The sequence below is a fragment of the Nesoenas mayeri genome, assembly GCF_963082525.1.
Source record: "Nesoenas mayeri genome assembly, chromosome: 14".
NCBI lineage: Eukaryota > Metazoa > Chordata > Aves > Columbiformes > Columbidae > Nesoenas > Nesoenas mayeri.
The window spans coordinates 11616451-11904808 of record NC_137556.1 but is presented as its reverse complement, the minus strand read 5'-3'; the positions used below and the strand labels follow the sequence as shown (position 1 = coordinate 11904808).

Genomic DNA, 288358 nt, shown 5'->3' with positions numbered 1-288358 from the left:
CAAACAAAATTCCTAAACTACTTTCAAGCATTGTTCAGAGGTCACTCAGAGCTTGAGGTGTCTATTTAACATGTTTTATTAGTAAAATGAGTAAAGTACATATCCATTTATGTTCTCAGTTAAGTGCACAGGACTGTGAAGAGTGGCCCCACAATTGCAGTAGGCTAAAAAGATTTTGCTTTTAATCTTGCTTTGAAAGGAGGTAATGCTGTAAAGATTCAAATACAATTTCTCAAAAATTTTGAACGTATATAAATTATGGTAATCTGTTCTTAAGATTCTTTGTTCCTTTTCATAATCTTCAGTTTCACAGTACAGAGGGAATATAGTCCAGAGGCATCAAAGAGTCAGAATTGTGCTTGCAGCTATTAGTTCTCAGATGAAAAGAACCCAAAGCTAAAATTTTTGGCCCAAAGGAATCCAGCTCTCCAGCACCTTTCAATAAAGGAGTCCAAGTACATGCCAAATACTGATTCGGAAGGTAGCTTATTTAAAAGGCATATTCTGGTACTATGTGTGCATTTGACTTGCATTCCTTTCAAATTTAGACTGGTTTGCAGTTTCTTGAGAATACTCCACAAAAGTGATGATTTATGTTATATTGTAGTTTCACAGAAACATAAGACAGTAGGGCATCTAAAGAGAGAATCTGATCTCTTTGCAGTAAGGACTTACCTCAGCTATTTGCCTATCAAAGTCTTTATTAACAAAAAAAACCAAAACAAACCAAAAACACCGAGAGAAATTAGATTAGTATTAGCATGATAGTGGGGCTTGCTGGAAGAGAACCTGCTGGACTTCTGAATATTCATCCACATTACCCACATGGATAATGTCTTTAAACTGAAAGAAGGTAGATCTAGCTTAGATATAAGGAGGAAATCCGTCACCATGGGGATGATGAGACGCTGGGACCGGCTGCTCAGAGAAGGTGCAGATGCCGCATCCCTGGAAGTGTTCAAGACCTGGTTGGATGAGGCTTTGAGCAACCTGGTCTGGTGGAAGTGTCCCTGTCCATGGCAAGGGGGTGGAACTAAATGATCTTTAAGGTCCCTTCCCGCCCAAACCATTCTATCATTCTATGATCCATCATTGAAATAAAGCTTTACTTCTACTGTATAGAAATATATCACAATAATGGTAGGGATCCAGAGCAAGCTCGTATGCTGTGATAAATGACAAGGCTTCCATGGTGCTCAAAGTGTTATCAGAATCCATTTCATACCTCATCTGTTATTATAAGCATAAAATCATAAAATGTGCAGATGTTCTCCACTGCTGTAAATGTCAGCATGCTGGGGGCAAATGCTTTGATTTTCTATCAGCAAATAATGTTAAATTATATAGTGTTTAATCACGCTTAGTGAGAGTGATGAACTTTAAAGAACCAGTTTCTTTCAAATCACTCCATATTCAGTTCTCCTGGAAATGGACATCATCATTTATGAAATCCTGAAGACAGCTTCCTCAGCCTGGAGGCTTCACAATGGTTTGAGGCTGATGACAGAGTGCTAAAATACAAAACCATTTAGACATCAAAATTATTTTGATTGACGCAATCAGGTATTTGAACATAGAATTTGAAAGTTAACTTTGAAAATCAGAACGATCATATAAAATAATTCTGGCATCTATTAGGACAGTGAAGTTATTTGTATTTATAGAAGAGTCGACATTACCAGGTGTGACACAACCTTGAAACTGGTAATTTCTAAATAAAGCAGTTGCATTTACCAGGCCAGATTGTAAGTGGTTGGAAGGTAGGAGTGCTCCACTGGAGTAACTGGATGTCTGTGGCTTTATATGTGTGGAGAACATCACCTACACTCTACACCTGCTCTTTCTGAAAGGAAAGGTGTGGGTAAACGTATGGGTGCAATACATGGAGGAGACTTTTATGGGGAGTAAGGGAATATAAACCTTTGAATCTCAAAGACATAGTCAAAGGTAATACTGCTAGTATCTTAGCAACCAGAGAAATTAAAAGACAAGCTGTACAGAGAAATCAGCTATAGCCCAGCTTTAAGAGCTCTCTCTGGTATATATTTATTATGACTTTCTGAAACTGGACTTTTAATCACAGCATTTGAAAATACAGATTTTTTGTTGTTGTTGTTGGAGGGCTTCATCATTTTTGGTTTCTGCTGAGGGGAGCTACACTTTTGTATTTGTTTCAGTAATCACTAATTTATTGGAGCAACTTCATTAGCATACACTGGACTTGAAGGGCAGGTTGGAAGGGACAGCAGAGTTCTCTTGCGAGAGGAAGGCTGGGTGTTGTGCTGGAGGGAGCACCCACCACCCCATCCTCCCTGCTCTGGGTGAGTGGTGAAGCCCCTACCGCACTCAGTGACACCGAGGTGGATCCTGCAAATACTAAGAACTGGGAAACTTTTTGATATTTTCACATTTTTTCAAATTAAATTGGCTTCATCACTTTCATGACAGTCTAGATTTTTGAGATATCTGTGTCAGCCTCAGTATGTAGAAATATTTTTTTTTTTTCTTTCAAAATAGAAACATACATTTCATAGCAGATATGTGGCTTCTGGCAAAACCTTTACCGTGATGCAGAACTAATGAGAGACCAGTCCCTTTTCAAAACATCAGCTTTCTATACAATGTTTTTGGTATAAAAATGCAGAAACCTTGATGCAAGACAGAACTTGCCGAGTTAGTCCAATACCAGGATAATAGATGCATATAAATGTCAGTAAATTAAAGCTTCATATCCACTTTGCTGCTCTTTTATTGTAAAAGTTTCAGCATCTATTGCTTGCTATTATTCCTATCATCATTAACCTTCATGATAATGACCACAAACATCAAAAGTCTGAAAACTATTTCATTGAAAGTATGTCCTTAGACATGCTCAATTTGTTATAAATAATAATGTTTTATTCTCGTACTGCAAAGTTACAGTCTAAAAACAGGAAATAGGTTAAAGTGCAAATTAGTTGTATTCGATATGAAATAGATCAGCAAAGTCAATGGTTTATGAGCACACCTCTGTTTTGCAACTGTTTTAGCTATGCTGTTCGGTATTAATGAAAACCCTTTTAAAGGTTGATAAGGGATAGAAATTATTCAGTATCCCTTAAATGCTCACATTCAATAAATATTTTGTCTGCTTAATACTGTTTACCTAGCTCTAATCAATTGTCTGTCAGCACCAAATACATTCTTTCAGCTCACAAAAGACAAAACAGAGAATTTAGTTTTAAAATACTGTTGTTAACTTGTGTACAGTTCTTTCTTTGTTAAGCCAGAAATAGATCAACTCTGCTAAATAATCAGATATTTGGGAAGAGGGAAGTGAACAATTCACCTAAATTTCTGAAAAAGAAACTGTTCATAAGTAGTTTTAAGTGAGTTTAGGTAAGACTTAAGCCCTACGTATTGAAACTGTGTGCCTGTCACCAACAGTTATGTCTTATGGGTCTTGTTATTTACAGAACATCCACCATTCTCCAGGCCTTTTGACATCTTTTGTTTTGTTACCTGACTTGGAGCTGACTCAAGGGCATTTTTAATTAGTATCTTGAGGTTAAGAATTCACTTGCTGGCTCCCCGGGCTTTCCTGAGCTGGCCCCCAGTGATGCTCTTCCCTCAACACAGAGGTCCCAGGGTCAGAAAGATGCAGGTGCCAGTGGCAAAATGGATCACGTGCTGCTAAAACAGAAAGAAACCAGACTTTGGGAAGCGCCTATTTTTCTAGATCTAACTGTAGGACAGATGGTTTCTGCACCAGCATTCTTAAACCAAACCAAAATACATAAATACCCTAAAATAACCTGGGTAAGGATGCCTTGCCACCTGATGTCCTCCAAAGGGGTCTGGTCCTGGGCAGCTCTCACAAAGGAAAACAAACATTCTGCTCTGGGGTTCATCATTTCAGGTGCCACTTAGTGCTACTGACGGAGCTCAGAACCTCTCAGGAGGTGGAGGGGCATCTTTGAGGTTGCCCTCCCCATCTGTAAGTGCAAATCATAATCCTTTGCCCTACTTGGCACAAGTGATAGGAGAATATTCATGCTTTAAGTCATCAGTGACTGGGATTCTAGTAGGAGTGGGGGAGTCAGAAGAGGGCAGGAAATGTTGGTGCTAAATGTGGAAAGAACCCAAACCAGATGAATCAGGAGAAGAAATCCCTGCTATTGTACAGTGACTTCTTGCAACCTGATGAGAACTGACAGCTAATATTTCAAAGGGGAATCTGAACAGATTCACAAAGTGCTGGTTTTAAACATTATTAATTTCAGTAGTTAACACCTCAGAAAATAAACTGCAATTAGACTCTTGTGCAAGTATAAATACTTATCATCACTGTTTCTTGTCCTGACAGTCTAGCAGCTGACATCCCTGCTATTCACATTCTTTTAAGTCTTGCCAGTCAATATTAACAAGACACTAAATACTCAGATTGCACCTGTCCATTAGAGTAAATTGACTAGTTTATTGTCTTAACAGGCTTTCAAAGAGTGATAGGCACCAGCTTTGAACAACTTCTTGGAGAAGATTTTTATATTATAGCCTTTGAATCTATTCTGGGAGGTGGCTGATAGCTGTCCTTTCTGATTTGGAAACAATCAAATTAGACTGGTAAGGGATGATGCTACTCGGAGAAAAAGCTTATGTGATGTGATAGCAGATGATGCTTCGATTGCTTTATTCAAACTGTAAGGCAAAGACTGGCAGGAGAAATTAGTAGGAGAGATAAGTTCTGTGTTAATACCTGGAGACCTGTTAATAGCAGAGAATGAGCTGCTCAGTATTACCAGAGATGTTTTTAATATAGAAGACAAAATTTTGCATTTTAAGTAATTCTGAGTTTCCACTCAGGGTAACGGGCAAGTAAGCAGTAGGTGTAATTCAAAGCAGTGTGCTGATTTGGCACTCCTGCAGATGCTCCTCTCACTCCTGAGAAACTGTCAAGAGTCCTGTTCTTCAGGTATTAAGTAGTGAGTGTTTGAGATAAGAATCTCAGCCCTGTCATGCAAAGCACTAAAAGTCTTTTTATTCTGGGATCAGCTCTGAAAGGAGATGCCCATTAATTGAGGGTTTGAATTGTAAAATAATGAGAAATATTCCCCATCCTTTTTTATTACTATCCAGGAGGCATCTTATATATATATATATATATATATTTTTTTTTTTCAGCAAGGATGACTTTCCGCAGACTTCTGCACCCACAAACAGAGATTTTTACCTGTTCATCTATACGTGGAACAATCCCAAGCTTTCCAGAAAGAGAATTCTCATCAGTCAGCCGGATGGACATCAGCAGTGTTACAAAGGGGTTTGTCTTGGCCAGATTCATCTGCTTTTATATATATATACATATATATAATGAATGGATATGAAAAAAATAGTTGTATAAGGATGTTTAATATCCCCAAATTAACATGAGATAAGCCACACTGAGCCTTCAGCCCGATTCCTCTGGACTCACACTCGGCTGTGACCTTCTCCATTAGCACTGAGTGAGCCAGGGCCTGCCCGAGGGGAGGGAAAATGAGTTAAAAACTTTAAGGTTGAGCTCCCCATGGCCATAAACAAGGGATCTCTGTTTGTGAATGCAGGTCAGAGAGAGAGGCTACCAACTTTTGCACCTTGCTCTAAATTTTTAGAGATTTCTCTTTCTGGGTCACTGTTCCTTGCACAGATGCAGCCTGGCTTTACATAAGCTTTGTGAAATGAGGTCTCTCCTCATTAATTTTTCACTTAGGATCCCCATCTATTTCTTTTCCTTTGCCTTCTGATTCTTCTGCTTGGATGTTTTCCTTCTGCTTCTTATTTCTGAAGGAGGTATCTAGACATGAAAAGCAAGAGCAGAGCCGAGCTAATTAGCAGCTGCTTTAAGCTATTGTTTACCCTGCACAGGAACACATCTCGAATCAATGCCAATTTGGATCACAAAAATGTAGCTATAGAGAGACAGGCTAAAGCCTTGAAAGCCCATCGACAGCCCCTTTTCAAACTCACATTTTTGCTGCATATGAGCCCCACTGTGAGACATTTCCCAGCTCCATAGGTTCCTGCCGGCAGGGGAATTGTTAGAAACACATTTCTCACCAATTCCTTGGAAGTGGAAAAAACTTGTGAACAGTGTGAGTCAACGTAGCGCTGTTAGTATTTCAAAACAGGCAGGAAAGAAATCAGGAAATGTTTGTTTTAAGAAAAAAAAAAAAAAAGTGAAGAAATAAGAGAGTGTTTGCTATTTTCATCCTTTTCTCTGCCATAAAGCTCTACTTCTAGCTACCATGGTTCCAGCTACCGGCAAGGAGCCAGGAAAAAATATGCTGCTTTTGAGTAAGGATCCGTGTTGTCAGAATAGACTCTTCTGTCCTGGATTCACAAGCACATATATACATGTGTTTCCGTTTTGGATGCAGAACCTCAGCTCCGCTGTACGTGGGGGTTTTTAGTCTTCTTGAATTCAAAGACGCTGCGCTGCTCAGATCAGCTGTGCTCCATTGCAGTGCAGGCGGGAAAACAAGGAATTAACTACATCTTCTACATCTTTGATCAATGTAATTCATGTTAGAGGTTGTGAAAATGTTATTTTCTGGATCAGTCTATGAATATTGTTGCTTATGCAAATATATGACTTTGCTCTGATTTCTATGAAAACAGCACAGAAAGATTTGCATTGACTTTATGAACTAAATCATAACTGGTGAAAAGTACAATTTGTGCTTCCTTGCACTTCGTGACAAACCTACAAAGAAAGAAAGCCTCTGTCGAAATTAAGACATTGGTTGAAGTCACTGCATCAATATTATGAGCTCTCATTTGTTCAGCAGACTGAGGTATGACAGTGTCACCTAGCAACTTTTGAAGGGCATTCAGATCTGACAGTGCTGAACTCTATAGAAAAGCCTATAAATAAATTAATTTACAAATTAATACTTTTTATTAGTGTCAAGAGCATCACATTTGACACGAAAAAGTTAACGCTGTACAGGAGAAAAGGAACAAAAACATATTTTTCATTCTAGCAGTTATGTAGTGAGAGCATTTAAACTGAGTGATCATGAAATACTGTAACCCTGGGAAGCAAAGGTGTGCATTTACAGTGTGGCTGCTTTGAAATATATACATGCATATCCATAAGATTTATATAGATACCCTTTTTCCCTGAAAATAAGACAAGGTCTTACATTATTTTTTTCTCAAAAAGATGCTTACTTTTTTACATGTGTTTCTTCCTGGGCACTGTTTAAATTAACTTCTTTAATGGAATATAATTAGGACTTATTTTTGAAGTAGGGTTTATATCTTGAGCATCCTGAAAAATCATGCTAGGGCTTATTTTAGAGGTAGGTCTTATTTTCAGGGAAACAGGTTATCCATACACATGTATCTATGTAAATTGTTTTAGATAACTTCCATGTTTTTCCAGGTATTTATGTTAACAATGAAGAAAGATTAATCTTTCAAGTATTGCCCATAATATTGAATACCTTCTAGTATCTACAATTCCTTATGCTTCAGTAAGTTCATAACCTCTGCTGCCCTGCCAGGTCACCTGAAGATCAAGGCACAGAGTGCTATAGTGGTCTGTAGTGTTGAAATCCAGTAACCTCCCATTGAATTACTGCTGCCAGAGCTGCCTGGATGGAGCACATAATTATCTGTATATGGAAGAGCTTAACCAAAACTAACAGGGATAGTGGTCAGCAAAACTTAGGGTGGTTTTGGCTGGTGAATTGACTGTGGTGATGTTCATATCAGCCAGCCAGTGTCTTTGGTCCATTAATTAAAATTAGGAAAAAGCTGAATTAATAAAAGCTAAATCAGGCCTAATAATTTTTAAGAAGGAGTCTTGAGTAGTCCCACATCAGAGAGGCAGGGTCTAGGCCCTCTGCTGCACAGCTGAGAAGACAAAGTGTCCCTTGCAGTAATTTTCTAGGTTGAATTTGAATTATTAAAAGCTTTCACAGAAGAAAAAAAAATAATTAAACAGGGAATTTTCCTAAGAATTATCAAACATGTAATGCATCAGTGCACTTGCTAAAACTAAGGGAAACAGAAGTTGCAAATATTCTAGAAAAAGAGACAAGTGGGTACATATTTGCCTGGCTATTTGTGATATTTGCTACATATTTGCTAGGCCATACATGCCTGGCTATTTGTGATATTTTCTCTTTACCTACGCGGCCTCTGCAGGTGAATTAGTTGGTCCCTGCATGTGTGATCACTGCTGCAGAGCTGCTGGTTGTTGAGTTTACACTTCCAGTCATTCATGACCCTTCAGGTCATGCAAAGGGATTTACCAGGGTGGGGAAAAGAGTAGGTGCTAATGGGATCTGCTTGCAGGCTTGTCTGAACAGGCTGGTCCAAAATAAACCTAAGAAGCCTAACAGCACTTTAAATCAAACTTGAGCCTAAAAACAAGGAATCAGTTTGAGTGTTTTAAGAACAAACAAACAAAAAAAGAGACTTTAGTAACAGCAAGAGTGGAAAAAATATTTTACAGGAATTCAGTAATGTCTCTACCCCAAAACTTTTTGTTTCTGTTTTCCTCTTGTGACCCTTGGGCGTAACCTCCTTTAAAACTGAGAATGGCTGGTGTGATATGTGTCAGCTCGAAAGCAGTACATCTCCTTTGGGCTCAGCAGAACCCCCCACTTCTACCCTGTGTAGGCACAAGTGACACCTTTGCTGCCTTATTATTTTTTTTTTTCTTCACAAATGTATCTCCAGTTTGATAGAGGAGCAAACAGCTGCCACATGCTCCCTTTCCTGCCGTGGGGCTGGTGGCTCCATGGAGAAGGGAAGGTTAGCCAGCCAGGGCAGCCCCTTGCCCACCTACACACCAAAACCCAGACAAGCATAAGAGCTTTGTTTCTGATAGATTTAGTTTCTTGATCCTTATTTGTACACCTAAGGGCCGGGGCAGGTGTCTGTTGACTAGTTTGGCACAAACCTGCTTCTTTTCTATACATTGATAAACACAGGTCCCAGTTAGACCCGTTTTTCTTGTCCCACTTGAGAGTAAGAAGGCTCCCAATTACCTGGGCAAAGCTGCCAGTGGCTGCAGACAGAGAGCGCATGGCTGTGAAGGACATGGAAGAAATCACAGAAGAGTAATGTGGCGAGGCATTCTTCTGCCTCTGGGAGGACAAGAAAACCAGTGGCAACTGGATGAACTTAAAGCCTGCCTGACAGTCAGGTCCAGGCTGCTTAGCTGGGCATGGGCCCGATGGGTAGTTGCCTTTCTGCCCACTGACCCAGGACAGAACAGATGTTGTTAAACATCGTTGGCACAGCCAGTATTCTTTCAGCAACCTGAAATAAATCTCAGATTTTGTGATTTCTGCTCCAGCATTCAAATGCTCATGGCATTGGGCTCAGCCTAATTGTGCAGTGGTGAGAGCATCTCACTCTACACAGCCCCAGGGACCTCAAGACCAGAAGAAAAAGAAGCAAGAAAAATCTGATTCCTCAGCACATCATGTTTTGCAGCATAGTCAGTGGGACATGTTGCCCTGATGTGCCCCAGCAGGTGAGTATGGGCTGTGTTGGAATGGCTGTCACAGCACATAAGCAAGGGCAACCTCCAGCCCATGGCACAGCCCATGGCAAAGGCAGCTGCAAAGCTTTGCCACAATGTGAAACACTGGGGTGAGGAAGAAGGGTGACCTGAGAAAGGGGGAGAGGACCAGTAAGAAATCCCCAGGGGGGAAAACTGTGGGAAGGGGCAGGAGGGCAAAGCTGCAGCATGAATACAGCTGGAAGCACGAGCCCAAGCTCACAGCAGGAGGTTTTCAGAGCAAGCTGCCTTGAAAAAGCTGTTACAGAAAAAGCTGCTGCCTCTTCATGCCCAGCTCTGCTGTGCAGGGACAAGGTGGCTTCATGCACATTCGTAAACTCACCAGTGGTTCCTGCCCACTCCAGGCAGGGGTAAGCTTATAGGGTGGTTATTTCACTCTCAAATTCACTGAATAAACGTAACCATGATACTGATTATTTTTTGAGTGTTATATCATTTCCATTTCTGTCTTAGTTAATCTTTCTGCAGCTGAGCTCTGGGCAGTTGAGATGCCACGTTCAAGCACAGAGCTGCAGGTCCACAGGGCACCCAGCATGCGGACACTCCTGCATGCCAGGCTGGGAGGTGGGGTGAGGGTGGCAGTGCCGAGGGGGGTCTAGGGCAAGATCAAAGCACTATTACTACCACAGTAGTTAAATAGCTTCTTTTTTTCCCCTTAAGAAAATATATGCCACAAGGTCTGATGTATCCACGTTTATTTATACTTCAAAGCTCCCATAGCTTCACAAAACAATTTTATTGAGAAATTTTTCTCTTACACTGGGTATATAACAAACATATATAACAACTGACAGTAATTAAAAACTATCCAATTCCAGTATTGCTGCAGCCAGTCAGAACATTTCCAACTCTACAGGCTAGGATGAAACCGAACCAGTTCAGATAGGCAATTTGTGCTCATCGTGATGCTTCCTCTCTCTGTCTTCTGTCCTCAGCTGCCTTCCAGATATGGGATTTTTTTAATGAGGGAGAATGAGCAACTCGTTTTGTCCTAAAGTCACTGAATGCAGATTGCAGTGCAAAGAACTGAACAGTAAAAGTCTTGCTGCCTGAAGACAGAGTATAATAAAAGGTAACGTGATAATCCCCCCCAACGATAACCATTCCCCATCGGCATCCAGGTTTTTCTGTCATCTTTTCATGCTCTCTGTAGGCGGGAGCAGCCTGGGACCAAGCAGGGGGCACCAGCACAAAGCGGTTTGTGACAGCAGTAGAGGGCTCCCCTTGGGATTGCCAAGAGCATAGCACGGGATACAGCAAAAGAAACAGCGAAAAATAGTTTATTTGATTTCTTTTTCTGACAAACTAATTAATCACTGAGGGAATCTCTCTGTATGAAATTTGATCTGGCTTTCCAGAGCTTTTGGTTCCACTTTCTATCTGTACTAGAAACTACGGCTGCTTTTTGGTTTTTCAAAGTAAGATTTCCATTTCTTACTTCAACCTTCCTTTCACTAACACAATAAAATATATTTATCTACTTTTTTAATCGTTACATATCTCCACAGCTATTGGAGAAAAAACAGTGTTGAAACAAAGCTGTAACCCTACTGGAAGTTCAACTTGCTGCACAACCAGGGAGTTTCTTCCTTTTGTAAAAAATCATAAGTCCTAGCAAAATAAGCTGGCTAATTTATTTTTCCATTCCTGTTTTGTGTTTCCAGAACACAAAAGATACCAACGTTAATCTCTAATGCTCAAGGAATCAGGCCACATTTGTCACTGTTTACTGATGTACAATTTGCATACACAAACCCACTTCCAGCAAACAAAGCTGTAACCCTACTGGAAGTTTGGATTTCTTCATCAGAAGGAGGATCCCATTTAGGAGACAAATGGCTTTATTTCGGAGGAGGTGAGTTTGATTTATTGCATAAATACTTCACAACCCACAGGCTGATGAAGTGATGAGTTTCGGTGTAGTATGTTCTCTTATGGCTACGAGCCTTGGTACTTGTATTTAATCTCATTGATAGAAGAAAAGCGGCAAGCATGCTGAGGAAACGCAGTGTTGTTAAAATGATTGCTGCTGGGTGGGAATGAGCAGGAGCAGCCTACAACATGCCGAGCTGACCCAACGAGGTACCTCTGTGAGCTGACGTGCGCCAGGTGTGTGGTGGTAACAGAGAGGTCGGGAAGGCGAAGTAAACCTGGTGAACCTTCATCTCCAGGCGTTGCATGCACAATGGCAGTTTCCCTATTAAATGCATAAAAACTCTTTGTATTAATCAAATCAATGCAAATTACCTAATTTAGATGACTGGCAGCTGTAATGGGCTGTATGAAGATACTTTGCCAGCTTAAGTAGAATTGGGAACGCAATCAACTCTCAGAGCTGAAGAAACAGCTCACAGCTGAGATCAAAAGCACCGAGATGAGACAAATCCCCATCAGGTGTCTCTGGACTAACAGTGAAGAGGGAGTTAATGGGTCCTTCCTAAAGAGACCTGCTACTGATGTGTCCCTACTTGTGCTCACTAAACGCAGGCCCGCACTTGTAGGCATCCAGTGGCTCAGATCAGTTCACAGTCCCTGATAAACTTGGCTGCAGCGGTGGAAAAGACTACTCCCTCGTACTCCAGCTAAATCCATCACCTAACATTAAACATTCTTGGTCTGAAGGGTCCTGCCTGCAAGCTGATTCACAGCATATCTGCTGACACTGCGTTTCTGTCCGGAGTTCGTGATGTTGGGATGGAGCTGCAGCCAGGTGACACAGCGACAACAGAGGCGACAGTGGTTTCCCCGGAGACGGAGTTTCTCCTCACAGCTCTACCAGCTCTTACATGTGCTCCTGTTTAATCTGCCTCTGGGCAAAGGCACGCATCCTGATTTAAGCTACTAACGGTGACAGCCAAGGTCATCCTTTGACTTTGCCTTGAAATGGGCTGTGCACTCCTTAGGCTATTTACAACCCACACAGAGGTATTTCTCTGCATAACCAGTCTCGTGAGGGAGTGAATCGCTCTGCAGATGGGTCCAGCTCCCTACCACACAAGAGCCAGAGGATCCACAGGTCCTCTGGCTCTTGTGTCTCTCCACCTTGCTGTCCATGCACCTGGAGGCACAGGACTAAAGGTCTTCTGCAAGTACGGTACCTCCTAGGAAGGTGCAGCCATCACCAGGGTTTAACAACAGGATGGATGGAAGCAGAGGGGGATTTTTAAGGAACTGGCTGAGGTGGGAGACAGGTGTAGTGAGAGACAGGGACTGAATGGAACAAAAACACAAAGGAAAGCTGAATACAGCTGGACACTTTGTGGCAGTGAGCAATTCTTATTGTCCTTGTAGAGAGAATTGTGTTCTGCCAGGTAACCTCTGGGGATGAAAAGTTGTTCTCCCCATTTACCAGTAGGTGCAGAGCTGAAGTCTGTTCCCTGCACCACTCAGGACAGTGACTGTAACCCCTTGTGCTGGTTTGACTGAAAATGGGTTAATTTTCTTTGTGCAGTTAGAAACCTTTCTTTTTCACAGAATCATGGAATGTCAGGGATTGGAAGGGACCTCGAAAGATCATCCAGTCCAATCCCCCCACTGGAGCAGGAACACCCAGATGAGGTTACACAGGAAGGCATCCAGGTGGGTTTTGAATGTCTCCAGAGGAGACTCCACAACCTCCCTGGGCAGCCTGGGCCAGTGTTCTGTCACCATAACTAGCATCCTCATTATTTGGACTAAATTTGAGAACAAGCAGATAGGACCCCAGCACAGAGCTAATGTTTTCAATTGCTCTGGTCTGAGAGCCAAGGACATTGAGTGCTCTGTCAACAGGTGTCAGGCATCAAGATAGTGGGGCAGAGCTTGACTGACTTCCAGATTGATCAATAAAAGTATTCCATCCCATTGGCATCATGCACCATATTTAAGGAGTCGGTCTCTTCTGCTTTCACTCTCCGGCTTCTTGGGTGCTTTCTCTTGTGTGCATTGTTTTTCTCTTCACTCTTTTGGTCGGAGCCGGGGGAGTCTTTGGTGCAGGATGTTCAGCCCAGCTTTTGCCATTTTGCAGAGGCCTCTCAGCCCTTCTGACTTTTTCCCCTTTTTTCGCTGTTGGGGACCAAGTGCTGCTTGCTGGGGCCGGCTGCTCAGTTGTGGACGGAGTTTGTGAGGAATTGCCTTAAGTATCTTTTATTTCTATTTTATATATATATATACACATATATATTTATATATTTTTATATATATATATTTTCATATATATATATATATATTTACTAGTAGTGTATTAGTATTATGTTATTTTATTAAACTGTGTTTATCTTAATCCAAGTTTCTCCTTTCCCTTTTGATTCTCTACCCTGTTGGGGGAGGGCAGTGCAGGGGGAAGGAGGTGAGTGAGTGGCTATCGTGGTTGTATTGCTAGCTTGGCTTAAACCACAACACCTCTCAAGTCTTGTTTGACTTAAATCTTGTTGATTCAAGGACAGTCCATGGGATATTTCTCCAGTTCTAACATCTCAATATTGAGTTCAACTGGAGCATCAGTCTGTATTTAGCAGTCTTTATGTATGGTGAAAGGACCCCCCCCAGCTCACCCCAGAGCAGTTTCCCTAGGGTTCTGTAATGAAATAATAAAAGCACAAGAAACTATATTGAGTTCTCTTACTTCAAATTAGATTAGCATTTTAATGTTTCCTAATTAGTTGAAGTTTTTTTTATACACCAGTTTGTAATGTTGGGAAAGAGTATTTTACAACATTCCATATACAAATAATAAATTGTGCAACACAGATGTTGCCTCTAATTGTAATATTTTAAATAAAGACGAAAACACTCTGCTTAGCTTTTAATTAGGTTTATTCCAAGCAGACACAAAAATAAAAATTTACTTGTCTTTTAAGTAGATACCATCTGCAATACATTTCTATACCACAATCTAGTGCAAAGTATGTCTTCAGCCTGCTGTGCTCCTGCATTATCTTCCTTATGGTGGAAAGCCTATTGGTGCAGTGAAGGTGAGTCTGCAGCAATGGTCACATTGTGGCGTGGCTCTGATGTGAAGCTGCCCACAGCTTCTTTTGGTTGACCTTTCAGACTTGTTTTGGGCTAGAGGTGCCCTTGGCTGGATAGCAGAAGTGCACAGCAAATGTCTGCCTGGAATCCTGTCTGTTTGTCACTGGCCACCATGGGACAAGCAATGAGACTGGCCAGAGGGGAAACCACGTCATGACTTGCCGAACTACGCACACCCAGGCTGTATCATTATTTGAGTGATGTGAAAGCGGTAAGCACTGCAGGGAACCAGCCAAAAGCACCTAGTACTTCTATACAGCCAACATCTTCAACTTGCTGCACAACCAGGGAGTTTCTTCCTTTTGTAAAAAATCATAAGTCCTAGTGAAATAAGCTGGCTAATTTATTTTTCCATTCCTGTTTTGTGTTTCCAGAACACAAAAGATACCAACGTTAATGCCTAATGCTCAAGGAATCAGGCCACATTTGTCACTGTTTACTGATGTACAATTTGCATACACAAACCCACTTCCAGCAACACAGTTACAACACGTTTAAAATAAGAGGTTTAGTTCCATGTCTGACTGTTAGGAGAGTTATTTTTGCCTGGGGACCAGTGGCTGGCAGAGGGTCATCACCATCGGGAGGAGAGTGAGCCAGTTCCCGGCCACTCCTGGCATAGGCTTGCTCATTACCAGAAGCCTTTAAACTCAGCCTAAGGGTATAAAAGCAGGACAGGCTGTGTGTGGCAGCTGAACAGGCCTCTCAGTTGAAGAGGATGGGACTTGCCCCTTTTTGCTGTGGCAGCTTAAGCCTCCCAGAAACATCAAGTCTACATGTTGCTGCAGCACAACCTGCGGTGGCTTTGCAGGCTGAATTTCTGCACTAATGCAATTCCCCCTCACCTCACCAGCTAATCAGACTCACTGACATGCTCCTCTTCGGATTAGTTTTACTCATCAAAAGTAAAACTACTGCAAAGCCTCTTCACAGGTAGGGAGTTTTTGGCCACCATTGACCCGCTTTGCAATGCAACAGGAGACAAAAAAAAATAACAGAATTATACAATCAATTTGGTTGGAAAATACCAAGAAAGGTCAAGTCCAGCCATTAATCTAGCACTGTCAAGTCCAAATTACCTATTACTGCTCTTTTTTAATGAGGAATTTTAGATCTAAACACTCATATCCACTATTCCTTCCAGGCTGATTTTAAAACATCCTCAAAAGCAAAAAGGCTGAAGCCACATTCAGCTGGTGACAGACTAATGGCCTCAGTGTTCCTGCATGTGAACAACAGACGTTACTGGGAAAGGAGGTAAGTAGTTGTCATCACTACCTCTTGTTGCAGTTATGTTGTTGGTTCATCTGTAATTCAAGCAGAATCAAAATCTGCAAATATACCAGGCTTTTTTGTATTTCTGTGCTTTCACGTGTAGTTGGAGAACTGCATCATTCTCATGCAGAGGTCACCAGTGGCTCCGGGATGCAGTGGGGCAGGGACAGCGGGACAGGGAAGGCAAAACTCTCAGCACACAGCCCCAGGGGAGGGCACTGAGGGACCTCTTGGCCATACCCCAAATCCTACTCCCTGCTGGTCATAGAATGGTACCTGTTTCACCTTGCTGGATGCTTTCAGCAGAGACCCAGCCCTGCAGGAGCACTGGGCTTTGCCCACAAATGCCAGCCAATTCACCTTTTGAATTTCTTTTCTACTTAGTTTTTGTTCTTGGGGAACAAGAGGGTGGAATGGGAAGAAATTATTAACTACAGGGCGCTTGTGCTCTCACGCAGAGTAAACTGCTTAAATATGTTTTAATCAGCTGCCCCTGAAATCTTGGGGGCAGTTGCAATATTTGGGAGCATTGACCTCATACTCATCAGGGCTGAGGTACACGTGGAAGTTTCTCCTTCCCTGGTTGCCCCACTTCCCAAACATGGGTATGTCCACGTCCAAGGACCCCAACCAGCCCAGCACTGGTTCCAGGACCCGCACGTGGAGCCTGGGGACCCGGGGACAAGGGGACCCAGCCCTTAGTGCCACACACCCAATGTCAGCTTCTCCGGGAGGTCAGCCCTCGTGAATTGCCATCCAGTGACTTGCTCACAAATACAGACGCTTTCTTTTTAAGAAATCTCATAGTATTCCAGGTAGCCCTACTTTTCTCACCTTAATAATTTTGCTTCTGTTAAATGAAAGCTGATAAAATAGAAGCTGTTGTAAGACCCAGAGAAAATTAGGTTATGTAACCTCTTTTTTCTTTATTTAGCATGATATCAAAGTTGTTTCTTATCATTCTTCAGGTACATTGTGCTCAGGAATAAATTAAACTGTCTATTCAACAAAGAGGAGCTGCTTTTTCTTCTGCTAATTTTCTCTCTTTCTCAATTCTCACTCTATTATTAGGGAAAAAAATAACAAGCTTAGCTGAACCCAGAGGAGACCTTCCAGCTTTGCGCATTCGCACCATGCAATTACTTCACCAATCCAAGTGGTCCATCTATCGGTCTCTGGCTGGTACAACAAGCATCAAAGTCAAAAGTACAATGATGTGTTTTTTTACATAATTACTTGCTGAGTTGACAAATGGAGTGACAGCTGTACCCTTTTTAGGGCAAGAATTGTGCAGAAATCAAAGTCATGTAAATAATTTCCCTGGGTGTTTTTTCCTGTTCCTCCCCGCTCTGTGCTCACAGCCCCGGCCCTGAGCCCAGCTCCGGGGAGCAGCCGCGCTGGCAGGAGCCACAGATGGGTCCCGCTCCCCCGAGTGCCAAATCTCACTCCTGACGGCTTCTGCCATGCCTTGAGCTGCCTCCACTGCAAAGCAGATTTCTTTTTTTATAAATTGTGATGGGAAGAGCCAGCAGAGACCTCTACACCTGTGCCTGAGGGGGCAGGGAAGGAGAGGAAGGTGGGCAAAAGCTTCAGACAGAGAAATACAGCTGGGAAATACAGTGCGGCAGGGGGGTTCATGGGGTACAGCCCCTTCCCAAATTGCCACTTGCAGTGTTGAGCCTGGCTGGGTGAGCAGTATCCAGCCACCTCTGGCTGGCATTGGCAAGGGAAACTCAGTGTTCCTGCAGGGCTGGGTCTCTGCTGGAAGCATCCAGCAAGGTGAAACAGGTACCATTCTATGACCAGGGGGAGTGGATTTGGGGTACAGCCAAGAGGTCCCTCAGTGCCCTCCCCTGGGGCCGTGTGCTGTGTTCTGCCCTCTCTGCTCCACTGTCCCAGTCCCACTGCACCCCAGAGCCAGTGGTGACCAGTGCATGAGAATGCTGCCATTCTCCAACCACACGTGAAAGCACAGAAGTGCCAAAAAAACCTGAGAAAATCCACCTTTGCTACTTAAGAAGTTCACAGTCGGTGGAGCAGGTCTTCCAGAAATCCTGTTGTGTTTCTAATAAGTGCTGTCAGAGTTTAAAAGGAAAACTATTGAAGTGCTGAGCTTGAACTAGTCTGATTCTCCTTTCTATTTTATCATTGAAAAGTCAAGTGTAGGATCATTCAAGAAAGGTATGTGCGCTGCCAATACTCACATTTTATAATGTCAAAGCTAGAGGGAACATTAAAATAACCTGGTCTGACTTAATTCCTGACACAAGCCATCCTTTTCCCCTCCAGTAATTCCTGTATTGAGCCAGCAACTTGTCTTTGAAGTAGACATTATAAGTGGTGGCTGATAAATCCCAACAAGTTTGCAGGCTACTTCAGAGTAAGCAGGAAAATGTAGGTAAAAAAGCAAACCCATAGTTGGTGGATTTAAGGTATCCAGACAGGGGTCCACATTTCCCTAGGAAAAATAAATAAATAAATAATAGGGGTCTGCAGACTGTAAAGGACTGAAAACTATAAGATTAGAGCATATTTGCAGGGAAGACACCCAAACTTGGCATAAAGTCTGCAAGTGTGGAAGCAGCAGGACTAGGGAAGAGATTGTGCCACTGTACTCAGCACTGGTGAGGGTGCACCTTGAATCCTGTGGTCAGTTTTGAGCCCATGATCATAAGAAGGACACTGAGGTGCTGGAGAGAGTGCAGAGGAGGCGATGAAGCTGGTGGGGGGCCTGGAGCACAAGTCTTGTGAGGAGCAGCTGAGGGACATGGGGGTTCAGCCTGGAGAACAGGAGCTAAGGGGAGACCTTATCGCTGTCTGCAACTACCTGAAAGGAGGTTGTAGCATGGAGGGGGTTGGTCTCTTCTCCCAAGTAGCAAGTGACAGGACAAGAGGAAACAGCCTCAAGTTGCACCAGGGGGGGTTCAGATTGGATATTAGGAAAAAATTCTTCCCAGAAAGGGTTGTCAGGCGTTGGAACAGGCTGCCCAGAGAACTGGGTGCAGTCACCATCCCTGGAGGTGTTTAAAAGCCAACACAGACGAGGATCTTAGGGACATGGTTTAGTGCTAGAATTAGGTTATGGTTGGACTCGTTGGTCCTGAGAGTCTCTTCCAAGCAAAATTATTCCATGGTTCTATGATTTTATGACTGGATTTCAGTGATCACCCCTTTCCCTCTCTCTGTCCCTCAACACTGTGTCCTTTATTTTAAACTGCCTTGATCAGGTTCAGTGAAGAGACCTCCTTTTCCCATCCAACTGCGGATAAGCCCACTAAAGAGTATCTGCCATGCTTATCTATAAATAAAGCAGCATGACAGAAAACCAAATTTTTCTATAATAGCCTGAGTTTGTTTTCTTTTAATCAAAAACAAAACCAAACCCCTGAAATGCATCAATATCCCAGAGGAAGTGGAAATGTTCTGACAACATACAGTATTGCCTTTGCATTTCACTGTTCTGCTGGCATTTCAGAAGTTTAAAAATGAAAAAATAGCTTTCAAAAAGTAGGGTCTTCCTGAGTAGAAAAACTTATTGAAACTGTAATGGAAAGATCAGAACAACTTCATTACTCTTCATTAAATAAAATAAATGTTATTTCTATTCCCGTCACATACAATCATATATTATAACTATTAATATTGTAGAGATGTTTCTTTTCTCCCAGAATTTAATGTATAAAGCTGCAAACATCCTTGCATGAAAAACAACTTACGATCACTGGAATGACATGCAGTTCATCTTTTTTACGTCCATTAATTTTCTGTAAATAGAGCACAGTTGCTTTGCATTGTTTGTGCTAATGGAGAGCTCAGAGCAGTTTACCCTGTTACTACTTATCATTTATTTGGGTGATAATTTTAAAAAGCTTTTAAATTAAAATGATAAAGATGGTTAGGGGGAAAGATACAGCCTTTCAGAACGTTTCAAGTATGATGGATTATCCCAGCAAAAATGATGATTCTTATTTAAGAGACATGTCAGGGCTGGACGCACATCTCAAGCAATTTTTCAAGCCCACCCCTCTACCTCATGTGAGGCATCTTGCCCAAAGCCATTTTAGAGCACCATCGCACCCACATCCTGCTCATCAGCCCCATCCAGCTGGTCCCTGGAGCACCTGCTGACACGCAGGGCTTTACCCTGGTGCTGGGCTGAGAAGAGTGACCCACCAGAGCTCGGCTCTGTGGCTTGGGGTGTCAGGCAGCTGCCGCCAGTGAGGGGCTGGTGACACCTCTGGCTGAACGCAGCTCAGCCTTCAGCCTCGGCAGGTCCCCAGCCACCACGCCAAGGAGGAGCCAGGGCAGGAGGAGTCAGCATAAGGTATGGCTCCTAGGATATTTGGTCACATATGTGCTCACTGACCAATACACACACGTTGTGAAAAATACCTGTGTTTGTGACAGGGACATCGTGATCAAAGAGCTCGAGGGAAGGAGTGACCACCAGTCCCTCGGCTGCCACCCTTCTGCAGTGATCAACCATATGGACACCTTCCCACCCTGGATTTAATCAGTTCTTTCACTAGATTTAACAACTACAGAACAACAAATGATACTTTCGCATTTAAGCTCTAGTCCCGTTCCCATTGCCACCACAGGCACCCCTGCACCAGGCAGGACCACGGGCAGGCTGGGACCCTGCATGGCCCAAGCAGGGCAGGGGATGCTGCCGGTGGGGGCTGGAGCCATGGGTGACACCCAGAAATCTTGGGGTTTGCTCCAAGCCTGTAAAAGGACACAAATAACTTCACAACAAGCAATGCTCTTGAGTGAAGTCAGCCTGGAGAAAATAAGTGGCTGCCTCTGGTAGCTGAATCAGGCTGCTCCGTGTAGGACACGAGGGCTCAGCCCCCCCGTACCCGGCAGCGTTACAGGTACTCTATGGGGCTGCTGTGGGGCTAACACACAGCTCCTCGATTATACCCAAAATACAGCTATTCCTTTCAGCTATTCCAAGTCCCCTTGGTGCGTGCATTATTTGTATAAGGTGTCCCCACACACATGCGAGATTTTTGGTCACACAGTGTTGTTGGTGTGAGAGTATCTGTGACACTAGCAGTTCCTCTGGGGAACTGCTCCTCAGCTGAAGGCTTATAGAAACCAAAAAAATACAGTTCTATATTTCTGGTATTAGTGGCTAATTTGTGACCCTATCTTGATGAGCCCACCATAACAGCCCAGCCAGTTTTTTAGGCACTTTTTGAAGAGGGAAGCTTCTTGCTTAAATCAATAAAAGTAGAGATGACATGAGCCTTTTCAGCATACAGCAAGGAAGGTGTGTTTAGCTATGGGCAGGAGCAAAGCTGTTGATGTAACCTAATTTAGAAATACTTTCTTGTTTGTTTGAAGTTGTGTGTGACAGACGGTACCAGGTCTGATGTGTTAACTCTCCAACTAACATCTCCCACTGTTCCTACAAGGGCTTCAGTTGCCTGCCAAAGAGATCTGGGGTGGGTAGGAAAACCTGGCCAGCTCTGGGGAATGATTTAATTTCCTCTTGCTAATCTGGTTAGGGGCTTTGAGACAAGGAGGATGAGGAAAGGCAGGAGCAGCTGGAACAGTTGTCCATAGAGGCAGCTTATGTGTCTGTTTCTGCTGACTATAGAGGGAGCCTAAAAACCTGGCTGTCTAACTCAGACACAGAATTTGAGGGCCTAAAAATAAAATAAAATAAAATGCAGCCAATACTCTTGTTCTCCCCACAGACCAGTTCCTCTGAGCCCTCCCATGTGTATTCATCAGAAAACAAGCTCTGTGTGTTAGCACTTTTTGCTACTGAAATCAAACCAGGTTGCTCCAGGCAAGCTGCAGAAGTGAGGAGCTCAAACCCACCCGTCATCTTCAGCCTTGCAGCCTCCTCACTCGAGGTTGATGGCACAGGACTGCGGCTTCTTGATGGACACCGTGTAGAGCAAAGTAGGTCCAAAAGTAAATTGGCTTCTATGCCTCACTCAATACATTTTACATATTCCTTTTTCCAAGCCTTTCCTGCCCATTAACTAGGACATTTTACTCTTATAAGGCCAGCTGGATCATGCGGCTAAATTTATGTCAGCTGTCCATCAGCATTCATTATCTTATTACCATACTTATATTATTGTTGCAGCTTAGCCTGGCATTTACTTTGTAATGAAAAGAACAATTCCACCAGACAACCCAAAGAAGTCTCATTTAACAAAATGAATTTTATTTTTCTTTTTTTCCCCACTAATACATGCTAGATTGCTGTAATTTCCTCTGGGTAACAGGCTTGCTTTGACTAAGCTTCTCAGGCCTATATTTCACTGCCTGCATTTTTGCAAAATTTAATAATAAACATTAAAAAAAAAAAAACCCAACAACTTAATCCAGTCAGTAGCATGTTCCCTTGTCATCTCTAGATGCTGAGAGAAGAGGTAGACTCTCACTAATCTGAAACAAATAACACCAAACACCATGCTGAGGAAAATCCTCTATACTTACATCAGCTTCCAAAATCATGGGCCATTCCTGAATTCAGATGCTGAGAATGTCTCCGTGCATTACATAGCCAGTGAGGCACTGCTATGAACTGTAAACCTAATGTGGATTTAATATACAGCCATTTTCCAAGCCATGAGTCTGTGAGATGGGCAGACAGAGGGGTTGGTCGCCATTCCACATTTTTCCAGAAAACACCCAGACTGCTCCCAGAATAAGAGCAGGTCAGAGTTTATTATTCAGCAATTCTAAATCCAATCCCTTTCACTCCTCATTTCAGAAGATTTCATAACATACTGCCATGGAAAAAATGCAGAAGATACTTCCCAGCAGTAAGACAGTAAGAAATAATTTAATATTATTTGGTATCAGTTGTAAATTGAGTTCATCACATAGCACTTAGGTGTAAGTTTTGCCCATAGTATTAGATTTGGGGAACGGCATATGGCACATCAAGTGATTAAGGCTCTAAACTGCACATTTAAGGTCTGCTCATAACAAAGTTCTTGAGAGTTTTGCAATTAATGGGAGAATTGGGTCTTTCAAAATCTATTTAAGCAGAATATACCATGCACCACGCTAAACTCCACAGCAAACAAGCCGCCCAGGCGTGTGTGTCCCCTTGGAGCCCAGAAGCCCCCTGAGAGGCGAAGGGCGATGGGGCGCAGGCAGGAGGGCACCCGCACGCATGGCCAGACTGCGTTGGGCAGCATGACCTCCCCAGTGCCCACCTTCTGTGGCCCCACTGCCCCCCAGCACCATCGTTTGCTTCATACAAACAGCACTTCTCATTCCGGGTTTGTGTGCTTTTTAAAAATCTAGCGTGAGCTACTTCATCCCAGGAGCTCTGCTCTTGCACAGTCGTGTCCTGCTCTCTTTCTTTTCGGAGGCAGCTTATAAATTCCTGAAAATAAGGATTTTTAATGGGAGTGCTGATTCAGCTTGAACTTTGCTGTACCAGCACAGAGAGCATTGAAAGGATAAAATAAAAAGACTATACAAACTCCAGCTCTGTGTTCCCAGTGATTTTCTCTAGGGAACAACCTGGCAAGTTATCTGACAATACCCATCCAGAGAAGCTTTCGGTTTGCCTGTGCGCTGTGCATGCCAATGAGGTCTGGAATAAACAATCCATGCAGCAAAGTGGTGTATTATTTATGCATTGTCACTTTCATCTATAGAGAAAATTGGTCCTAAATTAAAAAAGCAGGTATCAATATTGCCTACGTGCTGGCCTCGGGGGAGAAGCTTGAGGGAAGACGGCAAAATTTCAGTAATAAAGCCTCTTTTCCTCCTATTGATGTAAACAAACAGCCTGTACCACTGGAGCAGCGTTTGTGTTAGCAAATACCCTGAGATGTTGCACAGAAATCAATCTGCAGAGTAAAATTGCCTAAGATAATAAAAATTCAGCAACTACCCAGCTCAAGCCATGCCTTGCTGCATGTTTGGGGTTGGAGGTGGAGGGTGAGGAGAGCAATGGGTCAAGTCTTTTAATTTTTCAGAGCACAGCTCATGCAACTATATTCTCCGAGCCCTGAGTACCACACTGGTTACAGCTTGGTTCAATCAAATTCAAGGACAGGAGAAATTGTAGGAGAGAAAGCAAGCAGAATTGGCTGCAAGCTGCAGGAATACGTGTTTAGAGAAAACTTCTGCAGCTGAGTGAACTGGGAGGGAACCACTCATATGGAAACCAAATGACTTGGCAGGTAATTTTCCATCCTTCTCCTGTGGTTGCTTATTCTCATTGCAGCACAGCCAGGCCAGGGCATGGCAGTCTGGGATGACATGTCATCTCCAGCTCTGTCACCTTGAGGAGCATTGTGCCCTGCGGCGGCTGTGATATAGAGGACAGAACTACAGTTTCACTGTACAACCAAGCAGGGTAAAACCTTTCTTCACTGTAAGACCAGGCAGTGAGTAGATCAAGGGGTTGTCTGGGATGATGGCAATTTGTGTGGCTATTCTGCACATTGGCCAGTGGCCCTAGTGAAAACAAGTAAAGGAGTCAGCTAGCCTTAATTTTAGCATGCAGAAAAATCCAAGGTTTGCTCCAATTTTCACCTAAAGCTCCTGGCATTACAGCCACATACAGTCCTTACTCATGTCACCTCCTTTTCTGTCCCTTCCCCATTCTAAGCAGTCAGGTCCACAGACACGCTGGCTCCTGGGGTACAGGACTGGGCTCCGATCACTCAAACCCATGTTTGCTGATGCTCGCAGTGCCAGAAGGAGTCATGAAAATCCCAGGAGTCCGTCCCTCAAGTCCAAACACCCTTGAAATTCCACAGACTCTTTTAAACATTGGTCTTACCAGTAGTGAGGTCCATGAAACTTCCCAGGCAGGTGGTCTATACATGCAATAAAGCTCAGGTTAGGTATTCCCTGGGGTCTGGTGTAATGAAGCCTTGAGCAACTCTGTACAACTGGAAAGAGCTGGAAGAGAACAGAGAAGCATGAAACAGAGCTGAAGAGACCGTCTTCTCTGACCAAGAGCTGATGGTGCCTCTGGAGACCAGCTCAGGTGACTACTCCAGGTTTTCCTTCGTCATTCAACACATGCAGCTCTGTAAACCTCAAATGGTTTCTGATCATGCACACATCCTTATGAGGTTGTTGGTTATGACATGATGAAAGGCAAGGCTAGTGCTGTCTCCAGCAGTGTCAGAAACCCCTTGAGGACTCATGTTCACCAGGACCCTCTTATTACCAAACCTGGTCAAAAAGCAGATATGTTGCGGTGAGGTGGGATGGAAGGTGTTGGGTTAAGAAGAAATGATCAAAAGTTTTTTTTTCAAACCTCAAACTTGTTTTTTTATACCAATTATGAATGATAATTGAAGTTGGCTTTTGTTCTATTGATTGAAAAAGGGAATGATGGGTGAAACTCAGTTGAAAGGATGTGAGACTTTTACAGAGCTGCTCACATATGATTGATTCATATCACTGAGATTTAGAAGGCTAAAGAAAATCCATATAAAGGCTAGGGAGGGTTTTTCAGATCTCAGATGCTATGAAGGCCATAAATGCACTACTGTTTTTTGAACATTAAAAACCTACATATTGTTAGAAGCCTTTGGACTCCAGCATTTTTATCTGAACTACTCTTACTATAGATTTTAGACTTCCTCTCACAGTAATTGTTCCTCATTTCATCATCCTTTTCATTATAACTTAAGAAAAGCAAGAAGCAGGAGATTCAGAACTTACAGTGCTGCCGCTCACTTTAACATCTTCTGAGCATATTTATTTAGAAAGAAAGAAAGAGACTTTTGATAGTCAGGAAAACCTAGGAAACAGTCCATGCAGTTACATGGTCCTGGTCCTTAGGCCAGGTTGTGCCAAGGACTGAGCGGTTCCTAGCAGTCTATCAGCCACCAGACACAAATCCCAACCACATCCAGTTTTAAATTCAAATGTCCCACAGGCATACAAATTTACTTTTTCTTATGAGTGCCTTTCACTTTTGACCTAGTATAGATATCAAGAAACCAGAGTTTTCTCTGGGTTGTTGTTTCCCCAACACTCTGTTAGACCCTCATACCCACGTACACCAGGAACTGGCCCAGCAAAACCCACACTGCAGCACTGCAACTGAGTGCAGACAAAAGCAGAAAGAAACCCCTCACTGCCTGTGGATTTGCTATGGCAGGGCTGTGCCACAGCTGCTTTTTCTTTTGATAAAGTTTGCAGCCTGTCAAATTTTGGGACCAATTTGATTTTCTGTAAGTCTGCTGTTTGGCCAGTCTTCCTGCCCTTCCCCGTGCCCTCTGAAGGTATGTGCTAAAACCAGTCAACTTGGAGTGCAAAAAAGCTCTCCAAATGCTTTTCTCTAAGATGGACAAACTAGTTGCACAGTTCTTCAGCAGTTCAAAAGCTATTTGTACTTTAAATGTAGTAATGGCAGAACAGCAATGGCAGAACCTGTTGGCCAACAGGCAATACCACAGGCATTTGCTCGCTACTTTTGATCCTCTCCAAAACAGATCCCCTCAGACGATATCTAATTTTCCCACTGTTCGCTTTCTTTGAACTACATCCCTCAACATCAATTAAAAAGTGCTGACAAATGAGTGTGATAAAGATCACTAGTCCATCAAATGCCTAAGAGTATGTTGATTTCTTTAGTCTCTAATAATAAAATTAAAACCTAAGAGGGTTTCATTCTTTCCAGTAGATTCAGAGTGTAATAGATACAAAGTGAATGATATTAAATTTAGGTGATTAGGAACCAAAAAGGGGTTTTTTTGTTGTTTACTGGCAGTCTGGCAAACACTGCAGTCTCAGTGGGAGAGCTTTCCCAACCCCACAGCGCTGCTGGAGCCTTTGGGGGGAACAGCCCCTTCGCAGGTGGGCAGCACACACCTGAGAAGAAATCACAGCAATCTACAAAATCTTGCAGAGGCTCTGGGGAGGGGCAGCACCCACTCAGGTCCCGGGGGGCTGTACCCCTGTCTGTGTCCCCGAGGCACCCATCAGCCTGCCCTGCCCTTGCAGCAGTTGTCAGCTTCCCCCAGCAGCTCAGGATCTTTCACTGCAATACTTATTTGCAGTGTCTACCAGCTCTGACTATTTAAAGCCATCAGAGATTTACATCAGGAGTCTTTAAATATAGAAGTAATTTTGTGTAAACTCTTGCCTTTATTGCAGCAAGAAGGGAGGGAAAAGCCTTTCTTTTTTTAGACTTGGCAGGAAACAAGCAGTTAAAGAAGTGAATACTATAAAATGAAAATCTTAAAGTGATTACAAATATGAAAGGAGTGAATACCAAATTGAAACAGCCATTTAATCAAGATAAAGTACAGAAATCCAGCAATTGGCCTCTTTCCATGATCCTGTAGAGCTGAGCAAAGGAGGAAGCTTACTGTAGCACTGCCAGTCTCAGTTGATCAGCTGCTGACTGTCACACCCCAGTCTTCCACCCTTCGTGGCTTTTCACATGCAGAATGCCTTCCTTTATGGATCACTCTTGATGTAAAGAGGCTTTAATTATTCAAGAACTGAAATAAAGATGAAAAAGTAATTGCATTTTAATTGCTCTAAGAATGGCAGGAAGCTGCACTGTGACTTAAATACTGAAACGTGAAGATTAAGACTGTTAAAATGCCTTTCCTTCAAACACAGCTTCTTTGTATGTTGTGCCAGTCTTCCCTCACCCCATAAACAGTCACGCAAGTGTATGCCAGGTTTATTCCTAAGCTCCTGATATGGTTTGGTCTGTTAGACAGGGCCATCTACAAACTGGAGCTTTTTACCATAAGCAATTTTAAGGTTGAAGGATTTTATTATAATGTACCAATACCAGACTTCTCAGCTTGAGATATTTGCTTACCTCAAGCACCTATAGACTGGGCAATAATGGCCCTTTGGAGACAGGTGACAGCAGTGGGAGGGTGCAGCAATGATTTTATATGGTAGGGAAATTACATTGTTCAATGGGCAGCTCGCACTGCCTGACAGATCATACAACTCTGGTGGCCCTACCATGGAGAACCTTGAGTTGGTTTTCCTTGTTATGTGCAATTGGCACACAAAATCCCAAGGATTTTGGAATGGGGTGGGAGGGCATTAAAAGAGATTTGTCTTCTTCTCACTGTAACTTGTGTGTCCATTATGCTAAAGTATAGATGGGAACAAATCCCGTCAGCCAGCCGCAGCGGTGGGACGCAACCCGGCCAGGCAGCCTTTGGCAAAAAAACTTCAAGACCTGACCTAGGCTGACATTAGCAGCACTTTGGAAATTAGTGTGAAAGTCACTGCTCGATATACACGCATCAGCTCTGAACATCTCAGTTGTCACAAAGACTTTCTTCCTTCTGCACAAGGGAGTTTTCTGCTTTTGTTGCCATCTCTGTCACCACAGGAGTTTTAATTCCTCACATGAGCTCCTCGTTCCAAACCAGAGCGTTCTCTCCTGCACGCAGCTCCTCCTGTGACAACCCCACCCAGCAGCATCAAGTCAGACAGAATAAGCTCAGGAAAGGAAAATATGTGGGTGGAATATAGAGTGAGGCTATTGACTTGGCTTGCCAGACACAGGCTGGGGTTGATGCCACATGTGAGCTGAACAGTAATGAAAACCTTATACTTTATCACCTTTTAAAATACATAGAGGGATGTCCAAACAATTACTTTCAGTGAATGATTTCAGGCAGTCATTAGCTTCATAAAGAGAGAATAACACACATAAATACACAGGCAAGTCTATTGTGAGCAGAAGAAAGCTATCAAAACAGTATTTAAGAAATTATCTAATGTATAGGGGGAAACAGACTTCATTCTCTCCCCCTCTTCGTCTCCCTCTTGCTATTCCTCCTGTTTCTTTCAATGGTTACGATGCTCATATGAGTATGAGTGTGAGTTCAGTACTGAATGAGGTTATGCAGCATTTTCATAAGCAGCCCAAAGAGAAGCCTTGAGAATATAAAGATGTTATTATTTGGGTAGTTTATTTTTGCTGAAGAATCATTAATCCAAGTTGCAAACTAGAATGAAACTAAAATTCCTCTATTTATTAACTAATTGCTCATTTAAATCAAAGTGAAAACAAGCCAGATATTGGCTATGCCTCAGCAGATTCCTGCTCTGTGTTAGACTGCTGCAGGTTAGACAGACCCAGTTCCCACCAGGAATGAGACAAGAAGGGAACTGTAAGTCACCATGTGGTCCCTCCAGGTGTCCAGGACACTCATGGCCTGCTGGTGCTATTACTTGGAGAGGCTGAGCCAACCCCTCAGTGCAAAACTGCAATGTGAGGAACAGCACAATAGACTGCTCTGGGTGCAGATGAAGCTGATTGAGAAAAGATTTTGCTAAGTTAAAAGAAAGAGCAAAGTAAATATGACATTCTGCAGCCCTGTGTAATGGGAATACCACCATAGTTAAGGCTGAATTGCAATTTGCGTTCAAAAGTAGGAAGAAATTACTCTAGTTCGCATATCAATGAATGAAATTCATCTAATGAATTAGCATATGTTGCTGTGAGACAATTTCCAGTTTCAGAGGAAGCCAAATTTTGTGCACAAGGCTTTAAAATTAAAATATTTCTGTTTTTCTTGCAAAAATACTCTCAAATAGTCCTTCCTTATAATGTTGCCTCTCTTCCCCACACACCACTGGGGAGTCCTGCCCAGGGGAACCCCCACATTCCTGTTGCAGAATGGAAATTTTGTGCAGCCTCTTAACTTTTTTTCCAAGCAGGGGAAAGACCAGTTAAGCCCTTTGTGGACACACCAACAGGAATGTGCAGTTGCCGTGGGGAAAGGGGCTGATGTGGGGCTGGGACAGAAGGAGAAGGTGCAGCAGCCATACAGGGCGAGCTGATGCCCACCCTGAGCATAGATGCCACCGTGCTTCTCCCACAATGCATACAGCAACCCATAATTATATTTATCACTGACTCTGCCTCCAGACTCCTCAGTAAGGAGCCACCCAGCACAGACCCTTGGCAGCAAGGGATGCTGTGAGCTGCTCCACACTGTGAGGACCCTGGTCCCTTCCCTGCTGCCCTGCTGCAGTTCATGCTCTGCTCCTTGCAGGATGATTTCAGGACACTTGGTGGGGTTTCAGTCTCACTAAGAATTAGATACATCAGACCTGAACATAGCACTCAAAGACCAGAAGGAAATATGGGAGATGGTGCCAATGGCCACATGTTCTTGAAATTCCAACCCATGCCTGTGCTCCTATGATGTCAAATTTAGCACCCACACAAGATATATCTCTGCCACAGATTTAAGGGTGCTTTGAGCACAGAAGAGATTTTCTCCCTCTTCATGCAGCTTAGACCCTACAGCTGGGCAGACCCTCTCTGCTGGACTGTGAGGATAAAGGTAAAACTCATTCACGAGCTGCAAGAGCCCCTAAAGTATTTTTTATAACACCTGTAAATGACAAATCACCTGTAGTCGTTGCAACAGCTTCAGGGTCACCTCAGAAAATGGTGCTGGCATGATTCGGCATGGCTGCAAAACTGGACATAGTCACACAACAAACAAGCTTTCTTACAAGGTACTTGTGCTTCCTGCTCCTTCTTCAAATACAAATAAAATAAATACCTTATTGTTACCATTAAAAATTCAGCACCTACATTGTTTAACACATCAAACCCATTATGAACAAAGTGCTAACATATTTTAAAGTAATGAACCAAGCACAGTATCTAACAGCAAGGCCACTGTGTTGTTCTTGGCAAGTGTGGTAGAAGGATGAAATTATATTTGTGACAAGAGACATCACTCGGTTTGAATATCAGCTCTATTAAACAGAAAATAGCAAATGCATCAGCTCTACAGCACCTCTAATAGCATGCTGAGGAAAGTATTTGGTAGGGTCAGTAGGTAAAAACTGAGCAGAATCATTCTCCTCACTGCTGCCTTCATAGGAAGGTACAGAAGTAATATACATTTATGGGGAAATTTAACTGAGTCTATGGAGATTCATTCTGTGAGAATTTTCCTTTCTTCCACGGTAGTTGTTTGGGTTTACTTTTCAGTTTCAGATTATGAAAATGATTATTCAGAGGGGGAAGATAGCATTGTACACATGCCACTGTGCAAACAGCAACTTTCGGAGGAGTAAAACATTATAATGAGAGAACATGGCAAGTTGATTTACAAGTGAGTAGAAAATGTGACAGCAAGAGAATAAAGACTCGTTCTCATGGGGTAGTGCCACCTGTAGCGCTGACGTGGGCTGGTTGTGCAGCCGCTGCAGAGCCTCGTGCTGTGCTCAACGCCTCGTGCGCAGCCTCTGCTGTTTGCAGAGGATGCAGTGGTCTGTGGCAGGTTAACCGCAGCAGATGTGAAGTTAGCCTCAGTTTCCCCTTGGCTAAAGCCTCCTTGAGGGTATGCAAAGCCTACTCTGCTAAAGGATAGTTCAAAGGTCTGTACGTTACACCAATACTCTCTCAATTCAGTTCAACCATCTTAAGAGAAGTTTGTTTCTCTTTCTAGAGGGGTCTTCACCTCATCAGGTTTCCAATTCTAAGGCAGAGACCCCACAAAACCCTGTTCCCATCTCAGCCTCTGCTCTACAGCTCACACACTGGCCTAAGGCCATATGAAAACCAGTCCACAGACAATTTGAGTACAGACACAGGGGAGAAGACCTTTACAGCAAGCATCGCCAAACTGTCAGTGGCCTCATTAAGCAGAGGGCACCTCGGTCCCCAGACATACAGGGACAGCACGTGGGTCATTAACAAACCTGGGGCTGCCTGGGACACGGCGCAGGCAGCTGCAGGACTTACGGCAGGATGAGCCTTGCTGCCCTGCCAAAAGAAGAGACAGAGAGCAGGGAGGTTAATTAGTTCACACTTTTAATTAATTTGCCATTCCTAATAGATTCTACAGATATAGTCCTGCTTATCCGACAGGGTATATTACTTGTCAAATGGGCAGCATATGCTTTCGCAAACAGCCATGCCCACACATGCACAGAGTTCCTGTGAGCCTAGTGTGACCAGGGGAAGGTATTTTGGTCTTCAAGACTCATCCTCTCCTTTTCAGACTGACTGTTAATCTGGTCTCATGAGACTGACCATTAATCCAGTCTCAGACAGGCTCCTCTGCACTGAACCACACTCTGTGTGTGTGGTTCTTTGCCTGTGTGCGCACACTGTTGTGTTTTCTTGTTGTTGCTGAAAACAGTCATGTTTGAGTCTGCCACATTTTCTTCCTTTCTGCTCCATCTTAGGCAACGGAGAGAAGGAGTTGATCGCCGCCTGCAGTGAGACCTGACCTTGGGCAGAGCTGTTTGGGGGGCCAGAAGCTGAGTTCCCCTGGGTCCCCCCAGCATCGGGCTGCCAACATCAGTGCTGCCCCTGACATAGCCAGACCGCAACTCCACTGCTTCTGCCCTGATTGCCATCCTCCCAAAGCACAGGCACGCACTTAGTTCAAAGCATGAGAGGCATCTCACTGAACATAAAGAGATGCATGTGAATTTGAAATTAATCCTTTGGACAGATGTCTGTAGGAGCAGGCTTCTGCTCCACTGTCAGCACAGCCCGAGGACACAGGCTCTCATACCCCTTAAGCTGTCACACCCCTCATCAGAGTTGTATCACAAAAAAGCAGAGGTTAGCCCCAGAAATTAGTAGCTCAGCACACTGAAATGTCTGCCACGCTTCCCAGTGGCTGAGGGATTGTGGTTTCTTACAGGCAAGCCAGTGGTGCCCTGGATCTGTATTTTAGCACTAGTCAGCTGCCCCCCTCCACAACACTGAGAGAGGTTAGAAATCCGGTGTCAAGCAAATAATAGTATTTCTATTTCTTGCTGCATGAGAGGAAAGGGGAAAGAAAGAGGTGAGAGAATCAGACCTGAATGTTTTGAACAATAATTAATAGCAAATCCGGGTGGCACACAGAGAGTGCCCTATGGCATCCATACAGAGGAGCTTGTTTGAGCCAGAAAGCTGCCCTCTGAGACTGTAGAATTGGCTGGGAATATTGATGCGATCAACAATTATTTGATTTGGAAATCAATGCAAAGGAGATTGTTTGCTTGCTTTGTCCAATTTAGTCCATGAAATACTGGCTTCAATACAAGGAGGAATTCAGCAGAAGCAGGAAGGGGATTTTGAGGAGGGGTGGAGTCGGGTGTGTTTGTTATTTTATCAGACATCCGTCTGGATGCTAGCTGGTGAAAACTTGAGCATTCAATCAAATGTTTTATGTGTGTCTATAATAATCCAAACAAAGGACCAGCTGACAGCTCATGATCATTTAAAGATAGAGCAATTTCTATTTAGCAGTCTTGTGACTGCATTTTCTGTATCTACGTGCAAGGCTTCCTAATCGTTATGTGGGTTTTGTTGCAGCTTGGCTGTAAATGAAACACTATGAATTTACAAGAAACTCAACACAAACACTAAGTCTTTAAGAGGAATATTAGTAAACTGTTCTCCTGGGTCACAAAGCAAAGAGACTACATATGCACAGCTATTAAAGGTTGCCAGGTCTAGGTTGTTGAGCTTGTATTCTAATGCTAGCAGTAGTGATAATTCTTCACAAATAATTTGTATTAGAAAGAAGATAAGCATTCTTTAAACTTGGGTCACATTAAATTGCATATTCTGCTTTAGATCCAAGGAGATGCTTCTGCCAATAACTCCTGAGAGCACTGCAAGAATCCCTGGGTGAAAATTTTGTGGTGTGGGCTGGGAAGCAAACTAGTAGGTATGTGACAAATGTGCTCTCCTAACATTAATATGCTTTTTGAAATATATGAAAAGCTCTGTGATGAAATCCCAGACCCCATCTGAGGGTCTCATTCTGCCTCATGAATTTTGCTGAGAAGCCAATTTCTCCACAGAAACCACTATAAAAACCACTATAACAAATCAGCACAAGGAAGAGCAGTAAATGATACAGCAGAGCTGAAAGCTTGTCATCTTAGTATAGCCCTTGGGAAATTTATCCTCCTTAAAATTGGTGGCTTTGTCAGTTATGATGTAATTATTTCATCACTCACTGTGGGAAATCGAGGTTTTGTTATCCCCCCCTCACCATCCAACAGGTTACTCAGATTCTCATGAAATGCTTGATCTCTCCACATGGTTACTTTGGAGCTGCAAGACTCCTCCTGGTTTGAATCAGCACTCAGTCAATGATGAGCAAGGAAAGCTGATGAGATACAGCAGTGAGACAGCCCTATCTCGGCAGCGGTGGGCAGGGGGCTGCAGGCCACGGCTGTGCCAGGCAGCTCTGCCTACAAATTGAGTCACAGATATCTTAGATACCCTCTGCTGAGACTGCTCACAGACATCCCTGTTTGGACCTTAGCCCCTTGCCATCCTTAGGACTAGATTCTCCATAGTCGGTTCTCCTTAAAGACTAAAACTTCAACCTCCTCAGAAGGTCCTCACCTTTCTGATACAGTCCTTGACCTGTGAGGAACAAAGTACCTCCCTTGACACAGGAAATCACGTCTACAAGGTTACCACCACAATTCCAGCATGTCTGGACTTCTTTGATGGAAGGATCCCACCAGCTGAAGACACCTCAGTGCCTTTTAGCAGTGGGGCTGCTGCAGTTGTGCTTTCTGTGCCAGGACATGCTTCCCCTTCAAACGTCTCAGGGAAATGGAAATAACTACTGACCAAAGGAGGTGCCAAAATATCAGCTTATAGAAGATGCTCTGCTGCTTAGAACAGATTAACACATTTTACACACAAAAGCACTGAATGGAAACATTGAGTTACCCTACATATGGACATTGGGCAATACCAACGTAATCCAAAGAAAAGAAGAACAATCTGGCAATGGAAAATGCCATCGGCAGTGAGGCTGAGCCAAGTGCAGCATTTAGCAAGTCAAAAGGATTACAGCAGTTTGGTCTGTGATCACCTTAGACCTTAGAGGTTTTTCACTAACCTTTTTTCTGCAACTAAATTCTTCACACAGCAGATAATTTGAGTAGTGATTCAATTCACTGCAGTCTCCTCCATGAGTCATTACTGAAGCAACTCTTAAAAAAAAGGTTAAGCATTTTAAACAAATAGCGCTATCTTTTGAGATGGGATGCAAACCCCAGCTGGTCACAACTAGATATTCAGACAAAAGGGACTTCGATTCTCACAGGTGAGATCCATCTGCATCCACTGATGTATTTTTATTTCAGCAGTTCAACACTATCCTTCAGCCTCTTTCTACAGCTATTCAGTGAGGCTTTTTATCTCTCTGTTGTATATTTGTAATATGTATTCACATTAAAAAGACCTAGACAATTTGGACAGTCGCCACAGCTTTTCAGATCCAAAAAAATACCCCTACCATTAAAATTATCAACTAATTGGAGCAGCTCTGCTGTACTGGCAGCAGAGAAGACTATTCTCTCTCCTGTGAGTGGATAAGGAACATTTTTTGTGCTGCTGTGCATTGTGGAAAGGCGGCTTTACCCACGGGAGGGCAGTGCCGGGTGAATTGTTTCTATTTCTGTAATATGCTCTCCTAGCAAAGCACCTGAAGAGCTGCTTCTTTCTTTTTTATTTCATCAGTGTGGATGGAGAGTGGCAGATGCACAGCAGCAACCCTCACAGCACTCCATACCTCCAGGGTGACAGGTCAGAGCCTCTGTGTCCAGTCTGAGCCAGCTGAAAGCTGCTTCTGCTGCAACACTGCCCCAGAGATCTGCATCTGTAAGGATGGGTCTGGGTTCAGACTGCAGCCCTGGAGGCAACCGGCTCTGCAGCTCAGTACTAAGCTCAACAGCTATCTAGGCTTCTACCTGGGCACAGTTGTACTTAATTCCAACACCATTCAAAACTAATACTACCATTGCCTGTAATGCAATAGCTGAGCCACATTCAAACTTCGCATGTGTGTGAGATAAACACTACAGAGGCTCTCGGCTTGCCTATTAAGGTGTTTGCCCTGTTGTTCTTACCGACATCAGCACTGATGACAGAAAGCAAGCAATGCATTTTAATAAATCTGGAGAGCTGTGTTTGGCTTCCCAAGTAGTTCTGCAGTCTTGTTTGTGGAGGGGAGCTACATGCTGCTGCAAACCAGGCGTCTTCGGCAAAGGGGGAAGGAGATGAAGCAAACGTTTCTGAGATTCAGCTGAGCAATCTTCTGTGCAAACAGACAATCCCTGAAGCAAAGGCAATTGCAGAGATATGTTGATTAAACAAGCCAGAGATCACTGGATTTCTTCTCCTGCAGAGGCCAGGAAAGGAATGAGGCAAATTCCCAGTACCAGTCAGTGTAAGTAATGGGTTTGGGAGCATCCCCATACTGACTTCACCCCCTGTTCCAATACCACCTATAAAATCTTTGATAAAACTAATATTTTGAGAAGAAGCACCTTCTCTTTCACAATTTCTATCAAGTCAACTGGCAAAGGTTTATTCTCTGATTTTCCCTGCTAAAAATGCTCAACAGACACTTGTTTCATTATATAACCACATTTCCAGTTTGCACCCTTTTCCCTTCTCTTGCCTTCCCCAGGGGCACATTACCACAGATCCCCATCCAGACTGCGCAGGGTTCGCTGCGGGGCCCCACTTCGCTGTGCGACTCTTTGCACGCTCTTTGCTGTTACATTTCTGCCCTCTAATGGGTAAAACGAGCTTCGCAATTTCTCTTACTATTCTGAGGAAAAGCCCAAAAATATTAAATGTGTTTAAATGCGTTAATTCTCCCCCGTCTCTGCCCCGCTTCCACCCGCACAGGCAAGGGCCAACCCTCCTGGAAGGCTCCAGCTGGCAGGAGCCAGAGCTTCCAAGGCTCCTATAAATATTTGTTCTGCTCAAATAAATATACACGTTTTCGGTTTCTCAGCCAATTTGGAGGAGTTCACATCAGAGAACTAGGCTTTATCACAAGATTTCTTGGACCTCAGAACAAGATGGTTTTATTTAACCAGAACTTCAGAGCACTTTTTTTTTCCCCTGTGAATGCAAGCTGCAAGACAGAAATCCCTGAAGGAAAGCAAAATGAAACAGTAGAAATATAAGGCCAGAGCTTGCTGTGTGTCTAGCCAGGATGGAATAATTAAACTTTAAATGCTAACTAAGGCAACTATAGAGACAAATTTCAAAGTTACCAACCCCCTAGATTTCACTGGAGAGCTCCTGTGAAATGATGGAGCATAATAGGTCTTAAAACTCTGTCAAATAAGAGAAGAATTAGATATGGTGGAAGCATCGCATTACATCTGAAACAAGGAAGTCAGATGGATGAAAGGTGGATTTTTAAAGGCTCCTGTAAATATCTGTACGTTAGTTTCAGTCTGAGTAGCCTGCAGGAGCAGGTCAGAGCAATGCAGGCAGCTGTGAGCGGCTCCAGCAGCAGCACAGCATGGTGAGGAATGAGGCGGTGCAGTGATTCAGTGGATCCTTCAAACAGGTTTTGAAAACAGCTTTCACAAGTTGTAGCTCATGTTTTCACTTGGTTAATTCCTTCCAGTTCTGAGCTGTTGTTAGAATGTCTTTCTGTGTTTTGAATAGTGGGGGGAAAAGCCACCTCATTTTTTTCAGTAGGAAACTACAGAATAAAACAAATATTGTTGGTTCCTTTCCAAATTGCATTTTTCATTCCATTATAGCTTTGCAGCTAAAAGCACTGAATTGCTGAAAAGAGTTAGATCTGTCTACATCTTTTCATCATAAAAACTGAGAAAATCCCCGTTAAAATGAAATTTGAGCAAGGCTGGATAGCCGGCTGCAAGTTAACTTACAAAGGGCACAGGTCCTACTGAAACAAAATATCCTGACATCATTCCCTGTCTTTGGCCTTCTTATTGTGTCCACTTTTGCCAGCTGCTGAAAGCAACCAATTTGACTTTAAAACCAACAAACCAGAAAAACAAAACAAGGTATGCTATAGCTTCTGACATATAGCTTCTTGACTGCCTCTATGCAAACTGAAGGTAATGTTTTTTCTTTTGTCAGAAAGGTTTGGCTCACGGTACAACTGCTTCAGTGCAATGTCCCGAACTAGATGGTGTTAATGCTATTTTAATCCACAGTTTGGCATTGCTTCTGCTGTATCCTCAGCATACGGATGGCAATGCATGAGGCCCTGTGTGTCTGCATACTGCATCTTGTGCTTCCCAAAAAAGGCAGAAGAGCCTTAATCCTCAGGGCTGATCAAGTTATTCCCTGCATAAGGTCCCATGGAAGAGAGGACAGATGTGACTGGATCATGTTCTCTGCAGCCCTGTGCCCCAGCCTCTTTCATGTTGCACTGGTTTACAGAGGATCTCACTGGTAACTCAACGAAGGACAGGCAGCTCTGCTCATTCCTGTGCCTGCACCTCTGTGCCAAAGTACACAGGGCTGTGCAAACCCTTTGATATGAGGTTGTATTGTGACAGGGAAATTTTACAACGCAAAACTGCTAAAGCCTAGATCGAGCCCTAAACCTAAGCCTTGCATCTCTCTGGTACGTATTAATGCCTCTCAGCACATTGCATGATCTACACTAGAGGATTTCTAAAGATCCCACCTAGCCGAATTTTCTTTGATCCTTCTGATTTCTTATTGAACCAGAAACTTCCGATTCCAATACAGATGTAATTCCAGCCCCTTTGGCAGTGTTTCCAATCTCCATTACAGATTCACCACTCCGAATAAAATGTAGTTGGTTTAGCACAGTCAGTGGACTGCAAAGTTTCATCATTTAATTCAATCTCTTTGCAGTAGTGCAATTCCCCTTCTAGAGCCCTGCCTATCAAATAGGTGTATATTCTTCTGTGTCCTGGGCCTGTCTTGTCTGATCACACTAATAGACTTGGCACACGGATGATGTCCATTGTGCTGGGAAGAAGGTGGAGACAAAGTCAGTCATCTGCAGTGCAGAATGGGAGGGCCAGAGGGTCCTGAATGTTTCATATCCCTCTCATATTTTCTCTTAGATGTATTGTGAGGAATGTGATCAATTTATTTTCTTTTTCTACACATTAGAATAAAGAAATACAAAAATCCTCTTTGCATACACTGATAATACCTCGTCAGCTGGCTCATTATAACCTCTTATGAGGCATTTCCAAAAAAGAACATTTCGCTGTGTGGGTCAGGAATAATTCTGTTGGTAGGGATAAAAGGTGCCAACTCTGTTATAACAACTTGTGCTACCTGAGGAATGTGCCTGTTCACATCTCAGGCATGTTCCAGTGCAAACCAGTAGCTTCAAACCTGCCCAAGCAAACAAAAAACCAAGATCGATGGGGCAGTCACACAGCTGCAGCATCTGGAGGCCAAAACCCCGTCACTAGGAGCAAACTTCCCCACCACAGCACTGGGAGCTTCCTCACAAAAAACCCTTGCTGTTTCAGCTGTAATTACATAAATCCCTTCGATGCATTTGTGTCAAAATCATTGATTAAGGAACAGCATTAATTAGACTTAATCCACACTTCGGAGGCACCAGAACATATCATCACAGCTTGAGGGGGTTTAGGGCAGCAGAGCATAAGTCTCAGCAAGGCTTCCTTAATTTTATCCTCATGATTTTGAAGGTGTGAATACCCAGAGAAAGAGGGAGGAAAATAAAAGAAAAAGAGCAGCTTTGTAAATTTAACCCTTCTGAGGTGCAGCTAGCATGCTGAGTTGTCTGTGAGGTTAAAACCTACCGTGGCTGTACCTAGATAAACTGTGTGCACCATGAAAGATTCTGCCCTTGGAAAGAAACACAGAAATATCATTGAGGCACTAAATAACACAACTGCAAGCACATTTATTTGCTTGTCTTGGAGCAGACAGACACCTGGCAACTGTGTGGGCAAAGGGTTAAATAAATCACCCTGGCAATGCTCCAGCCACACCAGCCTGGTCCCAACACAACTGGTCGCTCTCTCGCTCTACCATGGCACTACAAAACCAGTCATCTGCTAGAGAGAGCAGGAGGCCAGGCACAGGCAGCAGGAGCAGCTATTTGGAAAGTGCTCCGGGTCTCAGGCTTTCAAGAGTTAAAGCAAATAGAGGAATCTTAAATAAAACAGAACACACACACCAAATTTAAAAAAACCAAAAAAAACCTACACACACCCTACACCTAAGCAGCAGCGCTCACAACAAAAATGCAGTTCCAAAATTACTGAGATTTTGATAACTACCCTTTAAAAATGGAATATTTTCTCATTTTAAAATGTACAAAGGCTAAAATCTTCATAAATATCCTATTAAGAAACTTCTGCTGCTGTTTTAGAGTTTCAATTGAAATACAGTGCATGAAGGTTGCCATAGCTACAAGCAAATTTTTAAATAACTGTTTTTCATCAGAGCAGCTGCAGTATCACGCAGAAACAAGGGTAAAGTGGGGAAGCTGGAAGGAGTCCGACCAACTTCAAGCTCCTAATCAACTGACTCCGAGATTTTCACAAACACAGCATATAAACTTTCAATACGCTTTCTGCTTTTTGAAGAAAATATTGCTCTTCATTTATTTGGCAGCATCCCAGCAAATGCTGCCAGCGCTGTGTGAGATCTCAGTACTTGGGCAGCGATGCAGGAAGGCTTGTGCTGCTCTGCCATCGCCCGCACAGCAGCGGAGGTTGCAGGCAAGCAACAGATATTGATCCATACAGACGAATCTTCTGGGCAACGTATTTTTATTTCAAATCTGATTTTAAAATTTCCTTCACATCTTGAAATGATACAGCTTCCTTCCCCCCATGGCTGTGTTTATTTGTTCCAAAATCAATAGTTTTTTTGAGAGGTAGTAGACAAAAAAATTTTTGCAGGGCAAAAGAGAAAGGAAAAAAAAGTGAAGGAAAGTCAGGGAAAACCTTAAAAAAATTAGAAAATGAAAGTAAAAAAACCCTTATCTTGGCAGATTCTCTAACTAATTCCAAGTATTCATGGAAGCATTCAAGGACAGGTTGGATCAGACCTTCAGCAACCTGGTCTAGTGGAAGTTCTCTGCTCACAGCAGGGGGGTTGGAACTAGCTGATCTTCAGGGTCTCTTCCAACCCAACCCAAACCGTTCTATGATTCCATGATACATAAGAGCTGAGGCAATGTAAGTCCTATCTTTAACACAGAAAAGAAAAAAACAGTGGGAGTTCCCTTATTTTAGATACTTAATGGAGACAGAAACATCTCCGTGCCTCAGTGAGAGAATGGCACAGCCTGCTTCAGCAATGAATGGTCAGAAAATGGGAAATAAGGATGACTACCAGAAAGACAACCTAGCAAATATCTTTCAAAATAACTAATGTAAATTTTAAATGTCTCTTTCCTAGTACAAAAATTGGCTGGTACAGCAGCGTGAGGGAGGGATGCCAGTGAACAGAGTGTATGTATCTTGTCAAAGGGACAGACCTTCCAGGATATCTTTAGATATTAAATTTTCTGATGTATAGCTTTTTTAAAGGAAAGAAACAGAAGATTAAAAAAAGCACAACCTGCTGTATGGTTTGGCTGCCAGAAAAACAGATTGTGAGTCACTGAAAACTAGTGACCTTAGTCAGCATATTGTGACTCCACAGCTTTTAAGCCCTGCTGTTTCTTTTCCAAGGCAGATGAGAAGCTTGTCAAAGCGGTAGTTTCCATATATACACATGCACACTCATGCTCACATTAAAGTGCTATTTCTCTCAGCAGTGCAGACATCAGGATTACTGAACCTGACATAAACTCATCATTTTCCTGGAAGCAAAAAGGGATACTAGCCGAAAAGATGAGGCATAGTTGGCAATAGCTGTCTTGTCTTGGGGTACCAAAGGGCAGCATGCATAGAGCCGGCTCTGCAGGAGTGTGCAATGTGCAGCCACCCATTTGAAAAGGCCTAAGAACATTTGCTGAGAATAAATGTCTGTCTGCAGTTTGCACTACCACCTCATTGGCATTCACTGGACAAGGCACACATAGTATAAAGAAATGCAGAGGCTTAAGGAGAAGATGATGGGTGGGAAGCAGCAAAAGGGAGCAGTGCTTCATGCCACAGGGCACCTTTCTCAGCTTACCTGCAATGCAAAACATCAAACACCTGCAGACCTGGTGCTGCGGCAGCTCCTCTCTCTCTGCCTCTGTCCACTCCACTCTCTGCGTTGCTTTGCCATTTATTTCCATTTTGTTTCTGAAGTAGAGCACAAGCCCCTCCAGCACTCATGAGGTTTGTTTTTTTCACCAGATTCAAACACTATCCTGAAGCAGGGAGCAAAAAATCCTGGGGAATTAGCTAAAAAAAATTAAAAATCCCAGAATATACAGGGGAGAAAAGCCAAAAAAAACCCAGAAGAGAGGTGCCCAAGAGAGGCATAAAGGAGCAAGAAGTGGGGACAAAATATCAGTAAAGGGAGGGGGAGGCAGCAAAGCGCACAAACAGTGGCAGTGGGTGACACTGGGGCACATTCGCATCAGAAGACGAAGGGTGTAGGTGTTTGTCCTCATTTGTTTGTTGTGAATAGTAAGCAGAAAGCCACAAGTGAAGAGCAACAAGCATGCAACAGAATTCAGGGCTGCTTCTCCATTTTAAGCGTTTTGACTCTCAGTTTATTAATCTGCAAAATGAAGGTAGCCCTGCAGCTCTGCCAGACCTGTGCCAGGGGAACTCAGCCCATTGGTTTATTCAGAACAAGACAAACAGTAAGACCTGTGAATAAGCACCAGAAGGTGGCACAGATCAGCTTGAAAAACATATAGAGAGGGTATATCTTTTTAGCATATGCTTTATTTGCCCCAAAATCGAGTTTCAAATCTACAGCAGCACTAACAAATATAGCCAAATTCACTGGAACGATTCTGCCAAGAGGAAAAAAAGTACAATGAAAAATCAGAATTTCACTCTGAAATGAAATATTTAGAGGATCAGATTAAAGGGTTCAGTTTTGTAAGTCAGGGAACAGGAGATGAGAAAATCCTTCAGAAGAGACACAGCCATCGGAGTTGTGATGCTTTCACTTCTGGTGCTTGTGCACAAAGCTGGTTAATTCAGCAAGGACTTGTATCAGTCGATACACCTAACGGGCTGTACGTCTGACAGAGTGTTGGGAAATGAGTCACCGAGTCACTTTACCTTCGGCAGTGTGAGACTGCATTACCCGGTGTGCCGAGAGGCACGTATCCCCGTGCAGGCTGGCTGGGCTGAGAGCTGTGCAGGGGCACTCTGAGCACTGCCCTGGTTACACAGAAGCAGAATACACGTGTATACTGCAGGGCAGCAGCATCAGGCAGAAAGAAGGTACATCGGTTTGAAACCACATGCTAAAAATACATCCTATTCAGCCGGAAAGACACAGCACTGTCAGTAGGACAGTCTGGGACTTGAAAACTTATCTGGCTTAAAGATCCCAAGAATATCCAAAACGAAGATGCCTTGTCACCCCGGGCAAGCAATGTTCAAAAGTGACTGTGCAGCCTGTAGCAGAGAAAGAGCACTCTGAGCGGTCGGTCACTGCGGGGCTGAGAGGCAGGCCTGCTTCTGCTTTCAAAATAGCTCTGTGCTTAATCATTTTAATCTGCTCTCTCTCACCCAGCAGCAATTGTAGAGCACAGAAAGCACCTAGGCACTTTTGAGAGAAAAAAGGCTTGAGAATAACGAATTCTGGGAACAGCTCTTTCCTTCACCTTTTTTCACATGAACAGCTATGACCAGAATATATACTTGCTCAAGGCACAAGTACCAACTGCTTTTTCATTACACATGGGCTGTGTGACTGTTGTCCCACATGCAAGCTCAACATTCACGCAGAGCTGGAGCTCAAGAGCTCGGCAGAAGTTTCATGACTTCCACCTAGACACTGGCAGCCCACGGTACTTGGGGAGGTTCAGGGTCATGCAGACGTAGCCAACAACTATTTGGCAGTATGTCCCATTTGCAGTTCACCGAAGGTGTGGTAAGCTGGTGTACGAATGTGTAGGGAGTGAGGAACCTGGAGGTACACATACACAGCTCTATCCCACCACGGGAACCCCCCCAGCTCTCCTGCGATTGCAGGCATGAGCCATTATCAGAATAGCCCTGTTATCTGTCCTCTCACGCGATGATGACTTGTTAACACCTCCATGTTTTACCTACTTAAGTTTAATTTGCGATAACATCAATAGCGCTATTATTATTTCATGACTTACCGTAGACTTCTGAGAAAAAAAAGCATTACTTACGCTGCATTTTGAGGACTGCCCTTAAAGAGATGGGACTGCAAAGACTCCTGTACCAAAGACCATCTTGATTTCATCCGTGGTCTCGTGTGGTTACCACTGTACACACATCGTCTTCTCTGCCACATCACTACCTGGAGGCTGGGCTTCATAGTGAAGGGAGCGGGTTGAGTTCTGTGCCTTCAGCCATTTAACATCCACTGTGCTGTCTGCATCAGACATCCTGTAAAACTGTTCCCTCACCCTCTCTTCTTTTGCAGATTTTGCTAACTCTGACCTGAAATTTCATTTCCTCTTTCTGGCAGGGATGATAGAGGAAATGAAAAAAATTAAACTTCAATATCTTCCTTTGCTTTGTGCATTTCTCACTCTTGGATATTCCTGCAGCAGGAGCCGGTGGAACTGGTGAGCTCTTCCAAGAACTAGAATCTCTAGACTGATGAGCTTGATACGTTTCAGACAACCACAAAGAAACTCTTCAACCCCTAGCATAATTTATATGAAAAGCACATCAATATGAAGGTGCATCTGTATCCACAGGCAACAGTGATTATATCTGATTATTTTTAGTGTAAATACATTTTCAGACTAAAAGGCACATGACAGTTTTAAGCTACTTAGCTGAACATGCTGCTCCTGCACCTGTGGGATTTTAATATTTCTGTGTTTTTAAGTGCATTGCACCATGGGGATAAGATCAGTGCATGATCCACTTTACTGATTTGGAAAAATGTAATTTAGGAAGGTATTATCATTGCAGGAAAGAGGTGGAAAGTTCATTGGTAATTATAACTCTTCCTAAAGACCACAAATATTATTTTCCTGATGCCTGCATGAAAAATTCGAACATACATCCTTCAAGAAAAATAAACATCCGGCTGTGACTTAAATTAATCCCCCTATAAGGGGATGCTTGTGCTGCCGAGCACATACATTGCCATGGCTGATTACACTAGAATCTCCCTAATCCAAACACTTTGGGAGCACATTATCATCTTCAGGAAAGCAAATCTGTGTTTATGCAAGGGTGCCAGTGGCTGGTACAAATACATATTCTTTACAGTCACAACAGAGATTTTTTTGTTTTTTTTCTTTTTTTTCTTTTTTTTTTTTCTGAAAATGGGTATTTGGCATAAGACAAAGGCAAAAGAAACAATAACTGTGCAGCAGTGTTAGCGGACAGAGGAGGTTACAGCAGATTGTCAGTTGGCAAACTTGGTGTTCAGCCTGGGGAGGATGAGGGTGTCACTGTTCTACTGTAGTTCACCACAGCTGTCGTTAGGAGCATTGCACCACTTTGCAATATTTGGAAACCATCATTCAACCAACAGTATCTCAGGGATTTATATGTAACCTTGATAAAACTGAAAGAACAGAGTGAATTAAACAGCAAGCAGCAACACAGAACCTATCAGCTGAGAAGAGATTCGATCACTGTATAGCTATTTAACATGAGAGAGCCAGGCTTCTGCAATGAAACCTCCCTGTTAAAATGATTCACATCAGTTATTCTTTCTCTCCTACTTGCTGCTATCACCATCCAGAAGAGTCAGCAAATGATCAAGTGCTTCTTTGATCTCCTGTGTATGTGAAGACAGAAATATCCAAGCTGAAGAACTGAGCCCCATGGGTCTGACAGCGAATTCAATTACAACCCATGGAATTCAGTTCTCAAAGCTGAGAATACATGACATTCATTTTAAGGCTGTCCTGACGCACAGTAGTGTCTCATACTCCTGCTCGCTCTCTCCAGTGCCTGGCCGCCGTCCAGGTGCTGTAAAACACAAGAGTGAAACCTTCACTGCAGCCAAAACAATTCTACCCAGACTGTAGGTCAGACACAGAATAATAGCCCAAGGACATATATACTGAAAAATAGGCTATTTTTTGTTTTCTTTTGGCACCAGAAGTGCCCACACACATAGACAGAATGTGCCCTAACAAACAGCAGAATTCTTAGTAATAAAAAAATGACATTTATATCCAGAGAGTATAACAGTATAACATTTTGCACTTTTCTGGAAGCTTTTGAGAATTTCAAAGAGGTAAGGTATAAATTTCCTTCCTTTTTTATTTTTTTTTTAAAACAATGACACAGACATGGAGATGAAATCTTCCAGAGCTGCACAGCAATCTTTGTTAACAGAATAATCCATCCAGAAGCTCAAAAGAAGGAAAAGTGACACTGGTACAGCCTTTCAGAGTTGTCAGAATCTGAGTGGTGAAAAGGCAAACAGTATTACAGCTGTACGGTTGTGTCCTGACACAACTTGGTCTGACGTGACAACCTCATCCCAGGGTGACAATCTCACTCAAAGGCAGGAGCACTGGACTACAGATCAACACTGTTCAAACACATTGAAGATCAAAGTTGACATTTGAGACAGGAAACACCTTGTCACTTCTTACAAGCCTAAGAGAAGTCACAAGTCTCATTAAACTGCATACCCCAAACTTGGAATTTTTGAGAAAAAACAGAAGGGATAAAATGCTGGATGATGCATGCATCTGTAAATTATATATTATGTCTGCACAACACCATGTATAAACAGTGCTGGTTTAGTTATTAAAAAAATCAGATTTGGACCATTTAAAACATATTTCTTTATGTTCCAGTGAGATGAGGTATCACAAAAAATTCCCTTTTGGGTTCAAAGAAAAGAAATATTTGATCTGTAATAAAATATTTGGAGGTCAAGGAGATTCCAGATTAAATCTTTTAGCCTTAATAACTAACTTTAAGTAAAAGTACTTAACAGAATGTTTCAAAGATAATTAATTACTTTTACTACTGCTTTTCTTAAATTATAACTAACTATAAATTGTTTTGAAATAAAAATGTTGAGTGAAAATTAGAAAGCATCGAGGAGTTTCTAGCTTTTGCCTGGGAAAGTAATTTGATTTAAAACTGCAGAATATTTCCATTTATTTTGACTAGAAAAAGCCCAGCTTATTATAATCAAAATTTTGCTTGTCCGTAGCAGAAAGTCAAAGCTCACTGTCCAGCTGAGGACAGGGGTACCAGTGGCTGTGCAGCCAGCACTGCATGGCTGGGAAATCCTGGTGCTTTGTACAGCCTGTCTCCGGGCAATTACTATCTGTTTTTCTAAATCATTTAATTTAACTAGGAACAGCTCTTAAATTTATCTCTAAAACCTTTGTCTCAAATGAACAACAAATATCTGAGAAAACTGCAATGAATGATGCTTGATAACATCCAGGGCCACTTTTTCAGCTAAATTAGTGACACATGCAGCCAGCCCAGCGGAGGCTCCAGGCCGAGCATGTTGCTTGGCAGGATTTGCAGCAGCTCTGCTGCTGTGGCATCCAACAGCGTGCCCATGTCTTCACGGCTCTAATTGTTTTCTTAGGCTGTAGAACCAGTCAGCCAATCAACAGAAATTAAAAATATGCTGCTTTAACTATTTCTCTTGCTGGGAGGCAAACCCCTGAACAAACGTTTTTGCAAAGTAACTCTCTTGTGGTGCCCACAGCCCCGTTCAGTCCCACGGATCTGTCGGTTGATTCTGTAAGTCTTCTATTACAGGAAAGAAAAATTAACAAAGTTAACAAAACTAACTTCTTGTTAAGGTCCTCAAATAATATGCAACTTTATCTGTAATTATGGCATAGGATACCATAGCAATAAATTTTGCTTGTCTGATTTTTCTGCCTGGTCACTGGAGTACTGCTTGCTAAGAAGATCATTGCTGACATTTAGCAAGACATTCGTCAGCAGCCCTGCCCTTCTGTGGTAATCACTCTTCCAGTCTCAGGCAGGAAAAAGAAATAGAAAATCAAACAATCATCAATGAAAACAAGACACGGTAAAGCAGAGAAAGGGTCGGGAAGAATAAAGGATGGATGTGCCAAGTCCCAGGGACAGTTCCCTGTGTTGAGTGCTCCGTGTTTCTACAAGGGTACCCAGGAGGAGTTGGCACCACTTGGGCAACAGTGTGTTCAGCACGCACAGCTGGGGACACCTCACTTGGCCACTCGTTGGCATTGCACAACCAGGCACTCTATTGGCAAGGAAAACAAATTAAATCCCCCTCCACAAAACAGAGTAAAGGGGCTGGCGGCAGCGCTGGGCCAGTTCAGGCACTGCTGGTGGCCCCACCGCAGCAGCCCACAGCCAGGCTAGGAGGACAGTGAGCGCTGCGTGCAGGGGTGCTCCCCTGCCCTGGGCTCACGGGAAGATAAACCCACCTCTCCCACTGCCCGGGCAAGCGCCTGCAGAGCTGCCACCCCCTAGGGAGATGAGCATGGGGAGCAGATGTCCCCAGGACAGGGCCACAGGTGATTGTGCTTTAAGGTGGCTCTGTCACACTCGGGAACCTGCACCCCCACTGCCTCCCAAAGCTCTGGGATGAACCCAAAGGTCCCCCCAGGGAGGATGGCCTGGCCAAGTTCTCTACCAGTGTTCTAGTGAAATCCCTACAGGGCAGGTGTGGACTGGTCCATCATAATTCCACAATCATTTTCAAAGCAAGCTGGCTTTAGAAGATTTTTAACTAGGTAGGAGAAATAGTCAAACTCTCTCCATTTGCCTGCTGAGTTTAGTATTGTTGCAGTACATTAGTTCTCTCTGATCTTACAAAAAGACATGGTACCAGTTTCAGCCATGCTCTGCCTTAACCCTTTATCAACTTCACATGTGCCATCCTCTGTCCTTTCAGTGTCACCCCTGGAGCTCCCACCTCCCCCTGAGAACTCATTTACTCAAGGATTAAATTCATGCATTTGCGAAGAAGAAGACAGCCCATAAAATTATATTGTTCTGCCTTTGCAAGAGCACTGAGGAGGTGAATCTTTTCAACAGGCCATAAATCTGCTTTTTAAAAAAATATTATTTTTTCCTATTCCAGCAAGGTCACTAAGTACCTCATAGCTTGGAGATCTTATAACACCAGAATTAATTATTCCTACAGGACAGATACTTAATAGGTAATCATCGTATAAAGTTTTACTGCTACACCAAAAGGCAAACCTTTTTAGAGTGATTAAGTAATGTTAAGTGCCTGAAGACTATTCTTCCATAACTTTCCTTTTGAATTAAATATGTTTTAACAGGAAAAGAATATAAAAATCCTCAAGCCATCAAGTTAATGGAATTCTCTGCATTTTCCTCATCATCCCATACTTTTATTCTCTATGTTGCCATTACTACCTTTCTTTTTAATACATCAACGTTCGTCTGAACATACAACCAGAGTGAGATTTTAATGCTTCTTAACCAGTCAATGATCTACTGCAGCTTCACATGAAATCCAGATACTATTCAAATGAGCTCATCATGGGTGGTAATTAATTAGCACCAATGGGGAACTTGAAGTAAAATATGAATATGGTCACATTTCATTAGGAGCATAATGTATCTTCTTCATTCTTATTTAGTTAAATACATTTTCGCCACAGCTAGTGGAAAAATACATATCTCACAGCTACACTGGCATCTGGTTAGTTGGAACAAGGGGGCAAAATGGAAGGTGAAGTCATTCTGGAGACCTTGAGATTAAAAAAAGAGGGAAAACAGAAAGGACCGCGGTGACACCAGAGGCAGCCACACACTGGCTAAGCAGAAGCCCTCAGGTTGAAACCATCCTGCTGTGTTTCAGGGAGCGGAGGGTGTCGAGGTGGGGCTGTGTGCTCTGAGAGCCACACTGGGGCAAAAGTCCCACTTTTCTTGAACCTTTCCATGAGGCAGCGTCCCCTGGCCAGGCTGTCCCCACTCTGCCTGGGGCAAGCAGCCTCCCTTGCTCTCCACAGTGCTTCAAATTTCTTGCCCAATGCACTGCTCCATAGGAGCTACATGGTGTGCTGGACATGGGCAACCTGCCTTGTCCCCACTCAGGATTACACCGCATCACATCAAAAACAGTCAAGCCCTTTCTACACTGACCATGTACTCCTTCCATCCCTCCTACTGACAGCAGAGTGGGTCTGCTCAGGAATTCTTGATCAACAAGGAAGTCTTGACACCATTGCTTGGGTACAATGCAAACACTGCCAGTATCTTAACACACCTCAAATATCATTAATCCCTTTCAGGAAAGTGAATATGCACATTTACAGGCAAAGAGTGCTCACATGCAGAGAAGATATTAATCTTTCTGGGGTCTGTAAAAATCGTGTTCGCCACTGAAAAATCCAAGACCAAAGTTTAAAGAAAGAGCACTCCCAAGCTTTGCTCTTGAGCTAAGCTCTGCCAGTACCCAGCAGTTCGTATCAGATGTAGATACGTTGGTGTTAAGCACACTCTACTCCAAGGAAACATCCCGGGCTCTCACCACACCAGTAAGAACATCAGCAATGTCAGGTGAGAACTGCCTGTTCCTTCTCCTGAACCCTTCAAGATGTCAAATGCATCAGGCCCATAGTGACTTCATTCTCGAAACTACACAGACACTTTCATTGTCCTCTCACCATAAATTAAAAGCAACAGGAAAAAAAAAAAAAAAGTTTTTTAAAAAATCTGGAGCAGTTAATTTGTATTTGAAAAAAAAACCAAAATCACAACTCATGGTGAATTGGTATTAGCCCAAGCATATATTTTGAGCTTGGCAGAAGCAAGTGCATTTGTTCCCAATATGCTTTCTGAAACTCCCAGTTATTTCCTGGATGCATTTTTAATTTCAAATAGTAGTTATATTTCTACTGCCAATGCCTATGTCACAAATAACAAACATTCAATTTCCTCTCCCGTAGAATTATTCCGCTCTGCTTATCTGAAGGTTCAATTCTGTTGTCTCCATTTTAATCACATTTTCCAACAACACAGTACTTTGTGCAACAGACCATTTTCCTTCATGAAATATAAAAATGATTGCATATTCGATTTCATTTTTTACCGATGGTTTTTGTATTTTTTCACTAATTTAAAGAAAAAATACATGGCAAAATACATACCAGGCATAAATAACTAGGAAAAATATATTTTTACACCTAGTTGGTCATATATATATACATTGCAGCTAGCTAAAACAATAATATGGAAAACTGCACAATGAAAATGTTATTTCATATAAAGTTCTGGCCATCAGCAATAATAACAAAGACTCATAATACTGAGTATTATTTTTAGTAGTCTCTATAGCATATACTCACAGTATAGTTACAATATAGTATAGTTTCAGTTGTACTCTCAGTAAGCCAGAATAGGTCACAGCCCTGGGGGAAATTTCAGCAAGTCTTTCATAGTGAAAAGAAATAAAAACATTTATGGGCTCCATAATTGTTTTTATATACATATTCTTAGATGACAGGATGAAACACAGTGTAGAAGAATGTAAACAGCCTAAAACACGTATTTTGCGTGTTGAGACGACTGCAGTAACAGCTGTATTAACAGTGCCCAGATGTTTTGAGAAACAAGAGGGACAGCTGGAAAGCCAGTTTTCAGCATGCTAATCAGGGTAGTGAGAACTGAGATGTTACAAGCCCTTACAGCTCTGTGAAAATCCATCTCTATCTGTTCTTTATCATTCCAGTGATAAATTTTCCCTCTGAACAAACACGAAGGTTCACAGGAGCTGGCTAACAAGGAGGCAGCAGGAAAGGCCTGCCTCTTGGACCACGGAGCTGACTCCACACCCAGCAATGTCTCCTCCCTTGGTTGGGACATCTGGTCACCAAACCCATGGCAGATGCTGGAGATGACACCCTGTGAACTGGCAAGCGGGTGGTGAGATGAGATGTACAGCTGAACCAGCTCCTGGTAAATGTAGTGGAAGGCAATGAGCTCAAAATGACTCATCCATCCATACATTCCAGATGTGATCTAAACAACCAAAAATATAGCAAGAGAGGGAAAATATAAAAAGGAAAAAGTAGATGGCTATTTCTTGCTCCCTTCCAATTTCCACATTTTTAAACATTCAAAAGAACTGGCGATATGTCAACTGCCAAAAGTATACATCTATTTACAGTATTTGTCACTACAAAACTACTATACTATATATTATTAGCTCAGAACAGTTAGGCTCTGTACAAGCAGTTAAAAACAAAAAGGCAAGCATTAATTAATCACCTTTTTATAACCATCCCATTATTTAAAAAAGGAATGTGATGATCATCCAGCAAGGAGATTATTCCGTAATAACTGTAATGTTAGTAACCAACTAGAAAGCAGAGGGTTTTTTTCTTCAAATCGGTTCAATATATAAATATTTGAAATATAAAGATTACTGTATTTATATTCTATATTGTAACTATACTGTATTTACTGAAAATATAGTAGTCAATGAATATCAAACTTCCAATACATACATAGCCTGTTTCAATATTAACTCACTGAAATGAACCAGTGTAACATCAGAATAACGAAACAGCTCAAGTGCTGTGGAAACTGGCCATAGCTAATTCAGACAAAGGTAAGTGACAGTTAATAGAATAGCATGAGAGCAATGAATTGTGACCCAGTTAAGGCACCCTAGTCACTGCAAGCTATTTGGACGGCATTACTCAGCCTGTGGCCCACTGCTGTCAGCCACCAGAAACTGGTCCATGAGCAACCTCACCGAGAAGATGAAAAACTGCCCCTGCATCCCAGCCAGCCGGCAGCAATGCTGTAGTGCTGGGGGCAGAGCTGGGCGCCAGCCTCGGGATGCTGCAGGTGCAGACGGCTCCTTTTCCTGCCCACAAAATGATCCAGGATTTTTGTTTCAAAGGGTTCTCTTAGGAAAGGCTGAGGAACGCGGACACAGTCTGTGGGGACCTGGCGCTCCCCTCCTCCAGGATACACTCGCCTCCTATTCAGGATTTTAAATCTTGTTCCCCTTGAGCTCACCAGATCTGGTCTTAAAGAAAATAATTTCAGGCGCTATTTAAACTCAACCCAGTGACATCTAGAATATTTAGCCATGTATGTTGACTAGATGTAATGATTACAGTGAAAAGCAAAGACGTTCTTTGATGTAGGTACAGACTTTTAGCATAAGATCACTAGATTTGCCAGCAGGACTCGGATATCCAGTATCCACTAAAGGATTAAATGCAGCTTTGAATCAATTTTTTCAGACTTCACCTTAATGAATCCCCCCAAGAAGCTCACAGGTATGCATTGACATATTTGAAACCTCTTTCTTGCCGAAGAGCCCCCACTGCAAGCCCTTGTCCTGCCATCACAGCAATCCTCAACCTCCCGCTGGCCCTGAGACCTGCTTATCCAACAACAAAACTGGTGTAAGCACCTGCGAAGCCCCATCCCCACAGCAAAACGAGATGAAGTATGGATACCTGAAAAGCTGCAGAAGAGAGAACAGCTCAAGCCTTGCTCACAACATTAGGGAATTGGTTCAAAAATCATACTCAAAATCTAGTTCAATGATGAAAATTTACTTTTCTCCTTTCCTTTTTAGTTACAGGAAAAGATGGATAATGTGTTTCATTTGACCAATAAAAAGACATAAAAGTATACATTTTATCATCAAAATAATCCACATTTTCATCACCACTTCCCACAGAAAATAAAATCTCAACATTCTCCCAGATGACTGTGAAATATAGTTGGTCCCAGCAATGGTCTGCACCAAAACTATGGCAAGCGAGAAAATGAAAACATTATTTTAAAATAAAAAATTAAGGTTTAATTATTAAAATATTACCTGATCCTATTTGCTGCACTCAGCTGGGCTTTAGAAATAATTTTAGTTCATTCAAAACTGCATTTTTCAGCAAGCAAACTATTCTGAAAAAGAAAAGAGTAACTGCCTGACTCTAATCAGGCTAATAGAGGGATGGGAGCTGCCTTACCCTGCACATCCCATAAATCCATCTCTGCACCTTTCCAGTCCAACAGAGAATTTGTTGGAAATTCCACCACGGAAAACTCTGGCATTCCCTCCATCTCTGTTTTCCATACTGTAAACTGAACTTTCAGATGCCAAGAAAATCTCAGGGCACATAGAGTTAAAATAAATAAACCACCTTCAAAAAAGTAAAAGATCAATGTGAAAGAAAAGCAGGTACAGCCAGTCAAACCCCTCAGCTGCAATCAAACATTGTATTTTCAAAATCAGTGGCATATGATGGAGAGAGATAAAAAAATACATACAACAACTAACTCACATCCTCCCCCTGTTTAAGTAGTTGTTATTTAAGTGGGTTAAGATACAGTTTTAAAAGAAAAATCCCAACATACATAAATCATAATGCAAGGAAAATACTAATGCACATAACGCTACCACCACCCCTTGTTACTGAATTGTCATTGGATTCAGAATAAAATTCATAACAGAGCTGGAAGGACAATTGCAAAAAATTTCCTGCCCAGTGAAGGAAAGCATTAGAAAATGTGCAGATTCCTTGAAACAACAGTATTTAAAAGTCATTCTAAATTTCTTATCGTTTTAGCATAAATATAACTCAAAATGACTTAAAACATTTGATCTTGATTCTGCTGCTGTTTACAAAATGTAAATCCATCAAAGCTGACAGAATTACTTTGGTTTAAAGCTGGAGGAATTGAGGAAGAATTTGGCATTTTGATTCAATCTTTAATGCGCAAGTTACCTTTCACGTATACAAAGCGTTCTGGCTCTCAGGCAGAAGATAAGCGTGTAATAAATCAGCTTACGTTTTTTTCAGCTCTTACTCACAGTGGAATCCCCAAAATTCATTTTATTTTATCTTTTTCCCACTCTTCAGCTTTTTCTCTTTCATTTTCCTTCCTCCTCTTCAGCCACCACAGGTTTGCATTTCTTATTTTCTATTTTACGTCACTCCGCTTTGTTCTCTACAATGGAAAGACAGACAGAAAGAAAGGCAGACAGACAGACAGACAGACGGGAAAAAGATACAGCCAGTCCAAGGTAACCATCTCGGACACCCACATTCCGGAGGGTCTGTTTCTCTCTCAAAAACATTTTAACTTTATAAAGAGAAGGGAATCAAAACTCATTTGCATAGGGGTTCATTCCATCTCTTCAGCTCACATGTTTATAGCTCTGGAAAGTCCCTTTCTGATTCCCTGGCTGATAAAGAGCCAGGAAGGTATCGCCGCAGCAGGGAGAGGTGAGAACTGTTTTGCTGACCTTGCAAGCGGGACTTAAATGAAGCGCTCCATTCGCCTTGCTCAGAGGACCCAACTGGGGGATTTGGGTGCTTTTTATCCTTTAGGTTTCAAGGTTCAGACCATGTATGTAGAGCTAAAGACTCAAGTCAGAGAAACCCCCACTCCTGTGCAGGAGGAAGCTCTGGTCAGGCGCTCAATACTTCAGCTTCCTGTCTGTACTCTCCGCGGTCTAATCTGGGGAAATCCTGAAAACATTATCAGATGCCTGATAAGCTCTTTAGCTTTCAAGTACATAGTGATTCAGTTTCGGTCAAAACCTCATTTGAATACAGTTTTTAAAATCTACATAAAAAGTGAGACCCTAAAGGAGAAGAGATGAGACTTGTAGCCTAGTATCGCTGGCATCCAAAATAATTTGACTGATGTTTAAAACTGGTATAAACAAATCTGCTTTTCCATACCTGCAGTCAGATGCTCAGCATGTGTAATTCAAGCTTATTAAAAAGAAATGGAATGATATGTCTGGTTAATTAAATGCCTTTATTTATCCACAAACAAATAATGTAGCAGAAGCAGCAGCAGAGATTGTTTATTCCAGCCCAATGCTGTTCACCATCAACTTGAGGCAGATTGTTTCAGAGAGAGAGGGATTGCTTGAAACTCTGGTGCCCACTCATCCCAAAGGCTTCTCCAGCAAACCTGGCAAGTGTGACCATCCCTGTTTTGTTCAGTGTTTACACTTGTTTACCGGGCATTAACCAGAGATTTCCAAGCCCATCTCACAGCCCTTCATTGCAGTCTCTACCCTTTTATCTCTGGATTTAGCACTGGAAGAGTAAATCTCCACCACCACCACAGTCAGAATCCCCAATATTTTCCAGTTCAGATGGGTACTGAATGGGATTCACCCAGAGGAGATCACTCTCACTCCACTGCTCTCCGTCTCAGGCCAGGGAGCTCTTCTGGGATATGTTCCAGGAGGTTCTCCTTCACGCAAAACTTCTGAAGATCTTGGGGAAATCCACTTCATCTATGATTCTGGAAGCAACTAGGAATGTTTTCCCAGCTATTGCAGACCTGCAAGCAGTCAGGGCTTTATCTACTTTCCGCTCCCAGAGCACAAAACATGTCAAATGCTTTTCATGAGAGCTGTGATGTTTTCTGCTGCACTCACCCTAAGAATTACTACAAAAACAAGCTTGTGTATGGACCAGCTTCTTTGGAGAAGAGAAAATCTGGGAAGGTATTTATTGTTAATAGCCACATTCCTCCAAGTCAGTACAAAGGCTCAGGTTGTCCATATTCAGGGCAAAAATATGTAGCATCTTCCACTTCAATCCAAGGTCTGGTTTACAGATCTCCAACTGGGCTAATACACAAGATACTTTTAACAAGAGCAAAGGTTTCAGACACAAAACCACTCATCGCTTTAATACTCATCTTAAAATATGCAATTAACACTGGAAGACAGACCCATCAACATTGAGTCCAGATCCAGAAGGGAAATATCCCAAAGTCTCAAAAGCATCTGGAACTGTGATTTTGCTTTTTGACAGCATGAGAGACCTGGTGTGGCTAATAAAATACCCTGTCTGAAATCTGAGGTGCTTCTGTGGGTCAAATCTGGGCACAGAGAAGCAAAGGCCCTAGTAGGACTTATAAATAAGGATGCTTACAAGAATTTACACGAGTCATTGCAGAAGAAGAGAGAACAGTCACATTTCAGGCTGGGATTCAGCTGCATTTGCACAGCTCACTGGTACAATTTTCAAAATGCATCCTTGGTCTATCCCCAGGTTTAAAAGCCTCTTTGTAAAAGACACTGAATTAAATTCATCTGTTCCCTGCTGACCAATACATTCTTGCTGGTTCTTTAAGCAGAGATTATTCAAGTTTCCTGGGTCCCAAAAGGTAGGTTTCATTATGTGTGTGTGTCACAGATGGATAACCTAGAGCAGAAGGTAGCTAAACATGACCTGAGTCCCATGGTGAGAGGATCACATTCCTCAGTCCCTGGCACATCTTCTGTGCAAAAGCAAAAAAGTGATCGACAAAGCCTAAACATTTACACAGCTTTTAGAAAGGAAAGACGACAGGACAGATTCTCCCCTTCACTTTGTGAAACAAAAGCAAAGACTAAAGGGAAGAAAAAAAAATGAAAGTTTGTACACAGTGACTGAGAAGGGAAGAGACAGACAATATACAGTGCACTGCTCTTGACAGCTGACATCAGTCAGCATGGTTATTATTATCTTAGGTTCTCATCTAGAAAGTTTTGTCTAACAGAATTTGTCTTTTCACAGGAAGTCTAGATCTTACTCTAATTCAGTGTCTGGAATTTCTTGAGGCAATATTATGTTAGGTCAAACAAGATAACAATACAGCACTATCAGAAACACAATACATGCTCAGGCTGTGCTTTCTAAAGGGATTAAATCACAGCCCAGGTGCCAGTATCATCACCACCAGGTACTTCCAGCTTCTCCGATTTATTTATTGCTGTTCACTGTATTCTGTATAAATACAAAGGGCTGACTCCTTTCATTGGGGAGTAAGATCCTCCCAGAAGGGAGGACATCTCCCAAGCTAGTTAAAAACTTTACAGCAGTAGAAAATAATGCAGGCAGAGATAATAAATCAAGTCCTGTATATAAACCATCTTTCACAAAAATATAGCCTTCAGAAAGCACAGTAGACATATAGTCACTTCTTGCGTGATTTCATAAATCTTCCTTCCCTGCTTATAGTATTTCTTTGTGACAGTGAGATAATACCATGAATTAGGAATTCCAAGAGGAGCTAGAGCTTAGTCCCATTGAAAACTACAGCAGAACCCACATTACTTTTGAAGAAACTGAACTTTCTCCCTCAATACTGTTAAAAGTAAACTTCCACTTGGTTTCCCTTGAGACATGAGTTCTGTGGGCCTTTTTCTACAATATAGAGCCCTATACAAATATAGCTACATTATCTTTTGTGCATCTAGTTGTCAGGTTTCTTTAAACTGAATTGACTTACAAATTTTATGAGCTCTCTTACTGCTTCCTGTCTCATTGCTTTAATATCCAATACAACCATCTGATTCAAAAGAGAAACCTAGGAAATACTTTATAAATCATGCATCTTTCATAGATGACTTTGCACATTTACAAAGGCTACAGTCATATCACAAGCCAGCTAGGATTTGATTAGCTAATTCTTACTTTGCACTGTGATGGGAGTATAGATCAGGACACAGTGCTCCCACTTCTCATGCAAGCAGTGAAGAGATACATCAGGCACATCTGGGCAGCAGAGTTGAGAGGGGATGATAGAAACAGCCCTTGCGTGCTCCTGACAAGCTGTGGCGGCTCCAGAAGGCACAGGGCTCTGCTCCTGGACAGGGCTGGCAAAAGAGGGAGGAACATGCCAAAACAGGCGAGCTGCAGCTACCCTCCATGACATGTTTTTCTAAACTGGGAAGTGTTCCCAGCAGGAAATGCCTGCAGAGATTCAAACAGAGGCATTAACCTTCTCCCCAGAGTCTGTTTGTGTACATGAGTGCACATACATTCACATACTTCTTACCCTAAAGGAAGAATTTGCTCATAGCTGCACAGAGGGCTTGGATGTTACCAGAACAGCCTGCAACCCCTGCAGCTTTGCTCAGGGCCCCCCATGACAGCCAGATTATCTGTCCCAGTGTCTTTAACCCTGCCGGAGTTATTCTACTCAGTTTTATCACTTGCTTAATTATTTTGCTGTGACTGGCTTTAACACCTGTGAAAGCGACACTGTGGGATCCAGCACAGCGCAGCCAGACCCCACACGAACTGCAACGCACCCACAGATCCATCGCTGCACCTCAGCCCTGACCTGCAGCACCTCTGTGCCTGCTCCTGTTTGCAATGAGCCCTGGGCTCACCTGCACCCTGTGATTGTGACAAACAGCTCTCACCAAGATAAACGCAGCATTTCACTGGGGAAAAAAAATCTACTGCTGCCCTATCTGCCAGTTTGAGTGAAAAGAAATGATGCAAAGTAGTATCAGGTATCACAGCGCAATTTCTGTGACAAGCTTCATAGATGGCTTCACTAGATGCTCCGCAGCCAGAAGTTAAAGAAAACAGGAAGGTTTCAAATGAGTTATGAAGGCAGGAAGTGAGTCAGCCTTGAGCAGGAGGGACAGCAAACAGCAACCCCTTCCTTCCACTGCAGACACCTGGCCACAGGACGTGGACCGGGGAGTCCAGAACCGGAGTGAAGGAACCTGAGAGCAGAGAGCACCAGCAGTCCAGGAACAGGGGGGGAAAGGGACATTTCTTCATTGACCACAGTCCAAATCAGGAAAGATTTTCTCCATGCAGAGGACTGTCTTCTAACCAGTTTTCCTTCTCCTTGTAGAAGCAGCCTAACCACCAAGCCACCAGCTCGTCCCCTCCCTGCCCAGGCACACCAAAGCCTCCTGTGCAGTTCTGCTCAGGAGGGGCAGCTGAGAAAACTCCTCCAGAATAACTCAGCTGGGATCAGGACTTCAAGTCCTCTGAAGAATCTTGAAATTTGAACCCTGGCTTCTCACACACTCCAACAAGTACTGTGCTATTGCAAACAGAAACATCAACACCTCCCCCTCAGTTGCCACCCTACTCTGCCCAAGTTCTACAAGAGAAGAAACTTGTCTGAAAACAGTCACAAGAGCCTCCACAGAACAAAGAGGCCAAGGAACATCTTGGCAGGGCTTAGGCATAGACAAGGTGCTAGCTGCTTGCCTAGAAACAGATGTTTATCAGAGAATTCATCTGGAGTAAACGGAAGAGCCACAAGCCATCAGCACTACCACAGCTCAGCAGCATCATGGCAGGAGTTCTGAGGATCTGCATTTTAGGGATAGGTACACAAAAGGCCCAGGTCCTTCTGTAGGTGCACCTCGAGGCACACAAATTACTTCTAAAAATAGAACCTGAGCTCTGAAGTCACACAGATAGCTTTCAGAATTGTACTCTAGATATTTGACAGTATTGCCCATCACACAAAAATGTTGTATTCCCAGTTGCAGTACCAGGAAATAACACTCAGCCCTGAAGTCTGGACAGGTGCACAAACACTGGGACCCCAGGTTGGTAACAAATTCCCAGCTTTTGCAGGCTCCTAAATAGGGCAAAGCAGTTAAAGAATTAGCTGTTCCACAGGTAGTGCATCAGGTTTCTAATATGTTTGCCTCTGTTTCTAGCATACTGTTGTAGTCATTAGGAGGACAAATCATTTTTTTGCTTTCTGTATTAATCAGAAAAATAGGATGCTAGGTCCAACTGAAAAATAAATCTTGAGAAGGACAGACAGAACTGGCTGAGTTCCAGCACTACAAAAGGCCATTGCGTTTCTGCTTCTTCTGAGAATAATCTTCTATAAAGCAGCAAACAACTTAAAAGTCACAACATGGTCACACACACCAGGTTGGGGACCCAGGACACAAGTGAAGTAGATTTGAGCTTCTTCGAGGCAATTAGTTTTCAATACTAAGCATTTCCAGATCCTTTCTAGTTTCAAAAGAAATTAAAAATAAGGTGTGGAAAGATGGGCGCTGGAGGACAAAACACTTTAGATGAAAATTTACCAACACCGAAAGAAGCTGTTGAGAATTTCTTATCTGAAAAAAAAAAAGACTGGGGCAAGTCTGGGTAGAGGGTAAAAAGCTAAATCCAGTTCCTAGCTGCAACTTGCAAGTTTTGAACATCGTCCAGTGCAAAAATTATTCTCAGAAAAGTGCTGTGCTGTTGGAATCAATTTCCCACAGGAATGTTTCCATTTTCATTTTGATTATTTTCTCTCATATGCGCTTTGATAGGTCAGCATGCTTGTGGAACCAGGGAATATTGCATTTACAAAATGAAGTTTCATTCAAAGTTTAACAAAGTAAGATTTTGGAGGTCAGCTTTGGAATTTGAAGTCTTGCTTTCACAAGAATGGGACATTTTAACTGACAGTTTAAAATACCTGATGAAAAGAATTTATAAACTCCTTCACAAAATCCAGGAGATGAAATATAATAGGCTCTACTCCAAGCAAAGGATCATGCAGCTAAAAATGGCTCTCAAAGGTTGTGTATTTTCTAAGACGAAAGGTGATGGGCAAGGACTAGCAATACCTAAATGGCCTTAGGAAGAAAATTATGGACAAGGCTTTCAAGCTGTTAAGAGGTTCAGAGAAAAGAAAAAATCACTCACTGTTTGCTGCTGGACATGTTTACATGAACAGAACTTTATATGTTCCCTGAAAATAAGCAGAATCCACAGAGAATCACAATTTATTTCTCTTGCCTGCAGCAGCAGGTATACAGAACCCCAATTTTGGCTAAATGGATTTTTTTAAAGGAGGTTGCTACCACACTGAATGAAATGCAAAACCCTCTGAACAAATAAATTTCAGCAGTACCTTGTATTTGATTAAGGAACAAGATCATACTTTAGCCAAACATGATGTCAGTTTATTGATTCCTGAAGTTGGAATGGTTTTGCTTGCCTGGCTTACAGAAAACTGCAGCCAAACAATAACTGATTCAAGCTTGGTTTTGTTGTTCGTTTGTTTGTTTTTTCTCGTTCCAAAACTGAGTCATAGAGACTTTGCAGAACCTGCACTGGAACAACACCCAAAGAAAACATTCCTGTTGGGGAAACAGTTCTGCCGAAAGCTGATATCCCCTGATGGGGACACCCCAGCACAGAGGGTGTTCGTGCTTGCTGAGCTCTGCCACGTGCCACGGCCCGTCCCTTTCACCGCTTTATCACTGCCCTGCAGAAGTGCTTGGTGCTGCAGGGACCCAGCAGGGACCTGCTCACCACAGGGACTTCTCGCACCTGCCCAAGCTGCCTCAGAAGGAAGGCTGGCCACGTTATTCACCCCATGGGCTGGAGAACCGCATGTTGCTCTGGAGAGCAGTAAGGGCTTGCAGAGCCCTGCAGTTGGGATTTCCCTGCAACAGTCCCAGGGACATCCCTCGCTGCAGGGACAGGCACATGTTTGTTTTGTGTCTCTGTGGATAGCTGGGAGTTTACCAGAGAAAGAAGAACAGGATGACTTGCGCCTCACGTCCCAGGAAGGCTGTTTGCTCTCCCCGAGGCACAGCTCATCTCCTGAGGCGCACGCTCAAACTGCGCCTGAGAAAAAACACTGTGGGCAATGTGAACGTTTCCAGGGATTTTTGCTCAAACCCATTTTAATATCCAGTATCCCAGTCAGCTATTTGCCGAAGATTAACAGCAGCATCTTGCATGTCAGAAGAAATTCAAGCAGCAGCAGAAAGAAAAGTGACAGAGAAATATTAAAAGGCACCCTCCTTTGTTGCACAGCAATCACACTGTCACAATTCACAAGAAAATATGTTTGGTTTTCCAAGAAAGGGTCAACCTCTGCCCTCTGGGAAGACAAGGGTCTACAATTCAGGATCAAGGACAACTCTTATTGGGATCCAGGTCACACACAGAGACTGCCATGACCATAGAAAGAAATGGCAATGGGAAACACAGGGAAGCACTGCCAAGAGCAGGCAAAGCACATGGACTAGAAACATGCCATAAGCCATAAGGCAGAGGCTCTGGCCAGCACTGCTCAGCTACACTCAGAGCCTTTGTGCAGCAGTTTGGGTTTTGAGATGTGCCAGTTTCATGGCTTTGGGATTAGAGGTAGGATTCCCAAAGTGGTGCTAGAGCACAATCCAGGAGAATTCAAAGTCCCACACAAATGCAAGATACCTCACAAGTACAGACAACACCGGGACCACAGTCCCAAAAAAAAACCCCTGTACCCACGTTGCTGCTGGTGCAGCTACCCAGACCCACCCCTCCATCACCACCACAGCCCCCCAGCTTCGTGTGGCGCCAGGGACCCTCAGCCAGGAGCTGTGCTGAACCGTCAGCGGCTCCTCCAGCACTCACAGTGGGGCAGAAAGTCCAGACAGTGCAGGCTCCAGAGCAAGGGAGAAGAGCCAAAGGACCATGGTGTGTAAGCTGTGAGGCTCAACAGGTCTAGAGCGAGGCAAAAGGGAGCTTGGACACCTTCACATAAGCTGTAATTACCCACTTCTGACTGCAGCACTTTTAAAATTTCTGGCTCTTTTTACTCAATGCTTTCTGAAAGTTTTGTTCATGAAAACTTTGTCTGAGTTAAGAGCGAGCAAAAGATGCAGGATCTGGTCTCTAGAAAACACCAGAGCAGATCATACAGGATTGTTGAGCACCCATGTGAAGGTAGGGCTCAGCTGAGGCTGCAGTGCTATAAAAGGCTGGATTTACAGCATGTACCCCAAGGGTCATTTTTATTTATGCAGGTGATTCACCTCTGGACTGCTGTACAGAGGAAATGAGGTTAAATTCACTTTCGGAGCTGCCCCAACCATGCTTTTCTTTTTTCCTGCAGGACCTTTTGTCAAGTTGGAAATACGCTCTTGCCCCAAAGAAAGGCTGTTTAGCTCCAAAAGACATTTTTATCAAGGAGGCTCAGAGGTAATGGTGAAAATGAAACCAAATGCATATATATAAAGCCAAACCACATGCCTGCATGTAAAAGGTTCTTTTCTGAATGTTTAAATAGCTCGAAAAACAGCTGTTTTTCAGGGATTTTCTCCACGAGTTGGCTTCCTGAGGAAAATATTCAGCCCCAAAATACCGCAGTTATGACCTGAATAATGAGGGTCATCTAAACTGGGCACTGCTCTGCCAGAACATGCCTCAGTGGATGGCAAGGTAATAAAGGTTTTTCTTAGGTTAGAAATCAGTGTTTTCTGGGACATTCTGTTGGCTCTGAGGCTGATTGTGCTGGTTTTGGCTAGGATAGAGTTAATTTTCTTCACAGTATTTAGCATGGGGCTGTGTTTGGGATTTGTGCTGAGCAGTGTTTACATAGTATCAAGGCCTTTTCTGCTTCTCGCACCACCACCCTGATATGGGGCAGCGATCAAGCAGCTTTGTGGTGCTTGGTTGCTGGCTGGAGTTACACCACAACAGTCCTTTTTGGTGCCCAGTGTGTGGAGCTCAGATGGTTTGAGATAACAGGTTTGACTGGATTATGCTAGATCAAATTTATAGCTGTCATTGCTGTTTAGCTATTAATGGCAGGCTCGTGTACGTGCCTTGGGCTTGCTTGCTTTACTGTATACCAGAGTCTAGTGCTTCTCAGTGGCTGGCTTTTGTTTTCACTGCTTGCTGTGCTGCTTATCATCTTACCATGCTCTGCCTGGGAACGTTTTATAACAGCAATGGGCGCCTGAGCTGGCAGATGGCCAGGGCACCGCTGCTGTACGGGGCAGGCTGTAGCTCCCTTGACTAATAGGAAGGGAATCACTCCTACTGGAGCCTGTAGCAATTCACTTAAGTCCCTCTGTATCACAGAGCCAGTTTATGAGATGCTTTTACCCATTGGCTATAGATTTTGAGCAGAAGTGCTCAAAGGAAGCCCAGCCTGAGCCTCTGAAGGCCTCCAAAGGCTCCACCTTCCATACAGTTTATGGAAATAATTCAGACAGCACACACACAAAACCACAACACATACTATGTCTAGAGCTAGAAGTATGCCTTCAGGTCCATGAACCTCCCTCCAACTTGATTAACTGGGAAAGATTCCCTCATCTGTTAAAAAGCACAAAACACCCACTCCAGTAAGTTGTTTGCGCACTCCTTTTTCATCCTGGCATTTTTCATAATCTGACTGCAAGAAAATACACATTAGGGCCATTTTGTAACTTTTTCCTCTAGTTTCCTAGGTCATTCAAGCACAGCAGGCTCACTCTGCTTTTAATTTCTCCCAAATTGCCATTAGAAGTAAATTTATCATTTATTCTTTTCTTACATGCTTTGCAAAAGTTCTATGCAAAAATACATGCTTGCACAGATCCCAAAACACTTGTTAAATACATATTGTGTATATAAACCTCATTATAGACATATTGATCTAATCAGTGCCTGTGTCTCTTGGAGTACAGTGAGTACAACTTTGGGGCTAGTTAGAGGGACACTATTGTATTTCTATACAGTACTTCACTAACACTAATAAAACTACAGGGAAACTAAAAGTTAGTTAGTTTTGCTAACCCTAGAGAGCCCAGTTGCCTCCAGGCTTCATTTCTGTTATTTTTAAACAACAAAAGATAAAAACACCCTTGGCTGATATACTATTCCCTGTAGTCAACAGGCTAAGGGCACACTGAATTCCTTAGCACTGACTCTTATCCTCCATTTCACACTAACCAAGCGATGAAACCCATCACAGACACCTGCACTGTTCATAAAGCACCAAAGGCAAACACCACCACAGCGCAGCTGTCAGGCTGCGAGAGTGAGAAGACACAATACATGCTGTTACCATAGTGCCACCCGCTGCCAGAACATTACAAATAGGATGAATTATTTGATGTGCAGTGAAGTAGTTTTACTCAGCCTGCTAAGAGATTATTTTTATATGAATCTCCAAGTTCTCCTTACAGAAATTCGGGTGAGGATTTAAAGTGATTCTTGCAGCTGGAATGCTGACAAAGATGCTTTATAGAGTGATAACTAAAAAGGTACTTGCTCCATGTACTTGGTTATGACCCAGATTTCCCAATCATGGTACACAGTTATGCTGGCTTATAAAGGCTCATTCAAACTGAGAACAAGCCATCAGGTGAGCATTTGTTTTCACCACAGACACATTTAAAATCCCAAATATCTCAGATCTTCGCAGGAAGCATAAACTAATCAAGCAAGTAAAACAAAATATTACAAGAAGTTTTAAATAGGAGTCCTGATGTGCAGGGTAGTGTTCAGACACCATTCTGAGCTCAAGTTGCATCTACTCCTGATGATACTCCAACAGAAATTAAAACTTTATACTTCTAAAAAGCTGTGTATGTTCTACCAACATTAAAACAGTTAAGGCAGTTGATTTTTCATTCACCAAGAGAAGTCAGTGTTAACACCTGACTGAAATGGCATGAAGCAGTGACAAATTCCCAGCCACCAGGCTCCCCACGTCTCAGGAAGCCAGGGCTTCGCAGGCTGACACTGGCTGGTTTTGCAGCTCCGAGGCTAAAAAGGTTTGTCTTCTGCTTTTGTGACTGTGATCTCCTCAAGTCACTGCAGGCAGGAGTCTTAATCCAGAGATCAAGTCTCATCAGAGGTCTGTTCTCCTGCAAGTCACGGGAACAGGCATTTCCCTTCAGCCCCAGCCAGCTGAGCTCAAAAGTCCATGAAACGGGGAAAAATAAAAGCTAGCTGAAACAAATGAATCTTTCTGATGAAGGTTTACAAAATAAAGCTTTGTAAAAGCAAAAGCTTGGGCTTGAATTAACCAGAAATCCCAATGAGGACAAAAAGCACCAGATTAGGTACACTACTATAGGAAACAAAAATACTCCCAGTCACCTAAAACTGTGAGAATTAACATCTAGCCAAAATTGCAGGTAACTTCATCTGCTATGGATACTTTAACTCTGGGTTTTGTCAAGGATCTATCTGAAATTGGACATCAGCATATATTTACTTTTAATCTTTTAAGCCAAAAGGATCCTGGCCAACATTTTAAAAAGCTAATCATTCTTTAAACGCTAAATATAATTAGCTGTAGTGGTAGTATAAAGAAAACTGATTTTTGCTTTATAAAGTGATAGATATAGTGATATAGAGTGTTTTACTGAATACAGATTTATATCCCATACACGAGATTCCTAGCAACACTCCTGTTTTGGCTCAGAGATGGGCTACATGATGAAATGTAGCCTCCTCATCTCAACTGTCTACAGATAAAATCTTGAAAGCCTTGCTTGCTTTTTACTCCAATCTAAATTTGAATGGCTTGTGTTGCTTGCCAGCAACTACAAGACACTATTTGTAGAAAATCAGATGAAACAAAAAAAAAGGATGCTACAGAAAATATTCCTCTGCACAAAAAATACCCTTTCATAATTTTACAGAATGAACTTGGGAGTGGGTGCGGGAAATGACACAAAACCTATAGCTGTTTATTTTCCCTTAGACTGAAAGGATTTAATGACTTAAAATAAGATTACACTAGTATGAATTCATGTAATGTATTCTAGCATTATTACCTTATGCTTTATACCACAGCAGCACTCATTGTCATACAGACCAGCAATACTCCCGCTCACACTGTGCTTTCTGCACCCCCATTCCACTGTCCCCACAAATAACAAGTTTTTAAAACTCAAGATCAAAGTCTATCAGTACCAAGAGATCTGTCTGAATCAGTTATCACCTTTACAAACATTATACAAACACTCATCCATTTTGGTATAAAATCCTATCACTAGCAAGCATTCTTGAAGTGCTTTGACATGTGTGCCTGTATACAAATGTGGATATGGCACAAAAAACTTATTTCCAGAGGTTCAAATAGTAGATCTAGGTGCTTGATCACAGTGAATATTTTAAATGAAAAAAAAAAAAAAAAAAAAGGATTATTTTCACCACGCTGAACTTCCTTAACACATACAAAGCACTATAGCCTCCCTCCAGACAAGCTGGCTGTTTGAACATATGAAAAGTAGGTTTATACTACCTCATACCATCAGTCTGGTGTTTCGAATACCAATTTTTACCTGTGTGATTGCACAAGTGGCCACACGGTGGCACTGTGTAACCAGTTTCAGTGCCTCAGTTGCAGGCATTTTTCTGTAAGATTGTGCTTGGACTGTTTTCTCCCAGCTCCTTTGAACTGGTAAATGCAAAAAGACAAAGGAAGATGCATTTTGTCACTGTCTTTTTAGTTACTATGGCTCAGCTCCTGTGGCTAGTAGACTGTGCCCATCAAACTTCAATCTCAGCTGAGATGGACAAGTTATTTCAGAATCAAAAACTATTAAAATGCAATTAAGGATCAGCCAAAACCTGGAATCTCTATGCAGAACTTCTTTAATCATATCTTTTTTTCCTGCTTAGTTTGATATTCCTCTGAATTCTTTGCAGTTTCAAACCAAAGACAATAAAGTAGAGATCAGGTGAAGACAAGCAATTGTATAACTCATTACAATTTAGCACTTTGGTTGATACTCTGACAAGTTCAAGGAAGAAATGGAATGAGTGTCCATTTTCACTTCATCACATCTGATAATTCAAAACCAGCAAATTTCTAGTCCTAGTAGATTGAAGGGCAGAATTTGCAACAGGACAATTCCCAAAACACGCATCTACCTCCTGATGAGTAAAAAAGCATTAAGGAAATGAAATGTCTTGGGGCAACATCCAAAACTGGAAACAGTGAAAATGGGTGTTCTCTGCCCATTAAGGATTTCCTTATATGAGCACAGCAAATACATTCCCTTCAGCACCTGCAAACCAGACAACCTGTCAGAAAAGAGGGCTGCTTTGCTGCCTACATTTTTAGGTTTCCCAGACAGTATGAAAGGCACATGGTTACACATTCACATCCCATCTCCACATGCAGTCAGTCACCTCCAAGCAGAGCTGTGGGATGCAGCACAGACCCACACCAAGCTCACCCCCATTCCTTAAGCTAGAGCATTTTCAGCTTTAATCAACTTGTAATCATGAAAACATTTGTTACCTCAGACACTACTGTGTGAGTTGAAAAGCTGGTTTTCCCACTGCTTTGGTTATGTAGTGACACAGCATACTAATGGTAAATCTGGCATGGCAAATTCCTCCTGTTCAGAGCTCAGGAGCATCATGGAAGGACAAAAGGGCCTTCTACCTCAGCAGCTGACCAGAAGACAGACACAGCATTGTGATTGATGTTAAGGATAAGCTAAAAGCTGAAGGCAGGTCAGGCTGCTGTAATCTGAGATCAGAGTACTGCTCAGGAACTATAAAAGCAGTTTAACTTAAGTGCAGACTGACCACCTCTACAACTGACTTGTCTTATGTGATGAAGAGCTGGAACTGAGGCCATTACAACACAAAAGCAAAAGATTATTGAATCCTTGTGCTCCTAATTTGAAGAATGAGGTTCCACCAGCCTTTCTTCACAAAGCACAGGCAGTACCCAGCAGCAAGAGCCACATAATGCAGTGACAAAAGCAGCCTACAGCTGCACACAAATCCAATGTATACCACCTTAGACAACCACTCTGAAGAGCAAAGAAGTTTGAGAACGGAAAAGTGCCAGAAAAGTACTAGCTCTAGTACTTAATTTACAGTACATATACAAAGTAGTTATATATCCTTGCATGTTTAATGGGTAAAGAATAAAGTTAGGTCAGAAGAGCTTCTTAACCTATCATGACCACATAGTCTAGTCAGCAGGTACTAACTCCTGTATATGGGTCATGACAGTGAATTAAGCATCTAAGGAAGACTGTATCTAGGTTCTCCTTTAATTGCTTGTCAAATAGCCTTCTTTTCAAAACACTGTTTCACTACCTACATCTTAAGTCTACTGAAAAGAGACAAGTCCAGTATTATACAGATTAGGTTAGCCTTTATTAAGATACAGAATTACATTAAATTTGAACTCAATTAGTGCCTGTAAGAAGGTTCTGGGGTCATAATGGAGGCGGCATGTCAATAACGATCTCATCCAGGGTGGCAAGGAAGTCAGCAGTTGCTTGTAGCAGGTCTGGAAGTTAGAAACAGAGCAAATCAGTTTCAAGAAACCTGGAATTCATACTCTAATATAAGCTAGCTCCCAGTGGATTAGCATAGCCTCTTGAATGACTAAGGGAAATATTGTTTGATTGCATAAGCCAATCTCACCTAACTGATCAGTTATCAATACACTGTGATTGCCCTGTAATATCACTTTGAGACTACTACCTGTGCTACCAACATTGACCAGTTAAATTCAGCTTGACTATACACCAAAAGCTGTTTGATACTAGAGTGCTATTGTGGTAGCTAGGACAGTGGCAGTTCACTACTGCAGCCAAATAGCTTCCCTCCCAAACCACTGATGAGCACTGCACATACTGAAACTCTTGCCAAGTTTCCACTTACTAGACTCCTGTGAAAACTCTTCAGTCTTCACAGGTGAAGGAACCATGTTCACATATTTGTCATATGTCCTTTCAAATATCATGAGGGGAACACCACGCAGGTTGATATTGCTTAGTTTGTACTCTTCAGGAAGATCATAACTCTCAAAGTCTGTTTAAGAAATACACACTGTAAGTTAGCAACCATGTGTGGAAGCAGTAGTCTGGGAAGCTGCAAATTCTTCTAGATTAAATGAAGTGGGAGCAGGTCCAAACCAACACAATCCAACAGTCCTCTCTTACGAGGTATTTGCAGTTACATCTTAGTTGCCCCTAAAATCCCATACGCTAACACTTACCAAAAGATTAGTCTAGTGCTAATGTAAAACAGGAGCTTTTAGTAATTTCTTTCACTATACTAAGTCAACTTCTTCAAGCACAGAATATGTATTTCACCAACACTGAAGTAGTCTTTGGTACAGTAGTTTTTGCACACTCCCACATGAACTGGATGGTTTAAAGACATGCTTTGAAGGATTATGATAGCACAGCCCATTGCAGATATTCTAAGAACAGCTTTAGAAGTTTCATCTTAGCTATTTAATATTTTATATATATTTGTAGCTATTTTATAGCTATTCTATACTACAGCAGCAGGAATCTCTTCAGTTGCAAGTTACTATCTTGGCATATACTCCTAAGTACTGCTTAAGTATTCCTTTGAATACTGGTCTACTAGTTACCACTTAACGAATTAAGATGCTACAGTGTGGTTATTTGGAACTGGTTTCCTGCCACCACAATAATGGACTCAAACTACTACATATCTAGAACACAGCTACTGCAGCCAGAAATATTTAAAGAAGAATGATATGGTATTTCAGAAGTAGCAAGCACCCTTCTGTTTAAGAAAGGACTCTTGCAAAACAGTGTTATCTTGTTTGTCACAATAGCTTGGCCAGAGTCTTGCAACAAGATTAACACTTATGAAAATGAACAGTCAGGCTTTCATAATTACACCAATAGTTCTTACCTTGAGGATCAAAAGGAAACATGTTTTCTATTTCTGGCCACTCTTCTTCAGCCACTGCATCACAGCTTTCTAATCCAGCAGACTTTTCAGCAATCTTAAAAAGAGAAAGTCACATTACTTGAGCTACTGTAATTTTTCTTTGTAGAGGCTCTCCCACACTATACAAGTTACAGAAAAGAACACTGCCATACAGTCCTCAGTTATGACTGAATTCTAACACCTTTAACTCAAATAAGCTGGACACAGGCAAATGCTTCAGTTGAGTTTATGTGGTGCAGTACTATATATGGTAGCAATAAGTTGTTGCACTAAAACATTCAGGCTCATAATATGAAACTTCTGATACTTAATATGTGAACAAGTCATTAAATCAAACTGTTTTCTCTAGAGCCACATCTTTGCCATGAGGTATCCCCTAAGTTGTACTCCCTGTGCCCATGTAGGTTTACTGGCTTCGGCTAGGAGAGAGTTATTTTTCTTCATAGTAGCTCTCATGTTGGAAACAGTGTTGATGACACCCAGCTGGTTTAGCTGTTGTAGAACAGTGCATCAAGCCCTTTTCCACTTCTCACAATCCCACAAGTGAGTAGGCTGGGGGTGCACAAGAAGTTGGGAGGTGGAAAGTCAGGACAGCTGACCCCAAATGACCAAATGGACATTCCACACTATATAACATTCATGCCCAGCAATGAAAACTGGTGGGGAAGTCTGTCAGGGTTGCCATTGCACATAGACTGGCAAGGTATCAGTCAGCTAGCGGTGGGAAGTCGGTTTTGGTTTTTGATATTATTAACTGTGTTAATTCAACTCTCCCCATCCCACTGCAGCAGGAGCAAGCCAGCAGCTGTGTGCTGCTCAGCTGCCTGCCAGGATTAAGCCACAACACTAGATAAACAGTGCATTTTCTCCACCCCTGTGGAAGTGTGTTGTACTCACTTTGTTTGCAGTGCAAGCCTGATTTTTCTGTCTTATCTTTTCCATCTTGGTCATGACTCCTCCAGTTCTATTCACATTTCCAAGAGCCTTTCTGACAGAGTGAGATGTGGCTGGAGAAGTACCAATGGTTTTTTTAGGAAGTGGAGTGTTAACTTGTGTTCCTTCAGAGAAGACTTTTGCTGTGGAATAGAGGGGAAAAAAAGCAAACTTTAGCACCCTAAATATTAATATAATATCAACCCTAAAGCTTGCTTCAGTAAGTATACGATACAAGCAGAGTTATTTTTGTAGTAACTGATAAGCTCACCAGAATTTGTTCGGTAAGTACATATAAGAATAGAAAACTACTACTGTTCAAAACAGTGACTAACAAAACATTTTATGCACTTTGCTCAATTTGCCAGTGGCTTAGAGTAACATATACCCACAAGACACTGAAGGGAGTCTTCGCTGATTCTTAGTAGCACCAACTTCACCATTTTCCTGATCAGTAAAGATTAGCGTTGCCATCTTCTTGTTGATGAGATGACTCTGGAAAGCCCACACAGGAAAGAGATGAAATCATTCTTGGCATTTCTCGCACCATAGAACACTTTTTAAACAAACCACATTGAAGACAACATAGCTGCTATGTGTTTATCCCCAGAAGAAGAGATAAAAGAACAAGCCCATACTTCACACCATTTCATGGTAGTTTAGCTACAGCCCTTTATGCTTAAAAGCATTATTAGTGCACGTGATAGGCTCATAGCCCCAAAGGAGCTTGTATGTGTTTGAGAAAGTAACAAGTACTAGCAACACTGCACAGAGAGAGCTAATGCCCTCAGTTTGCTTTGTCACTTCTTTGTAGTGTTTGACTGTTTCCTCAGCACATCTTCCAGCTTAGCAATCTAGTCCTTAGCCTACCCTGTAGCACTTGAACAGCCAAGAGTAATGCTGGTTATTTCACTGGCAGACATCTTTTCACCAGAGAAAGAAGCCATTTGAGGACACCCTGTACAAACAGACCACTGCACTTTTCCAGCTCCACGGGAGACAACAGGTCAGAGCACTCACTCCCTGGGCCAGACAGGCAGCTCCCAGCTGGGCTGACCACTGCCAGCACATAGCAACTCATCATTCAATACAGATCCGCAGAAAAGGCCTCTTTTAATTGCTATAACTTGAAGTCAAAAGCTTAAGCACAAGGCGGAAGCAAGACTTACAGCCCCAGATCCCAACACTCCTCTTGTTTTAACCCTCCCAGCTAACAGCTCCAGAGGGACTCGCCTGCACTCAGGGGAGACCCCGGCCTAACCCTTCCAGCCAAGAGCTCACCTCAGGGGCCACCGGCAGCTCCCCGCGCTAGGGCAGGACAGCAACACGTACAGAGCAGAGGGTTCGGTTCTGTTCGGTCCGTCCCAGGTCACGCCAGGGCCGCAAACCGCACACACACACCCCTCAGGAATAACCCTGCTCGGCCGCCGGCAGCTTTTAAACCGCCTCCTCGTCGCTCATTGGCTGCTTCGATCAACGCTCAGCAGCCGATTGGCTCAGTGGCGCCGCTTCCGTACCGACTCACCTGCTCCCTCCGTGGCTCCGCCCCTTACGTTCCGGGGGCGGGGCCAGGCCCGTGCAGGCCCCGCCCCACAGCCCCGCCGCAGCGTTTCTATGGTGACGGCATGGCACCGCCCCTGGATGTGACGCAGCCGTGACGCGAGGCAGCTCGACGCGACACCGCGGTGCATTGTGGGGCAGCGGTGCGGCCTGCAGGTAAACACGGGCGGCGGGGCCGGGACGAGTCGGCTGCGGCATCGGCTGCGGCATCGGCTGCCCAAGCGGGGAGCGGCCGCCGAGCAGCCGTTTTGGGAAGTACCCGCGTCCCTGCGGGACAGGCCCGGACCCTGCTGGGACGCCGCTCCCTCGCCGCCGCAGTGGCGCCTGCGGGGTGCGCGTAGGCCCCGGTCTGGCGGTGCGCGGGGCCCGGGGCAGCTCCGGCGCGTCTGCGGCCCCACAGCGCTGAGTCCGTGTCCGCCCCACGGTGCATGTCCTGGCGCTGAGTGCGGAGCTGCTGCTGTTCGTCCCCGGCATAGATCACAGTGGGCTGGGAAAAGGAACATTGATACTTTTCTCAGCACTGGTGCTTATTTTTGTGAAAAGACGTGTCAAAAATGCATAATACGGCACTGCCGGTTTAACTGAGTGATACAAAAGCGCACTGAAGATCTGTGCTGTCAAATGCTTTTGATCTGTAAGGCTTTCTCTTTTTTTCTGTTACAGAGGAAGAAACAAAATGGCATCGGGGGCAGTGGTGAGCACCCCTCCTGCGGGAGGGGCAACTGATGTGAACCTGGAGGAACCAAAGAAGATGACAAGGGAAGACTGGAGGAAGAAGAAGGAGTTAGAAGAACAAAGAAAACTAGGAAATGCACCTGCTGAAGTGGATGAAGAAGGAAAGTAAGCTTTATTAAAGGGTTATTCTAAAGCTACCGGTTAAAAATGTCTTTTTTCCTGTTGTGATTATGAGCAGTCATGAGGGAGATACATAATTTCTACATGAGTCATTGCAGAAGTAAATAGTTGAACTTTGTGAGTTGGCTTTTAACACTCCAGTCATCCTCAGAAAACAGATATTTTAAAAAAACATAGGTTAAGTGTTTACCTACCATGATCTACTGATGGTACTGCTAAGTCCCACCTATGTGGCTGCTTACAATTGGTATTTTAAAAGTGACCAAAACGTAGTACTGGAGAACTTAATTGTGTGGCTTACCTGTTCCCTCTCCCTTGCTTCTACAAGGCTCATTGCATCTGAGAAGATAAATGTTGCTATTTTTATGTTCAGTAACATTGTAGAGATTAAGATATTTGAGTAGGAGTCAGGAGTTTATGTGCATGGCAACAAAATCTCAATGAAATCTGAGTTTATCTAGCTGAATTAGAGGTTATTTTGCAATACATTGTAACAACTTCATTATTTTATCATCAATCAAAAACCACTGAACTTTAATGGGAGAGTTATTTGTTAGGCCAAGTTGTTGTGGATTTTTTCCCCTGTGCCATGTATTTATTACACAACATCTTTTCCAGAGATATCAATCCTCATATTCCTCAGTACATCTCCTCAGTACCATGGTACATAGATCCTTCTAAAAGACCTACACTAAAGCATCAGAGACCTCAGCCAGAGAAGCAGAAACAGTATAGCTCTTCTGGAGACTGGTACAAACGAGGAGTTCAAGAGGTATGCAAAATATTCGGGTCATAAAATAAAAGATTTGGTTTGATTCCATGAAGAAATAATTTCTGGTTACATGTTTTTGAGGGAGACAGGAGCTGGGAATTCTTATTCAGCAGGCAAGTTGCAGTGTTTGGGAATAATCAAAACCTGTGTTCTGAATTTGAGTACACCACGCTCACTTTAGTTGTACTGAAAAAACGAGTTAGTTATTGGGAACGTGTGTATGAATCTTGCCACAAGTTTGTACAACACTGTCTTTTTTGTTGTTTAGCATGCTGTAGCAACCAGGTATCGTAAAGGAGCTTGCGAGAACTGTGGTGCATTGACACACAAAAAGAAAGACTGCATGGAGGTAAGCTTGATTTTTGTTGATGTTTTAATAGTTTTGAAAACAATGTGAATTCTAATCTCAGTGAAAAATAACTATAGATAAAATAAAAAATACTCGTTTTGAAAAAAATTATTTGGAAGAGGTTTCAAGTATTGAAAAGTGGCTTGAAAAATTCTAAATAAAGTGTTAGGTAGGAAAAATTAAGGGAGAAAACTGACATTTTTCAAGGGTTTTGCTTGTCAGTTGTGATAAGCGCTGCAATAATAAGTGAAAATGTTTAGCTCTTGGTGTTAATTTGCTTTAACTCAAGTGACACTGTGGCTTTCTGTTTCAGGTCAGCTAGAAGCCATCACTAGAATCTGTGTTTTAGTTGCTTTCTTGAATGTGGAAAATAGTTAGAAATTGATGGGGTTTGGTGTCAGTTGCACTACTTTAAAATACAGAAATCAACTAATTGCATATATTTACAGTTCACGGGCTTGTAACACTGAATTTGAGTGGCTTTAGAGAAGCTCGATTGATACTGTTTTTAAAGGGATATCTGAGTAATATATTTTAGTCTAATGGACTGATCCAACCAGTTTATTTTCCTTTCAGAGACCCAGGAAAGTTGGAGCAAAATACACAGGCATGAATATTGCACCAGATGAATATGTGCAGCCTCAACTGATGTTTGATTATGATGGAAAGAGAGATCGTTGGAATGGTTATAACCCAGAAGAGCACATGAAGATTGTAGAGGAATATTCCAAGGTTGATTTGGTATGTAGGTGCTTTGGTTTATTGGGGAAGGCTTCAGTGTTTGGCTGGCCTGGGAGGAGGAACGTTTGGTACGTGGACTGTTAGTATTAGACCTTGTGCTATGTTCATAATGAAAAAGTGAGGTGGATTCTGTGTTTGACAGCAAACTTCGCTTAAACTGAAAATTCAGATCAGAAGTGGCAACAAAGTATGGGTCTGCACAGGAAATGAATATCTCTCCAGACTGCTTACATTTTAATAGATGAGCCTTAGAATTTGTTACCCAAGATGCGGTTTGAATGGCAGGCAAGAAAGGCATTTATTATCTGGCTGTATTAGAGCCTGTAAATCTATATCTATTTTGTAATCCCATTCATGTTATTTTACTTATGAATCCTTTTTGTTACTATGATGGAGCATCGGACCATCTGTACATGTCTGTGCAGATCAGCACCTTGCTGCTGCAGGTAACTTTGTGTGCACCAAATCCATGTGGACAGTGTTAACTTTTTCAAACAAAAAAACCCAGTTCACTAGCTTGGCTGGGTGTTGACTACCTGTTCCAAAAGGTAATGAAGGTGCCAAACTCACTCCCTTCAGTGCCTGCCCCTCAGCATTTTCCTGCAGCACACAGGAAAGCTAACGCTGCCTGTGATCTCATCAGTGTCTATAAGTGTCTAATGGAGTGTCTAGAGACAGAGCCAGACTAGTCTCAATAGTGTCTAGTGACAAGACAAGAAGCAGTAGGCGCAAATTGAAATACAATAAATTCTGTTTAAACAAGAAAAAAACATTCCACTGTAAGGGTGGTCAAACAGCAGAACAGCTTGCCCAGGAGGGCTAGCGAGTCTGTTTCTGGAGGTGATCAAAACCTGCCAAGACATGGTCGTTGGGCAACCTGTGCAGGCAAGCCTGCTTTGAGCAGGGGGATTGTTCTTGGTGGTCTCCAGAGGTACCTCCAACTTCAGCTGTTCTGTGCTTCTGTGATGTCAAACACACACAAAAATTCACTGCGTGCTGCTTTAAAATCACACATTAGATGCAAGACTTTGGTGGTTCCTGAGTGAACTATAAATGCTCACAGCATCAGTCATAAAGTGTCTTAAGCACTGAAGTTCTTAACTAAATTATGAGGACACTATAATAAAACACGTTTTTAAGCACTATTGAAATAAAATAAGCTCTTTCTTAAATTAGGATGCACGTAGTAGTGGCATAGCTGCAAAAACTCTAGTAAACTGCTTTATTTAACAGTGTCATAAAATAGTGGAATGATTAGTGTATATGTAGCTTCCTTTCCTTGAGGCTCAAACACCCATGTGAGTAAAGCATAGGAGTAGAGAAGTTCTAGGCCATTGATTTTTTTAAAGGCATTCAGAGAATTAAAACCTTATATAGGAATACATTTTAAATGACAGCAGTCAGAAGAGATGCTTGTGAGAAGTACTTGCTATTAAAAGGAAATACTAAAACAAATGCATGTTCATGATATGCAGGCCAAACGTACACTGAAAGCCCAGAAGCTTCAGGAAGAGTTAGCATCAGGAAAGCTGGAGCAAGTGGTAAGTAAACTAAGCCCTAATTTATTTTTGTTTAGGTCAAATAAGAATACAACAGGTTACTTCTGCTCCTTGATACTTCTATTCTCTATATGGCATCTACTATTGTTTTTTATGCCCTTCATTTATTTAAAGATTTTCCTAGCATGAGCATATTCTGTGTCTCATTAAGAATTTGAAGCATCTCCTTTCAAGTGAGAATGGTTTTGTTTTCCCCTTTAGGCAAAAAATCTCTGTGATTAATGTTCTTGCGAAAATTAATGACATGGATTTTTCAGTCAGAAAAACTTGTTTTCCATGTAGTAGTTTTGTTTACATACTGAAATGCTTTTTTGTATTTAAAGATCGTTATGTCTAACGTTGAGGTAGTGACTACAACGTGACCGTGGATTGTTTTAGTGATGCTTAGTATAAATAGGAATAGGAAGATACTTTCTTTATCTTAGAACCAAACTTCTTTCTTCTTCACTCATTGCCATGACTGTTTGCAGTGTCTCTGGTTATTTGAAGGCTGAGTATATATATTTCCCACTGGCTTATAGCTCTGCAGAGGTTGCATCTTCAACTTCCTCAAGCTCCTCTTAGATTATGGACAATGCTTTTGATAATCTTTGATATAAAATTCTGATTTTAAAAGGCACTGCTGATAATCTTTTAAGTTTAAAAAAGGGGGGAAAAGTAGAGACTGCTACTCGTCAGAAGTAGGTTTTTTTAATCAACATGGCAAGAAAGGAAACACCAAGCAAAAGACTATATACAATTGGACCTCCATTTTCCAGAGGTTGTCACCTTGCATTTTGTCACTAGATGGCAGAGTGAACTTAATCTCCAGCACAACCCACCTTTCCCGATTGAAAAAAATTCTTTCTCTTTTTGCTGCCTGTTTTCACCACAAGGCAACATTGTTGGCTTCTATGTACTTATTCCTTAGAAAGTGGAGCTGAAAGAAGAAGAGTGTGTTTGAAACCTAAGAACTCTCTCTGATAGAGGGGACCAAGGCTGATGCCATTTTGCATAGTCAGTGCTGGCCAGTTTGCTGGTCAGTCTTCCAGGACTTAACAGCTGTTTCCATCTGCAGGTGGTCTCAAGTTAGAGGCTCCGCAGGTTAAAAAAATTAATTCTGGCTGTGTTTTTGCAGATTAAATTGTGGCTTCTGATTCATGCACAATATTCCTGTCCATCCTAACTAAATATTGCATATGTATCTCAATTATTTTTTAAGCTTTCAGAGTTGAATCTTGGTTATATTTGCATTGTATGAAATATTCTAGTCTAAATCATTAGTGTTCAAAGGAATAACAAGCTCTAAATTACAGAAACAGTTCTAAAATTTGCCATTCTTTGAAATTCAGTTGGGAATACAGTGAAAAGGTCTCCAACATGTGTCTGTAATAGAGACACTTATAAGCGCTTCCCTAAAACGTTATGTAGTCATCTTTGTGCATTTTGTGTCATAGATAAACTGTATTTTGCATCCTGCATCAAGCTCTGCTTTGATTGCTCTTTATCCCCCTGCCATCTTTCCTCTCTCCACTATCTTGTCTTCTCTCCTGACGTGCTCTTTGTTTGCTGCAGAACTCCCCAAGACACCAGTGGGGAGAAGAGGAACCAAATTCCCAGACAGTAAGATGATTACCCACTGCATCACACCACGGGCAGAGGAAAAGACCCGTAGTTAGTGGAACAGTGAAACAAGGGTGGCATAAGGGTTTCAGTGCTGGGTTCATGCCACTGCCTGCCTGTTCTTTTGGGCAGAGGTTGTTGGATTTCACAGAGAGGTTTTTGGTGTTAACTCCTGTGGGTTGTCAAACCTGAGAGATGCGAGCAAATACTTATGTTTTTATATGTGGTACATTTTGCCCAAATAACTGTTTTCTTAGTATAATCACAGTTACCATGGTTTGGTTTTTTTAGCCGTTTCCATATGAGGAAGTGGAAATCCTTTAACAGTATTTCTGAAAACTGTTGCATGTTAGATTAGGATGTCACTAGCATCACAGCACACTTAAGCCCAAGTAAATGATACTGACTTTTGACTACAGGGATTTCAGAATTTTTAATGAAACCACTGGAATCAGATTCTTGTACTTACCTCTAGAGTGAATGTCCTCCTTTATTTAGAAGTTTCCCATCTCTTCTCAGGAAAGAGATCATAACAGTGAAGATGAAGATGAAGACAAATATGCAGATGACATTGATATGCCTGGGCAGAACTTTGACTCTAAAAGGCGTATCACAGTTCGAAATTTACGTATTCGGGAAGATATTGCAAAAGTGAGTAAAAAATTCTTATGTAGATGTTCTTATATATTCGTGGCAGTTAATTTCAAAACAATTGTACTCTGAATTATTAATGGATTTGCGTATGAGTCTTGGGGTTTGGAGGTTAAGGTCTATTCTCAGGTGTATTCCTGCTCATGTTAGGACTTCCTCAAAGTTGTCCTTTTAAACAGATAGACTTTTTAAAAATACCTGAGCTGCGGGATACAGTAGTAACTGCAGTTGTTTTAAAATCATGAATATCTGATAACTTGTGTGTTGTTTTCTTTTCCTAGTACTTGAGGAATCTAGATCCAAACTCTGCTTATTATGATCCCAAAACGAGAGCAATGAGGGAGAACCCATATGCCAATACAGGCAAGAATCCAGATGAGTAAGTTCAGACAGGATCATGCTTGTGTATTCAACAAAACTCTGTTAAAAATGAGATTAATAGTTTTGTATTTTCTCTTATTTGTATGTCTTTTTACTAAGTGAATCTCTAGTCAGTTAATGAAAAAATTGTTTTATTTAGCAGCACTTTTTGGCTTAGTATATAAAATCAGTATTTTAGTAATACTGACCCTTAATCTTCAGGCGTATATGGACCACCATGTAGTGTAATGATCTGTACAAGGATTAGAACACTCTCTTGTATCTAGAGGTGATACTTGTAAACAATAACGATATTTAAGTATTTCAGTAACCAAATCTTACACTTCATCCCTTTGTTGGGAGGCGTTTGGCACTGGAGACTAGTGCACAGTATCTGTGATACCTATCTGAATGCCTGAATTGCGAGCAAAAGCTCCTCCTGTATTGATGGAGTCTGCATAGAAAAGGTCTGAAAGCTTTGCCACTGTCTAGATAGACACCTTAATTGAAGAATGCCAGGGGCTGGCTTTTGGCTGCTGCTGAGGCCGTCGCACTTAAAACTCAAGTCAAGCCTGCCCTGACCTGTGCGGTGCCCTGGACTCACAGAGCAGACAGGCAGGGAGGAGAAATATTTATTCAGAATACAGTAATACACTAGAATGACAGTGACTAAATGCTGGCAAATAATGCTCTTTCCACCTCTCCTTGCCCCCAGCTAGAATAGTACCAGTCAATTTTTTTTTAGATGCAGATACTTTCACTTCTCTCTAGGGTCATAATTTGACCTTTTTTGAATCTGTGATTCTGCCATAGCATTGCAGACTGAGATTTTCAGAGTGGCTTTGGGGAGATGAAAAGAGGGGGAAATTGGATTGTTAAGATGATTTGATTTTCAGCCTGTTTCCTGTACTCATTGTGAATCTCTTCAAGGGGTGTGCAAAAGGGAACTGAGAGCAGTAAAACTGTTACCAGGCTTTAACTCACTAAAATGCTTTGGGCCTGGGCAGGAGAGATTCACAAATCCAGAAGCTGAGAGTCACTATGCTAGAATATCATCTACCATTCGTGCATATTTATTGTGTAATTGGATCCAACCTTGACTCTTGGCACTTGGTATCTCAGACAGAGCTCCAGGTCTTTTTCATAAGATGTTTCCTTATAAGTGTGGGCATCAAGTATTCCAAGTTGCAATCTAATACTTTTATGGCTCCATAGGGAGCCTTGACTCAATATATTCTGCTAAGTGCTCCTCCTTCTGTTCGTAACTCTCTGGACACAAAGCAAAATTTTTACTTCCCTCTTGGTGTTACATGATTGTATTTAAAAGGAAATCGCGTTACTTGACTACTAAGAATCATATTGGTTTTTTCTGCAGAGTTGGGTACGCAGGTGACAACTTTGTTCGCTACACTGGAGATACCATTTCAATGGCACAGACTCAGTGTAAGTGGGGTTGGGGTTTTTTAATGAAATGGACTTACAAGTTAACAATGCTTGCAAAAAAGAAATACATCTTTTTAGAGTAAGATTTTTTTTCAAATTACTACAGAATTAAATATAATTTGAATACATATGTCAGTTTTGGAATAAATATTGAGCAAAACCTCTTGTGTACACAGTGTTTGCTTGGGAGGCTTATGACAAAGGCTCTGAAGTTCATCTTCAAGCAGACCCTACAAAATTAGAGCTACTTTATAAATCCTTCAAAGTGAAAAAAGAAGATTTCAAGGCACAGCAGAAAGAAAGCATCCTAGAGAAGGTAACAGACTTTTGATTTTATTTGATAAGGATTCTATTGAGTGTGGACTCCGGGTCTTGGCAGACAAATAAGATTACTAATCCTATGTGAAAATGCGTCAGCTCTTCTCAGCAACTTAGATTTATAAGAATATTTTTATATCTATACACACTATCTCATCAGTTATATTCCTTATATTATTTAATATAGGAACCTTTGAAAATCTGCTGGGATTTCTTTGAATTTTTTGGAGCTCTTCCCTTGACTGTCAGGATTTTTCCAGTGGCAAATCTGACAGCAGTATGTAGGAGTATTGGGAATTTAGATCATTTTGTTCTGTTTTGGTTTTTTTTAATAATACAAGTGGCTAAAAAAATTCTTTGACTGTTTACAAGTGGTGAATTTGTAAAATATCCAAGTAACTGTCTCCCAAAATTATTCTTAAATTTTTCTTTTCTCGTAAATGTGACAAGCAGAAGTTTGATGGGGGACAGGAAGTACTGCTCTGGTTTTACCGGAGCCTTTTGGTTTGGGCTGAAAAGTTGTCCTGTTTTGAATATCACGGTTGGAATCCTGCAGGCCCAAAGAAAAAAAAGGGCAAAACAATTAAACAAACAAACAAAAAACCACAACACAATGGCAATGGGATTAAATGTATTTCTCTCTTAACCTCTTAACTGTTCACTAAACTGTCTCCACCCACTTCCTTGAGTCTTCTTCAGAAGGTACTGAAGGTGACATTTTGGAAATGTATACTTAACTACATAAAAGGTGGGAATTTTTTCAGAACTCTTATATGTTATTTCTATTTGCATTTTAGTATGGAGGACAAGAACATCTGGATGCTCCACCAGCTGAACTGCTGTTAGCTCAAACAGAAGATTACGTGGAGTACTCTAGGCATGGAACAGTCATCAAAGGACAAGAGAAAGCTATTGCTTGCTCTAAATATGAAGAGGATATAAAGATCAACAACCATACAGTAAGCCCTAGATTATGTAACTATTTAAAAATTAGATCCGTTCTCACTGGAAGGGAACAAGGTTTGGTAGGATACAGTACAATATACTTAATACAGCAAATAGATTTATCTCGTCTCAATTATGGCATTCTACCTTTTCTACGAAGGAGGAATTTCAAGTTGTCATGGTAGCGATGTGAATTTGAGCAGTTGTAATGTCAATCTTAAACTGAAGGGGAAATTACTGTATTTCCCTTTGACTTTGAATACGAGTTGACCACATCCTGTTGCTTTTCTCTTCTTTGTACCTCTAAAGCTAATGTAAAATTGTGAAGAATTTCTCATAAATTTCCTTTCTGGATTGTTTAAATAATTCACATGTCAGGATTTCAGCTGAGGAATAAGTTGCAGCGTCTCTCACAGGAGCGTCATTATGGACATAACTGCTATGCTGTCTTCTCTTGCAGTGCATTTGGGGTTCATACTGGAAAGAAGGCAAGTGGGGTTACAAATGCTGCCACTCATTTGTCAAGTACTCTTACTGTACAGGAGAAGCTGGGAAAGAAATTGCTGTAAGTATTGACCTAGTTAGTCACATGGAAAGAGCTAAAAAGTGTTCATCTTCCTACTTAAATTCAAAGCTGTTTTGCCTTTTTTTTCGGTGGGGTTTTCTCTTGGTTTGGTTTTTTTGTTTGGGTTTGGTTTGGTTTTGTCCTTCCCCTTTCAGATGTGCTTATTAAATGGGTGTCTTTCCTCTTGTCTGTTGTATAGAATAGTGAAGCAAGCTTACTGGAAGAGCAACCCAAGGAGGAGGAGCACATGACAAAACCCAAAACACTGATGGAGGTAGGCTGTTGCCCTTTTGTAGGAAGGCAAATATTTTTCCTCAGCATTTTAAGAGATGGGACGATGTGTATAACTACAAAATTAAGTTGTAATGAATCTGAAAATTATTAGACCGCAATATTAGATCATTAACATCTCTATTGAAAATTCAGCTCTCAAATAGCATTAATAAATGCTTCGGATTTAATGGCTTGAACATTACTAATGTTTGCAAATTGAATCTTAACAGTAGCTGGTTTTCCACCTTACAGATCCACCAAGAGAAACAGAAGGAGAAGAAAAAGAAGAAGCACAAGAAGAGCTCAAATTCAGATAGTGAGGGTGAAGAGAAAAAGAAGCAAGAAAAACTTAAAAAGGTACACAATATTCTTCAATGGTTTTGTGGCAAAAAGAACTTGGAATGTGTTTTACAACAATGTCAGTTTTACGAAGCCTATCATGCAGTTCTTGTGGTATTCTGTGGGATGTTCTTTGATGCTAATTTTGAGCTAAAGCAAATTTAAAATGCTGTTAGATGTTCTAAAGTACATTCCCTATTTCTCGGGCAACCGTGCAATAAATATTTAGATTTGAAAGGCTTACTTTAGAAGATTTAGAACACTTCCTTTCTAAACACCTATTACAGCTGTAGATCTATACAAGAGATTGCAGAACATAATGGTTTGGGTATTGGAGACAGAGAGATCAAAGGCACTGTTAAAGCTTAACACTTTTTGTCCCAGAGTTGGGCCCGGTCTCACAGTTGATGCAATAAATGCATCCACCGAGCTGCCTGCTCACTGCTGCTGAGCAGCCCTTCCACAAGCACAGCAGCCTGCTCCTGGCTGTTCAGAGTGGGAAACTAACATTAAACTATGGCTAATCAAAGCATTGTGTAAATGCAGATGAGTTTCAGCAGCAAGAAGGAACAACAGTAGTAGTTTGAGGACTGGGATAACATGTATTTTAAAAAGCATTTGGAAAAAAAACGCACCCTGGCTGAAAAAAAAAAGAAAAGAAAACAAAACAAAGCCTACCAAACAAACTAAGATCACACGCTTATCTGCTTTTGTGCTCGCTGGATCATGATTACATTTTAGGTAAAGCCAAGGAGTTTCTTGCTTGATTTGGGCAATTGGAAAAAGATTCAAGTATCTCGTTTGCTGAATACCATTTTACCATCATTTTATGTTAAACACTAAAATGAAGTGTGCTGTAGGTGGGCCAAACAGTTGTGCATTGCTTATCCCACCTTTCTGCCTGCTGCTTTTTCATTATAATCTAATACAAACTTTCACTGTTTCCTTGACTTGACTTTCATTGTGGGGTTTTTTTCCCTTTGTTTTCGTTTCAGGCACTAAATGCAGAAGAGGCTCGTCTTCTGCAGGTAAAAGAAATCATGCAGTTAGATGAGAGGAAGAGACCATACAACAGCCAGTATGAAACCAGGGAGCCCACAGAAGAGGAAATGGAAGCCTATAGAATGAAACGTCAGAGACCTGATGATCCCATGGCCTCTTTTCTTGGACAATAGTCACAGTGAAAATCATTCCAATACACAAGACTCTTTCTCCTACTTGTTTGTGGACACTTGCTTATCTTCCACGTGTCTAATTAGTGCCAGAAATAGCAGAGAGCTTTTTTTTGCACCAAAGAAGCTGGTATGAAAACTTCTTTCAACGGAGATAAGCTGTAAGCAGTCCAATTACTACAATTTTGTATATATGTGTGTGTGTATACATATACAGTCACATATATGCATAAAATTATATGTATATATAAAATACATGCACCTACTTTGTAAATTCTTTATTGAAAAGATCTGATACTGTCTGGAATTCTAGGTTGGTTTGGCCAATGACTACGTGCATAAAGTCATGACACATTCAATAACACTGACTGCTCTAAAGAAATGGTCAGCAGGTGTCGATAGAGAACAAGAATTGTCGAAAAAAATGATGCGGATACCTAAGCCTCTTATTTATACAGGGAGTTTGCCTGTTATACAACTTTAAAAGGAGTAATAGTTTATTTCTTGGTCACTTTGTAGTATTTTGGAAATGTAAAAATTTTTTGCTTTGTACAGCCTTGGTTAAATTAATATAAATGTCTTAAATGCTGTCCAGACTTTTTTATTAAGAGGTTAGGAGAAGCTGACTGTAGACCCTTTACATTCTAATTGTGTTTCTGCAGATATTAACATATGAATTTCAGTTGCAAAGATCTGAGTTCTTGGGTTTTCTGTTTGGTAACAGTGTTCATCTCATCCATGGTGTAATACCAAGTGTCAGGCGCTAATACCTTGTGATAATGTGAAGCAGCATCTGCTTTGTGTTGGGCAATATTAGTCCTTAAACTGGGAACTTTCCCCTTTAACTATTAAAAGTTGAAGAAAGGGGTAAAACTTGACAGCACAACTTTGCAGTTGGAAGGTTTGAGAATAATTTCTGTTATAGCTTAAACTGTCTTATTGGACGTGGCTTTTATAACCACATTTAACGTGGTTATATTAATAGTAGGACTAGGAAGACTGTAATCCTGGCTTTTCTTCTTAAAATATTAAGAACCTGATTACAATTTCCACTTTGTAAACAATGAAGGAAGTTAAAGTTACTGGAAAAAAATGAAATGGTGTGTTAAGCCTGCAACATGTTGTAATTTCCACCTGTAAAGCCTGTTTCCTTTTTTCATTAGGTTTTCTCCAAGTCTGCTTCCCCTTTATTTTTGTTACAGAAGTACTCGTTCTGAATGCAGACTTTATTTTATAAGACTTATAAATCTAACTGTGGACTTTTGTTTTATAAAACTTGATTTTAAAATCCACCTAGCACTTGCAAAAAGAATGGATCCGACTAGTGAGATCAGAGACCTGGAGGTGAAATTGTTAATATAACCAAGTACCAGGAAAAATAAACTTTGAAGAATAGAAATCAGCTTTTGCAGAAATTGCTTTTACATATTCACAATGTAGATTTAGACAGTCAGAGACACAGAAAATATTATGGATATAGTTTTCCTTCCACTGTAGTAGTGTAGTAGTGACCCGCATTCTAGATTTCCACATCAGCTCATGTCTTGACCTTTATATATTATGGATAATTTCCAGGGAAAACTGCTCTTTTCCACAAGTAATTACATACAGTAAACACACGTTTAAGTGTCATGTGTGTGATTTCACAGCTGCTTTGAAGACTCAGTATTCTCATTTATCATACAAAAACGCTAATAATGGAAATTCCGCATTAGTCTGCAATGTAGTTCTATATTAAAACTATCTGCGATATTCTCAATGATGATCACAATTTTAGGTTGAATGTTTACAGTGTTCTATAGATCTGCTGGTGTGGCCTGAATAGAAACTGTCCTTGGATGATTTTTCTGGCTTAGCTGAACTGTGAACCATTATTCTTGTCAGGGCTGTAGCACCTGCAGCTGTGGCCAGCGCAGCTCCAGCTGCGCAGACACCAGCCGCTCTTGTCCTAGAGCCAAGTCCAGTTGGAGGGAAGATGAGATGTCAGAAGGGTCCTTGAGCTATTTAGATACTTTTCTAAAAGTAGCTAGACTTGATTCTTCACAAGGTAAAGGAGGCAATTCAGAAATAATACTGCAAAGAGTAATTTAGAACGAAGGACAAACAATTCACCAGCCTAGGCAGCCTGTAAAGTTCAGGTTTAATCTCTTGTTCAGTATTTTTCTGACATTCCAGAGAAAAATAGGGAGACTGTTAAAGGTGTGCATATTTTAGAAGCCAGTATAACATGTTCAGTGCTACAGAGATACAATTATTACAAATAAGTGTACTGAATTCCACCTTAAGCGTATCCCTGTGGATGAATTTTCTTTCCAACACCTGATGACGTGACCGTAACTCACTTTCCGGCACACCTTGTCTTGCTCTGCTAGGACAGAGCCCGTGGGGAACATGGACCAGTTTCCTCCGTGGTGCAGCAGAAAGGCAGCTCCAGGTCAAAAAACAATTACTAGTGTTTTATTCAAAATACAGTTCCTTGTGTTTGTGAATAATGCAGAGTAGATCTCGTCCGGATCAACGTGAACAGTTAAAGGACAAATAAAGCTTAAAACATGTTGTCCTATTTATATCATAAAGGTTAAATGTTGAAGAACATTGTGGATCTGATCATGAGGATTAATTTTCCTCCATCTGCTTGCTTCCCCTTGGATTTGGCATGCAATTTGACTGTGCATATCCAAAGACCACTTCCTATTGCACAAGAAGAATTTTTTCCTCTAGAATGAGTTAAAGCAAGTTTGTAGGCTAGTTTGGACAAAATGAACACACAAGGAAAACGTGTATACTCGCATAGGCAGCTGAAGGTGAGAGCTCCTGTTTCTTGTATGCACAAAGATGCGAAGCAAGAGGAAATTCCTTAGCCTGGTAATACAGACTACTCAAATTCTCAAATGGCAATACAAGACCCAGCACAGGCAGGGTGGCTTTCACTGAATCTTGCCCTTGGAAAAGCTCAAAAAATTATTCTCTTATTCCCCTTTTCAACAATTGCTTTGATTGCCTCATTTTTCCTCCTGTTGAGTGCTGGTTGTCTGAGGCACACTCAGTCTGCAAACTGCACCAGCCAGCTGATTTGAAAATATTTGCATTTTTAAAACATATAGAGTAAAACATTCTTCTTTATTTTCTGTTGAAAAGTTGAGCACACTGTGTTATCTTCCAAGGTGTGCCAGAAGGTGGTTCTTTTACTGTCTCCACGTTTCTTTGTAATTGGATCTTTATTGCTTTCCCGAGTGGGTTAAACAAAGAGGTGCACTGTTCTATGTGAGCGTGATGATTTTAGGCTGTTGAAGGATCAGAAAAAGCAGGAATGACAGCAAGTAGTTAAGGACGAAATGGAGTTCACCTTCTAGGAAGAAAAGAAAAAACTACAGCAGAGACAGGATTTTCTATGCCCACGAGTGCCTAGTGCCACCCAGTAACTGCAGTTTTCCATACCACTTTGGGGTATAACTTTAATTACTCTGTTCAGACCAAAACACTGTGGCCTGAACTACATGCAGGCAACTCCTCATTTTGCTGTATGCAACAAAGAAAGAGACAAATAGCATTCTAATTTGAACTAATTATTTTACATTAAAAAAATGTGTTCACAACTCTAGATGACCCACAACACATTTTAGAAACAGCCTCCACCCAGCCACTCTTTTGCATCTGAGCACAGTCCTGGGCCTGTTGCTCTATAATCATAGAACAGTTTGGTGTGAAGGGACCTTCCCAGCTCCCCCAGCGCCACCCCTGCCATGAGCAGGGACATCTTCACCAGCTCAGGTTGCTCAGAGCCCCGTCCAGCCTGGCCTGGGATGTCTCCAGGGATGGTTCATCCACCACCTCTCTGGGAAACCTGGGACAATGTCTCACCACCCTCAGTGTCAAAAATTCCTTCCTCATGCCAATCTCCCACCACAACTCTTAAGAGACCTTTTTTTAGGTGCATTTGCTTCCTTCACACATTTGCACACGCATTTGCTCTTGCTTTTTAATATAAAGCTGAGAACTACAAATCTGGCTCCAACACCACCTCACAGCAGAGTTTTAACCCATTGCTGCTTGTTCCTCACCAACTGCCACAACAGGTGCTCACAGTGCATGGCGGAACAGGATGCAAGGCCTGAGGCTGCAGGCGCTCGCTGCATTGCCCGGCAGCCCCTTCGGCAGCACGGCTGGAAGAATTTCCTCACATCACTCCCGGTTCTGCACAGCCCATTTGTAAGGGGTTGCGCCATCAACCCCCAGTTTGCGCAAGACCCAAGCTGGGGGAGATGCACAGTGCCTTCAGCTGGCTTCTGGCTTTGCTGGGCTGTCCCTTTGCGTTTTAACAAGTCTCGTGCTGGGCACGTGCAGAAGCAAAAGCGCCAGGCTGCAGGTTTTAACACCAGAGAGGCAGTATATTCTGCTGATGCGCTACTATTTCGGAATAGCTGAAAGACCACTTTTAGTAAATTATCAGTTTTCTGAGAACAGAAAAGCCAGCTCTAATGCAAAATTATCTGCTTGGAAAGTAGCAGCAGACGAGGGGATTTTATGTGTAGCTATTCCCATCTGCAGAGACTGTCACTGCTCGCATGCAATGGAAGTCATTTCTCCCTCGTCTCTGGGGGCTGCTGCTTTGCCCTGAAGGATAAAGGCACTGTACCATGACACAGGTATGTGACATTTGTCGCTGGCCTCTCTGGCTTGGGCAAATGCTGCCCATGTCCCCAGGTACTGGGATTGCTGCTGATGCTACAGACTCCAGAAGTGGGGCTGGAGATTGTATTTTGGGAAATATGAGGCATTTTCAGAAGAGACTTTTCTTGTTTCTGTCATTAGATACCTAGGCAGGAGCCAGTTGTGGCAAGTCAAAAATATTGCTGAGTTTCACTTTGAGTTAGAAGGTGCATGAGACAAAAAACCCCAAATTTAACAGATTTTCCGCACTGTGCTGGGGTGTCTCACCGCTGCTTGGGCTGTTCTCGCTTCCCTCTTCCTAAAATAAGCTCTATTTATTTTTATCTTAATGGGTTAGGACTGCAGTTCCTAAGCAGAGCTAATGGTCTCAAGGGCATCCTTTAGGTTTAAACAGAGATTTGACTCATTTTTATGGGGGGCTTTTGGAGAGGGACAATCACTCTCTGAAGACTGCTCACAGACTTCCCAACTCCTTTTAGGCAGGGCAATAAAAATCACTCAGATCACCAGTCCACAGTAAGCCAGGACGCCTGTTGGGTAGAAAAAATGCTTTTCCCCCCCTATTAGTATCTCCCCCCAAATAAAACAACACATCTTTGAAGAGAGGTACACTTTCATCGCCATTGCCCAGTGCAATGGGAAGGCTGTATTTTTACGCTTCCTCCAGCCTCTGGGTGAACTGCTGCTATTTTGGCATTTGCTGAGTCATTTTATTTGGTCACAAAGTCGTTGCTGCAAGGTTGGTGTCTGTATCAGCAAAACACACTAGCGCTCAGAAAGCAAACAAGAGAAAATCCTCGCTGGGACACAGACCCATGCTGCCGTCCCAGAGTGGGACCTGCAGATCACTCACCTTCAGGCACTGAGCTGGCAACAATATCAATCACACCTTTTGCTCCATAGGTGCTGGACGCTGCCCCTTTCCCTTACCACACGGCCATGCGTTCCCCCAACAAGCTTTGTCTAAAGGATGTGAAGCCACAGTGCGCTGTGCTGGGATCAGGAGCACAGCCAGGACCAGCACAGCAGCACCTCCCGGGCTGGTGCAGGGTGGGCAGGGAGCCCCACATCAGCTCATCATGGTGGGGACCTGCACCCCTGGTACTACATGTGCCCTGGGGTTCTGCCCGGGCAGGCGTCAGCCCCAGCCAGCTCCCCACACTGCAGTAACCAGCCGCCTTCCCCGTGATCCATGGTGAACGCTGTTAATCACAGCGGGAGGCTTTTGCTAAAAAGCAGCACAAATGGGACACAATCTCTTGGAACGCTCCCCTGCAGTGTCTAGCTGAAAAAAAAACCAAAAAAATAACCGAGAACCAAGTCTCAGAGCTGCTCTGTTCCACTGTGAGCGGGCAGTTTATTTATTTAACAAAGTGTGCTGCCAAACATGTTCTCCAGCAGAGCTGTCTGGGACCCGGGTGAGCTCAGCTTCGTGTCGCAGCACAGACATATTTTCCATCTGCCTGGCAGGAGCTCCCCAGCACTGCCTCTCCCCACACCGCCGAACTGAGTCAGGCTGCAGTGCCTTCAGCATGCTGCGGATCCACAACCCCCCGTAACTGCAACTGCCCCGGTCACGTCTTGAGCTGCCCAGCAGGACTGCTGAATTTTCAAGCATCATTTTGTCCCTGGCACATTTCACATTCATCCCAAAGCCCTGGTGCCCCAGCACAGCCACCATGGGGCAGGTTTGGGAGAAGCACAAGGACTTTTTCTTCTCAACAGCATTGGCCTCTGAGCAAACCGCTGTGGCTTCTGAGGCCAATCCAACTGGCACTCTCACAAAGCCCATGGGAAGTTTTCATCAGGTTTCATAAGAAACCTGGGGCAGGACCTGTGCACGTGCAACGCTTGAGTCTTTTGGCTGATTCCAGCCCCACACATGGGTGGGAGAGGCTCTCCAAGAGAACTGGGGTCCTACAAACTTATGGAAACAGGGAAAAAGTGGTAATTCATATTCAACCAACCACCAGAGCTGCCCCAGGGGACAGCAGCTCTCAGAGCCCATGTCTGGGGGTGTCCCCATCTGCGCTCACCCCAATGCCAGGTGGGCACCAGGTTTGGGGGCAGCTTTTCTAAAACAGCCTTTATCCCAGCGAAATTTAAGGTGATGATCACATGGGTTTGGGGAGGGAGGTGCTCCGAGGGTTGTTCAATGGCAGGGAACATTGCTGAGCCATCAGGGAGCTGGAGGTCGGAGTGCCAGCTCTGAAGAACCATCCGCACCACATTAAAACAGCCCTGTGCTCCCTCAGCCAAACATTCCCACCCCTCCCAAGGGCAGCTGGGTTGATTACAGCTCAAAGCAAACTGTACCCATTCTTCACTTTTACATTATATCCATTCCCACCATGTTCAAACAACAAATGCAGTGAAAGGCTTAAAAAATATCCACAACAGTTCTGATAAGGATGAATTCTGGCAGAGTAAGGAATGATACTTTCAGCCTACTCCCAATCAGCTGATAATCCAGACTGAGCAGAAAATATTTCCTGGAGAGCAACAGGGCAGGAGTGGGAGCCCAGCCCCCGAGCATAGCCTGTCCCAGCCCTGCGCAGGATCCTGCCTGGGGCACAGCAGGAACATCACACCCACAACCAGGACACACAGGCTGCAGCCACGGGAAACAGTGACCTGCTCTACCTGGGTGGAAATGGTCCCAGGGCCATGGCTGCTGTCCCAGCAGGGTGACAGGTCCCCCGTAACCTCCCACACTGTGAGCCCAGGCACCCATGGGCCCAAGCTCTACATCTGGGGCAAACAGCTCCTGTTCAGACTCTTGCCACCACTCCCTTAAAAAGACAAGTCTGGTCCACACCAACCCTGGCAGCATCACAGCGCATCCTACAAAGCAGGGAGGGAGGGAGGGAAGAGGTGGAGGTGGGGTAAGCAGGGTCAGAAACTCTGCAACCCCCATGTGTCTCTGCACCTCCCTGGGGGCTGTAAGGGAAGCAATGTCAGTTTTGAGAGCTGTACAGCATTTGTAGATTTGGGTGTTAATGGGCTGGTATATGCTGGGATATCAACGCTGCTCAGAGCTGTAACACCATGAATTGCAGAAAAAACAAGAGGGACAGGGATTTACTGCAGCTCAACACTTCTACCTTGGCAGAACTCTGGCTTCAGCCACTGCTGCTGGTGTTACTGCCTTACCTTAAGCAATTGATAGGAGTTTCGTAATTACTTTGCAAACTTAAAATTTCAACCTTCTCCAAAGACAGAAGCATTCCCACCCTGCCAACCCCATGGCAAAGTCTCCATCTTTTGTCTCACGCATCCACCTGAAGCAGTGCTGAGGTACATGCAGTTTCCTCTCAAAATTCACATTTGCAAAGCTGCTGATTCATGACAGTGTCCTTTAATTCAAGCCTGGAGTGATCTGCCATTACCTCTTTGTCTAAATTGTTTTAGAAGCAAGTTTCCACCCTTAGGACAAGGTTTGCTTTAATTCTTCGGGATCAAGTGTCGAAGTTGTTTCGTAGTTTGATCTGCACTAGCCGTCCCCTTACAAATTCTGCTGCTTGGGCAATGGTTATAGCAGAGAGAGACAGAATCAATCAGAGATGATCCAGGCAGCCCCTGAGCCTTTCATACAAGACTGCAAGGGAGAGACTAAAAGGGAAAAGCTCCCCAAGCATCAAGAGCTTTCCAGCCACATGCGCATAAGAATTTCTTCCCATGCCACGTGACAGAGGAAGAGGCGCAGACCCATTACACAATAATAAAAATATGCCTTCAGCAACGTTGAGCCAAAACCTGGAGCTGCTGCAGCAAGCTAGTAATCCGCACAAAAAGAAATAGAAAGTTAATGAAAAAGAAAGACTGAAGTCAATAGTGCACAGCCCTGGGACGGACACTGTTGCAGCAGGATGGGGCTTGGGCTCTGCGCGTGACAGCAAACTGCAGCAAAACATCTGCTTAAAATTGTGTAAGTTCCCAGCGCCTGTCAAGATCTCACTGAAGAGATTAGTTGTGGTGAGTAGATTCACTTTTCCTTTTTTTTTCTCCTCCCTCCTCTTAACCTTAGCTTCGAAAACTTACCAAATAAGGTCTAAATCATCAAGCACTGAGGTTTCCAATGCCTGCATAGAAATCCATAGAGGCAACAGTCACCAGCTAAAAGAAATACTCGAGGAAGAAAACATTCCTCAGACTTATGCTGGGAGCACCCACCTCATACAGCTGAAACTACAGCCTCACCGTTCACTCTGGTGCTGATCAGCAGCTTCTGTGATGGGGCTTTGGCTCAGGGCTGGGAAAGGTTTGCCACAGGCATCCCTGGCTGCCTAAAGCTGAGACAGAGACACAGGTTCAGGCACGGAAGATGCATAGCTCTCCTTTATCTCCTTCGACATTGCTTTGCACAATAGCAAGTAACAGATCAAACTCATCTCTGGTATAACTACTTCCCTGGCTTATATCAGAAACCAAATTCATCCATTTCAGGTGCTATCACCAGCACCACACTTTATCTAAATCAGCCCTGAGCTCCCAAGGGCTCCTTGTGCTTCAACCCCAGGGATGCCGCAGAGCAATCACCAGAGCTGAGAAATAGGATCATGGGGATAATGATTATTTTGAACACTAATTGAGATGCCTTGAGGTATTCTGGGAAACTGTGAAGCAGGAAGATGGTTATTTTGCTCAAGAAAGCCTCAAGTGTTGAAAGGAAACAGAGTAGAAAGTCACAGTTTTTGCTCACTGCTGGGTCCCCCTCCTGGGCTATCAGACCATCCTGCTCCCCTGTCCCTGTGAGCAGTAATTTCCCCCAGACTCTCCCCACTTCTCTCCTCCCTTGCGCTTTTCCTCCCTGTGAGCAGGCAGATGCCACCACCAAATGGCACAGGGAGGCTTTCCTGGCCAAAAAAATCACTGTCTGGCCACTGCACATGCCACCAAACCACCCCATATCTGGTAAACCTGCAGGGATTTTCCCTCTCTCAGGATTTCAGCCCAGCTGCTCTGCAAGCCAGAAAGTAGAACTGATTCTTTATGACTGGGGTTCACTCCTAGAGGAAAAATCTTTTATTATGGAAGCACGTTTTTAATGCCTAGAGATCTATAGAACTGGTCTGGTTTCTTAACTGTGAAGTGTCTCAGGAAGCTCACCTGCAACAGGGCTGGGTTGAGGGTGGTCACACAGAGGCTTGCAGGAGCCACACACAGCAGGGACATTGTGGCAGCCAAAGCTATAGGGGACATATGACAAGAGCTGTGTCCCCCCAGGCTCCTGCCTGCGAGGCACCTCTGGTAGCAGCAATCCCATCCCACACAGCCGGCAGAAACAGGAGCTGCAGGTCAGGACTGGGGGCTGCCAAGAGATCTGAGGGGACACAGCTCCTGGGCATGGAGGCTCTCTGGTGACAGAAGGATGCGCTGTGGCTCTGACAACAAGGAGCGTGCACTGAAAAACTATTAGAGCTCCTGGGTTTGCAGTCCCCCTGCACAGATGCTCCACATGCTGCAGAAGTTCATGGGAGGCTCAGGTTGCAGCACGGAGCTGAGCTCCAGCAGGATGAGAAGGACCCACTGAAGCAAAGAGTGATGACAAAAACCACCTTAAAACAGAAATGGGGTGTCATGTAACGGCAACAGGGCAGAGTCAGAACATCCTATTTCAGACACATGCTTGCTTTGAGTCATTCATTACATTTTGTTACATTATTCTAGCAATGGCCCCTAAACACATGGCTTGTTAGGAAGAGAGAAGCCAGTAAACACTCTGCTCTGCATGTACCACACTTGCAAATAAGAGATGCTCTGTCTTTACTGGTTTATTTTCCCTGAGGTATTTTCTATAAAGGTGTGTTCCATGAACTCTAAGATTCAGAGGTTAACATTTTCCCAAACTGCCCCCTTCCTGACAAGTATTTCTCAAAATTGCCCAATGAGGATCCACAGCACAGTTTTACACACTACATTGATCTCAGGGAATGCCCTGGATCCACAAGAGCAATTTCCATTGATTCAGCTGAAGGACACAGGGAGTCAGTCTCAAACCCAGCTGATGAACACCTGTCGTTCCACGTCTGCCTCACCCTTACACCTCAGAGCCCAGACATTTGCAGCACACTTTGGAGCCTCTCTCCTCTTTCTCTGGTTTGACCCAGCTATGATCAGAACACGAGGTCTCAGGCAGAGCCTCCCTGGCATCTGGGAGCTCAAACGGTCTCTCCTCCAGGACCCTCTACCTCAGAGCAACTCAGTGCTGCTCTTGTCCATCACAAGTTGCACCATCTCCTGAGCCCAAGAGCTTGGTCTTCTTTGACCAAACAACTTAGAAAGCACCATTGCTAAGTATTTTCAGAAGACATCATTTCAGAGTGACTCAATGGATGGATAGGATATTTTTAAGTATTGGGAAGAAATTCATTTCTGCATGCATGAGATCTTACCCACCACCAGCATGCTGCCACTGAGGGAAAGGTACTTCACACATGAAGGGCCAGAGCACCTCTGGTCCAGGCTCACCATCAACATGCTTGACAATCTCAAGCATGTCCTAGTGCTGCTCCAGGCTCTGCTGGGGAGAAGCTGGGGCACGGCAGCCCTAAGGCCTGACCAGTTGTGCCAGTGCCGCAGACACCCAAGCTACCTTGCTTGAGTGAAGATTGTCCACTTCATTTTCCCATGCTGAAATCAGCGCCTAACACCCGTGTGTCCTCCCTGGATGCTCAGGAGCTGAATGTTTGCATTTCAGGGCCAGACACCAACTACAGCCATCGCCTGGTCAGATGATGCAGAATCTCTTCTCACCCCTGATCAGACCTCCACCACCAGTCAGCTATTCTAAACCCTGGGGCACAGTGCACACTTCAGCACAACAGGCATCAGTCATGGCTAAAAAATCTCCAAAACCCTATTAACAAAGGCAGTAATTAAAATGTCATCAGAAAAGTAGGACCTCAGCTGAAACCATGCTGCCTCCAGCATCAGGTCTGCCGCCCATACTGTGGAGAGGAAAGATGCTGATCTGTTTCCAGTTTGCTTTTTGGAGCTCATCACACGTTCTACATGGAGGAGCAATTTTCCTTTTAAGGTGGAACAGCATGAGGTTTGTTTTCTTTCAAAGAGATTTCTTTAAGAGGTTATTTATAGATCCTCTTGTGAATGCAACTGTGCTCTGCTTCCCACACGCACTGCTGTGATGTGGGATGAAATGTTCTTGCGGAGCCGTTAATTAACACCGACTCAGGAGCTGCACCAAAGCACGGCTCCAGGTAGTCAAATATCCTCCCGTCTATCCAAGCACCAGTACTACTGACCTCCCAGTTTGTTTCCAGGTGATGCCCCACAAAGATACTTTTCTTTGCCACAGCTTATTAGTGTCACCCACCTCCAGACACCTCTCGCTTCTCTTCTACCCCATTTGAGGTGGTTACTTGGAAGCAGGGATGTGGCTTTGCTTGCGATCTCCCCATTCCACAAGCATTTATACATTTTGTTTCCCTTTCTATGAACTGAGAAGCCTTTCTTTAACTGTCCACATTAATACTCGTTGGTGATTTCTGTCCCACAAAACCATTAAACCCACACCTTTCACCAGCAGCAAATAAACTTCGGCATAAGAAAAGCAAAAGAGAGCTGAAGAACAAAATGGCTCAGCAGCCAAATCCAGCCCTGAGATCTGTTTTGCATTTCCCACTCCTCTGCATGTTCTTAATTATACATATCACAGAACTGGGGGGCTCCCACTCAGCATTAATATGTAGCATATTGCTCACTGGATTTGGAGCATGTAATATGCATTTCCAACCCCTTCAGGAGCCAATACCAGGATGAGAGCAGAAAGACCAACAAGAAAGCTATACAGTAATTTAAGCATCTTATTTCCAGTGCAGGAGTCAAACATAACACTATGGTGGAGGCTAAAGCCTCACAGTATTTGGCTTAATGCCACACAGGACCTTGCCTGACCACAAGGCCACTGAGAGATTAAAACGTCTGGGATATCCCAGCTCATCTTCTATTGCATCTGTGTTTAACTACAAATTTGCTTCAGCACCAAAGCTTGAAGAACTATATGAGAGGCAGTCGGCTTGCTTTTCAATCTTTGCTTATATTCTGTATTTCATTAGCAGGACTTTGGGATGTGGTAAGAAAGCCTGTGTAAAGGGATGATTCCTGTAAAATATTTAACCCTCCACTATCAGAGGCAGCTGTAATAAGGGAAAAGACTAAACTTCATAGGAGTCTTTTCTATTAGATAAGAGTGTGCACCTCTTAGCCCAGGGGTAGGAGTTATATCAGAGTGATACAAGGCTAATTCATTTTAAAAATCCTTTGGCTTTAGCTTGATCTCTCCTAATCAAAGAGCTACGAAGCAGCTGCTTTCTGCAGCCCTCTGCCATCACTACTTGTGTTTTACAGGAAAGGAGGCCTAGGGAACAAAGCAAAACAAGGGACGGCCACAGACACAGACTTGGATAAGAGCAAATTTGAAAAAATATTGCTCAGACCTAGAAAACTCCATAAGCCAAATTCTTGAATTCAGTCACACCAAAACAAACAGCTCCCCCACCCTGCCAAAACAAGCTCCATTGTTTCCCATTCCCATCTAAGTCTCTACAACACACTGTCCTGCTGGAGGGGACACCACTGTGCCCACACGTGCTGGTGCCCATACGTGCTGGTGCCCACACGTGCTGGTGCCCACACGTAACAGCCACGTCCTGTCTCCCTTTTCCAGGCTGCAGCATGATCTCCGCTGTCCTCCTCCTCTGGACTGTGCCCTGCGTGGCAAACCACATCCTGGGGGGCTTTGCCAAGGGGGTGCTGGAGGAAGGTCCCCAGCTGGCGTGCAGCCTGCCAGGACCCCCTGGGCCACCCGGCCCCCCCGGCGCACCCGGCGTGCCGGGGATGGTCGGCAGGATGGGCTTCCCAGGCAAAGATGGCAAGGATGGCGAGGACGGGGATAAAGGCGAGCACGGTGATGAAGGTAAGAGAAAAGCACTTCTTAACACAACAAGGGTAAAATGTAGAAGTAATAGTGCAACAGCCCAGTTAACAGCAATCCATCACCCCAAATCTGAGCTCCAGGACAATGTCTCATAGGAAACTCTTCTAGACTTCTCCTTCCAACAGCTCACACTTGTCAGCTCCTGCCAGGGGGGTTCAGACTCCCATGATTTGCTGATAGCAAATTTATCAGCATTTGCTGATAAATTAGACAACCACCCTTCTTTGGCTCCCAGGTGGGGCTCTCCTTTAGATCCAGCCTTACAGCTAGGAAGCATCAGAACCAGCTATGGTGAAAAAAAAGCTCTACAAACCTGTCCCATTCCTGAAAAACCCAAACATTTAAAGCTTGTTCTGGGAGTTTTATAAGTAATTACTCCTCTATCTCAAGTGAGCCAGATAATTGGACCGGCCTTTTGGTCTTTAAGAGGCACAGACTGTCCTGCTCCCCAGCCCATTGTTATCATGCCAACACCATGAATTGCAGAAAAACAAGAGGGACATGGAATTACTGCAACTCAATGCTTCTATGTTGGCAGAACTCTGGCTTCAGCCACTGATGCTGGTGTTACTGCCTTACCTTAAGCAATTGCTAGGAGTTTTGTAATTACTTTGCAAACTTAAAATTTCAACCTTTTCCAAAGACAGAAGCATTCCCACCCTGCCAACCCCATGGCAAAGTCTCCATCTTTTGTCTCACGCATCCACTTGAAGCAGTGCTGAGGTACAAGCAGCTTCCTCTCAAAATTCACATTTGCAAAGCTACTGATTCATGACAATGTCCTTTAATTCAAGCCTGGAGTGATCTGCCATTACCTCTTTGTCTAAGTTGGTTTAGAAGCAAGTTTCCACCCTTAGGACAAGGTTTGCTTCCCTTGTTAATTCTCCTACTCTCCAGTCCCATTGTTATCATGCCAACTACCCGCCTAACAAGGTTAGTAGTCCTGATGTCCAGCCACAGGTAGTATTTCATCAGGATTCTCACCAGCAAAGTTTTTCTCTTAAATGAAAATATACTGGTGCAACCATACAGCCCCATTCCACTTGCCATAGTATCTCTGCCACTGAAAAATTACAAGGTTTTTTTGTCTTCTAGGTCCACAAGGCAGAACAGGAAGCCCTGGCAAGCCAGGACCAAAGGGGAAAGCAGGAGCTATTGGCAAGGCAGGCCCACGAGGGCCCAAGGGTTTGAAGGGCAATCCTGGAAAAAATGGAGCACCAGGAAAGAAAGGGCCCAAAGGGAGCAGGGGTGAGACCGGGATGCCAGGACTCTGCACCTGTAATGCCAACAAAGCCAAATCTGCCTTCTCTGTGGCAGTCTCAAAGAGCTACCCAAGGGAAAGGCTGCCCATCAAATTTGACAGGATCCTGATGAACGAGGGAGGACATTACAATGCTTCCAGTGGGAAATTCATATGCAGCATCCCAGGCATTTACTACTTCACTTATGATATCACTTTGGCCAACAAACATTTGGCCATTGGCTTGGTCCACAACGGACAGTACCGGATCAAGACTTTTGATGCCAACACTGGGAACCATGACGTTGCCTCTGGATCAACCATCCTTTCTCTGAAGCAGGAGGACGAGGTATGGCTGCAGATCTTTTACTCAGAGCAAAATGGGCTCTTTTATGATCCCTACTGGACAGACAGCTTATTTACTGGCTTCCTGATATATCCTGATCAAGATTATCTCAATGAAATATAGGATGAGAAACTATCCTGGGAGGAAAAAAATTAGGAAATGCATAGGACCTCAGTCCAGCAAAGTGTAGCCTGTTCATGGACATGTGTGGGATTATCATACAATTCCACATTTTTGGCACTAACAGCCTGTATTGGCTATTTAGCTATTTACTTGATGTCATCAACTAGTCCACAGGGTACCAGGACCAGTAGGACTCACCTTTAAGCAGTCTCATGAATTTCTAAATCTTGAAGCCACCCATTATGTTTTCCATTATGATTTCAACACACCATGGATGTGTAACTCAAATACTGGTGCAGAATGCTTCGATTACTATAAAGCATGGAAACCAACAACCATTTCCTGAAAGCTGAGCTCAGAAGTGCCACTGATGCCAGAGACTGTATCACTGCACCTCCTCCCCCTACACCCTATAATAGTAATAATCCTTGTTAATACCGAGTTACACTTTAACAGCTACTTAAGAGTCAGGAAATTGTCAGCTAAAGATATAAAAGTAAGAGTAGCTCTCAGCCTCATCAAAGCAGGACTAATAAGCAAAGGCATCTGGTCTAAATAGGAAATGACACAGAAGAGAGATCTCATTTTTATGGTTAAAGGTAAGACTCCTTGTACAAACACAACCAGCTGCACTGATCACCACTGGCATTTCTCAGATTTCAGCCTCGATAAACCAGCAGTGGAATCCTGCATCTGTTTCCAGACAAGTGTTGGTAAGCTGTGACCAAAGCCTAAACTGGACTGTGCAAGCCGAACACCTGTGGGCCTCCAAGCCACAGTGGAGGATTAACCTTACAGATAAGACTTAACTGTCAAAGACAGCATGAGCCTGCACTCCAGAAACAGATTCTTTAATAACCCCCTTCCTTCACCCCTACCAGCTTTTGCTGGAAGGAGATATTTGTGGTGCTGCCGAGATCTTCATCAAGGGCTTAACACTACAGCTAGACCCTGTCTTATTTACTGCTACTTTGCTTTTTTGATGTGGTATGTCAAATATCACAGATGCTCCAAAATCAATGCTTTGGTTCTAAACTGTAAGGAACAACACTCAGAAGAGTCAAAAGCCAAACTTTTTCTAAGCTAAGCTTCGCCACTTTTTATCTTGTCTTTATCAGTTGATAGAGGGACATGGTCCACAATGGCTCGCTATTACCAGAGTTCTGTTACAGAGCTGCTCAGCCTGGCTGCCTTGCCCCACAGTGTCCAACGCTCCCATAACACAGCGCTCTCTATCTCAGTGGCCAGGTGAAAGGAGTCTCTTCCTTGCTATCAGATCATTTCCAGCCATATTTCTCATCTCCTTTATCACTGGGTGAAAACTCATGAACTTACAGCTCCTCTAATGTTTATATTTAGGTATTGAAGGGATATCCCATAAGAACAAAGATTGTTTTTTCAGTCTTCCAAGTAAAAAATATTTGCATGATTTTAATGAACTACAGTAATTGTGTTATATCTTACAAAAATATTTTAAAATACATTTTATAAAATTAAGAACAAAAGTACTGCTGGAATAGTCTTGGTATTTACAAAAGTGGTTTCCCAGAAAGAATTTCAAAGCTGTGTTGCAGATTCCACAGGCACTCTTTGGTTTAGCAATGGATTTTATAGAGGCTGGTGCAACAGGAGTAATTCCCCGCTCCCAGCCCAGCAAACTGGGAATGCATAGAGTTTTCTGCCCTCTGTGCAAGAAAACCCACAAGGTGGAAGAACAGGGTCTGTCCACTCCCTTGGAGCTGCTCCCCCAGATGGCAGGTGTCCTTCCCCTGACACCCATTACCTAGATAGTATATTTCTCTTTACAAAGCTCCCTCACTCAACTTTGATTAATCCAGTAGCTTTCGCAGCCCACTGCTGCCAAGAGAGACCTTGCTGTTCTCCTCCTTCGATTCAGTGCACTACCCACGCCCCAAAGTGGGTATTTTTGGGTGCGATTTTTGATTGTTTGGGGTTTATTTGTAGTTGAGTTACTTCTCCGCTGATTTTATGAGCTCAACCCACTTGGCACCAGGCAGGTAGCAGAGCTGGGAGGGGATGGGACAGCACCACAGGGAATAAGCCTGAGAGGAGGAGGGTGGAGGGGAAGCAGCAATGAGCAATTAGATCAGCTCTGCCACTCAGTCTTTGCTTGTTATCCCCAGAAAAGGCCCCAGCAGGGAGTGTTCCCTCCCAGTGTCAGCCCTCTCAGGGGGACACAGGCTGGTTTTCCCAGAGGAGAAGTAAGGGAAGTTATTAACTGTCTGGCAAAGCATCCTTTTTATTCTAGTGAAAAGGAAAACCTGCAAATGAGTCTTTTTAAGTCTGGAATATCAAAATGCAAACTACAAAGAGAACCAGTGGGCCCCACTGAGTGCTCAGTGCTTGCTTTCAGCTGGGGGCTCTGAGGTCCTTCCTGCAGGAGCAGCCCAGCACAGCCCTCTGCACAGCTCAGCCCCAGCCCTGGGCATTTGCTGCCATCAGGGACTCTGAGCAAGGGCGAACCCAAGCTACTAAAATATAGCAGGCAAGAGGGAGAGGAACAGTTTCTCCTGTTTGTTTAACCTCCCACTGGGCTGATGTCATTTAAAAATACCACGTATCTTTACTTCTGTGAAAGAGGGATGACAGTTTGAAGCGATACATGTGGGTTCCTCTTGCACAGTTTCCTCTGGAAAAGATTAATTTCGTCTTATGATGCCTTAAGAGCAACTCACATGCTGAACTAAATGTCTCCACTCAGCCCAACCCTGCCAGAGAATCATCTCAAGCAGCTGTGGGATCCTCTGCCCCTGCGTCTGCCAGGAGAGCAGGGAGGGAAGGGCAGCTGGCAGGAGACAAGTGGGGCTGGGTCACTCTGGGGCCAATCACTGAAATATAAAAGCAGGGGAAAACTCCACACAAAACTCAAAATAACTGGCTCAGACTTCAGAAAATTTTAAGAATAACCCATTCTGGCTTGTTCTTGCATCTTCAGGCTGCACTTTGGTTTGTGCTGCAGTTGTCCTCCAGCCAGTTATGCACTTAATTTTTAAACTGAGATTTATATAAAGTCTCTTTATTCCAGAAACACAAAGTTCCTGGAAAACCACCAAATAAAGAGGTGTGGTTTTCTCAGCCAAGCTGACTCAAGAGACCCCCGCTCCCACACTGGCTGCTCGCCCCAGCCCAGGCAGCTGCCTGCACCTCCAGCACAGTGGGAGAAGAGCTGGGAATGGTGGTGGCTGGGTGGGCACATGGGCAGATGCCACCACGAAGGAAGGAGGAACGTCCTGGCTGAACAGGTTGCCATCCACATCTGCCACCCTCACACAAGACCTGTTATGCCACAGCATCCTCCTTCACCACAAGCATCAGTGCTGCCCTTTGCATCACATTTTGGCACAAGCGAGTCCCTCCAGCACATCCAGAGTGCCTGGGCAGGGAGGTGCAGAAAGGCAGGAGCACCTACCTGCTCTCTGTCCCATGTCCATCCCAAATGCCACACAGCAGTGCACTTCCCGCCCAGGCAAAGCTGTCATCTCACACAGTGTGAGCTCTCTGCACAAATATGAGTAGAGCAGGAAGCACTTGGCGTCGGATAAGCCCGAGTCCCAGGACAACTCCTTCTGTTTGGTGCAGGTTCTCAGTCCCTAACTCAGCCCCCCCAAGCTCTTTCCCCCACTTCAGAACTGGTCTATGCCAAAGGACCTCGAGATTTATTTTTATAATGTCTTTTTAAAACAATACATTTCAATCTTAACAATGAAAAGATAAATTAAACATTTTAAAAAAAATTAATTGTGGAAATTTAACATTAACTGTGGACTGACTGTACACCAACCATATCGCAGCTGGAAATGAAGGGAAGGCACCAGAGCAATGTGCCACCTGACCTGTGCAGCCCTGGCCATGTGCCCAGTGCAGGGTGCTGCTGAGCTCAGCACTCACCCAAGCAGATTGATGCCCTCAAGTCCTGATGACATCTTACTTCTAGGGGACTAAGGAGGATCCAGGTGCATTTATCAGTCACCCTCATTTGCCCTGCATTCCAGGTGAGCCTACCCACAGTTACACAAGTTAATACTTGACAGCACCCCAATCCTCAAGCCCATGACCCACAGGTCCCCATGCCCCACTCCCGCATGGCTGTGACCCCTATAACGGCCCTGGCATCACTCCCTGCAATTTTCAGCGACAGCGTGCAGCAGAGGCCGTGCCCTCGGGCACCTGACAGGCAGGTCAAGAAGTGAGAGAGCTCTACAAGGAAGGGTATGTTCACAGAGTTTCTCATTTCCACATAAACCACTGGCTGAGATGGAGAGCAAGGACACGAGTGCTCAGACCAGGAAGAAGAGGATGGTGTGCTTGAAGGGGAAATTGGGGGAGGCTGGCTTGTGCCCCAAGGCAAAGCACAAGCATCCCAAATCAAGCCGCTCAGCACCAGCAGAAAAGTAGGAACTGCAACTATTTAAAAGCTTTTGAATAAAATGAGCTCTCCAAGATACTCAGAAGTACAGCAGTATTTTCCTTAATTCCTAGAGTACTAGCTGTAATATTGTTGTTTCCTTGCACTATCACAGACTTCGTCTAGCATAGATACACACCCAAGAGCAGCTCACTGGGGTTAAAAAGCCCTTCATACTAGCCAGGCTTAATAATTACAGCTCCTGAGGACAGTCCTAATCAGGTAACGCTACCTAAAAACCAAAAATTCATAGCTTGCTTCTACCAACAGCAGGGGAAAGCAGGTTGCAGGTCCCCAAGCCCATGAACCCCACATGGCAAGAGGCAGCCCTGCTCTCCTCCTGCCCATTCTGGGAGCACAGAGCTCCTGTGCCTCTGATCAGCTTCTTAATGGCTTTGCGTTAAACCTGACCCAGCTAAATCAGCCAAGCGAGCACACAGCTCCACATACCCTCAGGACCCTATCCTGGGTATTTGTCAGCTGGATCAAGCCCTCACTACCTAATCCCCTAGTACTGGCTCTTGGTGGGAACAGGACAAACCAGATTTGGGCACAACTCCACAGATCACATCATTGCAGTTCAGCATCACCAAAGGAAGAGGCCCTACTTATCTCTTCTTGTCCAGGGCTGTACCTTCTTGCTGCTTGCTTTCTTTATGATGGCTTCACATGTTTCTGTGAACTAATATCACTCTCTAAAATTGAAGAAAACTAACCCAGTAGAAAAAAATAGGTTCAGTAAGGCAAATCAGATAACAAAAAAAAAAACCACAAGGACTGACAGAGGAACCACACAAGCAAGACATTAGAAAGTATGGCTTAACCTAGAGAACCAGAGCCAACCAAACCCACCCCTCATCAGCAGAAAACTATTACACTGCATAAAGGCACTCAAATTGGCTTAAATTAGTGCTCGGCTGTTGCTGAGCCAATCCAGTTTTGGGATGCTGGTGAAATAGGAGGCACCTGGGTAGTAACAAGCTGGGCTGTTCACTTGGGGAAGGAGGATTCCTGGGGGTCCTGTGTGGGTATGAGGCTGTCCCTGTTTGCATGGTCTCCTTGCTGGGCATTAGGGAAACTTCTCTCCATCTCTAGTAGCAGATGAGCTAGAGGGGTGAACAAGCGGCTTCTCAATGTCCCACTGACCCACACAGCCTTCCTGGCAGGAACAAAGGTGTGAGCAGATGTTGGTGCTGCCTGTGTTATACCTCAGTCTTGGTTAAAAAGCCCACTTTCTCCACCAAGGCTCAACTCATCTCCTCACTCAGGTGGGCACAGTCTCTCTCTGCACTTGGTGCTGTCTCCAGCCCTGTGTTCCTGCTGTGCTGCCTCCCCAGCTGAGCTGGGCTCTGCTGAGCCCTTCCTGGCAGGTAAGAGATGGGTGGCCTCAGCCACTTCTTGGTCACTTTGGAGTTCATGTCCTCAGTTATTTTCAGGTAACTTTGTCACCTAAAAGTGATTTTATTGTCCTGGCACTCAGAATGGTAGCACTAATGGTAAAGACGTTAACTTAGTTAAACTGATTTTTAGGGGGAAGATACCTCAATGTTAACAGTATTATTGGCTTCCAAACTCAGCTTGTATCAGTGAAGTTTTACTGACTGCACTTGTGCTTTACCCAGCCATGACTTACTAATGATGAAAGAGTAACATAAAACTTCTCAAAGTTAATATAAACTCTGTGCAAACCTACTTTAGGAATTTCCGTGGGATTTTACTTTTATCTCAGTCTGTTTTTTAAAACACTTGAAAACAAATCAACACAGTTCTGTAGTTGCTAAAGCCTATATTCTAACTCAGACTTTTTCCATTATATCTGCAGTTGATTTTGACTATCAATGAGTTAATGGCAATGTCTGTGTGTTGTTCATTTGACTATCAGACAGAACAGAACTGGATTCCTTGTTTTACATACAAGACCTTGCTGGCGCTCCCTCCTTTGAAATAAAGCAATTCCAAGGTTCAAGGCTGTGTTTGAGCTCTTAGCAGGTCCAGAATTACTGCTCTCTCTGATTTGTTAATGTGAATATTTTATTATATCAAAGGCACTGCTAACAGCCGTGCTACAGAAAGAACCTTACTCATTATTTGTTGCCATTTGAACACCAATGCAGATACTGGAAGAGAGTTTTGATACATTATACTTAATTTATTTTCAAATTGAACAAGTGAAACACATGGACCATATTCTGGAAAAATAAAATATTTTGGCTGCAAAATTAAAACATTATATGGAACAGTTTTCTATTTTATATGGCATCTCAAGAATTTTTTAAATAATTTAGATTTTAAAAATACAAGAGTTTTAAATCAATAGATGCTACAGAATTGAGTTCCTGAAAATCCACACTATATTTATATTATTGAAACTTTATTTCAAATAACTGATCCTCTTTCTTTCAACTAATACTTCTGGTTTGGTTTACACTTTAAAAAATGAGAATTATGTTCACATATTACATGTATATACAAACTGTTACAGAAAATTAGTATATTATTTTATGAACCACGAACAGACTACTTCCAAATAAATGCTCCAGCTGTTATTCGACAAAATAGTTAATCGCATACTCAGTTTTAAGCGGACAAGATAGCTTTTTCTTTGCCTTAACTTAAGGCACCCACGTACGCACTTTGTTTAGGGGATACCGGGACGCACTTAAAAGAAAAGAGAGGAACATTATTTCTGATGGACACTTGGTGGCAGCTTTTATCTGTAGGCTTAATAGCCCACTTCACTGCCTCTTTTACAGCAGGGGACAAGCCAGCAAACAGACTATAAACAGCTGGGCTATGTCTTCCCCAGAAGATTTGGTCAACAACTTTCTTTCATCACAAAAATATTTTCCCAGGAACATTAAAATCAATGCAAATATTTATTTTGACAGAAGCAGGCAGATTTTTATTTTTCCTTTAGGAAACTAACTGAGGAACAACTGTTTTGTGAGGTTCTTTTGCAAATTTGAGTGCAGAATGATTGGCAATTTTAAAAATTTTTTTCTTTAAACCTCACCCAGCTCTGAAAATGACATTTAGATATTCAAGTGGAAAAGCCATTGCTAGGCCTGGTAAACTTTCTTATGGAAATTCTTCATCCTTATTGAATCAACAGTGAGATCTAAGTATAAAACATGTTGTACTGTGATTGTTTGCCTGTCTGTGGTTTTTGGGGGGTCCTGGAATTGTTGGAGTGCTAAGAAAGACTTGGTGAAAGATTACAGTTCAGTTTACTGAAATATCCACTGGATTATAAACATGGCCTGGGAATAAAACTGTATGGTGTCTGATGGTTTCTTGGGCTGTTTGGGTATAAACCTTGGTGAGGGTGAAAGTGAGGTGGGGGTCCCTGGGCTTCCAGGGCAAGGCAGTGACTGACACCCAGTCCTGAAGCTTTAGCCAGCAATGGCAAACCACAAATTTGGTGTTTGGGTGTTGGGTGGTGTATTGGGTCCCGCTATTGCTGGTGCTGAGCACTGCTGAGGGACAAGGATGGGGCCTGTTCCAAGACACAAGGTGTAGGCTATGGCTGGAGAATGGGGGACGTGCATCCCCTGGTAAGTCCCAGCTCAGTGTCTGCACAGGGCAGAGTCCCTTCCTGGCACTGTGAGAGGGGAAACCTTGACATGTGGCCTGAAAGGGAGCTGTGCTCCTGCCCAACCTCATGCTCAGACATTAGCAAGCACTCCTATCTACAGGTTTCTGGCAGCTTATGATAAGGCATCTTATATTGGGAATCATAAACCAAGGAAAAAGTCAATTTCTTCTCTTAATACTGAGGGTATTTATTGAGCATTCAGAACCTTTGTTACTGGGTGAAGCTTTATATTTCATTTTCTCCAGCAATTTTGCTCGCACTGCCCTTTCCAGTCCAGCTAGGAAGACAACTCGACCCATGCCATTCACGTCAGAGTGTTGCTGTTTTACCCTCAGCCCCCTGCCCGGGGCTCCCCCAGCCCACCTCGGGGGCTGCGGGGAGCGCGGAGGGGCAGGACCTGCCCAGCCTGGGGCAGCCGACTCCTTATTAGCGCCAATTAACCACGGGGCCGCACCGCCGGAGGGGGCAGCAGCAGCATCCGCCCTTCCCGCCCCCTCCTCCTCCCGCCGGGGCCCGCGGAGGTTGCGCGGTTGGGCAGCGCTTCCGCGGGCACCGAGCGGTGGCTCCCGGAGCCCGGCCTGGAAGCACCGCCTGCGGCGGGGGCGACCCGCGGAAGGGGCGTTCTGCAGCGCCCCAAAGGTAATAAACGAACCCATCCGGTCGGGGTGATGAGCAGCAATAGCAGGGCCGGTGCCGCGGGGAGGGCCGGCGGAAAGAGCCGCGGGGCTTCGGGCGACCTGTCCGGTTTGTTCTCCCTCCCAGCAGAGCGGCCCCGTCTCTTGCAGACCTTTGGATGGGAAGAAAAAGGATGGAGGAGCAGTGGTGGAAAGGGGAGCTGGCAGCAGACATCCATCAGACCTTGAGGACGAAGGTTGGGTCCCACTTCGTTCCTTTCTCTCCTCTTCCTCGCTCTCCCCCGCAGAAAAGCCCGGCACCGGCTGGGAAAGCGCCCGAGCCGAGCCTTGCTGTTGGGAAGCTCGCCTTCAGCGCGTCCCAAAGGAGCCGGTTTGCAGAGGGCTCTTCCCTGTACTCTGCTTTTTGATCGAGACTTGTCCAAAACCAAACCCTTGAAAGCTGATACCTAAAAAAATATCTGCCTGCAACTTTTCAGTAGCTTTAATTTAGCCGTAGCGTTGATGATTTATTGCATTAAATGCTAAGATGATGCGGATGTTGACCTGCAAAAAGTCAGAAATAGCGTTGCTTCTTTTCCGACAGATAACTGCTAAAATTCGAGTAAAAGGTGGGATCCTGTTCCCTGGCAGATTATTAAGGAGCTGAAAGATGCACAAACATGGCTTGCAATGGCTTTTCTGGAAGTTCATGCGTCGTTTACAAAGGGATTAGAAAACCGGTCAAATGTCTTGCAATAAGCAAAATAGTCCGGTTGCTGTTTGATGAGCCGGTGTTCTTATAGGGAGAGCAGGTAGAACTGAGGCTGTTTATTTTTCGCGTTTCCTTAGGCAGGCTCCCAACTTTAAAGCAGCTGTAAGTGCAGTCAGTCGGGTAAGGTGAGAGCGAGCCCTCAGCAAATATTGTCTCCCTGTACTTGACACACCTCTGAGTTACTGAAGTTGTGGTTAGTAAAGTTAGGGCTCTGGACGTTCTGTTCCCTTTGTCTTCTTTACAGGCATTTAGCAATAAATGATGTCAGGTGAGTTAATTGTTAGCAGGTCTCTGTGATTGTTCTCATGTCCTCCAGCCCAGGCAGGTCTTCCTGGCCCTGCAGCAGCGGGAATAACACAGAATCCTATTGACAAGGCATTAAAAGGTGTGTGTGGGGAGGAAGCGTTGAGATTTTTTTGTTTCCTGTATCTAGTACGTTTTAATCAATTATTTCTTCAGCCTCTTTTCTGGATGCGATGCATCAGACTACTCTGGATTGCTAAAACATCTTTGTATATGGAAACTAACATAGGCCAACTGAAATAACAAGAATTATTTGAATTTAAAGAACCTGCGAAGAGAGAGAAGGGTCTCTGGGCTGCTCTGCTTTTTCTGCTTTGAGGAAGGTCTACAACTCTTTCTGCTTGAACATTTTTAATCCTAATTCTGCCCAACTGGTAAGGGTGACTTTTTTTTTTTTAAGGAAGTACTATATGAGAATCTGGGGCACAAGTATATCAAGCAAAAATAATCACAGCCCCTAAAACTTTTTTGTTCACTTTTTGTGATTTTTTTTTTCTCAAGTAATGGTCTGCAGAAACAACTCTCAACTATATTGTCAAGATTTGCTTATTTGATGTCTAAAGTGTCAGAACTTACTGTAGAACGTGATGGAACTCCTCAAAAGGATCCTTCAGCAAAGTTTGGGAAGATAAGTAGTTTTGAGGTACTTAAGTCAGTTTTGTGGGTATAGACCAATTTTAGGGATGCCTGTGGCAGTGGCTTGGAACAAAACAAGCTTCAGTAGTGGCATGCCCACTAGAGTATTAGCGTGTTTGTGTGTTATTGGTGTATTAGCTCGTTAGTGCTGGAAACCAGAAAATTCAGGTGATGGTGCCCTCAAGCTCAAATCACCTCTCTGGTTTAAGATCTTGAGTGAGAATACATAGGTCTTAGTTTTAGTATGTGAATCTGACAAGAAAGTTACTTAAAGATGCTTGTCAAGGAGGTTGAAATGCTTGTTGCAGGCTATCCGATTTCTTTAAGAACAAAATCTGGGTTTAAGGTTAGGAATCAAATATCCCTTTTAAACAACATAACTCTTTTCCTAAAACAACTAAAAGATCATTAGAAACACTTTTCAAGAAATAATTTAGACACACAAATATAGGAGATGTATGCCTGCTATAACAACCCAGCTTTTGTGTTAACAATTGCAAAAAATGTTATGCCAACCCTCCCATTCCCCCAACTGGACTGTGGAGTTGTTCTTAATCTCATTGAAAGTCGGTGTCCTTTGTGACAGATGTTGTGTGCTCTATCTGGTGGATATGTTCTGCATGACAGCAGATGCTGAATGTGTGTGGTTACCTGGCTTCTAATTCAGAGAGGCCTGAAAGATGCTGTGAGGCTTTGTGACTTTCCAAAGGCTCTTGCTCAATGCAGAGGAAATTAATAGTCTCTGAATTGTCTTGACTAGTAAAATATCTGTGCGGTGAGTATTGGGATGTAGTGTTCAGCTTAGCGGGACTGTATTGTGCTAGTTATTGAGTGTGCTGACTTAGTGGAGCAAAATGTTTTAATTCCAAAAGTGCTACACGCATCCTTACACTTTAAATGAGAAATTGAAGTATTGCCCTGGATTAGGCCAGAACATTAAACCTGTTGCAAAACTGAGCCAAGAAGGAAAATAAAAATCACAGGATACTCTGTGTGTGTGTTTGTACTAGGAGAGGCTAACGCACACCAAGACAAGAAAGGTGTTGCATGTATGTGCTGATACTTTTGCAGTGCTTCAACACATAGTGCTACAATAGCCCCATGCTACTGCTAACGGAATGGCACTGGTTGTGCCAGGCAGCTGGCTTTCATGTCAGAAATCAGAGACATCTCCCAGTGGAAGTGGAACCACTGCAACATGTGCACAACTTGTTCTCTCCAGTAACCCTGGGTGCTCCACAGGTGTGGAAAGCTGAGTAATAAGTTAGTGTTGAGGGGTTTTGTTTGATTGTTTTTTAAAGCCAAGGAAACACTTTGCTTTAGGAAGCAGCCCAAGTGTCCCAGAAAGGTTACGTCTGTTTGCTGTTCCTCCCCCATTTTTGTGCTTGTGTTGGGCTGTTTCCTTCCAGGATATGTTCATTTCCTGCAATTAATGAGCGTTACTAGATAGATCTGCCTGCATTTCCCTTTTTATCTCTTACATAGCTTCTCAGAGCAGAGCCAAATTTTACAAGACTTGTTGTTTGTGAATTTAAAAGGTTAATAATTGTAACTTGCTCTTTTAAAAGGCAGTCCAGATTACTGTCTGCAGTTACTTTCAGGCAGGTGAAGAGCTGATTCTCTCTGCTGAAAGTAAAGAGTCCTTCACTGCTAAAGTGGTAAAAATGTCTGAGTGTTTTCCTCTAGGTGAAAACTCCTCCACACCTGTCTTGCACCTCCTCCTCGCTTAAAGATCTTAATGAGGAAATGGTGTTGACCACCATGATGTGTTTAATTCTATTTTGACATGCAACATTTCCCTTGCTTTCCTCTGTGGTGTCAGCTTGGGCTGCAGTCCCTGAAGCAAGAGTGTAATCTGTACAGGGTTTGTTGTGAAGGCCTTTTTTCTTCACTGGTGTTTAAATACTGCCACCCTAAATGTATTTCCTGCAGTTTTGAACCATCCTGTTAGAAGTAGTGCATGTCGTGGTATTAATTTTGTTCAGTAAATATGCAACCTCTTCCTCTTCCCCCTGCACCTGGTTTACTTGACCTGTTGGTAGCATGAAGGTCTTGATGTAAAAAATACCATTTTATCTTTTAGCCTGTAAGTCCACTCTTGTTATTTTAAAAAGGGGCCACCCTTTGCTTAATTAATTAAATGGTTTGTTTGATATGTGCAGACTGGGCTGGCACAGCCTGAGGTTCAGACAGTTACACATGCCCTGAACAGAGGGAAGGTGTTAGGGCACTGCGTAGCTGGTGCTTCTGATTTTTGTTTTTAAAACGAAATCTGTTTGAGAACTTCAGAGGTCCAAGATACTTGCAGAACTGCAAAAGGTTTTAGGCTCTTTCCTGTTTCATTTAATAGAAGGATAGGACATCAGCCTTTCATTCTGATGCATGTTTCCTGTTTGAATCGGCTGTAAAGTAAAGTAGATGTAGCAGACATTGAGGTGTATTAATTTTGTTTTCTTATCAAGACCGGAAGCACAGCAACAAAAGCATAATCTGTTCACTTAAGAAAAACAAACAACAGCAAACCCTCTAGCTTTGGAATATCAGCAACAATAGTGTTACTGGTTGCTAGCTGTAATTTTCTTATGTTATAGATGGCAGTGCGTGCCTGGAGCTGAAAGGAACAGGTGTCCTCCTAAAGTACATGGTTATTCATGATCTCTCTTCCTTAAAGTTGGAATTTCAATTATCACACTCCTTTCTCAGATTAGCTGCTGAACTTCTGAATACTTTGAAGTAAGAAGAACGTAATGAAATGCTTCATAAAATACCACAGTGGCATGTGTGAAGTAGTGGATTTTCAAGCACAGTACTAGTTCAGCTTTCCCACAAATTTCGAATGCCTGGGACTGTTTTGAGGATGCTGAAGGGCAGAGTAGATTCAAGGACAAAAAGCTTTTACATACGGTTGAAATACTGTCTTGGTCTGCCACAGGTTTTTTGTGTGACATCTCAGTAGTAAGCCTGAACCTTAATTTAAGTCTCTACACTAAGCTCAGATCTCATAGAATGGAGCCTGTGCTTATCTGTAGGCATTTTGAAAGACAGAGGTGAGTGGTAGGGGAAATGCACGAAGAGTACAGAATGTAGTCTGAGGTGGCCTTTAGTCTCGGTAAAGGGGGGAAGCTATTGGAGGTGCTACTGTTCTTTGAAAGAATAAGTGAAACAACTCAGCGTAAGCCAAAGTCATTGAGTAGGTTGGAACTGGAGGTTCTGGTCCTCTGTGGGAGAGGCACGTGAATTTGCTGTTCTTTTTGAGTGTGCAGGAACAGTAGTTATGGGAGAAAAATCTTAATTTATGGCGTTTCGTTCACGTTTCAGTGGAATGTATCATAAATCAGGAAGGGTGGCTGCTGGCAGCACTGATCCCAGCAGTGTAACTAGTGTGGTTAAGCTGTTGCTTTGTCTGCCTGATTGGTCACTGTTGAATGAGGGGGAAAAATAAAGGATATATTACCCATGTACCCCTCCTTATTAGAAAGTATCTGGATCTTAAATTTTCACTAGAAATAATGAGAGGAGCTGTCTGACGTCCTTTTTGAAAAAAAGAAAAGAACCGGATTGTCTAAAAGAACTGAAGGATACTTAAATAATGGGCAACGCTGTAACTTTCAGGACTGAGCGGTATGGTTACAGCAGGGCTGAAAAGAGGAGTAACAGATGAAGCAGTGAATTGTGGACTGCCCCTTATTGCTGTATCTTCTCACAGTTACAGTGGTTGGTCTCTGTAAGCCTGTGTGGCTTGTGCTTGCACAGATGAAGCGAGTATGACTGATTCAGAGATTTTGGCATGTGTTTCTGCTCTGCAAGGACAAATCCTGCTGATCATACCCTAAGGGCACTGCCCTGTCATAGATCTTTGCTCTCCCCTTTGAGTTTGCATGGCCAACTTGAACTAAGATTAGTACAAGCCAAATGCATCAGCTGTACTGTACTATCTGACTGTTCACAAACACACTTAACCTTTCTGACCAATTAATTAAACTGCAGTCAGCTCTCCAAGCATAGAAACACTTACCAGCAAGTTTTGTACAAGTCATTTTTGTTTCTGGATTGCATATTTCTGCGGTTTGTGCAGGGGCAGGAGGATCTCTGTGTGGGAGAGAGAACAGCGTGACATTAATAGCACAATTAAACTGGTACCATGCTACCTAGTCTCCTACAAAGAAGTATGCAGGGTGCTCTAAACTTTCAAGATCCTATAAAAATAGTATAGTCAAAATTTTTCTTTCTATATCATCTTGTAGCCTGCCTAAATAGAAGTTAGCTTTTAGTGGTTTCTTGTGTGTGGTGCCATGATTATATCTAGGAGATGGATTTGGCACCTTTCTTCCACAGCTGGGAGACTGGTTAGAACACAAAACAGGAAGGAGTTTGTCTCTTTCAAAGAACGGCTGTGAAAATCCTGCTAGATAAGCCTTCCCTCTATTTTTCATCTACAGGCATTTCTTTTTCCTGTTCTAATGGCAACAAGTTTGCAGTATCTGTTATTCTTACAACAGGAATTCTTAAGAAACTGGTGGAGGTCACGTACATGTTGTTTTTCCCGAACATGCAACATAGAGAGAGCTAAATAAAAATGATAAGAAGAAAAGGCAACTAAGTATTGTTTTTACAAATTTTCTGACTTAAATACTTAATTGCCTTTTTCCTTCTTTTTTTTTTTTTTTCTTACTTTATTTTAAATCTGAATGATTTCTATAGACACCACTCAAGTGGTCTCTTGGCTTTATATATTTTAACACTGGATTAAGAGGGATGGAGATCTTGTATATAACTCAAGTTTCAACCTTAACTGGGTAATTTTGTTCACCAGCTGGAAGCCTGCCTTCAGATTTTGGGTTAGGATCAGTGGTAGAGAACTGTGAGCTGTGCTAACAGGGGTCATGTGCTGGATTCTGTTCACACATCCAGAAACAGAAGTAGGTAGTAAGATTAAAGGAGGATGATAATGGAAGAAGTACGAAGTTCATAGTGGTAAATAGAGCCTGTATCTTTGTAGGCAAGTATTGTAACAGCTGTTTCTAGATGAATGGGCTTTACTGTTGCTGAGAAGCTCTGGTTTCGGTGATTGACCTGGCTCTCCCCGGAGGAGATGCCCATGTGCAGCAACTGAGACGGATGGTGCTGAGAGATGAAGGGCACTAAGAAACACAGGAGCTGCTGCAGGTTCGACTTGTGGGACAGAACAGATCCTGACTGGTGTTCAAGTGTTCTGACGTGGTGGAAAACCACATTCAGTAAACATCTCCCTGAATTTCAGAACCTGAGGTGTATTTGCTACAGCATTTCATTTTCCTTGTCAAAAAGCCTGTGAGTTGTTCAAAATACCTTGATGAATTCCACTTTTGTTCTGAGAACCAATCATTATTAGTGTGAATTTTTACCATAATGTCACATCGCTTGGTAACTTTTCTACTGCTTTTTTTCTCCTGACTGCTTGTCAGCTCATAATTGGCTTTACATCAGTGAGAGAACAGTTTTACTGAGAAGAAATTGGATAGAAAGAATGTGCGTGTGGAATTTCTTGCTGTGTTGAACACCAAAGCATCTGATGCAGTACTCTGCAGATAAATGCTGGGCGGACTGGCCTCCACCAGCTGCTGCTTCAAGGGAGCTGAAGGAAGAAGTGACCCTGTTTTCTTCCTCTCTGCTTCAATCACTGTTTGGCTGATTTAGTTCTAATGGCCAGTGAAAGCCTGACCTTCATGTGGTTGCTCAAAAGCTTTCTTTAGTTTAAGGTTTGTTTGCCTAGTATCTCCTTTAGGTCTGAATTCCGAAGTGCATTTGCTTGCCCCATTACAAGCACACCTGAACCACAGATGAAATCTTGTTTCCTGAGCTCAGGTGGCAGCTGAAGTGCTGGGGTCACCGGTGACTCTGTGTCTGTGGTCAATGACAGGCTGATGTCTGCAGCCTGGCTGTCTTTCAGATGTGATTGCTGAGGAAGGTTTGTCTTCTTTAACACCACTTAGAAATGTTTACACGATTCTCTTCTTTTAGAAGGTCAGGTCTTGAGGCTGGTAGGAGGTGGAGGCTTAAAAATTGTCATTGCCCTTAAGATGGACTCAGAGCCTTTTGAGGTTTTGCGATGAAGTGGTGTATCCTTTAAATGCTGTGCTCTGCCTTTCTGGAGGCTTTTTGTGGAGAGACGTTGATCAATTTGTTGAGCATATCTTGTGAAGTAATTTCCCAGACACCTGTGAGCCTCTTCTGTGCTGCTGCTTTTAGCATTTCAATGTGGCAATTGCTCAGTAGCCCAAAGCAAAGTTGTTGAAATAGATACAAATGAACAGGTCAAAGATAAGCAGCATATGAAAGGGCCATTCCAGCAGACAGCAAGACTCCCAGTTCCTTCTGTGTTGCTTTACTGAAGATAGAGGGAAATATTAAGCAGTGGAAATGGTTTATTTTATTATTGATCTCCAGAAGTTCATTTTTTTTCTTACATACAGTTGTACTTGCTGATCCTGCATCAGTATTCCAAAAGCAGCAATGCTTTGGGGTTTTTTTAATTCAAAGGAATAATAATTTGTTTTTCTTGATGAACTTATGCTAAAGAACCCTGTGGGGGGGTGATGGCAAAGGGTGAATGCCCACAGCTGTGTTGAGAACTGTAAGCCTGCTATTCAGCTCTTGCATTGCTAAACTCGGTACCACTCCTTTCCTTTAAAAGAAAATCCCATCACATCAGACTGATCTGTCAGTGTAACAGCATCCTACAGAGCTACTTATTAGTTGCTTCGTGCTGTGTGGAGCAGGGGAAGGCTCTTGCTCATACACAGGTAATTACTGTGGATCAGTTCATACCTGGGAACTTGATCATGTAAGAAACCATAGCACAGGGCTCTGTTCTTCCGAACATTAATCCTGAAGCTGAACATTGTCTCATTATACGGAAGCCCACGAGGGGTGTTTTTGGTGCACAAAATGAGAATGTCTGCCGTACCCTTCGCTAGTAACCAATTTTCAAAAAACAATAACAAAAAAAGCTAATTTGAAAAGCAGATGTCTTACAGGGAGTAGCAGAATTAAATTCAGTGCTTTGGTCTTGGAATTTTCTAGTGCAGTGGGCTGAATGGGGTTAGTTCTGGCCTCTGAGGCTCAGATGCAAGTCTCTGGATCTCTGCTGTCATTCTGAGCCTCTAATGCTCACTCACTGAACTGTAACATTTAGACATGTCAGATTTTTTTACTACATGTATAACTGCAGTTACTCTTTATTTCTTGTATTTGTTATGGTCTAAAAAGCAAATTTCTTATTCAATGTATATGTTGACCTCAGTGTACATAGAGAGTATAATTTTGCTGGGAGACACAGCTGCTGAAACAGGTAGGACATATCAAAAAATAAAACTTGAAGCTCCTACAAGTTACCTAGAGGAACAAAATATTTCAGAGGTAGAATTGCTACCTGTTCTCAGATAGCTTGGGCTTTGTTTAGACATATTAAAAAAAATGCAGTTATTTTAACTGATGTAAGCACTGAGCTTGAAACCATTCCTGCCAGAACATTCGTATTACTGGTATACTAGGAACTCCTGCTCTGAACCTGTGTATGTCAGTTGTACTGATGGATTGAAATCTCTGTACATAAGGCAATAGAAAAATCAAATTTATGGGGGTTTTCTAGTTATAAAACAATGGGGGGGAACATGTTCCATTGTCTCCCTGCTTTATAAATTGTTACTGGTGAGCGATTTCTTTATAATCCCCCAGTGAAGGCTGTCCCAGGTTTCAAAGGGCTGTTTGCCTGTCCACAGCGTGTGTCTGTTCAGCTTGGAATGTGGGGTTTTTTACTGACTCTCTTTAAAAGGGCCTGGGAAGCAATCATCCATAACAGCGCCCGGCTTGCCGTCTTTGTGAGCTGCTTCTCCTTCTGGAGCCTCCCTGGTTTCCAGTTCTGTGTCTCCCTCCGAGCCTGATTGTGCAGCTTCTTTTCTCCTCCTTGCAGGGGATGAAAGGAGCGTGGGCAGCTACCGCGCCAGCAGGCAGGGTTGGTGCCTCTTGCTTCTGTAAACGGGGTAGCCAGTGCAATAGTAATAGTTCCTCTGAACACTTTTTAAAGTCCTGACTTATTTGGTAGAATTAATTGCTCTATGTACTGCTCTCTGCTCTGATAGAAAACTTGTCTGTCTTGCAGCACTGTATTACTAATTTATTTTCAAATACATGTAAAAAAAAAGGACACATAAGCAGAATCTGAGTTACTGAGAGATACACCTTGCGGATTTTTTAAATTATTATTATTTTTTTAAAATAATCAAATGTATTCAGCTCATTTTGATTTGAGTCTGGCCGTGGTAACTGCACTAGTATACAACCATGTCTAAAATGATATGGTGTCAACTTTTAAGTGGCATTAACTGGTGGGTATTCTCAAGGAACTTCACTCCTTCTCTTAAACTATTCCTTGCATAGTGACTACACCATTGTGTGTAAAACCCTTGCAGGTGAAGATCTAGCATAGGTAGACCCAAAACTTATATAATTCTGCCTTTAAAATAAAAAATTCTCTATCAATGTGAAATACAGTCAGTAGTTAGCTTTTATAATGCTGAAATAAGTTACTACAGAAGGTACTGGAATTTGCAATCATTAAAAAAGTGTAATCATTCTCCAATGATTTTTCTTGCTAATGTGTACTTTGGTTTCTTTTTAATGTTGGATAGCTGTTCTTTATTCTAAAGACCAACGCATTTTTTTTGGCACAGGATGTAGAAACTTGAACAACTGGGGAAGGGGCAGTATCAGAGAAATGTATCTTGCCCTTCTTGCCTATGAAACTCTGTTAAAACCTTGGTTAACAGTCCAGTTTGGGTGAATGAAATTAAAAGGAGTTCTTCAGGGACAAGTTTTGTGGCCAAGAAGTTTGGTGCTCTGCAGAAAGCAACAGCAAGTTGTTCCTGGACTAAATTGTTATTTATAGTGTTTGACAGTGATTTTTAATGCTTGTGAGGAAAGTGTGGGGATGAACAAAGTATTAGAATTTAACAGGCTGTCAAAATATGCAGTGATCCAGCCCTGATTTTGGTGTCAATCGTAGTGCTGTGGCTGGTAAGCGTTTGCCGTAGCAGGTGGTGGGTGTTAGTTTGGGATTCCAGACTCTGAAATGGTATTTGTTTCAGTACATCTCTTTCCTCCCCTCCTTAGGAGCTGAAGTTGCCCATGTATAAGGCTCATTCACCACAGATCGGGATGCGCCGATACTTGATTGATCTCTTGACTGTCCTCAGCAACCGTTTCAACCTCTGCCCTACGGCCCGGCATCTCGCTATCTATTTATTGGACCTCTTTATGGATCGCTATGATATCACTGTCAAGCAACTGCATGTCACTTCATTTGCCTGTCTCCTTCTAGCAAGTAAGTTGGCTGCTGTCTACTAAGGCTTTTATTTTTTTCTGAGCAGATCATTCTTTTTCCTTATATATTACGTGCTGTTTTCTCTGTGCTAACAGCTTCCACCTACCTGAGGTAAGGCCCAATGAAGTCCAAGTCAAGGCATAAAGCAGTCTGTTAATAAGCTCTGCTCACCTGCATAGCTTGCACTACACATCTATACACTGGTGTCAATGTGCGGAGGAGGTTTTGGCAGCTGGAGCTGGACCAGTGCAAGGGGCCAGTGGAGATCGGGCATGATGGGGTGGGAAGAAAGTGGCAAGACTGGGAGAGGTTAGTTCCAAGGTGACAGCAAGGAATGACATCTGGGAATAGTAGGGAATTACACGCAGCCTCTCGTGGAGATCTGTCCTTGGACGATCTGTGCCTCTGTTGTGATCACTGAGCATAATCAGTTCCTTGTAGAGGTTTCTTATACAGAGGCCAAAGGAAAATCTGCTTCTTGAGGCACTTAGTGGATGTGTTGATGATGCTGGAATGCGTATTGCTTGTTCTAGGCTCCTATCAAATAGCTTTGCTTTGGAATACTAAAGTTTTGGTGTTGGCATCAAATGACGTTGACATTTGTCATTAGTGCTTTCTTGAAATCTTCTCTGCAGCCAGGGCTGTGCAAGTGGAAGAAAGCACGACTGGTGCCTCAAGGAATTGCAGTCAGCCCTTCCAGATTTCTGAACTGTGTCTAGGTTACAGAGAAATTAACCTGCCAAATAGGAGCCATGCAGAGCAATACACTACTGTGGACAACAGAAGTTACGCAAGCTTTAGCATTAATGGCTGAAAAGGGCAAGTAGTCCTATTGGTTAAGGTAAAAAACACTATGGAGAGCCAGACGCTATTGAGGAAAGAAAGTGATGCCATACGTTTATCCCTCAGGACATGGGATTGCTACTGCTTTCCTTGCTGGTTGTGTTCTGAAGAGCTTAATCTGCAGAGATAATGATGGTAAAATAATAAAACCCACCATATGCTAAGTGTATTTAAGCATTGCTGTCTACCCGACTCCAGAGAAGGTGGTGAATTATGTGGAGCAGTTACTGGTTCATGTTGCAAAAATGGCCAATATTAAAATGAGAACAAAGAAGAATATAAACGGTTGGTGCAGGTGCAGCCTTTCAGCAGCCCGGGTGACTCAGGCACTGCAGTTCTGCTGACCTGAACCTTTGGGGAGCTCCATCAGACCAGCCGAGGAAGTGTTATATTTATCAGAGAGGTATTTTTCTGAGGGGTCAGACAAGCCTCAGGCTGGTGCAATGGAGGGGAGAGGGGCTAGGGCCGGTTTGTAAATTAGGAAACCATACCCTTAATTTCAAACACATAAAACGGAATGAAATACCAAGCTGAGGTAGCCTGGAGGCTGATGCCCGCTCAGAGGTGCGCTCCTTCAGCTTTCAGATGGTTTTTTTTTGGGGGGTAACCTCATAACTACAAGATGCCTTGCAGCATTGCTAGTTTTTTGCATTTGTGTGGTGTTTGGTTGTGTTTAATTTTTTTTAAATTATTTTTATTTTCCCAAGTGAATGGATGAATGTCACCTTCAGAAAAGACAATAGGATTTTCTTTAGATAAATCTGACACAAGCATACTTCTCTGTTTTTCCCTAGCATAAAAGTGATGCTTCAACAGTTCTTCTAATAACTATACATTTGGATTTACAGGAAGACTTCATAGCTATAGTTTACATTTCCAGTGCTATGCAGATTGGATTAAAACAGTACCCTTGAACTTTGAATGAATTGGCAGAGTTGGTATGCTGTAAGATCTTGGGGAGAGGTTCCCTATATGAGACTGGGTGAGCTGGATTGCTGACTTCTCTAGCTTCTAGGATTTAAAAAGAAGCAAAAAAGCTTTCAAGATCTTCCTTAAGGAAGTGACTAAAGCAAAATGCAGCTTAGGCCACCTCAGTGCAACCATGAAGCAAAAGGAAGTTCACAAACTACCCGATGGTAACACTACAGAGAAATGTTTTGCAACTGCTGCCTGTTGAAACAGAAAATTGCTTAAGTCTAGTGAGCTAATGAGAAGCTTCCTAAAGTTAAGATTAGAGTAATGCATAGCATATATACATTCTGGTCTGAAATTTTACAGGAAGGGGAAAAAAGTCTATCAGCTCAAAGGCGGCTTTGTAGAAACAAAGCATTGAAAGTTAAACCAAAGCAGCCTTGCACAAAATTAACGCCTAATTAACTTGTATAGATAAGGCTTAAAATGCTAGGGCTCAGCTTGGAGACTTAGTTGTTTACTGTCTGAGCCATCTTAATGTGCAATAAGGATATTCTCGTTTGGTATGTGTAGTTCAATGTGATGCAAGTCAAGTCAGGAAAAGACCCTTTTACAGTAAGTGGGAGTTCTTGTGTTTATTTTGCTGCTCTCAAAATTATATGAAAAGTAGAAAACCTCTACTATGTTTTGTTTTGTAGTAAAAGATTCTGAGTAAGTCAGAAATATCGACCTGAAAGTCACCTTGAAAGTTGTTGCTGTAGCAAGGAAGAATAAAACTAGTCCCTTGCCTGTTACTGCAAAGGCAGTACTCAGAAGCTCCTGCAAAGCCTTACTGTAGGATGTTGCATAGTTTTTCAGCTGAGGACTGCAGCAAAAGTGAGGAAATAGCTCTTCAGGCTATGCTGCAAGACACTTGTACTTCTAAAAAATGATATACCCTTACTACAGTGAGCACAGAAAGCTTTGTCAAATAGTTGTGTTTACATTATTGCAAGATGAATGCTTAATGCAGGCTGTCTTTCAGTAGTTTTTACAAATACATTTAGAGAAACTGGGTTTTCTTCCTGATTGCTTCCTCAGAAAACAGCAAGAGGTTAAGGGTACTGTGCAGACCACAAGATGAGGTGTAGTTAGAGTACTTATTCCCATTAGTTAGTCTGAGTGTGAGGCTTTTTGGTGAGTGGAAGAGGCCAATAGAGAAGCTCAACATTTTGCCTGAAGGGGATTGAAGAAGCTCCAGTTCACCCCAGCTGGCAGCTGAGAAGGCAGCTCCTTACAGGGAGCGCTGCTGGGCAGCAGCAGGTTGTAACCTTCCAAACTGCACCTGCATTGGGCAATTTAGTACAGACAATTATTGTGATATTTTAAGATGTTCTAGCCCTAAGTGCTCTGTTAGAAAAAGGGGTTGTGTAAGGATACCCCTTGTGCTTTAGTGCTACTTGGCTCAAATTGCCTGCTGAAAGCTGTGCAATCCAGCTCACCCAAAGCAGGTGAGATGCACCGACACAACCCATCAGATGGTCCAGCACGGGAGCAGTAAACTGGGGAGACAGTGCATCTGAAACCGCTGCAACTGTTTCTTCTGTGGGGTTTGTAATTTCAGTACACAGGGACTGTACCATTATAGTGTATCAGTCCAGTTAAAGCAGTGCAGCATTTGCTTGTTGCTGTAAAATCCTGGTTGGGTCTTCAGAGTCACTCCTTTCGTCCCAGAAGAGCCAGACCTCTTGAGTACCAGGTGCTTCAGTACCTGTTAAAAGCAACATCTCTCTCAGCTGTTTAGTGGCACTGAACAATACCAGCAATTCCAGTTCTTATGGCCCCTCGTCCTCACGAGGGTTCTGCTGCTATGGAGATGTGATAAGAGTTTTTAAAGTTGAGAATTGTTTTAAGCAAAGCTCACTCGCTGTTCAGCACACCCAGTGCTGTATTGCTTCAGAGTATTCAAGTACTTCTTGTGGTTCTCCTGGCTTTATTTTGCCCAGCTCCTTAATCTGCCAGTGGCTTCTCAGCTGCTGAGTTAACTCAGGGCAATAAAAGAAATTAGAGCAAGACAAGATGTCTGTACTAAATGGGCTGAGTTTAGGGCATGGATAATCCTTTATCACCTGATTCCCCGTTGACTCTGTGGAGCTGTTGTCAGACATCAGGCAGTTTTTCTGTTGGACTGTACTCTGTGATCCCTTCTCTGTTTATTGTCCCACTTTCATGAGCAGGTAACTGTTCTGACAAAGACAGCTGAGCTACTTATTTTCAGTAAAACATAACAGCGGGTGTCAGTCCAGGATATAGATTAGTGCAAAATTTAGTCTTTCGTCTTAATTTTTTAATTTCCCTGCTGCTATAATATGTACAGAATATTTTCTTTAGTTACTAAACTTTGCTATAGTAATAAGGCATTGAAGACGCAGGTGCCTTGAGCCAAGTGGTTTGGATATGTGCTAGATATTGTATAGACGAAAAATCCGAGTGCTCACTATGCAAGACACTGCAGAAAAAGGAATTAAGCAGGCTATCTCTAAAATAGCCTTTTTTTCTTGCCTTGCTTAGAGGACAGTTAGAAGCTGTGTTTATATCTGGGGGGTAGCATGAAAGAGTCTCGAAAGTTTGTTGTACCACCTCCTGGAACAATGTAGGAATAAAGAGAAGTAGTCCTTCAGTTCTGCAAGCAGCCATAGTTTGTTTATTGCTGGGCTGGATGGGCTTGACTGGTTTATCCTTCTTTTGGATTTATTTTGATTGTTTATGGGACAAAAAGTACTTACACTTTAATGACTTTAAGTTTTAAGTCCTTTTTGTTCCTTGGTCTTCTCAAGGACTCTGAAAGTGTAGTAAAACAAATTGCCTGCGTGTCCTGCTTTGTTTTGTTACTCATGCAACAGCCCAGGAAGATCTGCCCAAGTGCCAGTAACCGGGCTGAGCTGCATGGGGCACAGTGAGGTGAACTAGTGCCTCCTATGGTGGCTGAACGAGTTGTTCGGGATACATTGGATAGCAGTGATGCTCCTCTGAGAGCCTGTTTTGATAGTGTGGCAGATGTACTAATGAAATGTACTCTGTTCCCCTTGGCAACAGGACTTACTCTGTTTTTTGTTCATTAAAACAAAAGTGTGAATGTGTAACATAAAAAGCACTTTTGTTATTTTTTTTTCTGTGGGAGCATCTAATTGTAGAATTAGGAATGATACAGAACATGATCTCAGGTAACTTGGAAACTCTTTGCATCATTAACTACAGTAATGCTACACACTCTAAAATGTCCCATGCTGCCCCCATCTCTTTAGATTTTACAAAAACTGTTGGTCACAAATGTAAACCTACATTGCACGTTCATCTTCTTCAACCTACTGACCTCAGTAGGCCTCCTTGTATGAAAATTTGCAGCATCCAGATATTTCTTAAATTAGACATTCCTTTAGAGGCTTATGATTCTGTTGCCTCAAAACAGAACTATTTTTGAGGGCAATAGTGACAAATAAATGGTTTTATCAGTAAGCAGAGCTTGGAATACAACAGCAACCTTATGATTTGAGGTGTCCACAGTGGCATTTCAAAAGCATGCAAATGACGCGTCCACAATTATCTTTAACATCAAACTATGGACTCCAGGTGATAATGTAGCTGAACCAGCTTTTTTGTCTTCCCAAATCCTGATGTTGATTAAACCAGTGTTGTTTAGTCAGTAGTAGACGTACAACTGCCTTGTCTGAGCCTTTAACAAACAAAACAAAAATAGGAGTACTATATTCCATTTTCTTGAAATTAGGGAAATGGAAAAGGACACACTGCATTTTAAAAACATCTTCAAGTTGTTCTTTCCTATCTTGTCTCTGATCTCTTTGGTCTGATGGAATGAACAAACTTTTGCTGTCTTTTCCAGATTTCAATTTAAAAATAGGTGGGAAGTGCTTGCCAAACTTTGAAGCAGTGTTTAGGTCAAGGTGGAGTTGAGAAAGAGAATATCACTTGTGTATTGCTTTGGAAAGTAGCTTGTATTCAGTTTATTTGAAGCAAGTTGATTTCTCTCCCCCCATTCTCAGCTCAGTTTTGGAGCCTTTCTTCAACTTACCCAGTTACATTTATACTTGGTCTCTCCAATCTGCTGCAGTGGCCACTGCTATTAATTAATTAAAGCTAGGAACTAGTGTGTTGAAAAGCAGAAAGGGGGAAATAATAAACAACTAATAGTCTAAATAACTAAATTTAGCTGTTGTCAGTTATTTTCGACTTTCAAAGAAAATAATCTTGACCAAGTCAAATAGCTTTTCCCTATGTCAGCATGATACCTCCTCAACACTACTGTGCTGACAGTCTGCTCTCTTGACTGTAGTCTGACTTATTGAGATTTCCAAGCTTAAGTGGGAAGAAAGAAGGAACTAGAACTTACAGAAGCCGGAAGGACAGATCTCGTCTTTAGTTTCCTGGGCATGCAGTGGCTTCTCCTACATCTGCTAGCACGCTCCTTACATTTGTGTCAGGCTGTGATATCATCTTGTGGGGAAAAAACAAAGGGTTAACTTTTATCAAATGTCATTTTTCTTAAACACTTCTAAAGTCAGGTGACAAAGAGATTCCTGAATGCATATACAGACTCCTGATTTTAAGGACTTTTTCACCAACAGCGTGCCCACAATCCTTTCCTGTTCTCCTTCATATGATGGTTGAATTTTGTTTTTCATTGTTATTGTTAGGCTCTGTTCTGGTGGGGTGGCTGCTATATTATACTTCTACTGCATTTCATATCTGTGATACCTGAGCAGGCTCAAAGATGGAAAATCCATTTTTAAATGTGTTAAAAAGACACTTAAACTACTAATAGTACAGAAAGTGGTCAGGTTTTTAATACACTGGAGACACTTTGGATGGTATTGCTATCCGAAATGGATAGCACGATCTTCCTTAAAATAATTTTCTAGTGCAATACTTGTTTTAATTATTTTTAGATTCGATGAGAATACTCTGATGCCATATGAGATGTGACTTATCTTGTCAATCGGTCTGTGTTGGTAAAGGACTCTTGTAGAGGCAATGGGAGGACAACTGAATCGAGAATCAATTGTGGCATATATGTCCTCAAGAACAAAGAGGAAAAGATAACCACAAAGTACTTTTCAGTAGCTATGAGTTTGGATTTTGCAGCACGGATGTTCTTTAGACTGCGCTGGAAACTTATCACTGGTGATTGTTGCTAACTCTTGAGCAAGGATTAGCTGGTACATCGGTCATTTTCCGCTTGGTAAACCAACAGTGTGAATTTAAGAAGACTTAATTGCTTTAAGTTTGCAGCGAAGTAACACTGTTGCTTTATTATTGATAGATCTAATCCTGGGAATTGCATCGGATATTGGATGCTTTTTATACAAGAAGGGTGAACAGTACAAAATGACAAGCACTTTGTAGCTACTGGTGAAAATTAAATCATTCTGGAGACTACTGCTGTTTCAGTAGGCTGGTAAATGCATTTAGAAAAAGGTGCAGCTTTGCTCAGCTATGTCAAGTCTGAAAATGTATGCTCTCTCCTAACTCCACAGGAATTATTTATGCTAATCACTTGGTGGCAGGGTACTTCTCCTTGCCTTTCCGTGACCTCAGCTAATGAGGCCCTCCAAGACAGGAAGGAACAAAGCGACATTCTGAAGCAGCAAGGGCAAAGGTGGTGTTGCCTGAGGGTTTTTAATGTCTGCGTGTTTGTAGCATGTGCATTTAGCTTTCATACCCAAAGGAGCTATTTTTCCTCAATATTAGATCTTCCTTTGCCGTATTTTCCCCATACTGCTTGCTTTCTTCACACTTGACTGAATGTCCTTCAGCAAACTGCTTCCAGTTGTTGTCAGAAAAACTATCTGTAATCCTAATGAGTTTATCATCTCGGTTTTGGCATCAATACTATACAAACAATTAAGAATAAATACAACCATAATAAGGATATAGGGACATGTTGACCAGGCTGTTGGCTTCATTCCCACTTGTGTCACTAAGCTTTCCCATCCTTTTTTAAAAAGCAGCTTTTATCATTAGACTTTCTGTTTCGAGCAGTGTTTCTTGCTGGCTCTTAGACAATCATAACGATAAGTCTTACCTGAAAACCTTCTCTTCTGGCAGGTAAATTTGAAGAAAAAGAAGATAAAGTTCCAAAGTTGGAGCACTTAAATAACGTGGCATACATGTGCAATGTGAATGTGGTATTGAACAAGAAAGATTTGCTTAGAATGGAAATGCTGCTTTTGGAAAACTTCAACTGGAACCTGTGTCTGCCAACAGCAGCGCACTACATCGACTACTACCTCCATGCGGCCGTTGGCGAGAATGACCTCCACAATGGCTGGCCAGTCACCTCGCTGACCAAAATCAAAGCTTTTCTGGAGAAATACGCATATTATTTCCTTGATTTCTCAGTGCAAGGTAAGAGGAGCTTTATGCTAGGCTGATCTTCCATTTGGCAAAAGGCAAAAATCTGGAAGAGTTGAGGGCTTTAAAGCTTGTCATAATATGGATTGCACAGAATTATCTGTGCATAATGGTTTCTCTTTGCAGTTATTTCAGATGGCAAATGATCCGATGTCCTTCCCTTGTGCATAAGCTTCTCTCTTTTCAGAAATCTCTAGATGAGATTTTTTAGCTTAGAACACTAATTGGAGAGGCTGTCAGAAATGGGTCTGATGTTTGATCTGCCGCTGAGTATGAACTGCTGTCAGCTGTACACATGGTATTACGCAGTTCAATGTATGAACCTTTTTAGTTTATATTTTTTAGAAGGTCATGCTGCGAGACATGACATAGTTAGAATCATGGGACTTTTGGTGATTTGGTTTGCGGAATCATTCCCAGTGTGTGCCCACGTGAGAGGCAGCGAACTGCAGCATCCTCATGAGCTGGCTCCAGCGCTACTGTAAATGTGTGTGTCAGTATTTCACTTTGGTTCAGTTGAGACCAGTCTACAAATTCCTGCATAGTCTATTTTGTGGCTTTTTCTGAAACAAAAGAAATTACTGAGTCCTTGCTAGTAGTTACGAACAAGTAGTGCAGAGAAAACTTCAGGAAAACTTCACCCAGTTTTTGAGACACTTTTTCTAGTGGTGAGTTAATATGCTGAGATGTGCAGAACGAAGTCGATTTAATTTTGTTCTGTTTTGCCATGTATACACATAATAGGCTCACTGCGGAGACTAGTAAAGAGTATATTCATTTGGTTTTGGGTTTGGTTTTTCTTTTGTAGATCACACTTTCCTCCATTTCCGTCCATCTTTGATTGCTGCAGCTTGTGTGTGTGCCTCCCGTATCTGCATGCAGATTTCTCCTGCCTGGACAACACAGCTTGAATTGCTAACATGTTATTCCTGGGAACATCTTGTCCAATGCATTGAGATGATGCTCATGTAAGATCAGAAGAAAGTGTAACCTGCTTGTGCTCTTAGGAAGATGTTAATACTTTATTTTTTAAGCTGTTTAGCTATAACTAGGAGTACAGTATTACCTTGGTTTTCTCATCTTCAGTTTGGGGAGAGTAATAAAAGGGAAGAGTCGCATCACTTTTCTAAATGCTATATTTTAATTATATTTGCCATGTGGAACAGAGTGCACAATTTAGGGTTCATGATGGTCTTTTGTCTGTTTGTCTATGTGATTGGACCGAAGCTTTTTTCCTCTTTGTCTTCTCGTTGTACCTGCAATGTACTTGCTGCAGAGAGACACCAATACTTCTCTAACATCAAAAATACAGTAGGGAGACATTGCAGAACTATTTAGTTTTTTCTCCAGTAAAGGACATGACTGCAATGCATCAATACTGGTTTGGTATGTGAGCACATACAGTCCAAACGGAAAATTAAAAATAGTTTAATAGAATGATTTTGGTTGGGAGTGATGGTGGACTCTGGAGGTAACTTCTGAATTCCTACTTAAAGCAGGGGCAACTGAAGTTAAATCAGACTGCTTAGGGTGTTGTCTAGTCAAGTTTTGACTGTCTATGAAAATCAACAGTGTGAAAGTGTTTCTTCCTATATCTAGAAGGAATTTTCCTTGTTCCCTTATAGCTATGCACTGTAATACTCTGCAAACACTTACAGACTACTTTAAAAGGTCTTTGTGTTGTGGACTTAAGGTTCCAGGATAACTAGCCCATCAGTAAAAACATACTTGTGATACAAAATGATCCATAAACCTGTTGTTCGTGTGAGGAGGTTGCAGCCGGATAATTAGAAATTGATTGTAAAAGCAACTAAGGATTATCGTATACAGCTAGGGCCTAAAAGCTGATGATGTAGCCTGGCTAGTGAAAACTTCAGGATATATGCAAGCTCTGAGAACTTCTCTCTTATTAATAAACTTACGTATAATTTGTTTCAGATGTTATGAGAATGACATCAAAGAAGCCAGTAATATAAAAAAGCACGTGACAATTCAACATCAAGAACAGGAAGCAGTGGAAAATCTGAGCCATCAAGCCACTACCCAAGTTCTCTTCCAGCAATCTAGTTACCACCCTTTAGCCCAGCATCCCACTCCTCTTTCCCAGTTCCAGTTGCCAGTGCAAGATTTGTGCTCGGCTTATCGTGACTCCTTAGAGGCGCACAGGGCCAGCAGTCTGCTCGCCGGGTGCGTTGACAGCTCCTTCCACTCCTGCGCTGCTCTTCAGGCCAGGCTGGGGCCGCCTGCCCAGCCCCTGCCCCTCCAAACGCCCATTGCTGTGCAGGTGGCCTTGGAAACAGAGCCCAGGCACTGCGTTTCCATGGCTTACAGCAGTACTTACCTCAGTGACCTTCACCCGTGTGCAGCTCGGTGTTTTGATGGATAAATATTGACGGGAGAAAAAGGTGACATGAACAGAAGCTGAAGAAGAGAGCCTGTGTGTGATACAAGATGTGTGTATCACAATGAAAACTGTGAAGGAACAGAATCTTTTTGACTTGCTCATTCAGAGGACGTTGATCTGGATCTGCCGATCACTGGAACCACGGTGCCTTTCTGCCAAGGGTTGTACCTTTGGCTGTTAATGAGAGAAATAGAAATTCATTGATATACCTCCTTCAGTGTCACTTTGAGAGGTATCTGCATAAAACCCTGTGGAGATTGCTTCCTTCTGCTCCTCAGTGACTCACCAGAGCTGGCTGAGGGCTGGTCTTAAGAGTTACTTCAGGCTGGAGCGTTTGTTGAATTTCTGGCCAAGTAGCCGTGTAGCTAGAGGATGCTGTTGGAAACCACGGGGTGCACTCCTTCTCTCCCAGTGATGTGTCACTTGAACAGTGGCAGCTTATACTGCTGGAAGCTTCTAGAATATACTGAAATTGCTAACAGTTAAATGTGAACTTCGTTTATGTAGAAATCTATGTGTAGAACACTTTCTGTTTCTTTAAGCAGGAGTGATACTTCAGGAGTAAGACTTTAGAATAAAAAGAAAAACAGGCCAGAAGACTATAAAATAATTTTTAATGGATGTTCTGTTGGAATCTGAACATGGTGCTGCTGAACAGAACATCACTCTGCCTTCAAGTATTTTAGAAATAAAAGCAAAACCTTAAATCATCACTTATATCTTTAAAATGCTGCTGATTTTGAAACTGGAGATTGTTGTTAGTAAAAGTGTTCATGATCTTTTATCAGGGATTTAATGTTACTTGAAGAAATCCTCTTGGATAAACTCTTGAAAGGTTCACTGCCTTCAGTTATTTTATCTTTCAGGCTCTATGACTTGTGGCAGTAGTCTGGGTTCAGGACAGAGGAACTGGTGTTAATGGGGGCAAGGACAGGGAACTAGTTAACTTTACTGTGAAATTACAATTCTGATTGCAGTGCCAGACTACACTGACTTTGGTTTTTAAATACCATCTTGGCACTCTCTTGGAAAACTTTAGCTAGTAAATTGAAAGTCCCATTGCTTCTTTGCAATGAGACACGCTCCTACTGTCACATATCCAAAGGTTTCTTTTTCAGCTGAAACCAGGGATAATGGTTTTTATGTTAATAGAGGTATTTACAAGAAATGGACTTGTGCAAATGTGAAACTTTAGTTTTGATATATGCAACCACTGTTGTAAATGTCTTTGAAGGCAGGACTCTGTCTCTTCTCTGACGGTTCTCAGGACAGCAATGCAAATAACGTGCAATATGCTTTTAATGACTCGGGGCAATTTTTTCAAGTCATGTGTCACAGTCTTGTTTTAAATTATATTTTTAGAGATTTGTTTCTAAGGGTGTTTTAGGGTGGAGGGCAAAAACTAGCCTGTGTGCTAATGTGTGTTTGTGTAACTGTCTTCTGAGAACGCAATTTTTGGTATCAAGGTAATTTCTTCCATTCAGCAGGCTAGAGCGATCTGCTTGTTCTATCAAACACAAAAATGCAAAGTGTAAATGAAGAGGCAGTACTCTTCAGAAATTAGTCTAGAAGTCTAGATAACTTAGTTCTGTTGGATTTGTATTTATATTAAACTTTATTTTCAGAAGACTTCAGTGTATTTTTATGTCATTTGACAGATGTGAACAACAACATACATGTGGCATTACTGTTGTGTGGTTTTGTTCTTTATCACCCTTATAATTTGTGTCACATGTGGTGTTATACTTTGGACTGCCATTGTGTTTAATTGTGAAAATAATTGCTAAATTCCCAGTGAAAGTTTCCAATAAACAAGCACACAGCTGAAGTACCCCATTTTTGTTTTTCTTGTTAGTGTGGTTTCTCCTTAGCTTTTAAGAGCTAACAAAGAATATATGTCTATACCTTAAAAATACTTGATGTGAGCACTCGTAATGTTTTACAGAACAGAAGAGTGGTGGGACAAAGAAAGGCCTCGCCAAATAATAAATTGTGAAGGATTAGGCAGATCAGGAATTTGGTCACTGCACAAGAAATAAGGTCCTATTCCAATAAAGTGTTGGTGCATATACGGAAGTACAAATTGGAATGAGGAGATGGCTGAAGAGACAGGCAGAAAATGTGCAGAGACAAAGGTAGAGACATAAGAACAGATTGTTCTAGCTCATAGGGCCAGTGTGTCTTGGAGGTGCCATCCCACCTGAGGAGACTGGAAGGCTGAATAAGGAGAATGCAGTTGTTCCTTCAATCTTTCTTCTGGTGGCTGTATCTTCTAAGCAGGTGTTGTCTGTTGCCTTGTTTGTGCTGTTGTATCATGGGTGGAGTTGGGGCAGATGAAATCTGATAGCAGCCTCTGAAAGGGAAAAGACTTAAGAGAATTTGAGCTGGCCTAATAGTGCTTCAGTTGACAGTTATCTCCAGAATGCTTGAAATGTTGGTGGCAATTCCACATGTTTAATTTCCAGGTAAATACTTTTTCATGTGACTGTAATTGTTTTTCTTTTGTGAAAATATACCTCCTCAGAAACAGCAAATGCAGAAGAGTTCAGCCAACCTAAAAGACACTTTTCTGAAGGCTTTTTGCCACAATTACTTTTGGAGGGAGCTGCAGAGGTGCATGCAAAACTGAGTTAATTCTTGAGCAAATGGATGCAAAACTTTGCGCCCTGTGCTTGTGCTGTTTGATGCTGTCAGTTGCAGTGCAGTCATAGATCAGAATTTTTATATGGTGATTAACTCGTACTTCCCTGGCAGCCTTTGAAGTATAAAAGGCTGCTGCAAAAGCAAATGCAGCAAAAGATGGCTAGGAATACAAAACAGGTTACCCTGCTACATGGGAGGATGTTGTAGATGTAACCAAAGAAATGAGAAATCTGATATTAAAAAAACCTACTAGTGAGTACTGACAAGAGCTGCAGCAGGGGATACAGGTGGAAAACACTCTGCTAATGTTGATCAGACATCAAAGGTTAAAATGAACTTTCTTAGAAATCTTAAATCTGCAGCTTTCTGCTTTTTCAAATAGGAAAGGGAAACTACTACCACCTACCTCCCTGTTTCTGAGAAAGTCATGATGTGGTGCTTGCAAAGTTGTCAAAGGCACTGTTTGATCCTTTTGTCTTAGCAAGTTTTACGCACTGTAGTCATCAATCTAAAATTGATATAATGCTCTTTGATCAGTATAATAATCTCACCAGTAAAGTGTACAGGTGTTGCTTAATAAAACTTAGCTTAGTGCTATTTTCTACTGAGAAGTCTAGATACTGGCAAATGTGGGGCAAATACTGGTGGATTCTTAGTGATAATCTGGCATGAGTTTGGTTGGTTTGTTTTTTCAAGGGGTGTTTGTTTTGCTATCTGTATTGCTGCTTCAAGACAAACCTGAAGACTGTCCTCTGCTTGAAAAGACAGCAATGCCTTTCTCTCCACATGAAAGCATCTCTTGCATGCTTTCTGGAGAGCCTAGATAAAAATCCCACCTTTCCTTCCAAAGCTTTGTTTTCCTGTATAGCGGGGAGTAACTTAATCACATGCAGAATCTGAAACTAAATGTGCCAGTTGCAGAACACAAAATATAGTTGCTTCTAGAACTGGAATAAGTGGTGGCTGATTCCATTTTGTGTTCAAAGCAGGGAATCACCATGTTATCAGCGTCATTTCCTTTAGGTCTTGCATGTTGACACAGGCTTTGGACACAGTATTGTGCTATTCTCTAGACAGAAGCTGAATAGAGCTTCTGTTACATTGGCGGTAGGCAACATTTGAACATGGCGAGCAAGTATCATATCCTGAAATACTCAGACTGAAGCAGCATCATTAAATGCTTTGTTGTATCTTCTGATTTTTGCATTTTGATTTTCTGAGTATTTGTCAGATCTTTAGTAATGGGGTAAGCATTAATGCTGAGGATAACGCGACTGAAAAAACAATGCTTCGGGTTTGTAATGTAAAGAAAGAGAGAGATAAAGACAATCAGCACTCTATTTTATTTATTTGTATTGTAGTTCATTTTTCAGTGCACTGGAAGAAACCGGCCTTACTGCTTTAAGCAATCTTTTTGCTGGTCCTTTTGTAGACTACACCAGAAGCAGTAGAAATCTGGAATAAAGAACAAACCAAAAATTTGGTTGAACAGTTGAAATTGGACCTTCAGTGTTACAAATGATGAGACCTGCTGCCTGGCTCACAGATCCTGGCATTACCAAAGGAACATTTCCCCTGTGGTAGAAGACATATCTAGAACACAAGCTGAATGTTCTTGTCAACTCTGAAATACACATTGCAAAAATATTATTGTACAACAAGCACAACTTCTAAACAGGGGTTTAGGGATAGCTGTAGTGTATCCTGTGTTAGACATGGCTTCACTAACTCCAAGTTATCAGGGTTTTAGACAAGTGAGATAATTGTTCTCCAAAACCAATAAATGATTGACATTATTACTTTCCGGAGTGTGAGTGGCGTTTCTTGATTCAGAGAGTGAGTAACTTCTGTTTAGGCTCTGAAGATGTGCTTAGACATGTAACTAGCACAGACATAAGTCAATTCAAGAAAAAAATTGAGAATCAGAAATCTTGATGTTTGACGATCCTATGTGTTTTGCAAGTTTTACTATAAGTATTGTAGTTTCAGTAATCTCACAAAGCTATGTTGCCATTTTGTTGATAGAATGGGATACTACTTGAAATCCAGCCTCTTTTTTATTTGTTGTCATTTTTCTTGGTTTTTTTTCCTTTGGTAAGACTAAGGAAATAGTGTTATACAGAAATTCTCTGAGGAGGTGCAGATAGTTTTCTAAGGATGAAACAAAGTTAATAACTTTATAGAAACATGTAAGTAGTAGGCGAAAAGTTTTATATATAATTATCTTTACTCTTGAGTCCCAGGCACAGTGATTACAGTCAAAGACATGGCACCCTGGGAATATTCCCATCTGAACATTCCAGTACAGCTATAAAACTCTGTGTCTGTGCCCAAGATGCAAGATCTATATTTCTAGTTTATCAAAGATGGATTATTTGGATTAAGCCTGCACAAAATTGTAGAAGATTACTTACAGTGAAGGAAAAAGGTATTTAATAGTTTTGCTTTACTTTTAGATAAAGATTTTTTTTTTTCTAAATTCAAAATTTTAAGCCTGCTGCTCTTGAGGCTTTTTTGTTTGTTTGTTTTTGGGCTTTGTTTGTTTTGTTTTTATAAATTAACCTAGATATTTGAGAACTCACCTCTACTAGCTTTCCTCCAGAAATCTCTGCAGTGTGACGGTAGTTGGGAAAATCAGCTACTATTTTCCCACCTTCCATTTTAACAGTTGCCTGTAATAGAGAAAGGTTTAATGTTCCCTGGGGTTAATGGTTATTTATATTATCAGATACACTGTAAATATCCATACACCTGATGTTTAACATTTTTACTTTTAAAAGAGTAGAAGTTGTGTATTACACATGCAGCTTCATGAACAGCACTAAGATCCTTGTACCTTAGTTCTAAAATGTTCACAAGTAGTAAAATATTCATTTAACAATACATGCAAGTTCCATATCTAAACAATATTCATTCATAGCTCTAAAAACTGACTACAGGCTATGCTGCTTATTTGGTCCTCAGTGTTTTATGTGGTTCTCTTGTTTTGCTGGTGAAGTAAAAGGCATGATTGTATGAGTTAATTTTGAAGTAGCATTCTTAGATATTAATAACCTTCCTGCAAGCAGAATAAACGTCATTGTGGACATGTGATGTGAATCTTTTACCCCAGATCCTGAGTTTCGTCTCTCTACACTAGAATTCATCTTGGTCATGTAATTATAGGTGAACATGACTGCATGCTCTGCAGTCACTACTTTATACTAAAATATGTGCAAGTTGCTATAAGAGCTGCCTCTGTATGGAAGAAGTAGCCAGGATGCTACTATGAAGATCAGCTGACTGCCAAAACTAGATGTGTAGTTCATTACAAACTCAGCCTTTGTCTGTACAGCTATTCAGTCTTGCCTATGCTTTTAGTAATAAAGACAGATGAGCCAGTCCTATGCAACGCAGAAAAAAAAGTAATTAGCAAAATGAAGAAATGAGTGGACTTTTTTTTTACCAGAGACAAGGAAACCATCTTAGTAGTTTCTGTATTGTTTAGTGACACTATACTAAAAGGCTGTGGTTTCTCTGCTAAGAGTCATTTCCTCTGCCTCCATCTTTGGCCCCTTAATGGGCTTTGGATTGATGAAGTGCCCAGGACCAAAAAGAAGATAATGGAATTTGTAATATTTCAAAATTGTTAAGTTTGCAATAAATTGACCAACACAGATTGTGTCTTATTCTGTCTGTTAGCTTTCAGAAGGATTTCTCAAAGCCACACACATTTCTTTTTCCTTCTCATAATCAGAAAGGTATGAGTTAAAAAAAGCATCCTGGCAATCATGTAATGCTATTGTTGTTCTCAGTTTGTCACAGCTCCCTGATGCAATCACTGGTGTTCCTGTCTCTTCAATACGTACAAGCATTTCTCCAGTAACCTATTGTAGGGTTCTGGACACCTTACAAATGCAGAGTTTAGCTGTCACAAAATGTCTTATCCATTTGATTAGATGAGAAATTAATGTGGCTAAGCAAAGTAACCATTTCAGAGCAGGATTTGTATCAAAGTTTTGTCCATGGCAGGAGTAGATCACTATTGTGCAATCTTCCTTCTCGCTAGACACTACTTAAGTTTCAAGTTCCTCTGTACTTCCAACAACAAGGAGGATATAGAGATTTCTTTTTTCCCCCTTCACTTTACAGATTCTTTGGTTTAAGGCTCAGGCTCAGGTGACTTAAAAAGGTGAGTGCTGCTGCCAGGCCTGGGCAGAGCAGGGATCACAGCGCTGTCCTCGGGCCGTGCTGCTGCTGGACAGTGACACAGCTGCCAACCCGTTGCTTGGAGTTTCAGTGAGCATTATGTTTGCTTGAGCTGCGACACCAGTAGATGCTTGACACTTTACCCTTGTTCTTTATTAGTACATACAGTTCTGAAGCTCTAGCTCTCTTTAAAATCAGATTTAGATTTTTTGCTAGGGCCATCAAGAAATGGGGCAAAATTTATATGTTTCTAAGCTATGACAGATAAAAAAAAAATTAGGGAAGCTGTCCCTGAGACATATTTGATTTTCACCCTAAATTAAAAGACAACTGAGACAGCATAGAACTTAAGAGCTAACTTAATTTACCTTGAACTTTTTAGCACCCATTGTCTCCATGTCCGCTTCCTTGCCAATTGTGAATGTATTGGTCGTGGTGCGGCCTCCTGGGAAATGCTGAGTCCAGGTGAAGTCATTTCCATTCTGCACCACCTCAGTGACTATTTTGCAATTCCTTCCCATGTCAGCCTTGTCAGCGGGGAGACCTTAATCAATAGAAACATACAGTTTATCAAATGTAATAGCCTACCAGCTGTATTTGAATTGAAGCCCGTTAATGGTATGTTTGTTCTCAGACATGGATGTCTGAACATCTGATTTGTGGTTTGTTTGTTTGTTTGCTTTTAGTTTTGTTTGGTTTGTTTTTTCTTTTTCCAGTTATATCAAAGCTCTGAGTTTAAATTACTATTATAAAGGAAGATATAGGCACAACAATGCATTTGCTAAAATATTAAGTTTTGGTCTTGCATTCTTTTCCCTGAGAAACAACACACAGAATAAATCTATAGATACAACATATATATAAATATTCATAATCTACACTTGCAGATGTATGGAATTTAATGTGTATGAACTTATGCCTTTGCTATTTAGCTGCACATAGCTATTCACTATTTGCTATTGCTTTTTAAATAAATGAGCACAAGCACAGATCACAGTGTCCCTAAGAGCTTTTACAGGGTAATCTCTGAAACAGGTTTGCACAGTCTTCCGAAAGCATCCTCAGAAACCTGTTCCTGTGTAAGATTTTGAGAAGCATTTCATACTAAATTTCTACTCACACTGATAAATACTAGGGACAGAAAAAGTGATATTTGTGATCCTTATACTACACATATCTTAGCCCTTCCTTCTGCTGCCACTGCAAAGGAATACCGCTCCTGTAGAACAGGACTATCTCCTGTGGCTGACAGTGCTTGTAAGAATGAAAACTGTCATCTTGCTGAAGCACAGAGCGCTCCTACCAGCCTTGGCCCCTGTTGATCTCAGCACATTTGAGTAAAAAAATCTTAGTATTTGTAATTAATTTATAATCTTGAAGACTTACACCTCAGACATACTTACCAATTGCCTTCACAAACTCATCGTAGTTCTCATCACCTTCGAATTCGTATTTGCCTGCGAATGCCATGTTGCCCTGGTGATGTGGCTGGTAGAGCAGAACAGCAGCTGGAACAAAGAAGAACGGAGAAGTGCAGATGGCTCGAGGGCCTCCTTTTTATACACCAGCCTAAGCTGTTCAGCCCACCTACATCCACACCCACTGGAAATATACTTTTATGATCTATGTGAGTCACTAGCACGGATGGCATTGACCCGTATGAAAATCAAGGTTACAATTCAATTATACATCCTTGACAATAACCTGGAGATCAGCAGAAATCAAGGACAAAAGCTTGGTTTTGGTGTTAGTATGTATTGAAACAAAGTGATACTATTTTTACTTTGAAGATGCCACTGATTTTGCAGTCAGGATGGAATAATGACAAAATATGTTCTAATGAAACAGGGAGAAAATGGCTTCAAAGCAGTGTCCTGAGCCCACAGCCGTGCTCTATTTGGAAGCATATCCTATATTAGCTAAAATATGAAAATAAGAAACAAACTGCATAGATTCCTAAGTAATTCTGGTAAGACAAGGGCTATTACAAGACTCTGGGTAAACTACTGCCCCTACACGTCTTACCTTCTCTCCACACAGAAAAAAGAATCATTAAATATTTATTTTACACTACTTGGGTATAAAGTACATTAGATTAGTCCCTGGCACCATGATCCCATACCTTATTTAATATCAAGAGACAAATAATGCTTTGTAATGCTTAGCAAATGTTTGTACAAAGTACAGAAAAATATACTGATTTTGGAAAAGCAGAGCTCTGATTTATGTAAGATATACCCATATGTTAAAGGTCAGGGAGGCTGCTGGGTCATTTAGAACATAGACAGGAGGTGTCCTATGCCTAACGAACCCATTGCCACACACAGAGAACAGGGCAGGAAACGCTCAGCTGCTGTGTCTTGGCATAGCCCCACTGGCTGAGGATACAGACCAACCATTTTAAACCTGAACAAAACATCCCTAGGATTTATGTGAAATGGTGTCACAGATTGGAATTTTATTTAATTAAAGTAATACATCTGAGAAGGAACTGAAAATCTACTTTTCCCTGGTTTTATAAAAGTCCAGAAAACTATATAGCAGCATTCAACAAGTTTTTTTGTATGCAAGTGGGTTCCTTTTCTTAAATGCAATTAATTTAATCCCACATGCCAATGCAAAAAAACATGTCTATTTAGAGTCAAGAAACTGATCTGAAGAAGAACAGAAAACAAAGGTCTACTAAGTTTCACCACTGCTGTCCTTGTTATACTTTCAAACTGATGTACTCCATGTCTGTATTTCTAATTAATAGGCTTATCCATACCCCACCCTGCCAGAGAATGAGACAAATTTCAGTAATGGGATGAAACTTAAAATGTTAAATATCATAAATCATAATATATCATTACTGTAAAACTATACAAACGAGAAGCGTTGCTACATATAACAATTTATTGCTAATAACATTGGGTTCACATAGTCAGTTGTGCACTCCCTCAGCCTGGGCTCAAAATCTTTCCTGTTGGGCAGTGGGGTTTAGTTTGAGAGCTGTTCTACCCAGCAGCTCCCAGTCAAGCTCCTCCGGCTCCTCTCTCCTATAGTCACACACTGACTGTTTCTTGATGTGCCCTCACAGATTTAGGACTGGATGTAGACCAGCATTAAATTCAAGAGGAGCCAGAAGTAAGATGCCCTGTACCCAACTGTTTAGTCACAGCATAACAGTGTCCACAAAACTCCTGGAATTAGTATCAGTCAGGGGAGATTTAAGGTTTTATTAAATATATTTGCTATATATACATATATATTTAATGCCATGTTACTTGTTAGGGTGTGTTGCAACTCAATGACAAAAACTCTCTTTAATTTGTATTAATATTTTATTTACTAAGCTGCTTTCTTTTATGCAAAACCTCTGCTGTCTGTAAGCTATGCAGCCTTTAAACCAAGTACGGAATATGCAGGGCACAGGAGGTCTGAATAGGAGAACATTTCCTGTCTCAGCAAAATTTTTGCAGTTACAAAACTTTTTCTTAAGGGGAAAAACGAGGGATTTGAGAATAACACACTGACTGATGGGTGAAAAGTCTGAATCAGGCAAGAAGGGAACTTCTAATGGAAAAGAATTTTCTGACCAGAGTAAGGTTCAGAAAAGTCCCAGTCAGTTTTGTGAGGGATTATACCTGTGGACTGGAAAAGATCTTACCTCATGGTTATGAGTTGGAAATTTATATTATTTCTGTCTTCTTTTTTTTTTTTTTTTAATTAGCTACTTCCTCTCTGAAGTCTTATCATCTTATGAAAGGAAAAATAAAACTTTCAAATGGAGATATGGTTTTTCAAGTTGACAACAACTCTTTTAAAACTGTTTAGGTGTATGTTCCCGGCAGGAAAGCAGTTTTCTAGAACAGATGCAGAAAGTGAACAAGAGTGAAGCATAACAAAATCATGGTCAATTTGTAAAATAAAAATGGAACAAATGTCCTAGGAATTACTGCCTTCCCACCCCCTAACCCTTCACTCTCCCCATATTTACTCAGCTTTAAATTGTACCACGCTGTGCAGTGGCTGTCTATATTGTGCTGGAGTTCATGATGCCACAAAAGCCACACCATCTGCTGTCTGAATGCAGTTAAAAGGATGTCTCCATACTGGAAGTAGGAGAGAGCCACATACCTTCCCTCTGTGAACTTTCCCCGCACTCTTTTCTGTGATTAGCATTCAAAACACAAGAGTGTGGGAGAAAAGTACAAAACTGGGGGTTTCTATATCCATTACAAATACATAAGATTCAGGAAAGGAACAGAGAAACTTGCTTCACCACCAGTGTTTCCTTTGCACTTTTAATTTAAAAGTGTCTGTAAAATGATTCTGACTGTTCTGCAACCATATTTGACACTTAGTTTTTAAATTAAAACTCCTTCAGCTTAACCCCAGGATTCCTGAACCTAATGACCAATTGTGCAGGAGCAGACAACTGAAAAGGAAACTTTATCAGCTGGACCCAGATGCTCAGGCTCTATCTCTATAAAGAAAAACAGCATAAGCATGGAAAACAATGAAGTAGTCGCACACACAAAGAAGCCTCAGTTCTTACTGCTATGATAAACCTAAGCAGATAGATACCAATTAAGCTACAACTGTGTAAATTCTGTGCCATTAAAAGACGCAAAACCCCCAGTAATTTCAGTCATACACAGATTCGAAAAATATCATTCACAGAAAAGTACGATCGAGCCTATTTCATACATGAGAAAGCTGAAAGAGTGAGAAAAAGTGACCTATTGGAGCTTATGATATAGTGAATGGATGATGCAGCCAGTAATAAATCCTAAGTCCAGGCATTAACACAGTGTCCACAGGACAGTACATTAATTTAAACATTATTATAATAAATAAGCCCTTTGAAGCAAACAAGAGCACTGAGCGACCATTTCCTTTCAACGTCACCCGTGGAGTTTTACACTTGCTTCACTGATAGGCCGTGAGAGTCTCTAAAGCTGCTAAGCAAGTCTCCAAATCTCAGATTCTTGCCATCTCCACGTGGCTCTGAGTGCTCTGGAAGACACCGAGTTTCCAGCCCCTCCTGAGCTTTTGGGGAGCAGATGCCTGGTGAGACTGAATTCAGGTCAGCTGAGCACCAAAGGCCTTTGCTCTGCACCAGGGTCTCTGTGTTCCAGAGAGACATGTAGAACCCTGGGAAGAAGGTAAACGAACTCAAGCCATAAACTCTTGTGTTTACATAAAATTATTGGGGGACAATGCCACTGATGTAGTAACAACACATGGACCTTGGAAGATAGATCAGACTGGATAAGAAAAATGCTACAGTTCTATGAAACAGGAAAAAGATAATCAGATTGTATGAACAGTACCAGAGTTTTTATGTTATCTCTCTCTATAAAGATCAACTTATATTGATAGCTATTTTGTGATCTGATAAAAAATGCTGACATCTACACAACTCTACAACACTTTGAGCTTGCCTGCAGTGAGAATATGGTGGGCATGGAGCCAGTGTGTAGTACAGTGAATTACCAATGAGTAACTATTTTACTGGGTGGGTCACTCTTGCCTTGCACTAAATATGAGTTTATTCACCTCCAAGGAGCTGTACGCTGCGCTGTGCATGAGAGTTCCAGAGCAGGTTACGAACACACATCCAAACAATAAAGGTAAAGCTACACATGCTAGCAAATGTTAATAAATGTGCTTGCTCTGCCTGGCTGCTCAGGATCAGAATCACTTTAGAATAAGCTTTGAGCAAATGTGCCATCATCTGTACCTCTCTGGGCAGAAAACTGTTCAATGTACGTTGTGAATTTGCACCCGTGTTTCTGCTGACTTTTTCTGAAATAAATCCTTATTTTCATTCCTGCCTTTTTTTGTTGCAAAAGGTAATGAAATTAAATCACGTACTGAAGAATGAAGAATTCCACTAAGTAGTCTTCCAAATGCCAATACAATGGAACAGGCTGCCCAGGGGGAGTGTGGAGTCTCCTACTCTGGACACATTCCTGTGTAGCCTCATCTAAGTGTTCCTGCTCCGGCAGGGGGACTGGACTAGATGATCTCTTGAGGTCCCTTCCAGCCCCTAATATTCTGCGATTCTGTGAAATACTGAGTCTGGACAATGTTTATTCCAAGAAAAAAGGGATAGAATCCCTCTGACTTTACTGAAGTTATGGCCACTTGCACAAGTCCCTATTTCTTCAGTTTCACCTAAACCAGTTATCTGTTTAATGACCTTACAATTTGCATTTACAATATTTATGATATTCTCTTCAGAGCCATGACTATGTCATGCTGCTTTTGCATCCTGCTACAGCCACACTTCATCCTTGGTGGGCTGGGCACTGAACTAAATGGTACAGAGATCCCCAGAATTATCCAGTGAAAAAAAATTTATGTATACATGTATTTTAAACACATTACATGTATTTTAAACACATTACATGTATTTAATCCATTCCAAATACTACAACATAGAGCCGGCAGAATGCTGCAGTCAACCTGGGTTATATTATGCTTTTGCTTAACAGAACTCAGTTGAAATTCAACTGAATTAACAGCTATAACTGAGACCAGTGGAAAATTAAAACAAATTTCCCTGGCACAAGATGAGAATCATAAGAGGGAAAGGCAAAAGAATAAAAAGCTTCAGGTGTAAAAGCTGAAAACAGCTTTCAGAAAGTGGCTATTACCTTCAATGTACTCAGCACTGTCTATCATTTTCAACAGAGAAAAATGCAGCTGTTCTCTATGTAGGTCAAAGAAAATATCATTATTCGAGAGGAGCCTGTTCCTGCCATCTGGTGGCCGATGGGCAGGGCCATGGGCCAGGCAAGGTGTCCCTCACCTCGCCAGTGCAAAGCCCTGAGTGCAGTTAGAAAACACCAGGGTTTGCCACAGCTGCATCTCCAAGATGAGTCACTGACCCCTTCACTCTCTATCGGGTGTGAAGAAAACAAAAATCCCCCCTGAGCTGGTTATAAGCAGCTCGGTAAGATTCACGTTAAATGCATCATTTCTATTTATACAAAATTATATCATTATAAAAGCAATAATGTTCATATGTTTCATTTTGGGACAGTTCTAAATGAAGACGATCTCCTAAGCATTGGGTTATGGCACCACCAAAATATCACATTGTGTTAGCCCTTGCTTAAATACATTTGTATTGCTATCTTGGCAATCAACAGCACACAGGATTGGTTCATACAGATTTAATTAAACATTATTGATCAGAGGACAAATGCTGGTTTCCCTGAATTCAGTGGGAACCAGCTACCATTGAATTAACACTTCAACACAATTTAATGAATCTAAATTTACGTGCAAATGCTATTTGTGGCAGGCTGGCATTTGTGAAACCCACAGAGAAACACAAATAAAGGTGTGCATGCTTAGATGGAACAGTACTGTTTGCAGACAGAAGGCAAGGAAATGGCAGAACCTTATTCTGTGTGGTCTAAGGAGCACAGGGTTTTTACACTAAATTCGTCTGAGTGGGAAAAAAAACCCCAAACAACCCCAAAACATGTATTCACAGCTGTGCTTACCTGACTTTGAAACCTGAGTCACTGAGTTAACATCAACACATAGTAAACCTCATACTTGAATGTATATGGTCAGGATTATGGGCAGGAATCAAACCAGTAGTTACAATGAGAAGTTATGCAGAAAGGCTCAACGCTGTATTTGAATTCACCAGGATGATGGGACTTGCAACTGTGTGGCTGTTGCAGGCAGTCAGCATGAATAAGTTGTTAAAGAAGTAAAACTCTTGTGGAAGCTTATACCCAAAGGAAAAGTTGATCCAACGTGAGCAGTTAATTCCCTCTGGCTCCCAAGTCAGCTACCTCTGATATGCAAAACAGCTGAGTCTTCAAATGCTAGTAGGAACAGAGGGAACTTTCAAGAACCAAATCAAAGGCCTTGGATATCTTTACTTTCAGAATTTACTTGCCACGGAGTCATAAATATAACGCTTTTGCATTCTTTCTGTCATGTCAGAGTCACCCTGCCCTTGAATGTCTCCCAGTATGCTTTAAAGTTTATTAACCTTTCAGATGTGTTGTATAAAGCCAACTGAGATACACTCAAAGAGAAAAATGGAGATAAGGAAAGTAATTCCATTAGTGAATGAACTAGGCTAAGTGACTACCTTTGAAGTGCTTTTAGAACTGGAATGCAATTGAACAAGAAATACAGATTCAGAACAAAAGTAGGAACTCTCCAGTGAAAATAAAGTTACACTTAATGATTCTTTCAGAATGAAACTGACTCAGGAAAGCTTGTAAATTCTTAATACTCAGCTGTATCTGGCAATTATTCAGCAACCCTCTGTAGTAAATGGCTAATGATTCCTTTGGTATTCAGAGTAATCATTCACAATGAATTCAGAATGAACTTATTTCATGTTAAAGTAATGTGCAATTCCATGGGAGTCCTATTATAATGTTGCCTTATTAAGTATCCACTTAGTATAGTACTAGGTGTTACTGTTCTAAACTCATAAGCGGTAAAAAAACAATTACCAACAAGAATTATTGAAAAGTTAATGCTTGTACAGAGTCCATATATTTAACAGAAATGCACCAGCCAGCTCTACAGGACTCTTACAGGTGACACAGTACAGACTCAGTCCTCGCCATGGATGTGACATTCTGATGGGCAGGATCTGCCTAACAAAAACAGGAAAGAAAGGATCCTACCAGAAGCTGAGAGACAAACACTCTCTCAGGAAAACTTTCAGTCTGTTTGGATCTCCACAAAGGTAGTTTCCAGACAGCAAGATAATCAAGTGATTCATTCAAACTGTAGTAGCTGGCATAGGAAGAATCTGTAAGAAGCGTTTGGTTCTGTTGCCCCTACCTGGTGTTCCTGATCTCTAGTGCTACCACAATGGGACTGCTGAGGTCTGGTTCGGGCAACTAAAAATGAAAGATAAAATAAAAAGGTATTTTTCAGCTAGATCAGTGCTCTGATCCAGTTCTTCTCACATAATCACACCAACAGCTGTATAGGCATAATGCAAGTGTTGGCATGGAGAAGGGAACAAACAGCTGGTGGGATATTGGCACAAGGTGTCTATGCCACTGAAAAATCCTCACTGTTATCATGGTCTGAGTTATACTTTATGACCTGTATTCAAAGAATAAAGAAGTCTAAACTGATAATTGTAAACAAGGTTCTGGAGAGGAAAATGAGAAAAATACTCATGCTAATTGAGCTAGTTCAGGTTCACTGAACAAATTTTCTGCAAGCTGAAGGCTCAGCACACATTTTCCAAACTCATTATTTCCTACTGTCTCTTCAGAGTCCAACACCCAAGTAGATCAAGTCAGCACTCCTGGACTCAGAGGCACCAAAACAAAAACTAGGAGGAAAACCTCTGTTTTCATTGCAATCTTTTCTAGACTCGACAGCACTCTATACAATTTCTTGTCTTTGTTACTCTAGCAAGCAGTTTACTGTCCCTACTACATAAGAATGCTTTACTTTCTAGTTTAAATTATTGCATGGTTAGTCTAAGCCTGTTTGCACTTGTGCCAGCACTGCCCCATCTGTGAAGCAGAACTTCTTTCTCTGAGTTTACCACAAACTGCTTTAGAGAGCAGTTACATCCTCTTTTCTTTTTTCCTCTGGTAAATAAATTGGGCTAAGGCATGCAACACCGTTAGACACTTCTTAAATGTCAGACTTTTTCTTTCTCTTATCATCCAAGTATTCTTCTTCACTCACTCCAATTTCAGATAACCTTTTTGGAACAGAGGTGACTGGGGCCTACAACATTTTCCAGCTCAACAGCAAGTTTCACTGGTACACTCCCTACCTTTTAAACCAAGATCATTAACAGACATACTAAAATGTTTGGTTTTACAGGAAAATCGATACCAGCAACTTCTTGTGGATCTGATTGTTCTTTTCTTTCTTTGGGATTCTTCCCTTTAATTAGTTATCATATACTAAATTTTATCAAGTGCATATAATTCAATGGTAATGGGGACTGATAGCAGAAATACGAAGCTATCTTGATGATCAAGTTTTAGTAACGACAACAACAGAAGACGTGAAGATTTTTATTATGCCAGTTCTGACTCATGTTAATCTGAAAATACATAGTAAAACTTATTCTGGCTACTATCAATTTGGCTTACACAAAAGTGTTAAAATTTCTTTGAAATACTATTTTTGGATTAAAAGACACCATAGAACATTCTGAACCTCAATGGTTTTAGTCTAACACAGACAATTTTTTAAAAGTTGCTAAAATGAAAGATATAGTTTAACCTTATCTGTAGAATCTTCTGGTGAAAGCAAACTGAGTTAAAGATACTACCTTTATATATTTCTTTGTTCTATATATTTATAATAGAAGTCTAACAAAAAGTCACTATACTTCTAAAGACGGTTTGTGACATCACTCAAGATAGGAATCATTATACCTGCTCTTTCAGACTTTTCTGAACAAAACCCAATAGTCATCTCCCCTTTATCTACACCGTTCATGTGACATGTTGTAAAGATTTTATTACTTAATAGTATCTATATGATTGTACTTGCTGACACATCAGGACAACATGGCTCCAAATGGGAGCTTATCCTCAAGGTAATCTAGTCTAATTTGGAGAGTTCTCTCACATGGCTGTGGTCCTCTAAGTAATCCCCAGTCACCATCAAAATTGGGGAAAAAAGTTATGTACCAATATAATGCACTGTACCTGCATTTAACATTAGTGGGAACTGAGAGCAGGGAGGGCAACTGAACACACCAGGCTGTCACCACCACACACCACCACCACAAAAATCAAATTCTTTCTTAGCCACAATGTATTTTGAAAGTATCATGCTCTGGAAGCCTCCACTCTACAGCTATAGTTGCCTATAAAATTTGCACGGTGATTTATTCAAATGAGGCTTAGAAGGCAGCAGGATGAACATGGGATGAAGCCAGGACCCAGTGTTTCAGGAACTTATCCTGTTTCTACAACACAAACTGGAGTTCTCACAGCTGGACAACTTGCTGACACCAGTCCCAGAGCTTATTGTGTGCAGTGAACTGCCGTGCATGCTCTACAGCGTTATCCCTACCTCTCACATGCCTCTTCCGCAGTACCGGGCAACTGCATTCCAGCGACAGCAGTCACTCCACCAGAATCATCACAGAAAGCTTTGCTCCACCTAACAAACCAAGAAACAGTGGGTTTAGCGTATATCATGTTGATTTAGGCTTTCTTGGAAAAATGTTGCATAGAGCTTGCCTTTAACTAAGTTTACTGAAGTCAATAAAGAACAATATGTAACACCATGTTTTAACTTGTTCTTTCTGTAGGGATTCTGCTAAGAGCTGCTCTGTTTCCTCCCAAACAAATCAGGTTATAAAACAATAAATCTGTTTTTAAGTGATACCCGCTATACAGAAGAAAGAGGTTTTCAAAAATCTACAGAGATATAAGGAACACTGGAAATGGAAAGTTCTTTAAAAAAATAAAATTATACACAAATTATTTTCCTTTCTTATTTTTACTCACAATATTGGCTTATTAAGCATAGGCTACTGATGTGTAGCCCATGGATATTAAGGAAAGAAATGTTGGACTTTTAAAAACAAACATTATCTACTTAATAAAAGACTACTATGTAGTCTTGCAAGACAATGTATTTATTAACTGAGAACGTAACAGGAACTGGAGGTGTTCAGGATTTTGTAGAACTTTAACACAAGAGATTTCTTCACATTGGAAAGGAGTTGTTTAAAAAATGACCACATTTTGAAGTACAGAGACATATGAGTTTTCCACTTGTTTCTGTTTCTGCCTTACACTGTTTAAAGAAAAACTTATTCTTTTCAAGTACTGTTTAAAGGAAAAACAAAGACATTAAAAGCTTCTGCCTTTTCCTTGTTTTTCCTTTATTTTAAGGAATCAATGTGCTGAGAGTCAGTCCGGAGAGACATGTACGGATATTGCTGCAATACCCGTGGCCAACCTCATTTTACTGAATATATTACTAAAGCTGCCTCCTTAGAAAATATTCCTAACTTGCAGTGTAGATGTTGAATTACATTATCTCTGATAAACATGCAAGTTTATATATAGCTTATGTAATAAAAAGTTTATCTTTCTTGTTGCAATATTTTTTTGCATCTCATGCTGCTTCTGGATTTTTTAAAAAAATCACAGTTAACACTACAAAAAAATAAATATTTTTAATTTGTTATAAAACAAGCACATTTTTATAAACATCTGAAATGTTTGTTTTCAAATCCACTAATGCATTATATACAAGTGCCTTTTGATAACTGTATCTTGATACCAGTCCTACTCCCTTTGCCTTTTCCCTCTAGTTGGGGATATTCAGAGCATTTTCTTTAGCATATTGCAGAGTTTACTCCATAACACATATGATGAAAAAATGCAGCCTAGCAATAGGTGCTGAGCAAGGTGTTAACTTTCCAGTTCAATAAGACAATTCTCTGCTTATAAATACAGATATGTGTTTTGCACATCTCAAAATAAAACTTTCTAGGTCATTCCAATAAATTGAAATGTAACTTTTGATTTTGAAACAGACTGTTTCTACCCCCCTTAGTATACTGCAATTTCACAACTTCCTTATTTTGATGCATCTTTAGCTCTGTAATGTCAACATCTCTGTATCTGGATCATTAATGGTTACTGAAGCAAATACATAAAGCTGCAGAGCTAAAGAAAGGCCAAATTCCCCACTTGGCCTGCCAGGGGAACTCCTTCTCCTGCCAGGGTTACTCAGAGTTCAGTATGCATGGAATAAACACAGCACATGTTATTATGCATCCTGCTTTCCAGACTGCTGCTCCCCAGCCCTCCATCATTAAAGCACTAGTGCTGTATCTCAAATACAGATTATGTAGTTTGCCTCAGGTCACATGAGAGGGGATTAATAGCCAGAAATCCTGCTTCACTGCTGTCTGTTAAAACAATAGACAGGCTCCATCTTTTAGATGTAACGGTTTCCCCAGCACATTGCCCTGTATCTCCACCGGTTTTCCTGAAGTGTATTAACCTCCATCTATCGCACTTGTAAAGCCTGCTGCTTTATTTGTGCACATAAACCCCCCACACAGTTCAATTCTGCTGTTCTAAAGCATTCCTTCAGCTGCAGTTCCTGAATCTCTGTTAAGAGGAACATTAAATTTAGATGCTATTTTTTTTTTGAAGGCACGCCTGTTTTGCAGTTGATTTTTTCTTATATTTTAAAATCAGGTTTACTAGTTCCCTCCCATCTCCTTCACTCTCTCAAGCTTTTCCTCTGCTCTCTTCTGCAGCTCACCTGAAGAGTTAGCTGCAACAGACAGCTGTCTGAGGATGGTGATAAGCTGTTTGCTACCCTAGTAAGCTAAATAAACAAGGATTTTGTCTCAATGAATCTCAAAGGCAGACAGGAGAAGACAGTATTTAAGTGTTTTTTCTTTGCATAAAAGTACTCTTTTGGGCTTCAGCTATGCTTCAATGTGCATGATGCACAATCACATCTCACTGCATATTTTACAACAATCTGAAATTGGTTATATTTCCTTATATATATTTAACAGGAGAGAGTTTTTTAGCAGAGAAAATGCATACATCTCACCTGCCATTTCTTCACCATCTCCAAAACAAGCAGATCTTTGCATCTGCTTGTTCTACTCATTGCTTTTATTACATCTAGTGTGTAGTATCCCTCTTCCGAAGGCTTTATTCATTCTCGAGTTGGTCAGCAATGAACTTGCTGTTATTAACCAAACAACATTGATGTAAAACTGGGAAAATGAGACTATGTGGTTAACAGCTGTGATTTTATCTTTAAGAGAAATATGGCTTATTCCAGAGTTTAAGTTTCCTTCTGGAATCAGAAGGAAAATCTGGAAAACACTTGAAAATCTTAACTTCCAATTGGAATTTTCTTTACTTCATAGTACCATACAACAGCTGTTTTCCTCCTAAATAATGAGAAAGCAGTAGGGAACTGAAACACTAAGCAGTGATAATTGCTTATTTTTTTTAAACTTAATACTTAACCTAAACTTGCATTTTTTGAATGACTCGATTTGGTAACATACACAGATCACTTATCATTCTCAGTATGCTCAAAAATGTGGATGTTTAGGTCAGTGACTGGATAGGGTGCTAACTTCCCAATATTCTGTTTCCTCAGACAGAAAATGCTTTGACAAAATCAGCACAAAGTTTAAAAACCAGTTGCATCCACTGTTAATGAAGGATTCTAGTGCCCTGGACTATCTTTGTGACTCCCTCGGTGAGCACGCCGAGCTGGCTCTAAACCCAGCCTGGATTTCTGGGTGTGTTTCTCCAGAGTAGCATGGCCTGTCAGAACAGCCTCTGAAAACCCAGTGGAGACACATCTGTGTCACAAGCCACACTGCCACCTCGTGATAGAGCATCAGTTCTGCTTCTGCGCTGAACAAACCTTCAAATAGGTCACACATGGCCTTCTGTGCCAAAATCTGTGGCTTAGAAGTCCAGTTACAGCTTGTATCCTAAAAGAGAGATTTAACAAAACAAAGGTACTTAAGCTTTTCCTGCATGATACTGGAATTTTTGTTGTATTTGCAAAATAGGCAGATTATTAAATATATTGACTGAAAATGCTACACTGCATTTGCTTCACAGTGAGTCTTCCACTCACCTGCAAAGCTCTTTTTGTGCCAGAAGCACCTGATGAGATCCTGTAAACAAGCCACTGTCATTTTTGCTTGAGTCTACTCTGCTAACACAAAGGGGCTCTCTGGCTGCAGGTTGCTAAGGACTGCCTTGCAACACACCACTGCCTTGGTTGAAGGTGGGCTGCCTTTTGTTTTCATTGTGTTTGTTTTTTCCATTTTGCTTCTTGATAGAATGCCGAATTCTTCATGTAGAATAAGCCATGATTATGATTCCTGCATGCAAAGACAGGATGATGGCAAGATTGGGCTTTACCATAAAAATCCCTCTCAACTTGCTAACGCAGAGGAGTGTGATGCAGACATTCTGAAACTGATTTGGAACCGTAAGGTCTGTCTCTGAAGACTAAAATATTAATTTCTTCAGCCCTTTGTGATTATTCCTAATTCTTTACAGTTCTAGTAAGCTTTTCTCCTGAAGCTGTCAATATCTTCTACAAATAATACATTACAAAGGCCAGAGGAACTGAGCTAGTCCTTTTCTCAAGGTCAGAGAGTGATGTCCGTGGGTCCAATACTGCTTAGAACACCTTCTCTGATGATTGTTGAGTTTCTGTTGTGATCATGGGGTAGTCTTCAGCGGTCTGCTGGATATAAACCACTATCCTGTTGCAGGCAGGCTGGGATAATTGTTTGAAGAGAATTATCATTTATTCTGCTCTATTCATCTCCTTTGAATGTTATGCTCATGTAAGTCTGTGATGCTTTACATACCAATATTAACTATTTAATTACTTCCATTTTAGCAGACAGGATAGGGGAGAAACAAAAATGCTGAAAAAGAGAAAATAAGATGGGAAAGAAGGCTAACATATAGAAAAAATAGAGCTAATGCAAAACATGAGCAGGTCTCCCACTGAGCAATACTGTAATAGGCAATAGAACACTTGATCATTAAGTACAGCAACTCATGCAATACTTAAAGGATTAAATCTCTGGCTTGCCTACATTTATATGCCTGGCTTTTCTCTTGCCACCTGTGGAAATGCTAATACTTAATGGTACGATGTATGAGGAGAGGCTGAAAGAACTGTGTCTCTTCCGCTTGCAGAAATGAAGTCAAAGGGGAGACCTTACTGCATCTACAACTGCAGGAAAGAGAGAAGATGGAGTCAGACACTTCCCAGAGGCATGCTGAGAAGAGGAGAAAGAACAGAGACAACTGGAAATATGAGAAATTCTATTAGCTATTATGAACTTTTTTTTTTAATTAAATCATGAGGCAGGTGAAATCCTGGAACAGGTAACCCAGAGGGGTTATGGAATCTCCATCCTTGGTAGCACTCAAGACTCAAGTAGAGATGGCCTTGCCCATCTAAACTTTAAGGCATCATGCCTTTAACTAGACAAGTTTTGAGTGTAGGGTTGGACTAGATGACCTCTGGAGGCCCCTTCCAATCTAAATTATGAGTCTACAACAATACAATCAATCATTTCTACCTTGGCCATGGAGCCAAATGAAAAATGTCCTTTGTCCACAGAGGAAAGTCACAAAATACAAGCATGAAACAGATTCTGTTTCTTTGCTCCATCTCAGAAGTTATACTTGGCAGAAACCTGAAAAATAATTTTAAAATGCTTTAAACCACCTATAAAGTTAATTCTTTTACCAAGGATTAAAAATACTGTAATTCACCTTGGGTTTTTTTGTTTATTACTATGCAAATGAATTTTGACAAAGTTAGTTTACCAAAACTCTTCGCTTACTAGAAAATGTAGTATTTAAATAATGGCTTTATAACAGTAATTTGATAAGATGACAAAATTAAAAAAATTTTTGAAAATATTGCAGAAAAAAATTAAAAGTACTGGAAATCTTTAAAAAGTATCAAAAACCCCACTCTCATTCAAAATAAAACATTTTTCTGCAGAGGAACTTCATCCTCTGAGAGTATATGTCTCTCAAAAGTCTTAATCTTTGTGAAAAGATGATTGACTATGAAAATGCCCTTCCACTGCTGCACAATGCCTTGCAATTATTGCTATCTCCAGAGATTGGCATAGAAAAAAATATATTGCTAATCACACATGCATGGACTATGATACAAAATCTGCGTGCACAATATGGATTTGAAAGCCAAGAGGAATATATTGGTTTCCACTGTCGATTTCAAAACCATCAATCTACATTTCTATAAGGCTTTTCTACAAGTGATCTGTACTCTTAGGCCAAGTTTATACCTTGGTTTTGTGGGGTTTTTTATCTGCACTGTTGCCCCACAGCATTACTATTTGTAACCGAAGTGTCACTAAGAGCTTTTTGGCCAGAGGCATTTAGACCTTCTGTGCCCTAACTCTTCCCAGCTGCTCACTGCCTCCAGCTTCCTCCTGGAAGAAATGCTTATTAGATTATTGTTACATGCTGCTATTCTTTGCTTGCACAAAGGCGGACCAGAGGGCTAGACAGAAGATCTGCTTTCCCTCCCCTCTTCAGGCTCTTCAAAGCTGACGTTTGCTCAGAAAAGATGTATGGACTATGTAGGTCCCTGCATAAAGGAGTAATTATTGCAGAGAGGCACAGAATGACTAGGGTGGCTACTGGCCACTAAGTGATGTTCACAAGGCTGGAAGCAGCAGGAGAGGTTTATGTGACTGAGGACTGAAGGAAAGCAGAAATGTAGACCAGTATAGGGAGCAGCAGGGAGAGGTATCACATGTCTTCCTCATTCCTGAGGAAAGATGATCAAGCTAGAATTTATATGGGGTCATCACAGTACAAAAAAGTCAGGAAGAGAAATGGCTTGAAGTAGCTCCCCAGCACCTCGCTGCTGTGCACAGAGTTAGCTGACAAGCAGGAGTCTGGTGAGCTGAGAACACAACCACTGCAGGTCCGCTCTGCTCGGTCGCCTGTAACCAGAATCTCAACTGAAATAGCAGCAAACTGTGAAATCCTTTCAGTACTAATTTTCAGTCTCTGTTTCAGAAAGAATCCTTCTCCTACAATAATGGTATTTTTTGAAAGGTTTGTTTTGTCTGGCCAGTGCCTTCTCTTTTTCGTCATTGTGACCTACATACAGACATGATCCAAATAAAAAATTAAAGAGAAAGAGAGCTTTCTGTGACATTGCTTGGCTGAGCCAGCTCTGGAGTTGCTGTGGCCTCTTATTATTTTTTTCACACAGGATCAGATATAAGTTTATATAATTTTCTTTTCTTCTTCACTATCACAATGAATGTTTAAATATTTCTCTTAAAAAAATATCTAATTTACCCACTGAGGGTGCCATTGACAGACACACCCTTGCTACTCTTACACTGATACTTTAAAAAAAAAGCCTTGAGTTATGCCTCTGTCAGAATAAAACACAGGACTGAGGCAAACAATGAAGTTGCTGTGGGTTAACACATTACCACTGAGCCACAGTAACTGAGACATGGGTTCCCTCAGCTGCCTGCCAACATGCAGTACAACATGTTAGCTTAAATCATTTTCACCAAGACACTTTGATGAGGTTTGGATGGCACAAGAAATTACTCTGGGGATATGGAATCCAACCCCTGCTATAACTTATATTTAAATCAAGACTGGTAGGATCATTACTACCTGATGAGTGCTCATTAAGCCTGGGTGAGATAAATTTGGTAGTCAGTTCAGCTCCCAGTGGCTGGAGACTTGCTGCAAACTGATTTCATAGCACAAAGGTCTATTCCATTTGGAATAACTCAGGCTGTGAACTGATGATCTCTGTCTGGATCACCGGCTGGAAGCAGAGTTGTACTGCTGTTCCAGAACACGCAATTCACTCCCACAGCTGGCACCGTTTTGACAAACAAAAGAAAAACCAAGAACTGAGCTGCCCTGAAGGATCCTCTGCTTTGTGATTTGTCCCTGCAGGTCAGGGCTGCGTCTCCCCAGTACAGCAAGGGGCACTGTCAGGGCTCCTGATTTACCTGCATTCCGGGCATGAACAAAGAAGCGTGGATCCCACTGCGGTCAGTCTGGCACCTCTCACCAGCCCTGCATTACTCAGCAGAGAGAAACAACAGGCATTTCAGCACAGTGAAGGAGAAGCAGCTGGCTAGAGGATGGAGGAATAGAAAGCAGCAATTACACTATTATGGCTATCAAACAAGCCCACATCACTCTTACTTGTGCTTGGGGGTGCAAGGCCAGCTCATATCCACCTTTGCTGCTGATTGTTTTTTTGACAGAAATTGCTCCCTAAACAGTCATGTTCGGCGATTATTTGTCTCCTTCCTTCTTCTGCTGATTACAGCCAGACTGGGATATCCCTGATCCGCATAGAAATTAATATTTTAAAAGTCAGTGCTGTCCTCAAAGGGGCCTGTGCACCATTAGGTCTCCAGATTTACTGCACTAGCGAAGAACAGTGTAGTAATGAGGTAGCAGCAATAGGCTACAAATGAGGAGAAAAGAGCTAAAAGGAAAGGATTTTGTCTTGGTACATAACTGACTGTAAACTAAAATTATCATTGAGGTCCTGCCTTTATATAAAGAATTTTCACCAAATTTTGTAACCATGCTCACAGACCCAACTCTGTATTATAGTAACTCTTCTTGATTCTTGACTTAGCACGTGCACTGTATTTTGCCTATGATCATGAATAACCAGAAAGCACCACTGTCGAAAAAGAAAGCATATTTAAACATGTTTTTTTATGTGTTACTCTGTTACATCACATTCTACTGTTTTCTAGGTCTCTGCATGAGAAGTTTTTCCACAGCTAACAGCAGTTTGTGCAAAATAGTAACTATTCCCTGTGGTATACCACAGTAGCACAGATTTTCCCAGAACTATTGAGAAGGCACAGATATTAATTGCAATATGTGCACTCAGGCTGATACAATTGGCAACAAAAATGCTAATGAATGCAAGGAATTGTGTTCTCACTGTGCAAGATGTGTCAGAGCCTCATCACCTGCCTTCAGAGTTTAAAGTCCACTGTATGTTTCCATGTTGTTAATTATCCCAGTCTCTCCGCAAAAGAATGTTCAAGTCCAAGCCACCATCTCAAACCTATTCCCTTCTGAGTGTATTGCTTTACATTAATCCAAAACCAATCACACAACACAAGTACTGGTCCATTTTTCATGCCCATTCCTCTCTCTCATACCTCTCTCTGGCCATTCACCGGCTCTGTGAACAGAAGAGCCCTGAAATCCAGTTATATTCAACCTTGACTCACTGGGCGGACCTTCTCTCCCATATAAAGCTTTGTGGTTGCTTTATGCCTATAATGATGGGCTCTACTCGCTTAGCTGTCGGAATTGTCTCATTTTTTCCATCATTTGGGAATGATTCAAGAACTTATTTTGGCTTGACCAGATCTGACTCACCCTGAGTGACATCAGAATCAAATTGAGATTGGTGTAGAACAAGCAAAACTATAGTCCAAGTCTTTCCACTGATGTGACAAATAATTCCTGGCCTCCAATCTGAATGCAGAAGCAGCATTTATCTGGGCCATCACTGGTCCAAGCTTTTATCAACTAGTCAATATGATTTTTTTCTGGGGGAAAAACATAATGAATATCACTAATCCCTTTCATATTAAATTTATGCCATAGAGGAAAAAGCCTTTACAATTACAAAAATCTCACTATACCACAGAGAAAAAATTTCTTCAATTACAATGTATTAAAATAGACATTCGTTTTGAACTATAAAATACTATTTTGTTTTAACAGAGATGTTCATATTTCATACATGAGACAGCTGCAAAGTCTGTTCTATGCCTGCAAGTACAGGGTAGGCCGGGTTATGAAATATGCATTAAGGGACAGAGCCAGGTGAAAAACATTGGGCAAAATTCCAAGGATTTCACTGAACACTTGTTCAATTCTTTGCCGGTCAAACTCTTGTTGAAATCAATGGGAATTTTGCCTAAGCAGAGATCAAGGAACATAAATGGTCAAAAACAAGCAAACAAACAAAAATATTACCAAAAAAGTTGGATTATTGAAAATGCAAAAATGCTACAATCACAGAGAATCACAGAATGTAAGTCTAATGTACTACTTACATGCAGTTAGTGACACACGCCATCTCTAGGCTTAGGCTGTGAAAATCAGTGTTTGGTTTTTTTCTGATTCATTCCTTTCTGAACAACATTTGATATGATCCTACTATTGTGTGAGTGCTATCAATGCTTCTTTACTAAAAAATCAAAGCAAAATTTCTATTGAAAAACACGTAATGGATTGGATTTAAGTTTGGAAAAATCCTAAAGTAGCAGAATTTGACCTGTCTATAACGTGATTGCAGCATCTCATGAGCTAGGGGCACCGATGCCAAATGATTGCTGTTTACTCATTTTAAGGACCTTAACTTCCTAACTTTTTGCATGAGGGCAACCCTTTGGGAAAAAAAGAAGTTACTCAGAGTAACACTGAAGTTTAGGTAGCTAATTTTTCTTCTGGAGCCACCAGTAGTTTAGATATCTAATCTAAAAAAAAGCATATCTATCTGTCTTTTTTCAAGAGAGCCTCAGTGAAAGTAATTTGATAGCACAAGGCAACTGAATATCAATCATGTTATTAACAAAAATGCATCAAATCAGAAGTTGCTCCTAAATGCATCTTCCTCAAAGGTATGGAGGGTGCTTTGTGAGGATTGATTATATTCCCATTATTGAATTTTAAACAATACTGATTTTCATATCTTTGATTCTTAATCTCAGAGAGGATATTTTCTCCTTCCTTCTTCTGTTCCTTCCCCTGCACTGCTAAGATATTTCACTGCTTTAGCATTTATAAAGAATCCTAACTGCAACTTCTCCATTAAGAGACAGCATGATGTAATCATGTTGATTCTTTTGGGACACAGACCCCATTGCACTGCATGATTCACTATACCTTAGTTAATACAGAAATGTGTCACTTGATAGGATACTTCATGAAAATCAAGAACATTTTTGTCATTCAAATGGATGCCAAAGCAGAAGAAACTGACCACCCCCAGACATATACTAGATTGAAGTACAAGAACCGGTGATGGAACATTCAGTAAACATAACATCTAACTGATAGAGTAATCACAGTGGGGTGAAAGTAATACTAAGTGCCAGTGGTGCTCCAACATTGATTATCTAGACTGCAGAACACAAACACACAAAAAATGAACCTTGTATAAAATGCAGATTGCTTGGAAGCAGTGTTGCAGTTCTAAATCATTCTCAATCTTTCCCCCATAATAAATAGAATGACATGGTACAGTTCATTTGGTTTTCCCCTCTCTTTATTCCATTAGTTAGCTTGAACCTAAATAGAGAAATCCTATAATCTTGCAAAAAAAAAAGCAGTTATTAATATGTCCTTTTTCAGAATGAAGTATCTCTATTGCAGTTTAATTTCTATATTTTTCAAGCTAGTATAAACTATGCCAGGAAAAAATGCATTTTTAAATAAGTTCTCCATGTTTTTGCAGCCTATGCCTACTAGAAGCATGAAGAAAAACAACCACACTTCTAACCAACCATTACAGTGAACAGAAATAAATTTAGGCTGGCAAAGGTATCTTTTCCTAGCATAGTATGTACTATTCAGCATGGTGGTTTTAGCTGTAGTAGGGAGGAACTCCATCTGTTAAAATAAACTGTGCTACACAGCTACATCAGCATATCCTTGGTACTGCAGACTTAGTCCTTATTCTTTGATAAGCTTCCACATGAGGAATTAGATTAGTACAACTATAGAGAAATGGCAGCGTAGTTACACCAACATCTTTCCTCACAAGGATGGCAAAATAGTGGTTGAAGGCTTGTATTTTTCTTTTTATTATTTGCTGGGGGGTGGAGAGAGTTTCAGTCAGACCACTCTAGAAATAAGAGAATTTGCATTATAAAAGATACTAACACTGCATCGTCCTTCATACGTAATTAAAGATCTGACATTACTGCTATTACCGCGGTGAAATAACATAATGTGTTTGAACACTGTACACTATTTTCATGCATTCTACTCCCACTTAAGAATCTGTAGTAGCTACTACTCAAGTTTTCTTCCCTAAGGCAGGCATATTACTTTACTTCAACTTATTCTCTAGTATTTAAATTAGCCAGTAACTAAAAACAAACCACAAAATGTGATGACATTGAGCATTTGCCTAGAAAATACGTTCTGTGCTTTAATTACAGCTTTGAAACTCCCGACCTACACATACCCCAAGAAACTTTGTAGAAAATACTATACAGTCTCAGTAAATTCCACACTAAGACTTGATGTTAACCAGACAGAAAAAGACAGGACTTTGATACAGGACAAAAATGCAAGCATTCCTGCTAACTTCAACAATAATATAAAAATTGGGCTTTTGCAGCTTTAGAAGTCACTTCACCAATGGAAGAATTGCAAAAATCTGAACAAGCCCATTCCAGCTCTCTGACAGAGGCACATTCACAAAGTCCTGAATTCGGCCTTGCTGTCAGAGCCCACAAGCTGTGCGCAGCTCCGGAAAACTGGGTGATGCGGGGAAAAACATCCCATGGGACAACTCAGCCTTCCTGCTTAGATCCTTGTAATGCCCACCCCCATAATGAAACAGTTAAAATTTCACTGAAATGCTCTGAAACTCTGTTCAACATCCCAAAATCACCTGTCAAAACTCTTCACGGATTCTTGCTAACAAAATAACTCACTGAATATAAACAAGAATCCAGCTCTGCACATTATGCTCTGGCAAAACTTCCATTGACTTCAACTGTCAAGTAGAACACAGACAATGATAATGACAAACAATAAATGCAGGAGCTCATACATAAGATCCAACCACTCTTATCTTACAGAGTGCGGTTAAAAGGAATAAACAATGTTTTGCAAATTTTCAAGATAAATTCTAATTCTATTCATTTTCTGCCTTAGTGTTCCCAATAGATAGATATGTAGAAGTCATGGCCAAACACAGGCTGAGTGACACAGTGACAGAGGTGTTACACCTTGGCATTTGTAATTTTATGGACTTTATGTCTGTGACAGGACCAAGGAAAAAGGATTTCTTAGAATGTCCATTTTCACTCTGTCACTCCAAACCTACATTCTGGAAACTTTTGGACAAGCAACATCTACCATCTTGCAAACTTTTCCACTCATCACCATGTGTCCTTTTCACTGACAGGATAATCAAGTCTCTTATTTTAGTCATCTCTGACATGGTTTTGTGGGCCAGCTGCCAAGCATTTACACTGGCATAACAAACCACAGTGGTTTACTGATGACAGTGTTAGAACCATGGCCTCTTTTCTTTGGGGATCATAAAATGCTTTTCCTATGGCTGTAAGACTTGACAAAGGAAGTCTCTGAATGAGGGCAACACAATTTCCCAACCATTGACAACCAAGCACACCCTTGAAAGACAACAGAGCAAGCTCTTAGCTTGGAGAATTCTTTCTCTTGATGTGCAAACCAATTGCAAATGGTGTTTTCTCAGAGTTAGAAGTTACAAGATTAGGTAATGGTAAGAAAATGTGTGTCAGGTGTGAATAAAATAGAGGTGATACACTTTTCCTTGTTTTGAAATACACTGAGCACAACAGGTGCTACAACTTAAGGTCTACAAGAAAATGGAACATGAGGTGCTGACAAGAATAAAGATGTGTAAGAGAACAGAATGTGATATATTGAAGAGAACAAAATGGTTTATGAGGTAGAAAGAATTAGAGTGGTTAGACGTGCAGATAATCAGGAACTTCATAATCAGGACCTAACATTCATGTTGTCATTTCACTGTGTTAATGATTGAACTCTGCAGTCTTTTGGCCAGACTGTGCCTTTTAAGTACTCTTATTTCAGGGAGCACTGAAAGTCACTGCATGCCAAGCATGTTTTACTGTCAATACGCAGGGGAACGTTTGTGTCCTGAAAGCAGCACAACATTTTCTTCCTTGCATACTTAATGCTCGTAGGGTTTTAGCAAAGAAAGGTCTCTACAACTCCAGGCTAACCAAGCCTGGTTAGGCACTGGCACAAATACAAAATTGCTGATGGAATTAAGGCATGTGACATCACAACGTTATAGCACAGCTATCCTTTATTTCCCACCTGGAACTCCAAGCATCACACATTTCTTGAGGCAAATTGAAAGCTGCTCAGCACAGGACAAAGAAAGAAAGAGATTCTGCAAGATTGACTTCACTGTTAAAGATGAGGTAGGATGAGAGCACTCAGCTCCAGCTGCTGAATGCTACCTGTATACCCCTAGGCTACTGACAAGACCACCAACATGTCCTCAGCTAGTCCTCATTTTAGGGAAAGAAAGTAAGGGTTAAGAAGGACCTTAATTTGAATAGCTACAAATTTGTACTGTCTTCCAAAGAAAGTGAGGACATGGACACAACTCTCCCAATCCAACCCCTTTCCCAAAAGGATCACTGAGAGCAATCTCCGTAGCTTATTTCCATATATATTCTGTCTCAATAACTGTGATATTTAAATTAATGAGAAACTTATTTTTATTAAACACTAGGTACCATTAATTATTTTTATCAAGAATGAAAAAACACACAGAATAGACAGGGACACATACAGTCTGAGGGACGTTTTCAAGATGAGAAGAGCTGAAAATACTTGTCTGTGATGACAGTGTTTCTTGACTTGGTAAACCGTGCATGTCAGATGAGGCCTGAGGAAGTAAGAGAGTGGATAAAAGGGAACTCTGGAAAGACAGAAAGAAAAGAGAAACAGATAAAGAATGAATGAGAATGAATCCTCTAGCAAAATGTTACCAGAAAAAAACTCCAGGAAAGAAGTCTGGCATTGAAAATGGCTAACCGCATTTTTGTTCTAATTTTAGTGCGAGAGCATCTGATAAAGAGAAGAAATGTGCATACCGGGCAGAAAGACATTAGCATACACAAATGGGCCATGGCCTCCCCAACTGTTGTGTGTTTGTGTGTGTGTTTGCAGACACCATGAGGGACAAATTCATCCCCAGTGTAACTGGATTTACAAGTCAGTGAAATTGTATCAGTAACGATTATTATCCTGAATATCTTTATATTGATGTGATTATATGGTATGGGAAGATTCCAGCTCAGAGTGGCTTCTCCCCACACACACATATATGAAAACTGCAGACCCCAGTACCAGCTGGTTCTGTAGTTGTTTTGGGTTTTTTTGTTGGTTGTTTTTTGTTTGGTTGGTGGTTGTTATTGTTTTTCACTGAGAGCTTAACTGGGTGACTTAGGTAAGCTTTCAATATTTTTGTTTGGCCTTTCTGAGGGAGGGGAAGGGCTTGAAAAACTTGGTTACCTTGTCATTTATGCCACACTCCTCCCCTTTGAATGGTTTCAAAGCTGTATCACAAGAGAGGTAGAAAGAACCAAGTTAGTGTGGAATCCACGATGTCTCCATAGTATCTCCATTTTATGACTTTCAAAACATCAGGCAGATAATAAACTCAAAGGAAGACCCAATTACGAAACACAGCAGTTATGAATGGCATGTGGACAATAAGACAAGGATGTGAGACAAAAGTTACTCACTCTTATTCAGATAAACTGTGAAGTCAAGGTGACTTTGAGAGGGACTGCCAATTATAAGCCCACTTTTGAAATCTACCTAGAAAAATCCCAATACAGATTTGTTCTATTTTGTCGACCTTACTACGATGCTTAGCTCTGATTTGTAGCCAATCCATATATAAATGTTGCATGTAAGGCACTGTCTAGCTGGAAAATACATTTGCCTTCACCACGCATTTTACTGAAATACATCCAATTGGTCATGTAAACCAATTAGCAAGAAAGCTAAATGTGTCAATAACTCTTAACTTAAGGACAGAAATTAATTTTTAATTTATGCAATAACTAGATGCATCTGAAAGACTAATTATCTGGTTAGTGTGTTTCTGTCAAGGATTGGTTACTGTGTTTCTGTCAAGGATAACGCTTAGCAGTTACACAGCACTTTTCATCCTCAAGTTGTTTTTAAACATTTACTATAATTAAACCACATTACACTTTTGTGAATGAAAAGTTATTGTCTGTATTTCACAGCCAGCAAAGCTGAGGCTACAAATAAGTGACAAAGAGAAGGACACAGTGTCAGATGCACTGGCAGCTGCTTGCCTCAGCTCGGCGAGTGCAACGGTTCCAAATGATTACTACTCAATTCTCTTTCCTCTATTGTCCCATCTTCTTAAGCTCTGTCAGCACAAAAACCTACGTGAGAACAGACTATGCAGGATTCCCATTTCTGTAAGTATTTAAAGCCAGTATTTTACCATTCTTGTTCCTCCTATTTGACATGAGACTTATCTCCAGGGACCACCGGTAAGAAAAAGCCACCACCTCAACAGTTGTTCTCTTGATCTTGGGGTCAACAGAGCTTGTCTACAGCTATAGAACAAGCCAGAAACACTAGTATGTTTCCACAACCAAAGAAAAAAAGAGTTGCTTTGACAAATTATTTCAGGCAAAAGAGACTTTTGTAACTTGGTCAGAAGACTTCTACAAGAAATTCTATTATAAATTAAATTACCATGCTAATTCACCTACACTTGATCTTAGGCCTCCCAATTTATCCCAGTTCCAGTGACAATGTCACCAATGCATTACAGGCATGTCAGTAGCATATGCATTTGAACCACAGCCTATGCCAAACCCAACTACTTCAACAATATAGCCATTAATTTGAGATGGGTGTTTTCGCATGGAGGCAGGCAGGGATCAGGATAGGAATGACGCTGCAGTTATAGTATGGGCTGGAGGATAAAATGCAACACATTTGTATGTGATACAAACAGTCTTCCTGGTACTGCAGGAAAAGCCACATTGTTATTTGTGTTACAGTGGGAGGTAAAGGTCATAACCAGGGTTGAGCCCAATTGTTTTGTGCACCATACAAACATATAAAGAGACCTCATGTACCTTGCAATCTGAATTTCTGAAAGTACTTTAATTGGAAGAAACACTAAAAAAAAGGAAAAAAAAATAAATCAAACAAACCCTTGGCCAATATACTGTCCAAATAAACACTTCAATTTCTCTACCCCTGTTTGGTAGCTTGTGTCAAATCAGTGAGATACATTTGTGGAGCAGCCCTTGAGCTGAAGGAATAGTTACCATACATTACTGGGGAAGAGAGCAATGTGCTGCCTGCTCGTGCACTTCCACAGAAAACAAGAGCTCATGAAGTTCCTGTCATTCATACACAAGTACATAGAAAATCCTGCAGAAAAGACTTGGGCACAATTTTACAGATAAAAAAAAGACTTGTACATAACTTTCTTCTCATTCAAATAGTGGCAAAATTAACTGGCTAGCATGTTCCTAGAAATAAGGGAACAAAGGAAAGGTCAGAAAAAAAAAGGGAAATACTCAGAAGCCCAAACAGGCTCTTTTACTTCAAATGCCAGTCCTGCCTTAAGCATTTTTTTGTACTTTCAACTTTTGAAACACTCCACACATCTTTCTTACAGAGATGCCGCAGTAACCATGAGATTTCGTGACTTGAATCAGTCAAGAAATAATTTCCAGAACAGGGTTTGGAAGGTCATACTGTTGGGAACAACTTTACAGTATAAAAGCTTGGATATTTATTTATACTGAACTCATTACTATGTTAACTCCTAATAACAGGTATCTGATCCGAAAGAGCTCACACGCATCTATGATTTTATCTTTCGCGCATTTAACATCCAATAAAATATTCTAATTTCATGGTCCCGCAAAACAAATCATCTGACCATCCACAAAACAAAAAGCCATGACTCTGTTTTAGAGCGGGAAGTTACACCTAAAGATAAAGGAATCTGCATAGCTACAGAAAAAAATCACAACTAAATTTCTACATAAGACACAACTAGACAGTTGCTTCTCCAACCCCTATGAAACCTAGGGAGCTTGACTGGAAATATTTAGGCACTTTGACAAAAATACATGACTTTCCTATAAATTCATAATCTTGAAACTGAAATGTAAGCTTTTACTTGCAAATATCTGCAGTTGTGAAAGGACATGTGATCACTGTGCAAAAGCAGTAGCCAGATATAGCAGAAAGGAACATACACAAATATTCATGAGTCAGAAAAATTAAAATGCGTACGTTATAGTTAACTCACAACATTAGAAATAACTCACCATATCCCAGTATACACAGACTTGCCTTCCCCACAGGAAAGATCAACACTGTTTAGACTACTTGAAGCAAATTATTTTCTTTACATTGGGGTTTTTATACAACTTTATGCTAAAATACCATGAGACTCTGGCTAAAAGATCACCTAAAACTTGAGTAATAATATATCCTATTCTGTTCACTATAAATCATAGTCAGGGAAATCTTTAAATAGGCAGAAAGAAAGGGAAAAAAAAACTCAACATCTGAAGGAAACCGGTTTTCGGTTTCACTAGATATTAAATTCAGTAACACAGTCCCCAAGTGTGCTGCTCTTGGCACTGAGTCATCCAAAGAGGATAAACCAGCTACAGTTCTGCTCTTTGCAAAACACAGAAAATGCAAAACACATTATTTTAGAACAGGAAAATTAAATCTTCCTAAAAGCATCAAGGAAATTAATCAAAAATTGTTCAGGAAGAACACTTCTATAAGTAATACTCACATCTGTTTAAAGAATGTGTATAAGTAATTTGATTCCTAAATAGAGTCAGAAACTTCATTACATTTCATGTAGGCCCTGAAAACATAAATATTGTTTTAGCTACAAAATTATTTAGAGACACTAAGGATTTCATGCTTTTTAAAGTACTTTGCCTTAGCACTCAAAATTAAGACAAAAAGAAGCTAGATGCCCCAAGAGACTGGACGCTTAATGCCTGAGGAGATACTCATTAACATTTGCAGAACCTTCTTTAGCTCTTGAGAATATGGCAGTACAGGTGATAATCACAATTTCAGTGTTTAAACTGTGAAACTAGAGTACCTATACAGTCAAAAGGACAGATGGTCTTCTGAGGCCACTTCAGCATCCTGAATAACCCTCCTGAAAGGATTCCTTTCTCCACTAACAGAGCTCCTAAACTGACCATTTTGCCTAGACACCTAAATTAGGTCATGTACCTCCCTCTACCTAAAGCACTCTTGAAAATAAACTTTCTTAGTCATTTAGGCCCACGATAGCCAATAAGCATCTCCCAGATGGAATCCACCTGGTCTATCAGAGCAGATGAATGGAAGAAATACTTCCCTGCCTGCCATGCTGGATGAAGAGGTGGCCAGATGGGCTGCCAGCCCATTGTGAGGCTTGTAGCTCCACTGAAAGCAACCAGAGTATTTCACACCTGGCTCAGACACAAGGCAGCTCATGTGCTGCCAGAAGTGTCCCAGTTCACCGGCCCCTGGCAGGTACACTGGCACATCTGTGGCCCACAGCATGATGAACACTGAATTGTCCCCACAATACTTTGAAAAGGCTACCCTGCAAAATCTGCTCTAGGATGTCTTGGTCACATTTTAGACTAATTTTGATTTATTGAGTTATAATCAATAAGTTAATTTTTAAATAACAATGATCACAGTCTGAGAAATACTATAGACCTAGTTTTTAGTGCATGATGACATTTTATTAATAGTAAAATAATGAAAGGTATTTTATTAAAAGACAATTATAATGTATGCATGCAAAACTAGAGATAAGGTTCTAGATGCCAAGATATGAAACAATAACGGTATCAGCAACTGTGCATCTTCAAAGTTGTTTTATTTTATCTGAATGGAAAAATATGTGGAGATACAATATGGATACCACCAGTACGTACAGATGCATGGATTTCAGAAGAAATCAGTCAGATTACAAGATAAGACAGGAACTAGTTTCAGACTCACATTTCTGTAAAACTATAAAATAAATGGGAGACATGTCAGCAGTGAGTTAATGTCAGTGCTGTGCCCCAAGGGCTCACTTATAGCTGCATTTTTTTTTTAAAGTAACCCCAACTATGGTGATTGATTTACATCAAATCTCCACATGGACATTAGGTAAAGCCCCAGTTATTGACTTCTCTTGTTCACAAGGAATTTAGCGCGTAATTAACTTTTCAGATTGCAGGGTAGACTTCTGGGGCCTGTGTGCATGCAGTGAGATTTTACAAATCCTTTAATGATCATTCATAAATGTTACAAAATGACCTCTAAATTCATATAGGTACAAAAAACAGTAACCAAACATTACAGGAATGACTGATTAGTTTCTCCTTCCATACCAATTTTCTGTAATAAATCATTAATGAAGTTTCAAAACAGCCTAAATGTAATTAACAATTGAAGGGCCTTACTTTCCTAACTTGTTATAGAAGCAGTAAGTCTGCAGCTGACCATCAAGACCAAATCTTCACTTTGTTTGCTTACATTCCTCTGCATTGCTTACATACATTGGCTTTTATTGGTTACACTTTTGCTTTTTAAATAGGACAACCTTGAAAATTTCCTAACAATAGCAGAATATGCCTTGCAAACTCTCAGTAACGTTAAAATGGGTTTCTTAACATAGTACAAAACTGTGGTCCCTTAACCCTGACTTGTGGAGTCACAGGAAGCTATTGTCACTGATTCAGAGTGACACAGGGAGAAAAGTGTGATGTTTCCTGTAACACGCTATTTCTCAGTGTTGTTGCCGAAAAGCCAGTGAAGACTGGAGCTAGTGAATGCATATAAACCACAAACCCTTTAATGTGTGGAGTCACAAAGTCTCAGTAAGGTTGTTAGAACTTCAAATTGTAAACCTCTAATCTAAAATTCTTACACTCCAGACTAGATATTAGGAAAAATATCTACTCTCCTGCTATAACCACTCCCTACAAATCTACACGGTCAGCTTTCATATCCCGATACTAAGACAGATGAGCTGCAGCATGAACAGGCATAGTGAACTTATACATATCCAGCTAGCCTAGATACCAGAACCACCACAATTTCCAGCTACTGGGCAATTACCAGGGTGCAGCCCATTTTGGAGACTGCTATCACAGTTTCACTTTACTGGTAGCTAAATCAACTTAAAGAAAGCTGAGTATTTGTAGATATGCTGCAATCATGCACTTAGCCTTTACTGTAACGTCGATTATACTCCATTGATGTATATTGTTCCATTACATCCTTGCATCCAACCACAGAAAGACAAACCCTATCCTAAAGAGATTACAGGCTAGATGTAAATTAAACAGAAATTAAATGCTGATCAAAGGAATTTAGGATGGGAAAAAATTATATAGCAAGCACTTTTTTGTTAAAGTTACAAGTTTCATCCTGCACCTACATGCCGGCTGTCAGTATACTTTCATTTAAGGGTTACCTATGGCATCATATTTCTGTCGGCCATTAGAGTGGTATATAAATGTTCTTATTTACCTCTTTTTAAAAGCACATATAGCAAATTTCAACATACAAACTGCAAAAGATACTGCGAAAGAGCTGTTTACATTCTATTTTAGGACCTCCTAGTAGCTTAAACTGTTTGGGTCAAGCACATAATCTCTCCTCTGTTGTTGCAATGAAACAATTCAGAGCGTTAAGCCACACACCCGGGTTTGTTTCTTATGCTCAGCATAAGGGTTGCTGGGGCCTCCAGTAGATGTAAAAGATGACAGTTAACATTTTAATGGTAACTGTCTGCCATAAGCAACACCTGCTGAAAAGCAAGGTGGATTTCAGTGAGCATTAACCTCGCTGAAGTTTTGCAAGAGGAAATCTTCCATTTTACAGCCCTCATCTACATAAATCCGAATTTAACATAACAAAAAGCCTGCTGGGGTGAGCTATTGGATCTCAATGTCCCATCAGCTCAAGGGCTAAGTAGTTTCTTTGTATTGGTTGGTAATTTCTTGTAGGCTCAGAATTTACTGCCATCCTTCTATGCCAGGGCACAGCAGCACCAGAGAAACAAACTGCGCCTGACTGAACTGGCCAGCTAGCACAATTAAAATCACCAACCGTATGAAGTATAAAACAGCATGGCCTGTGTAGATAGTAAGGACCATGACAGTTCTGGCCTCCCACCATGAAAGCTGTCTGGCAACTCTGCTTCTGCAAACTTCCAAGTAAAAGTGTTTGTAAGCTTTTGAAATATAGTACTATGTCTCCTGAGTTTAAAACAAACAAAAAAAGCAGATTTATATATATATATATGTGACAATACATATACTTGTGCCCCACCAGTCCTTCTAGCTAGTGTGATGCCTTTTCCTCACAATATTAATTTATTAATTTTGAGATGAACAAATAGGTTACTACTAATGTAAGACCGTAATAGGGAAAACAGCATTTGAAAATACGATCACATCTCGAACATGCAGAACAGTCCTGTGCATGCTGAGCATGGTTTGGTCTCCTGTTGAAATACAGCTGGAGCACCTCCAAGCACCACAGTGAAATTCATTGCGTAGGAGAGCAACATGAAAACAGTTCTGGTGTTATGTATGAGCTATCTTTACTAATACGTTTCTTCAATCTGTCCTAGGACTCATCTGAATAAGGTAAAAAGTTTCTGGGAAACAAGTCTTAATTTTCTACATGTCATATGTTGTCACAGTCACACAGAACAAAAATAATGAGGAAACAACAGCAGAGTCCTTCCACTCCTACAACCATTTATTTTATACCAGGCTTCTTCAAGATGAAAACTCTTTACGAAGCATTTGCAACTTCTGTGAAATCACTATTCAGTTCTCCTTGGCAAAACATACAGAAAAACCTGAAATCTCAGATCTGAATTGAAACTGAAATCTTTGCACAGAGATAGCTTTGAAATTAAGGTAACTCAGTAGCAACACAAATCTTCTCATTATTCTCTGGAATTCCAGCAAACATGTTCAGCTGTAGGGGCTCCTAGACAGTTGCCATCTTTCAAAGCATTATGGCCTTAGGATAGGGAATACAGATCTTTTACAAATACAGTCTAACAAAATTGTTTTTAAATTATTTATGCAGATATATTAACAGTAGGTAGTTTGGGAAAAGCTTACCCAATCTGATTTCTTTTAAGCCACAGATCATACGCTGAATCCATCTGCTGTTTCTCTGTGATACAGGCTGCCAAAGCTACAAGCATGGCTGGAAAAAAAATAACTTGTAATTCAGTACCTACTACTCCTTCCTCCAATAAATACATTCTATTCTACCCACCCACACTACCATACCGTTTACTTAACAGATATGGTGGTGAAACAGAGTTTTATATTTAGCAAATTCATTTAACTATATTCCTAATGTATTTGTCTCCAAAAATGCATCTATTAGTTCTTACGGATGTTCCCATATGTACATTACACACTTTACATCACAAATAATGCAGATACGATGTTCACCACCCAAGGTAAACCACTATCAGGTACAAAAAGAAGAGCTTCTATGTCTGTTCTATAAGTCAAACCACTATGATCAGGATAGAGCAAATTAATCATGCCTTTATGACTTACTAAAAATCCTACAGCTAGCAGCTTGCAAGATCATGTTTTAGTTGCACTGAGTTCTACATAGCTTTTTTTGCTGTTACAGAAGACTATTTCATGTGCTCATCTATTATCACTAAAAATTCTTCATGTTACTGTATTGCTTTAACTACATGTAACTCTCTTTTCCTACAATGAAGAGAAAAAATATGAGTACCAAGCCTTAAATCTGATCAAAGATATTTTTTCTCATATCTCTTGAAAAAATTTCATTAGTTCTTCATACTTATTAAGTTTTTACCTGACAACCCACGGTGTAGCTCTGTTTCTATTGTAAGCGTATGGTAGGTAGCAACTTTGAAGTTTGCCAATAGAAGTCACTAACATGAAAAAAAAAATGAATATTTCATTTTTAAAGAAAAATTATTGGATTTTACTTATTACTTTTCAGAAAATTTCATTTGTTGCTGAACAATATGTTTCTTATAACAGCACTTGGAAGAACAAAACCATTCATGCTGTAAGATCACTTTTGTCTTTCTATCTCCAGTTGCTCCCACTTTTCTTCCTTGGCCATGCCTCCTCCTAACAAACCCTCCTTTCTGCAAACGACCTGGCTTCCCAAAATGGAAACTCATATATAACACACTAAAAACTTTCCTTTCACACTAGTTTTTGTTTAGGAAATATATTTCCCACCTGAGGGAAAAAAATGCCCACACAATAACAACTATTGATGCCACAGAGAGGAAAAGTCCCCGATTCAGAACATCTGACTGGATAACGTTCACTTTGGTTCTACCCTTCCCATCACTTCACCTTTATCCCATGTACCTATTTCACACTACTTAATCTTTTAAAGCGTGAATTTACTTCACAAAAGACACCAGGCCCTCTATCTTCCTCCCGTTCTCCTGCTCGCCACAGTTCCTCACTCAGCCCGTTCCCCAGGGAGGGCCTCGCTCGCCTCCACCGCGCGGGGCAGGTGGCGGCACCGACCAGCAGCACCCGCCTCTTACAGCCGCGAAGCGGCGCTGCACACGCCGGGAGGCAGAGCCGGCTTCTCCCCACAGAGGTGCCGCCCTAGGGTCAGCGAACCCCCAGCAGACCGCGCTCCCGCCATCTTCCCCCCGCGCCCTCTCCCGACCACCCTCAGAGCTCCTGCCGGACCCCGCGCGGCCCCTGCCTCATGCCTCCCTGACAGACGTTCGCCTCCGCCAATTACCGGCCTCCTACGAGAGCGGCTCCTCCTTCCACCAATGAGATGGCTGAACAGCCCTAAAGGCCCAACCTCTCTAATCTGTAACGGCCTGTAAAGCACTAAGCCACACCCCTTCTTCCTCTTCCCGGCTCTTCATTGAATGAAGCCCTCGCTGGCCAACGAGAAGTTTCCACTGGGCTTGACGGACTGCTCCGCCCTCCAGTAGAATTAGAGAATTGCACCTCGTCCACCAATAGGCTGCCGGGTGCGAGTTTAGGGGGCGGGCTCTCCTTCCCAGGCGGGCGGGGAAGGCCGTGGTTATCGATCCCGCTGCTGGAGGGAGGCGGCGGTGAAGCAGCAGAGAAAATGGCGGCCATGGCTGCGGAGGCGGCAGCGACTGCAGCGGTGCCGGGCGATGGGGGGGCCGGGGAAGCTGAGCCCGAGATGGAGCCTATCCCGGGCAGCGAGGCCGGCGCGGACCCTCTCCCTGCCGTCACCGAGGCGGTGGAGTCGGTGGTGCCTGATGGGGAGGAGGCCGACGGGGGGAAGGTTGCTCCCGGCGAGGCCGAGGAGCCGCCGCCTGTGCAGCTCGCCCGGAGCCCGGCTGGGACGCGGGAGCCGGAAGCTGAGAGGACGGAGAAGCTGCCGCTCTCCACCCCGGAGGTGGGCTCGCCCCAGGCCGAGCACCGGGGAGCGCTTAGCCCGGAGCCCGAGGAGCAGCCGCAGCCCTGCCCGCCGCCTGCTGGGCACCCTGAACTTCCCGAGGAGGAGCCGCAGCCCTGCCCGCCGGCTACTGGGGGCTCCGCGGAGCCGGAGCCCGGGGAGGAGCCGTCCCGGCCGGAGGAGGAGGAGCCGGATGCTGCTGATGCCGCCGCTGTCGAACCCAAGTCCCCGGTGCCCGTGGCTCCGGCCGGAGGGGAGACAGAGGCTCCGCTGCTGCCCGGCTCCGAGGTGCGGGTCACCCTGGATCACATCATCGAGGACGCCCTGGTGGTCTCGTTCCGGCTGGGAGAGAAGCTTTTTTCTGGGGTCCTCATGGACCTCTCGAAAAGGTGAGATCTCACGGGGGAGCCCTCCCGAGCCCCCACCCAGCCACCGCGGCGGCGAGCTCGCCCGGAGCCGCCTGCCTGCGCCGCCCTGCGCCGCTCCCGCCCTCGGGGGGAGCCCCGGTCCCCGCCCAGGCGTTGTGGGCTCGGCCCGCGGCGGGGAGCGGCCTGGGTAGGGGCCGTGGGGCGCGGCGGCAGGAGCTCCGCTTCGCTCCCGTGCCCTGCCCTTCCTGGGAGGCCGGACCGCGGGTCTGCCTGGGGACAGGCGGCCCCTGCCCGCGCGTCCTCTCCGTGGAACGGAGGCGGCAGCTCACGGGCATCCTCCTCCTCGACCCTTCTGGAGGGAGCGCGGCGGGACGAGCAGGGCTCCTCTCCCGCCCGGGGCCGAGCTCCGCACCCCCGCTCGCTGCCGGCCTCGCAGCCAGAGCGGGGAGCGGGCCCTACCCGGGTTGAGCGGCAGCCGGCCCGCCCGGTTGGTGCTGCTGCCCTTAACAACGGTGGTCCGGAGGGGGAATGAGGAAATGGGGAGCTGGGAGAGTGGGCAGCACATGGGCACATCGTTTTGGTTAGGCTGGGGTTCGCGTCGGGCCTGTAGCATCTCTGTCTGCTGGGGAAAAGGGACGTGAGCTACAGATGTTGGCATTTATTCCAGTCTTCTAACAAACGTACAGACCCTGAGGTCTGATTTTCCTGTTGGCTTGTGTCTTGTATTGCCTAGGTAACCTTGTATTTCAGTACATACAGTTTTTCAGAATAATGGTTTTCAAGCCAGGCTGTTACACTCCAGAAGTGCAGTTGTTAGTACTGATTGCTCCTTGTATGCAATGAATGGGGTGAAGTTTAACAGTTCTTAAATACCCCCCCTCTTTTTTTTTTTGAGAGGAGAAACTGTTATGTGTCACAAAATAACTTAAAGCCTCATCAGACCGAGGTTAGGCGTTGGCTTTTTTTCATTGCTTTCCTGCAGCAGGACGTTCTTGGGAGGCAGGAGTCACCAGTGATACTGTATATCCTATGAACTGCCTACCGTTTACAGGTGAAAATACCTCTTCATTTTAGCGTTTATTTTCCAAACATATAAGGACTATGCAAGTACATGAGAGAAAAACGAAATCTGAACAGGCTTATTATTTAAAATAGCTGGTATGCAAAAAATGCAGTGGTTTTCCCCCCAAATTTAAGCTGCATGTGTGCCATAAGTGGTCATACATCTTTTATCACTCCCTTTTACATTAGTAGTACTTGTTTAATAACTTCCTGTAATATCAACAATGCTTTCTGAAAAAAAGTATTAGAGACCAGCACTTTTATCCTGGGCTTAGCTTCTTGGTTAGTTTTTGAAACAGGAATGCCTTTTCTGAAAACCAGGTTCTGCATAATGTCATGGAAGTAAGTTTTAAATTTGTTAGTTCTTGTGGTTTGAAATGCTAAGTTATCAGTTTGTCTTCTGAAGCCAAGTACTAAAATGTGATCTGCAAACTGTACTCCTAGTATGAAATATTTAATGTCTTGAAGCAGGCCAGAAGGCATTACAACTGAAGTGTAATGTTAGTTAGCATTGGTTCTTTTGTAGATCCGGAATTATACCAGTGATTATATTGGTGCCCTGCTTAGCAAGGTGACAGAGCATGTGCTTCTGTACTTATAGGGGTCCACAGACGTGAATAAAAGTATCAGCTTCTCCCTTACTCCTGAAGGAGATCATATCTTACTAAACACACATTGACCACAAACATCCTCATTTGCCTGAGGTTTTCTTGTGCACTGAGGATCCTTCTCTCATGCAGCAGATCTCTGTAGCACTTTGCAGCAAAGATCATCTGTAGCAGGCAAACTGCTGCTTTTGCATTGAGGCTTCAGCAGAAGCTGCATCTCTGTTTTTCCTGTTGTTAAGCACAGGCCCTGGGGCAAGTCTTCACAGTAAGAACTGTGGATGAGTGATACATGAAGGCTTTTGCTGTTACTCCTAGACTCTTACGCAGTGGAACCACTTATTCCTTTCTCTCCGTTGATATGATCTTGGACTTCCTTCAGAGGTGCTTGTTTCGTGGGAGTCCAGAAGGTGAAATTTAAATTCTAAAAGCCAAGCTCTTCAAAGTACCTGGACAAGAAGAACTGAGTTTCTTGACATAAATTCTATAATATTTGGCTGGTGACAAGTAAATATAGATGAATAGGAGTCTCTGTTCAGATGTCTTAGAGCAGGAAATGCAGCGGTAAGCGAACTCTAGAAATAGTTCAAGAACTTGCTACCTGTAAGAAGCTAAAGCATTTTCAGAAAATAAGTGTTACATGAATGCCCAAGATTTAAATTTTATTCTCAGCTTTATGGCTTTGATGGTAAGTGACTGAACAGTAGTACTGCTTAGCTTTTCTTTACATCTGTTTATTTTTGTTTTGGGTAGCAGCATGTGGACTTGTAGAACATTAATTTATTTCATGAACTTCCTTCTGTATCTGTGGCAGGCCTTGGAATTCTTATTAAAAAGTTTTCCACTGGACCTAATTTTCACCCCCCCCCTTTTTTTTTTTTTAATCAAAACCTCCTAAATTCTAGCATTCATTTACATGAAAACACTGGGATTTTTAGTATGGCAGAAAGGTGGTTACTGAAGGCTGTCTCCACTAGCTCATTCAAGTACATGGGAATAATCTTATAAACTTTCCCAGTGCCAAGGGGATCAATATCTTTAGACTACCAGTTCTTATTAAATAAAAATGAAATTTTGTATTAGAATTTACTAATTTGCTTCAGAAAGTGGCTGGTGTGTTCACTGCCCATGCTAGTGCTGTTTTCATCATATACTCAGAAGAAAATTTCTAGTCCTTTTTGGATCTTAGTTTCTAGTTTCCCCTCCAGGGCAATGGAGGTGCTACTTCCCTACAGTGCTAAGAAGAATAAGTTTTAATGACTGTTTTCAAAACTTATCTACTGGAGTATTTTTAGCCTTCTCAAGTGATGTGCTCAATCACCTGAACTTCAAGGTGAAAGAAAAGCAAAAATGCCCCCATATTTTTCTGGTGTAAAATGGTTGTGGTTTTGGTTTATTCTCCTAATTCTATTCCCATTGTTGAAATGATGCACCAACTTTGCATTTTATTCTTGTGGACTTTGATAGGAAGTCAGTGGTGTTTGTATTAAAGGTCTGATTTCTTCTTCCTCTCCTACCCCCTGTAAATAGGATGTCCATTTAGGAGTTTATAACACAAGAACACAAGCACCTCAGTGTTCAGTGGACTTTATTCCTACATGTATTTGAGGTAAGGAAGTATTTTCTGTGCCTGTACTAATGGCAGTCTTGTGTGCCTGTCAGCAGCTGCACAGGAAGTTTTGAAAATCAGCAGAAAATAGGAATCTGGACCTACTGAGTCCCAAATCAATTTCTTACACAGTAAATCATCACTTAAAGAGGAACATATCCCACTTCTGTTACTCTAAAGGCTTATTGCACAAATTAAAAATGCAATCCTGCTGTTAAACTTTATTACCACTGTTGCCATTACCTTTTAAGTGCCTTATTGCATGCTAGGGTAAGGTTCTGGTGTGGGTTCCTCCCTGTGCACCTGACAGAGTTGTGCTGACAGGAGAGCTGGGAAATGCAGCCAGCTACCGGGCAGAAGGCAATCGTGTCTTGTTTTGCCAGAGTGAATAGTGTGAGGCTTCATGCAGGACCGTAATTAATTTTCTGTGCCATTGTACAAATTGTCATCAAAAACTACTTGTTGTTGGGCTTAAAGAAGGCTTGTAAGCTTGCGTGTGTCCAGCCTTGGTCTAACACTGTTTACTTAGGGTATATGAGATGTTAATGCCACCTGCTGGCTCAGAATTAGTGTAAACCTTGCTCTGCACCTGGAGGAAGTAGACAGTAAAGAAATATCTGATGAGTGTAGCATTTGTAAATCTTAAAATGTAGGATCAAAAATGCGTGGGCTTAATTTGCTCTTGTGGACTAAGACTAATTATTTCTTAAATCTTTTTTTCCCTTCCCAAAGATTAAGGGAAGGAGGTGGATTAAATTTATGTTCTCTTGTGTTGCCGACAATCAGGACTTGGTCTTTCTATTGCTTTATCATGTGATTAAAACTTTGCTTCTAATCCTATGGATGTGACGGACACATATGTCTTCCTGTTGTTTTGTTTGTTTTTCTCAAAGCTATTTCCATTCTGACTTGTGTGTGATCATAGTAGTTCTTGAGGGGGAAAGGGAGAGCAAAAAGTTGTTTTGTGGCCTAACAGCCTTAGATATCCAAAAGATGCCCAGTGTGTTGCTAGTACCCGGGTGTTTGAAATTATATCTTAATTGGGGTTTGGTTATGGAAGATAAGAAACGCTTCCTGCAGCAAGGTATGCATGAACTATATGATAAAAATAAACTTTTACAGACAGCTTGAAATTCTTAAAATCATAGCAGCAGTTTTCAGGTACAGCATTCTTTCTTTCTAGGTGGCTCTTGAATCCTGCGCTGTTCCCAATTTATTCATTGAACTTTCTACAGAAAAAAAAATAAGCATAAATAGTGAACCGTTGCATCCATTCACTAGTTTGTGTTGTCTTAATATGCAGAATGTCTGTTAGATTTTAAAAATCATTTACCTTTAGCACTTATTGAAACTGCTGCTCTATGTATACTTGCATGTTTGGTACGAACTCTACAGGGTGAATCTAGTGTGGGGTAACCATATATGCCAAGAAAAATGTGACGGGGAAAAGAGGTAGTTTCAAGTTGAGAAGTTCAAGATCTGCTGATGTGAAAAGGAAACAGCATAAGTCTTACTTAAAAAAATGTGGCACGCTTTATCCGGGTCTTAAGTTCTCTTTTACTAATAACTTAATTTAATAAATAGGGACAACGTTTGGTTGTCCTTGTCTGGGCAAAGTTTAAGTTCTAGAGAAGTACTGATGTTCTATGATATACATTCTCAAGAGTAAAAAAATCTCTTACTCAGGGTTGTGTGGTTTTGGGTTTTTGTTTTTAAATTTACATTCAGTTTGCAAGATGTTTCTAGAATTCATCACCTGTTCTCTTTCATTGTTTCTCAGCTGTGTAAAGGAGCTTGGTGAAATTTCAGCATTTAAGGAACAGCCATAACTCTTCTTTGATATTTGCTTTTATACTCGGAACACTGGAAGCGTAGGTGTGATGTGAGTGTGTGTGGTTACAAAAGTAAATTACCTACACTTTGCTTGTGACTGACAGAGGTTATATTGAATGGTATAGTTTTAAATTTAGCCTCACTTAGAGGGTTGGATCAGAAGACCATGTGACATTGCTTCCAACCTACATTTTTCTATGATTTTGTAATGTGTTAGCCTCTCTGTATGAAAATGGTTTCTCTTGTGACTCTATATACATCCAAAACTTTATTGAGTGTTATTTGTGGTCACTTATCCGATGCTTTTTGAAAGGCTTACTCATTTCCAAGTTTCCACTTGGAAAGTGAAAATGGCTGACAAAACTGGACTAGCTTTTAGGATTTTGCTAGTATAGGTATAAAGCATGTGATAACTGCTGCTTATGCTGAAAACACTTGGCAATCTGCTGCTGATTTTGAGCCAGTGCAAGGAGTGCGACTTTCCCCTTCTCCAAACCAGTAATCTCTAATCTTGCTGGTAAACAGGGCATCTGTGGATTGTGCCGCAAACTTTCCTAATGTAGCTGTAGTCTACTGCTGTTCTTAAACTGTGATGCAATGGATGATGGTTAAACTGTCCTTTCATCTTACAGTATTCTTTCCTGTATTCCAACAGCATGGGTTGCCATTGCTTTCTGAGTAGCTTTCCTTGACTTGGCTTGAAGTGTTTAAGGAGAGAGGATTGAGATGAAATTTTCACTACACTTTAAATATATATATATGTATTTTTTTTTTTTTTAATTTCCACTGTTTTGAGACAGATTAGTCTGTCCATCTTGACACTGAATTGGTTTAAAGGTCATCCACTAGTAAGTGGTATCATTCTCTTCTATGTCTTGGATCTGACTGGTATGTAGATGATCTTGAAGTGCATATTCAAGGTATTTATTTTATCTTAAAGTTTTGCAATTGTGTGACACTTCTAAATGTATCAGCAAAGCATCTACTTTAAAATGCAACTGACACTTGAAACTAATGCCAACAGACATAAAACATAATTTCGGTTTAAACAGACCTTCAACTTTATAAGCATGCCAGTAAAATCATGATAGTTACCAGGAAGCCTAATTAAAGCATTCTGTCTTAAAGTTTACTTTTTATATCCTTGATAGAACTACAAGTTACACAAAACTGAAGGAAATTCTATGAATTTGCTTTTAAATCCTTTCCAATGAAAAGGTGAGAAGTTCCTTTCCACTTCTGTGTGGGAAAAACAGTGGTTAGGGGGCCACCTGCATACTCTTCAGGTTTCTCAACTTAGAGATTCTTCTGTCTCTACAGTGGATAGTTCTTCAAAATCTGCATCAGCATCCTGACTACATGGACTTGTGTGATCTGTTTTTTTGTGGAAGATAAAGCCTTTCAAAGGGCTTCTGACTTCATGGGGTGGCGTACTGTAAGCTGATACAGCCTTTGATGTATCTGCATATTGTCTGGTCTCATTAGTTGGTTTCCACTTGGATAGTGATTGCAGTAGGAGCCTCAGTGACAGTGGTTGGGAATGATTGAAATCAGCTGCTGCCTTGAACACTTCTACCCAGCTTTCTTGAGATGCTCTTCACATACTCTGCTCTTGTCTTTCCTCTGCCTTGAAAGTGTGCTGGAAATGAGAGCTTGGGTTTCAGGCAGGTGTACCTGCTTGAAAAACACTAAACTTAACATTTATTAGAAAAATCTTTGAGTACGTAAGCTTCCTGCTAGTTTGCTTAGATGTGGGTTGTCACATGTTCCTTAGTTTGAGCTGTCGTATCTTTAACCAAATTCTTCCTGGTACGGAGAGCGTTTGATGGTGAGGCAGCATCTACCCTTGATGATGCGTTATTTGCAAAGGGTCACTTACACTGCAGTCCTGTGCCATGTTTAGAGCTGTAAGTGAAATATAAATTTTCTAGTCTGTTTAGCCTAGTCTTACATTGCTCAGGTGAGTAAACCCTTTGAGTTGATAGTTTGGCTTCTGTATATGCTTTCTTCAGTAAGGTGCCTGCTGCTTAAAGCTATGTACTTCAAATTGTGCTTTATCACACCAAGTAAATTGTATATTAAAAATAGGTTATTGCGTAGTTTGCATTTTGAATACAGGTTATTTTGAGGACTTTTGAAGTACTTTGTGTTCAAACAGCTATGATCTAATTGTATATTACATTGAAGATTATAATTTCAACCCTAAGTTTAGATGCAGGCATGAGATAGATATACTTAGCTCTACATTATATTAGCATATTATTATGCTCCTAGTGTTCAGTCTTTGAACTTTTATCCATGCAATAAAAATTGCTTCAGTTGTTGCTTGTCTTGGCTTTTGCAAAACACTAAGGATGATATTAAGTACAAGAGCAACACATAAAAAGGTAATTGGAGATAACTGTAGTCTAACTTAGTGGTGAAGATGAGTTCTGATATAACTGACTTAACATTTATCACAAGACTGGAAGTTACTGTGCTTAGTTGATGTTGATTCACTGTATTTGCAGACAAATGTGAAATACTTCTGAACCGGTACAGTGGGTTCTTTCCTTTGGATGTTCTAGGCAGAACAAGGCACTTTTTCATTTTCATTTCTTTTAATAGAGAAGTAAATGTTAGACATGGGAGACTAAAGATGAGAGCTTAAGACTTCACATAGTGATGTAAAAACAGTTTGCCTCAGGATGTGTTGTTTAGATGTTTATGTACATACGGTTATGAATTTAAATGGGATTTGTTCCTTATCTTTTCATTAAAAAACCCTCTTTAGTGGTGCTGTGTTTTGTGTACAAATTGAATAGTGATAAATAGTCATTGTATAGAATTTAGTTTTTAAAAAACTGTTTTACTTTGCTTGAAGTACTTAAGTTTATATATCTGTAATACAAGTATATATGGCTTTAAGTGACAGGCTTCTAGGTTAGATATGCAAACTAGCTTTTACTAGCTTTTTAAGCCTATTCATTAACTTGCAGTTGACAAACTGTGGAAATACAACCTGCATGTTTTTATCATATTTCTGTCTCCGCCTGCTCTCGTCAGTTGGAAGCTCCTTTCAGTGTAAAGATCCCTGGGCTGCCAGAATTGATCTCGTCTACCTCATTGGTGTCTTAAATAGAGTTCCTAATATTCTTCTTGCTACTTCTGTCTGTAATGCATATGTATATTGAAGTGATATGTATAGCAGAAATATTATTAGATCCTACTGATTACTTGTAAAACTTCTTGGAGATGTGTTTCTTACAATGAATCTCAACCGTCTTCTCTTTTAGAGATGCCTTTTCAAAGCAAAAATGAGCCAGGACACCTTTACAGGAGAGGAAGCTGGCAACATGGAAAACTGGTTCTAATTTTGAATAGATATGAAGCAGCAGTGCACTGCTTTCCAGAACTGCATTGAATTAGGTTGAAATACCTATTTCTTACTTTGGTTTTCCTAGCACTTCAATTTTAGATTCCTCCATCAATTAATCCTTCTGTTTCTTCAAGTGATAGTCTGAGGTAGAACTGTGTATGTTATGCATGAGTGGGCTGAGCAATGAACAGCTGGAAAGTAATATTGTAGTAGGGACAGGTGATACTCAGGATCAATATATTAAAAAAATCTAGTTTTTTCTTAGAATAAGCACTATAAGGAATTACCTTGTCTTTAAATGTTGAACTGGTGTAGCACAGATGTAGAGATGATCTCTTCCTGCCCAGTCATTGATGCATGAATCAGTAAATGTCATGATACAATGGAATGATGTTGCTAGGATTTTTTTAACTTTTTTTTTTTTATATATGGTGGCCTTTCAGTCCACCTTCATCTCTGTAGCAGATGACCCAAACACTTGCTTTCGCAGCTTTTATGTCCAACCTACCTATATGTGGCATTCCTAGCTATTTCAGACATGCAATTGGTGTAACAAAAAGTATTATTGTGGTTGTATGAGAAGCACTTGTCTTCAAGGTCCACCAATTATATGTATGTAAATAGGACTTGAAAGTCTAGTATCTGCAATAAATACTTATGTTCACTGTTGAGCTAATTAGGTGTTGTCATGCCTTGTCTTGAATAGGTTTGTTGAGATCACATCTTCATTCTGCTTCTCTTCAGAAAAACAGGCCATTCTTTGTTTTGCCTTCACTCTCTTCTTACCTTGTTCTTTGTCTTCCTTCTCTCCTGTATCATTAACTGTTTCATTCCTAAGTTTTCCTGCTATCATTCTCTTGTCTTAATTTTAATATCATTCTTCCAAATTGCGTAGCTGGAGAACTTCATTCACCGAGAAGGAAACAAAGGTCATCTGAAAACTGAGCGTTGATGGATGCAACCTGCTATTGAATGAGTCCAAAGAGAAGACACCATACACTCAGCTCTTGGAAGTAATATTCAGTCCCTGGGCTTCCCAAATCTATCTTGTACTTCAGGTAGACTGTGTCTTGACTAGTCATGTCTTTATGTATTGACACATCGTTTACAGGAATAGTGTCTTCATTTGCTCTTACGTAACTGGCACTAGACAATATCTGTGAGTGTTCTTGAATTCTGCAATTCATTAATCTTTAGATAGGTGGGAGATTCTAGTTCTTTTATTAGAACTCTGGCTTCAGAGATTCAGCATGGATTGGTTTTGTGTCTTACTAAAGCAGGTTTGCATGTTAGGTAGGAACGCCACTTTGGCTGCCCTGTTCAGCTGTTGGCCTGTGTATTATGCAAATATTTGAAGAAAAGGATAATCTAAGGTGCAATATTAATCTTCCGTGACTTCCTGGTATCAGTCATGTGCTGAGCTTTCCATTAGGCTTTTTTATGCATTTGGAGTGCTAAGCATTCCAATTTTGCTTGTGAGGCAGTAGAATGAAAATCTGGGGAAAAATAAATGAAAAACCTAAATGGGATCATTCTGAAGAATCTCCTTGCAGTCCTCTTGAACTGCTTCTTCCCTGGGCACTGCTACTAATGCTTAATTTCCTAACACAGAATCAGCAAAAATATCTTCTAGAAAAGGCCTGTGCAGTGGACCATGGAAATGTCTTGTGAGGGGCTAGGAAATGCGGTTCCTGAGACCATGTAAAGAGTTGCAAGTTATGTTCCGCTGCATGGGCTTTGCCCATTTGATATCACACTCCTGTTGAGTTCCGCTTTTATGATTTTTATCTGGCATCAAAATTTGCCCAGCAGAGATCTTGCCCTGTCTTGTTTTCAACTCATACGGTGAATTAACTTTTTTCCAAATCCTGTAATCTTTATTAGGTAGTGAAAGATGGGGTCTAGATCTTATTGCATCAAGAACTTCAGCTTCTTTAAGTGCAAGTAACACCGAAAATATTGCTAATTTTAGTATTATCAGCTGATAAATTCTTTTAAAGCCCTACCTGGAATTCAATAGCTTACTCATAATCCTCAGTGGAAGGAAAAGTGTTTGTGAAAAAGCAACTTTTTTACAATTGGTGGACTTCTGAGACCTTATGAACTTAAGACTTTGTTATGAGAGAGTCTTTTGTGGTTTAATGCCAGACTGTAGGCTGGAGAAAATGCCTGGATCAGCTACTACATGTTTGCAATTCACTGTAGCCTTCAGTAGTGCAATAGACTGCGTGGACTGTTCTGGAGGGACATGTGGAATTCAACTGGAGTTGGTCCAAACCTCAGAAACAAACTGTTGTGAGGTGGTTGGATATTTTGCAGTAAAGATCACTTGTTGGCCCATGGGTAAGGCCAGAACTCCTTTAGCTGCCACCTGGGCTCCTGCCCCGTCTCCAGCGGTCAAAGGTATGAAGGTAAAGTACTGAGGGGTCGGGTAAAAGCGCTGCCCGTGCTGATAGTAAACTGTAAATAATCATGTGTTCAAGTTCTCTCCTTTTTGATGATCACAAAATTGTTTGTTTGCCCCTTGCTTAGGTTGCCTGCTGTTTCTTGTTCTCCTTTTGTAATGAAGTTCAAACTGGATGGATAATTTAATCTTGGACTGGTGGTTTGCTTCAGTTGCAACCTTTAAGAGTAGAAAGAGGCATTGCAGATAAAGCAAAAAGGCAAACAAGTGACGGCTTTTGTTGGTGACAGTGTAAAGAATTTTGTAACGTGTCGTGACGTCTTTTCAAAACCAGTTTTGAAGAAATAAGGCCAACATGTAGGCACTTGTATAAACAGCGCGTTTCTTGCAGGAGTATGAATGGAATATAGACTAATATTCAGTGTGTATCTTTAGTTGAGAGGCAACCATAGATTGTAAATAAACTTCAGTTCAATCAGTTAAGAGGATGTTGCAGTTGAGCAGCAGTGGTGTAACATGAACTAGCATTAACCTGAGGACAAATTGGGGGTAATTATTCATTCTTCTGTCAGATGAGGTATGGGGTGGGATAAACATAATGGGGTTTGTTTAGCGATTCGGAATAGATGATTTGGCATTTGAATTGCAACCTTGTCTATCATGTTGTTATTGCATTAAGGCCAAACTATTACAGTTCCACTTGGTGTAGCCAAGCACTGGTGTGTGTGGGAGCTGGTCCAGCAGAGCTCAGATCCCAGTGACAGCCCAGGTGAGGCTGGTACCTGTGCTGGCCCTGCCCTGGAACAGAGGGAAGGGTGACCAAGCTGTTCTAATCCCTCGGACCTGCTGTGGGGATTGAGGGATACATTGTTGTGAAGTGAATGTGGTTTCCAGTCTATTTCCTCTGTGAGAAGGCAAGCATAATGCCTTGCAAACTGATAAAATGTTTCCCATAATGTAACCCTTCCCAGAAAGTCTTGGTTACCTGTTAGGCAACGTGCTGCTACCACGGAAAGTTGAGCTAATGCCCATACTGGGATTTTTGTCATTCCCTTCCCTTAGAGCTGCTCAGGGTGTTGAGAATTCCTGCGTGCATCCAGTGGCCCAGCAGCGATCTAGAGCTGTCTGGAGGAAAAAAAAAAGGCTTCAAATAATGTTTGCTTGTTAAACAGAGGGGAATGGTTTGTACTCTGTTGAAGTAAGGTAGTTTTCCTGGAAGAAATTCAGACTAATAGGCTAGCAAGTTTTAGGCTGTAATGTGTCAGATGATCAAGTGCTAATCTTTTGTAGATGAAGAAGAATGTCACTCTGTTCCGTGCAAGTATCGATGCAGTCTGTATTTGCCTCGAGTAAATCCGAAACTGTTCAGTCTTTTGCCCTATGCTAAAAAGAGAAGAATTTGTAAAAGTTACTGAAGGTGCCTTCTTCACATAATTTGACTTTGTATGGAAGTTTATCTTGGGTAGCTTTGGAGTTCATGGGATGAGTGTGTGTAGTTTGTATGTTTATAAGCATTTTCTAGAAGTACAAAGTTAATTCTTTTACTGCTGTCTCTAGGTGATATTTTTTGTTACATTTTCAGGGCCCCTTGTTGATGCAAGAGAAACTGATAATAAGTGAAGCTGTCTGTCCTCTACTGACTTTTTCATAGCTTACTATAATGCTAGATACAAAGTTTTAATTTTCCCAGCATGCACGTGTTTCAAATTATGACTGTACAACGTGGACGAGTTTTCAAATGCTTTTTATGAGACGCAGCAAAAGATCCCTCAAAACCTTTAATTTTGTTGTTTGTTTGTTTTTCCTCTTTAAGGTTTGGACCCCATGGAATCCCTGTGACCATATTTCCTAAAAGGGAATACAAGGATAAACCTGAAGCCATGCAGCTCCAAAGCAAACCATTCCAAGATGAGGCACAGGTGAAGTGTGAATCTAATGCTGCAGTCCCTGATGACTCTTCTCTCGCGCAGCCATCAGAACCCAGCATAGCTAAAAGCCTATGGACTTCTAAACCACCTCCTCTCTTTCACGAGGGAGCGCCATATCCTCCTCCTTTGTTTATCAGGGACACGTATAACCAATCAATACCTCAGCCTCCGCCCCGGAAAATTAAGCGGCCCAAGCGTAAAATGTACAGGGAGGAACCCACTTCTATCATGAATGCTATCAAACTACGACCCCGACAGGTCTTATGTGACAAGTGCAAAAACAGTGTTGTTGCAGAAAAAAAGGAAATTAAAAAAGGTGGCAATGCAAGTGACTCTTCAAAATATGAGGATAATAAAAAACGAAGAAATGAGAGTGTGACTACTGTGAATAAAAAACTTAAGACTGACCACAAAGTGGATGGAAAAAGCCAAAATGAAAGCCAGAAAAGGAATGCTGTGGTCAAGGTTTCAAATATTGCCCACGGCAGAAGCAGAGTAGTTAAAGTTTCTGCACAAGCAAATACTTCAAAAGCGCAGTTAAATACAAAAAAAGTTCTCCAGAGCAAAAACATGGATCATGCAAAAGCTCGGGAAGTCTTGAAAATGGCCAAAGAAAAGGCACAAAAGAAGCAGAGTGCAACCTCCTCTTCCAAAAATGCACATTCAAAGGTCCACTTCACACGGCGTCTTCAGAACACCAGCTCAGGTTCCCTCCCACCCCGATTGCGTTTAAAGCCACAAAGGTATCGCAATGAAGAAAATGACTCTTCTCTCAAGACAGGACTTGAGAAAATACGGAGTGGCAAGATGGCAACTAAGCCCCAGTCTCGCTGCTCCTCCACCCGCTCAGCAGGTGAGGCCCCTTCAGAAAATCAGAGCCCCTCAAAAGGCCCTGAAGAGGCCAGCAGTGAGGTTCAGGACACAAGTGAAGTGCATGTAACTGTTGATCAGGATGAACACCAGACATTGGGCAAGAGAGGCAGCAAAAGCAATATAACGGTTTACATGACCCTTAATCAAAAGAAATCTGACTCTTCCAGTGCATCAGTTTGTAGTAGTGATAGCACAGATGATTTGAAATCCACCAACTCTGAGTGTAGCTCTACTGAAAGCTTTGATTTTCCTCCAGGCAGCATGCATGCACCTTCCTCCTCCTCCTCCTCTTCAAAGGAAGAGAAAAAGCTCAGTAATTCCTTGAAAACGGAAGTCTTTTCCAAAAACGTCTCTAAATGTGTCACACCAGATGGCAGGACCGTATGTGTAGGGGACATTGTTTGGGCCAAGATTTATGGCTTCCCTTGGTGGCCAGCCCGTGTTCTTACCATAACTGTGAGCCGGAAAGATAACGGCCTTTTAGTTCGACAGGAGGCTCGTATCTCGTGGTTTGGCTCCACAACAACATCTTTTCTTGCTCTTGCACAGCTATCCCCCTTTTTAGAAAGCTTCCAGTTGCGCTTTAATAAGAAGAGAAAGGGTCTTTACCGCAAGGCCGTCACAGAGGCAGCTAAGGCTGCTAAGCAGCTGACTCCCGAAGTTCGGGCCCTGCTGACGCAGTTTGAAACGTGAACATGGAAAGTAAGGTAGGCAAGAAATCTGGAGGCTCCATAGAATCCTAGCCTAGTTAGGGAACTACCGTGAAGGACTTGGCCAAGTCAGAAGTTGCACTCAGTTGACTGCTCTTTTTATACTAAAGTTGTTCCGTTTGTAGCGGTTTCTTGACAGTTAAACAAATTGAACATGCAATCAAAATTAGCCTAAAGTGAGAACTTCAGTATTTTTAAGTGAGAATTTTTTTTTAAGAAAAAAACTCCTCAAACACCGAATGCGTAGGAGCCATAGCCTCAGCCGGAAGGCAGCTTATTTGCAGGGAATTTTTTAGTAGTTTCTACCCACTATATAAGTAGTTGCTGTGTGGCGAAGGGTTAACACAAGGGATGAAAGTAGTAGCTGTGAGTTTGTTTTTTTGTTGGGTTTTTTTTTTAGGTGGCCCATCAGGGAAGTGTAGAAATGTAAGCCTTGTCTAAATGGTCTTTAAAGATTATTTTAAATAGTCTCCGATGTATTTAGGCTGGCCAGCACAAATTGGTTCAAAGCATGCTTCAACATCTTGAGGCATGTCCCTATCCACACCGGCCAGTTTAAATGGCATTGGAAGACTTGCTGAAATTTTTAGGGAAGAATTCATGTAACTTGAAGACCAGATTAAATGAGGTTTTATCATAGTGACCACTTAAACACTCAGCCTTTCTATGCACATGGGGGCACAAATAGAACACGTCAGGGTCTGAGAAGCTGAGAGGGATGCCTGTAGCTCTAAGACAAAGCTGAGAAGTTGCTCAGTGTTTGGGATCAAGGGCTGTTAATGCTGCATAGGTGTGAACCATAACTTCTGGTCTTTCTTCCTGAAGAAATCTTTCAGGCCATTTGCCTGGAGGTTTAGATTAAGAGAGGCTTTGTTCTGAATGTGTAAATAATTGATTGCTGAAATTGGTCAGATTTTCTCCTGACTGGTTGTTCCTAAATTCTTAGGATACGTCCTAGTAAATTACACTTTGTGAATTGTCAGATGTGTAATTGTTGCATTTTGGATGTATCTAACTTCTTTTTTTTTTTTAATATTTCCGTTTAAGGTATCTGTTTGCAGGTCAGAAATTGAGAATATGTAATTGTGTAATGCTCTGAAATGTAAAAAAAACAAACTGTAAATAAAATTGACTAAATCTGAATTATTTGTGTGTGTTTCTCAAAAAGCTTTGAAAAAAAATCCAGGATGTTAGAGTACTTCATATGTATGCCGTATCTAGAGGACACCCTTTTAAAAAGTAAATTGTCCTTTTTCACACATTCTTTAAGACAACTGCTCGATGTAAAGTATTATTGGTATACTTCAGTCTTAATTTTGAGATTAAGCAATTATCTGTCCCTTTTGTTTTAAAACTAGCTCTGTAGAGGGCTTTCTGTAAAGTTTATCAAATTTCTCCCTTAATTAGATTTTGTTCAATATATTTGAATAAAGACTCTGGATAACATCACTTTTACAGTGGGGAAATGTTTTCAGTTTTCTCCATCTATCAAAACCTAATCAGACCCACTCTCCATTGCCCCTTCAACTTTCCTTGCATGTCTTTTGCTCAATATTGGGGCATTTTCATGCAACTGACTTTACATTTTTGTCTTCTAGTTTTGGTCCTTATCTGACCATGTGAATTACTGTCTCCTCTCCAGCCCACTGGTGTCTCAGCCTTGCAATGCCTTGTGAAGAATCTCTGTGTTCATCCCAAAGCAGTTTTCATCTTGTTGTTTTTTTTTTTCCATAATTGCCCATGTAGGCAATCGCAACAGATGTAAAAAATTTAAGCTCAGACTGAAATTAGACTTTAGACAGACATGAAAATGGGGGTGAGGATTTAATCATCAAACCCTTACAATCTTTTTGACTTAAGATTAAATTTCATGTGTTCATATACTGTCTGATCTTTCCAAAGCATTCAGTTTCTTTTTACCGTTCTAAATTATTCTGTTGTGCCCAGGCAACTATTGGAAGTCTAAAGTGTCAAATACATGACCATTCAAATTTTCCTTGAGTTTACAATGATCTCTTTTAAAAGCTAGTTAAGCTTCCAAATATGCTAGCTTTACCTTGGCATTCTAATAGTTTCAAAAACAAACCCACTGGTCAATGCTTTTTGAATGTGATAAACACACAATAAATTTTATAGTGTTAAAAAAAAGAAAAAAAAAGAAAAAATCCTGTTTCACTTCTGTATATTCTTTCCTGCAAACAGAAACAGTTACTCTATTTAAGTAAAAGAGGGTACTTTGTTATTAAAGCAGCGTGCTTTTTGAAGTCAAGAACCCGCACAACGTGGTTTAGATGTCTACTCTGGTTCCTTGAGGTTTAGAAGCTCAAGGGAACTCCTTATAAGTTACAGTTGTTCTGAGCCAAGTAGTGGTGAAATCAATATTTACATTGTTAGTTTTTCTTTAAAAGACCTGGAAGCTTTTTACTCTTATCACTTTATATAAAGTTAGAATAGTGCTAATGCATACATAGTCACAATTTGCTCAGGTGTTCGCTGGTAAGATGGAGGAGCAACAAGTATATGAGGGGTTTCTTTAGACTGTTTTATGTTCAGAAGAACTGTTTACGAAAGGCATTTAAAGAGTCTTCATTTTGATTTGTAGTTAATTATTATTTTGCAAGGTCTTTCCTAAGTTTTATAGTGAGTGTTCATTATCAGTTCAGACTTAACAAATCTCAAAAAAATTGACTACTTTTTTTTTTCTTTTACACCACCAGGTTACATTAGGTTGAAAATATCCTGTTCATACTTGCCCATAATTTTCCTTTCACTCTAGATATAACAGAGTTTACAGTGAAGAAAACGTTAGGCTTAATGTAAGGTCTGGTTCCAGTAAGTGACCTTGGTTGTGGTGGTATGGATGCTTCATGTAGATCAGCTTTAGAGACTTAGACAAAGATTAGAGCTGTTTTAGCCTTAAACTGCAAAAATGCCCACACTTTTATGTACCTGTCTGCTCCCTGCAATGCCCACACTTAGAGTGCGGGCTACTGGGTCCAGCAGTTTGGGCACATCTGCCACCTCTGGATTAGCTTGAAATGCTGTGTAACAGAACTGCTGTGCAGAGCCAGGCTGGTGCATCTCTGTAATTCAGCTGAGCAGCTGCTGCAAGCAGCCTGGGTCTTGAGAAGACAAACATCAGCAGAACAAGTGACTGTTTAGTGTTCTGTCACTATAAAAATTGCAAATTATGTCATTTTGAATTAATTAAATTCCTCAATGTTTAATACGTGTGGTCTTTCAGTTTAGGGAGGAAGATGTAACAGCTGGTAATGATTTTCTCATACAAGCCTAGTTGTCCTTTGAAGATCTTTTGGGAGAGAGTAGTTTCTCCAAAACTTACAGAGATTTCCTTTAACAGGAGTGTTTGAAGGTGTGGTTGCTTCATGAGCATGAAGCTAAAAGCAAATGTGAAAGGCTTGTATGTCTCTGAAGTGGAATTCTACAGGAAATTGAACAAATATTTGTCATTTTTCTAATCAGAGTTGTAGTGTTATGTCAACACTTAAATGAGATAATCATCTCTGATTATATGGTATTTTCCTCACCAGGAGGGGTGTGTTTGGTGGGGGAAAGCTGGGTCAACTGTGCAAGGCTAAGAGTTCTTTTCAGCATGTTGTCAAATGCTTTTTCTTTTTTCTTTAAAGTAGTTTTTAAATGTGATTAGGTTTAAGAAATAGCACATAAATGGAAGTGAGGAAGTCCTATGGGTTGTTTTTCGCATTGCTTACCTTAGTTTTGTTTCTAGTTAACTCTTTTAAGTCCTGGAAACTGATTGTCATTCATGTGTTCTATAAGCTGCTGCTAAAGTTGTTAGAATAGAATAGGAACATGAATTTTGGAAAATCAATCTCAGTAGCTAGTCCTCAGTAGCATTATCATCGATCTTCATACGTGCTCTTCAAAGTACAGTGAAAAAATAGACCTGTCTTGGCTGAAGAATTCTGGAAAGAAGGAGGCTGACAATCGGTGAAAGGCCATTTCAGTTAATCTCTATATTATTTTATTCTAATAAATGCCTACAAGAAAAAAACAAAGTCAGTGCAGTGGGATCACTGCGCTAACTTGTAGCTCAGGACTGTTAACTGGAAGCAGAATGAGCTTATATTTAAAAGGGCAGTAAGATTTTGTGTCAGAAGCCATTAACTGAAAGTGTATGTATACTGTTAAAAACAAACTTGAAAGTCATCTTACAGTACAGGGTTTATAGTGGTTAAAGGCTGAGGTGCTTTATCTTTCTGTTCTTATTTTCAATTTACTTTTTAAGAGTATAAATAGAAAGGTCATAGGGAACCTGAAGGAAAAGAGAGGAACTTGGTGTATTGAGCTAGATGTGATACTGGAAGGAGAGCTATGAGTTGCTTGTTTGAGAATAAGGTGTTACTCTGCGAGTTCAGTAGAAGGGAGTAGTGCTCTCCTGTTTTAGAGAACCTGTAGAAGGATTTTGGTAAAATGTGTGTCACAGTCAACTGTTTGAACTTCATGTAGAATCTACTTCGCGCTTTTGGAAACGGCGTGACTTGCTACAGGCTTTGGTCAGTTTGAGCTGTGCTTACATAAGTGTGTCGTTTTTGGTTTTTTGTTTTGTTTTGTTTTGTTTTCCAGGATAGGACATAGTATCATACCTTTGGGGGATATAGCCAGGCTACACTTGCAATAATATAGTAAAATTATCCCTATAAATAAGGTATCAATAACAACAGAGGTTTTTTATAACTCATTTCCTTAAAGCTGCTTCTGACATGGCTATAGTGATCAGAGATCATCCACATTTAACATCAGGACGGACAGGGGCCTGGAGCATTGACAGCTTGGAGTAGCTGTCGAGCTCTGGAAAGATCCATTAGGTCTGAGCTTGTGAGATGTGGATGTGAGTGTTCAGCTTCAAGTTATTCTTAAACTGTAATGGGAAGAACCTCCATTTTGATATGTGTCCGTAACAGTCATGATGGCAAGTTCCTGTGGAACATTTAAAATAACTCAACTACTGTTCTTTGTCACAACTTCATGTTTTAGTTCAAATAGTTCCCTCCTCTGGTGTCACCCTGGTAGTGTATTTATAGAATGTGGCCGTTTAACTAGGCTTTTCTCTTCCCTGCTCATCTTACTGGTATTTCTTTGCACCTGTTCCAGTTTGAACTCATCTTTCTTTGACATCGGTGGTAACAACTGTTTACGGTAACTTAGATGGGGTTTTTCAAAACTGTTATTGAATGGCAGTGATTCTCCCCCCAGTCGGAAATACCTGGTGTTTGGTTTTTAATTGTTAGATCACAATAGCAGCTCATAGTTTCCTAATATTTACTTGTACATTTCAGTCTTCTATAATACCTGGGATGTACATACCAATCCAGACTGTAACTTAGATTAATTTATGGACTGTGACACAGCTGCCCTTCTGTGAACACAAGGCAAATCAGCAGTTCCTAGGCTGTGGAGACAGTGATGAGGCGACTGGCTTGTTCTGGTGCTTGTTCCCTGCAGGGATTTGTTGTTGCCAGACTGGGCAGCTGGGGTGACTGTCCCCAGGCAGTGCTGCAGCGCCAGGGACCCACTGGGGAGGGAACTCACATCCATGGCTCCTTTTTTTCCCCTAAGAAAAAGCAATCAGCCCTCCTGGAGTGAAGTAAGATAAGCAGCAGCGTGGAAAATGAATGTCATTGGTAAGACCAGAGCTTTTATACCTTAGAAAACCTAAGCCACCTTGCACATCCCATAAGGAGACAAATGGGAGTAAGAGAAGGTCTATGTGCTTGCGTGACCTTCCCAGTTTGTTTCTGTACATACGGGGCTGGAAACTCTGGTGTGCTGTGCTTATGCCGATTGAGGTGTTACAGTCTTTGTCCTTTTCTACCCACCTGCCCATGGTCTGAGGGGATAATTTTAACACAGGCTGCAGGTGTCAGTTGGTGCAGGGAACATCAGGATCCCCTGTTGCTAGTTTAAATTTGAGCTTTGCTCATTCAGAGCTTGGAGACCAATGGATATGTGGGAGTTATTTGCACTACACGTTTGAGAAGTTATTTTCAAAGGCAGGACCATGCAAAATTTCAATAAATATAATGCAGTTTCTATGCTAATGATTTTCTTCCTCAGAGAAGGAAGAAAGGACTGTTGGAATGGAGAATATTCGAGGTCTGCAAATACCTGCAGGATAGGTGCAGAGGCAAAGGGGAAATACTGTTTAGTTTTGACTGGGACAAGAAGTAGTTATAAAACAGGGAGTTAAGATTAGACATTAGAATTTTTATCCCAGTTGTAGTGAAACCCTGAGTGTTGTTTGGAGAGTTGTACAATTTCCCTGATTGCAAGCTTTTGAAAACAACAGATTGAGCTAACCTCTGTCAGGAGCGGGTTAAATTAATCCCGTGTTTGAGTATGGAATAGAATAGACGATCTATGCTGATCCTGTCATGGCTCTGCTTTCTGTAATTTTGTCATTAACAGTTCTGATTCTGCCCCATACATCGTGTTCTGCCCCGCGCAGGAGTCGGTCGGTGTACGGGCAGTTTGGCCACCTGACAGAGGCTGAGCTTCCACGGGCAGGAAAACCGCTCTGCATCTCCTGCCAGGGGCCTGGTCTGTGCAAAATCGTGTTTGGATGCCATAATTCATATAACATGTCAGCATTAAGGTTTGTTTGTTTGTTTTTAAATCTAGGACAATTTTCCTGTTTCCTTACTAGTGGTCTTGATGTCAAATATGCAGTATGAATAAGAAATATTCTCATACGTGCCAGCCATGTGCTATGAATCTGTGGTTTGGAAGGCAACTGTGTTCTCACTAGCTTGGTGCCATCACTAAAACATTCTGTAAGAGAAACGCAGCGTAATTCTGGTCACTGATTTGTCCTTGCCTGCTTTTAAGAGGTATGTAAAGGGGAAGAGGGTACTTGCTTTGTTGGTAAAGTAAGCAGATAGCATTTAAGTAAATATTTACTTAGAATTCTAATTTTGCTTTTAAGGTTGCTCTTACTGGTTTCATGATACTCATTTAACTTGGATGTCATGAAGGACGCTGGGCATGTGTTTGTGAAAGCTCCCAAATCTCTCCCAATTCCCAACGAGTCCTTCAAGAAAAAGAAGAGAGAGAAGGCTTAGTAATAAAAATAGCTCCACCTTTGCCTCCCCCCTAAAAATGAACCTGTTTTCCTGTTACTGCTAGGGAAAACAAACAAGCAAAGGTGTTTATTTTTTTCTCTATATAAGTTGCCATTAAAAATCATATCCGAAAGGTTTTGAGCAGAGGATATTTTTTGGTTGGAATATCACATAACCAATGCTGGATGATTTTAGGAAAAAACCCTTTTCTTTAGATTTTTCAAATGCTGAGGAATTTGGGGACCTAATCTCTTCTGATACGTTTGTATAAAAAAAGCTGGGTTTGGCTGGGTTTTTGGAATTCTGGATACTGTGTTATATATTTCAGAGAATTAGGCATGTAAACTGAAGAATGTGTGTTACTGCTCTTGGTTTTCCTTGTAGTTGAGGCCCTGTCTTGAGCTGTGAAGGAATGCAACAGATCTGCTTTCTTTTTAGTAATTCATTATCTGGAAGAGAAGCCAATTTTAACTCTTCCTAGCTAGTTAAAATTAGAATCAGTAGCAGTAAAATAATGTGTGTTGTGTCTTCTGTTACAGTTTTGTATATAGACAAAGACAAAGCCTTAGTCCCCAAAAGAAGTTGCATTTATGTCACTGTAACTATTTTTAAATAAGAGCTCTCTGAGAGTTACGTATCTTCTCCTTCACAGTATGTGATAGGAGATTATTGCTATTTTTACTTGTCTTGTCCTGCTGGGCTCATTTTCTTCTTCTTGATGGCTGCCTGTTGTCTTTCTGCTTTTCCCTTGAAGAGAAAAACAAATACTTGCAAAGGCAGTGCTTCTCTTTGGACATCAGTGAGCACACAGGATCGTGAACATTTTCACATTGAAACAATCAGAATCCACATTACAGTGATGTTTCCCAGGAAAGCGACTGTATAAAGTGCAGTTGAGCGGGCGAGACGTTCACGACATCAGTGGTGAGAGGCCGTAAGCCACGTCAGTGCTTGTCTGAACACACGTGCTGACATTTATTACCAGTGGTAATCTTTGTGGTGACTCCGTAGTCTCCAGCAGCTGAATGAAACTGCATCAAAGCAGAGCCCAGCCTGCTGTGAGCGTGCTGCCCCTCCCTGGAGATGTACCCTCAGACTGGGCTTTGCTGTCGCTCACCTACAAATCGAGGGTTACCAATGAAGTGACCGAACTCAGTGACTGCCAGAGCAGGCATCTTGCTGTTCACGAGGGCCGGGGAGGTTAATAACAGGGAGATCCAGCTGACACCGGCTGCTTGCAAGTGCTAAAGTGCTGGCTGTGGGGACTCGGGGGCACTTCGGCCCTTGTGGCAGCTCTGCTCTTTGTCCCTTTTGTTCTCTAGGCTGCCCGTCCCTGCTCTGCATGGCTCACACCAGCGAGATCCACAGGGTAAGGAACGTTCTTCCACAACACAAGGAGAATACGGCATGTGACTGCACATGTGTGGCTTTATTCTTTAGTCACTATATTTGAGGAGCCTAATCTTGTATACTCCTGCCCTAAACCTTTTCTATACAAAACACTGCTATTGATCCAATAAAACAAAGTTTGCATTTTAACTGGGCAGATCAGACATCCCCTAATCAGTTTTCATACCTTCTGGGAACTGAGCCCAAGGTTATTCCTCACCAGTCTGGGCTAAATCCACAGGCAGCACTCTGAAGCTGGCTTCACTATGACAATACAAAGGTTTCCACATGAAATATTTCATATTCACTAACTTTGCCAAACACGCAGGTAACAAATCTATGGTTAGTATCTATTGAAACAGTGAGATTCTGCAGTAGTCAGAAACACTCTTGAAATTAATAAACCTATCTTATTTAATCTACTTTTTACCCTGCGTTTTTGCCTCCAAATGAGAGCAACTGCAAAACACAAACTCCAACATACTCTCCAACTATGAGTCATCTGCTTCACTTTTAGACAAATTTAATTACTATAATAAAGAAATTCTTTGCAGTTTGACCATAACGAATGTAGTGTACGTGCACAGTTTTGTGTGGAGATACAAAGCCAGAAAGACACAATCTCATCATTATGGTTTTTACCTAGAGGGGAAGACTGGTGTCTCATCTGAGTCATGTCCTAGAAAGGGAGGAAAGGCTGTTGGTTTTCACGTTTTAGAAAGCAAGACAAAGCTAAGATGTGGAAGAAAGTAAGGATTAACTGGATTTGGCTGCCACTTGTATTGCTGCAATGTCAAGTCATCTGCCTTGCTGTTACACTTCTTTGTATTTTTCAGTATATGAAAAAATCTGGCTTGTCACAGGTTGCACTGCACGATGGATGTAAAATCGTATCAATGTTGAATAGAGAGTGCCCAAAGTTTGCTTTTTTAAACTCTAAAATGCAGAAAAGTCACAGTCACCATGAACTATAATCTATTACTTTAGTTTCCACTTATTCTAAGTAGTTACTTCATCAAGCAAAATTTCATAGTATCACTCTGGCCTTGAGCTCCAAGTTCTTCAGGGGCCGGTACAGTGTTTGCATAGGTGTTTGTATAGGTAGATACTTTGTTTTGTGGTCTGCTCGTTTGTTTGCTAAATTATGTGTAATTTCCCTTTAACTCTGCTGATGAAGTCCAGTTTAAGCTCAAAGAAGTTGGTATCTGATTTTGTTTTCTTCTTAGCATCTTTTCATGGTACACAGTTTTCTGGAAAGCAGAAGTAGTGCAGCCAGGAGGAATTCAGGCGAACAAGGAGATTTTCTTTTTTAAACTGTTAACTGGATTTTTTCTACCATAGGAAGCAAAGCTCCTGCGACTTGCTCAGGGTGTTCTGGAATCTCTCAATAGTAGGAATCAAAGACTAAAGGAGAGCTGTAGGGTCTGACTTGGGCAGGAACATGAGTGCCAGGTTTGTACCGAACACACTTTGCCAAGTATTGATTTTGAAAATCTCTGCAGCTGCATCGATTGCTGCGTTGGTAGACGGGCTGTGAGAAGTAAAACCTCCTGCCAGCAGAGTGAGGGAAGAGCCGGGGAAAGGGAACCGGCCGCTTCCTCGCACCGCTCGTGGCTGCGGGTGCACTCGGGTGGCTGGACCAGATTCCTGTCTCGTTTATTCCTTTGTACATCACAGAAGTTTGCTGGCAAGTAGTAGTATCACTGAGGCTTGAATTTGGAAATGTGGCTGTTTGGACCTACTGGCTGAACTGTCATTCAACTTTTTATGGGATTTTTGGTATTTCTGAGTAGAGTTTGGTTCTCTGACATACTAAAAAAGCTCCTCTGTGCGAGGGTTCATGGATACATGATGCTAATTTAATATTAATCTTATTTTGGAGAATTTCTTATTGACCATATGCTTTAATACCCAATACTGGTTGTTTTGCAGCCTGGAATACTGTGGTGTTTGGTTACCTGCAGCAGCAGTACGTACTATTGAATATGGTGGAACTTTTCCAGCATGCTTGTCTTTGTAGGGGCTCTGCAGGTTTATCTTACGTATCTTGGAGTGGACCATAGCTAAAATAGGTTTAATTATATATGAATTCTGAGTATTATGCCCAAATGAGGGCCTGCTGGGTATTGGAATGGATGCCTGCTAGTCTGCTGTCAGCATAGAGCAGCTCAGTGCATGTCTGCCTGGATCTGTTAAATTTCATAATTAGTCCTCATTGCTTCTGTTTCAACTTACCTGGAATTCCATTCCTATTTTAATTCAACTGCATTATATAGGCTATTAAATGAGTTATTTTTTGTGGCTTCTGTTTTCCTTTTGTGGCACAGTTAGCAACCGAGCAATAGAGAAAATCCATAGTTACCCCCTTGTTGTCCCTGCCTCCTCTTGTGGCAGGACTGTCTCTGTGGACTCCTCTCTTCTACTTTTCATTCTTTTAATATTTCTTTTTGATATTATTCAGAAGAGTTGTCTGTTTAGAAAGAGCTTTGGGATCTGATTAAAAATAACTTTAGGATTTTCCTGTCTATGCTATGAGTCTCTTTTTAAAAATTCAGTTGTGTTATTCACAGTGCTGTTGTCAATACTGGAAAATGTATGTATACCTCTCGAATTATCCTGGCAGTCAACAGAACGGTAAAAGGAGTCAACGCAACCGGCCTCGTCCTGTTGGAACCTGTTTTGTTCTCCTGTGTGTCTTTTGAGCAAAGAGGCTGGAGCAGCTGATCTCCAGAGATCTTCTCCAGCTCAGGTTATTCCACAACCACGTTTTCTCTGCGCTGTGCAGGGGGCAGGTCAGAGCAAACCGGGCTGATTCTGCACCCCCTCTGTGGTTACTGATGGCTGCTGGTCCCAGGCAGTAGTTATTGGACTGCTTCCATCTGCTTTATCATCACTTTATGCCAGTTCTGTGGAGCAAATGGGAAAACATAAGCAATAATGGCAAAAACCCCCACTATTAGCAGCTTTATACTTCAGTGCTCCTGTGCACACTCAGGTCTTGCATTTGGAATGGTATTACAGTGTCACATTTGGCTTTGTACTGTGAACGGCACATCATTGTATAGGCTTTGTAAATTAATCTCTTTCCTTTGTTAGCTATCTTTAAACATCTTTGAAATTCTCTCTGGGTGCTGAAACGGGCTGAGATATAACATAGATTGGTACGGCAGCTTCTCTTAAAGCTCCAGTCAGCTGAGGAGTTTGCTCATTTGTGTATGTCTTGTGGTGATGTAAATATTACACAATTCACAAAGCAGGCGAACTGGTGACTTCACTGGCCAGCTCAGAGTTTGCTTGCCTACTTTTGCCATCTATACTGGAATACATTTAACCGTTTTCCCTTTTTCTCCCCTTTTCAGCTCAGAGACACTAGTCAGCTGCTGTTCTTATGGAACCTCACTACACTGCCACGAAGAGCACCAGCTCATCAGGACTGAAAGAAATCTGAGACTGAACTGTCCTATTTTTCCTCTGAAATCTTCACCAAGTAGTAAATGTTTTTTGAAGGGGAAAGGGAGTAAATATGTTAAAGCTCCCCCTTGCACCCTGTTAGGACACCTGTACCTAATGTACATTTTTCTTTAAAATTTAAAAAGATGTTAGGAAATATTTTATAAAACTTTTTTGCAATAAATGACGCATGAAATTATTAAAGACTATATGACACTTACATGCAAGGAACCACTTGAATTATTGGTATGAAGAATCACTGCAAATAACTGGGTTTTTTGTAATGTGACAGTCATGTTTGTATGTTTTGATAGGTGCCAGTGATGGAGCCAATTGCCTGGGAAGCTGACTGTAACTTTTGAACTTTTATTTTAATTTCTTAACTTTAGCATTGCAATTTTCCATTCTATGAGGCTTAGTTAGTATTTAGTGCAGGTGTTAGCAGAGCTGTGATCTGTGATCAAAAGCATGTCCAAAACCCAACTGTATTGTAAAATATGAACAGTCCTGCTATATGAGACCAATATTTCCCGTAGGGGTGATACAAAGGACAGTGACCACAAACTCCGTGTATCTCTGTATTATGGGAAAGCTCCTTCTGTGTGAATATGGTTGCATTTTATTTATGCTATTGTAACACTTTGGGAATTGAGGATTGTGGAATAGCGTTAAGAAGGGCTACAACACAGAGAGCAGCATTTTGCTTATAATACTCTAACGAGATGGGAATCATGAATGGAGAGTGATAAATGGAATGGCATTTCTATTTCAAATTATGGGTTAATTTTTCCTTTTGACACAAATATTTTTCAGATAGGTAACTAGTAGAGCAAAGGTTTTATTAGTGTTTCTGATGGTTGTTGAGTTGCGTTGACTTCTTTGAATAGCTGTAAATCAAAAAAAGAAACCCTGTGGGTTTTATCCATTTTATTCCCCTCCCCGAAGGTGTTTGGTAAGACTTGTTTCAGTGGAGCTTGTGAATGCTGGACACGCTGCTGAAATATTGAGTTATTAGACATTAATTTATTTGTCGCTGATTAGTTGACATTATGTGCACACTTTCTCAGCAGTATAATTTCTTACAAAGTTCTTAGCAGAGGATTTATTATATAATCTGGGAAAATAAATATTTGTTTCGAAGAAATGAAAATGTGCACATAATCTACTAAAAGTCAATTTTTTATTTCTATAGAAGTGAAAAGACTTGTAGTAAACTCTTTTCCTCCTTATTAATATCCTATTTTGATTGGAGAAAAAAGAGTGTCTTTGTCTAGATCGTTAAACCAGAGATACCTTTCTGAGAGGCATCTACCAGCAGAAAGGCAGGTTCACAGCCTTTGTGTATGGAGCCTGAATTAATCACGTACAATTTGAAGTCAGGACAACTCTATCAATTGGCTTTGGTATTGGCAACAGGTTTATACTCATTAAACAACCAGAGAGGGGGAAGTGAGAGGCTGGGACAGGCACCCAGACCCAGGAACACACACATACTGAAGTAGCTCATGCTTCATGCTGCTTCAGCTTCTACTTTTCAGAGGTAAATTCTTCATTTATAAAGCCAGAAATTGAATACTTACTGCCTGCTTCTTAAAAAATAGCTGTACAATGCTGTACAGTAGGTTCAAATTGTACCATTTTTCATAGTAAACTAAAAGTATTTTTTTTGATTTGACATTAATTTTTCTTCTACAGTGCTTTTCCTTTTTAGCAGTTGAAGAGGATCAGCAGTCTGGTCCTGTTCATTGCTTGACATTTGACAACTTAGAAAAATTAAGATGCCTGATTTGAGGAAAGGGGAAGCGATTTGCTTTCGTATATGTGCCAGCCTTTCACCTCCAGAGACCAAACCCCGGTTGTATTGACAATGCATGAGGGTCTTGGCCTAATAAATTACATTTTTATCCACACACACACACGTACACAAAAACCAAACCCAAACAAAAAAGAAGCCACCAAACAACATGGCACAAACCAGTTTCTGCTCAGGAAAAAGGCCCAGGACTGTACTAGCAGGGTTATTGCACATTGGATTGAAAGCTGATTGATGTTGTAAGTAGAAGCCAGTAGTGCCTGCCCGTGGGACACCCGAACCGAACCAGTGCTCTGATTCCTCACCTCCCTGAGCACTTGTGCACAGCAGCTGAAATATAAAAAATACACTTAAGAGAGATGCAGGTCTCTGCCTTGGAGAATATGGGTATATAAGCAAATAGCATAAAAATAGACAAGGTAGCTAACTGTATTTGCGTTTGTTTTCACAGAAAGTATTGCAGCCATTTTGTTTGAAACCACGTTTTCGTTTTGAAATGAAATTGTCAGGGATATTCTAATGATAGAGAATTACAGTAATGTATTGCTTTTCACTTTTTTTGCTTTAGTTGCTTAATATTTAAGCTTTGCTCCGTGCTACCTTCTTGTCTGTATATTGAATGGTCACTATGCCTCTTTCATTTTGTAGACTTGAATGAGGGAAATATGATTCACCCTTTAAGGTTTGCTGAGAAGTAAATGATAAAGAATGTCGTGTAACATTTATTCAAATAAAGCCTTGATTTTTTTCAGTGCTCTTTTAAAGGGAAATAATGCTGAATAATGTTTTGATGTGTTAACTTTCTTGTTTTATTAGTCCTTGACCCAAAAGATTTATGTTAAGTTTTGTTTTTTCTGAATTAAACAAAGATGAAAGTCTATAACCTGGACAAGTCTATCCAGCCTTCCCTTTCACCGCAGTGGCTAAAAGTTACCAGGTCGTGCTCAACCAACCTGATGCTTCCCATGAGCAACAGGAACAAAACTTGCGTTGTAGAGACAGCTCCAAAGAAGCCCTGGTGGCTCTGCCCAGGGCTGTGACAGACACCCCAAGTCCCGGCTGCAGGAGGAAGGTGGGTGTCACGAGCAGGGGGTTTGATGAGCTGCCTGCTCATCTCCTCTTTGGCCGATTTTTCCTTGCAGTACCAACGGTTTCAGACCGTCCGATCTGTCCGTTCAGGTAAGTGTCGTTGTGTGTTTCTCCATTTAGGGAAGAAATGCCTTGCACTGAGTCGCCTTCTTTTGCCGTGGTACCCTGAAGGAGCAGGGAGAGTTGTGCTGTAACAGGTGACTCCTGTACCAGAGCTCTCCATCGCCAGCACTGCTGTCAAAGGAGGCCACATCAGCAAATATTTCTTCAAATGGCAGAATCTATAGAGTTGCACCATGCTGTTAAATAGAAGTTTGTATTTATAGATTCTTTTCCCACTTGCATTTTTATTACTGCAAAGAACTTATATTCTAATTTTATTTGAGCTCCTAGGTTAAGCAAAAAATAAGCTGCTCAGGTGGACATGACTTCTGTGAAGTTGTTGTTTCAGGGGAGCATTAATTTTTTATGGTGCACAGTATGCTGGGAACTAGTGTGTGATACAGGAGTACTAACCCTTCTCTAAGCAAAGTGTTTCGTTGCAGTGACCCGTTGTGGATAGGCAGAAGTATTTCCCTAAAACGGAAATAACTTCTGGAGTGATCACGCAGATGTACGCTGTCGGTAGCGAATGCTGTCTTGGCGATGGGCATCTGTGATGCTTTTTAAACCAGTTGGTAGTTGTAAGCGAACGTCCACATCTGTCTGTTGCTTGGGGCAGAGCGTGTTTTTCTTTTCCTTCACGGGGTTGTTTCTTATTCTGTCCGGATTGCAGGAGCTCCCATCCTTTTTCTCTCATTATTCATTCATCCTTGCAGCGGTTCCTCTTGAATTGGTTATCCTCATTAGGCTGTGGTGGAGAGGGGAAATCCTGCTGAAATGTAATTGCTCACTAATGGCTTTTCCTTTGTGACATTGTGTGGGTCGCCTCTCCCGGTGGGAGTCTGCTGGATTTGCTGCGTGACTGCGAAGCCCAGAAGAGAGGTTAGCCAGATTTCAGACTTCTGCAATTACCCCATTGATTAATCTTCACTCCAGCAGTTAGGTGACGAAAGTATGAAAGTAACCCAGCCTTCAGGGGAGAAGCCAGTCCTGCACAAAGCCGCTCAGTACGAGTGTTTGCTGCTGCCCCGAAGCATCAAAAGAGGGACACTTAATGAGGGCAAAAGTGCAGGGAGCAGCTGCTCAGTGCAGCTCCTGGCGCAGGGGGGGTTGTGAGAGCTTCCCAACTCAAACATGAGCCATTGCTACAGAGAAATAAGGTTTATTTTAGGGTGAGACTAATGGGCAGATTTAATAAGGAAATCAGGTAGATCAGTAACAGAAAGGTGATGTAGTAAATTCAGACACTGTCACACACTCGTTATTTTTAAGCATTATGTGGCGAGGAGCACAGTGGGAGGGTGGGAGCAGTCGCCTGCCTGAAGCCTCATCTCTGACTGAGGAAATCATGCAAGGGCCACCCTCCCGTCACCTCTGTGCTCCCCGACTGACAGTGTCCGAGGCTGCCGAGAGCTGAGATTTGCACAGTGAGGTCCTTGCCATGCTGCTGCGCTTTCTGGGGAGCTGGGAACCGAGCTGGAATGATTCTCTGCCGTGTGAGGTGTGGTTGTGCCTTGCAAGGAGCGTCTGTAGTGCAGCACAGAACCTGTTTTGAAAAGCAGCTTGTCCCTCTGCTCAATCAAAGGTAAAGCAATGCTCAGACTGGCAAATGCTAACGAGACTGGCAGCAGCACCAGCGGCCTCTCAGCAACTGCCAGGGCAGAAACAAGCCCCTGTACGTGTGGCCTTGCTATGGACTGCTGCTCGCTGTTGCCATTGTTCTATCTCTTGCTCACCTGCCCTTGCTCAAGTCTTTGTAGTTGGATTTGTCATTCTCCTTCTTGGTGCAGGGAGGGCAAATGGAGTCGGGGCTTTCTGAAGACAGTGCCTGGCGAGCTTCAGCCTGTGCTGGGCAGCAGTAGGAAAAGGATTTTGTTTGCTGGTTCATACCGTGCTGGCAGCTGGTTCTTATTTGTATCCTGTAACCTGTTTGTGGTTCTGCTCCTGCTTTTCCCTGGAGTGTTTCTGTGGTCTTTGTTTTCACTCCCTTGCTGGGTTCAGAGCACCAGCCCTGTGTGCTCTGTGCTGGGCAGGCTGGACACCCCACAGATGTTTTGGGGCCGTTCTGAATTTTGGGTAAATATTCAAAGCCCAGGAGCAATAGTTCTAATTTTGAAATCCAGATTTGCAGCTAAGAGCTCTGCATTTTAAGAGCTTAGGGACTGGAATTTCCAAATGTGGTTGCCTTGATCATTAAATATTAAACCGAGGCTGTGCCTGCTGGAGGGCTCATTCAGACACTGGAGCACTCTGAGCCATCAGAGGAAGGGGCTGGGGGCTGCAGAGCATAAAAAGGATGAATAGTGGCCTATGCTAAATATAAGATCACAGAAATACGAATACTGCACAGATAGATAGGGATAATGCTCTTGTGATTCACCCAATGTGCTCTGTTTGCTTTTACAAAGACAACATTGCAAATGAGCGGTGAGAACAGGGGCTGGGGTAGCCGTATGTTTTATACTTTTTCATTAATACTGCAAAATCGTATCAGAAGCCATTGGTAGCATCTTGGCTTAGTAAACTTGCTGCTGGCTGCGAGTACCATGGCTTCAGCTTTGCTTGAGCTTGGAGCAGGGACATGCGAGTACACGGGGGCGCAGAGAGAGCTGTAGCTTCAATGGCAGGTTATGGCTGTAGCCGTAGGCAGTAAATCCATCAGCTTCCAGCCTCCTTTCTTCCCAAAGTTTCCAAACACTGCAACTCCTCCTTCCTCAGGTAGAAAAGTGCCTCATGACGGAGCTCCACAGCCAAATGAGCTAATGGAAATGTGTCCATCTTCACCGTGATGAAGAAAGACACACTTGTCAGAAGCTGTGCTCAGATGCAATTAGGCAAGCAGAGCCCGCAGCCCCGCTGCCTCCCCAGGGGCCTGTGTTATCACTTGGCACTCACCGGCAGCACTCCAGGAATACATTGAGGAAGTTACTCCAGCAGCCAGGCACAAAGCTACCGACTGGACTAGATAATACCACATCCTGCATCTTCCTGACGTCCCGTTCACCGACGTGTTCATCTGCAGGGAGCTGCTGCTCAGCATCCCCTCCCACACTGCCGTGCTCAGGGCTGCGTTTCATTTCCCAGAGCTAGAAACGGAACAGAAATAACAATGTGTGCCTTCCTCAGATGAACAGGCATGACTCACGCCCCAGCGCCGGAGGGCTCATTCACTGTGGCTGGTGGAGGGTCACGTTCTTGGTCAGCAGCTGCGGGGGACTCACAGTCACGCACCCAGAGCCCCGAGCCTGCCCGGTCTGCAGGGAGCTGATGGCTGTGGTGCGGTCAGCACCGGCAGCCAGGACCAGAGCCGGGCTGAGAAAGGGCTAGGAAAGGCAAACCTGCATCCACTGCATCTGCCCACAGAAGGCTTTGGAAATGGTCTTCTTGAGAACCCCTGGATGAGAAAGGTACGATGGCTCCAGGCTGGAGTCGTAGCTGCAGATGGTGAGGTTTCCAGCTGAACACACAGAATCAGAAAAATGTGGTTTATTTTAGTTTTCATTTGTTTTAGGATCTTTGATCTCTAAAGGACTTTGCATTGTCTGCGTAGGTTGTAATGACTCTCTGGCTTAATGCCACAGCAGCCAAGAGCCTGACAGTTCACTGTGCCTCGGCAGACAAACGGGCTGGCCAGAGCCTCTGCTCACAAAAGACACTCCCCAGCAATTACGTCCTTTAGAGCAGGAGGCTGCACAGGTTTAAAAAAAATTAAGCTGCTGAACAAGAAAATGCTGGGATTCTTCCAAACAGGGCAAGCTCGTGAATGAGCAACGTATTAGTGCTGCACATTAAATGTGCCCCTACGCATCTTTACCTCCTGTTAAAAAGAGGTGGCCCTTTGATATAATTGGTTCTTGGCTGCAGCAGCCGGCAAGAGATCTTGGCTGTTGCAATAATCCCTTGGGAATAACACGGCTAATTAAAGCCTAGGAACCGGTGACCAGCGGCTACTCCTTTCTCTTGGGCTACGGCTGTGCTAATCAGAGGTAGGCAGATCTCAAGGAAGTTTTGTGCTGAAACGTGCTCATCAGGGAATGAAGGATTCGCCTTCAAAGCTTGGTGCTTTATCAAATTCTAAATATCCCAACGTGATGAGCTGAGAGGAATTCCAGATCGCTGTTTAATGGCTGGGTGGGAGGGGGTCAGCAGTGCACGGCGTCAGTCCCACCGCCCCCGAACTCCAGAGCGCTGCCTCGTGCTGCCTGGCTTGGGGCTGGTGTTTTGGAGACGGATCTTAGGAAGCGAACTGAGAGCTTTTTTTAATTTTTTCTTCTAAGAAATGCAAAATCCCCCAAATCTGTGATGAATTTGAGGGAACTACAGGTGTTGAGCTCTTCTGAAGTCCAGGCGTTGGGACTTTCGTAGTGAAAATCCAAAATTAGCTGGAAAATCTGCTTTTGGCCAAGAAACCTTTCCCAGAAGCACCGCACCGCTGGGGGTTCGGCAGAGCCCGCGTGTGTCAGGCGCCCATGAGTTGGTGCTGCTTGAGGGGGCCCTGCAAGCAAAGCTCATCTTGTGGACCTGGTTTTATTCTTTTCCTTAGGGGAAATTGATGGACTTTTCCGTTTACTCCTGATTTACAATGGGTTGTGCTGTCCTGTGTTTGATGTCACTGGCCTCAGCACTGGGCACTCCAGTGACCCCAGGGGAGGGCGGGCGGCTGTGCTGGGCAGGGTGCAGTGGCTGGCAGTGGCCGTGGGCTGAGTGTCTCGAGTGGGCAAAGGGACCATGTGTTGTGATGGAGCCGGGTCAATGTGCTGGTCCTAGAGGAGACCTGGGAGAAGGGGGAGGAGAAACGAGAGGTGAGCCAGGCCCTGCTGTCCAGGGCGCGGGGTTAATGCTGGGGGCCGAGGGAATTAAGAGCACATGGAGGGGGCAGCGCCATGGCTGTGCCACAAGCATGGGGGCAAGGGAGAGATCCAGCAGCAGACTCCTTGTTGAGGTGCCAGGAGGCGAGAGCAGGCGGGACGGAGCGAGTTGGTGGCAGAAGAGGGGACGGGGCCTCACCCGCTGCCAAGGGCAGGAAGAGCCAAAAGCAAAATGGCATCCACTGCACGGTAATGAGAACAGCCCTGGTTGTAACCCAGGGTACGTGGCAAGGTGTGAGTGTTCGGGGGAGAGACTTTTTCAGGCCATCCCAGCTCCTGCTGCAGCAAACTGACAGGTCAAATAAAAGCAAGCGGGATTTTAACAAGGTTTGTGGACCCCTCCTCCATAGCCGGGCAGGTCACTGTGCTTTGCTGAGGAGACAAGACAAGGCTTGCTCTGGGGATAAGCGAGTGTTTACTTTCTCAAGAACCCATATACACACCTTAGAGCTTCGCCAAATGTCAATTTTTGGAAGCCCTGCGAGTCAGCCACCCCGAGCGCGGTGCTGCAGGGTGGGAGGGTCACAGCGCCCCAGCACGGGTCTGCGGCCAGGATAACCACGGGAGAACGAACGGAACTGCTGAGCGTGGGACGCTGCAGGGACTCCGTAAAATTACATATGAAGCCTCAGCAATTCTTCTGACCCCTTGAATAAATGAAGACAGACACCATCCTTCACTGCAGAGCTTGGGTTTGTGGCACAGACAGCTCCGTTGTGGGGAAGGTCACCTGGGCTTGGGGCAGCTCACCTGCTGGACTGGCAGTAATCTCGGTTTTGCACTAACCCGAAGACCTGCTCTGTGAACCCCCTCTGTGCCCACGGCTGACTCGGGAGCTGGAGCTGGTGTGAGCGGCAGCAAAGTGATGGTGATGATTACTCCCTTGGGTATCCTGCTCCCATCACAAATGAAGAGGAAGAGGTAACAAGAGTGGTATAATCTATAATTTACTGTTCTAAATAACCTGTACTGAATTATCAGAGAGCACAGAGAGGTTTCTGGTTCCTCATTCTTACTTTCAATATTCCTGTACAATAAGAACATTTGCATAGTCTCACAATTGAGAAAAAATAATGATATAAGCTTTATTATAGAATATGGTAATGTAGTGGAATGATTTAAATGACTGGCAATTACTGGGTATTAGCTATTCTGGAAGGGTAAGTAGAGGAAGAAGCAGCAGCAGTTTTAAGTACTGTAGAATAAACTGGCTACTGAGCATGTGTGAATGAGTGTGATGATAAAGCTCACAAAAGAGAACCCATCAGAAAACACATGAGCTACTTTCCAGGTGATATGAAAGCAACAACTGAAAAATTAAAATGAAGCATATGGGAAGACAAAACAGGCAGTTGCTATAAACTTGATGTAAGAGAATACAATCTTGATAAAGAAAGCTTAAAAAAGGCATGACTAACAAAGATAAGGATGATAGAAGAGAGATTCTAATCTGTTAGGAACAAATGCAGTGCTCAAAATGCATGGTGGCCTATTGCTGATGATAAAAGTACTGGTGTTGGATATTTCTTAATTAAAAGCAAGTGGGATGATGTACTTGCCATTCCATTAGCACCCAGGCAGAACAGTAACGGGACTGAAAATAAGCCCAGATACTTGACCTAAAACGGCCGGCTGGCTCAACCGTCTTGCCTTTAATGTGTGCTGGGTACAGCCACACGTCAGTGGGGCAACAGAGGGCAAAGATGACAACCCAGGTAAATATAGGCTGGTTAATCTGACATCTGGGATAGGAATCTGAAAACAGGATCAGAAACCCATTAACAAAGAATTAAAGGCAAACATGCAATTAAAAATCCATCAAAAATAGACCTTGTCAGGCTTAGTAAGTCTAATTATGAAGATGCATCACCTGGCACAGCACTTTAGAGTATACGCAATATTTACAGATAACTATCTACAATATAAAATAAACGATGCACAAGTGGAGTGAGATGGTCCCCCTGCCACATCTCAAACAATTTGCCACTGTCCTTCAAACGGGGATGTTTCCTGTGAGACGCTGCTTTGATCCCCACTGTTTGACACTGTCATCAGTGATTGAGAAGCACATCTAAAGTCACTCCTGAAACCACTGGTAAGCAACAGCGCGCTGGGAGAACACCCAGGCTGACAGCCACTGCTCAGCGAGCCAGCCCGGCCAAACAACGTCTTAATTTAGCATTTAGCTGCATTAACACAAGGAAGAAAACATTGTCCACAGGTGCAGGAAAGGGCAGTCTGTGCCTCAGCTATCGCCGAGAAGGCTGAGGAGAGGTCTAAAACTTGGCACATCCGTTGCCAAAAGGGTTAAGACAGTCTGAGAAGGAGGAGGGTCTAGAAGCAAGGAGGGAGTAAGAATGATGTGACACCTTCTGCATAGAGCACAAAGGGGGACAAATCTCAGTGTTGGTTCTGATGTCAAAAAAAGGAAGGTCTGAGACACAATCGTTAGGGAAATCCTGGAGAAGAGCAACAGGCCCCTCCTTACTAGGCAAACATGTTCGTGGAGAAAAGGCCAAGTACTAATAGGTTTTTTATTTTGCAGGCAGAGGAAGAGGGAACAAAGGCTGGGAGCTGAGGACAGACAAACCTGCTTGTTACAATGAGGGTGAGTAACTATTGGAACAAACGAGCAAGGAACTCGTTGGTTTAAGATCACTTCTACTCAAAAGATTGTGTTTCATAAAACATTTGTTTCCTGTCAGAGGTTGTAAGCCCAACACATGTGACTCACAACACGCTGGCACTGCGGTGGAATTGTGGCTAATTACAGCAGGAGGATGTAGCAATTACCTTTCTGGTGGCAGCTGTGATGACGAGTTTAGACATTAAAAAAAAATCCCTTAAAAATAAAATGCAAAATAAATGCAATTGTTCAGGCTCTGGACAACGCAAAAGGACTTCTTCAGGCCTTTAATGGGAACTTTACCTAGAGGAGAACTTGCTGAAATGGCAGATAACACATTTCAGAGGTTCCTGGTTTGCTGGAGAGCGGCACCTTGAGCAGGTATGACCTAGAGATTCGGTTCCTCAGTACTGGTGTGCTCGATTTCCAGGGACACTCACCTGCCTCTTTCACACAATGCAATTACATTACAAACACAGTGTGGAAAGCAAATCAGCTGCACTCCTTCCACTTCATTTGTTCTTTCCTTCATTTAAAAGTCCAGGTACACCGCAGGCATCCAGCAGGGAAGCTGCACGCTTATTTCATGTTATGTTTGCACAGCAGGCAGGCACTTCAGAAGTTTTGTTGTGCTTTTACTTTCCAGAATAAATTAACCAGCCTCCATCCAAGAAGGCATATTTGCAGCCCTTTAAAGATGCGAAGCAGGAACAGAATGGAAGAAAGAAAATTTGTCACTCATTTGTAAAAGTAGCAGGTCGCTAAAAGCTACTGCTTGTAAGTTTGCACAACAACCACGCACTGGTGAGTAACAGATATACACAGATCGTGTGTGTAAAGATGGCAATTAATTGGTCATACCAAAGATATATAGAAAATTTAAAGTACCCAGAGTAGCTCTGAAGTGGTTCAATTTCTGTAGGTGTGTAGGTGTGTATATATGTTGCAGCTGAGTGAGACCCGAGACACAGATCTCATTTGCTTCACGTCCAGTGGTGCAGGACGAGTGGTAAATGATACAAAAGCCTTGAAGAACTCCTTTCTCTGGTGCTCAGCCCCTGCGAAGGTCCCTCCTGTACCTCCAGAGCCCATGGCCAGCCGGGCTCCAGGTGCAGACAGGCAGTGCTGCTGCCAGCCCCTCACCCCATGTTCTGGCACCGGAGCTGCTGACAGCACGAGCTGATGGCTCTGCCTGTCCTGGGCTGGAGCGGCAGCTCCGGGGCAGTGCGGCTCAGACCCACCTGAGCAGCTGGGGCACACCTGAGTGGTGGCTTGGACACACCTGAGCTGCTGGGGCACACCTGAGGGGTGGCTCGGACACACCTGAGCTGCTCGGTCACACCTGAGCGGCTGCCTGGGCACAAACCCAGCTTTGAGCTCCAGCCCAGCGCTGCCTCTGCCCAGGGTGCCTCTGAAGCAGCTTGGACATGTTTGCTCCACAGCGTTCCAGGTTTCAGGAAAGATGATTATCACTTATACTAGTCCCAACACTGCCCAACCCAATGAGCCTTCTGTGTAGCTGCAGAGCTCGGTTCAGAGAGCAGAGGGTTTTACAGGTACTGAGCCCACCGGAGCTGTCAGGCTCCGGGCTGTGCACCCAAGCTCTGCCTGGCAAACCCCGCTCCAGCTGCTGCAGCAAAGAGGGCGGCTCTAAGGACAGATAAATCAATCAATCTTTCTTTAAAACCCCCCACCCACACACCAACCCATTTGCCCAAACCTCATTAGTAAAGGAAATTCAGCCTTGCACATCAGAAACTTTACTCAAGTAAGCACAGGATAGTTACAGTTTCAGCACATGGAAATCCTAGAGGCTGGTGGCTGTTACTTACTTAAGTGACATTTTAATTACGCAGATATTATGGGCTGCACAGGCCTTGCTCTGAATTAGGGCTTCTCTGTTCTTTTGACAATGACATTTTAATTCACATACACTGCAGACTTGAGATAATTTACAAACAGGTAACCACAAAGTCAAAACTAAAAATGCAGCAGGACAGAGTTAAATAACAATCAAAACCCCTCAACAGCTGCAGAGAGAAAAATCAAATTAAAGCATCAAGAATGCCTTAGCCTGAGAGACCATTCCTTTGATCTGTATTAGTGTAAAGGCTGGAGCTCTATCATTTCAGTCCTTAAGTACACACAGAGACACTTCCCGAAACAGATTTAAGATGACAACCTACAGCCAACAGAGAGCCACCAATAATTATTTCATTAGATCATGTATTGAAGTCTGCGTTGAGACAACGGAAAAATCCGCCTCCAACGTAAACATTTCAGCATAGATATAAAAACCAGTAAGTAGTAATTATAAAAGACACCCCTTCTCCCAAGTCTGAACAAACTATTTCAACAGCACCTATATACATATATATATATACACATATAGATACTGCACGGTCTTCAAGGTCTGGTGCACTATAGAGATCTTTTGCAATCAACTTTAACATTTTTTCTTACCGTTATTATGGATATGAATTAATATGGGAAAAGCAAATGTCACTAATTTTATGGTACCATTACAAAGTGTGTGTATATATAGGCACAAAATTTCCTTGTTGCCTTCAGAAATGTGAATACAAAGTCAACAAACTGTGGTGTAAGGGTGGCCTGAGGTTAATTGACTGATATTGCTATAAGCAAGACCAAAAAAAATCAAATGAATGTCTTGCAAGTGTGTTATTTGTGTTATTTCTAACACCATACCCACCATGGGAAGGACTCAAATAAGGCAAGAATTTCACAAACCAAACCAACAGAAATACCAGGCCTTTATTACAAGGAAAAGTGACTGCAGAGCAGACTGGCTCGCTGCCATGCCTGCTGCCAGTCACACCCACCTGCCCAGTGGGGATAAGCGCTTCTGCTGCATTCATTAATTCCCCAAGACACTATGAGGCGTTGTTCTTGGCTACAGGTGCGCCAGCATTTTCATTCAACCCAATTGCTTGCTAGAAGTTTTGTTGCCAGCATTGAATGGGCCAAAATAATGAATCTGACTGTTAGACAAGCCAAATGCCACAAGGGAAGAAAAACAATTAATTAAAAAAAGTCACACACTGGACACTGTTATCACTAAGAGAAGTCAAATGACTTGCTTTACATCCACATTGTAAATAATTTCACAAGCAGGGAAATGAATATGCTTGAGTCTTATCTTCACTTGAGAGCGTGAAGAACTTTTGCTGAATTCTGTTACTGGTACGTGCAAGCACACAGTCACAAAGCCTGAAAGCCAGCAGAATGAGATTAAATCTATGCTATCTATTGTTGTTTGGATTTTGAACAAAATTGATGGAGTATGAACCAGTTGATGAATCCTGTTTTATCTGGAAATTTTCAGTTGACAGGCCAAAGGGGCGAAGAACCAAATTCCCAAGATCCTTCAGTTTGCCTGCGGTGAAAAGGAGAGATAATACATTAAGTACGAAGCAGATGGAAAACTCCCATCGACAGTCCAGCTCTACTAATTTATCTACAAACTCAAGGTAAATGCTGTGCAAATCTCTGCTGTTTGTTGGCTATTTAGGTTCTTAACATGAATTTAAAGACTCCCAATGGTAGGGATGTAGTTACTGTCAGCCTTGGGGTTGCAAACAGATCAGCGAGTGGCTGCAGACCCTCCTGGCTCGGTGGTGCCAGCTCTGCAGAGCACCGAGTTTCCTCAGTTATAGGCTCCTGAGGCACGAGAGTTTAACACCACGAAGCAATGGTCTCCCATATACTTACACTTGGATATAACTCTGATAGCTGCCAAAATTAAGTGTTCTAACACAAGGTTCTCAGTTCTGGTCATTTTTGGTGCAGCTACAGTTCTATGAACAATCAAGTATTTATAACTGCCCAGTTTCCTCAACTACTGAACGAAACAATGAAGGTTCAAACCGCTCATTGTAATAATTAAAAATCCCTTTCTGAAGGTGTATATTGATATAAAGAAAAATGAAACAAATTCATCCTTGCAACTGTATTTGCACACTAAGCAGCCATTTTGCCTCCAAAAAACCTCGTCATAATGTCATGTGATGTGACATCATTAACTCACTTTCAAAACTGCAGTTCTCCAGGACTAATTTACCACTGCTAAGAGCTCTAAGCAACTGTTATTTAACAAGCAAATATACATAGGGTGTGACGCTTAATGAAATGTAAAGGCTATCAAGATATCATATCAATTTCAAAATCTAAAATCAATTCGTATGTATCACATGTGCTTTCTGACTAGAAAATGAATCTCGCTACCAGCCACAAAAGGGGAGGGACAACAAAATGACATCCTTTTAAAAAGTCGTATCTGTATAGAGATGATAGCAAAGATAAAATGCGTAACATGAAACAAGAAGCAGAGGTAACAATTTGCATGTTGGCCAAACACAAGGCAAGTGAGCCCTGGCACGACATGCCAAAGGAGGGAGACGGTCAGTTTTCCAAGAAAAACATTTTCCTCCTGGCTTCAATGCAGAACTGTAATTTCCCAAGGAACAAACAGGAGAAGTTTGGACAAGTTGAAGCCTACTCTAGGTTCGCATCCATGTGCACATCACCTTTCAAAAAGCCTTCTGCGTTTACTAGATCTTCAAGGGAATGATTTTGTTTTGCTGGGAGTTGTGTGTGCGCACATGGTGGGGAAAAAGTGACAACAACAATAGCTGGCAGATGGAAAATCCAGTTAAGCAAGTGGAGCGGCCACAATCACGTAACTAAAATGTGCAAAGGCCACACCTATTGCTACTGCCATGTATGTGCTTTCCACGAGCCATCTTTAGTCAAGAGAAACATCTGCTGTTCTCACCATCTTTGCCTTTATTTCTAAACTAATGTTAGAAACTAAGTGCAAAGTCATATGCACACTTCTTATTTAGTGTCTTTGCTTTTCCTAAGTTCTTTTGTTTGAAAACCCCATTTCTGCCCAGCAGCACAGTTATCACTATGGCTATTAAGTCAGTTTCCTCACTACGATGCACCAGCCGCAATGTAGTTCAGGCTTTGCTGCTGCCACACTGAAGCAGCAACTTCACAGCAGTGCGAAAGCGCAGAAACCTAAGGAGCAAAGCCGCATGTGAGTTCTTCACAGAAAGCGACGAGCAGTATTTATGTTCCACATACGGAGTACAAACAGATCAAGGGATTTGCTTTGTGTGACACTGCAGGCCTGTGATGTGCTTGCAATAGAAACTGCAGCCAAGCCTGAACTTGGCCCATGGAAGAGTGTCCCTCCTCTCTTACATTCTGGCAACAGTTCAAGTCAGGTTGGACACCACCACCATAAACCAAAATACGCTATTTTTTTTCAATCCCATTTCCAAAATTTAACTGGGGGCAGGGGAGCTTTTTTGAACACATTCACAAGAGAACAAAACCAAAAACACAAACAAAAAAACCCCAAAACAACCCAAAAAACCAAAACCTCGCCCCCGCCCCCCGCAAAAAAACCCAACAAACCAAAACCAAGTAACCAACAACAACAAAACCCACACACACACAAAACAAACCCAAACCCAAAAAACACAAACAAACCACCCCCCCCAACAAACAATAGTTGGGGAAAAATGCAAACTATTTATCCAAACAACTCATTCCTGCATAAAGAAAGTACCAGCATTACTGCAGCGCTCCTAAGTACACCAAAGTCATGAAGGTCTCGCATCAAAGTGCTGGCTCACAACTGGGTATCTTTTAGAGATTTGTGTAATTATTTTAAAGCAAGACTGGTCTTTGAGAGTCAACATGGCAATTCTGTGACCTTACAAAGGAAGACAGCCTTACACTTCCAAAGCGGCTAGTTGGTGAGACACTTCTCTTCAATTTTGTTTTTGCTATGTGGATTAACAGATGAGGTGGTTGAGTGACCTGGCCCAAGTCATTCCAGTGAGGGGCTCAGCTGGGATCAGCTTCTTTGTACTGGTGGTGGGTTATTTCTAAGATACACCCTGTTTAAACTAAGTTAACCATTAAGTTCATGACATCATACTGCACCCTAAAGGCGTTTTGGTTCTCAAACTATAAAGTTGTTCATAGCACCTCTATGACTGGGGTGAATAGTTGCTATTGTACTTCTAGACAACCATTTGGCCGTTGCTCAGCTCCAGGTTTGGGGTGAGAAGTGTCTTTGTGTCCCGGTGGCAGAAGCCGCGGGGCCTGGCGTGGCACAGCCGGTTGTGAGCAGCCCTGTTCAGGACACTCGGAAAGGTCTTTTCTCCCCGGAGTTGGTACGATGGCTCTTTTCCGGTCACGCTAGAGCCAGTAAACACACAACAACTGCCTTGGTATTCTCGGCTGCAGCGAGGCCAGCTCTCTGGGGGAAGCTACAGACTATATTTAATACTTGATTCTTTACCTCGCTGCGAATGAATAATTAAAACAATACAATCATAGGTCGCCTTCCCGCTCTATCACTTACATCCACGTACAGCAACGCCTTTTGGTGCAGCCACATTTAATAAATGGTTAATGAAGCAGAAGAAAGCGTTGCCTTTTCCGGGATCTCTAGCCCAAAGCACTGCTCCTGCTGTCTCCAAGCACATAAACCCACCATTGTAGGAAAGCACCATTTCCTCCTCCCCCACTCCCCTTTCATCCCTAAATTAAGATCTGTAGTTGAGCTCAATCTCCCCTCCCCCAGAGAGCAGCTCTCCCCAAGTGGAGCTGGGCTGGGGAAGGAAGGAGCTGTGGAGCGGTGACTCAGCTGCAGAGCTCCCAGCAAACACACCTTCTCCTCTCCGGGGCTGTATTTTCATAGATCTTGTCCTTTATATCTTAGACGCCCCAGGTCTACTTTTCACCTGCAACTCCAGCATGCTAAATTTCTTCAGCAAAGCAATATTCAGAGGTTAAAAGGAAAGCTAACTGGTAAAAATCAATTTAGGGCTCAGAAGTCTGTGATTCATTATTCACCTAAACTTGCAATGGAACATCCCCTTGCAAAAGGCAGATGCACAAAAAGATTTCTCATGATTTACATTAAGATGTAACAGCCAAAATGAATTGCTATTCTGTCTGCCTGGCAGTGATTCCAGTATAGTTGCTAGTGTTCAAGTGGTGCTTGGATGTTGAAAAGCCGTATATTGTTTGTGTTAAGAACTTTTTTTGGATAAAAGACAAATTTCCTGACGAAGTCTCATATTTGTGTAACTTTCTGTATTACCAACAACATTTCTTAAGCAATTAAAAGAGCGAAGGCAAATCCTTTTCCCTTCCCTAAATGGTAAGCGAGGACTGAACTGAAAGTAACTGTACATTAGCTCTAATTTGAAGCACTTAAAGTGACCTCCCTATACACAGTATTGGGATTTAGCAGCTTAATTGCAAATACAACATGCCCTGCAGTACTAAAAAACAAACCAAACCTCAAGACCAAAAACCAAACCAACAAACACACAAAACAAAAAGAAAGCAACAGCAACAACAAAAACCAACCAACCAAAAACCTTCCCCCCCAACCCCTATTTTTCTAGGCACTAAGCCTAATAAATATCTTTACTGATCTCATGTAGCTGGAAAAATCTCTTATTGGCAGAAAGGCTCTGATACACCTTCCCATAACCACATTGATAATCAAGTACATTTCATTATTTTCTGCAATCCACTCATTTGTAACTTAAGCTGAAAATCCCAATAGTTTGTAATTAGATTTGATGAACTCCATGTGTCTCTGACGGGTTACACAGACGACATATGTTCCACCCCATTTTTTTAATATCAAATATACTTGGCTCCCCTGCAGAAAAAGGTATGGTTGTCATAGCCCCCAAAGCTGCTAAACCTTTCTAAAACTATTCCAAACTTCCCCCTGTTCTCACACCCTCTCCCCAAAGGAGCTGGTCCCAGTTATCACAAGGATTGCAGCTCCTCTAAACCACACTGGCTTGTTGCACAATCAGTGGAAATCTTTGGCTTTTACGTCAGAAGATAAATAAAAAAGAACACAGAAATGGTCAGTATATGTTGACATCCGTGCTGCAAGTTAAGGTTTCCTTAATGTGAAACTCAGAGGTTAGTTCATACTGAGCAAACTTCAGTGGCAAGTGGCAGCACTAACCTGCAAGGCTGAATAGAAAATATGAAAGTAATTTAAATACAAATGTCAGCTTTGGGAAAGTTAGATCCTCGCAGAACACAAAGCAGAAATGACCTCTGGCAACAAAACATGCTTTTTTTCTAGTGATATCAGCTTCGCCAATCACATGCACTACCACTTGCACAGAAGAATTCATAGTTAGGTAGTCTGGAAGAAAAATCCAGCCAAGAATGTGTACTCTGACTTATTTACACACAATCGCTTAAGAAGTGGTTTCAGCTTCTGACAAACTATGTGGTAATGAGCTGCAGCGCTGGAAAACAGGAAACACACTTGGGGAAGGAGGCCGATGCACTCCATTTACTTCGGTTTGTACTCCATTTACTTCGGTTTGTTCGTACACAGCTCCAGTTTTCATGACAGTGTTAGTTGGCTACACCAGGACGTGCGAGCCAGATGCCTGTTTGCAACACTAGGTAGGTCTAATTCAGCCTCCTCACAAACAGAACTGAAACACTGTACAAAAAACGTAAACATGAAGACTTGGAGTATAGGTTGGAAGTGCTACAATAAGAACCAAATTTATTTCTTCAGACACAAGATCAAACATGCTCAGTAATTACAGCTGGTTGACTTATTTTACGTAAAGGTTTAGCAAAACCCCTGTTTTATGCCTTTCATGGGAACGTTTCCCTTGAAGGGCTACTTGCAGGGTAGAGCAGTTGGTCTGTTTCAAACCATTTTCTCCTGCTTTTACATGCATCAATACAAATTGTTTTAGAAGGTCTTGAGTATTTATTTATTTGAATTTAACCAATAGCCTTTTTTGCGAGGCAGAATTATTTAGCTAGAACTTACTGTAGGTGAAAGCAAGCAATAGAGAACTTCAAAAAAATTAAGAGTTTAGCTCAACACAGAACAATTATTTCCTTGCAGATTTACCTTCTTCACATTTTCTACAAGAGATTTTACTCATGCATTTTATTTTTCTAGCAGACTATGAAAGTTATATGTACACACCACTTACCTAACATTTCTTTCTTTAATTTTTCATTCCGCTCTTCAATTTGTCTAGGTAGTCGCTATGGAAAGAGAGAAAAGCTGGAATCAGGCCCATGCTTTCAATAATACTATAGGCTAAGCTTATGGAATTTTCGGACACATATCCAGGATACGCTGTTTACAGTTTAAAAGGAATCCTTATGTCAAACCACACTTTCATCTTATTTTGGAAACCTGTAATTCATCCTATGACACCAGTTCACACGAACAGTAAGTCGTAACTTGCAAGTGCAGGTTTCATCCAGGCATATATTTTAGCTGCAGAAAAACAGACCCGACCTGATTGCTTGGAATTTTAACGGAAAAGCTTATGGAATTTAAGAGACATACAATTAAAGTATATTTTAGCTCTGTTTCCACTGCTGCGTGCATTAAGTTCTGTAAGAGAGGCCAGAGGAACTAAGCAAGCACAGTATTTGACTTCTGAACCTAAACACAGGTGTAATGAGGAAAACATCCATAAAGTCAGTTCTCAGCAGCATCGCACCTGAGGGAAATCCACCCTGTGAAAACACAAAGATCATCTAAATACAAATATATTATCAGAAGATCACTGAATTAGCTGTCTATGAACTTCAGGACATAGTTTAATGAGTTACATCTTATTAGGCAATAAATGCACAGTTCTAAGGACAGGGCATACCAAACAGGGCCTGGCTTTGGGAGTTCAAGGGAGGAAACTCCAGCAGTTCATCCTGGGCAAGGTACTGCTCCAAGGAACAGTTCATTAATGTGCTTTTTCCCGCCTCAGAACTGGCACCAGTGTTAAAATCTGTTGCACTGTCAAAAACCGACCGCGTTTCTAAAGAGCATTCTGTAACTGCATGGTCTGTGCATTCCTAATGATCTGAGATTCCCATTTCTGCCTAGAACAGCCTTATCTTCCATCCTTACATGGCACTAGTGTCTTGCTGTATGATTGTAATGATAATTTTTAATTATAACTTTATGTTCACTACAGCTAAATTTACCATTGTATCATTTAAATTTTGCATTTTCTATGCATCAGTTAAATACAATATTAAAACAAAATACATTATGAACGACAGTTACTTTTTATACATCATTTTCATATGTTTCAGAAGTACTATTTTAAGCTTTTAAACTATGCTTATTACTGTGTGATTCTGGCAGTTCAGCATGCAATTATGTGCATAACTATGCTGTCTCTTCTTGTGGGGGCCATAGCAAATAAGACAGACATACTGTAGTGGTGCTATCGGTAAATTAATTGTAGTTGCAGACTATGGTAACAGGTGTGGAATTCACTCCTGATACACTTCCCTTATAATAACTGGCTTCTCAACATAGTTAAACAATTCATTTCCTAATCTTGTTCCTTCCTGTCATTTACCAGTCACCATGGATAGGTTTGTCATCCTGATATCACTGCTACGCTGAAATAAGATGTTCATTCACCTCAAGAAAAAGCCCATTGACGAGGCTGCCTGGCTATTCCTTTGCTCTTCAGAGCAGAATACACTGGTGAACACAAGAAAAGACAACTCATTTTCTACAGTGATGGGGAAGAAAGGTGATACACCCTAGAAAAAACCCAGAAAACAGAGTACTGAGGAATACAATGTAGACACACATGGATGGCTAAGCCCAAACCCAGCCCAGGCCCAGCATCACCACCAGTGAGCCAGACCTAATGAGCCCAGTTGGACCTCATCTGACTCCTGCTGACCCAGAGGGGCTTATTAGGCTGGGTGTAGACCTGGACCTGAGCTGCCTGCATGAAAACACGTGCGGATATCCCCAGGCTCCGAGTTCAGTTTGCATTGTGGCTGCAAGATCTGCTGAATCTTGGATGAGCTTGGCATATATGGAGCATCTTTCTCACATTTGGACACTAGGCTTTAGCAGGAAATGAAGACAAAAATCCTTGATCTGAAATACATACTCCATGTTTCGTCTGTCTGAATACTACTGTTCCAAACACTCAGCATTTCTCACTCCAGAAATGTATAGAAAGATGTCCGTAAGGCCAGCTATTTGTCTGGTGTCTATGATACTCATCTCAAAGTACAGCTTCTTTTGGTAAATAAGTTTATTTGGCCTGCCAATCCCTCAAAAACCATGTTGAAGCTAAAATTCACACAACACTGTTACACACCTGCTAAAAACAAAACCTAAAGATTAATACTACATAATTAAACACTTTCAGGGTAAGCATTAATAGGATTATTTGACCACAAAATATTACAATTTCAATCTGTTTAATTTGCCATTGAAGATGTCAAAAGTAACTAAAGTGTGTGACACTAGGATTTAAATCAAAACTCCAGCACTCTACTCCTGAAAAACAAACAGTACTGATATTTCAGAACAACTACCAAATCAGGAATCAAAGCAAAGAACTACTGTGTATTTAATATTTTTAAGCTGTCATTTAACAAGACTGTGACATTCCCCCTAAAGCAGTATGTGAAATACTTCCTGTGCACGGAAAGGGGAAAGATTAACAGTGAATGAAGCGAATTTGCAGATTCTCTTGATGCATCATTTTCATTACCAATGAGGAGGAAAAAATGCTGTGGTATTTCTGCAAAGTGCAATGCACTTCGACTTACAAAAAAGCAAAGCTTCTTAGTCTCCCACATATTACATATGTTAACCATGCATATGGAGTCAACATTATAGCTGGAATTGTTTCTTTATTATGAAACGTAGACATATATTGTGAATATTTTTAAAAGGGTGAAACTAGATGTCAGTTATTTCCTTAACAATTTTTCAAGATGGGAGTTTTAAGCTTCAGTCTCAAAATATTGCTTCTACCCAGAAACTTGACAAAGAACAGGACCGACTCAGGGCAGAATGTCCTAAATACCACTGCGGTGTAAACTGAGGGCATTTTGTGCAAAGTGTTCTGCACCACATGTGAGTTTAAAGCCTCTGCCTAGTAAACAAGGTCAAGGAGCAGAAGGTATATGAAACAGTCAACCTCTGTACTTCCCAGCTATGAAAATGTAGAATAAATTACTGATCATTGTAAAACATTCCTGAAATATGGTCAGGAAGAAAGCAGCACTCCTCATGATTCTCTTCCAGCCCAAACCTCCACTGGTTACTGAGCAAGGGCTCTTTAGTGAGATTATTAGAGACATACTCACTGAAAGAAAATTGTGGTTTTGCAATAGGTATAAAGGACATTATCTATATTTTCACAGGGTTGCAATCAGCTAAAACATATGTATTTTAAACACCCTACATTTTGTACCAACTACTGACAGCGTTCCCAAGGCTTAATCTGTGGAGTCCTGACTGGTGGTTCATGACAACCTCTGATCTTCACAGTTGTTCTTTGTATGATGAGCTGCTAAAGTGCACTCCTTACACACTGTTGTACCAAGGAACTGGCTGGATTACACTAGGCCTCACTCTGCTGCTCGTCTAGTGCCAAAAGACTACAAGCTCCAGAAACGAAACCCCATCATTTCCTTTAAAACTGTCAGCAGACTCCTTGGCTGAATTCCTGGATCAAATAATCCAGCCTCAGCGAGCAGGCTAGAAACAAGGCCAACACAAATACTCCTCTAGACTGTGATGGACCCATCGTGTTCACTACCCCTGCAGTAAGGATGTTTGACAAGCTTGTCATTTATGAAGCCATTGCCAAGAGGTAGGTGATGAAGTGCTCTCCTGCTTTCAGCCAGATGCAGGCACAAGTAAACTGTCTCACAGTAAACCAACTACGTCAGTGGGTGCTGCCCAAAGGTTTGGCCCCAATTCCTGCACAGCCTTGATAACGTCTTGTTTCCTTCTCGCTGGCATTTGCAGCAGGACTTGTCTGACTGCAAAAAGCCACAGCAATATGAAGTATAAGATCTGGGGCTTTTTGATTGCTGGCTTTTTTTGCTCGCTTGTTGGTGTTTTTCCCTTTAGAGTCCTGTACAGAACCAGCCATCCTCGAGGTCGGACATGAGCCGGGACCTGTGCTCACACAACAGGGCAGCTCTGAGCTGCGGGTCAGTTCAGCTGCTTTGTGAAACCATACCCTTACTGCTCACTGGAGTTACACACTTACGCAGAATATTGTTCTGCCATCACTGCAACTGATCCAGTCCCAAAGGAAGTAATTTCAGACAAGGCTTCTTGGCTAATATGCTATAAAAGCAGTTTCTAATCTGTCACAATACCAGAGTATGGAAAAAGGGGGGGGGGAAATAAATAAAAACCTCACTACTGATGATTTATTTTCCCAAATGGAGAGTTAAAACAATTAAACCTAAGCCTCTCAAAAATATTTCTGCATCAACATATTCTAAGTGGTTTTAGAGATAATTTTGCAGGTGAAGTAACTTATTTTCTTTTTCTTTAAGGGGCAGAATATGTTACAGGTTCACTGATGTGAAGCCGAACTAAAATAATGACACCCTCTGAAAATTTAACCAGATACAAATAAAGTCAAGTATTAGCATACGGATTCGGGTGCCCAACTAAGAATTACATTTTTAAATTGCATCCATTTGCATTAAAATGGAAGTAAAGAATAGTTCAACTGTTGTTTTCCCTGCAGAAGATCATCAGCTCTTTCCAGGCGCTCTGGTGCTTGCAAAATTCACCTACCATGCCCTGAAGCTCCCACTTTGATAAAAAGTGACCACCTCTGTACTTTTTATAGTGGCTCCTTTCATTAGTATATGTTCCTTCAAAACCACAGGCTGGCTGGCCACATCTCTACCACATTTGTCCTTTTAAAACAGCCTTCATCACCTCTTTTCACAAATAAGAAGAGTAAGCAGCCTGTAAGAGGAGCTTTCTGCACAAAATAGATTCCCCTTCTTGCCACCATGTGAAAAGACCCTCTGAATTTGTCAAATCCACAGCTATTTCCCACACTGAGCATTACCATACTAAATATCACTAGAAAAATCACTTCCTGCTGGGATTTTACACAAAGAGATACTTAAAACCTCAAATCAGCAGGCTGTGGCAGTGACTTTAAATCCCCATTGAGCAGGGATTATTTACATGTTAGACTGGGGTTTCACAAGTGCTGGGGTTTTTACCTTTTTTCATCCAAGCTGACACATCCTAAAGGCCAAGGAAAGTTGCAAGAAATGTTTTATCCTGAAGTATCTGTAATTTGATTACAAGTGGACATTGGAATACAGTACTAAGCTGGAGAATTTTTTTTTAGAAGGAAGAAAGTAACAGAATCAGGAGGTGCTTTTTTCTTCACACAAAAGGGTGTTTGAAGATTAATAGCAGACTTCAGTCACTATTAGTAAAATACTCAAAGTGGCCAATATGCACACAAGACATAGCAAAGAATATGAACAGAAAGTAGCTAAATCAAGAAACAAAAATATCAATATTTTAAAGTAGCTACAAACATAGATACAAAACTGATGGAATCCTGTCTATGCCATTCTCAAAGTTATCCAATCAAGTCATCAAAAAAAGTAATTATTTTATAATTATGCCATAAAGGCATTCAACTGCAAATGTACCAATCAGAAATATAATTCTACTTAATAAAACCAGATTCCCACTAATTAGGCAGCTAGCAAGAACTGTATTATAGGGTTCTTGTGTTCTCATCTCCACGGTGCTAAAGTGCAGCAGTGGTTCAGACAACCTTTCCTAGCACATGCATAAAAACAATTGACAGCCTCAGAAAACTACAATGAAGTGTGTGTGTGTGCACTGTTCAACAGCTAAATGTGCAATTACATGCTTACAGCTCAGAACACACATCTGCTTTCACCCATTTTACAAAAGTAAAAAGAGGAATATGCTTTATTGTAATGGAAGCTGTGGCAGTTGATGTAATCTTCCTCATGTCAAACCACATGAGAAAAGCACTACACTTTCAGACTTGAAAAAAAAGTTATCACTGCTGCAGTATATGAAGCTGCTTGTATAAACAGCACTGAATATTTAGAATAGGAAAGAAAAGACCTTGGTTTAAAGTTATGCCAAAGTATACTAAAAAAAGGCTTACCATGCAAGCTTCTCTGGCTTGATGAACCGATGGGTCTTTTTCTAGGACTGCCTTATAATCTTCCAGAGCTTCATCTAGTTTTTCTGTTTTTTCATATAGTTCTGCTCTCCTCAGCAAAGCTCTAATATAGTTAGGGTCTAATTCCACTGCTAGAAAACAAAACCAAAGCACAGTATTTTACTTGAAACATGTCTACACCCCTCAAATTAATTCTTCAGTGTGTATGAAATTCTTAATCGTTACCTTTATACTGTAGCTTAGAAACAAGCATGGTCACAGTTTAAAAGTCATAATTCAGAAAGGCATATATCTGCCTGTGAAAGTCTAACGCAAACGATCCTATTTCATTTAACATCTACAATCCATTGCAGACAGAAGAGATTTGTAATGCACAAACATTTAACATTTATAATACTATATATGCAGAGATTCTAAGTGACGGTTCAGAAATTTTGAGGACCTGTAAGATATTTTTCAGCTTCTGTATATTTAATAAGTATATATTATTTTATTACAGCTAAAGTTAAATGTACCTAAAGATACATATAGCAGACAAAATAAGTGTTTCCCTGTTTATTTTAGTTCAAGTTGTGACAAACTCCAGGAGAACTACTGGTGTTCTGAATTGATTCCAATATCAAACACTCAAAATTAGGTTGGGAATCCACAAGTGGTAATACTAGCTCTACAAGTTAAGAGGCATACTGACTGAATTTAAGCTTTTCCTCTCTTTATTCCATTGGCAGCCATGACCATGTTAATGGATGCAGTTAAGACTGAATGCTGAACTTAACAGTAACCTGCAAATAGTAATTTCTCAATAATTTCTTCATCCATTTTTCATCACAGAAAAAGGGAGTATGAAAGACTGCACATTTTATATTTACCAACCCATTAAAATGGTTCTCGGGACAATTAAATCTAGGATCATCTAGCTAAACATTCTATTTTTTCCTTCTGGAAGGACAAATACAGTGCTACAGTCAGCAAGTTGCAGGTTAGTGTGAATTGCTCTGCTGTGCTCCAAGTGTTGCAATGCAGTTTGTAAGCCAAGTCCCCGGGGAGTGTCAAGCGATGGCAGCTTCACGTCTCACTGCTGCAAAGCACAGATTCCCTTTCAGCCACTACAAAATTAGCAGAACTGTTTTTCAAAATGCACCACCACCAAAACAAGGCAAACCCCCAATGTGACAGAGTCCAGCTAGAATTTGTTACCTTCAAGAATACTTTTAGCATGTACAAACTCCTATTTACTGTACAAGCAGTACTGGCACGCAGCCATTGGATTAGTTTTCTGATCGGTAATTTGGATTTTTTTTTTTCCCCAGCTGTCATGGGGAGTTTAACAAATATTCGAGCATGTGTGAGTGGGTGGAAGCAATAAGGCAATGCACAGCTGAAACGATTTCACCAGAACTTAGAGAGAGAAAACTACACAGGACAAGAACAGGAGAGCATAAGCCCTTGTGACAAAGCAAAAGCCTTGCATAAAAAGGACTTGATAACTCTTTTAGTTCTATAAGGCCTCACAGTTCTTTGGAATCTGGGCTTAAACCAAGATTTGGGGGGCAAAGGCAGGTGGAAGTGGGTTTAAAATAGTAGGTGTAAGGAAACAACTTCCATAATAAAAATACTTTCGTATTAAAAAGAAGTACAAATGACAGCCTTATTGGCACAAGAGAATAGAAAGTATATTATTACAGACTAGAAAAGTTTGACATTTTATAAAATAAATAACATAAATAATTATAGATTCAGGTGTCTTCCACCACCGTTTTCTGTAAGTTCTTTAAAGACCCTTATGCCCAAAATTACTGCTCTGCAGTAAGGCACTAACTGGTGTAATTTATGTACAAAAGATCTGGCACAAGAGCAGCACACAAAATTCATACCTTTGCTGCAGTCATTTAGGGCAGCTTCTGTCTTGTCCTGGAACACAAAATAGTTTTGTTATATTTAAGTCATATTTCTCGGGAAACAGATTATTTGCAATTGCAAGCAAAAAGGTTTGTCTAGTGTTCCAAGGAGCTGGGATGCTCATGTAATCAAGGCTTTTCATACTACTGCTTCTGATGTAAAGCTCTTTACCAGCGATTAGCTGCCAGTGTTCAAACCGCCCGGCTGCCCCACTAATCGCCCTGTGCTCAGCAGCCACCGTCAAACGGCTGAGTCACATCTGCAGGCCCTGGCTTAACTGAGCTACCGCTTTTCTACCCCTGACAATTAATTAAGGGGTTGGAATAGACAGTTCCCAGGACTCCCAGATAAATTCTTGTCTGTACAAGCTAAGACATTTGGAAAGCAGACACCTTACTGCCTTTAGCACTAATACAGCTTTCTCCACAAGGGCCAATGCATGAGACTTCCCGAAGTGGGAGGGACAAGATCTGAGTGCACCCAGACCACCACAGTTAGGAGATGAAAGTCAAGCAATCTGATTATAATGAAACATGAAAAAAAAAGGAGAAGAGCTGAGACAGAGATCCTATTTTCATCCAAATAAAAGGGCTTATTTATATTTTTACATCAGGCTGTGCCGTGCTCCTGTTGTTGATCTAAGTAGTAGTAATCTTCCTACACCCAAGCACCCAGTTTCTCCTCCGTTAAACAGAAGCTGTCTCGCAGAAGAATGCCTCACAAGCTTTTACTGCAGTGCAAAGCAAACGGGTGCAGCAGGTATGGAAGAATAAACTGAATGGGGAAGTTATTAATAACATGTATCTGTTTTCAGAGTAATGTATTGGTCTGTCAGGTTCCACCAATCTATACTGGTGAGAAACACCAGTTCTGCACAGCTTGTTTATCATCTCGGGCTCTTATGGGGACTATTGGATTGGTTTCCCAGGGATATGAATAGTTAATATCTGGACTGTGAGGAGGTTTTTCAGTTTACAGCTTTCATATTTGAAAGGTTCTAGCTTCTGTTATTACAGATTTTACCTCATTTTTTCCTTGTCTGCTCAAATAATTCAGTATCTCAACAGCAAGGCAGATAATTCTAACCAAACAAGAATACTCTATGCTGAGTAAGAATTTATTTATTTATGCCTAAATATGGCTGTAAGGTGCATTTCTAAACAGAGCTGCATCTGTCTCAACAATGGAGGAAAACTGCAAGAAACTTCCCTTTGCAGCAGGGTGAACTGAGGATAGGGGATACTGTGCTATTTTTCTATAACAATTTAATCCTAATAACAAAGGCAAAAAATAGGGAGTAATTTCTCCTGAATTATTAGTATCTTCTCTTTCTAAAGAAGTAAAGTTTTTGTTCAGACAGATTGTGTTCTATGCCTTCCATGCTACTGAACTGCACTGGTGATTCTGGTAACAGCTGGGGACCTTTCCCTGGTCAAGGAATACAAAACATACGAAGAAAGCTGCAGCCACTCTATCCAGACTCTGTGCTATATAGGTTGGTCCTACTACAGAGCAACTCTGAAAAAAGCAGACTAACTGCATTCATAAAGCCATAGCTAGGAAGTCCTGCTTATGCCTCAAAGCATTTGAGCCAATTAAATGAAGAGAAGTATGTGGCAATCTAGGCTTTTAGAAAAAACACTCACTAGCTACCGTTGTGAACAGTCTAATGCATGGTCTGCATGTCCTAAACATGCTTAAAGAGATCTGTTCCATGTGAACTTCGAATTTCATTAAAATAGAGAGAATGAAAAACAAAAGATCAGTGTTTTAAACATAATGCAGCAGAGCAATTTTGAACAGCTGTTCCAATTGCAACTGACAGGTTTGTGTTCATGCTCAGCAAAACCAAGCATACCAGCATTTCCATGGGGAGCAGGCTCTCTCATGCTCTGAGCAAGAAGCAAAACCTGCAAACAGCTTTACTTCTTTGCCCTCCTTTACACACCCCTAATGATTTCATTATTGCATTTGTCATATAATCAATACATGGTTTCATAAAATAAAAAGAATATTCACCTGTTTGAGTTTTGCGGCAGCTCTGTTTGAAAACAAAACAGCCCTGTCTTTTTGGAAGCAGGCTGGACATATCTGCAGGGCCTTCGTGTAAGAGTCTTCTGCCTCTCCATAGTCTGCAGAAGTAATAGGAAAAAAACAAAACACACCATTTATTTCAAATGCCAGCACAGTCAGTGAACCACATGTCTAAGATTTCCTTGGAAACATTTCTCAATATGTGATGCAGTATTAAACCAGAATCACTAGCTGCGCTCAGAAAAGTGCATTACTAAGTAGTGCATAGATCAATCACAGTTAGTTACTTCAAAGTCAACAGCCTTGTAAAAACAGAAATATAGTCCTGAGCTTAATGTAACAAGTGCAGCATGATGTGCATATAATTCTCATCTCTGAAATAGTTTCATTCTATCTGAGCACCAGCCTTAGAAGAAGAAGAATCTCTTTAGATTAAGTGTATCTTTGAAGTGATAGGAAGCATGTGCTGAAACATGTCACTGCAATGATACCTGTCCAAAGTAGCTCCAGAGATATTTTATTTGCCACATCATCTTTAATGACTGACTTAAAGGTCAGTCACCACAAACCCGTTATCACCTGAAGGTCATCCGGCATCAAATTTGATCTAAAGCAAGGACCAGTGATAAAGCCCACGGGATTATTAAGTTATTCATTTTCTAACAAAGATAAAGTTAAGAGTGAAAAGGCCCTATACTGACTACGAACAATGCTCTGCCAGCTGACAAGTGCATTGCCCTCAAAACAGAGCAATTCTTTCTGTGCACGTTAGCTGGTGACCATCCAGGTGCTAAAAGGATGTGCATTTCTGATTAGCAAGCACTTTGACAGCCACAGGTATACTGAAAAGCTCTGCCAAAGAATTTGTCAAGAAGATGCTATGGATGAGACCTCACAAGATGATTCAGCCACCATTACAGGCTTGCTGCTGCTTTCACGGTGCGAGCAGTTCCCTCTGCCTGCTCTGCTGCCGGCCTGAACTGGTCCGTCATTCCCCAGGAATCTCTGAGCACACAGCAGCAGAGCTCCAACAGGAAGGCCCCTGGCTGGCTAGCAGGGGCTGCTTCTGGGAAGCGGAGCTCACTTGTTTGCGTCCCCGCTGACTGAGGAAAGTATGAATCAGCATTTCCTCGTTTCTTTGTGAATCCCCTAGGCACCAGAACATTAAATGAAAGGCAGGTATCAAAATCACTTCCCCCTTTCTGTTTTTGAATTAAAAGCATTGGTACAGATATTTATTACTGACCTCAACCCCGTTGGTATGTATTAACCATGTTCAGAGTATGTCCAGTTCTAGCATAAGATAGAAATTTACATACCTCTAGATTTTTTTCAAATATATGTATTTGTGTGTACATCTCTATATGTGTAAGTCTCTCTATATAGATGTATGCACAAAGATGTATATATGTGTATAAATGTCCATATAAGTATATATAGAGGTCTATATATACTAATATACCACATATATTAGTATATATACACTATATAATACTACTATATATACTATATAATATTATAAATATACACTATATAATATTTATAAATAAATACAATGTACAACAGATAGAATCAGTGGCCAAAACATGGAAATGTACGAAGGTACAGGAGAGCTACTGCATCACTGAGTCCTGCATCAATTCTAAGCAAACGCATTAGCAAAACTCAGAGCCCACTGGAAGCCTTTTCTGATTAGTTAAAGAAACCCTGGCACGTGGAAGGCAATCAATTCTGTATCATGTTCTCGGATTTAAACACTTCGCTTTCATGAGAATCCTACTTTAGTAATCCAAGTCTTTGTGATCAAAACTTAACTCTTAAGGAGGTTTTCCATCTCTTCCTGTTCTCTAGAGCTGGATGAAAAATGATATAGATGATCAGTTTCAACAATGATAGGTGTGAGATCTTCCTATGGGTTTTCTGCAACATCAACATGATGGCTAAGTATTAATTTAAGATTCTTTAATAGCCATATGGTGTTAATAGATTACCAACCCACCTCCTTTCTTGAACTGCTCATTTCCTTTCTCCTTCAGCGTTGTGCTTTCCTTTCTTCTTTTCTACAAAAGAAAAGACAATGTCTCAAAGTATTTAATTGAAATGAACAAGTAGGTCACCCATAGTTCCAAATAAAGTATGAATGGAAATCAGAATAAAATATAACCTGAATAATTTTAGCTAGTACCAAGACTGCTTGCTTGTAGTCACTGTGACATGATATATACTTCATATATCCATGAAATAATGGTGTATACCAACAAGGCAGTTAAAAAGCTCTAGTTCATGGACAACAGTATGCAGAAAGAGCATTCATAGTGAATTACATGGTTTAAACTAATACATTAGCTTTTTAGCTGGCTGTTTGCTTCTCCTTTCCAACTCAATTTAATTCAATCAGTGCAGGTCAACTATGTGGAATACATTTGAGACATAAAGTAACAAAAGTTTTGCTTGAAATAATTCCACCTCAGAAATTCATAGTTGCTTTCAGATACGTACAAAGCATGTTGAGCTGACTGCATTAGAAACATGTCTGTGGATAATACTGCCCTGGAAGATTTCTTATGCAGGGAGTGACTAAACCATCTGACCCAGAGACAGGAAGATTGTTCCGTTATACAGTGAAAATTGCACACGCTCAGCAGAGTTGTGTTTTCAACCATGAATATCTTAACAGTACTCTTAGCACAAGCAAAGTTGACATGAATGCTCTTCGCCTCTGACACAGAAAACACACGATGTCATCAAGCCATCTCTTCAACCTATTTACCATGGAAGTGTTTCACACGCAGACATACCTCACGCAAGTAAAACCAAAGCAATATAAGACAGTAACATCAGGAAGCAATGCTCAGGTTCACAAACCATTTCTATGGTACAAAAAATGATCATTTGACCACTGATTTTGCGCCAACACGCATACACAAAGGACTTAAATCAAGTTGTCTATAAATTACAGATCACTGAGCAATTAAAAAGCCAACACTGGGAAAAGGAGCAGTTTCCTTTCCTGCAGATTGTGTAAATCAAGGATTAATGCAATTATCAATATCGCACAGAACATCTCCTTGGAAACAGCTAAATATAGTACTCTTTGTGGAGCACTGCACCATCTCACAGCTATGCCAAGTAGCTGACAAATAATACAAAATCAGAGGTTCTCTCCTCTTGCTTTCATTGGTTTTGGAAAGTAATTCACCCAACCACTGTCACCATCTTAGTAATAACAGATGACAAACTGAAAACTAGGCTCAGGGGAATGGCATTCAGTTGTGACACAAACAATTGAACAGTAAAATATCATCTCACCCTGTTGATAACGCCTAGATCACTCATTTTTTTTCCTATCACCTACTAAATATGTTTACTAATATGGATTGCTTCTCACATTAAAAAAAAACCTCAAACAACCAAAACATAGGTCAGACAAAACACACACCACTATTTAGAAATGGGCTTTCTTCCACAAGTCCTTCCACAGTGTCAGTGGCACCAATATGCACAAGCCAGTTGGCGCTTTCTAAATATGAGCATACAAATTTGAGCACTTACGGCGTAAACTGCACTAAAAGCACAAAATCTTTGTATGTATGCAGGATTCTGCTCTTCAGCACAGGGAGTGCATAATTGCATTTGAAAGCTGTACTCAAAATTGCATTTGAAAGCTGTACTCACACTTTGGCAGTGCCAGACCGAGCAGCTCCAGCAAGGTCACTGCCACACACACAGCTGCCCATCCGCTGAAAGGAATTTTTAAAACATCCTGAACGCATGTAAAGTGAAAGCAAAAGCAGAGAACAGGTTTGGAGATGATGATCCTACTGGAACACATGAAAGATCTACACAGACAACTCTCATTCGAGATAAGAAATGCTTGAAACACCAGCACTACTGACTCAATTTCTCATGCCCTATTTACAACTGGCCTTTAAGTGCCATTAACTGATTCACTGTTGCATAAGGTAGAGTTACAACTCTACAATAATGAAATAAATTTTTTTATATAAAATGAGAACTACAGCATTGTTGCCTGATGCAGAAACCCTAAAATCAAGGAATATCGGCTAAAAAAAATTTACCTGTATTATCATTATTTTACTCCTATTAAAATTATTTTAAAATACTACATGTTTACTCCAGTTAAGTATGAAACACTAATATAAAAAGTGGTTTGTAGGGAGGCTTCAGGAGAATAAGCTTTACATTAAAAAAAAAAAGAGTAAAAGGAAGAAAACAAATGTGTCAGTTGTGGCATTCCTTCTCAGGTAACCAAGAGGATTGTGACCTGGAGTCTCAACAGCAGAGAAGAAAGACCAAGGTGGCTGTATGGCCATGGTCGCTGGGGAGACATGGGCAGACGAATGTTCCAATCAGCTGTATAGTTAAGGACTGTCACACTCGGAAGCTGGTGATTCAAACAACTGTTTTCCGAACTCCTGTGCCTTGCTGTGTCCTCTTGTCTGTGAATCAAACTGCACCAACTTGAAGGACAGAGGACTGTTAGTCACATAATCGCTACAGATACACAAATGTCAGTGACAGTCTTGTGGTCACTTCTGACCATTAGACCAGAAAAGGTGTTGTCTAAGCATGTTTCTGAAGCCAGCAGCATTGTTAAGAACACCCTAAATGGTTTCACCACTTACTCAGCTCCCTGGAAAGCAGCAATGCAGTGCTGGTTCAAGACCAGTATTCCTGCTATAGCTTGACCAACATTTTCAAGATATCCCTGTACTACAGTTTTCAGGCTGCCCCTTAAGCTCCAAACTGTACAAGTTTTCATAGTATTTCATAGTATTTTTCAAAAAGGTGAAGTCAAAAGTATTCCTCATGCATCATTCTCGATTTGCATTTTAAGTATTACCCATAAGCAATACATAGTAGCAAACTATCCCTAAAAGTAAATTCTTCTGGCTCTTCCACAAAATGTAAACGCATATGTATTAGCACATCACATCCTAAACACACTGCCCTCTAAAGCACACTATGTATTCATTAAATAAATAAATGTATGTATAGAGGAATAAATGATGTACTTAACAGAAAATCATAGCACAAAAGCAGTGGAAAGTCAACTATTTTGGATGAATTTACATTTAACGTGAAAGGACTGTTCCAGTGTATGCTGTTAGAATCTGTCTTCTATTCAAATTGAGAGTAGAAACAAAACAAAAAAATGAAACTAAAGTGCTGTTAGAAGACACAACCTCTTCAGTATGCTGCATTTCCAGCTCCGATGGACAATTATAAATTGACTGGTCATCAGTTTACTGTGATCATATCAGCCCAGAGTGAAAAAATTGCAAGTGACTTGTCCTTGGGACAAATTTTGCACAATGTCATTTCAGTGTCCCCAACCCACTCATTTTTCAGCAAAAGACGTAAGTAGCTGCAGGGCAGGCTGCCCTCTCCTCAGCGGGGAAGTAGGTCAGACTGAACTCCTGGAATGCTCTGCCTAAGGAAAGATCTTGATCCACTATGTTCCCTGAGGCTGCTCATATACAACATTGGGGTCAGGCACAACTTCTCCAACTTACACTCCATTATGACTTTCTGCTATTCAAAGTCAGCAAAATGTTAAGATTTGTTTTTTCACAAATTTTAGTAACACAAAGTTGACAAATTCCACGTGGCAGGCCTTAGTTTTTAATGTACAAAGTAAGAAAATTATTTTTTAAAGTCCAGAAAAAATAACTACATTTAACTAGTAATATAATTCTTAAAGGATCTGATTAGAAATGTTTACAGATTTGGATACTGAATTACAGTTATCCATATTCTGAAGAAATTAGGATCTTAACATAAACCTGCCTGGCAAGCAAGATATGCTGAAGATTAAGGTCTGATCTGAAGTAACAAGAAAAGACAGCTTGGCCTTCTGACAATAAAGTACAACAATTCAAAAGAAAGGCCATCATCCTGGTCTGATCCTGGACCTCAGCTACTCTGTTCAGAAAAACTCATGGCTACAATAAAAGCATTAAAGCATTATTCTACTATTAGAGAAGAAGGCAGTCTGCACATTTTCACCGTTTCGGAAATAACCAATATAACAAAAGTGCAAGCAGTGAAATTTTATAATACAGCTGGTAAGTGCCAGAGGACAAACACCCTCAGTTTGTGACACTTCCAACCACACTTCCCCTGGCTATTCCTATGCATTTTATTTGATCAATTGATATAACTTTGCTAGGGAACTGTTCTTGGCTCCACTTTTGTTAAGAGCAGCAAACGCACACTGTCTCTTCTCTGGAAGGCTATTTATACAGTGTGACAACGCACATCTGCATCTCATACACCCTTTTGTAAAGGTCATAAAGTAACAGTCCATTTAAAATTACCAGGGTTCAAAGGCTGCACAGAAACATGGAATTTCAACAGATAAAGAATAAATTTTTTAGCTTCAAGTACCAATTGTATTTCTAAGTCATCCATTAGTAGTCATCTGCTTCCCCCTGCAGTCTTGTGAAGCTATTGCTGTATCATGCATTCAATGATGTGAATTTCAATTTAAAGTTGTAGTCACTCAAAAAATCCCTTTTCAAACCTTGCTAGAGTCATCCCTTGAAAACTGTGCCGAAGCTGCCCCCTCCACACATTGCTAGATTCTGGCCAATCTCTGCTCATTGCAACCCCCTAGTAGAGACACATTAGTCTTTCTACTGCCAGATCACTACCTTTTCCTGAAACTGTAAGCAGCACTTCCAGAGACAATAGGTCACATCCATCCCTGACAGTCAGTTTAAGTTAACATGCCAGACTAACTGTGCCTACTTCTGAGTGACAATACTTGCCATCCAGTCCTTCCTGTTCCAGAGGCAACAGCCCCAGGCAGAGAAGTGGAGCTGAGCACTTAATCCATCACCACCACAAGTCCAAAAGGTCACAATTTGACAGTATCAGCATCTTTCAGAGAAATGCAAAGAAGAATATTAGACTAAAATCAGATAGCAGCACTGGAAAATGAAGGTATACTTTTTCACTCGTTCTATTAAATTGCCATCCAGCAAAAGACATTTTTTAGTTTAAAAATGTATCTTCTCTAGCAGATATAGATATATTTCTCAAACATTCTTCTCTGAGCTTTGATTGCCTCAGAAAATATAATGCGATGTTATATTCTATTTTGCAAGTTATTAGGGCAATTTTACTCTAGCAATCTATCTTTTCCTCCAATTTGACCAAGACAATGCCATATTTAGTATTGGTGCTGTATACAGGATTCAGGTTATTAAAGTAGGTCATCTGAATAAGGGGATCACTGTTTATTATATTTCATAAGATTGCATTGTGACACCTTTAAAATCCATTGTTTTGCAAGTTTTATTGCTATACAAAATAATTTTGAATGCTGATGAGAATTGTTAACAAAAGATATATTCCTTATTGGTATTTGCCAGTAATTTCTGTAATAACTTTTACTGCTGTACAGTCAGTTGGATTGTCTCATGTATTAATAATGATCTGTTCTTTTTGATCCGACCACATAATTCTTCCTAAAAAGAGTTCTGACACCATCTCCAAGCGATCAACACCTGAGGACTTCTCCAAAAGATGACTCGCTTTGTCATATCTTACCTTCCATTTCGTAACTTAGCTTTTGTTTTGTAAATACCATAGAAAAAACATCAATTAGGACAGAGCCAAGGTTACTCTACTATATGGACAGACCACTAGGAACAGAGCAAATGTTGAAACAAATGACTACACCTGAGAAGCCATCTCAGAAGAAATCCCAGAGGTCTTCAACCCCTGGAAAACCAAATTCTATACAGAAGCTATGATTTATGGAAGAACAATGGGATCAACCTGAAGCATGGGGAAGAAATGGTGAGGAGGGGAGGAGTTCAAAGGAAATTTCTTGATCAAGCCAATGTTCTCTAATATATCCTAGAACTTCTGGAGAAAATAAGAAAAAAAAAATCACAAGTACAACTCAAAATACTATTTCTCAAAGATCAGTTTCACTTAATTCTTACAGAGTTGCTAACAAGATACTAATTATCTCCTCTACTAGAGGAGAATCTATTCTACTAGAGTTCCTTGTCTTCCTGACATATTTCCTAGTGTTAAAATAGAAGTTGAGTGTGATTATAGCCAGCTGTAGCTTTAATGCACATGCAACAGCCCAAAGAATGGAACTGCTTTTGAAGAATATTAGATATTAATAGCAGGGTCTTACAGCACCTAGAAAGGAGTGTTCCATATCCAAAATAAGAGCTTACCAGGCCAGGTCTTTGATTCTTTGGTCCAAGGCCCAAAGAACAAGACAACATCTGTCATGGTGGAAGAGCACAAGGGATTCAGAATCTTGCTGCTGGATAAACTCATAATTAATGGGTGTCCCTCAGAAGAGGACCAGGTCAGACTGAAACAATTACCATGTAACAGCTGCTGGGTGCCTTCTGATTAATTCTGCCGACTAGACCAATGTCAAAGCCATCACTGTCAATGACAACTAACCAGAAAAATCTGTTTGTAACGCATCAAAAGCAATTTACTGCTCAGTGCCTCTGCTGAGGCAGCAATCAGCATGCTTTTGAAACAGTAATGACAACAAAATCTTATAAAAGTGAATTTTGTTTCAGGCAGCTTAATTCTTAAAAACCTCAAGAGTTTTAAGTCCAGGCAAGTAACCAGACTCTATGCTACATCGCCTTTTAAAAGAATAGTTCTTGCAGATCTGCATCTTAATATCCCTTCAAGTTCTTATTTTGCTTCATTGTGCAGAGAAAACTTCTCACAGTGTTGGTACTATTTCCTTGCAAGTAATTCCTGTTGCTTAAAATTAGAAATCTCACTGTATGGGACTCTCAAAATACAATTGAGAGAAACTACACAACCACTTGCTCCTTCACATTGATCTCTGCAGTAGTTTCTGCGTAGGTAAGAATTTCTACTCAGAGCTGCTACCATGAAAGCTTGCTCATCAGACACGCATAAATACACAGAGCAAGGACTAGAATCTGTTTTTGCATCTCCAAAATAAATTAGAGACTTTCTTTTCTACAGTCTAGTTACTGGAGAACATTGCTCAAAAGAACTGATTTATTAAAGCTGCTAAAACACAAAATGGGCTCAGTTAAAACAAAGCAAAACCAGACTATTAAGGTGTGGCTCCATGAATTTGGTTTGAGCAGGGCTAACATCCAGCCTCTCCTTATGACTTGAGTACAATGACTTGAGACTGCAATCACAGTCCATAGGAAGTTTTTCTTATTTAGGCAAGGAGTCTAATTGAAGAAAATTCATCTACCCCGAGTGTCATCATGAGGCTGCTATTTGATGTCTTCTTTTACCAGCACTGCCCTTGATCTAAAAATACTGCACGATTTTTCATCTGAATCATTCCCTGTAACTGGTTCACTGCACATTCACACAGAGAGGTGTGCGAGCACAATGAAGGAGGCAGCAGGGGGCTGAGAATAACTGATCAAGGGCTGCCTAAGTAGCGAACGCTGCTGCTGAGTGTCTGGTCACAACCTAAACAGACAAACAAACAAGTTCTGAATATTTCTGCCTCATTTTCTCCACCTGCAAAAAAAAAAAAAAATCACATTGTCCTTCTTCTCAAAAACAACCTTTCGAGTAACTGGAAGGAGGTTTAAAATGTTTGAAAAACTCTGAAAAAATGAATGTACAGCAGCTGTTTTCAGAACGTAACTGCAGGGTTTTTTCCTCAAAAGCTGCATCATTTAACACTCTTTTCATAATAACAAATATATATAGAATGTTTCACTTTTAAAGATAAAATTAAAATAACATTTGTAGCCATCAATTCAAAGTACTACTAGGAAAGCCGGTGTGGCAATTCAGGAATGACCCATTCCCATTATTTTATTACACAATGAATGTAAGGTGATGCAGCGTAAGATCATGAAATGGGCCACATCAGTAGTTAAAAGAACTGTAAGTGTCTAATTAATCTCTAGTTCCTGGATTTCTCATGCTCTGCTTATAAAACCTACCAACAATATTTTGTTAGATTAAAAATACCAGATATATTGTAAAGACTGCTTCTATAATCCACTCATAAAGCTCTCCATGGAACATAAACTTCACAATATAAATATTGCCAATCTAATTGTTATGGTGATACTAAGAGATGGAATCCTTCCGTTTCATTAGGTGTAATCATAAACCAAGCTGAAAGGCACAATTGCTCAATACCACTGGAAATAAACCTACAGAAAGATGAGAACTGCAGTTCTCTCAATATCTTCTCTAAGGAAACCTTTCCAGCTTTAAACTGTTATTATTTTGTACTCCCATAGCACTTTTCAGCAGACTTCCACAAAGCTGAATCCAAGTATTCAACATTCACAATTCTTTTCCTCATTTTACAGAAGGCAAAAATGTATATGCAAAATTAAATTATTACCTAACAATACAACGAAACAAGAGGAACATGAAAACTAAGACACCCAATTTGCAGCCCTGCTGCGCTTTCTGGAGTTTCATTCTAAAACAAAATTTACCCCCAGCTTTTCACATTTTGCCTATGAAACTCTCAAGCTGCCTCCAGGTTACAGGGTGCTTCAGAAGCCTCATCATGACTCACGATGATAACGCTCCTTGTTGTATAAGCAATAAATGCAAGTAGAAAAAGGACAGTTTAGTCTAAACTGGAAAAGATGCAATGGCAATGTAATAATGTTTTTTTTGTGTAGCAATCAGGTCAAGGAAAGTGATCACTGCCCTCTGTGCAGCACCTGAAAGAAGGCGTTTGGAGAGTGTCCAGTTTTGGTGTTCTGTCCCTTCCCTACCAAAAAAAAAAAAGACATCAGCTTCCCAGTGGGAGTCCAGTGGATGGTCCCCAAGATGGTCAGGACACTGGAGACCCTGACCTCAGCAGACAGCCCAAGAGAACTGGGTTGGTTCAGCCTTAGGAAAAGGCAGCTCAGGCGAGACTTCATTCCTAGAGAAAATGAATCTGGACTCTTCCTGGAGGCATGAAAAAAAGAAGGGCCAGTGGTCACAAGTTGCAACAAAGGAAATTCTTTAACTAAAAATCAGGAAAAAAGTTTGCACCATAAGGGTAGTTAAACACTAGAAGAGAGGCTGCGCAATCTTCAGGCTCTGAGATGTTTGTTAGGCTCTGGGCAGGCTCACCTATTTTATCTTACTTTGAGCAGCGGGTTGGACTAGATGACCTCTCCAGAGGCCCTTTTTGGGCAAAAGATGCACCAGATAACCTCCTGAGATGTGTGTGTGTCCAGCCCCCAATATTTCTTATTAGAGCTCAAAGTATTACAACTGGCAAGCATCATTGTGCTCATTTTACAGATATCAAAACTGAGAGAAGCAGCAGACAAGTGTTACATTTAGTCTCATTCCTACTTTAGGGAGATTATATTCCATGTTCCCCACTAGTCCCATATTGCTTTTTCAATTAACATTAACACAACAATCTGTACTACGGATGAAAAATGACCTTTTTGTCTTCAATGATGTATTTTGATCAGAAATCCCACCCTACCAGCAAGTGAACTATTGAGCCAAAAAATTGATTACATTTCTCTATACTGTTTTATAACAATTTAAATGTTGGGTTGCCTCTGGCATCTTAGCTCTGCATATTTCTGTCCCTCATTCTCTATTTACAGTAGCTGACCATAAGAGCACGGTATAGCCAAGTTACTGCCAAAGGCCTCCCTCTTTCCAACTTTTTGAATAAGGTATAGCCAGCATTTATTATACAACACAGTTAAGAAAGCACAGTCCGGCTTTACCAACTCAGTTGAATGAGAAAAGATCTGCCTGCTTTTACAAGAGTAATAAGCCGCTATAAATGGACCGAAACGTTCATAATTTTTAAGCACCTAAAAAAAATTAATTTAATACAATTCTTCATGTATTCTTTTCATCAAATACCTCATTCGAGTAGTACTTGTCCATTACAGTAGTAATTTCTTCAGCTGCTCCTGGTGATTTGAGAGTTTCCAAAATAAAACTATACAGCTATACAATACACTATCTTCCCCTGTGAATTAATGCTTGCCTAAGATGCTGCCTACCTTCTCTTCTCAGCTGCCATTTCTTACTCCTCTCTCTCCTTGCCTCATCATAATCAGTTATTCAGTGTTACTTATGATCAAAAATCTGCAGCTAGCCTTCCAGTAAGGACTCTATTTCCTTTATTAAAATAAGATCTAATTCAGGCCTACAGGACTATAAAATAAAGTTTGCTGAAGTCTTTCCTTCATGTAAGTTACAATATATCAGAATTCCACCTTTTCCCCAAGCACAAAGAATCTAGCAGCATTTTTTGTCACTATTTCAATTTTTAGTACAAGTAACTGCTCCTTCGGATGACTCAAGATTTTAAGAGGCTGGATCAGCTCTTTGAAATATGACCTGTTCAAGACGACAAGCTGTACAACTTATCAAAAGGACAGTGCTTAAGAAAAAAGGAAAAAAATGACAAGAGTTGTATGTTGGGACATACATAATTTGGATTACCTGTTTTTCTTCCTCTGGCATATCTTTTTCTAGTTCTAGTAAGTATTCTTCATCTAGTTCTGTCTGCTTCCTTGAGCTAGTCTCATTCTGTACGTTCCCTTCATCATCCAGCACAGGTTCTTTTGTCTCAAAGGAGTCATGACAGTCATGGAAATGCTCATCTGCTGTTGTGGAATCTTTGGCTGAAGATGGTGTATATCCACTTTCAATGTTTTGGGGATTCTGTGCATCTTTGGGGCCACTCTCTGAAGACTTCTGATCAGAAAGCTTTAAGTGATCAAGTAATTCTTCAGGTGGACTTGCATCTTTAAACTCTTCCATGTTGGACTCCTTGGAGAGGTTAGGTTTTTAGAAATGAGAAAGAAATAACCCGGAATAAGCATAATATAAAGCCCTTGTCAGCAAGCGAATCTCTGAAGTACTTAAAAGTACCCCTGATATCACCGGAGGGAAACTAGGGAAACTATTACCCTTCAGGGGAAGGAGCAACTTACACATACTTCTTCTATGCACTACAGAGCGCCAGGGGCCGGTGCTCTGCTGCCATAAATGAGTTAATTCACAAGCTCAGGTGCCCAGGACCGGCACCGCACCGTGGCGGGGCTTTCTCTTTGCAGTGGGAGTGAGGTCACACACCTGCCTGTCCACAGGCCTCAGCAGCCGCCCCACGCACTGTGTGCAGCGACCTCTCCGCCCGCGCCGCGCCGCCCTGCAGCCCCATTGCGACCCCCCAGAGCCAGGCTCCAGGCAGCTGTTCCCGGCTCCGATATCCCAGCCCTACACCGCCCCCTGAGCTATGGGGCCGAGCTGCGGCCCACGCCCCCCATGACACCGCCTCCCCCGGGCCGGGCCGGGCCCACCCCAGGCCGCGCTCCCGGCCCCGGGCACACACCTGCGCCTGCCGTCGCTTCCGGCCGCCGCTCGCCGCTCCGCCCCCGTCACCCCGCAGGTCGCTTCCGGCCGGCGCCAGCCAATAGGAGGCGGCCGCGCGCAGGCTGCTGGGATGTGCAGTCTTGCGAGGGCGCGGGGAGGCGGCGTGCGGCCGGGGTGTCTTGTGGTGACTCCGTTGTTTGTTTGTGGTTTTTGTTGTTTTTTGAGCAGGCCGCTTGCCACAGCCCTTTTGCGCCCCTGTAGGGGGTCTCTCAGCTGCTCGTGGTACAGGGAATTAACTATTTAACACTTAGAGAACGAGCGCTTAAGAGAGCCACATCACAATTGCCTGGCCTTGCTTAGCCTTGTGTACCTTACTGTGTGAGAAACGGGAGTTTGCTGACGACTCCGCAGGCCTTGCAGATATAAAAGCGCTAGGGTGCATCCTTGGGTGAGCTAGAGAACAGGAACCTGGGCACAGGACGGGAGATAAGCCAGTTCTAACCAACGCATCGCACCAGGGTGAAGGTGACCGTGTACAGAGGAGACCCTGGTTCACGGTGCAGCCAGGAGGAGCTGGAGGTGGAGACTGTGGAAATGATCTCCCGGAACTCATTGTAATAGCCGCCTTCTCAGGGACAGGTGTCAAAGCTGGGGTTAGAAATTGAAGCTTTGGGTGCCAGATTCGGTTTTGGTCTTAATTTGTTTGATCACTGCTTCTAAATGAACATTTTTAATTACAGAGTCTGTTGGTGCCAGTGGTGGATGTGGATATTAAGAAGAAATTGGAACACTTTGGAGTAAGTTGGCAAGAGCATGGCTAGTTACAATGAAAACAAACTGGACCTCTATGGCTGATTTTTCACCTCTCTATGGACGAAAAAGTGGATTCAGCATTCTGCAACATCCCAGCTGCGATGTTTTAGCCCACAAAAATGTGTATTTCAGCTGTTCTGCTAGCACTGTGTATTTTCTGACTTACGGAAAATATTTCTGGATCTTCACCCTGTCCTGTTAAATATCATGTCATTTGAAAAGGGAGAAGGAAGTTGCAGCTGTGGCACGTGGTTCAGAACTTGCTGAAATGCTATTTAAATCTCCTCTGGCTGTGCAGAGAGCACAGGGGTTTGAATAAGTGATGATGTTTCATCCCCAGAAGGAACTGAACTGGTAAGGATAATACTGGACATTAGAAATCAGTAATCCACCCAGGGCAGTGCTAGCCTTTATTTTAACTTTTCCGAAACAGGGTGTATTTGCCAGCAAAAACTCTACAGGAATTAGACCTGCTTAGAAGTTTTGAGCTGCTGCAGAGGTACCTTGTGTCTACATGAGACAGGGGTTTCTGGCTCCCACACAGCTCCGAACTTAGTGGGAGCCAGGACTAGGAGGAGAAGAGGACTAGGGGAAAAGATGCAACTCTCCAGAACGCCAGTTCCCTGCTCGCATTTAGGGGTGATTATTCCTTCATGAATATTTACTTTAATCTAGCAAGAAGGACAGGCTTTCTGTGGCCTTGCTTTATTAAATAAAGATGTCAACCCTTGAGATCAATACAGTCTGGGGTATGAAGGGACTGAGAGCAGCCCTGTGGAGAAGGACTTAGGGCTGTTGGTTGATGAGAAGCTCAACATGACACAGCAATGCGCTTTTGCTGCCTGGAACTCCAACTGTATCCTGACCACATCAAAAGGAGCATGGCCAGCAGGCCAAGGGAGGTGATTCTCCCCCTCTACTCCAACCTTGTGAGACCCCACCCTGCAGTACTGTGTCCAGCTCTGTGGCCCCTGATGTAAGAGGGACATGGACATGTTGGAGTTGGTCCAGAGAAGGGCCATGAAGATGATCAAAGGGATGAAACACCTCTCCTATGAAGACAGGCTGAGAGAGTTGGGGTTGTTCAGCCTGGAGAAAGCTCTGAGAAGATCTTATTGTGGCCTTTCAGTACTTAAAAGGGGCTTATAAGATAGGGACAGACATTTTAGCAGGACCTGTAGCGATAGGACAAGGGGTAATGACTTTAACCTAAAAGACAGGAGATTTAGACTAGATAAAAGGAAGAAATTTTTTTACAATAAGGGTGGTAGAACACTGGAAGTTGCTCAGAGAGGTGGTAGATGCCCCATCCCTGGAAACATTCAAGACCAGGCTGGACGGGGCTCTGAGCAACCTGATCTAGTTGAAGATATCCCTGCTCATGGCAGGACGATTGGGCTAGATGAGCTCTGAAGACCCCTTCCAACCCAAACTACTTTATGTCCCCAGGAGTCTTTTCTAGCAGAGTGACCTTTGAGCATCATGGATGCAGTTTAAAAGTATTGGGTCCCTTGGAGCTCAGCCCTGAGCAAGCTGCAGCTCAGTGAAAGTCTCTGAATCTGTCTCCTGTGGAGCTGCTCCTTGGTACCACTATGAAGTAGAATCCCTAAGGCTTCACTGGTACTCAGGGAGCAGACGCCCACCAGGAGAACTGGAGGCTCTGCTCACCATCAGGGAGCTGACAAATGAAGAGGCAGAGACTTTCTAATCCCCCATTAGGTATCAACGTAGTCAAGTGTATGACTTCTGTCTTTAAGGTTTCTAAGTGCTGATTTACTGTTTGTACATTTCACTTTCTCTTCTTTACACTTTAACTTTCCTTACAGGAGTGTTGTGTTCATGGATTACTTTATATTTGGAAAATACAAGACCAAGTTGTCTTACGGTATTTTCAAACCTTCTTAATAAAGAAGCACCCTGGAGGTAATAGGGCAGTCGCCAGTTTTACCACTAAATCTTACTTGTTCAAACCCAGAACATGTTATTGCTTTAATCAGCCTTTTAGATCCTCTAATTCATTGCTGTGAGTGGAAATGTGTGAATAGCTGAAGATTATATATATATACAAAAAAATGAAAACTCGGTATAATTTGTTAGATCTTCTTGGTGCTAAGGGATTTTTCAGAGCATTGATGTTTAAGTGAACACCTGTTGAAAGAAATCAAGAACATATAGTCCTGAATAAGTAGATCTGTTTGGATAAGAGTTCAGTGATGGAAGCTTTAGCTTGTGGTGTCAAGATTTACTGCTCCCTGTTCTGAATGGGCAGAATCCAGGGACACTGAGTACCTCGAGTGGAACACTATAATACAATAACACTTTATTAAGCCAGGTGTAAGTTGAAGAGGTAAAATCAGAGAGAGAGTCTATATCTCAATACTTCCCTCCAGCAAGAACTTAATTACCCTTCCAAATTTCTTCCTGTTTCTTCCCAAACCCACAGCATGACGATGGTGATGCTTATCTGACATGACCAACAGAGTCAAGTAAAGTGTAGTGTGCCCAAAAGAAAGCTGTGAGAAGTGATGAATGTTGTGTTGACTCTACCTTTCTCAGTAGTGCTGAAAGAGATCTGGAGAGGACCAATGTGAGAAGGGTATATTCTCTTGTTTCTGATATGAAAGTTTTCTACTAGATTGTATACAAATGTTTTTTTCTTACTGCTCTCAAGATAAACTTTTGGCCTACTTTTTGTAGCTATTAATAATCTTCTTACAGCAGACAAGAGGGCAACTGGGAGGAGTAGAACATTTTATTCAGATTGTTAAAAACGTATATTTTCAAAATTCATAATAGTTACTCCCTATTTTGCAGCAATGCCTAGTTGGCAGTTGGTGAAATGACTCTGCTCTTTTAATAATGTTATGGAAACTCATAGCCTAATATCCTTATATTCACTAAAACATCTTCCTACAAGACTGAAGACAATAAGAATTTCTAATATTTTCAAGCGTGAAATGTTCATAAAATGTAACAATAGACCAACAATAGTTTAAATATTGCAGGCCAGCTGGTTTTATGCCAAACAAACTCCTGAGAACAATACCTGGCAACTAAATCTCACACCAGGAGTTTGTAGCTCCAGTATTTATGGCCACATTTTCAAGACAGCTCTGCACACAATGGGGCATCTAATCTGTGTGCGTAATTACAGTGATTTCAGGGACACATTGAGTGACACTTTGCTGCTGCTGTTTACTCAACATTCTGGAAAACAGCTTCTCTTTTTATTTATTATTAGTACTATTATAGTAAACTCGTGTTTTGTACAAGAGTTCGATTATTTTATAAATGAAGACTGAATGAGTTTCTACTAAATTTAGTTATTAGACTTCTGTAAGCTTGCCAAACAGCTTTATTTAATGGATTTTACTGTAAGAAAGAAATGTTCCTACAAAAGAAACTGAGCTTTGGCAACTCGTCACTTCCGCAAGAGACTCCATTGAATTTGAATATATGAGGTCTAAGTTCTCCTGCTGCCTTAAGAAAAACTCTTCCTGATTTACTGTTAAAGAGGCTGAATTTGTACTGTGTAACATTCAGAGAACTCTTATCTAGATGAGAGTGTTTGTGAATCTCACGTGGAGTAGAAATCCAGTAGGTGGCGATGTTGGATTTTCTAAACCAGATCCCCTCTCCTTTCCTTGTAAAACTGATCCACTTCTCATTGAAATCGGGACTGAAGATCCCCTGCATTACAATAGTGCAGGACTGGACTCTAACTAGAAGAGAGATGAACTATTCCATAGTTACCTCAGGCACCAGAACATATGCTAATTTTAATTTTTGGGATAGCTTTTTTGATCTTCACAATGAAGAAATGAAAGCTCAACAATTCAAGCAAAGAAACAGCAATTGCCATTTTCCAGAGGTCATATAAAGTTCAGGTTCTTTGGTAGAATTAAATATTTGCATGAAAGTCTCTGTGGAATCAAATTATTGTGCTTCCTAAAGAACACTTTGAAGGAAATTGTGAAATAGGCAATTAAAGGCTTTTTAAACACAGCTACAAATTCAAGTTTTACTACATCTGCTTTTTAGGTTGACTTATTAAAGAAACTGTGAAGGATTCTTATTAATTTTGAACATCCATTCTCTTTTTCTCCATGTGTTGGCGGGAGTCCTGTAAGTATTATGAGAATTACTAGATAGGGAGCATGTTCTTCATTGGTCAAGCTAATATATTTTGACATAAGAATTTCCAGTAACAACACCACATTTCCTAGGTTAGTGCCCCCACCATTATGTTACTGCTTCAGGTGTTTTAACTGATCCTGGGAGTAATGACTTACCTTTTCCACAAACAGCATGCTTCATGAGGAAGGGAGCAAGTACCCTTTCCAATCCCAAAAATTTGTTGTGGAGGGAAGGATTTTTTGGTTCTGTTAAAGTGACTTTAACTAGCATGATGTGTCTTCATAATCTGAAATATTTCGTTTCGACCACTTCAGGATGGAAGGGGCGTTTCTTTTTCTGATGCATCACCTGCATGATACCATGTTCTGCTCTGCAAAGAGTGTGAGCCGTACATAGCATTGCCAGTGTGGTGTCAAAAAAAAGGTAAGCGTATCTGTTGTTGAGCATATCAAAACAGAATCAAGCTTATTCTTGTGGGAATGAGCTGATTAGTTTGTGGCCAGTGACAGGAATAAGCAGCTGTTAGTATAGTAGTGCTTTCATACCATAGCTGCTATGGATTATCATCTCCTGTGTTGTGCAGGTTTATGCTCATTCGTATCAGGTGAAAGTCAAGCACAAACTGAGAGCAGAGAGAACAGCCATTGAATAGAAAGTTGCTATTTTTACATTTTCCAGACTAGAACTGCACTTTATAATATTAATGTCCCCTCTTTTCTACCTGTCACATTTGGAAAGATAATAGAAAACTGCATTTCCAAAGAGTAAAGAATGTAGAACACTCTGGAGTTTCAGTCTCATTCAGCTGGATTGATTTTTACCATAACTCTCTTCAAAAATAAGAAGCACTTCTGTGATAGCTGAGTGCATTGAAGCCTAATGGGTTTAATTTATGTGCAGCTGGTCTGTAACAATGTGAGCCATTACAGCTGTGCCTCTCAACTGAATGGCTTTGTACAAGCCCCTAGTTAGTGATTAAGCTCCACATGGTAGCTTAACCTGGAAAAATTCACAATGTTTTGTGAACACCTTCTGTGCTAAATGGCAGCAACTCCTCTTTGGAGGCAGATCTATTTGCCCACAAAATGGGTTCATTGAAAGGTCTGTTAATATGCATAAAAATATGCATGATGGAGTATAGTTGCATCTGATAGACCACCATTGTGTGCCAATTGCCTTTTCGTTACATTGTGGATGTTCTGCTTGTCAAATTAATTTTGACTGTACTAAAAAATGGGCTAATATGGGCTTGTTCCACAAGGTTTGATGATGATGCCCTGACCCAAATAGTTTTTCCTTTAAAGGAAAACATTGCAACAAATGAAGGACTAACAAAGGGAAGAGGATGATTTGTATGTCTTCATTTGGGCTGGCTTTGCCTGGCTGGGGTCATAGAATATTCCACTGGTAAAAATAAAGACATTTAGAGTAGATTAGTTCTAGAAAAGTCAGGTGGCCTTGCAAAGGTTTCATATTTTATCAGACTTTCTCCTCTGTAATCTTTGTGGTCCCTCCTTCAGATCCATGTATTTTCTTTTTTTCCATTTTTACAATCAGTTTTATTGCCTGTAACTTAATTGAAGTTGTGGCAGAAGATGAGTAGGTGTTGCTGAGTGATTATGAGCAGATGTGACATGACTCTTTTGAAGTCTTACATAGTTTAGCATATTTGCATGGATGGGTCTCCACTGGTACAGTGTTGCTTAGTATGAGAACAGGCTGTATGGGACCCTACAAAAATAGGAATTCATGAGGCAAAAAGCTGAGAGGAGAAACCATCTATTCAGTTTTGGGAAGTCATGTAATATCCTGTATGGCTATGGAGAGCCTGGCATGGCAAGATATATGCATAACCTGGAAAAAAGCTTGGAGAAGAGAAATGTATTTTGGAGAAATATTAGGAATGCTTCCATCTTATATTTGTTACAGTTACGAGTTCTAGGGTTTCTAGTCTTAAAATTTAATTGGGTAGTGATTAAGAATGAGACACAGTTTGTTAAAGTGATTTCTGAAGTATATATTAATATCAGGTATTACTAGAACTTATTCTCACTTCTTTCTGTTATCCCTGGTTGTTATGCTGGAGCCTACAGTTTGTCATTCCTTCATCTGTCTGATTCTAGGGATTGTATGAGGTAATCCCTTAGGATGTGGCCTAAAGAATATGCTAAGAAAAATAGACCTGATGTAAATGTCTGTCTTAGAAATGGCAGAGTATATTTGTTTTGATTTCCTGTGGTTATTTCCAACTTCAACATGGTGAATGAACATTTTCCCCCTTCTTCTTTTCCCTAGTACCAGAAATCCTGAAGCAGAGCTGCTCTTGCTTTCCTGTTTTCTTGGCAAGGCAGCATAACCTGGCTGTTTCCCCAGGGAGGTTGCCCTTAACATACTTGCAGGACTTGGGCTTGAGGAAGGGAAGCACTACAGGGTAGAGATCCTGCGGCTCTTAAGCCACGTGTGTTTTGCAGGTAGTTCAAATGTACCTCCCATATGAGGTAATACACGGGAAGAGCAGCAGCGCTGTGGGTGTCTGTGAGGGAGAGCAAGTTAGCAGGGGTGCATGAGTCCGTGTTGCTGTCCCTGGAGAGTCCAGCAGCCTTCCCAGCTCAAACTTATGGAAGAGAAATGTAACTCTTGGGGAAAAATATCACTGTCTGCCTGTGGAATGCCTTCGCTCCTTCACTCTTAACGGCTTATGTGTCTTAGGGTCTTTGGCTCTCTAAGGATTTTGGTACATGATTCATAACATTAGAGGCACTGGATATTTTAAATGGCCTGGACTAGCATGACATTAATGCATATCTTCTCCTTGTGATCAATTACAGTGTTTTGAGAAAGCTGTTTTTTCAGTACTAAGATGGCTGAAATTCTCTTTTTATAGATTTAAAAAAAGCAGTAAGGGAAATCTCCTTGCAGTTTTTGTAACATTACATGATGGTAAGTGCTCAGAGGTCACTTCAGTATGGGATTTCATTGGCAATTAGAGAATCATGTTGTTGTGTAAGGAGTTTAAATTATAATCAAGAGATGACACAGCCTTTGTTAGGACTAGAAATTAATTAAAAGAATAGTCAGTCTCTGAGAGCTACATAGTTAAAGGCTTTAGAATAATGGAATTATACTTATTCTGAAACTCTGCAGTATCATTTAGAAATTCTCAATTATGGATAACATCACTTGGATTTACACTATACAAGTCATGTGTGACTCAAAATTTAGCTGATGTGTGCTCTCAGGTGGTTAGATTTAACAAATTCATTTTCAATTAGCAGTAATTTTGAAGAAGCTTCACAAAACCCAAAAGTATTCGACAGACTACTATAGATTCCTTCCAAAAATTATAGCAATAGGTTAGAAATGTGGTTCTCTGCCATTTAGAAGCCCAAAGAGGATAGTTTCATACTGTTATATCACAGCTAGGTAGAATATTCTTTATGGCAACCTCAATATATGAGCAACAAGAGTTTGTTTATCTGGTTTATAATACGTTTAAATTTTATATACATTGTCCTTTTAAGAGGAAATTACAACCCTCCCCACAATCAGAATGGGATTATTAAAATAGGAGATTGACCATAACTTCAGTTAGGATAAGACTTAAAATATACTTATGTGGTTCTTACTATAACGTGACCACGGGAAGACCTTGGAACATGACTTTCCTATCATTGCTCACTGAGCTGAGGGATATTTCATCTCGCCACAAGCCATATCCATCCCTGTCAACTTAATGGGAGAATATACATTTAAGGGAACAAAAGGAAATGGCTCTCCCTTGGGACCTAGCATTGTTAAATTGTCCCAAAGTGATTTTAGTACATCTGTTTATGGTTCATTCTCAGTTTCAAGCTTTAAAAATATGTCACTAAAGTTCCTTATAAGGGAAGGCTTGGTTGGAGGAAGCAGTAAATACTAATTTTCATGGTTTGTACCACTTCATGTAAAAAATCAGTCATTTGTTTCATGATTGATGCTTAATTGCAAGAGTTGAAACAAACTTCCAAACATGACTTAAAATGTCCTAGAAGATATTATCAGGAATTCTGTACTGAATTATTGAGCTGAAAAATATTGATGACAGTGAAACTTACAATACTCCATTGTTTTGATTCTTTCTCTTCTTATCTAAGTGGCAAAGTAAAGGCCTCTAAATGTGCAGTATTATTTTCAAAGTCTGCTGGAGGAACCAGGGGCTCAGCTTATTTGTCCTAAGGCTGGGTTTGGACCTCCAGCGGTCAGTGCTCTTTTGTGCTGTGTCCACGACACTGTTTATGAGGTATTTGGAGTGATTCATGAGTGTTGCTTTTAGAAGTCAGATCCTCTGGTAGCCTGTATGTTTCCAGGACACTTACTAATGTGCTGAAATGTAGATTGTGAGCTCTCATCATTGCTGGTATTTTCACACTTTGAAAAAAGAACATGGTGAAGAATAGAGGAGTTACATATGTTGGTGATAAGCGAATCATGGAAGGCAAGCAACTTCAGAGAGTTTCAAGAGCATCCTAGGAGTTACAATGGTAAAATTAACCACTATGAGTGTTTTATTTTGAAGCAAATACTGTGATGAGGGAACTTGGCTGAATTCCAGTCCTACAGTAATAGGTGCAGGAGTTTAAATTGTTGCGAAATTACTTTAATCTTTGACATTTTTTTCCATTTTTAAAGTGCTAATGTACAGTTGAAGTACAACAACAGTAAGAATTTACAGGCAAAATCAGCGGCAACTGGTACCCTGCAGAGATACAAACAACACTGCATTGCTCACTTCCACTCTCAGCCATCCATACATGCGGCTAGCACACATGTACACACACACATTCATACACATTTCCCTTGCCCACCCCCATATTTATACATTCTTTCTATATACATATGTGTTCGGCTGTTCCACAGCACTTCCATGACAGCTAAATAATTGAATGTGCACTTCCCTGGGTTTATGTGGCACTTTCCCTGCATTCCATTCTTGGTTCAGTAGCCTCTCTGGCAACTGACTGGGGCTATGGTGAGCCCCTACCCTGTGCCACTCTTGTCACATAAATCTACCTGTTCATCGCTGGCTTCCTTCTAGAGCTATACTGAGAAACTGTGCAAAGGTCTGTTTCTTCACCTGGGCTAAACATCAAACGAGTTTGTGTACAAAGAGAACAGACTGTTCAGAATCTGTTCATTCCAGCATCATGTCTGCTCTGCGGTCAGTTTTGTTGTTCAGTGTGTCACAGATGGCCTCGTGGTCCTCATTGCTGGAAGCTTGGCTGCCAGCAGGAACGTGCCCATTGCGCTCTGTTAAGAGATTGAAGGTGAAGAAGTGGCATGGGTCCTTTTGCCTGCTGCCTTCCTGTAAGGGGCTCAGGAAAGAGCTGGAGCTTTTCCATTCCTGGAATGTGCACATCTCCATATGTGGGTGAGTGATTTTGCTCAGGTAGCCGGGGCTGGGAGATGCAGAAGATAATGTCCTCTGGCTGCCACTTAGGAAACTCCCGCTGTCTTCCAGAGAGTCCTTTCTAGGGTGTTCAAAGGAGCACCGATTCCAGTTTCTGTAGCTGTAGGCCCACCACCCCAACTGCTTTCGACGGTGGCACTGGCATTTTAGGATCTGTATAAAAGCCCTCTTGAACTCTTTGCTTGAGCAAGGGTAGATGATTGGATTCAAGCAGCTGTTAAAGTAGCCAAGCCAAAAAATCACCTTGAAGATCGTTTCAGGGGGCTTCAGAGCTGAAAACAGAGATCCTGTCCGGAATAAACAAGCAGAGACAATATCTGAGATAATTGGTTTACCTGCCTTTAGGAAGGGTAAATGTCCCATCAGATCACTGTTAGAATCTGTTTATTAAAAATCTTTAATGCACATTACTTTCATTTTTAGTCATTTGGTAATAAAATGTTATTTTTAAAGCTAATATGAAAATACTTTCCACCATCTGAAAGCTGAAGGATCACATAATCAACGTAGAATTGAAAAATAAAAAGAGGTTCTGGTATTTATATATACACACCTGTTGCACTAACATTTATTGATCCCAATGAAAGATCAAACCTCCATTGTTGAAGCTGCTGCACAATGCACATATGGAATAAGGTTGTGCCTTCTTCAAAGAGCTCTCATATGTCATTGTTGAAGAAAAAGATCTAACTGTTCCCACACTTCTCAGAAGGAACGTGTTCAGATGTATCTCGTACATTCTAATACATTCTCTGAAAGCTCCTAAACTTCACTTGATTTATCTAGATTATTGTGATAGTACAAACCTCTTGAAACCTGAAGTTAGTTGTGATACTTTGCATATCCCAGGCATTCACAAAAATGTTGTAACCCAAACAAAGAGGTTATTTTATGAATACTTCCTCTTCCGTCCAGAACCAAATAATTTCCATAAAGAGGCTGCCCAAATGAAAAACTCACACTAGGAAATAAATTTCATGTACTGCTAGTAATAAAAACAGGCAATTGATCAGCTAAATTTAGCAAATGGGGCTTTATAAAAGAATGTATGGCGTTTTTAAAGCAAAACAGGCATTCAGCAGTCATCCAGCTGGGAAAACGCCTTTGGGTCTGGCTGAAGTAATCGAAGAGTGGGGATTCAGGAGACAATTCTTATGTCAAGAACTGGATTTAGATTTCAAGACTATTTCAAATGGAAGGTGATACTCAAGCCTGAACGTCACATCTGAGAAGAGTGACCTTTTACACTGGAGTGGTTTCAGAATTCCCTGGGCTGTGAAAGCAGCTGAGTCAGTTGTGACAGTCGAGATGCCTTAGTGGGGAGGGATATGATTCTAGGCATATTTCCCATCTCAAAGCAATGTCAAGGCCATGGCTCGGGCCTCAAAACTATGCAAAAGCTCTTCCTGGCTCCTTGGGTAAATAGCTCTTACATGCCATGGCAGATACAGCTGTTTATCTCAAAGACAGTGCTGGCCTGGTGCTGACTACGGGTGTTCGAGTCTCCTTAGCTCACAAGAAAGCCAAAAGGAGGCATGTGTCATTCCTCACACATGCACTGCCCTCCTCAATGCGTCAACTACTCCCTGAGCTGGCTCAGAAGAGAAAATAAGATGCTAAGATGGCATCAGCTGTCTGAAGACACTCTTCCTCCCCCTCACTTGGGCAATAGGAGTCAGGGAAAATCCTGGGAATCTGAAATAATAGATTATTTTCCCTGGCAGTGTTTTGGGATGGTGCCAGCCAGAGCCTCAGAGCTAAGTGACATGCTAACCATTAAGGTTAAAATGGATGTGTTAAGTTGCAAGCTTCATAGTATTGCTTTCCTGACTCCTGTACTTCACTGACTTACATTCCATGTGCAAGACTCTTGTAAGTTGAACCCATGTCCCTTATTGCTTTGTTGCTGATGGTCATTTGCAGGGTTTGATCAACTGTTGGAGGTCCTACATCTGTCCTGACTGATACTGCAGGGAGTATGGAGTAGGTCTAACATCAGAGAAACCGTGAATTGTGTTTGACTAATTTCCAACTGATAAATCAATGCAAACACTTAAAACTCCATCCTGTGAGTGTTCCGTACTCTTTCATGAAAGATTCAGCAACAGTTAATGTGATTTTTATGGAATAAGCCGGTAAATAGGTGTCAAATTCTTATGAAGCTTTGGGAAAATTGATCTAAGTTTGTAAGTGCAGGCAAGATGAGGAGGATGCTCCAAACCCTCCCTCATACACAGTAGCAAACCTTTTCAGGATTCATTCTGTAAATAATAATTGCTAATATTTTCCATTCAGTTTAAGGAAAAGAGAGGCTTTGTGATTTGCAAAACAAGTACAAAGCATTATTATATACAATAAGGAACTTTTTGGAGCTCATACTGATAAAATTCTTAAATTGTTTTCTGGAACTCCTTTAAAATATACATGAGTTTTAGTTCTTAAAGTCTAGTAAGGCTTGCGAAGTGGCTAAAGAGCTCCCATTTTTTCTTATGTGTGGATGCTGAATGAGCAGTGTTGAATTTTTCCAGGTCATTTGATTTGCCTTTCCCTTATACTGTAATAACTGAAAATCTACAGAACATTCCTCTACCACATTAAATATTTCTAGGCAGCTTAAATATGGAAAGAGTAAATGCTATGGTATAGTTTTCAATAAAATAAAATAAAAAATATTAAGGGAGTTACAGAAAAAATGGTGAAATTCCCTAAGGACAAATAAAATGAACTAAGCAATAGAAAACTGGGAACCAATGCAGTTAAATGACTTGTGATTGTATAATCTGTATCACATGAAGCAAATGTAACTACATACAACAAAGACTAAGAGACCAAGTAGGGATAAAGGTAAAAAGCTGTGTGCTGAAAAATGCCAAATCTTTGTAAACTACTTCACGTAATATGTGTTCCTTAAGAAAAAAAAGGTAAGGAGCTTATGTCTATCTTTCATGATAAAGTATTTTTCAAATGCCATTTGAAAAAAATGACAGCAGACCATTTTTGGCAGCTGCAACAAGAATTTTCAAACCTCTTTTATATTAAAGGGCAGTAACACAAAAGAGCAACCCTGACTGACAGAGGCACCTTGTGTTCAGGCCTGATTCCAGAAAAATCACTGAGCCCAAATCAATAAGTTAAAAACTGTCATGACCCTAGCTGAGTCATTAACAAAAGATCTGGAGATAGATCAGTTCAGAAAGCTATGTGGTAGTGTCATTTAAAAAGAAAGATCAGTATTTAGTTAACAGTAGTAGAAAAGATTTGAAACTAAGAAATCCAAGTATAAGGGGTTAGTAAAAACACTGATCATTAAACGTTACTTCATTCTCCACTCTTTCGTGTTCCGCACACAGCACAAGGCAAGTGTTGCTTAGCTCTTAAATTATACATAAACTAGTAGATTACATTTTCACAAGAAGGCAGGGAAGTATGGTTTTCTGAACAAGGTATATTAATTTGATAAATAAGACATTATTTGCAGACTGATGTGTTAATTGCTTTTATTTCAGACTGATGTATTAAAACTGGATAGAATTCTTCTTAACTCCTACCCTTCATTCTATGTATACATATATATATATGCACCCGCTCTGAAGGGAGATGGATTTCATCTATGAATTTTGTCTATGGTATAATGTGCTATTGCTTCCTATTTTTTTTCAAAAATCAGGTGGTAGACAATTATTCCAAGAAGACCCTGGCAATAACAGAGGTTACTGCAGACCCCGTGAGAGTAAGTTCATATATGAGAGCAGGACTCATTTGCTCTCAGATAGCACTTTTCGCCTGTCAGTCATCCTGATTTTGTGCCATCCTCCTGTTTTTACCAGCGGAGAGCTGGGGGAAGGTAAAAGCAATCAGCATAATGTGCTAAATCATTTTTACCAGTAAGGATGTTTTCACCAGGAATAGAGCCATGAGACCTGGCACAACTCAACTGCTAGAACTCACAGTGGGTAGTACAGTGCATTCAATAGTGTGTTCCAGGGGTCCTGCTGCCTTCACCACCAGCCAAGAAAAAGCAGAATTCAAGAATATTTCCTGAGATTAACAGAAACTGTACATGATCAGGTACATTGCTGGCCCTGCAGAGGCTAAATGCAATGACTACATGATCATAGCACAACTCCAGCAGTGAAGGGATCCCTGGCTAGTGAAGGGATCCTCCACCACCAAACGCTACAGATGCTCTGAAATATAGTAGCTTTTTAGTACAACTTTCTTCATGGTGACTGAGGAGAGACGTGACAATTTGTCTTAAAAAACATAAAAATAACATGCAAAGAAGGAGGAAACTAAGTTGTTTTCCATGTCCACTGTGGCAGATATATGAAGCACACTGATTTGAATTACAGCAAGACAAACTGAGATTATGGATTGGGAAACGCGATCTGCCTTTCAAGACAGGAAAATTCTGGAACATGCTGCCTAAGAAGGGTGTAAAAATCCAACCCTGGAGGCTCTTAGAAACAGGGTAGATGCACGTCTACTGATTTATGTATAGCTGATCCAGCCTTTGGGTTGAAGCATGCCCTGAATGACCTCTTCAGATCTCTTCTAGTCCTACTTTCTCAGGCTAACTCTGCGGAATATAACTGTGTTCATTAGGAAAACCTTATGGCTTAAGTTTTGGCAGCCCAAAGAGTGTTACATTTGCAGTACTGGAATCCCACTGACACTGTAGTCTTAAATCCCTTTGGTAAATATATCCATAATTTAGGTTGAGGATTAACTGTTAGAAAAATGGAGTGTCCTGAGGCATATACTTAGTTGGGCACTTATTCTCTTCAGGGTTTTGGAAAGTTTCTGAGTTTTTGTGTACAGTCCCTCCTCACTCTCTACAGAGAGAGAAGAAAAGCTTATTCTTATCCAGGAGGTGGTTGAGATGGCTGTTGCTATACATGCCATGTACTTCTAAATATAGTTTAATTTGGTGTCTATTATGCAAAGCTTCACTGCCTTTCACCTTATAAAGACACAAAAAATATTTTTATTAGCTTGTATATCTTTAATATTACCTTTTCCCCTACTTTGTTATTGGAATTAACAATACTTTTTATTTAGCTACACGCATGCTTTACCTCATAATTAACCTGTCAGGAGCAAACAACTGTAGGCTGTTTTGGTACCTAGATTAATTGATAAAGCTAAGCCTACTAGATCCACTCTCTAAACATCAGACTAATATTTCCTCCCCTAATCTCCAACTACTTTCCCATCACAGTCTGATAAACAGATTAAATATTTCCCTGTACTGATTTAGATTACTTTTCAAAATGGCTGGAAAATGTTGCGTATGATTATCTTCTCAGTGATTTATTTGTGATGGGGTAGCCAGAGTGACTTCTGTACTCAAACTGATCACTTTCCTGATGCCTCATGTTTAACAGCCTCACTCTAAGAGAATGCGTATTTTCTCTTTTACTGTTCTGCACTAAACCCTGTGATTTATTAGGCATAGCACTGCAACCTTACCTATGATACCAATGAAGTTTTTGCAAAGCGTGTGTCCACCACAAATGGAGAACAGGAAATGTTTCAGAAACTCAATCAGCTTTATCAGTTTTGATGGTTTTTGACTGTGCTCACGGACTTGTTGGAGCTATTCAGTTTGGAAACACACTGAACAACAGCAAATACCATAAAAATGAATTAAGAAGTATTTTATTTAGTAAAAACTTATTTTATTTAGGGTCTCACTGTTTGTTTGTAATGAATGCTTTATTACATAGAAACTAAGTAAAGCATGCTCAGTGAAATTAGGGAACATCGTGGGAAACAATTTGCCATATTAATTGTCTTCACTTATTCTGTGGAATATCTGGACAGCACATCACTGAGACATTAAAATTCAGAGTCCACTGATGTCAGTGGGAGTCTTTCAAAGCTTTTGTACAGGCTCATAAGGACTTCAGGGGACTTTGGAAGAGTCCTTAAAATAGCAGGGTGAGCAGCAGGAAAATCTGGACTGCTTTAATCCTGATACTATTAATTAAGGAAAACTCTTCACTGAAGGAGGTTTTGATGTAGCCCTCTGCAGAGGAGAAACACATGCACGCACACACACAGACACACACTCACTACCTATATTCTTTCCCGCTCTCTTATTTTTCTTCCATCTAAATATCTGCTCCTTTGCTACCTCTCACCACTGACTGCTATATTCATACAGAAAAGAGGATGGGAAAGTTAAGACCTTCTATTTAAGGATCCTTAATGTAATAGTTGGCAGGCGTCTTGACAATAGTGTAATGCTCAGGACATGTTTGAGTTTCCACGTTGTGGAAGAAAGAACTCGACATCAAAATCAGACCTGCCAATGCAACCAACCAACCAGACAAAACCCCCCAAACTGCTTCCAGGAGAATGGAGAAAACTCGCTACTCTAGTTGTGTGCGTATACAGGTGATCAGATACCATAGTGATTAGCCGGAGCTTACAGCTGAAAAATAACATGTACGATAATGTTTGTGAGCTAAAACTTTTGAAATTACCTTTGATATCTCTGTGCCATTGTGCTCTATGTGCTGCTTCCAACCACACAGAGTAAAATAAACGAATGCGTATAAGTGACCAACAGTTGTTTGTGATGACAGCCATTTATAACATATCACTGGGTTCCACTGTGTAGTTATACTTCCTCCCTTCATCCTTCATGCAAAGTACATATATATATTTATACCTGATGGGACTGAAAGCCAAGAATTAACAGAATTACGGAATTATTGCAGTGGGAAGGGATGTTACAGGGTCTTGTGTCCATCCTCCTCCTCAAAGCAGGGTCAGCACTGCATCAGGTCCCCTGAAGCCTTCCCTTCTCCAGGCTGAAGAAGCCCCATTCCTTCACGCTCTCCCCTCACAACGTGCTGCAGCCTTGTGATCATTTTAGTTGCCTCCACTGGGCTCACTGCAGTTTACTGTTGCCTTCCTCTGCCAGGATGCAGTACCCAGACACGGTCTAATTAATGTTAAGTAAAAGGGCTTAATTGCTTCTTTACTGGCTCCATTCCTGTTACAGAGCCCAATATGCTGCAGCTTGCATCTGATAGGGGCATTTGAATAATTTTGCATCCTATGTTAATGTTTGTATGAGTCATCTTCATCGGAGAGGGTATTCTCTGTTTGTATATTTTCAAGGATGCCATATATTTATTGTTTGTACCCAGTGGGAGGAAAATTTTAAATAATTAATGATTTTTTAATCTAAAATTAGCCACATTATCCTTTACTGTCCGCCTTCTCTTTAATAGCTCTGCTTTTTCTTTTTCTGTCCAGGCAGGTTCACTCTCCAGTTGCTTATTTGCTTTCTTCCTCTTAACTTTTAAATATTTCTTTCTACTCTCCTTATGTCTTATGTACTTTTAAACTCCAACTGTTAATCTCTTTTCTAATCACCTTATGTTGTGGTAATTGACTTTCTATTAATTAGATTTTAATAAGCTGTGTATTCAATATGAACTGAGTATTTAAATTACTTATAGAATCATCGGTTCTGTTCAGAATCAAGTATGTGATACTTAGGTTAGAAAAAAGTTGGGCAAGAGTACCATGAATTTCCTGGATATAAGGAGAAAAAGTCTATGGATGCATTTGGAGTTGTCAGGTGCTGTGTTTTCTGCCTGTTACAAAAAGTCATATTTTAAAGTCTTCTAAATCCAGCTTTGCTTAGGTGAGAGCCAACATGGTGTGAGTGTATGTTCCTCTTTACTGGAACAAATACATCATTTGTTTTTGTTGAAACAAAATGGTTTGTAGTTGTTTAAGTACTTTGCTGAGTGTCACTTGATATACCAGTAATAACAAACTAGCTACAATAAATATATCGTGAAACTATAATGGGATAGAAAGAGGGCTTCACTGCACAGGTTTCTGTCCGTGTCTTAAGGTTAAAGAGAAGCCATAAAATTTGAAACTAATTGTCTTTATTCGTAACAAGTAGAAAATGAAGTGTTTCAAACTTTGAAACTCTGAGTGGAGGTATTCTGGAGAGAAAATCACCATCTTGTTTGAATACCATAAAGTAGAAATAGTTAGACATTCGGTAATAAGTATTTGGAAGTTTTGTTACAGGGTCTGCTCAAATTTAAGTAGTTAAGATATCCTTGGAAGGCAAACATATCCTCCTTTATTCGGAGGAATTATTCTGTTCTGGTGCAGATATAAGTCATTCTGACCAGAGTTAAAACAACTTTTCAGCATTTCACACAAGAAAATGCCAATGCTTTAAAAATCACTGTAGTGATGAAAAGCATTGCAAACCACAAAATTATAACAAATGAGTTCAGAAACATGAAAACCAGGAACCTTCAACAGCATCAAACCCTGCCTCAAGAAGACAACTTTTGCAAAAATGAGCATTGTTTTGCAAGAAATTTGTTTTCTGATGGAACTCAGCCATGCTATGAAGAGTGACTTGGTTGAATTTGTACTGTAACAGGCGGCTGCGCTGGCCGGGCCGGGAGCCTCCGCTTCCCCTGCGGCTCCCACTCTGGTTCCTGCTGCAGCCCAGAGTGCCGGGAGCTGCACCACCTCCTAATGAACAGAGGACGCTCAAACGCTACATGTGCACAGCTAGTAAAATTCCCCCTGTAAAAGTAACAAGCTGCCCGTGACCAGAGTAGTTATGAGTATGAATGTAGAGAATGTGGAAAGGACATGTTTGTCTTTTATTTAAGCTTTCTGCGGTCCCTTTTACCACATGCTTAGCCAAGTCAGCGTGCCAAGGTTTTAAAGCTAATTGGATTTGTAAAGCTCCTGATTTCTTTTCTTCCAGCATTCAGTGTTTGTTTACATTCCCCTGGACTTATTTAATACAGGAAAAAAACCCACAGTTTACAAACAGTAGAGGATGAAATAGAGAGTATGGTTATAAAATTAAGAGTTGACCAAGCTGGGAGGAACTGCAAGCCTTCTGAAGAGGAGCGTCAGGATAGCTGTGAAAAAAGATCTCAAGAAATAGGAAGAACATCCAAAATCAAGAGTATAATATTAAATAAAGAGAATGAAATGAAAGATGGTTAAGTTACTACTACTACAACCAAGTAATGATGGCTAGTGTTTGATTATGATTTTTGAGCATGTTGATGTCTTTGTGGGATACCTTGGGGTGCGTATCCCAGTGGTGCCAGGGCTGACGACACCCTGGGGATCACAGTAACTGTGCAGTAACCAACATGGCGCAGAACAGCACTCCCCTGTTTGTGGGTAACATGTGTGTGTGTTGGGGAGAGCACTTTGCTGTTGAGGAAGGAGAAATATCAAATAAGGAATAACTGACTAGATGATGATATTGCAGAAAATAATGTGGGAGAAATAGAAATACAAATATGATACTGCTGCAAGTACAGCTGTTCTCATTCTTCATTGTATTAATAGGCACGTTATGTATATGTCCAAGGTTCTAGGCCACCAATAAGAAAAGTGTCCTGGTTGTGAGGAATCTATGTACTAGAACTGACTACCTATAGCAGTTGCAGGATACTCTTTGCTGGAGTCTTCTGGCTGTACAGTGAGCAAACACTTGTGAGGGGTGGTGAAGGTCTCATTCAACCAGTCCTCACCCCCTGAGTCTTTAATTTCTCTGTTTTCCAGTTGAGTGAAGGAAGGCAGAGAAATCTCCCCTAACTGGCCTGAGAACGTTAAAATTTATACTCATTTCTCCATCTGATTCAAACACAGAAATAAAGGTCTGCTAACTAATATATTAGTGATACTGACTAAACTCAGTAACTCCTACCAATCTAAGCCCTGATCCTGTTTCGACAAATTCTTAAACAAACAAATGAAAGCAGCAGACATACAAATTGCAGAATCTGACCATAAAGAGTGCTTCCCTCTATGGATAGATTTAAGAATAAGAACAAAGCCTTAGCAAAACATTTTCCTTGCTGTCTTGTAGGCTGAGAAAGGCTATAGTTTTTATTTCCTTATCCTAATTTAAATCCGCCATTTCTTATAATCCACACCATTTACCTCTGATTAAGGGTGCCTCATATTTCAGATGAACAGATCACTTCTATGAGACCTTCTTGAACTGTATTCACAATGGCTCAAATTTCAGAGCCTTTTAACGGCTCTAGAAAGAGAGACTTATCTAGAATGTTCAAAATAAAACCAGGACTTTACCTCCCCTGAAGCTTTGCTAATGGTAGTTGTAGTACAGATGGAGATCAGATCCTTTTACTAAAACCCAGAGTTGTTACACCTTCTTGAGCAACTGTAAAGCAGAGTAGCTGCCTTCTTAAGGAACAGTGACTGTGTATTTAACCACGGAACTACTAACATTGGCACTCCTGGCATGGTAAGATTGTCTCTGATAGCCAGAAGTTAAGAGATAATCTATCATTTCCAGAGATCTTGCTCTTGTCTGCAGTCCATGACTGTGCTTCCTACAGCACCATACAAAACCTGGGGTTGATGCTTAAAGCATTGAGAATTGAAAATTATTTTAAAAAACTTGTATTACAACAGACCATTTGCAAGTTGCTATTTAGAGAAGCAATAGAAGAAAACAATTAGGAGTTTATTTGCCCAGCCCAGGAATTAAAAAAAAAAAAAAAGGAAAAATGTGGAAATCTGTAGTTCAAAAAGGAACAAAACCAACAACGAAAAGCAACAGGATTAAGGTTTTTTATGCCTCATCCATAGTTGTCGTATTAGCAAAAATTCCAAGTAAATCTTGAATAACAAAATATGGAGATACAAGATATGGAAAATAAATGAGATACAGAAAAATTCCACCAAGCACATTTTGGCACAAACTTTACATATCCTTGTATATATCCTAGTCTACCACCTCTCAGTCCAGAAAAGCTATGATGAGTTATACCACGGAGAGAATTCACTTGTGTTTAAATTGTGTTACCCTCACATAAATATGGGGAAATCAAGATCAATTTTAGTAAGAATCTTGTTTGGTACTCTAAAACTGACAGTAGACAGGGACAGAAACACGATATTATTGTTATTATTTTGTCCAAAAGAGTTACAGACTGTTGCAACTTGCTAACTAGAAATAATATTGGCCAAGCTTATGCTTGTTTTGCAAAGGATTAGCTGATGAAGGGAGTCTAGAAAAGTTAATCTAAGTCTGCTGACATTTAATTTATTTTACTTAAATATCTTCTATTACTGGGCATGCTTTGGTGTGTTTTTCTCCCTGTCTCACTTCTGACTTATAAGTGAAGCAATCTGTCTTGGACATCGTCAGGAAATAACAGGGCTCTAGTATGGAATTGAATAACGCAGATACAAAGATCTTATATGAACTTCCATTATATTTTTTCTCTCTTATTACATAGAAACTGATAGTAATTGCTTTTCCGTTTCTAGTTATCACTTTAAAGCACACCAAAATAGCTCAAAATCTTGCAATGGAGGAGGACTTCAGTGAAGATATTAAAAAACTCATAACTTTTTGTTCATGTCTGTATTTCACAGAGAGCTACACTAAAGAACATACGGCTGAGATCTTGAGGTATGGCCTCAACGCTTTTAGGACCATATGCATATGTGTAACTTTACTCAGTGCTTTCATCATGACTACCAACCTGAGCAATAGCACATGTACTTGCAAATGCCTTTGGCAGAATGACCTTGTGCCCACTGCCTTGCTGGGTGCTGAAAGCCGTGTTTCCTGTGAAATTATCACTTGTCTCCTGTCTTTGATTTCAATAGTTTTGAGATTTCCTATTGCTGCCCAGTGGCTCAGCCCTGATTTTTTTCTTTCCTTGGAGCTTTCTGATCACCTGAGGTAGAATTTGCTGCAATCCCTGATGTTGAATAGTCACCATGAGTTGATTTCTTTGTATTTTCTTTTTTCTGTATTGCTTTGTGGTTTTGCTTTTATGTGACTGTACACTTTAAGATTTCCCTTTGTTCCTCTCACCTGCAAATCAAAAGCCTACATAGGAAGTACCCCAGAATTTGTGCAGTTTCATCTGCTTTGATAACAAATAACTTTGTTCTAAAAAACATAAGTCTGTCAGTAACGGATAATTGGCATCCTTTGCAAACCAAAAGGCTTAAACCAGGGCTTAAGGGAGGCTATTTTAGTAGTAAAATTGATCATAATGAAATAATCTAGTCCTCCACTTGTGACAAAACATGCTGTACTGGTCAAGAAATGTCCTTATGATGTTTAGTTTTGCAGGAATTGGCTAGAAAATAGGAGAAGCAGGTTCCTGCTCATCTGTGCAATTGAACATTGCACCAGAAATTGATCTGCCAGTGGGCAGAGGGTCAGATTGCCACATATATCATTAATTTGTCCAAATTCCATATAACTATTAACTTGAGGGCATCCAATCTAGAGAGCTAGGCTAGTTAGAGAGGGGAAGAGGGGGCAAGACCAAAATGAGACTGAAGACAAACCAGGCCTAAAACCTTGCAGAAAGCAGAACCCAGTAGCATTGACAGCACTGGATGTAATGCCCTGAAGTGTTTCCCATGGGAAACTAAGTGGCCTAATTTAGTATTCTTGGTGCAGAGATGCAGAGGTTGGCCTGATGTAACATAAATCTACATCCTGTACTTGAATAACATTTTATTTTAGGAATAATTTTGTATTGGCTGACCTGTAACATGCAGAATATTTTTATGTTCTTTTTTATTATTTCATAGAAAGGTTTCACAAGGTTAGCATGTAAGGATAGTCAAAACAGTTGTATCTTCTTTATGAAGCTCTGGGGACCTTACCCCCCTGGCATTTGAGTTACAAGGATTTTGTTTCTGACTTCAGTGGACAAGATCACAGGTTTTGCGGGAGCAGGGGGAGTTTGGGTCTGACTGAGAGGTCAATAATGCTCTGCTGATCTCTGCAGTTAAGCAGGAGGCTGGAGAGGTTACTATGCTTTGGGTAAAGTACTGGATGTGATGAATTGTCCCTTTGCTGGGGGTTGTGTGTGTGTGTGTGTCTGGGAGAAGACTGGCAAGCTCACTCTGATATCTCAATTAACAGGAATGAGACTAAACTTTTACCTAGTAGCCACGGGGAAACATATGATCCTTCATTTTGGTTTATTTGTTTTAATAAATGTATTGGCATAAAATTGGATATTCCTTTTTTTAAAGAAGGAGTTTTAATGAGTGTTACTTTATTCCTGCAGGGCTCTAGTCTTTAGATAAAAATAATTATTTTAATCAGTGTTTTTCAGCAATACATACTTAACACAGTCCTGATGCCTAAGAAAGGATTTATATGGGGGGAAGAAAAGAAACATTTGTTTTAAAGAACCAAGATATTTACTCTTCAAAGCTGAGTCACTGAATTTATGGCACAAGAAGTTGTCTTAAAGACACATATGTCATCATTTTATTTTTTATGCTGCACCACAAATAATTTTGAGTGTCAAGACAACTGTTTACAAAGCCATAGAGCATTTAGGAATGTGCGCAACAAGGACATTCTATAGCTCTTGCTATGTGGAAAGAATATCTGGTAGCTGCAGGAATAAAAACAAATTTCTCACATGATTCTTTTTGATACCAGTTTTGCTGCATCACCAGGTACTTAACACTAAATGCAGCACAGTTCAGTCCTACAAAAAGAGATTATGGGTCATTCTTCATGCTGATCGTTTCATGATGCTCAGTACATCATAATGTCAGTGCTGTGATTCCTCCCCATAGCTGTATACACAGCTCTGTCAGAGAGATTTCCATGCAAATTCAGTGAAAAACAGTCTGTAAATGTTGATAATATTTATTTTCCTTTGTTGTGGAATATTTATTCAAGCAATATCCCTGCTTTCAGAACCACATCAATTCCCAGTATGTGTCTGCCACCTGATGCAATAATCCTTTGTCTGGGATATCAAAATGGGTGGCTGCAGAATATATTGAAATGTCAGAGCGGGAGAATTATAATTTCATCTGTGAATCTAGTAGAGGAGCTGAGAACACCCTTAACGTGAGGGAAACTCCTCTACATACAAGCAGATTTGTTAAGACATGATTTTAGGGGTTTGAGTTAATGGTGCAAATATAAGGCATGAAAAACACATTCCAAGGAAGAAGCCTGTCCTTCCAGTATAGTGAAGGTTCGTTTCTAGTCCGGACTCAGTAGCAGACAACGTATTGTAGTTTGCAGTCCTGCACTGATGAGCGGGTGGGTTGTGATTAAAGCAGCCCAGAGCACCTGTGGAGGGTTTTGTAAATCATCAGTACCTTTTGGATTCTTTGGTTTGCTGACCACCAGAATTGATTTAATACCATTGTGAGCATTTTGTAAGGGTTCTTAATAGTGTTTAATTTAATTTTGTGACTTCAAGACACAAAGTAAAAGATTTCTGGTATGAAGAATGCAGCACACAGCAAGCTCCTTAAGATATATTTCTCCACTGCTCTACTCTCTCCTCCAGTTAGGAACGGCTGCATAATGCATGTCAGGAAAAGATCTTTTCCCCGCCTGTTTTACTGAGCAATGCTTTAGTCATGCCTAACATCACTAATTAACTTTGCACTGCTACACAGAGATGAAAAGCACAAGGTTCTGGAGTGTGCTGAATAAATTAAAAAAGATCAGGGATGAGGAACAAACCCAGCCCTATTCCTAGTCAGCAAAGAGAAAGCACCTATTGTTTAAATGCATTTGGATACTGCGTTGGACACTACGTGTACCGTTTTTCCACCCTTTCTTAGACTAAAGTTTGTCAGCTGAGTTGATCCCCTGAAAGGGTTTCTAGACAGAGAACAGGAGGGCCAGCAGTCTATATTGCAATGCCAAGATGCTGATTTTTCCCTCTTCAAGCTGCCACAACGGCAACTCTTTCTGAACCTCAGCCCTGTGGGGCACCAAGAGCTCACAGCGCTGGGGTGAGCGTGCTGGGGCTTAGGGGCCCTTGGTCTGTGTTGAGTCAGAGCCCCCAGCCAAGGGTTTAGCCCTTCAGCCCCCCAGCAGCTCTGCAGCACACAGTGTGCTGTGGTAGAGGCTCTCAGCCCGTCACCCCTCTGATGCCTTGGACACAATTGATATGAGAGATAAAATCGTTTTGTGACAAGCAATAAATTCTCCACTCATGTGTCTTAAGCAATGACTCATTAAACCTGGCAGGAAAGACCAGGCGTTTTGAAATAACCTCTCAAAAGGAAAACTGTCACTCTTTCAAGAAACTTAATTGTTTCTTACATTGCTTCTGCGCTGTGACCATAATGATTTTAATGGACTGGTCTGCATCTGTGTTCACTGAACAGCATCAGTAGCTATACTGGCTTCTGCTAGCTAAGAATATGCCCTACTGCATTCCCATTTGCCTTTTTCCTTCAAAGTTCCTTCAATAATTCAAAATCAAGGAGGCAATCAGAGGATCATGACCTACTGGCTACATATCTAGTACTGCTACTTGTACCATGTGGTGAAAATTATTTCTATCTACAGCTATGTATTTTTGCAATAGTTGGAAACTTGCTCTGTTATAAACTTTCTTCCAGACCCAGCACAAGGACTTAAACTTCAGTAGCCAAAGGGAACTCACAATTTTCCTTCTGTTTAGAATTTTTCGCATCATTAACATTAGTTTTATGCTGGTTGTGAAGCATAAATATTTTTAAGTTTATGATACAATAAACTAGAGATTATAACATTTCCCTGCAATATCTTAAGTACTTGTCTTGCAGTAGAGACTCCAGTCTAAATTATATTACACATTCACTGATACTATAATTTTACAAGACTTCACTAGGATCAAGTTGCTCAACTCAGTTTAGTTTTCTGCAACAGTCTCTAAAAATATTCGCTTACCACTCAATTAGAAATGTTTTGGTGGGGTAACTAAGTAAACACTAATACAGAACATTAATAAAGGCTTTTTTTCCTTTTTCTTTTTTTCACATCTTCCCATATTTAGGCTGCCAGATTGTCTGTGTCTCAGAGAAATTAATTTTGGACAGATATTTTTGAGGGCTTTGTAATCCAGTGTCTTGAGATATTCCACTTCAGAAATAGTGCCAGTATTAAAGACAATACGAGCAAATTTCACAAGGACTTGGAAACACATGGCAATGTGTTAAGGCTACATCAAACGCTTCAGTAATATTTCAGAGTTGAAAGTGAACAAAGTGGCTGCCAAAAGCTCGCATGGCAATCTTCCGAAATGCCTGAACTAAGACCTAGTGAAACCAATGAGAACCTTTCTATGAGTATCAGTGGGATTTGTGTGTTTGCCTTTGGGATTTGATCAGTGATGTATGAACTGAGAACTAGAACTTTTTCAGCTTCCCAAAGCTCAGGAGAGTTTTGCACCTCATCATTAGATCAGGTTCATTTCCATTTAAGACACCTAATAATGCCAGGAGACCTGCTGGATTATAGTTTGGACAGCTAACAGTAGTTTAAAACAAGAACATTTCAGTGCTGAAACTCTTTCTGAGTTATTAGTTAGGATTTTTGTTAAAGCATCCTATAAAAATGTTTCTGAAACCTAATTCAATTCAAACAAAGAACATAAAGGGCGATTTAATATATAAACTCTGAAGATATTGTTCCCTGATTTGACATGTGCCCCATCACTGAGAAGGACTACGAGATGAGCAGACTTTCTGCAGGCTGCACACTTCACAAAGTTTCAGCATAAGTCTGTAAAAGCCAGCATCAGAGTGCATTACTTTCACTTCCCTTCATCTGTTCACTGCAGTTCTCAAAATGATATCTACTTCCCATTCATCTGATTTTTCTCTAGGATAGTTTTGTAGTAAACAACTAACCTGCTTCCTCCCCCTCCCCTCGCAATCCCTTGATTACCAACTTACCTAGTGGCAGAACAATGAAGAAAGGTAGCCAGCACAAGATGAACATGCCAACCACAATTCCCAGTGTCTTGGCTGCCTTCTTTTCTCTAGAGAATTTTAAAAGTTTGAAGGCTAAGGAGTTCCTGGGATTGTGGCCCTTGGATTTGGTGCTGTTTAATGTGTCCTCATGAATGTTCTTGTAATGAATCCGTAAAGTCAGCTCCTTGGAGTTAGACATCCCTTTCATAACCCCAGCTTCCAGGTTTTTCGTAGTCCTTTTTGCCACTATGTAGACGCGACAGTACATCACGAGGATGACGATTAAAGGAATGTAAAATGACCCCAAGGAAGAAAACAAAGCGTAGAATGGTTCTTCAGTGATACGGCACTCTTTATCATCCTTGGGTGCTGGTTCTTTCCAGCCCAAAAGAGGCCCAATAGAAATCACCATGGAAAGGACCCATACACCTAGGAGAGCTAAAATTGCCCTTCTTCTTGTTACCAAAGTTGGATACTGGAGAGAATAACGTACCCCTATATATCTATCTATAGAAATTGCACATAGACTTAAAATAGAAGCTGTACAGCATAGCACATCAACTGCTGCCCAGATATCGCAAAATATCCTCCCCAAAACCCAGTAGCCAAGGACTTCCAGTGTAGCAGAGAATGGAAGGACAGTAAAACTCAGCAACAAATCTGCTATTGCGAGGTTAATGATGAAGTAGTTTGTAGGGATTCTTAAATGTCTATTGCAAGCAACAGAGAGAATTACCAGGATATTACCTATAATAGCAAAGAGTATAAAGGCACCTAGGATAAGCCCCACAATTATCGCCCTACTGATATCCAAGGCAGGTGAATCCAGATTGCTTGCTGTCTCATTGGAGCTGTTTGCAGAAAGATTGCCATTATTTAGTGCAGACAGTTTCAAATATCCAGGTATTGATGAATTGGATTTATCGCCAAGGTAGGTATTCATCTTAAAAATCAGCCTCCATATCAAGTTATGGTTGGATCCCTTGCACAAAGCGCAGGTGGTTTGAGTTCAGCTGGAAGTTATCTCTCTACCCAAGAAGTTGCTGCAAAGCACCAGACGGTTTTAGATCGAGAACTCATCTCCCCAGCAAGCTGTCAGCTACGAGCATGTAAAACTTGCACAGCGTGAAGTCCTCTGAAGGCTGTCAGAAAACATACGCTGTTCGAACTTGCTTAATTTCTCATACAAACTCGTTTAAACAGAAATTAGCAGGCAGAAGTCTTGGCTGGAGCTTGAAAGCAGCTGTTTTGATCATGACGTTCCTGAAAGAGAAGAGAGGTTTAGTGGTTTCCCTTGCGCACTGGTGGTTCTGTTGGAAGGACGCCCCTGTCTAGCTGCGGTGACACGCGTCCCCAAGCAGCGTTTGTCAGCGCGGAGGCAGCTCTGCCCGAGCGCTGCCTGCGCTCGCTGCCTGTGCCGGTGACATCACGGCGGCCGGCCCGGCGCGGCGCTAGAGGGCAATGCAGTCCAAGTTATTAATAAACTCCCGTATCAGGGTCTGAAAGCTAAACAAATGAAATATATCAATCTCAATTAAAGCATTTGCCACATAAATCTGGATTGAAAACCTTTAAAAAGCCCCGGTTTTATTATCTGGGAAAAAAACGCACTCGGTGGAATGTGGTGTAAAAAGCAATTTCAGTACAAAATGATCGAGCGCCCTTTGCCTTTATTTTGTAATCAAAGTGAATCACATGCCAATTTAGAGAACTAATCACCTCCCACCTTCTAAGGACAAGTAGGTAGGTTCCAAAAATCCCTAGTTTATTCATGGGTTCAGTATTTAGTGATGGCATAAAAACACACATGGAATAGTCTGTTTCTAATTGTAAACTTGCTGTTAATAATGAAAAGTAACAGGTTATCAAAATAAAACTCTCTATTGAGATATTTTTGTTTTTTCTATGCTCCTATGTACCAGGCTTCGTCTCCTCTTTTCTATCTAGATAACTTTTCCAAGCACATGTGCCTTGTGAATCCAGCCCTGACAGAGCTGTACACCCCTACAGCTGAACTGAAGGCAATGGAAAGTATGTAGTAGTCTTTTCAAGGTACTCTTTATGCTTAAGTATGTTCCTGTATCTTTGCTAAAGGCTGTGAGATCATTGAGACAGTTGTTAACTTATTGTAGCTCTGGGAAAACCTGCAGTATCCTATACATGGAAAAAAAAAAAAAGAAAAAAAAGTAAAAAAAGTAACGATTTATTTTTTAGATATTAGTGTTTAATGATGAAAACAGTGGTTTCTTCATCTTGTGTAGCTTTGTGTCATCAGGTGGAGATAAATCCCAGAGCTTTATAGCTCAATGCCATTAAAAACAAAAGGTGAAAGATTAACTGAACATATAACTGCCAAAATACTGTTCTCCACTTTCTGTCATCAGATTATGTCCTACAGCTGTTGTCTGCAGTACTCTGGGTTACTGTATATCGATTTTTCTGTTACAAAATGTACTGGCATTAAAATAAAAGGTTCACTTTTAATAAGGCAGCTATGGCTGAAAGTTGCAGCTGAGTGCTGCTTTTAAGATCAAACCATGTAAACAAAAGCTCTGGTTGAATTTTATTTGAGGACTGTATGGCAGATGTTTGTACAGCCCTTCCCAACAGCAGGGACTATAGCAAAGCACTATCGTTCAAAAACTTTTCCTTGAAACATTTACAAGGATTACATGATAACATGTCATGGAGTCACTGAAGGGAAGAGGAACAAACACTCAGTTTATGAGTTTAGCCTCTGCTGTTCTGTCTGCTCTCTCTAGGGCAGAGCTTTCATTGCTAGTAAAACCAGTTAGCAGCCTTTGATTTTGGACATACATCCTTCACACTTGCCGTTCTTGCTGGACTCCACATAACCACTCATTTTCATTTGTGTTTTCTGATTTTCTTTCTCTGCCTTGTCTGTTTAAACCGTGAGTCCCTGAGGCTGGGGGCTCTCTTCTGTTGGGAGGCTGGGGAGGTGGGATTCCAGCCGAGTGCGGCCAGGGCAGCGTGCTCGGTGCCGCTCTCGATGCGGTTGTGGCAGCAGCTGTTTGTGTGGGTGTCCTGGTGGGGCTGCGTAGCCTGCAGTGAAGCCCGCATCTTCCCACTCTTGGCACTTGAGCTACATTGATTAAAGTGTGATTGGATCATTAGGTCCACACAGGATGATGTTTCCGCCTTTGACATGTAAGAAAATATGATTACTGCAAAGTGCAGAGAGTTTGGATAAGATCAGTGAGGGAGTAAGCTGGTCTCTTTTAGTTTTTAGCTGGCAAAACATGGGACATGCCCAGCCTGCAAAGAGTAACAGAGTGGCCTGTAACTCCTCCCTGGCCTTGGCCACAGCACATTAGGATTTTGTAGCCCCAAGGAACCAGATCTTTCAACTTCCAGGAGTCAGCTGGTTCCAGCTTGCTGGCAAGGTCCAGGACAGTGTGCCAACAGCAGTGGCAGGAAGGGGCAGAAGGGAATTCAATAGGGATTCCAACCCCTAGTGGCTGGACTAAAACGTGTTTCTTTGCTCAGTGTTTTTTGCTGGCAGAAGTACTGGGACCAGTCTGCTTCCCTTACTAGTGCTGCTTTCTGTGCCCCTCTAGATGAATGAACAGACAGAAATTTCCTATTCTAGAGGGCAAAGAGGAAGACAAAGCTACTGCTCATCTCTTATAGCCCTGTTGAGAAATCCAATGTGTTTTCAAACCTCTGTTTACCAGTCTGTGTAATAACACACTGGCTGAATAGCCATGAGCCTCAGCTGATTAATGTTCACAAATTGCTTTGAGATCTTCAGTGGCAGGTGCTATAATAAAGCAGAAGGTATTGAAACCCAGACATGAACATTAACTATTTACCTGCTTTCAGATGAATGACAGAATAGGCATTGTGAAAAAATAGACCACTTTTTCTGCCAAGTTCAAGCTAGCACTTCAAGCTAGTGCAATTGAAAACATCTGACCAGAGAAATGCAGATCATAGTCATTGCAGATGTGCTTTCATTCGGACATATCATAGTTTTCAATGAAAAGGTAAATTCAATAGCGTGGAGATTCTACTCAATATTATTTCAATAATGATGTACAACAAGACAGGATGCCCTTTAGCTGTTCCATGTACTTCTGCTGAGAGCTTGCTGAAGGAGCAAAGACTGGATACAGAACCTGCTTTTGCGGAAATATGGAGAACATGTTAATGCATTCTTAGACTAGTTTGAACTACGAAATATGCTGAACTTTTAGAATTAATTTTATTGTATTAGATAAATGATGCAAAAGGAGTCCTATTGACATGGCTCAGTTTTGCAAAGACTGTGTTTCTTTTATTCTTTTTCAAAGTGTTGTTTAAAATATGTACATGCATCTTGATCTGATTTCAGATCTGATTTCAGAAGCACTTCCAAGCACTTTTGTGACACTGATGAATAACAGTGCAGCCTGCTCCTAACTGGGCATGGGAGTATGAGCTGACATAGAATTTAAATGAGTATATCTACATATAGTTTTATATAATTCCTTTTAATTCTTTGATTTAATTAGAAAACCTGATAAATCAAAGAAAAAAAATGAACAGATATGACTGAAGAAGAACAAGGCTATAGTGTCAGAAATAGCTTAGCTTATTCACTCTGACAGTGCTGTGAACATGCTATCACACTTGGTTCTTGTCATACCAGCACAAACCAGAAAGCCTTCCTCCCATGAAAGAGTATGAAAATCAAAAGCAACAAGAAGGATATTGAATACAGCTGTAGAAATTTCTCACTTTTCTGCCACTGTGTCTGATACTAAAACATTCCCAAGAAGAGGAGTGAGGAGTGGGGCTTGAGGAAGGTTTTTTGCTTGTTTTATTAATTACAGATGGCGCAAAATGTCACTCGAGATTCGGTACGTGTGTTCTTTCTGAAGTCTTCTTTCTCTCTCTGGGGACCACCAGGCAACACTTAAAATCCATAGGCAATGTGTTCCACAGAATTTCTTTTGTTTCCATTACTGCTGATTAGCAGATCTTTGTCCTTCATAGAAAACCTCTTTGGCTTAGCCAGAATTGTGAAAAATTTCCATGGACACTGGAAATATACAGAATTATAGTTTCCTTATATCTCATGGTTGAGCAGAAGCTAGTTTTATTTGAATATGTGCACATACCCCCTGAGCCTCAGGAAAAGGTCAATTTCCATTATGAGAAAAGAAAAAAAGCATTTCAAATGTGAATTTTCAGTTGACCCAGTAATGATAGTTAAAAGCTTGTGCTTTTATTTTCAGAGTAAGAAAAATATATCATAGGATTAAGAGCTAAGGTTATTAGCTTGAACTTGCCAAAAGAAGATTGGGAATGTTTGCTATTTTGAATAATGTTTTTTGTTTGGTTGGGTTTTTTTTTTCCTGTGGTTCAGTGCTTGTCATTTTTATGTAAATAGAATTTAAAGAGCATTTTCTAGTAATATGTAGTCAATTAAGTAAAATACTATGCTTTTTACATTGTCACTGGCTCTTAAATCCTTTCCCAGATTTAGGTTTTGCGGGCCCATTTCCCACACTAAACCAAGTTTCTTCTCACACTCCTTTAGCTGCGCATTTCTGTTAGAGCTGTGCTAAACACCCCCACAGTTACTGATTACTGATACAGGACCTATGTCAGACACAGACTTCATGAGGATGATGGCAGCTGAACTTTTTTGGGCAGAGGGAAAAGGGCTATGCATTTAGTTATAGTAGAAAATCAGCATTTGGAAGTCTGGAAGAAGTATGTCCCTGCCTTAAAGAGAGAGAAAATAACACAGCCTCTCTCTCACCAGCAGCAGGAGGAATGAGCACATGTCTGTATATGTAGTTTTCAGCTTAAAAATACTTGGGAAGGTGATGAACTCACTTAATGCTGTCAGTCTTTAGAAAAACGTCACTGAGCAATTGAATTAAAAACAAACAAACAAAACAAAGAAACAGCACACCAGTGTGGAATCTGCGGTATTGCAGATTACATCCTCTCTAAAGACAAACCTTGGTGTTACAGGTCCCTGAGACAGTTTTGGGGGATACTGCTCTTATCATGCCGACTGCACTTCATCAGAAACCATGGGGCCAGTTCAGCGCACAGGTTCCCCTCGGGCTGCCGACCGTCCCATGGCTCTCATAACCATCCTTCGCAAGTGCACTGACAGGAGGAGCTTTAGACAGACAGACAGACACTGGTTTGTTTCTTCTGCTCTGAAAGTCTTACCTGTTTTTCATGAAGTACACAGTTTGCAACCAGACACTGCATTGAACAGACCCAGAAAGAGCAAAGACTGAGCAAGGACCTGCTAATCTCAGCAGGCTCCAGGGTGTATTTTCTTTCTTTGGGTATCACAACATAGTATCGCCATAGCAACCTGGAAGCACAGATGACTTCAAGCTATTTGATCCTCCCCAAACCAAGAGAAAACCAGAGTAACGAGGTGCTACCTCTGAGTCTCTCTACCTTTTCTCTATGCTTTATCTAAACTATGCATTTTTTTCCATTTATCTACCTCCATGTTTTGATCGTGTGGTTCACAATTTGCTCTCTTTTGCCACCTGCCTCTCCTTCTTGGAGTTGGGGAGAAAGGAGAGGCCAGAGCACGGCTACTCAGAAGACCATCTCTTACCATCTTGCTGAAGCTCCAGTAGCATCTCTAGCCTGCACACCCTCTTGCTACAAAAACGAAGCATCACTTAGTCAGTAGCAGGGATAAACAGCTGTAAACAGGCTCCTTCAGGCTGCTTGAAATAGGTCAGTGGGTTGCTGATCTTAAAAACACAACACTCAACACTTCTGCCTGCTCCAAGGTAATATATTTGGCATCTTCCCAGGAGAGGACTAAAACTATTGGAGAAGCAACTATCACAGAGTTAGATAAATATCAGACAAGTATCACTAGAGGATGAGAAAAAAAGTGAGAACTTTTGAAGTCCTGACTTTTCTTTATGGTCTGCTGGCAGGCTGACTTACAGGATACAATTTTCTTATTATTTATGACCCTCTTATCAATTCATGCAGAGAACTTATTTTCTGCTTGTGGTTTCACTGGAACTATCAGTGAAACAAAACACATGGTTCTGTCCTGTAACATCCCCTATTGCCAAAAAAAACAATCAAAATGTTTCTGCACGTTTCACTCATGTTGTTCTTTTATAAATTGCAGGTCTCGAGTGTTTCCACCTACTGGCATTGAACAATAGAGCATTTCTGGGAGCATAAAAAGTAATTCTTGTGCTGGAAGCAAATTTCATTTTATTGAGTCTCCTTTGACTTTTTCCGGGAAGTCACACTGACTTGGAGCTGATAGCAAACTATGGGGAGATCACAGAGCTATTGGAAGATAATATTAGCTGACAAGATGTTCTGATAAACTATAATGCAGAAAAAAATATTCTACTAAATTACTCATATAAAGTGTGGGATATCTTTACTAAAAATAAGAAAAAGTCATGAAGCTGTGTTTGATACGTGTGGATTATAGTGTTGTACTCATTTTTTGTGTGAATGCAAAATAGCGAAAATTGGTCATAGAATATCAGTGCAAGAAAGGTGCTTGCAAAAAAGCCCCATACTTGGTGAGCTGGTGTGGCAGAACCGCCTCTGCACTGCATGCACTGCTGCTCTGGTTGTACAATGCGCAGTCTTGACTGGTTTCCTCTTTTCTTCTCTATCTAGAGTTTTGGTCACTTAGTTGCTGTTATACCGCAGGGCGGCTAACCAGAACAATGTGGACCAAAGCCATAAATGCAGGAGGAGAAAGGGAAGCTTCTCAAATGGTTTTCTTGCACCCTCTCAATTGTTGCTTGAAATATGTAAGCCTTGTAGAAAAAACAGTCTCCACCCCGAAATAGAGACCATAGTCCTTATGAATTATGTCTTGAAATTAAAAGGGATGAGAGAAAAATGTCTGTTAGATTCAGGAATCTCTCTCTAATTCCACAAGACTGTATTAGTTAGTCAGGAGCTTATTCACCTTCTCAAACCACTGAGATAGTCTAAGAATTCTCAGCTGGGCAGTGGGAGGTGAACATCAGTTATCTCAGTCTTCAGGAGCCATTTCACAGGGATCAGACTTTGGGTACATAAACTAAACAGCTTTATTTAAGGGCATAGACTTGCCATGGTGAATACTGGCTAACCGGTAGTGCAGGGTACACAGTGCTCCCTGTAATGGATTTCTAATAGCGGTTGGTACTTTGGCTGACCAGAAGTCCTATTTTATTTCCTTCTCATCTTTCATCCTTTCTTAATAGTCAGATTTTCCTGCAGTCCTAGCCGTGACTTTTAAAAATATGTTTGGATTCCTTCATAAACTTATTGATTAGCAAGCTAAGAATGAATCTAAGTTCCATCAGCCTGAACATTCTATACTACGAAGTCTGGCATGGCCCAGGTGCCTAAAAGAAACCCTGGCTAAGTCAGTTGCCAGCTCGTGACAGACATCACTTGGCATCCAAGTGACCAGAAAGCTTGGACCACTCAAGGACTCACACTTTAAATAAAACACAGCAGAACACAGACTAAGTATTCCACGAGAAAGTTATTATGAAAAGAGTGATTTTGTCTTTGGTGAGTGTAATAAAATAAACATGTAGCAGAAGTGTGCTGGTTAGCCATGGGTGCCTGTACCACATCTGCAATGATAACCCAGACAGAAGCTGTGTGTAACAAAGCGTAAATCCCTTACAATGCTGTGCTAGACTGCACTGAGGAAAGAGGATTTCCTCCTGATCCCCGCTGGAGATGAGTCCTGAACCTTTGTGAAATCTCTGACACGTGCAATCTTTCAGAAATTTAATCCAATTAGGGGACATTGATGGGAACCAGATGATTTTCAGTGCTTGTGTTGTGCATTGGCTGACTGTTAGCCTGCTCAGCCCAGCAGGGGAACAGCCGCAATAGCTGGAGATGATGGGAGATGGCTATGTGGCTTCTTGGCCAGAGTGGAGTGTGTGAGGAGAAGTATGAGTGGAGTGAGATGGGTCTGTCCACACCTGCCCAGAAGCCACCAGGTTAAATACCATCATAAAGTATTTAGGAAGTTGCCACACTTTATTTGAACTGTTCTGCAAGTCTCTCAGCACCTTCACCTCTCATTAAATCCTACTGGTGAACACAAGATCTTGTTGGATGCTCACCCAGGCTTCCATGGTAAAGCAGTTGAATTGTGATGGTGAGGCAGGAGAGGGATACCAGGCTCTCCTGAGAAAATCCTTTCTTTTCCTGTGCATTTAAGCTATGTCATAACTTGGCTCTTTTAGAATAGAATTACAATGAAATGAACTTGAGATTTTAATCTCCATATTATAGTCCGTTCTAGATCATAAAAATTAAAATTAATACAGATTGCACATTTTTCTTTAAAGAAGGTATTTTGATTAAATAAATTAGGCTTCATTTCAAATATTTAATGTGACATTCAAAGGACAGTAATTAAATGTTGGAGAAAAAAACATTTTAAATACATAACTCATGTTACTCACTGTCATAAAATAACATTGTGCCAAGAGCTGTGCAAGATAAGACGTAGATTAGACATTTATGTGGCTAACAAAACAATCACTGATAAACTAGCTAAGCTGACCGCAGTGTTATAAATATCCATGCCTCGAGAAATAAACTTCAAGGTAAACTCAGGCTGGATAGAAGCTCCTCATACTAGCAGATTATAAGTGATTAGTCTCATTTTTGTGCCTTCTTCTGAGCCATTTCTTCATTCTAATAGTTGGATGCTGACCCTAGAGTAATATTTTTAACAGAGCAGAAATGTGGCTAGGTAAGAGATTTTTTTAAAGGTAGTTGCACCAAGTGGGAATTGTGCTGTCTTGATGTGTTTGACCTTTGTCTTTAAGCACCAGAATGCGTTATTGGCCCTTAGAAACTTCTGAAAACTCCGCCCCCAGTCTGTGTGAGAGCCAGGATTAGTTCTGAGCCTGATGATCGCCCTCCCTTTGTTTTTAAATATCCAGATGGTTTATTCTGCCTCTAGCAGGTCATAGCAATTTGGGTCCCAAAGTGCTGGCGCATATGAAACCTAAACTTGAATTTTACAGGTTGATACATTTTTGCAAAAGACCAATACTTCATTTAAAAAAAATAATAACAGATCCTTTTTCATCTCTTTCCATTTCATTAAGTTCTGATCATGGTGTGCACAGTACTTCCTTACATCTTTCTGACATTCAGAATTTGCAATTGCAGCATAAATATCTCATTGCCAATAAGTGGATGGGGACTCACTGCTGATAAACACTGAAATTCGTCTTGCTGTGGTGATATACCAACCCATTCTGAAGTTTTCCCTTGATGAAAATGCCTGGGAGAGTCACTGACTGAGTTTTATGTCTGCAATAATACAGGCCTTAAAATATAGACCCTAGATCTTCATTCAAAGAAATCAATGTCAATTTATAATCTAATTTGATCTGTTCCTTTCCATAAATTGTTATTTAGATGTATTCCAGGATATATTTATTGGAATTAAGCCTTTTTTTTATTATTCTTGAAGTATTTTTGACTTCTAGTGTTGTTAAAATATGGATATATCTGAGATAAAAAAAGTGAGTCTAGTCTTCCTTTCTTATTGGTTCCTGGTTCCAGCTAAAAATCCTGGAGAAGCTGGAAACTTGTATTTCTCCTCCGTATCTCAATAATTGTCCCATCTTTCCTTTGCTGAACTCATTATAGTAGAAATTGCAATGGCAGAATTGCTTGGAGAAAGATCGCAAATGGATAGAAACTTCTTTAGTTCAGTGTTGAAACATTAAGATAATAAAGAAGTAAAGGACAAAGTGGACCTCTATACTATACAAGGAGGGCATGAAAGAAAGAGAACATTTTGGCAAACATAGCAAAAAGAACTGGAACAGTGATTTCTTTTGTACATTCAAATGTGCCACTCCAAATAGTCTGTTAATCTAACAGGAGCAAGAAAATTTTGCACCATTCTGTAGTCTGGAACTTGCTGAGAGAATCTGTCTCTTTTGTGTCTTTACTTGCAAGGACAACCAGAGACTCCTGTATAAGTGGGGAATCAAGATATTCCCTCTTCCACAGTACTTTATTAAGACTCAGTTTGAGAGCCAGGTATTTAAGTGCTAACGATTCTTCTCCTTTACAATAGTATTTTGAATGCATATATACATATCATAATACTTTGAAATACACACTAGTCATTTCACACCACTCAGAGTAAATAGAAGAAGTACGTGCTACTACATCTTTTAAAGATGAGTGTAAGAGGAGAAATAAATGAATTTTTTCAGTATTAGCCAGTGCATCAGTGACAGTTCAGTGCTCAATAGCTAGAACATGTACTTACAGGTGGAACTACGAGAAATTCAAAGACAAGAATTAGAGTTGGGCTTGTATTTTCTGCTAAAATGAATACTGAACTGTTCTTTGAATTAATGTTAAATATTCATGAATCTGATATTTTTTCCATATTTTGTTCTTGTGAGAAGCCATAAAAATTTATAACTACTCCCTATTTCTCCAGAGAAAAATTAGGTGAAAGGAAACAACCATCTCTTGTCTTATTCCTGTCAAGATTTGAATAATGATATCTACTATTAAAGCAGCCAGGAAAGACCTAATTCTATTTAATACTAATTTATTGTACATTAGATATAAAAGTGAACTACATTGTGTATTGTCTAATAGTTTGTGGTAGTGTAAGAGAACAATGAGAACAGCTTTATTTTGTAGAACTAAAATAATCTCTTCTACTTTCATATTCCTGTGGTTTAACAGAGGGACATGTGAGATCTGCCTGCTGCTTATCCACATGCATCCCATGCCAGTGCAAATAAGGAAAGTGCAGATGAGTTTAGAATCGTTGTATAAATGGGTTCAAGCCAGGGAAATCAACTGATCTCTCCATATTGCAAAGGAGAGAATGAAGAAAACCTACAGACCACCTTGGCAAGTTTCACTTTGGTTATTTCACTACTTCTACAGATGCCCAAACGGTCTACATGTTTATTATGGATTGCATAGGTACATGGTACCTACCAATGCAGCTTCCAGATTTGCTACACATAAAAAAATTTAGAAAGTCAGAAAAATTTATCGTTACATGAAGTTTATGCTCTATAATCCTTTTTAGCATCAGCAACTAAAACCAGACAGCAACAAGAAATACTGTCCAACAGGAGAAAAATGATCTAATCATTGTCAAGGAGCGTGAACCATGCTCTAGTTGCCTCCCCTGGCAGGAGGGCTGGTGGCTCCTGTGAGCAGCCTGACCCTGTGTCCCAGACCCTCTGGAGTCTCATCACTGGGACCGTTGCCTGAAGCATTCTAGTGCTCAATGCAGACTGTACAGCAGGACAGAGAAGGAGAGCTGGTGGAATTCAAGCTATTAAGAAATTTATAGTCTGTAACCGGGACCTTGACTATAACCTGAGGGTTTACTGGCAGCGTTGTAGAGCTTAGTGTAGAGCAGAGATTGCGTAGTTCAGTAGCACTCTACTTTAGATTCCTCACAGAGCTATCAATAATTTATTAAAGGTAAACACAGTTACTGATTTGTCATTTTCTTACATAAACAATACAGCTGTAACACTAGGCATACAAGATAAGAGCCTTTCCCCGAAAAGACCTATAAATGCACAAATGTCGACTCTTGGATTCGTTTGCCAAAAGCAAAGCAGTGTGGTGCTGCAGAATGCAGCTGCTTCAAGCTATTGCTTAACTGAGGTACTAAGTTCAATTTTGATGGAATTCACATTTTTTACATGCTCGTTGCAAGAGATATTCTTGAAAGTTTCAGAAGTCACTGATGCAGAAATGAAAGTGAGCTAAAGGTAGCAGTTTTGATCCATCAGGAATAGTTTCAGAGAGTTTTTGCAAGCTCATTCTATAAGCTGTCCCTCACTATCATCAGGCAACGCATGATCATGCAGTCATAACCACCTATCCTGGAGAACATCTCATTAACTTGCTAGTGTTTGGTGAAAATAACCAATTGACAAAGGAGGACTATGAGTAACTGTGTCCAGAGAAAGATCAGAGAAATACCTGAGAGCTCTGTGAGTGAAACTGTCTGCACGAATCTGTCAGAAGTGTGTGGAGGGACATACAGCAGGAGTCTTGTGGAAAAGATGAAGGCACCAATGGATAGGGTACATTGTAGTATATGAAAAAGGACCAGGCACTTGACAGCATCCTCACAAATTAGTTTTTTGAGATCTTGCCAATGATGTCTCGCCCCTGAGTCTTTTAATTATACAAAATCCATGTTTCAAACAAATAGGAAGTTATCCTTTAGAAATAATCGGTTGATGAGCTGATATATAGGGAGTCGTTTGGATAATTTATGTCCCCAGCAGGCAGGGCTTCTGCAGAATTTGTCCATTCCAAGACTATTACTCAGGTTAATATTTGTTGTAATTAAGAATGACATCCCTGACTCCGACACCATACATATCCACTAGAAAAAAACAATTCAATAAGGCGTCGACTAGCTTACAAGTTAGCGATGCCAAATGAAGTCATTAGACTTGTCAGTCAGTCTGGCACCACTCTTCTGATTAGCAACTTTCCTTATTTGGGTAAGAATTACCCAACATCTTGGTGGCTTAAGGAGATTTAGTTGTAACCAGGACCTACTCCAACAGTTTCTGGTTAAAAAAATAACTCACCTTTGTTTAAGGACATCTAAGGAAAGAGCATTCTGACCTACTTCTGAGAGGAAGCTAGTCATGACTTCTTTCCTTCTGACCTTTTGGAATGAGCATGAGCATTTGTCCATGATGAAGATAATGGAAGAAAATATGTATGAGAATGAGTCACTGAAATTTTTGTTCAGAAGGCAAGATCCAGGATCCCAAGAGATCTCTATTTATAGCATAATGAAACTCAATTGAGAGTTTCAGGAGGACAAACGAAATTGTAGAAGAAGCTGAAGTAATGAATAATGATAATTCAAACATGCTATTTCCATCACAAATTAAATGAACAAATCATGGTAGTAAAACTGCAAAAGAGCTAAGACAGCTTGAATTCTGTGGAGTCCTGCAAGACTTTTTGGCATATACATTGGAGAAAAGGTTGCATTTCACTTGTTGCTTATATCTCCATCTAGTGCAGTAGATGTCTAGAATAGAAACAGCTACAAATCTGGAGAATATTCAGAATAATACTATGGTCTACATCTCATCTTTGTGTCTGTCTGTCTTCAGTCCTATCGCCTCAGTGTGATATTACCATAAATGTATTGAAATGTATTCAGGGACAAAAAGTATTTGCAGTTGCAAGGATAAAATTGGAACGCCTCGCTGTCACCTATCTGTCACTTTCATCTTGACTGTGATCATAAAGTAACTGCAGCCAGAAAATAGGTACTGGACTTCTCCAGAGCTGATGGAGGAGACAAAAGTTCCTGCCATGCATGTTATTTAGTGAAAATAAAGACTTGGGTGATTTTACATTAATGATTTGCCTGTGTACATATGTAAGAGAAAGTCACTATCAAGCTAACCTCAGTACAATGTACATTAAGAATATCACAAATGTCACAACACTGTTCCTCAGCCTGTGGGCTGCAATCTCTTCTGATCAGACTAACTCTCTGCTACATCCCACACGTGGGGTCTGGTGTGCAGAATCAGTGTTGGTGCTGTGTGGGACACTGGCCTGAGCATGAGGACATGGCCATTGTAGTCTGAGCTCTTCTAGTGGGTTGCTGCGTGAATTTAAACAAGTCATGCTCTCTCCCAGTACCTCAGTTTCTCTATCTTCCACAAGGAAATGATGCTGCTGCTGCTGCTGATGCATACCTTTTAAGTAAAATACCTTCAGATATTTAGCTGGAAAGTGATAAATTAGAAATATATTATTCCTAGCTGCAAGAAAATTATAATTCTGTGAACACTCAAGCTTTCCCCCTTCCCACATGCATACATATATATATATATATATATATTCATACCCACTTTAGCACAAGAGTGGTTTTCTTCTGTTTCTACTTACAATCATGATTCCTGTGTCTCTGCTTCTGCTACAGTGAATTTTTCACAGAGCCTCTGTAGCCTTTTACGCATACTAACAGGGTGAGTGCCTGCTCGTCTGTCGTGTGACTCTGAGGCTATTACAGAGAAAAATAACATCAATGTTTAAAAACAAATGAGCAACTGAGAACTTTAGTGATGTACCTGTCTCTGTGATGTCCTTCAGTCTTGGGAAAATGGAGCAGTTGGAAATACAACTTGGGTCTTTTTGGTGGTGGATGGATCGGCTGCAGCGCGTACTCCTGCTGGCTGTAACAGGAGTATTTTTGGAATGGATGAAGGGGTGATTCTCTTGCCTTGCCTTGCACGTCACTGTGATCTCAGTGCTGCCGAATATATGATGCGTCTCAAACTGCAAGGCTCGCTTGCAGCAGCTGCATGATGAATGTAAACTGCTGCTCACAGAAACGAAGGTAACTCCCAAGAAGAGGATAATAGCTGGTTTTTTCCACTGTTTATTGCTGGATTGTACTATAAGAGGTTCCCATCTGTCTGAAACGAAACATTTTAGAGATACTGATCAGAATATTCCGGTGAAACATTTTCATCACAAATTACTTAAAATCTTTACAAATGCTTTTAAATTCTTCATAATCAAAACTTTCCATAGGAACATGGAGAATTTGCTAAACTTTTGCTTACTATTATGTGACAGGGTGGAAGTTCTGATCAGTATGAGAGAGATAAAGGCCCATCGTGAGACAGCTCCATGACAGTTATTTATCTGGTTTATGGGTAAACCAGCATTCAAATTCCTCTGCTACCTGTCTTGAAGTGGGATGTCCAACTGCTCACCCATATGGCTCTCATATTTCACTTCTTTCCCATGGTTGTCAAGAGATTTTCCTTCCATCAGTTTTCTCCTTTTTGCCTGCCTGTTCCTGTCTGGCTCCATTCTTTGAGTGCTTTCAGCTGGGTACCTGGCCGGTAGATGCACTCTCCAGCAGCTTGCAGAAGGGCTGGGTAAATGTTGGAGTGGCAAGTAGATAAGGGCTGGCTCAGCATTTAGCTGTACCTGGAGCAGGATGAAAACTAGGGTGCTTTTTTTATTTTTGTCCTTTTAGACTGGAGAAATTGTAAAGCTTGTTTAACAGCTACATGTCCCCAGGAAGGTGTGCACTGGGAGGGAGCTGTTGGAGGCTCCCAGAGGTGGTGGAAGCCGCTGATGTGTGATCATGGCAAGGGTTGAAGTGGAAGGTTGTTGCTGGCACACTGTTGGGTTTGCCATAAGATTGACAGGATTGTCCTGATATGTTTGAGAAGGAGCTGCTACCTACAAAGTGAGGAAAAGCCGTTGGCTGTGGAGGACACTGAGGGAAAGCAACAGGGTGGAGGGGACTGCCGTGGGTGAAGCCCAGTGCAGGGTGGTGTTTGACAACAATCCCTACTCCTTGTGTGTGAAAATTCAGAGGGACAGTTAATGTGTTTCGCTGTTGCTTTATTCCTTTATTCGTTATTGCCACCTATGTGAGTGAAATTGGCTGGCTGGAATAGTGTTTATTAAATGTAGCAGGTACGGGTCCTTCCAACAAAATATTAACAAAATCTGTATTAGAAAAATTAAAGAACATAATGGTATAATTTTTGCTATATGCAAACCTCATATTTTGTCTAGAGTTACTTTCTCTACAGCTTCCAAAATAGGAAGGATTCTTAACCAGAGAATGGTTGTGAAACTTGGATTGTTCATCTCTCTGCCCATCAATAAGCAGATGCAGTGTTTGATTCGTATGTGATGATTTAAATATTGCTTCTAAATACCACTTAGGTTACAAGCAAAAAATAATCTGTGAATAAAACACCAGTGCTCCTCAGTGCTCCTGTTCTGACAGATGTATAGAATGCATGTATATATATAGATGCAAGTGTATATGATAAGAAGTGTAGAGAATTGCAAGCAACATTCAGATGTATCATTATATTACACCATATACAGGGTGGCTTCTTTGCTCTATCTCAAAAGGCTTTCAGGTTAATTTTGCAGTGCAGCATTTAATGAATACTGAAAGTCTATTCCCTACCCTGTCACTCTGTTCTATCAGCCCTGCTAAGGTTTTGTTTACTGAGTTTATCCTTTCATCCTCTAACAAATATACATACATATTTCCTGCCTTGTAGACTTGGATGAATACATGCAAAGCATTATTAATGTTCTCAGATAAGGAGCAACATTAACATTTCATGTCATAATATTTATTTCTGTTAAGCATTATGCCAGCTGTCCCATGTTTTATGAAGGTTTAAGCAATGATAACATGCTGTGTCATCTGTAGACATGCCGTTGACCTACTTGGTTTGACAGAAACAGAAATTATACTGGATCGGATATCTCCAAAATGGACTGCTTCAGTTATGTTCCTCCAAATGATACGATGCAGACTGCTTTTTGTTTATTTTGTTTATTTTGTCCCACATTTCAGATGTTTTTGCTAAGCATGCTGCTTGAATCTAGCTGGGGATTTCAGCTGATTGACCCATAGAGCTGCTGAGAAAGGCCAGCCAAAAATTATAAGTATTTTCAAGAGCTTTGCCATCGCTGCTGGGAGAGATGCCCTGCAAAGGCATTTGGATTTCTGATTCACAGGCTTGTAAGATATAAATGTAACACTTCTGATATAGAACATCTGGATGGAGAAGAGCTTGTAATCTCCATAGGTCAGAGCCTTGAAGGACATGATCCTCTGAAAATGTCACCTATGTCTCATATTGAGTAGCACCCATTCCTATGAACTGCCTGGATATGTCCAGACCAGATCAGGGTGTGCCAAACTTTGCAGCTATTAGGAAAAAATACAAGTCCTGAGCCTCTTGGTCTGAGTCTGTGAGCACACTGATGTGGCAGCCAGCAAAATCAGGTGCACTTTGAATGAAATAATCAGAGAGACTCAACATATTCTAGAACTAGGGGAGCTACAAGTGTTGGTATTACAGTATGGGGTCATGAGGCCATGACAGCTTTCTGAGCTCATGGGAAAAGGCTGGCAGAAACTGAGGTTATTTAAGAACTGTTGCCAGAAAAAAACCTGACAGTGTCATTTCAACCCTCTGTTCTTTTCTTGTAACTTATAAACTGTCTCTTGTTTCCTTTCCTAAACCTTCAAGCTCTTTTTAATGAAATTAGTTCAAGTTTATTACCCCCCTGAGGTTGAACTGCTCCAGACATT

The 288358-nt window shown here is 41.4% G+C and overlaps 8 protein-coding genes across 16 annotated transcripts; 4 read left to right on the top strand and 4 right to left on the bottom strand.

The window, feature by feature from the left end:
- Nucleotides 1-69263: 69263 nt before the first annotated feature.
- PTTG1 (PTTG1 regulator of sister chromatid separation, securin) lies at nt 69264-73296 on the bottom strand. The gene is made up of 6 exons (XM_080353604.1): nt 73057-73296; nt 72168-72270; nt 71740-71918; nt 70804-70897; nt 69793-69942; nt 69264-69415 (listed from the first exon to the last, which is right to left on the bottom strand). The coding sequence occupies exons 2-6, from the start codon at nt 72247-72249 to the stop codon at nt 69342-69344; spliced, it is 579 nt and encodes a 192-aa protein (XP_080209730.1). The 5' UTR covers nt 72250-72270; nt 73057-73296; the 3' UTR covers nt 69264-69341.
- Nucleotides 73297-73428: 132 nt separating this feature from the next.
- On the top strand, nt 73429-86898 carry SLU7 (SLU7 homolog, splicing factor). 5 transcript variants are annotated; one of them, XM_080353041.1, is made up of 16 exons: nt 73429-73491; nt 73999-74175; nt 74809-74962; nt 75231-75311; nt 75888-76052; nt 77528-77593; nt 79166-79213; nt 79733-79864; nt 80146-80243; nt 81600-81667; nt 81844-81983; nt 82783-82944; nt 83391-83495; nt 83695-83769; nt 84021-84125; nt 85103-86898. In XM_080353041.1, exons 2-16 carry the CDS (start codon nt 74012-74014, stop codon nt 85280-85282), a joined length of 1743 nt encoding a protein of 580 aa, XP_080209167.1. In that variant the 5' UTR covers nt 73429-73491; nt 73999-74011; the 3' UTR covers nt 85283-86898. The 5 variants fall into 5 exon arrangements, with proteins under 5 accessions (XP_080209167.1, XP_080209168.1, XP_080209165.1 ...); XM_080353042.1 differs by lacking the exon at nt 73429-73491 and adding an exon at nt 73498-73666; XM_080353039.1 differs by lacking the exon at nt 73429-73491 and adding an exon at nt 73498-73759.
- An 11749-nt stretch (nt 86899-98647) lies between these two features.
- On the top strand, nt 98648-100618 carry C1QTNF2 (C1q and TNF related 2; the record flags this gene model as incomplete). Its single annotated transcript, XM_080353231.1, has 2 exons — nt 98648-98888; nt 100005-100618. 2 exons carry the CDS (start codon nt 98648-98650, stop codon nt 100616-100618), a joined length of 855 nt encoding a protein of 284 aa, XP_080209357.1.
- An 8814-nt stretch (nt 100619-109432) lies between these two features.
- CCNJL (cyclin J like) lies at nt 109433-130874 on the top strand (the record flags this gene model as incomplete). The annotated part of the gene is made up of 5 exons (XM_080353332.1): nt 109433-109510; nt 120115-120325; nt 128183-128482; nt 129297-129456; nt 130427-130874. 5 exons carry the CDS (start codon nt 109433-109435, stop codon nt 130872-130874), a joined length of 1197 nt encoding a protein of 398 aa, XP_080209458.1.
- A 4035-nt stretch (nt 130875-134909) lies between these two features.
- Nucleotides 134910-173253, bottom strand: FABP6 (fatty acid binding protein 6; the record flags this gene model as incomplete). Its single annotated transcript, XM_080353101.1, is given in 7 exon segments — nt 134910-134990; nt 136118-136207; nt 138092-138267; nt 139127-139231; nt 171250-171325; nt 171329-171337; nt 173128-173253. Coding segments are annotated over 7 exon segments (636 nt in total). The 3' UTR covers nt 134910-134936.
- Nucleotides 173220-202710, top strand: PWWP2A (PWWP domain containing 2A; the record flags this gene model as incomplete). 2 transcript variants are annotated; one of them, XM_080353100.1, is made up of 3 exons in its annotated part: nt 173243-173928; nt 186592-187559; nt 200138-202710. In XM_080353100.1, the coding sequence occupies 3 exons, from the start codon at nt 173243-173245 to the stop codon at nt 200149-200151; spliced, it is 1668 nt and encodes a 555-aa protein (XP_080209226.1). The 2 variants fall into 2 exon arrangements, with proteins under 2 accessions (XP_080209225.1, XP_080209226.1); XM_080353099.1 differs by lacking the exon at nt 200138-202710 and having other exon boundaries at nt 173220-173928; nt 186592-188272.
- A 9766-nt stretch (nt 202711-212476) lies between these two features.
- Nucleotides 212477-243111, bottom strand: TTC1 (tetratricopeptide repeat domain 1). Of its 4 annotated transcripts, none has more exons than XM_080353223.1 (8): nt 243070-243111; nt 242178-242507; nt 231715-231775; nt 229701-229813; nt 227657-227693; nt 225765-225913; nt 219774-219828; nt 212477-214123 (listed from the first exon to the last, which is right to left on the bottom strand). In XM_080353223.1, the coding sequence occupies exons 2-8, from the start codon at nt 242496-242498 to the stop codon at nt 213990-213992; spliced, it is 870 nt and encodes a 289-aa protein (XP_080209349.1). In that variant the 5' UTR covers nt 242499-242507; nt 243070-243111; the 3' UTR covers nt 212477-213989. The 4 variants fall into 4 exon arrangements, with proteins under 4 accessions (XP_080209349.1, XP_080209350.1, XP_080209351.1 ...); XM_080353224.1 differs by lacking the exon at nt 243070-243111 and adding an exon at nt 242672-242981; XM_080353225.1 differs by lacking the exon at nt 243070-243111 and adding an exon at nt 242814-242981.
- Nucleotides 243112-253170: 10059 nt separating this feature from the next.
- On the bottom strand, nt 253171-271153 carry ADRA1B (adrenoceptor alpha 1B; the record flags this gene model as incomplete). Its single annotated transcript, XM_080353482.1, has 2 exons — nt 270190-271153; nt 253171-253733 (listed from the first exon to the last, which is right to left on the bottom strand). Exons 1-2 carry the CDS (start codon nt 271148-271150, stop codon nt 253171-253173), a joined length of 1524 nt encoding a protein of 507 aa, XP_080209608.1. The 5' UTR covers nt 271151-271153.
- Between the last annotated feature and the right edge of the window lie 17205 nt (nt 271154-288358).

What these genes read in the sequence shown, in the direction of transcription:
- PTTG1 (XM_080353604.1), bottom strand. Translation starts at nt 72,249, where the DNA reads ATGGCAACGCTAATCTTTACTGATCAGGAAAATGGTGAAGTTGGTGCT. An exon ending in AGGCTTGCACTGCAAACAAA is followed by an intron (nt 70,898 to 71,739) that starts GTGAGTACAACA and finishes TCTCTTTTTAAG; the next exon opens with ATTGCTGAAAAGTCTGCTGG. An exon ending in GTTTCCTTTTGATCCTCAAG is followed by an intron (nt 69,943 to 70,803) that starts GTAAGAACTATT and finishes TTTCTTAAACAG; the next exon opens with ACTTTGAGAGTTATGATCTT.
- SLU7 (XM_080353041.1), top strand. Translation starts at nt 74,012, where the DNA reads ATGGCATCGGGGGCAGTGGTGAGCACCCCTCCTGCGGGAGGGGCAACT. An exon ending in AATATTCCAAGGTTGATTTG is followed by an intron (nt 76,053 to 77,527) that starts GTATGTAGGTGC and finishes CATGATATGCAG; the next exon opens with GCCAAACGTACACTGAAAGC. An exon ending in AGCAAGAAAAACTTAAAAAG is followed by an intron (nt 84,126 to 85,102) that starts GTACACAATATT and finishes TTTTCGTTTCAG; the next exon opens with GCACTAAATGCAGAAGAGGC.
- TTC1 (XM_080353223.1), bottom strand. Translation starts at nt 242,498, where the DNA reads ATGGAAGAGTTTAAAGATGCAAGTCCACCTGAAGAATTACTTGATCAC. An exon ending in CCTAAATGACTGCAGCAAAG is followed by an intron (nt 225,914 to 227,656) that starts GTATGAATTTTG and finishes TTTGTTTTCTAG; the next exon opens with CAGTGGAATTAGACCCTAAC. An exon ending in ATTAAAGAAAGAAATGTTAG is followed by an intron (nt 214,124 to 219,773) that starts GTAAGTGGTGTG and finishes TTTTCACCGCAG; the next exon opens with GCAAACTGAAGGATCTTGGG.